Source organism: Electrona antarctica (genome assembly GCF_951216825.1).
Source record: "Electrona antarctica genome assembly, chromosome: 3".
Lineage (NCBI taxonomy): Eukaryota > Metazoa > Chordata > Actinopteri > Myctophiformes > Myctophidae > Electrona > Electrona antarctica.
Genome location: NC_136808.1, coordinates 20030579 through 20299161, shown reverse-complemented (window position 1 = coordinate 20299161; position 268583 = coordinate 20030579). Strand labels below are relative to the sequence as shown.

The 268583-nt window shown below is 43.2% G+C and overlaps 9 protein-coding genes and 1 long non-coding RNA gene across 11 annotated transcripts; 3 read left to right on the top strand and 7 right to left on the bottom strand.

The window, feature by feature from the left end:
* Nucleotides 1-29796: 29796 nt before the first annotated feature.
* Nucleotides 29797-76471, top strand: adamtsl5 (ADAMTS like 5). The gene is made up of 13 exons (XM_079497322.1): nt 29797-30604; nt 43999-44080; nt 49961-50142; nt 50796-50856; nt 53985-54090; nt 55199-55326; nt 60268-60391; nt 64642-64728; nt 67555-67718; nt 69039-69246; nt 73033-73155; nt 73347-73418; nt 73940-76471. Exons 1-13 carry the CDS (start codon nt 30588-30590, stop codon nt 74275-74277), a joined length of 1692 nt encoding a protein of 563 aa, XP_079353448.1. The 5' UTR covers nt 29797-30587; the 3' UTR covers nt 74278-76471.
* An 11488-nt stretch (nt 76472-87959) lies between these two features.
* On the bottom strand, nt 87960-168551 carry LOC306919682 (transient receptor potential cation channel subfamily M member 1-like; the record flags this gene model as incomplete). The annotated part of the gene is made up of 33 exons (XM_079496237.1): nt 87960-88277; nt 88547-88695; nt 109981-110212; nt 110715-110967; nt 112133-112384; nt 113027-113159; nt 113701-113918; nt 115000-115144; nt 115596-115616; nt 119991-120183; nt 120868-120940; nt 121397-121575; nt 121873-122001; nt 123015-123152; nt 124097-124213; nt 124777-125005; nt 125585-125793; nt 126334-126417; nt 131918-131947; nt 139330-139470; nt 140222-140272; nt 141681-141815; nt 142398-142553; nt 142829-142929; nt 144014-144086; nt 145226-145349; nt 148497-148671; nt 150766-150937; nt 160496-160620; nt 161826-162039; nt 163680-163857; nt 166978-167054; nt 168480-168551. 33 exons carry the CDS (start codon nt 168549-168551, stop codon nt 87966-87968), a joined length of 4890 nt encoding a protein of 1629 aa, XP_079352363.1. The 3' UTR covers nt 87960-87965.
* LOC306920565 (uncharacterized protein) lies at nt 97933-103989 on the top strand (the record flags this gene model as incomplete). Its single annotated transcript, XM_079497378.1, has 8 exons — nt 97933-98425; nt 99370-99977; nt 100162-100239; nt 100450-100597; nt 100943-101034; nt 101415-101463; nt 101763-101916; nt 103866-103989. The coding sequence occupies exons 1-8, from the start codon at nt 98233-98235 to the stop codon at nt 103987-103989; spliced, it is 1446 nt and encodes a 481-aa protein (XP_079353504.1). The 5' UTR covers nt 97933-98232.
* A 3667-nt stretch (nt 168552-172218) lies between the features above and the next one.
* On the top strand, nt 172219-173381 carry LOC306920523. The gene is made up of 2 exons (XR_013789668.1): nt 172219-172768; nt 172858-173381. It is a non-coding gene; the product is annotated as an uncharacterized lncRNA (long non-coding RNA).
* On the bottom strand, nt 173031-177438 carry gtf2a2 (general transcription factor IIA, 2). Its single transcript, XM_079497323.1, has 4 exons — nt 177146-177438; nt 176005-176109; nt 175172-175298; nt 173031-174026 (listed from the first exon to the last, which is right to left on the bottom strand). Exons 1-4 carry the CDS (start codon nt 177215-177217, stop codon nt 174001-174003), a joined length of 330 nt encoding a protein of 109 aa, XP_079353449.1. The 5' UTR covers nt 177218-177438; the 3' UTR covers nt 173031-174000.
* A 1742-nt stretch (nt 177439-179180) lies between these two features.
* LOC306920519 (AP-2 complex subunit alpha-2-like) lies at nt 179181-211763 on the bottom strand. The gene is made up of 23 exons (XM_079497320.1): nt 211560-211763; nt 207325-207393; nt 204954-205096; nt 204060-204253; nt 202458-202587; nt 200135-200236; nt 198552-198660; nt 197366-197516; nt 197033-197201; nt 196780-196917; nt 196494-196601; nt 196312-196386; nt 195645-195742; nt 195114-195345; nt 192478-192657; nt 189739-189896; nt 189398-189480; nt 189136-189224; nt 187634-187758; nt 185674-185790; nt 185380-185449; nt 183793-183927; nt 179181-181955 (listed from the first exon to the last, which is right to left on the bottom strand). The coding sequence occupies exons 1-23, from the start codon at nt 211624-211626 to the stop codon at nt 181878-181880; spliced, it is 2820 nt and encodes a 939-aa protein (XP_079353446.1). The 5' UTR covers nt 211627-211763; the 3' UTR covers nt 179181-181877.
* A 1127-nt stretch (nt 211764-212890) lies between these two features.
* On the bottom strand, nt 212891-224236 carry tollip (toll interacting protein). Of its 2 annotated transcripts, XM_079497509.1 has the most exons (7): nt 224110-224236; nt 219972-220133; nt 219453-219635; nt 219052-219240; nt 218548-218632; nt 217779-217837; nt 212891-217670 (listed from the first exon to the last, which is right to left on the bottom strand). In XM_079497509.1, the coding sequence occupies exons 1-7, from the start codon at nt 224140-224142 to the stop codon at nt 217443-217445; spliced, it is 939 nt and encodes a 312-aa protein (XP_079353635.1). In that variant the 5' UTR covers nt 224143-224236; the 3' UTR covers nt 212891-217442. The 2 variants fall into 2 exon arrangements, with proteins under 2 accessions (XP_079353635.1, XP_079353634.1); XM_079497508.1 differs by having other exon boundaries at nt 212891-217837.
* Nucleotides 224237-226911: 2675 nt separating this feature from the next.
* Nucleotides 226912-233973, bottom strand: LOC306919681 (hatching enzyme 1.2-like; the record flags this gene model as incomplete). The annotated part of the gene is made up of 5 exons (XM_079496236.1): nt 226912-226917; nt 227878-228007; nt 228191-228272; nt 229078-229256; nt 233960-233973. The coding sequence occupies 5 exons, from the start codon at nt 233971-233973 to the stop codon at nt 226912-226914; spliced, it is 411 nt and encodes a 136-aa protein (XP_079352362.1).
* Nucleotides 233974-248767: 14794 nt separating this feature from the next.
* LOC306919680 (ras-related and estrogen-regulated growth inhibitor-like) lies at nt 248768-254491 on the bottom strand (the record flags this gene model as incomplete). The annotated part of the gene is made up of 5 exons (XM_079496235.1): nt 254293-254491; nt 253505-253561; nt 251440-251513; nt 250318-250394; nt 248768-249221 (listed from the first exon to the last, which is right to left on the bottom strand). The coding sequence occupies exons 1-5, from the start codon at nt 254426-254428 to the stop codon at nt 248768-248770; spliced, it is 798 nt and encodes a 265-aa protein (XP_079352361.1). The 5' UTR covers nt 254429-254491.
* Nucleotides 254492-256833: 2342 nt separating this feature from the next.
* Nucleotides 256834-265424, bottom strand: LOC306920390 (large ribosomal subunit protein bL21m-like). Its single transcript, XM_079497136.1, has 7 exons — nt 265303-265424; nt 262200-262263; nt 261727-261818; nt 261238-261401; nt 258631-258683; nt 258300-258403; nt 256834-256972 (listed from the first exon to the last, which is right to left on the bottom strand). Exons 1-7 carry the CDS (start codon nt 265361-265363, stop codon nt 256908-256910), a joined length of 603 nt encoding a protein of 200 aa, XP_079353262.1. The 5' UTR covers nt 265364-265424; the 3' UTR covers nt 256834-256907.
* Nucleotides 265425-268583: the final 3159 nt, after the last annotated feature.

Below are 268583 nucleotides of genomic sequence, written 5' to 3'. Positions count from 1 at the left end.
AAATTGGTCATTTTCGGCAGGAGACGCACACGTCACACAGTCAACCGACGAAGTATATTAGGCTTTATACTTCTCTGTACGTATTTTCACAGCCCACTGTAACGTGCTAATAATGTAACTGTGACCTTCCTTTGATCTGTTCTGTTCAGCTTTATATTTGGCATTATACTGTATCTGATGGTTGTTTTCAGTCAGTGTCTTTTCTTTTGTTGTCATTTGAAGGATTTCACGAGGGGGGGGGGCTTTTTTCGTTTGCCGTCTTACTTTTTTTTGTTACCTATAAAAATGTACAGTTCTATTTAAATGTTTTTGTGTCCATTTAGTGTTACTACTTTTTTTTGTAATTTGTCATTTCAGATATTTTCTTTCTTTTATTCAGATATTAAATTTGACTATACCACAAGGCTTTTTGTTTTGTTTGTGATGTATGTTAATAGTGGTTAACCTTTTTGATTTAATATAAACAATAAATCCCTAAACTATGTAACAAAGTGATAACTTGGTTCTCATTGCAGATGGTTACTAATATCCTCTGGTGTTAAAGGTGTGCTACCTGTTGTGGCCAGCAGATGGAAGCAATGTGGTGGTGCAAATCTCTGGTGTCTGTCTTCGTACCAATAGGTGGGTTCCCCAAACAGAACAGATACTCTTAACTTTGTAATGAAGTGGTGGGTCGCACATGGGTGATTTATAATGAGTAATGCCATTTTTTTAGAGCATCATCCTACATTATGCTCTTAATCAGAAGGAGATTCCATTGAAGTTTGCTTTGAACCGTTCCCCTCATAAGGTTGTAGAGACTGAAATGGTTAGGGTTAGCCTACATCCAGGATGCCACAAGTGGCCCTCTCATGATGAGCATGTCAGGGTAGTCTTCAGATTACTTGGTAATATACTTGTGTAGTTTTCATCACATTTAGTATTCTACTTGAATAATATTGAAACAAATATTAATGTTTTTCAGTCACTTTGGGACACATTTTTCTTATAACTATTTAAATAGGCTATACAAAAAAAGCCTCAGATTTAAAATGCGTTTAAAGGTAGAAACTCTGTTTACATGTGCAGTAGGTCTAGGGGTCTACTCGGTTCGGTACCGATAGCTAGTCCTTAGTGGTTGAATTCCATTGGCTAACCTTATTTATCGCAGCAGTTCACAAATCTTGCTGCTCTAGTCTGTAGCAGTAGGTATGGGCACACCGGGGCACAAATAAAAGGATTTACTTTATTTTATCATCTGTACCCACTACCCAGGCTTTTAACTTTATTTTAGCTTAACGACAAACATTTCGAACTCATGGGATCTCCATCATTCAGTATGAAAGATGCACACCATCTGATTGTGTCCCTCCCCTACTGTGTGCCATCCCCACAAACAACAGCTGAGACCTTTTTGTCGTTGGTCATGTTTTCAAACTCACTTTGGGTGTGCGTAATCTGTGGGAAATATCATGTCTCTCTGATGTCTAAGTCAAATCACAGTGCTTTTACTTGAGTAGGATATTCTAGTACTCTTTTTTTTCATCCCTGGTTGTTTAGCTCGGGAATTGGAACATGACAAGTTGCAAACCTTGAGTTTCCACTAAACTAGAGAGGACATCATTACAATGAATACTTAAGTTGTAATTGTGCTCTAAACTTGATATACCACATTCTGTATGTTTTACATCCTCCCGGTGGAGAGAGAGCAACTATAACGATCAGAATTTGACTATAGGGAGACCTCCAACCACTTTCCCTTTCCACCGGTTGGTTCCAAATGGGAACCGGTTCAGTTCTTTTAGGTTCTTAGTCCATGAGCCAGAGCTCCAAAATTGGTGGGAAAAACTAGACCTATATGAATGAAATGAACCGGTGGAAAAGGGGCCACTATGATGTCTCTGCTGTCTGGAAGAAACCACCAACTCCAATGAAAAAACATCCAGCTCAAGTGGAGTTAGGAGGTTTTCACCGAAGCACTTTGTAATACTTTCCATTGGTTCAATATGTTTTAACCAACACACACAAAAAAAAGGTTAGGTGGTTTCTTCCGGACAGCAACAATGTGCTAGTTATATCGGATTAAGAAAAGGTACTCTTCAATACAGAAGTTTCAATGACAGCTTTAAGTAGACTACTGTCATCTCCTAAAAATACATTTTGTGTGTATGCACAGCACAGAGTTATGGCATTGTTGAATAGTAGGGCAATGATTTGAGACGGCTTTTCTTTTAATTCCAGTGACGCCGACATTCATATCCAACAGGCTGCAAACGTTTTTTCTTGGCAAAGTTGGTTGGCAGAGTCATACATTGTGTTTCTTTGCTGGAACTCAAATTGGAGTCAGATGGTGATAATTTAGTTACTGCTGTCCTGTTCTCCATGCCAATGTGGGGAGGTGAGGTGATGATGAGCCTTGTTAAGTTCTGAATAGAGGGAAGTTCACGCCCACAGATCTTCTGTTCAATTCTTGACATACACACACAGGGTTAAATTCACACAGGATTCTTGCACCTATGCACCTCCCCCTTGTCTGTCTTTCCCTGTCCGTCTGTCTGTGGTTGCCCATTAAAGCAGTTATTGCAGAGTTTGACAGCACTGTCCTTGTTTGAGTTCTGTAGGATTAAGAGTATCCAGTCAAGCCTTTCCTCTGTAATCCTGGCTGCTTGCCGTCTGTGGGCTGTGACAGCACAAAGCTCACTAAGGCTGCAGGGATCCAGGGCAATGACCTCAGTAATGCCTGCTTCAAACCCATAGGCCCCTATAGCATCCTGCATACTAGCCTGGAAGGGTATATTGGCAGAGAACTCTTGAGAGTATCATTTACTTTACTGGACTGTGTGTGCTGTGTGGTATTCCCTAACACAGTGGTTCTCAACCTTTTCAGGCCGTGACAACTAGACCTGTTTAAAGCTAATATAAATCAAACTCTTTACAAGGAGCACTTCACCCATGTTTAACCGTATCTTCATATACTTGGTCCTCACTAATGCTCACTGACGGCACCATTTCCGTCTACTATGCCTTTCATTGGTGGGCTGTGGACAGTGTTTCCTTTCCACAGCCCACAGTGTAATGTAATCATGCCGCTCTAACTATTCAAGTCTCACTGTCTGAACGCAGCTAACGGTATGGACCAGAGGTACTGAACAGATCATCACAGCTCTGTTACGTTCACTTCTAACAGACTGGAGCTACTGAACAGGTCATCACAGCATCCAGTCAGTCAGAGAGCTGGAGTGATTCCACTGAGTGGCAACCTTACACTCTGAGGCCTCATTCACACGTACCAAACAATGTTTGGTCGTTTTTTTGTTTTTTTGGGCCACCACAATGCTTTTCCAATGGGAGTCACATGGTTTGATCAAACATTTGTGTTTGATTGCTGATTGCTGATTGCTCCCCTCTCATCAAACAAAAATGTTTGGTCAAACCATGTGACTCCCATTGAAAATGAATTGGAGCAGCAATCAAATAGCAATCAGACATCACACACGGAACCGAACATTTGTTGTGTAGGAGTGTACGAAGCCTGAGGAGGATGGATGATGTTACTGTGTTCACTCGCCAAACTGGTGGGAACTAAATTGCCTCGTTTAGAGTAATTGATGAGGTGGGAGGGAATCACGGCATAACATTGACAGGCCTACCGCAGCGGCAGCATGTGACCTTTGAACTGTGGTCCAATCTATCAGCAAGAACATGTGTACGGGTTACCCTGCCCGCAGCCAGTGGTGGAAAGTAATTAAGTATGGAGTACTGTACTTGCATACAATCTTTAGGTATGTGTGCTTTACTTGAGTACTGGTATTTCCAATTTCCATTACTTTTAGAGAAAAACACAGGCCAGCCAGGTGCTCAGAGGAGATACAAATGTTTTGAAGGTAGACAGTGCTTCTATGATCAACAGGAATATTAATAAACTTAAGAAAAGAAGGAGAGATCCGAGCACTCAAAAGTGGAGGAGAGGAAGTGAAAATTTTAAAGAAAGTTTATTCCATAAAAGCCAACATGTTTTAACTACATTTACACATACATTTACTTAAATACTGTACTTAACCCACTAAAACCACCTAAGCAGCATTCGATTTTTGCATTGGTTATTCAAAAATAGCAATAGCTCAAAACCTTTTAGATTATTACAAACATTAACATACATAAACCACTTCAGCCCCGTATACATTTCGGCCATGTGAAAATAGCCGATCTACAAGCTCATCTGCTTTTTTCAAAAGAGTGAAATGGGACATTCTGCATAATGAGTGCTTTTACTTTTGGTACTTTGAGTACACATGTTTGGGTTGAAAAGGTCAAAGGTCATGACCAAGATGCATGTCGTTGCAGAGCCAGATATACATACCATTGTAGGTCCGGTCATGCACCCCCAGGTGTGTTTCATTTGATATTCATTTAGACTCTCTTATTCTTTCCATCCTCTCTATCATCTTGAATTGGTTAAATTGAGCCAAACCAAAATCCAATCTGGTCCACGTGTTTCACTCGATCGTCTGCTTCCTGGTTACTGTGTGCTCGTTAACTCTGGGAAGATGAACGGCAGGGCTTTGATGCTGGGCTAATTTAATATCAGTCCAATGGGACCTTAATTTGGGCTGCCACAATACCTCTCCATGCTCTACTGCTGCACACCGCCCACAATACCTCTCCATGCTCTACTGCTGCACACCGCCCACAATACCTCTCCATGCTCTACTGCTGCACACCGCCCACAATACCTCTCCATGCTCTACTGCTGCACACCGCCCACAATACCTCTCCATGCTCTACTGCTGCACACTGCTCACAATACCTCTCCATGCTCTACTGCTGCACACCGCCCACAATACCTCTCCATGCTCTACTGCTGCACACCGCCCACAATACCTCTCCATGCTCTACTGCTGCACACCGCCCACAATACCTCTCCATGCTCTACTGCTGCACACCGCCCACAATACCTCTCCATGCTCTACTGCTGCACACCGCCCACAATACCTCTCCATGCTCTACTGCTGCACATCGCCCACAATACCTCTCCATGCTCTACTGCTGCACACCGCCCACAATACCTCTCCATGCTCTACTGCTGCACACCGCCCACAATAGCTCTCCATGCTCTACTGCTGCACACCGCCCACAATACCTCTCCATGCTCTACTGCTGCACACCGCCCACAATACCTCTCCATGCTCTACTGCTGCACACCGCCCACAATACCTCTCCATGCTCTACTGCTGCACACCGCCCACAATACCTCTCCATGCTCTACTGCTGCACACTGCTCACAATACCTCTCTATGCTCTACTGCTGCACACCGCCCACAATACCTCTCCATGCTCTACTGCTGCACACCGCCCACAATACCTCTCCATGCTCTACTGCTGCACACCGCCCACAATACCTCTCCATGCTCTACTGCTGCACACCGCCATGCTGATATTTATGTTGTGTCGTATGACAGTAATACCGCAGTAACATTAATATTTTCTTGCCGTCAGTTGATTCTTCATTTCCATATGAGTCAAACCACTAAGATCATTTGTTTATTTTTGGAAAGCAAATTCTTAGCGATATTGAAGACGTCTAGAGAATTCAGAGTGGCGGAAAAAACTGTAAATTACATCAGACTTCTTTACTTTTTTATGTTGGGCTGGGGGTGGATTTCCAAAATGCATACAACATATTTATGGTTTATGAGAAATTCTAACATACGTTAGATAGTTTTTCCACATTTTATTTCCCAAATGCCCTGTCTAAGAGGTGGCCATTCAAATATTTTACCTTTCCAGCTATGCTACTATTTCGAGGTATTTGTTTCTCTCAGGGGCCTGTCACAAATCCGGCTGTTCCGCTGCCAGAGATTTGTGTGTTTTGCAAAGAGAAGAATGCTAGACTTTTATTTTTGACCGTGAGTGAGTGTTTAGCACATGTTTTGCTGATGATGTTTATGTGGTTTAATGAGCCACTCCTCATTTTGTTTATCAATTTCACACGCAGGCTCTTGCACAATAAACTCCACTATTTTATAGCTCAGTGGCCTTGTGGTTAGATTGCCTGCTCTGAAACTGGGAGGCCAATCAGAATGCCTGTTGCCTCTGATTGGTTAGCTGATTTGCTCGTTTACATATGACATACATTTTCCATTCAATGTCAATGGCGTTTAATGTTTTGATGTTTAATTAATCATATTTAGCAACATTTTGACGTAATTTCTCCGTTCATTGTCAATGGCAAATATTGAGACGTGTGGGGACAAGATTTAGTGGACATTTGACCTTAATTCCCCTTTCATTGTCAATGGCAAATCTTGAGACGTGTGAGGACAAAAGCTGTTTATAGAAGGGGCTAGCGCCCCTTAAAAATCATAAATAAGATCAAATCTGATTGAAATTGAATGAGGCTCGGTTTAAGCATCGGCCAAACAAGCACCTAGCTACCATCCCTGTTTACATGCTGTGACCTGTATTTACTATTTATAGCACATTGTTGAGACACTGGGCCAGTATCACAGGCAGCTATGATGCCTATGGCTTTGAGTAGAGACAGAAATAGCCTAATCCTCTGACAGGACAGGGATCAACATCTAAACTTTATTCCATGAACAGGATGACTTATCAAGTCTCTCGTGTTCTCTGTTTTGACACTGAGCTATGTGAGCTATGAATGGAACATGTTTATATGCCATTAACCACTTAAATGCTCTAGGGCAGGGGTGGGCAACTGGCGGCCCGGGGGCCACATGCGGCCCCCACCTTCACTTAATGCGGCCCGCATGTTAATATCAGAATACTGATATAGTATTGATTTCAGCTGTTACAATTCCAAACCTGCTTTAATTACTTCATGACTGAGTATTAAATGACTAGTACTTAATGACTAGTATTAAAATTATTATTTTATTAAAATATTATTATATTACTATAACTAAATGCATTTGAAAGTCAATAAAAAGGTTACTTTTCAGGATTCCAATTCAAAAATAGATAAAAAATATTCAGGTTTTCAATTCAAATATAGCAAAAATAGCCGATCTACAAGCTCAAAACGCGTCGCATTGCGATGCGTTTTGAGCTTGTAGATCAGCTATTTTTGCTACGACAGTAATATGCACTGTGGCCCTCTGGAGTAAATGTGGAAATATATTGGCCCTCGCCATCGTCAAATTTGCCCACCCCTGCTCTAGGGTATGCACATGCATGAAGTGTGTGACAAAGTGAAGTGAGTTGAACATAGTTTAATGTCGTTTAATGCAATCAGATAGGACATTTCTGTTTGGATGTATGGGCTGTCAAGGCCAGAAAGTAGTTTTTTGTAGTTTTATGAGGCGTTGCCACATAACTTCCGGGTATGATAATGATGATGTCACACGCATACCCTCTATGCGTTGTTGACCGGGGTCCCCCAAGGGTCTATACTTTGTTGGTCCTGTTTTCCCTCTAACCAAATCTCTTCACTCCAACTATTCGAAAATATTGGCAAACATTTGCCAATATTTGCAAATGTTTTCTTATTTGAGTTGGTTAATGTGACTTTTGCCAACATACTGTATTGTGTTGTTATGCTTAGCTGTTATCAAAAGGTGCACAGCACCGGTCCTTGTGAGGTGCCAGCCAATGGAATAAACACTAATAATAATACAAAAAGTATAGCCACACCACATACACTCAGCTGCCAATGCCATTTTATTTTTATTGTGGACAGTGGACACAGAGACGAGACCAACGTTTCGGACAGACAAGCTGGGAATGTCTGTTTTTCAGGGGTACCCTGTAGAAGGCAGCTTGTAAATGGCAATACAAAATTGGCATTGGCAGCTACGAGCTATATATTTGTATTATTATTGTTATTCTTAGCTACCGTGTGTATTTACACAGCTGGCACTGGCACCAGCCGTTAAGCAAAAGAACTACCATGTATTATTTTCTGCTTCATGGTGAATGTGAAGAAGTTATTCACACAAAGTCACAAACACACTGTCACTGTCACACAGTGGCCAGAGGTCAATCAGAAAGAATTTCTGGAGATGACTCAATCCACAGCTGTGTTTACTACTGGCCTAATAGATGTGTTTGATGTTTGGGTTGAGATGAGGTGATGTTGAGAGGAAGCCTAAACCCAGTGGTGTAATACTCATGATGGTCTTGGCTGGAGAGAATAGACGCAAAGAAGAGACCCATTGAGGCGAACTGATATTCCAAAAACTTGTGATCAAATACTTTATAACAGAGGCACATTCTTTTAGGTGAAAATGGAAAGGGGAAAACACAAAGACAGTTACCGCCACCTACTGTTCGGTCCAATTAGTAAAGTATATGGAGTGGACCCTTTGAGATTTATTTGATGGTATGTCCCCTTCTCCAAAATGCATAAGGATAAGGATGTAGCCAAACACAAACAGAAAATCTTTTATTTTTTTATTTTTTTTAAGGATACTATGATACTCTACCTGTCTACCTGTACCTCTCCACTCTGTTAAAGAAAATCAGTTCCAGACCCACAGGAACGCACCCAGGGTGCCGCCCCGATTCCGGCGAGCCGCCCCGCTTCCGAAACGATTGAGAAACTAGAAAAAGTGCCCTTCTGGGCACAGGTCTCCACCAGGAGGATAGGAGTGTGTGTGTGATGCTTGGCAAAATGTTTAGGAGCAATATAAACGTGCGTGTGTGTGTGTGTGTGTGTGTGTGTGTGTGTGTGTGTGTGTGTGTGTGTGTGTGTGTGTGTGTGTGTGTGTGTGTGTGTGTGTGTGTGTGTGTGTGTGTGTGTGTGTGTGTGTGTGTGTGACGCGGCTTGGCCTGTTGTAGCGTCACCATGAGGCTGATTTGAAAACTGTCAAGTGGCATTTCTTCCAAAGCCTAGTGGGAATATGCATGCACAGTTTCACCACAATCGGAAGCTGCGTTTAGTAGTTGTGGCGATTTGTACAGGTACAAGGCGGGCTACTCCTGAAAAGTTTAGAAGCCAATTGTAGCCAATGAGGGTGGATTATGAGAAATCAAACAAACCCGTCTTGATCACATGACTATGGAGAGCATGTGTACCGATTTGCGTGAAATTTGGATAAAATCTGAAGGAGTAATATTAGAAAATGTGTTTAACATAATTTATGTCGGCCTCCTGGTGGCGCTATAAAGAGATTCCAGGCAAAGGTTTTTCCTTGGCTTCTAGGGAGTTGGCATACAAAGTTATCCACAGATCCGTGCAGTTAGAGGTAAAAACACTTTTTGGCCAGTTATAGCGCCACCATGAGGCTGAGTTGAAAATGTTCATGTGGCATTTCTTCCTCGGCCTAGTGGGAATGTGCGTGCACAATTTCACGGATATCACACGATGTGTTCATGATTTGCAGCATTTTGTTTGAAACTGAGCACTCCTGCGAACTTTGGAAGCCAATCTTAGCCAATCAGGATGGAGTCTGAGAAATCTGAAACACCCGTTTCATTGAATGGCTCTAGAGAGACTGTGTACCAATTTGCGTGATGTTTGGACTAAATCTGTAGGTGTACTGTCCAAAAACTTGTTTTGCACAAAGCGGCCTCCTGGTGGTGCTATAACAGGCCGTTCTGGAAATTTTGGGGCAGAGGTTCATCGTTGGCATCCAGGGAGTGTGTGTGCAAAATGTGGCATCGACCGGGTTAACGGTGCCGGAGATTAGCTGTTCACAGACGGAAGGACGGATGGACGGACGGACACACACACGGACACACGGACGGACGGACGGAGTGCAAAACATACTCTCTCCCCATGCCTTCGGCCTGGTGGAGACAATGACTAGAATAAGCTACTTCAGACAATTTAATTGCTAAATGATTCACATTGTTCTATCCATTGGCAAATCATCAACGTGTATGATATTACATTTTAGACCTAGGTACATTTTGCTTTTTTAACATGATGTGTCGAAATTTTACTTTGACCTACAAAAACAGTTTTTTGTGTAAAATAATGTTTTCTACTTTCCCCATGTGCTTCCCAACTTCACAGCCAGGTGTAAATGATGGATGCTTACTAGATTTAAGCTCCCCTACAGTACCAGTGCATTCTGGTATTGTGAATCAATGCACCAACTTCAGTGTTTACTGACTGACCTAGCTGACCTATAATCACAATATATAATAGCACAGTGAGTCCCCCAGGGGTCAGATTTCGTGTTTTGTTTTTTAATATAGCATCAACATCAGCTGTAGCCACTATAAACCCTATACACATCGGCTATTTGATCGGCTTATCCGATCTACGAGCTTGTTGATCAGCAAATCAACAAATCAACAAATCAGACCTTTAAACTCAGTCAAATACATTTCAAATCATATGAAATAAAACATTGGGTCTTTAGTAGGGTCAAGGAGTAAACAGTGATGAAGAAGAACAGCAGAGGAAAAAACACAAAAGTCAGTTGGCAGTGAAAATCAGAACAGCGCCACAGCGCGTTGAGAAATGTCTCCGTAGTGATTCATCAGCACTAGGGCCGTTGAGCTAAAGAATCCGCCAGAATGTTCCATTTGTACACCCTCAGAGTTAAATTAACCTTGATTTTACAATATAAATTGGGGGTCCCGGAGATAGAAATGCCATTAAATGGGGGTCCGTGGATGGACAGTGGACTAATTCATGAGAAACTAGCCCTAACCGTAACCTCACAAAAACAAGTAATCCGTGTTTGTTGGAAAAACATCAGAGGGGTTTGAACCCATGAAGTTATAAAGTTCGGATTCAAAGTCGGGTGTCTAGACCGCTAGACCACTGATGACACTGTTAGGATGGGGATCACGTTCTGTATTGACAACTTAAGCCGTGACGTAACCCGCTTTTCTAGAGCCACTTCCGGGTCTTACTCAAGGAAGCTTCCACATCATATATTTTCTTTGTCATAGACACTTGTACAGTTACATTAATAATTCTACTCGGGTTGGAAGCATTAAGGCCCATTTTAACCATCAATGGCTTCCTTTCTGAAAAATAACGTCATTGTAAAAAGATTCACGCGTTGCTAGTTTTTACAATGAGAAGCGGATGGGATCTGGTGCCTACTAGTACCCGGATGTAACGTAGTAGGTAGGACTACAAATGACTACAACAAACACGTGGGAAAAACTCAAACTCGCGGGGAAAACTCGTGGGCGGAGCCTCACACCGGAAGGAAGTGACGCCCCCCTCAAATACGACGCAGACGCAGTGATGCGGGTTTGATGATCACAGTTTGTTGAAAGTGCCACGTCACCCATCGTGCTCTTCGTCTGCAGGTAAATAATTTATGTTACTTTAATATTTGACGCTGTTTTTGTTGTTGTTACTTGTTATGTTGTTTATATATACTATGTATCTACACCAATGTTCAACCGTTTCATTTAGTGGATTCGTTAGTGTCGTCGCTTTGTAAACACGAGGGCCGGAGTTCTAGTCCCGGTCGAGGCATTAGTCTTTTTCCTTTTTACCAACCAAACAAACTAAATACATTTCACATCTGGTCAAAAGGTCAATTTTATTCAGCATTTGAGCCACGGACCACCCATTTGTGGACTAGATGTGAAAAGAGTATTGTTTGTTGTTTGGTTGGTAAAAGGACACACATTCTTTGAAATTGGCGGGAAGCAAACAAACACTCTTTGGATTTGGTGGGAATCGAACCCTGGTACCCATGTTAACAAAGCAAAGTCTGTAACCACTCGGCTACTGTAATATATGTATATATATATACAAACAAACGACCAGAAGTAGCAGTCTTCTACTTTCGCCAATTCTAGTTTTTTGGAGATTAAGTAATGCAGATGCTTAACGACAATTAAACTATTGAGAGTGTAAAGATCTACTATTGGGGTCCATTTGGTTACCTAAATTAAATTGCTCTGTATTGTGACAGTAATCATTGCTATAGTGTGTGTTCAGTAACAGTGTTAAATAGCTCTATAGTGTGACAGTAATCATTGCTATAGTGTTTGTCCAGTAACGGAGGTCTCCCAGTCTCTCCAGCTTTTTGTTGAACAGAAAAAGCATTTTCTGAAACTGGAATTTTATCCAATCAGGAACGCAGTCAGGATACAGATTAAACAAGTGTAATTGTAATGTAACAGACACAATTAGAACTGGAACATTAAGCTCATAAATAGCTACTTTCGCCTGATTGGCTGAACATTTGTCACCTACCTGAAATGTCTTTTTTTAAAACCCTTTCTATTTATTAAAGAGCTGGAGAGACATGAATATTCCTGTTACTGAACACACTCTTTAGCAATGATTACTGTCACAATATAGAGCTATTTAACACTGTTACTGAACACACTCTATAGCAATGATTACTGTGACAATATAGAGCTATTTAACACTGTTACTGAACACACTCTATAGCAATCATTACTGCACAATATAGAGCTATTTAACACTGTTACTGAACACACTCTATAGCAATCATTACTGCACAATATAGAGCTATTTAACTCTGTTACTGAACACACTCTAGAGCAATGATTACTGTCACAATATAGAGCTATTTAACACTGTTACTGAACACACTCTATAGCAATGATTACTGTCACAATATAGAACTATTTAACACTGTTACTGAACACACACTATAGCAATTATTACTGTCACAATAACTTTGTAATGCTACTGATGTTTGTGTGCAACATTTGAGCAGACAGGCCTTTTTTATGTCAATCAATCAAGTCACCTTAATTCAAGTGATAGATTATATACAGGGGCATGCCATGTGGTCTACCTGCACAGCCTTTGTGATCTACTGGTAGATCACGATGTACCTTTTTGGGCACCCCTGCAATACAGGATTCCTGTCCAGAATTGTTTTATTAAATATAGAGGGTTTAAGTCGTTCTCAATTTATGTGTGTTTCTTTTTCTGTCTTTCTTTCTTAGGACGGAGATCAAGGTAGACACCGTTGGAAGGCTCTAGCCAGCCAGCCCCGCCAGTCAGCAGGTGTAGAAAGTCAGGCTGCCAAGCCAGCGCACTTCAGCCATTGCAGCCAAGGGTTAGGGTTAGTCAGCTCAGCCAGGCCTCTCTCGAGGCCTGGCCCGGTCTGCCCCGCCCTGCCTTGCAGCAACAGAATCAGCCGGCCTGGAAAGCCAGCCAGCTCAGAATGCGAGCTCAGCAAGCCAGCGCAGCGAAAATCTTTACAAGCCCAGACTCAGGATGTCCAGCAGACAGCCAGGGTCTCCTACCTGACAGCCAACAGTCAGCCAGACCAGACCCGCATTTGCAGCAAGCCAGGCTCTCAGCCCTAACAGTGCAGTGCCTTTGATTAGTCATCCAAGCCAAAGGGTAGGGTTTGACTGCCGAGGCCTGTAGTGCCCTTGATTAGTCATCCAAGCCAAAGGGTAGGGTTTGACTGCCCGGGCCCAGTGCAGTGCCCTTGATTAGTCATCCAAGCCAAAGGGTAGGGTTTGACTGCCCGGGCCGCCTGCCAACTGCCAATGCTTTCCTGCGACCCTTCCTGCTTGCCAAGGTCTGCCACAAACTTTCTGTCCTGTCCTGGCCTGAAACTGGTTATTTCTGAGTCTGGGCTTGTAATTTTCTTCGCTGTGCTGGCTTGCTGAGCTCGCATTCTGAGCTGGCTGGCTTGCCAGGCCGGCTGGTTCTGTTGCTGCAGGGCGGGGCAGACCGGGCCAGGCAGACAGAGAGCCAGGCCTCGAGAGAGGCCTGGCTGAGCTGACTAACCCTAACCCTTGGCTGCCTCGGCCGGCCTACCTGCATGCCTGCCTCGGCCTGCCTGCCTGCCTGCCTGCCTGCCTGCAACTTGAATGAGGTGTGTAAACATTTATTTCACGGGTTCTCCAGGTGTTTTTTGAAGGAGAGTGTCCTGTCCAGTGTAACTCCAAGTTTCATGGGGTGGGTATGGTTGGAGAGTTTGTGACCATCCCAAGTGACGCTCAGTTCTTTTTTCACGTCTCGGTTCCTCAGGTGGAAGCTGCATAGTTGGGTTGTTGATGGGTTGGGTTTCAGGTGGTTGTATTGTAGTAGCTTGACATTTCTTGGAGGGAACTTTCAAGGACAGATGCAATCTTCTGGAAGTCTGCTTGTTGGGTGGTAATGCAGAGGTCGTCGGCGTAGATGAAACGCTGGCATTCTGTGGGTAGTGGCTGGTCGTTTGTGTAGATATTGAAAAGGAGGGGGGCGAGCACGCTACCTTGTGGGAGGCCGTTCTTTTGGGCTTTCCATTTACTCCTCTGGTCATTTAACTGGACATAGAAGCGCCTGTTGTTGAGGAGGCTTTTCCTGACTATTGTGCTGTGTTGGACAGTGTCGTAGGCAGCAGAGAGATCTCTGAATGCTGCTCCAGTTATTTGTTTTCCCTCAAACCCATCCTCAATGTGTTGGGTGAGGTTGAGCTCTGTCCAGCACAGGAGCGGCCGGGACGGAAACCAGCTTGGTCTTTAGTCAGCTTGGTGTCTATGAGTGGCATGAGGCGTTGGAGTAGCAGCCTCTCATAGAGCTTGTAGGTGATGCAGAGGAGGGAAATGGGTCGGTAGCTCTTTGGGGATAATGGGTCTTTGCCAGGTTTGGGGATTGCAACCACTTTGGCCTTTCTCCAGACAGAAGGGATGGTTTTCTGTGCCATGCATGTGTTCAGCATCCCCACAAGCCAGGTCTTTGCGTTAGGTCCCAGGTGCTGTATCATTTCTGCCAGTATGTCATCAATCCCTGCTGCTTTTCCAGGTTTCAACTTTCCCATTGCAGTTTCGAGTTCTTCTAAGTCGAAGGGTTTGGTTTGAAGGCTGGCTGATTGTGGTTGGTCTGATACCACTGTGCGATGGTATTCTCCTGTGGGATGGCGGTGTTGGTTACGACTGTTGGCCACCAGTTGTGATGCAACAGAGGTTTGCTGTGACCGTTGTGAATTATGGGTGGTGTGGTCTTCGCCAAGACGGCGGATTGTGGCCCATGCCTTCCTGCTGTTATTTGTCATGTTGGTGTTCTCTATATCTTTTCGTCCTGGGCATGACGTTAAACTGTTCCGTTCGAGAGGACCGGCGACCCTCGAATGTAAACAGCCACGAAAGGAAACTATGTGTGTGTGTGTGAGGTGTTCTCTATCATTTCATTCCAGACTTTCCTTCGTTCATCCCCAACTTCACTGTCTATCTCCTGTGTTCTCCATTCATCTTGAGCGATACACAGTCGTCTGATGTGTGGGGGGAGGTGCCGGCTAGCGCATAAAGGCACGGGACAGGTGTTGTCTTGACGCATCCTGTGATGATGCGACAGGTGTCATTTAGGGCTGTGTCGACCAATTTGGTGTGACGTGATCGGCTCCAGCATGAGCAGGCATACTCTGCTGTAGAGAAAGACAGGGCCATGGCAGTTGCACGGATTGTTTGTGGGTCTGCGCCCCACTTAGAGTTCACTAGTTTTCACAGGATGTTATTGCGGGTGTTGACCGTGGCTTTTGTGTTCTGGAGGTGTTTTTTGAAGGAGTGTCCTGTCCAGTGTAACTCCAAGATACATGGGGTGGGTATGGTTGCAGAGTTTGTGACCATCCCAAGTGACGCTCAGTTCATTTTTCGCGTCACGGTTCCTCAGGTGGAAGCTGCATAGTTGGGTTTGTGTGTGTCTTTCTTTTTCTGTCTTTCTTTCTTAGGACGGAGATCAAGGTAGACGCCGTTGGAAGGCTCAACACAAGCCGAGGCCCCTAGAGATCCATCCCAAAGCTTCCCTCAGGGAGCCCAGCTAGCCAGCAAGCCCGCCCAGTCAGCCAACGCAGCCAGCCAGCCCCGCCAGTCAGCCAGTGTAGAAAGTCAGGCTGCCAAGCCAGCGCACATCAGCCCTTGCAACCAGCCATTGCAGCCAGCCTTGCTCAGTCAGCTCAGCCAGGCCTCTCTCGCGGCCTGGCTCTCTGTCTGCCTGGCCCGGTCTGCCCCGCCTTGCCTTGCAGCAACAGAATCAGCCGGCCTGGCAAGCCAACCAGCTCAAAATGCGAGCCCAGCAAGCCAGCGCAGCGAAGATTTTTACAAGCCCAGACTCGGGGTGCCCAGACAGCCTGTGCAGCCAACAGCCAGCCAGCCCAGACCAGCATTTGCAGCAAGCCAGGATCCAACCCTTGCAGCGCAGCCTTAGGCCGGATAGTCCCCCTGCCTGCACTTTGTTGCTTAACTGTGCCTTGCCTGCTTGCCTCGGTCTGCCACAAACTGTCTGTCCTGGCCTGCCTGTCTGAAACTGGCTCGCCTGACTGCGTGCTTGCCTGCCTGCGTTCTCTGGGCTCGCATTCTGAGCTGGCTGGCTTGCTAGGCCGACTGGTTCTGTTGCTGCAAGGCAAGGCGGGGCAGAAGGGGCCAGGCAGACAGAGAGCCAGGCCGCGAGAGAGGCCTGGCTGAGCTGACTGAGCAAGGCTGGCTGCACTGGCTGGTTGCAAGGGCTGATGTGCGCTGGCTTGTCAGCCTGACTTTCTACACTGGCTGACTGGCGGGGCTGGCTGGCTGCGTTGGCTGACTGGGCGGGCTTGCTGGCTAGCTAGGCTCCCTGAGGGAAGCTTTGGGATGGATCTGCCTGCCTGCCTGCCTGCCTGCCTTGAATGAACTTGAATGAGGTGTGTAAACATTTATTTCACGGGTATGGGTGTTGACCTTGGCTTTTGTGTTCTCCAGGTGTTTTTTGAAGGAGTGTCCTGTCCAGTGTAACTCCAAGTTACATGGTGTGTGTATGGTTGGAGAGTTTGTGACCATCCCAAGTGACGCTCAGTTCTTTTTTCGCGTCTCGGTTCCTCAGGTGGAAGCTGCATAGTTGGGTTTTTGATGGGTTGGGTTTCAGGTGGTTGTATTGTAGTAACTTGACATTTCTTGGAGGGCACTTTCAAGGACAGACTCAATCTTCTGGAAGTCTGCTTGTTGGGTGGTAATGCAGAGGTCGCCGGCGTAGATGAAACGCTGGCATTCTGTGGGTAGTGGCTGGTCGTTTGTGTAGATATTGAAAAGGAGGGGGGCGAGCACGCTACCTTGTGGGAGGCCGTTCGTGTGGGCTTTCCGTTTACTCCTCTGGTCATTTAACTGGACATAGAAGCGCCTGTTGTTGACGAGGCTTTTCCTGACCATTGTGCGGTGTTGGACAGTGTCGTAGGCAGTGTCGTAGGGGCGGCTGTGGCTCAGGAGGTAGAGCAGGTCGTCCAATGATCCATGGGTCGGCGGTTCGAATCCCGGCTCCTCCTGTCTACATGTCGAAGTGTCCTTGGGCAAGACACTGAACCCCAAATTGCTCCCGATGTGTTGGTTGGTACCTTGCATGGCTTCCGCTGCAATCGGTGTATGAATGTGTGTGTGAATGGGTGAATGTAATGCACAATCTATGTAAAGCGCCTTTGATAAAGGCGCTATATAAATGCACCATTTACCATTTTAGAGAGATCTCTGAATGCTGCTCCAGTTATTTGTTTTCCATCCCTTTGCCAGGTTTGGGGATTGCAACCACTTTGGCCTTTCTCCAGACAGAAGGGATGGTTTTCTGTGCCATGCATGTGTTCAGCATCCCCACAAGCCAGGTCTTTGCGTTAGGTCCCAGGATCTGTATCATTTCTGCCAGTATGTCATCAATCAACACTGTTTTTTGTTAATCATCGAATGAAATGTGGGAGGTCGGCAAGAAAGTTTAAAACATCATAGCAAAACTTGAAAAAGTGCCACTCGGGGCTATTATAGGCCAATGTGAAAAGGGTGCCATTTCTTCTTACGCCTTGGATGGCAATTGGATGATTTGAGGCATTTTCTTCCAAAAATGTGTTTTGCAAAAATCCACCTGTTGGTGGCGCTATAACAGGCCAATGTGAAAAGGGTGGGATATATTCCTCAGCCTTGTAGGAAAGTCTGTGAAAGATTTCACGTAAATTGCACGCTGCGTTCATGATTTGAGGCTTTTTGTTCAAAATGGGCAAATCCTGCAAACTTTGAAAGCCAATGTTAGCCAATTAGGATAGAATAAGAAATATGGGACAGATCCGTATTCAACACATGAATATAGAGATGGTGTGTAGCGATTTGCGGGATTTTTGGACACAATCTGGAGGAGTAATGTAAAAAAAATGTTTTTTCAAAAGTCGGCCTACTGGTGGCGCTATAGCAGGCCGTTCTGGAAAATTTGGGGCAGAGGTTCATCGTTGGCATCCAGGGAGTGTGTGTGCAAAATTTGGCATCGACCGGGTTAATGGTGCCGGAGATTAGCTGTTAACAAACTGACGGACACACTCACACACAGACGGAGTGCAAAACATACTCTCTCCCCATGCCTTTGGCCTGGTGGAGACAATAATTCAAAAATGTTAGTTTTGTGTTTGTTTTTCTTCTTTATATACCGTTATGAATTATTGCCTACAATGTAAATTGTGAAATTACTTTACCGTTGAAATGTAAAAAATTACATTTCAACGAATGGACCTGTACAACAAAACTAAGGCACTGGTGTGGTACTTCTGGTTTACCGGAATGGGGTTCAACTCCCTGCAGTGCTCTGCTCAATTTGTTGCATTTACATGGTTCATTTTTATTTTCTGCTCATTGTGTTGCATTTTCATAGATAGCCCCCAGGTTCTTTAATGTGTTTGTACTCCCTACACTTAGGTTACCAAGTCTATTTATGTATTATTTATGTTCACTAGAACTAGAACCATTGATGATATGCACACGGCTGCCATCTTGCCAGCAAGGTGCTACCTAGGTGCAACTTCCCATAGACAGCCCATTCATCCAAACAGAAGTCCTATTTAATTCACCAACATGTACGAAAAGCTTGAATTATCATCTTACTATCTGCAAAGTGTTTGTTTCATAAAAATCCACTGATACTGGTGAAGGTCATTTACTAGTCTCAAGAAGGTCATCTATTCTGGTCAAGGTCATTTATACTGGTCAAGGTAATTTATACTGGTCATGGTCATTTATACTGGTGAAGGTCATGTACGAGTCTTATGAAGGTCATTTCTACTGGTGAAGGTCATGTACGAGTCTTATGAAGGTCATTTCTACTGGTCAAGGTCATTTCTACTGGTCAAGGTCATTTATTAGTCTTATGAAGGTCATTAGTGTCGGAGGGCATACTAGTATGTCGTTTTTTACGATTTCGGAGGATTTGAAAAAAGGTGAAAATCACGGAAAAGCGAAAGGCTATAGTCCATGGTGTCGGAGGGCATACTCTAGGGGGCCATTTTTCACGATTTCGGAGGATTTGAAAAAAGGTGAAAATCACAGAAAAGCGACAGGCTATATAGTCCATGGTGTCGGAGGGCATACTATAGTATGTCGTTTTTTACGATTTCGGAGGATTTGAAAAAAAGCTGAAAATCGTGGAAAAGCAAAAGGCTATAGTCCATGGTCATGGACCACATACTGGTCAAGGTCATTTATACTGGTCAAGGTCATTTAGGGCATACTATAGTATGTTGTTTTTCACGATTTCGGAGGATTTGAAAAAAGGTGAAAATCAGGGAAAAGCGAAAGGGTATAGTCCATGGTGTCGGAGGGCATACTCTAGGGGGCCATTTTTCACGATTTCGGAGGATTTGAAAAAAGGTGAAAATCACAGAAAAGCGGCAGGCTATAGTCCATGGTGTCGGAGGGCATACTATAGTATGTCGTTTTTTACGATTTCGGAGGATTTGAAAAAAAGGTGAAAATCGTGGAAAAGCAAAAGGCTATAGTCCATGGTCATGGACCACATACTGGTCAAGGTCATTTATACTGGTCAAGGGCATTTAGGGCATACTATAGTATGTTGTTTTTCACGATTTCGGAGGATTTGAAAAAAGGTGAAAATCAGGGAAAAGCGAAAGGGTATAGTCCATGGTGTCGGAGGGCATACTCTAGGGGGCCATTTTTCACGATTTTGGAGGATTTGAAAAAAGGTGAAAATCACAGAAAAGCGACAGGCTATAGTCCATGGTGTCGGAGGGCATACTATAGTATGTCGTTTTTCACGATTTCGGAGGATTTGAAAAAAGGTGAAAATCAAGGAAAAGCGAAAGGCTATAGTCCATGGTGTCGGAGGGCATACTATAGTATGTCGTTTTTTACGATTTCGGAGGATTTGAAAAAAGGTGAAAATCGTGGAAAAGCAAAAGGCTATAGTCCATGGTCACGGACCACATACTGGTCAAGGTCATTTATACTGGTCAAGGTCATTTAGGGCATCCTATAGTATGTTGTTTTTCACGATTTCGGAGGATTTGAAAAAAGGTGAAAATCAGGGAAAAGCGAAAGGCTATAGTCCATGGTGTCGGAGGGCACTGTCAAGTGGCATTTCTTCCAAAGCCTAGTGGGAATATGCATGCACAGTTTCACCACAATCGGACGCTGCAGGTACAAGGCGGGCTACTCCTGAAAAGTTTAGAAGCCAATTGTAGCCAATGAGGGTGGATTATGAGAAATCAAACAAACCTGTCTTGATCACATGACTATGGAGAGCATGTGTACTGATTTGCGTGAAATTTGGACAAAATCTGAAGGAGTAATATTAGAAAATGTGTTTAACATAATTTATGTCGGCCTCCTGGTGGCGCTATAAAGAGCAGATGTGATAATTCCAGGCAAAGGTTTTTCCTTGGCTTCTAGGGAGTTGGCATACAAAGTTATCCACAGATCCGTGCAGTTAGAGGTAAAACACTTTTTGGCCAGTTATAGCACCACCATGAGGCTGAGTTGAAAATGTTCATGTGGCATTTCTTCCTCGGCCTAGTGGGAATGTGCGTGCACAATTTCACGGATATCACACGATGTGTTCATGATTTGCAGCATTTTGTTTGAAACTGAGCACTCCTGCGAACTTTGGAAGCCAATCTTAGCCAATCAGGATGGAGTCTGAGAAATCTGAAACACCCGTTTCGTTGAATGGCTCTAGAGAGACTGTGTACCAATTTGCGTGATGTTTGGACCAAATCTGTAGGTGAAATTTTGGGGCAGAGGTTCATCGTTGGCATCCAGGGAGTGTGTGTGCAAAATGTGGCATCTGGAGAGGTGGAGACAATGACAGAGTTACCGTGTGGGGGTCCCTCTACTGTACTGTACTGTCACTGTACTGTACTGGCACACCCAAAATCACCATACAGTTAATATGTGCGTGTGTGTGTTTGTGTGTGTGTTAGGTTGCACACAGGTGGTGAAAAACAACCATGCTGTTCTCGTGCTCAGACGCAGCCACCCACCCAGCTACCCAGCTACCCAGCCACCCACACACATAGCTCCGTAAGGGAGTGGCTCAAAAAAGTATCATATGTAGGCTACATGTGCATGTTTTCCTTGTAGTAGCAAAGTTAGGTGATTTTTCACAGTAGGCTATGTTCCATAAATATACAACAAAAATAGTTTAGAGAGGTGCAATTTGAACTTAATAGTCCATGAAGAGGGCAAAGGTGTAGACAGCTTTTTTTGCAGTCTATTTTTTGCAGTTTGCAGCATCTCAAACAGACTGCGGTTGGGATGGCTTGGGTCCTTCATCATTCCTCGAGCTTTGCTGACACAGCGTTCATCGTACAGGGCTTGGATGGGGGGGGGGGGGAGAGCACATCTGCTGATGCGTTGGGCTGTCCGCACAACCCTCTGCAATGCTTTGCGGTTTAGGTCAGTCAGTGCAGTTGCCATACCAGGCCGTGAAGCAACCAGTCAGGATACTCTCTGTCTGTGGTGCCTCTGTAGAACGCTCTGTCTGTGGTGCCTCTGTAGAACGCTCTCTGTCTGTGGTGCCTCTGTAGAACGCTCTTAGAACTTTTGGACCCATTCCAGCTTTCTTCAGTTTTCTGAGAAAGAAGAGGCGTTGTTGTGCTTTCTTCACCACCTGCTCTGTCTGCACTGCCCAGTGCCCAGATAAGGTCCTCAGTGATGTGCACTGCCAGGAATTTGAACTCTCTGACCCTTTCCACTGCAGCACCTCTCCGATCTGGATCTGTTGTTGGTGAATTGATGATAGTATTAGGACCACAAAACGTGCAGGTCCTGGCTGTACTCCTGGTGAGAGCAGGAGTGGACCTGGTGAGATGTAGATGGGGCCCAGGCTGGAGTCAGTCAACCCACAGAGCCTGGTCCCTCCACTTGCCAGAATTGTGCCTCCCAGTCCCGGCAGAGTAGTTCCGGAGTGGTCCCAAAGGATTGTGTGGCCCTGGTCTTTCCCTGATTGAGGGTAGCTACTGGGACGTAAGTCGGGACTTGATCACCCTGGCTGGGTCATCCGAGTGAGGGGTATGATGTTCGCGAGTCCCGAAACCCTGATGACCTTGGGATACATCACTGAGGATACGTCCCAGGTGCATCCATGCAATGTATTTTCGTTCTTCACACTTCATGGTATTTCTATGTTGCAGTATTGATACTTTTACTTAAGTACAGAAAATAAATTGAGTTTAGGTACTTTTTCTACAACTATCTCTCTCTCTCTCGCACACACAGTCGCACGCACGCACACACGCACGCACGCACGCACACACGCACACACGCACGCGCACACCACCAGGCTCTTACACAGACTACTGTGTCACTCAGATAAACATGAGCTCTCAGATGTACGGTGGTATCTGTTCTGCCTCTCAGCCAAGCAACAGTTTATTTGTCTTTAGATGTCAGCTGTTGTTAAGGGAAGGCCTGTGGCGAAGTGCAGAGATTGTTGGACCTCACATGCAAAGGAAACATGCTAAAACAATGTCTTCACATGCAAAGGAAACATGCTAAAACAATGTCCTGCATCACCTAGAACAGCTGCAGGCAGATGTTTCACGTCAACATGTTCTGTTTATGACTCTGCAATGGGCTTCAGATGGGCCATGCAGACAGGGCTGGGTGAGTTTACAAGGGGGGAAAGAGAACGCACCAGTTACATAAGCATGTATATGATTGTTGAAATATCCGTATTCCCACCAGATTCAGCAGAAACACTGTTTGCACAAAAATGTAGTGATGTATTAATCTTAGTCACGTTGCAGTGACGGCGCTAAACCGCCATATGGTTGCTGTGACATTGGAACGTAAAATGTGGTAAAAGAAAAAAACTCTTCCCACAGATGTTCTACCCATTTTACTGTATTTAAAGTAGACTTTGAAGTCACATGCATGCAGTGGAAGCATGCTCACCTGGTATTTAATGTAAGTGGCTAATTCTGTTTTTGCTATGGGAAAACAAGTGGTCAATAAATTACAACAGAGGTTGCATATGATGCAGTGTTGACAAAACTAATGACTGACGAAAAAAGTCTGACTACCTTTTTTCACTAACGAAAACTAAATAAAAATGTTATGACGACTAAAACTATAAACTACGAGCTTTAGACCATCTTATGATGCCGTTTAAATCATTCTTGAGTTGACAGTGTGGAAAGCATGGTTCTTTTTGAGGACTTCATACCTGTGTAACTTAATTCACACTGTGTAACTCTCTACCAGCTTCATGGTGGCTGTGGCAGTAAATCAAAGTTGTTGTTGTTCACTTTTTCCACCTTCCTTCATTTTATGAACTTTATGAACCCCATCCGTCAGATATTGTAGAGTAACCGCCCATAGAATAATCCTGCTATAGCCGTTAAGCAACAACCTCCTCCGTAAACTTGTCGTAACACAGAATCCATAATATAAGTTGTTGCCACGGTGATCCAGGTCATTTTGAGAGAAGGCTACTAATGCAGGAGCTTTGATTGACTGATTGAATAGTTTATTAGACAGTGTAAATATAAAGGTGGATTTTCAGGCCTGATTTAAAAGATGCAAGTGATCTGCATTTTTTGAGGGAGGGGGTCAGGGCATTCTACGCTTGGGTGGCAGTGTCGAAGTGTCCTTGAGCAAGAAGCTGAACCCCTAATTGCTACCGATGAGCAGGTCGGTGCTTTGCCTGGTTTCATCCACCATCGGTGTATGAATGCGTGTGTGAATGGTGAATGTAATGCACAATCTATGTAAAGCGCCTTGGATAAAGGCTAATTAACACCGCCAAAGAATTGGAACGAGACCATTGTGTCACACATGGAGAGAACAAACGTGTCCCGTCCTGGCCAAGAAGCTCTCTACCCTTAGAGTATAGTCTCTACCAGGCAGAACCGCAAGTGCCAAGTATACAAAGAACCCCAATGGAAACAAGCCAAAGGCTTTCTTGGGTTTAAAATCCTCTTAGCAGACCTTGTATTGAACTGTACTTTCCTGTACCTTTTTTGCAAACTGCTAATAAAGTATTGAATCAATCAAACCCAGGCACGTGCAGGAGGGTGGTATTTTGCCTCAAACTCAAAGTGCCCTTTTTAATGGCCCGCCCAGCATCCATGGACCTTGTTTACATGGTAATGAGAATATATTGCTTATTTTACTGTCCAGTGACATCAAGTGCCCTTTTCCTCCCTAAAAATGTTTTTTTTTGCAATACATATGTTTACTGTCCAATGACATGGGCCAAGTTATTGTGGAACATCTTGCCCCATTAACGTAAGACATCCAATGTACTACATTTCTGGTGTGAAATGGCACAGGGACGAGGGACCCCCACAGTGGCGTGTGCACACTGCACATGTGACCGCTTGCAGTGTTCTCTGCACAGATCAAACTCAATCTCTAGTTGCGCATTTTTCGTTTTGTTTGCAATTATTTGAAATGTGCTTTTTTAGATTTCTTTTAAATTCACAGGTTTTAGTGTTGTCTGCATGGCACATGTCATATTGTAGAAGCAACTTCAGCGTTCCATTTCCTGCCTGATATTAAACTGGCATTTTACAGTCAAGGGGGGATGGAGTAGTGATTACTGTCATTTAACAGGCCAGGGGGGGGGGGGGGGGGGTAGAGCAAGCAGACATAAAAGCTCCTTCCTGCGTGTGCCTTCCAGAGCAGAGGCACCATGCAGGACTCCTCGGTGAGTGAGGACAGCTGTCAGTGAAAGACAGAGGTCTGTGGATCAGCGTAGTAGCAGTACTGGATGAAACCATCGCGTGTCCAAACTCGCAGGCTGTGGTGTGAAGTAACCAAGTTTGTATTCTATAGTACTGCACTTAAGTACAATTTTGAGGTATTTGTACTGTACTTGTGTATTTGCAATTTTCAATACTTCTACTCCACTACATCCCAGAGGCAAATATTGTACTTTTACTCCACAACATTTATTTGAAAACTTTGTAGATTTAGATTATTGCGACCGAAGGTCATGTTTACTATGAAAACCTTCACCCCCTCTGTTAGTTAGTCACCCATGTCTCCATAATATGGTATTGCGCCTCGTGACATAATGGAGACACTTAGATCTCCATATATGGATCTGACCTCATGACATCTCGTGACATCATGGAGACCCTTAGATCTCCATATATGGTTGTCAGTGTCCATCATATGTCAGTCTGACATCATCAAACCCTCTACACTCAAGACACGCTATGGCCATGAACCCTGGCCATGGCCATGAAACCTGGCCATACTGTTTTTCATTGTGCATTTTTTGGTCAAAGTTGATCCCATGCCAAAGCGACAGCACTCGCCCAGCAGTCTGCCGTCATCCAGGCGGATGCGTGCACGCGCGGATCTGCCCCAGCAGCGTGACCTCCACACTCTCATGGAGGAGACTACCAACGAGCGGCGCTGCCGTCTGACCAGGGAGCGCCAGCGACGCCACCGCCAGAGTCTCACGGAGGACGCTGTCGCGAGCCGCCGTCGCCAGAACAAAGAGCAGCATTGGCACCACCACCAGAGTCTCACGCACCAGCCACTTTTGCCACACCTCAGCAGAAGTTCTTAGCCACCGAGCAGAATCTGCAACTTCAAGAGTGTGTTCCTTCCACGCGCTACGTACAACCAGGGAAACTCCCCCCTGTCAGGTGTAAAGGAGCGACTTGGACACTCATACATGAAGGAAGCATGAGTTCAAGTCCGTTGCTCTCCCCAGGTTGGTGGAGGGTGTGTAGAACTAATTAGAATTAGATAATTGACACAGGGGTGAAAAATGGGTTACAAAATCGTGAGATATAAATTATTTAAAAAAAGCACAAATATATACACATCACATTAAACATTTGTCTTTTTTTAAATCTAAACGATTGAGGACGAGACAAAAGGCCTACATCAAGTGCCCCCCAAAAATGTTACTTCAATGAATGTTAAGGCTGCATGTAATCTTGTGATATATGCCTCGATCTTCTTCCCCCAACACCAATCATCACTCATCAGCTCTGTGTGAAACCTTCCATCCATACTGGCATGGAGCCAACCTCTAATAGTCTGAAAGACACGCACACATGTGCACATGCACATGCACATGCACATGCACATGCACATGCACATGCACATGCACATGCACATGCACATGCACATGCACATGCACATGCACGCGCGCACACACACACACACACACACACACACACACACACACACACACACACACACACACACACACACACACACACACACACACACACAGTATTATGAACGTTGACGTTTCACAGTGAGTGGAATGATTACTGTACACACAGTGTACACTCCGTGCTGTCGTCTCTCAGTAAACATCTAGAGAGGACATAAATGCTGAGGACGTGTGTTGGGTGATGATGGGAGAACTACAGTATGGGGAGGGCTGTGGAAAAAACTCTGCAAGCTAGGACAGGTTTATACGTAGATGCCAGGGAACACTTAACTAATCATTATATACAGCTAGACTACAGGTACAGGGGAATCACACGTTGAAGGCCTTTTATTCTATAGCAGTGGTCCTTGAGGGACCCTTATTAGATCTTTAACTCGTGCGAGTGTAAAATGAAACCAAATGGACCGATCTACAAGCTCACAGATCTGCAAGCTGAAGATGTCTTTGTATACAGTATACGTACATTTGAAAACGTGTGAAATCTGCATTAATGAGTTCTACATTTGGTACTTCAAGTACATTTAGATGCCAATACTTTTGTGCTTTTACTGAAGTACATTTTAAATTCTGGACTTTTACTTGTAACAGTATTTCTACATTGCAGTATTCAGTATTGATACTTAAGTAAACAAAACACCACTGGTTTTTAGGCCTTCTCTCATATAAGAAGTCCTCACACCCAAAGCAAAACTATGCCCATGTTTAACACCCATATGGACAGACGAGATCACAACAAGGCCCTGCACTGCACAGATAGGACTATATGCACATGTTTAACACCCATTAGACGAGATCACAACAAGGCCCTGCACTGCACAGATAGGACTATATGCACATGTTTAACACCCATGGACAGACGAGATCACAACAAGGCCCTGCACTGCACAGATAGGACTATATGCACATGTTTAACACCCATGGACAGACGAGAACACAACAAGGCCCTGCACTGCACAGATAGGATCACATTCCACCGTCTTGTTCTGCACAGAGAGGTTAACGGCCGGGGTTCTTCTGCTGCTGCACGGAGCAGGGTGACGGCTCAAGGTCACATGGCTGGTGAAACTGTAGCACATAGTTTGACATGCATTCTCTCTGCCTTGGCAATGCTTAAAGGGACTTCACACCGCTTCTGACGGAGATGTACCGCCGTTCTGCTGAGGCAGGGTTCACTGCGAGGCCATGTTGTATCTTCACAATAACTCAGTCATGGGGACTTCTCCAAAGCCCTGCTCAACGAGACAGGTATAGGAAATTGGAGATTGCCCGTCTTTAATGCCACTAGACCTGTACGTGCCCGTCGCAGTCGGCCACCGGCCTACTTGGGAACCTAATGATATCCGTTGTCATAGCACCCGTTTTAACTGTCAGCCGGTGTCCCACATGGAGATCTGTGTATGTGCCTGCATGTGTGTGAAGACTGCAAACTGAAAAGTGTAAATTGCACAGGTGAAAGGTGTTGGCCTCATTAGGCCCGTGCACTGGCAGAGCCTGGCCCAGGTGAAAGGAGTTGGCCTCATTAGGCCCACTGGCAGAGCCTGACCAGAGCCTTGGCACTGCACTCCCTGCGGGAGTGTGGACCGCGTGTGTCTAATGTGAAGTCGGTGGGGCAAACGGGTGTCGAGTTACATGCATTACAACCGTACACACACGTACGCACGCACGCACACACGTACGCACGTACGCAGAGACGTGGCGCATTTATAGTAGGATGAAGCGACCTGCTTACATGTGTGTTCCGCGTGTCCTTTCCGGTCGGTGACTTGTTTATCTGTACAATATTAACATGTAATAGCTTGCCTATAATTGGTATAAGTTACCCCATCACATCACATGCCCCCTCCCCTTAACTCATTTAAGACCTGACGCCGATTCTATAGATGTCTTCCAAATCAGTATTTCTCTAACCTTTTCGTGCCAAGGACCCCCAAAATGTCTGTCTGTCTGTCTGTCTGTCTGCCTGCCTGCCTGCCTGCCTGCCTGCCTGTCTGTCTGTCTGTCTGTCTGTCTGTCTGTCTGTCTGTCTGTCTGTCTGTCTGTTTAGAGAGTATACAAACAGCTGCAATACCGCTGGGTGACCTAAAGTGGCACTGTTGAGCAGCCTGAAGGGCCATTAGCCAGCCAGCTGTGTTGTTGAGCAGCCTGCACCACTCAGTTCACACGGGTGTGATTTGTCCCTCAAAGATAGCAGATGTAAAGCCCACGGCATGGCACGAAGTGATGTGACGTGATGTGCTGTGAGCTTGTAAATCAGCTATTTCTGAGAACCGCACTGTGCTAAATCCTAAAAGTTTTTTTGTTTTGTTTTGAAAAACATAGCTAAAATCTAAAATTACATAGATTCCTTTGGGTTTTACGGGTTTTAAAACAGCCTGTAAACGGATACTGATCTTCAAAACGACAGAGGAGATGCCCCAGGACATCACACACCTAGAGAAATAATAGGGCAAATTGCAGAATTCCGGATTAAAAACGGTATAGGAATGAAGTGATTCAGACAGTTTGGTGTCCTGACTTGTAGACAGAACAGTGTGTGTGTGTGTGTGTGTGTGTGTGTGTGTGTGTGTGTGTGTGTGTGTGTGTGTGTGTGTGTGTGTGTGTGTGTGTGTGTGTGTGTGTGTGTGTGTGTGTGTGAGTGAGTGAGTGAGAGAGAGAGAGAGAGAGAGAGAGAGAGTGTGTGTGTGTGTGTGTGTGTGTGTGTGTGTGTGTGTGTGTGTGTGTGTGTGTGTGTGTGTGTGTGTGTGTGTGTGTGTGTGTGTGTGTGTGTGTGTGTGTGTGTGTGTGTGTGTGTGTGTGTGTGTGTGCGCGCGTGTGTTTGGGAGGTGACACACTGAAGAAGTGAAGAGGAGGAGATTATGACTGGGTGGGAAAGGTGGGGCATGTTGGGGTATGGGGTATGTTGAGAAGAAGTGGATCATGTTGACAGCAAACTGTCCTCTAAAAAAAGGTACATAGGCCTACACAGTGTGTGCATATTATAATATTATAAAGTAAAAGTATCAATATTGCAATATAGAAATGACAGGAAAGTCCGGAATTCAAAATGTTTTGTGATAATAATCAAAATCTACAAATTAACAAAACTTTCCAAATAGGCCTAAATGTACGTAGTGGAGTAATAGTAGCCTACAATATTAGGATCTGAGATGTAGTGGAGTAGAAGTAAATGTAAAACTATTAGAAATTAGAAATACTCAAGTAAAGTATAAAATAACTCAAAATTACTTAAGTAATAAGTACTTTCCACCACTGCCATTCACACACCACCATTAAAGAGGAAACATTGTGTCACCTCTCTCTCTCTCTCTCTCTCTCTCTCTCTCGCTCTCTCTCTCTCTCTCTCTCTCTCTCTCTGGAAAGCACACAAAGTTATGATTTGACGCGGCAAGTGGAGGGCAGTGGGAGAGTGTGTGTGGGGTGGGGGGCGTGTTCACTGCGTCTGGAATGCAGTGTGTGGAGAAGAACTCACATCAGGTGTATACTAGTATAGTGTAGCCGCGCTGCGTGCAGACGAGAGAGATCGAACACTATCTGACTGACAGTACATGAGTGTGTCGTCCACTATTCTGTTTGTTTGGGATTATTATATCTGGATGGAAGGAAATAAGTGCTGATGACTGACATTTGTTCGCTGGATGGTTCCTTTTACGCGCATTATTGAAGCGGTTTCGAGTGAGAAAGAGATAGAAGAAACTAAACAGATTGGAAGCTTGTACCTTTGCTTGTTGTAGTGGCTTATAAAAAAAGAAACTTCCTTGAATTCCAGCAAAGTGAAACTGGACTTTATACGGGACTGCTGTAATGTGCCAGAAGAATGACTGTTCTGCTTCGTAACGTAATAGTGTGCGTTGTAGGCTACCTGCTGCGCTTTGTATGACCAACACAGAATATAGCCTGCGCTTTTATTAAGTCGGCAAATTGCATGACATAATAATCCCTTTAATACACCTGGACGTGTCTACCAAGAGGAGAGACGTTTTACTGTAATGGATGTTCCCAAAAGAGCGCATTTGATGCGCATTGGGAAAGAACGCTTGGATTAGCCGAGAATTCTTTGCAATTTTGGATGGACGCCGTTTTATTGTTGATACAAAGTATTTATTAAAACTCACACGGGGTGCGGGGGAAATAAGTGTCTGAAATGGTGAAATACCTGGATGTTGTTGGGCTGGGAATGGACGCTTCACCTCGGGACATTATTATTGTGCGCCACGGGAATGCGTTTCAAATGCGAGCTGAAACCTTTCAGATCACGATGACAAATTTCACCTGACTACGAAAGAGAGATATCCACCCCATCCCTTTTCACCGCCCTACTATGTCATCACTGCTTAGGTAAGATGCTATGTTTAAAAACAAGCTTCTATTCTGTGTTTCAGCTTCAAGACAATTAGGCTAGTCCTCCAGACCATTGGTTCTCAAAGTGGGGTCCGGGGAGTGCGGGGACCCCCAGGTGTCCTTGATGGAGTTCCAGTGGGTCCCCAGCTAAACGGATAGTTGTCTCCACCAGGCCGAAGGCATGGGGAGAGAGTATGTTTTGCACTCCCGTGTGTCCGTCCATGTGTGTACTAATCTCCGGCACCGTTAACCCGATGACAAATTTTGCACACACACTCACTGGATGCCAACGATGAACCTCTGCACCAAATTTCCAGAACGGCCTGTTATAGGCAGCACCAGGAGGCCGACTTTTGAAAAACACATTTTTTGATATTACTCCTCCAGATTCTAAAACCCGCAAATCGTTACACACTATCTCTATAGTCATGTGTTCGAGCCGGATCTGTCCGATATTTCATATTCCATCCTAATTGGCTAACATTGGCTTTCAAAGTTTGCAGGATTGGCCCGTTTTGAACAAAAAGCCTCAAATCATGAACGCAGCGTGCAATTCAAGTGAAATCTTTCACAGACTTTCCTATAGGCTGTGGAATATATCCCACCTTTTTCACATTGGCCTGTTATAGCGCCACCAACAGGTGGATTTTTACAAAACACATTTTTGGAACAAAATGCCTTAGAGAAGGAGGAGAGACCCGCACACCGCCACTTGCTGGTTCAAGAGGTTTATTTTGATAAGAGTGAAGAGTCGTAGCAACGTTTCGGCCTTTAGGCCTTCTTCAGGCAGGAACAAAATGCCTCAAATCATCCAATTGCCATCCAAGGCATAAGAAATGGCCTTTTCACATTGGCCTATTATAGCACCACCAGGAGGCCACAACCTGACCTGCCCTGGTGGAGACCTGTGCCCCGAGGGGCACTTTCTCTAGTTAGGAACCTAGAGCCGTAGAAATCTTCTCTTATGGTTATTCAGGTCCCTGGCATATTTTCAAATGGGAATCCACAGGCTAATAATTGTCAATTGGGTGGGTGTCCTTGAAATGAACATGTTTGAGAACGACTACAATGCAGTCTAGTTCAGTGGCTCTAAACCTTTTCAGACCCCCAAAATATGAAATCATAATAATCATATTTGAACTGGGGACACCCCCCCCATACACGCACGCACGCACACACACACACGCACACACACGCACACACACACACACACACACACACACACACACACACACACACACACACACACACACACACACACACACACACACACACACACACACACACACACACACACACACCCTGATCACCACTGGGATTGTCTGGGAATGTATACAGTTGAGGCATTACATTTAGTGTAATGCCTCAGTGAAAATAGCTGATCTGCCAGCTTGTAGATCGGCTATTCTGCCTCTTTCTTATATTATTTGACAATTTGGCCAATCTTTGACCAGTTTTTATTATAGTACACCCCTGTGGGGTCCGGACCCACAGGTTGAGAACCACTGATGTAGCCTAGTCTACAATGAAGTTATCAGACAGACAGAGGGAAGTGCATTGCGTGACAACTGAATCAATTATAGTACCTTAAACCTGTTCCATGCATGGGATGGGAGTTGATGCGTAAATCTCAGAGGCAGGTTGTGTTATTTCCTCAGTGTGTGCATGGCTGTCTGTCTGTAAAGACATTCTCTATACCAGAGTTTCTCAAAGTGGGTGCCTTGGCGCAAGTCCACGGGTGCCTCAGAATACTTCGATAATATTTAATAATATTTGAATTCATCAATGTCACTTGCACTTTACTAGGTGTGTTCTTTTTCAGCCTGCAGTACACCAAGTATCTTCACCAAATATAGAAGATCTACAAGCTCACTGTCACGTTGTGACGCATTGTGAGCTTCTAGCTATTTTTGATGAATGTTCCCCACATCATAGGGATGCATGGGGTTTAAGTGGTTAAACGCCAAGTATACAGCACTCATTTTCAATCTGTCCTATAAATGGAAACGGATATTCTCTCCAGTTTTCCTCATGGCACATATACTGAATCTTTGTATCACTTCTGCTTTTATTTATCTTTTCACCAACAAGGTGAAGTACAAATGGAATTCTAAACACAGCCAGGCAGCTGTTTGTTATTTCCTGTCTATTCTTCGAATCCCGGCTCCTCCTGGCTACATGTCAAAGTGTCCTTGGGCAAGACACTGAACCCCAAATTGCTCCCGATGTGCTGGTTGGTACCTTGCATGGCTTCCGCCGCAATCGGTGTATGAATGTGTGTGTGAATGGGTGAATGTAATGCACAATCTATGTAAAGCGCCTTGGATAAAGGCGCTATATAAATGCACCATTTACCATTTACCATTCTTTCTGGATGATGGCAGAATAAGGCAGATGGAATCTAGTGTAATGATGTGGTCAGTGGGTGAAGCAACACTCCGGCCTCTGACATTGTGAGGAGGTCAGGAGGGTACAGGGCAGTCTATGACATTGTGAGGAGGAGGGTACAGGGCAGTCTATGACATGGTGAGGAGGAGGGTACAGGGCAGTCTATGACATTGTGAGGAGGAGGGTACAGGGCAGTCTATGACATTGTGAGGAGGAGGGTACAGGGCAGTCTATGACATTGTGAGGAGGGGGGTACAGGGCAGTCTATGACATTGTGAGGAGGAGGGTACAGGGCAGTCTATGACATTGTGAGGAGGAGGGTACAGGGCAGTCTATGACATTGTGAGGAGGAGGGTACAGTCTATGACATCCCCTCCACTCCTCCCGCTGCACTACCTTTATCTCCCAAATGTCATGGGCTATAAATACTCTGCTCATATTTGATCTTAATCCCATCCCGCCGGCCCGCAACAACAACTCCCTCCCTGGAAAATATAAGTGACTGGACAGTGTCAGAATCTGTTGACTGTTCCTGCAGCCTCATTTTCTTCTTATTTGTCTCGTCCCACAATGCAATATGTTGTGTTATATCCAGAGTCAGTGGAAAGCATGTTCACGTTGTTCTTCCCCAAGGAGAGCATCAATTCTTTAATATTTGCTGGGATGTGTCAGACAATGTTAATTTTGACAGCAAATTCAGATTGAGGCTTAGTCTTTTGAATAGCACACAGTTGAGAGAGAGAGAGAAAGGGAGAGAGAGAGAGAGAGAGAGAGAGAGAGAGAGGGAGAGGGAGAGGGAGAGAGAGAGAGATGCACAAAAAATAATAGAAAAACTGAATGGATTTTCAAACAAAAACAACAAATTCTATTAATGTTTGATTTCCATCTGTTTATTATCAGATAAGATCAGACATATGTGGTTTCTGTACACATTGTTAACAGGACACAAAAATGTATGCTTTAATAGCTCTCTTCTTATCACAACAGTAGCTGCCCTGGAGCAGTGCTGCTTCTCTCAACCTCTTCTGGAGTAGAGCCCAACCTGTCTACCTCAAAGTGTTTGTGGCCCTAGGGTTGTCACCATTACACATTGACATTGATGATTATTATCACACAAATAATTGTGATTAACGATTTAATAGTTTTTTGGCATTGGAGATAAATAAATAAAAAGCATTTTTCAGATTAATAGCATCATGTATAGGTTTATTAGAAAGAGAGAGAGAGAGAGAGAGACACTGGGGGGAACATTTCTCAACGATGATAACCTTTGGAGGAATGTTTGAGAACAGATTTAATCTACTTATACCATGGAACACTGAGCATAATATAGCTTAAAAACCAGCACTGTAATTTGATGTTACGTGCAATGATGTCACGCTCTCTCTCCCCGCAGGGTTAGTGTAGCAGAGTGGCTCAGAGCCTCTGCCTGATGGCCTCAAAAGTTTAATATCTCCCCTGTTCCAGAGGGATATCCCTTTGGTCTAGTGGTTAAGATGTTGGACTTTCGCGCGGGAGGCCCAAGTTCGAATCCTGGGCGTTACATTGGTGCCGTGACCCGGATTGGGTTTCCCCGTGGGAGGAGGTCAAAAGGGAGGCGAGTGTTGCAGAATGGCTCAGAGCCTGATGGCCTCAAAAGTCTAATATCTCCCCTGGTCCAGAGGGATATCCCTTTGGTCTAGTGGTTAAGATGTTGGACTTTCACGCGGGAGGCCCAAGTTCGAATCCTGGGCGTTACATTAGCACTTCAGTCCGTTTCCAAAAGACAATCAATACTTTGAACAAATGACACGATTCCATTTGGGCCCATTATAACTTGAGTGGCCTTTTGCTTAGCATTATTTATCCCTGTCTGTCAGTGGAAATGAAATAACGGAGCTCAGCCAGTTGTCATTGAAGAAGACTGCACTGTGGCAAAGGTTCAGTTCATCCAGATAAGAATGTGCTGCCTATGCAGTGCTTGCTTCTGAATGCACGTTCCCTATGATCTGCACGCCCTGTTATGGAGCCTACAGTATAGATATGGGATATGGCCTGGCCAATTTATCCAGTGGTTTTCAACCTTTTTCAAATCAAGGTCCATTATTTATTTTCCATTTGAGCCACAGACATGTACATGTACTGTACTACACTGTTTATCAAAAATCACACCCGTGTGAACTGAGTGGTGCAACTCCGTGTGGGGGTCCCCGGGGGGTCCCCGGAATTTCCAGACCCACAGGAACGCACCCAGGGTGCCAGCCCGGTCCCGCGAGCCGCCCCGTGTCCGAAACAGTCAAGAAATGACAGAGTTACCGTGTGGGGGTCCCCGGGGGGTACCCGGAACATCCAGACACCCTGGAGTGCATGCTTACATAAAGTCTGTTGTGTCTGCAGTCACACTTCTGCTCCTGGTGTGTGTGTGTGTGTGTGTGTGTGTGTGTGTGTGTGTGTGTGTGTGTGTGTGTGTGTGCGTGTGCGTGTGCGCGTGTGCGTGTGCGCGTGCGCGTGTGTGTGCACCTAAAATGGTTCTGTAGTTGGGTCGGGTGCACGGACCGGTCCAGTGTTTTGACCATGGCCCTGTGTCCGCTGGCTGCATGCAGCTGTGCTGTGCATCCATCCCATGTTGTGGGTTCATGACTCTATATGACCTGACAGAGGTTCTGCCTCAGTCCAAGTGGTTGTGAAAAGATAAGCTCATAATCCCTGAGGTATGACAGTTTTTTCTCCCTGAGTTTGTTCTGACTATAACCTGAAAGAGGCTAGTGAACCCATAAGGCAAAAAAGACAGCATGTGGTGGAAAACGTACTCTCATTTTTTATTTAATTAAAAGTATCAATACTGCAATGTAAATATACTCTGATACAAGTAAAAGTCCAAAGGTAGAAGGTACTTATTATGCAGAATGTCCTGTTTCACAAGTTTGCAGATGTATACAATGTATATAGCAGATCTACAAGCTCACTACACGCTCTAGTGTAAGTATTTTAAAGGGATCGTGACATCTTATTTTCTTTAGGTTATCACCCAAAAAACCTGAACTTTTAACATTCAGTAGATTTTCTGTGGTCTGGGGTTTTCTGGCTCAAGTGCTCTGATTTGCCTGTGGACTGTGAGGTAAGACTCAACAGATGTTGAGGGACAAATAAAATAAAAATAAATGTTCAAATGAATGTCATGAAACCTTTAAAATGGCTGAAATGGCTGAAATGTATATAGGGCTGAATTTTCAAATAATTGTAGTGGAGTAAAAGTAAAAAGTAAAAGTACTGAAAATGGGAAATACTCTCAGTAAAGTAAAAGTACCTGTACTTGTACTTATAGTTATTTTACAACACTGAAAACTAGGCAGTGTCGGTACTCGGTATACAGAGCCGAGTCAAAGCAGCGTGAGAATAAGGCAAAACAACAACATTAATGCAGCCTACTGTTTTGAATTTAGTCAGCAGTCTTTGGTTGTGGTTGTGGATACTGACTTACAGACTATACAACATTCCATTCTATTTTACATTTGTGCAATAAACTTGTTTACAGCGTTGAAGCAAATCTGCTACTAAAGCGGCATAGTTGTGGTTCACACAAACGTTACAAATCCTCAGTAGAAGGCTAGAAGCGCATTGTAACATTCATTAACCACTTTACTTTAAAGTAAACCACTCACCACTCATTTTCAACATTGAACTATGTCATTAATATACCTTAGAGTTGTTGTGGAAATAATAAAACGTCCCCCCCCCCTTATGTTTAGTCAAGGTCTAGAACTTGGGTCATGTGATCAGTAGCCTGGGGTCCACCTATGCGTTCTATGGCATCAGATTGTAATCAGATAATATTCTGATAACAATCATTACTATTGAGTGTTTGTTCGGTAACAGGGGTCTCCCTGTTTCTCTGGCTCTTTAGTAAACAGAACATTTATTTATCAGGAGGAGAACTCACAGCAGGATAAAACACGTGAAATTGGAAGTAATGACATACGGTTAGCAGACAACATTGAAACTGGAACACTATAGAGGGTATGCGCATGCATAAAGAGAGTGGCAAAGTGAGTTTAACGCATCAGATAGGACTTTTCTGTTTGCATGTATGGGCTGTCAAAGCCAGAAAGTTGTTTTTTGCCACTCGGTCAGTAGGCTTTCCTGCATAACTTCTGGGTATGATGATGATATCATGCACATGCCCTCTAATAGAATTTAAGCTGATAAATGGGTATACTTTTCTATTTGGCTGAAACCGGCAACCGGCGATGCATTTTCTGTTTACTGAAGAGCTGGAGAGACGGGGAGACCTCTGTTACAAACACTACCTATGCTGATTACTCTCAGAATATTTGGCTTTAACCTTTTTAACAAAAACAACAACTTTTGTTTAACCAAAGAATATCACATACTGTAGGCCTACCCTACCTTTAAACCCTATATAGAGTACTATTTTGACACTACCCCAGAGCTCTATTATGCTAGGGGAACTCCTTTTCCCCCTTTCTACTCTCGACTCTCTACTCTCTAAATCTCTTCACTGAGAATAGCCGGTCTACAACATCACAATCTGCTATTTTCTCTAAATGTTCGCCACAGAATAGGGACGCTAGCTAGGCTTCATGTGGTTAATCACTGTGTCAATACATTCAGTGACATACTTCATATATCAATCTGGCCCCGTGGCTACTTTCCACTAATTGGTGGGTGGGTCACAGGCAGGCACAGCTAAATCTCTTCGGGTCAAAGGTGCTTTTCCTCACTTGGTGGGTGACGAGACAATTGGAAAAAGGTGCCCGTGGTCACGTGATCACGCTCATGCACCCTAGTGGACGCCCAGAATCCATCCACAGTCAGCACTGTTCATTTTGACTGCAGATTTTGTTTTAGTTTACTCTTTTGAATGTAATTGCATTTATAGTAGTTTGTCGTATTTTAGTCATCTGAAATGTTTTGGTTTTAGTCTAATTTTAGTCAACTAAATATCATAACATTTTAGTCGACTAAATCTACAGTTGATTTTGTCAACAAAAAAAAAATATTTTGGCAGGCCTTGATGGCAGATTCTACTGGATCTCTTCTCCTCTACTCCCTCCTTAACATTTTAGTCTATATTTGTCCACGAAATTGTCTATATTTAGTCATAGTTTCAGTCATCAAAGCTCAGTTTGGCTTGCATTGAGCTTTTGTTTAGTTTTCATCAGTCGACCAACATTTTCCGTCATAGTTTTAGACGACGACATTAACACTGCACTTTTGATATTATTTGGGGCTGTTTTGCCTTTATTGATAGGTGTACAGTAGGTTGACAGGAAACGTGGTGATATGAGAGATGGGGGGGAAGACACAGAGCAAAGGTTGTCGGGATCGGGACTCGAACCCGCAACACGATTACCAGCCTAGGTGCCTGGACCGCTAGGCCTGCCCGGGCCGGTTTCTGCTCTGTTAACATCATGACTCACAGCTCACAAGAGGTCAAGGGACACATTCTCACCTGCAATGTTCCGAGCGGCACGTCATTATGGCCGTAATCTAATTGTTAAGATAACAGTGTGAGGCTGTTGTTTATTTGTATAGGGTGGGAGAAAGACCTGTGTGTGTGTGTGTGTGTGTGTGTGTGTGTGTGTGTGTGTGTGTGTGTGTGTGTGTGTGTGTGTGTGTGTGTGTGTGTGTGTGTGTGTGTGTGTGTGTGTGTGTGTGTGTGTGTGTGTGTGTGTGTGTGTGTGTGTGTGTGTGTGTGAGTGCGTGCGTGCGCTTTACGTTTAAGTCAAGGTATGCAAGTTCAACCACAGCAACAATCACGCATTAAGAATGGTTTATTTGAGGTACCAGCAGGGAAACGTTGGTGTGACATATTGTGTTCCGCAACATAGTGCTGCTAACAACAGCAATACAATAACATGTAATATAGATAATAGTGAATAGATTGTAACGAACTAAAATAATAGAAAATGATGAAATATGATGAAATAAGATGCAAACTAGATAAAGTGCCCCTCGGGGCACAGGTCTCCACCAGGGCAGGTCAGGTTGTGGCCTCCTGGTGGCGCTATAATAGGCCAATGTGAAAAGGGTGCCATTTCTTCTTATGCCTTGGATGGCAATTGGATGATTTGAGGCATTTTGTTCCAAAAATGTTTTGCAAAAATCCACCTGTTGGTAGCGCTATAACAGGCCAATGTGAAAAGGGTGGGATATATTCCTCAGCCTAGTAGGAAAGTCTGTGAAAGCTTTCACGTAACTTGCACGCTGTGTTCATGATTTGAGGCTTTTTGTTCAAAATGGGCCAATCCTGCAAACTGGAAGAATCTGGAGGAGTAATAGCCTATAAAAAAATGTTTTTCAAAAGTCGGCCTCCTGGTGGCGCTATAACAGGCCATTCTGGAAAATTTGGGGCAGAGGTTCATCATTGGCATCCAGGGAGTGTGCGTTCAAAATTTGGCACCAACCGGGTTAGCGGTGCCGGAAATTAGCTGGTAACAGACGGACGGATGGACGGACACACACACACACACACACACACACACAGACTCACGGACGGACTGTTTACCTCTCGCCAGAAACATTTACATGTCGGGAGCGACGCGGTACAAAGTCACAAATGACATCCGAAGGTTTGGAAATCCTCCTTTGAACCGAGGTAAATGGAGAGATTTAACGTCCCATAGCTGGTGGTGACGGAGGCGTTAACATAACAACCGGATCAATGTTAAAAGCTGCCGTGTACCATTATATGTATATATACGTACAAGAAATAACGTCCCCTATCTGAGGGGTACGTATATTTTGGAGAGAAATAATTAAGTACAATGTTGAGGTATTTATACTTTACTTGAGTATTTCCAATTTTCAATACCCCACTACAATCATTTGAAAACTTTAGTTACTAATTACTTTATAGATTTGGATTGTTATTACAAAAGATACATTACCCACTGCAGCCTCTATATACATTCAGACCATTTGTATATTTTTGAAAACTTGAAATGACTTGATTTCTGCACAATAAGTACTTTTACTTTTGGTACTTTACATTTTGATGCCAATACTTTTGCACTTTCATTCAAGTACATTTTGAATTCCGGACTTTTACTCGTAACAGAGTATTTCTATATTGCAGTATTGATAACTTTTACTCAAGTAACATATGAATACGTTTTCCACCACTGCTTATGAGAAACAGTTGGAAGAATAGACAGGTGGGAGGGCACCTTTCATCCACTAGAATTTACTGTATATACACCAGACTAATGTAGGGGGGCGGGGCGCACAGATGACTGACAGCATAGTGTGTCCACCGCGGTGTTCCTTTTTGACAGCATAGTTTGATTTAGTTTCAGGCAGTCAATAGTCTTTTGAATAGAATTGAACTTAGTTTTAGTTGCATTTTAGTCATCTGAAGTGCTTTGGTTTTAGTCGACTAAATGTCATAGTCGGACTGTAGACCTGTGTTGCATCACCTTCTCTCTCGCTCCCCATTTGTTTAAACTAGAGCGGTGCCTGTTGAGCACTGGCCTATTTGGAACAATGCAAGTTGGAAAAGCGTGCCCCACACAGTTATTATGTATGTGTCCATTTGATGCCCATATATGGAGTTCTTTGTCAGGCATGGTCAATTATGGAGTCTATGCAGATGTCAGAACATCATTGTGATATCAGAACAGGCTAGCTCAATTATGGAGATGTCCAGACTAGATCCTGCACAGTGGGCACTGGGCAGGCCGGGGCCCTGTCCAGAGCCCGGGCAGAGGCTTTTGTGCTGGTTCTGGACAACCGGCGATCCGACGGACTTGACCCCGGGCACTGCACTCCCTGTGGTGGTGTGGAACGCGTGTGTCAAATTTGAAGTCGGTGGGACGAACGGTTCTCGAGTTATGTGGATTACAGACGTACGTACACACGTACGTACACACAGAGACGTGGTGTACGTATATATATATATATATATATATATATATATATATATATATATATATGAAGGAAAATTATGTGAAATAGGCTAATTCTTAAACGTCCTATACAAGACACATGTTTGAGTGGTCTTGCCGTTTTGTATCAAAATTAGTTTTTGTGTCCGTTACCAAATGATTGCTAAGCATGTCTTTGAAAACATCAGATTCTGAACGCTATCAGATTTTGAGTGCTGTGATATTTAAGTGGAAGAGTTGGATCATAGGATTTGTATGTTTGTTTTCCCCCCTCATCATGATGTCATCAGAAGGACTAATGTCAGTGAAAATAAACAACCGTCTTGAATTGATTAAAGCCATTTCCTTTGGTCTGCCTCAGAGCTATTCACTAATGTGCTGCTATAGCCTTAATGAGAGGAGGGGGAGGTGGGGTGACCCCTCCTCACCTTCATCAGGGCCCCATGGTTAGCAGGCCAACAAGCCAATGACTTATGTCTTCTTTCATGTCTTGTCCACCATTATCCTCTTAGAGGAGAATTTTGGATTAACAATTTTCTTACCTTAATCTGGTGTTATTATATCCAATAATGAGTGGTACAGGTAACTAACAGAGCACACTGCGAGGCTGTGAGGTACTGTACAGTGCCGTCTGGATTAACTTTTTTATTTTTTACCACTGGTTGTTGGATATACCGTAATATCAGATTACGGTAAGAAAAGTGCTGGTCTGGAATTCTCCTTTAAGAATGCTTTGTGTACTTGTCACACCATAATAACAAGTAACAAGTTGTTCTATCCATAATCAGAACATTAAGAGTATAGTTTCATTATAAAAATGCAGTGGTGTAAACTAACTTAAGTACATGTGAACTACTGTATTTCAGTACAATTTTAGACACATGGTAACATTCTGCATAATGCGTAGTTTTACTTTTGGTACTTTAAGTATATTTTGATGCCAATACTTTTGTACTTGAACTCTGGTAAATTTTGATTATCGGACTAACGGAGTGTTTCTACATTACATATAGGTTTGAGTACTTTTTCCACCACTGTAAAAATGCCATATTGTTGGAGGAACAGTAAGATGGAGAAACTGAAAAGAAAGGGACCAACTCTCAAATCGGCTATTTTCGGAGCGTGACACCTGCACACAACCAAACATAAACTTGTCTTTTAGTTGTATGGTGTCCTTCTCCACTAGTCCCTCCCTAAAATTTCAGTCTAGTTTTTAATTTGATGACAAAATTGCCAGTAGCCTATTTAGTCATAGTTTTAGTCATCGTATCTTGGTTTTTATTTTGTTTTTGTTCTTGTGTGTCTGTGAAAAAAAGGTATAGTCATAGTTTCGTCATAGTTTTAGTTGACTAAAGAACAAAAACAAAATAAAAACCAAGATACGATGACTAAAACTATGACTAAATAGGCTACTGGCAATGTACATTCTCCACTGCTGTTTCATTTCAAACAATGAGACCCTCTTTAATGGAGTGTTGAAATACCAGTTGATATGAATCCCCTCCCCAACGCAATGGCCGTGGGGGGCTCTGAAGGGTAGGGCTGCTCAGCCAAGTGTGGGGGAGATGTGTATCGTTTAATTGGACAGGGCAACTACTGACCTGGTCCTGAGCCAAAAACATGCTCCAAGAGTTTCTGGACCCAGTTTCTGTGTACAGCGCCTTAAGGAAGAGATGAGTGAGATATAGAGAGAGGGATGGGACAAACTAGAGGGCTAGATGAGAGAGAAGGAGGGGTAGATGGAGGAGAGTGGAAAGGAAGTACATTAAATGAAAAGATAAGAAAGAAGCTAGGGGAGGTTTGTTTTACAATATATAACTTTTATCTTCAGAGAGACAGAGAGCGAGTCAGAGAGAGAGACAGACAGAGAGAGAGAGAGATGACGCAAAATGATGTTGTCTGATAACAGAATGGACCATTTTATGTTTACTTGATTTATTCAGACTTTTATACTCTTATAAACGTATAAATAGAGCTGATGGCAGTGCCAGGAAGCGAATGACTAAAAAGGGGGCTTTCCAAGAAGTCCAAAAAGCATTTCTGAGAAAAAGGCACTTTTAATCTTTTAATGAGTCAAAGAGAAACAGAACGTGCAGGGAATTCTTTGTTTGTGTGTGTGTGTGTGTGTGTGTGTGTGTGTGTGTGTGTGTGTGTGTGTGTGTGTGTGTGTGTGTGTGTGTGTGTGTGTGTGTGTGTGTGTGTGTGTGTGTGTGTGTGTGTGTGTGTGTGTGTGTGTGTGTGTGTGTGTGTGTGTTTGCGTGCGTGCGTGCGTGCGTGCGTGTGCGTGCGTGTGTGTGCACTCTCAGATTCCTTTAAAGGTGATTGGTGAATGACGACAGGGCCGATGATGACAGCTAGCTGAGCAAACAGCACAGACTTCAAAAGGATAGACATTTTATGGGCTCTGCGCTTCACGAGCCCAAATATCTGGCGTCTTCTCATTGTATGGCGCTTTTAAATGGTATTAAGGGTGTACTTTAGATATTTGGTTTTGCGGTGAGTTAGGGCAGTGGTTCTCGACCAGTGGTCCTCGTGGTCCTCATGGCAGCTTATTTGTGTCTAACAGTACAATTATCTGTACAATGAAACTATACACCATAGAATGCTATGTCTACATAATATGCTATCTAAATTGCAGTACTAATAAGCCGTTGCATACGCCTGCAAGGTCGTCGAGGCTAGGTCAAGTGATGCGGTGTAAGGTGGAGTCTGAAGAGGTGAGTTTTCACACTACGGCGGAAGATTGGGAGTGATGGATGGATGTAGCTGACCAACAGATTGTGAGTGATGGATGGATGTAGCTGACCAACAGATTGGGAGTGATGGATGGATGTAGCTGACCAACAGTAGTGATGGATGGATGGATGTAGCTGACCAACAGATTGGGAGTGATGGATGGATGTAGCTGACCAACAGATTGGGAGTGATGGATGGATGTAGCTGACCAACAGATTGGGAGTGATGGATGGATGTAGCTGACCAACAGATTGGGAGTGATGGATGGATGTAGCTGACCAACAGATTGGGAGTGATGGATGGATGTAGCTGACCAACAGTAGTGATGGATGGATGTAGCTGACCAACAGTGTCTGTTTGTTTTTCTCTCCGTGTCTCCAGGAGGCTGACGCTGTGGCAGGCACTGCTGCTGACCTCTGTGTCGTTGCTGGTCCCCCACGTCTGCCTGTCCTCCCCGCAGAACGTAAGTCTGTCAGAACAGCCCTGGAGCTCATCTACACATCATTAACACAGCAGTCACTGCACTGTCTGGAGCTTGTAGAGCTAGAGCTTGTAGAGCTGCTATTTAAGGTGGGAAAGACATTGTAAAATAACTCATACGGCCATGATATTATTTCAGTAAAGTTTTACGTTTACGTTTTAACCAAATTCAAGTAGATTTGTGGGGACAAACCATGATGTATTATGCTAACCTTATAGTAACACAAACAAATTCATAACATTGCACAGTGTGTGCAAAAAAAACTGTATATTTAGTTGATAAATGTACTTGGGTGGTACAACAAAAACAAACAAACAAATAAAAAACTATCATTGGATTTGGGTGTGAAAAATGCCTTTGATTCATTGAATCAAAACATAAACAAAGCTAGCAAAGGTTTTTCTACAGCAGGCACCTTATATAATCGCAGATGGGAACTTTAAAGAGTGAATATCGCTCTGCAACCTAAAAGCCATTCCTCATCCTCTTCCTCCCCTCACTTTTTTTCCCTTTTCTTTTCCCTTACTTTTGACAGGGAGCCTGATTAAGCTAATCTGTACAGAGGAAATCCCTGTGCTTGGGTTTCAAAGAGCAAAATCCTGCTAATTTAGATAATATACAATCAAAGCCCCTTTGAGCAGAACGTCAGAGTCTGCCTGCTGCAGCGCAGATCTGGAAACATTGGATTGTTTTTGTTGGAGAGCAGTGGTTCTCAACCAGTGGTCGGGGGTCCACCAGTGGTCATTGAGGGTGTTCCAGGTAGTCTCCAGCTAAATGATGGAGAGTTGGTAACCAAATGGACCCTTATTAGTTATTTGCTTAAATATTGAGAGCGTTACATTATTGTTAAACATTATGTTATTGTTTAAATTATTGTTAAACCTCTGCATAACCACTGTATTTACAAGAAGTCTACAATGTAGAAGAATTGTTAGTTTGATCAACATTTGCCTGTTATCTCTCCTATGGTACCACATCAATACAGCATGGAATTGTGGACAAATTCTTATACAATGACAACACCATATTCTAAGTCTTGGGTCTGAGAGGCTAAATCTCATCAAATAGTGGTTCAATATGGCTCAAATGCTGAATAAATAATGGACCTTGATATGAAAAAGGTTGAAAATCACTGTTGTAGAGTGTTGCCACGTTAATCATTATTTGGTCATGGAAATGGCAGTCCACTCTCTCTCTCTCCATGCCCTGATTACAGTCACACCCCCTTTCCTTTCCTTTCCTTTCCTTTCCTTTCCTTTCCTTTCCTTTCCTTTCCCACTTCCAGGCACAGAATCCGTCTTTCATCACTGATTGTCCTGTTTGTCAGGCAGGGCCTGAGGAAGGGGGGCTTTAGTTTCCCCCATTATGGCTGAAATAGCCATAGACATCAAAATACCCCCACAGCCCTCTCTGTTATCCACATGGACCTAGTGGCCCGCCCTATTCTGACCCTATGTAATAAGAAGAATTTGTGAACCTTCTTGGAAGGTTGTTAGCAGAAAATGGTCGTTCATCATCAGTGTGGATGCTCACATCAAAATCCTTGAATTTATGGAGATTTTCTTTAGTTTTCGTCACATTCCTGAGCCAATAATCTGATGACTGGCGGAGTCTAGGATAGAGTCTCCATTGAGTCTCCTACTGGGTGTGTAATTGATAGAAAATAAGTAGAAAGAGAATAAAATCCGCACTCTCAGTCGTAGTAAAGTTGGTTGCACACTGGACACGGTTTTCGGAAAACCGACGGAAAAACACAGCTAAAAATCAGAAAAACGCAGCAGTGTGCAGGGACCTTTGCAGGGACCTTAAAGGACCACTTCACCACTTTTCAACCTATCTTCATATAATACAGTAGGTCCTCACTAATAATCATGAAAAAAAAAAAATCTACTCAGTCTGTGTCTCATAGGAGGGCTGTGGGACATCATCATTAGGCAGATTTTTTTTAACAATATTTTTTAAACAAATATTTAGATTTTCATTATCGTGAGAACGATGGCTTCCATTTTCGCAACTTTTCAGGACTAGAAAGCCTGCAGTTTCTATTAGCTTGTATTCCCCATCGATGATGTCACTGGAAGACGGTTTCTAAACTGCCCACAGCCCTCCTATGAGACACAGACCGAGTAGAAAGAAATTGCACCATTTTATCATGATTATTAGTGAGGACCTATTATATGAAAATAGGTTGAAAAGTGGTGAAGTGGTCCTTTAAGAGTCTTGTTTAATACTGTTGAGGATCCGCAGCAGCAGTCAAACCAGAACTCTTACTACGACTGAGAGTGCAGATTTTATTCTCTTTGGGTCTGCGCCCAGCACACGCCTGAACTGAGATAAGTGATCCTCTCCCCTTGAATAGAAAATAAGTAGAACCACTGCTTTTAAGGTCATTATTTTCAATGTTCCAAGTTCGTATGTCACGGTGCCAAACACAATGTTGGCTTTTATTATCGTGACTCCTGTCCTGACCTTCCCTTTGTAATAATTCCCATGACTTCTCTATACATTACTTGTGTATTTCAAAAAGCCAAGTTCTTTTCCACACTGCCTGTTGCCTCATTCTGTAGGTCGTGACTCATAGACAGGGCTCCAAGGTGGCCCCTCGTGCATGGCAGCCACAACGTCGGGCAGATTTACTGCCTTGTTCACACCCATCGTCTGCACACCCCAACCCCCCTCTTTTCTTCCTGTCTGTCTCTCGCTTTCTCCACCGTTTTATCCTGCAGTCCCTCATTCATCCCTTCAGCGCCTCCAGTGCATTCATCATGGGCTCTGAGCGAGGGCTCTGAGCGAGGGCTTTCAGAGTCTGGCCAAGCCCAGCCATGTCTGTCAGCCATCAGCCATCATCTCTGCCCTGACTTGGTCTGTCTGCTGACAGAGGCACGGCATGATGGAGGGGGTCAAATGCATTACTCTCAAAGAATGTCTTCATCCGCTGCATGGATGGTGGCTCAGGGACGATGCTTCCTGACAAGCTTGTCAGAGTGATTACCTTGCTTTGTGAGCGAGGAGAAGATGTCTGCGACCCCCCCTCCCCTCTCTCTCTTTCCAATATGTCATTGTTGCCCTCTCATAGTATACATGGTACTCCAGTCAGTCAAAATAATTTAAACCCAGACATGAGAAGAGATAGAAAGCAGTGTGGGCCTGGGGGGAGATGGGTGCATGGTCGTCGTTTAGAACAGAGCAGAGGTCATTTTCATTAATCTAGAATGCCAGCTCTTCTCATCTCCAACTGTTATCAACGCTAATTTGTCTGCCAGTAGCGCTAATGAGATCAACCCCGGGTCACCCTGACATGGAAAATGACAGAGCGCCATAATACATTGCTATTCTCAGGTGTGCGTATGTGAGAGTGTGTGAGTGCGCGCGTGCGTGTGTTTGTGCACGTTTGAACAAACATGCTCACATGTGGCTGCATGTGTACATGCGTGACCTGGCCTGACCAGTTCCGTCAGTCACTAAGTCAGAGACCCCCTCTCTCGATCTCATGCTTTACTGACTTCTGCATGCGAGTCACAGCTTACAGACCTGTGTTAACTATATGTTAACTTTATGACATGAAGCACTGACTGACCGCCAAACGTTCACAGCACGGCAGTGTTCATTTTGACAGCAAGATTTGATTTAGTTTTAGTCATAGTCTTTTGAATGAAATTGCATTTAGTTTTAATCATATTTTAGTCATCTGAAATTATTTAGTTTTAGTCGACTAAATATCATAAGATTTTAGTCGACTAAATCTACAGTTAATTTTGTCTACTAAAATGTATTTTTGCCGGGCCTTGATGGCGTTGTAATGCCTGATGGTTTGATTGCATGCTGACAATGGCCGATCTACAAGAGAAATTGTCAATATTTTTAGTCTTAGTTTTTATTTAGTTTTTGTCAGTGAAAAAAGGTAGTCGACCAACGGTTTTTTCGAAATTAACAAAATTAACGAAATGAACACTGGCTCAGACACCTGCTTGTTCCAATATGTGTCTGCTGGAGGTGAAGCAGCCATTTGATGTGAAAGTAAAGAGTTAAAATAAATCAGTGTAAAAGCCACCTACTGTATGAGAGACTTGTGGGAAGGCTGCCAGTTTCAATCCACCTCTAGGGCAAAAACCCTGGAATGCTTTTGAAAAATGCCGTTTTGATTTCTCTAATTACTTTTATATTGTTTGGTTCTGTTTACCCAACCCGCTTCACCGGGCCTGTCAAGGTTGTCTCGCTTTACAACTGTACTACTTGAAATAGTTTGAAGTGTTTGTGTGTCATTCTACTCTCGACTATAAATAATATTGCTGTTATGTGGTGTCAAATAGAAGCCCTCCCACGTGCACACATACTGTACCGTTACAGTCATAAATATCTCCTGCTACTCTGCTGATGCCTACCCCTGTTTGACCCCCCCTCCCGCCATCTCTCTCTCTCTCTCTCTCTCTCTCTCTCTCTCTCTCTCTCTCTCTCTCTCTCTCTCTCTCTCTCTCTCTCTCTCTCTCTCTCTCTCTCTCTCTCTCTCTCTCTCTCCCTCTCCCACGCTCTTTGCGCTTACCACCACTGCGCTGGTAAGCGCTTCACCGCTCACCCAAACACATCACTGTTTTTACTAATCACTGTGGTCACCTCATCAGTATGAATAGGCCTTAACTGTAGTGTGCATGTGAGACAGACAAACAATAGTGTAATAGTGTGGAGCGATGTTGTGGTTGGGTGACTGGAGAACAGTATAGACATGCTCTCTTTGCAGACAGTGTTCTGTGCCCACCCACTCTGCTGTGTGGCCTACCTACAGACAGTAGGATGTGAGCTTGATCTGTGAAACTAATTGTTGATTCCCGTCCATCCCAAATTTGAAGCATGCTGCACTCCATTTCCAGTTAATTTCAAAGAGCCCTAAAACGCTACTGAAACGGTGCTACTGTTGAACTTAATGGCTGACACACGCCCACATGGTGTGTGTCACTCATAGCTGCCTTGTTTACCACTACACGCCAATTATTTTTACATCCTTTTTCTCCCCAATTTAGTTGTTATGCCAATTCAATCTTCCCCAGTGTCCCCACACACATGTCTGTGTTGTCACTGCTGTCACATCCTATCTGCCAGTGAGGAGCCCCCAATGTGAGGACGTACTGTTGTATCTTACTGGCTCACCTGCCAGTGAGGAGCCCCCACCGGGAGGACGTACTGTTGTATCCTACTGGCTCACCTGCCAGTGAGGTGCCCCCACCGGGAGGACGTAGAGCCTTTGTCCTACTCTTCCCGCCCAACACTCCCTGTTGACAGATGCCACCCCAGCCCGTTACATGCAATCACCAATATCACCCTCCTCCCCGCCCCTTCCCCTCCTTCACCTCCTTCCCTTCCCCCAAACACGGGTCAATTCGCATAAACGCCTGACAAAGCTGGGTTCACCACGGTGGATTAGAACCCGCAACCTTCAGGGTGGTGGCCAGGGACTTTACCGCTGCGCCACCCAAGCACCACTTATAGATCTTTAACTGTTGAGTGGAAAATGAAACCAAATGGACCTTTACCTCATTTGGTTTCATGTTCCGCTCTCAAGAGTTACATTATTGTTAAACATCTGCATTACTTCATTTACAAGAAGTCTACAGAATTAGAGAATGTAGTAGAATTGTTATTTTGATCAACGTTTGCCTGTTATCTCTCCTCTGGTACCACGTCAATATAGAATGGAATTGTCAAAGACAAAATCTTATCCGACAAGAACAAAATAGTTTGAGTCTGAGAGGAATGAGGATGAATCTCATGGTGATCCGTGGCTGAAATGCAGAATAAATAATAGACTGTGATATGAAAAGGGTTGAAAACCACTGAAATAACCTTTCTCTCTCCCTCTGTGCCTCTCAGTCTTCATGGGTGTCTGCATGGGGTCCTTCTGTGGGGTCCCCCACCCCAGGGCGTCTGGCGGGACGTGCCCGACGGCAGCTGCATTTTTTTAGGAACGAGTGGGCCTCCTGGAGCGGCTGGTCTGTCTGCTCGCGCACGTGTGGGGGAGGGGCCTCAGTGCGCACCCGTACCTGCATCACCAGGTATAAAAAAAAAAATCTACAGTTGTGGTGATGATATTACAGGATATACAAGCCATGTTGCCAAGTATTTGCATTTTAATTTGTCAAGTACCGAAGTCCTGACGTCACTCTCTCATCCCCTGGGTCACAGAAGTATTTTCTCTATGGAGAATAACATTGGGTCATCTTCGAATCGTCTCATATATAAGAATTGTGGCCCAAAAATACACAAATTGTCCCGGCGATATTGTCAGGGAGTTGGCTCTGTTAGTCACTCATATTCAATACAGTCTGTTTCTGGCTAAAAATATATTCATTCGTTGGCGGTAACATTAACGTTTTGTCGCCGTCAGTTGATGCTTCATATCCATGTGAGTCAAACAGCCGGGATCATTCGTTTATTTTTGGAACACAGTTCTTATTCTTATTTGACGCAATATTAAACAAGTCTATGAGAATTCAGAATGGGGGGAAAAAACGCGACCCAGGTAGAATGCATCAGACCTCTGTGCTCTTCTATAGTCTATACAAGGTAAACTGAAAAATGCTTCAAATTACAAAGCCAATAGAAATATGGACCAGCCCAATTTTGTCTCATTTTGTTTAGTGTAACATCACCTAAAATTGTCCCAAAGCTGTTTGCAATAAAAGTCTAATCTTGTCTTGTCCAATAGGAATCCGGTTGGCGGGCCGTGTGCGGCAGATCCCCGACAATACAAGATCTGCAACACCAAGGTCGCCTTTTAATGCCTTTGTTGCCTTTTAAATAATTAATTGCAAGTCTAAATGTTTATTGTGTGATGTTGTAGAAGATTAACTTTTGATTCAAATATTTTTAGAGCAATGAATGAAGTGTACTTTAGACCTTCATTAGATAGGCGTGTGTTCAGGCCAGGTGGAACTTGACTGACTGAGGGTTTCAGCAGTGGTGGAAAAAGTACTCACATTATTTACTTTAGTAAAAGTATCAATACTGCAATGTAGAAACACTATGTGTTACGTATGATGTGGGCAAGCCTCGGGGCTCCGTCCCACACCCTCCTGGCCTCCCTGCCATTGTGTTTGGCCCCCATGCACCCCGTCAGGCTGGCATCTGTGGTGACTACTTTCTCTAAAAGTACTCTTCATCGCATCGCGACACATTGTGAGCTTATAGATTGGCTATCAGAAATGTATACAGGACTGAAGTGGTTAGTGTATGTTTTGTAATAATAATGAAAATCTACAAATTAATGTAGTGGAGTAAAAAGTACAATATTTGGATCCGAGATGTAGTGGAGTAGAAGTAAAAGTATTGGGAATTTTAGTCAATTACTTGACTAAATGTACTTAGTTACTTTCCACCAGTGGGTTTCGGGGCGGGGCATGGAATGTCACTGACACATTAACCTATGTTTCCTAGTCTACACATATAGCATGTGCTCCAGTCACTTTATTATCAGCACTGTTATTGTCCCAGGCTGTGTATTCTGAGGTCAGCCCGCTGTGTCTCAGACACACTGGGTGTGTTCTCAGACAGCCAGGCTGCTTGAGCCCTATTGATTAAAGGAAACACACGAGAAGAAGAGAAGGGCATGTTAAAGCAAGCCAAGTCCACGTACACACCCATCCACACCCACGGACGGAAAGACACGTGTTGGGGTTCCTGTTCCATTGTTTGTGTTTAGCTCATTGGTGTCATTAGCTCATTGGTGTCAGTGTACAGGTACCCCCCCCCCCCCCCCCCCATTTGTACGGAGACTATGAGGAGACTGACAATGCCTGACAATGTCCATTCAGATGATTTCCGGATCAAAGAGGTATCCAGTGATGCAGTAAAAAAATGCATCGCAAATATGAGTAGCTCTATGTCAAAGGACATTCACAGTTTATATGCTGAACTAATACAAAAAAATCAGACCTGCTTGCTAGAGCCTATCACCTACTTAGTTAATTTATCAATAAAAACAAATAGGTTCCCAGAGAGCTGGAAAACGGCAATAATTGCCCCGATCCATAAGTCAGGAGAGAAGGACTTGGCTAGCAATTATAGACCTATTGCCATTCTTCCTGTTGTCTCAAAAATATTGGAAAAGATTGTTGCTATGCAACTAACTGAATGTTTAGAGTCTAAACAACTACTGCATCTACAGCAGTTTGGATTTAGACCTAAACATTCCACAGAGACGGCTAACTGCTACTTACTTGACAGGTTCAAGGGTCTATTGGTGAGGGGACATGTTGTGGGGACAGTGTTCTTGGACCTAAAAAAGACCTTTGACACTGTCAATCATGGAGTCCTGTTGTCTAAATTAAAGCACTTTAAAATGTCGGCAGAAGCTTTACAGTGGTTTAAGTCATATCTGGGAGGGAGACAACAGTGTGTCAGGGTCAATGGGGAGAAATCAACTCTGCTCCCTAACAACATGGGAGTGCCCCAAGGGTCGGTACTTGGACCGCTGCTGTTCACCATGTATATCAACGATCTCCCAAATACCTGTCCAGGCGTTAGCTGCCAGATGTATGCTGATGACACTGTCATCTATACATCTGCTAAAACAGCCAGCATGGCAGCTGCGCAGCTGACACAGGAACTGGAGAACATCTCAAACTGGCTAGAGTCGTCACAATTAACTTTAAATGTACAAAAAACGGTTTCAATGTGTATCTCCATCCGCAGCAGGCCTGCTGCGGACACCTTTGAGGTACGCATCAAAAATGAAACGCTTGCTGAAATGAGTGAAGTAAAATACTTAGGAATAATCTTGGATAAAAACTTAAAATTTGAAAAACAGGTAAAGCATATATGCAAGAAGGTTAAACCAAATCTAAATAGTTTTCGTCATATTAGAAGGGACTTATCAGCTACAACTGCACAGCTGTACATGCATGCTATGATTTTCTCACACCTAGCATACAGCATTACAACATGGTCACAATCCTCCCAAACTGTCTTAAAACCTATAACATCAATATACAAACAGGCTATAAAAATCATGGATCAAAAACCAATGAGATGGCACCTCTGTGGTCTCTTAGAAAAACACAACCTTTTTACGTTTGAAAATGTTTTTTTCTAATATCAAATTGGTTTTTAAATGTTTACATGGTCATGTTTCACCTTTGTTCTCTGGACTGGTTGTTAGACTTCCGAGCTCTGGTAGAGCAACCACACGAGCCTCAACAAGTGGTAACTGTACTGTTCCCAGGTGTAACAACTCATTCGGACAGTCTGCCTTCTCAGTAAAGGGAGCAAACCTATGGAACTCTTTGCCTACGGTTCTAAAACTAGAGACGGATGGTAACGTGTTCTACAGAGGACTCAAACTATGGTTGAAATCAAATCAACTGTGTTCACATGTATAGCTTGAGTTACTAGAGTGATTATGTTTACTTGTGTATTTGAGATTATGTAATGGGTACTGTAATTTTGCTGTAAATATTATTAGAATGTATAATGTTTTGTATTTGATTGGGTTTTTTTTTTTTTTTTTTAACTAAATTGTATTTTTTAGAAAAGTCTCCTGTGGACAAGTGGTGAAAATTAGCACATGTGCTAACACACTGTAAATGATGCATCTACAATTTGTACAACTGTGCAATGAGCAATGCAATTGTTATGTCCATATCAAATAAATAAACATAAACATAAACACTCTCAGAGTTAAGGGGGTGGTTGAAAATAAAACCTTTGAGAACCGCTGTACCAGTGGACTCCTAATGTGCCATACATAGTGTCATAGTAAATGAGTGTCATACGTAGTGTCATAGTAAATGAGTGTCATACATATTCTGAAGAAAAGACTGACATTCAGTATTGAGGGTCAAATTAAGAACAATGTTAACAAAATCTATGCGTGTGCGTGTGTGTGTGACCCATGCAGGAGTGTCCGGTGGGCTCAGAGGACTTCCGAGACATGCAGTGTGCTGCCTACAACGACCGTCCCGTGGTGGCGGGCAACGCCTACAGATGGACCACCTTCCATGGAGGTAACGTGTGTTTAAAAAATAATGTATGTATTATTTATTTTAATTCAAAATCAAGATCATTGTCCCAAAAACATTCTTGAGAGCAACATTTAGTGGTAAATGACATGGTGTGTTTGTTTACATGGCTGTATATGGCACAAAAGCCAGCAGTGCAGATTTATATGAGCAGGTGCTCTGAGCCTTTGATTAGACAGTCTGTTATTGAGCCCAGCGGTCATTATCCAGAAATAACACATAGCTGAATTCAGTAGATTGACCAATAAGAATCAAGCATTCAACCAAGCTGTGTAACACACAATATACCCCAAGTTTCTCTAATAAATGGTAAATGGTGCATTTATAAAGCGTCTTTATCCAAGGCACTTTACATAGATTAATTTAACCAGCTAACCAACCTGCACATCGGGAGCAATTAGGGGTTCAGAGTCTTGCTCAAGGACACTTCGACACTGGGGGAGCCCGAACTGGGAACCTCTCTGTTGCCATCTGGCTGTTCTACCGGCTACTGTACCCCTGAGCCACTGCCGCCCTAAATACAAAGATGAGATTGCATGACCAAGGGAGGTGTGTGTACCCTTGCTGCTAGAGTCTTTTCCACCTGCGTAGTACAGCCCATGGTTCAAGTTCAAGGGTGTTTATTTATTGTCACAAACACACTACAATGCTGGTCGCAGCATTGTAGGCAGTGGAAAACCTCTGCTAGGCTTTACCTCAAGTTCCCTGTGCAAATTCTCCCCAGGGTATACTTCTCAGTCACCTTCTCTGCTAACACCAGGCTTTTCACAATGTTTTTTCCTCCTCTTAATAAAGTATAAAGTATGCGCTGCGACGCGTTGTGAGCTTATAGATTGGCTATTTTCATCATGCAACCAAGTGCAAAATCAGCCATTACGACACCATCACAGCCCGCCAAATTACTTTTTTTGTCGTCAAAATCAACTGGAGATTTAGTTGACTAAAGTCTCATGATATTTACTCGACTAAAACTGGACTAAAACTAAAACCTTTCAGATGACTAAAATCTGCTGTCAAAAATTCTCCCCTCTCTCCTTCACAGTGTTTTTTTTGTTCCTCATAATAAACTACAGCATAACCTTCCCTGCTCTAGGCTCCAACCCATGTGAGCTGAGCTGCCTGGCCCTGGGTCACAACTTCTACTACAACTTTGGCCGCGTGCTAGACGGCACGGCCTGTGGCAAGGAGCCTGGCACCTGGTGCGTTAATGGACGCTGCCTGGTGAGTGACACATGCATTAAGGTTGGCGAACATGCAATAAGGTTGGCGAACATGCAATAAGGTTGGCGAACATGCAATAAGGTTGGCGAACATGCATTAAGGTTGGCGAACATGCATTAAGGTTGGCGAACATGCGCTGCTCCCATGCTTGCTTATGTTTAGGTTAGGGTTAGAGATAGGGTTATTAAGGTTAGTAATGGTCGAACTACTCCAGAAAACAACACCACAGTTTAGAAAAATGAGCCATGGCTATGAACTGATTGATTATTTATATGGAGAAATCCCGTCATTTAACATGCATCTCAATGGGTGAGAAGGACAGCTTGCCATGGCAGTGGAGTGGGTGGGGCTTAGCGAAGGCACCCTCTCCTCTCCTCTCCTCTCCTCTCCTCTCCTCTCCTCTCCTCTCCTCTCCTCTCCTCTCCTCTCCTCTCCTCTCCTCTCCCAAAGAGAATATCAGTTTCCATTAGAACAGAACACTGAAATGGTAAATGGTGCATTTATCCAACGCGCTTTACAGAGATTGTGCATTACATTCACCCATTCACACACACATTCTTACACCGATGGTGGCGGAAACCATGCAAGCCCGGGTTCGAACTGGCAACCTTGCGGTTACCATCCGGCCACTCTATCCCTGAGCCACCGCCGCCCGAAAATAACTTTATACAGTACTTACGTTTAACAACTTGAACCCCACCACACCGCAGCTGGTTGAGGTCACAGGTGGGTGTGGCCTAAAAACAGGAAGCAGATGCAGTGCGCAGCTGGCCTGGCTACGGCAGGACCATATGACTGTGTGTGTGTGTGTGTGTGTGTGTGTGTGTGTGTATGTGTGTGTGTGTGTGTGCATGTGCGGTTGCATGTTTTTTTGTCTGTGTACCTTTTGGGACCTGGGTGAGGTCCTCATTTTGGGCTGCCTTGTTGTCATATCCTGTTGTTGAACACACACAGATGCAATGTGTAGTAGTGATGTAAAACCAATATTGACTCGGCAATGCAGCACGATTGGAACGCATTTCTGCATCAATGCAGAAATGTGACATCATAGATAATCGAAGCCTAAATGTAATTCTAATTCTAATACTGTATATAATATCAGCCATATTTTCCATGTTGTGCAGTAAAAGTGTGATGCATCGTAGAATCAAATCGAATTGAATCGTTACCTGGTGAATTGTTACCTGGTGAATCGTTACCTGGTGAATTGTTACCTGGTGAATCGTTACCTGGTGAATCGTTACCTGTTGAATCGTTACCTGGTGAATCGTTACCTGGTGAATCGTTACCCGGTGAATCGTTACCTGGTGAATCGTTACCCGGTGAATTGTTACCTGGTGAATCGTTACCTGGTGAATTGTTACCCGGTGAATGTTACCCGGTGAATGTTACCTGGTGAATTGTTACCTGGTGAATCGTTACCCGGTGAATCGTTACCTGGTGAATCGTTACCTGGTGAATTGTTACCCGGTGAATGTTACCTGGTGAATTGTTACCGGGTGAATCGTTACCTGGTGAATTATTACCTGGTGAATCGTTACCCGGTGAATCGTTACCTGGTGAATTGTTACCCGGTGAATCATTACCCGGTGAATCGTTACCCGGTGAATCGTTACCTGGTGAATTGTTACCCGGTGAATCGTTACCTGGTGAATCGTTACCCAGTGAATCGTTACCTGGTGAATTGTTACCCGGTGAATCGTTACCTGGTGAATGGTTACCTGGTGAATCGTGAGGGCAGCGCCAATGCACACTTCTAACTTTTAGGAGGTGTTTTTGTGTTTGTATAAAGGTCAGAGGTTAATTAATAGCTTCACTACATTATTATTGCTGTCCTACCACGGAACCTCCCCGTCGATTGGTTTCCTCAAAGCCGAGTGCTACACCAGGGTTTCCTCAAAGCCGAGCGCTACACCAGGGTTTCCTCAAAGCCGAGCACTACACCAGGGTTTCCTCAAAGCCGAGCGCTACACCAGGGTTTCCTCAAAGCCGAGTGCTACACCAGGGTTTCCTCAAAGCAGAGTGCTACACCAGGGTTTCCTCAAAGCAGAGTGCTACACCAGGGTTTCCTCAAAGCCGAGCGCTACACCAGGGTTTCCTCAAAGCCGAGCGCTACACCAGGGTTTCCTCAAAGCCGAGTGCTACACCAGGGTTTCCTCAAAGCAGAGTGCTACACCAGGGTTTCCTCAAAGCAGAGTGCTACACCAGGGTTTCCTCAAAGCAGAGTGCTACACCAGGGTTTCCTCAAAGCCGAGCGCTACACCAGGGTTTCCTCAAAGCCGAGTGCTACACCAGGGTTTCCTCAAAGCAGAGTGCTACACCAGGGTTTCCTCAAAGCCGAGCGCTACACCAGGGTTTCTCAGTGGGTGCCTCAGAATACTCATCGATTCATCACTTCAGTTTAACCACTTAACAAATTAAACTTTGTAAAACGAGCCTGAGTTGAACTGTACTTTGGTGAATGTTCCCCCAGAATAGCGATGTTGGGGTTCAATTTGTTCTAAAACAATTTAGAAATCCACCACATGTCACTGTCACATTGACATGGTTTTTCGCTAGTAAGCACACATCTTTTTTCCTGCATCAGAACTTCGCTTAGATGATTTCATGTATGCTCTTCCAAAAGAAATCACTTGGATATTCTTATTTGGATAGCTTGGAGATCTTCCTTCCTGCGTGGAAGAAATGACCGATTGTCTGAATGTTAAAAGTAGGCTACTAATGTTATAAGGAGTCATATGATGAATGAATGAATCCTCTTTCCAGGTCAGCTGTTGTCCAGGCCTTCCGTCCAGCTTGTTATACAATGTACCGTACGGACCGGTGCAAAGAGAGTTATGGAGTTATGTATCAAATAGTAATTGTTGAAGCAAACAGAGTCCGATATAATTTAATACATGAGCTCACATAGCACATATTAAACATTCAGGGTGGTGGTACAGTAACAGTACTGTAGTTCTTGTGGAAAGCAGGGAGAGCAGAGAGAGAGCCTATAGTTGATGATAAGAGAGGAACAATGTTACACTGCTGATTTTGGCAGCAACTTTTGATGTTGTTTTAATCATAGTCTTTTGAATACGATGTAATTTAGTTTTAGTCATAATCTGAAAAGTCTTGTTTTAGTCGACTAAATGCCATACGATTTTAGTCGACTAAGTCTACAGTTGATTTTGTCTACTAAAATGTATGTTGGCGCGGGCCTTGATGGCGTCGTAATGCCTGAACATTGGTTGCATGCTGATTTTTAATAATAATACAAATCTACAAAGTAACTAGTACGTTTTCAAATAAAAAAGGACAATATTTGCCTCTGAGATGTAGTGGAGTAGAAGTAAAAGTACTGGAAATATTGGAAAGTAAAGTAAAATACTTCAACGTTGCACTTAAGTACAGTACTCGAGTACTTTCCACTCCTGGCTATTGCAGTAGCATGGTGTAGGTTTTGGCATGCAGCCAGGTGGACCCAGCCAGGGTGGACCCAGCGATACACTACATACCTTTCTGCTATGATGAGATCATTGAGATGCCCATAACTGCATGACGGATTGATACGGCCCATGACCCACATGCTATGCTACGCATTAATCTCCATCTCCTCATCCTTTACATAAGGTGTAAAGAGTGTGTTTGTGCGTGTGTATATGTGTGTGTGTGTGTGTGTGTGTGTGTGTGTGTGTGTGTGTGTGTGTGTGTGTGTGTGTGTCTGCCTGCGCGTGCGTGCGTGTGTGTGTGTGTGTGTGTGTGTGTGTGTGTGTGTGTGCGTGCACATGTATGTGTTTATTTTATCTGCCCTTTATTTAACTGGAACATCCCGCTGACATGTGTTGTGAGATCTCTTCGCGAGGGAGCCAAGACGACCACAGCCAATACTAATAGCACAGGTCTTCACCAGGCTGGGTGGCCTACCCAGGGCTGTGTCAGATTATCTGTTCACAGACACATGCACAGACAGACGCGTGCTACATATTAATAATAATAATAATAATAATAATAATAATAATAATACATTTTATTTATAACGCACTTTACATTTGAAACAAATCTCAAAGTGCTACATCAAGAGAAGAAGAATCAAATAAAATATTTGTATATAAAAGGACTAAAATAAGGACAATTCATGCATTTCGTGGTCAAGTATACTGCTAAAAGGTTAAAAGCACACCGGGCATCTAAAAGTCCAACTAGCCAAATGCCTTCCTAAAAAGAAAGGTCTTAAGTCCCCTTTTAAAAGCGTCCACGGATTGTGGTGCTCTCAGATGCATTTGCAACCTCTGTGGACTGTGTGCTTCAACACTATCACAAGCTTGCATACTACAAGGCACTGCTCACCCATGGAGTATACCGACAGCCGGTGCTGCCTGGTGACCCTTCCCATCAGCAGCTACCGGGAAGAGAGGCGTTGGACCTGGCCTTACACACTAGCGGTGTGTCCGTCCACTGTCGGAACAACAGTGGGTGGATTTTGGGCCCATGGGATCAGCCACGCTACAGAGAACGATATGACACTGGACGGCAATGCAGGAGTGGACTGGGAAATTGTTTCCTCTGGTGGTCCAGCCTGAGACATGCCCGCAGACTGGTTGTTGGAGGGGGTTTCAAACTTAGGATGCAGGCCTACACTACTTGTGCCCATGGAATGTTGGGTGACATGACATTCTTGACTGAGGACATATTCCTTGATTTTGTGGATGTAACTTTGCTATTTATGTCCTTGTATGCAATTTCCTCTGTGTGGACATAAATAAATTGTTAAAATGTGTGTGTGTGTGTGTGTGTGTGTGTGTGTGTGTGTGTGTGTGTGTGTGTGTGTGTGTGTGTGTGTGTGTGTGTGTGTGTGTGTGTGTGTGTGTGTGTGTGTGTGTGCGCGCGCGCGTGCGTGCGTGCGTGCGTGCGTGCGTGCGTGCGTGCGTGCGTGCGTGCGTGCGTGCGTGCGTCATACAGAGGCCAGGCTGTGACTTCATCTTGGGTTCAGAGGAGCAGGAGGATGCCTGCATGGTGTGTGGAGGTCACAACAGCACCTGTCTGCTTCACAAGAGTGTTTACCAGAGCAACAGCCAGGAACCAGGTAGGTCACGCATGCACACACACACGCACACACACACGCACAACCTGTATCCATTACGCTAAGTAGCCTACTTATTGCATCAGAGTATTACTATTAGCTCGCCCATCATGTGTTATTTATCAGCCAGTCACAGAGCTCTTTGTTGTGATAAAGTGAGATTAACTACCGGGACAGTTCTACTGAACAATAACACTGCATGGCTGCCTTCCAGCCTGAGGACTAATTCACCTACAACAACAAGTCATGCTTTATAAAAGACTACAGTTGCATTGTACAATGTCTGTCTGTGGAGCTTCATTCCTCTGGTGGAGTGCATGTGAACATCGCGAACCCTGGAAAAGTAATTGCATGCATAGTTTGGTAGCCAACATTGTTTACAATCCTGCAAACCAAACACACTTTGTAAAGTAAAGCTATCTCCTCCACTCTGAGCCACCCAATGCTGATACAATGAGCAGAGAGGAGATGTGTTCTACGTACAGCCAAAACAGTGTCATCACATACAGTAGGCCTATGCACCACACAGGTAGGTAGGTAGGGGCTATCACATACAGTAGGCCTATGCACCACACAGGTAGGTAGGTAGGAAAATAACACATCACATACAGTAGGCCTATGCACCACACAGGTAGGTAGGTAGGGGCTGGTCATCACATACAGTAGGCCTATGCACCACACAGGTAGGTAGGTAGGGGCTGGTCATCACATACAGTAGGCCTATGCACCACACAGGTAGGTAGGGGCTGGTCATCACATACAGTAGGCCTATGCACCACACAGGTAGGTAGGTAGGGGCTGGTCATCACATACAGTAGGCCTATGCATCACACAGATTATAGCGTGTGAGAACGTGTACGTCACCAAGAGGGGGGCGGTGTCTGAAAAGCTTGGGACGGCCCTCTCGTGGGCATTAAATTCTAGCCCACATCACTCAGAATAGAGTGACGGTGGTATGTATTTGTAAATATTAAGCTCGTTCTTGGCGACAACATAGTGAACCAACACCAGGGTGGATAGAAAGAACGTCGGGCCCAAATACATTACAAGGACAAGGACAATGTTGTGAACAAACACGGCTGTGCTTAGATACTTTGTTGAACATTATGTCTCTGCGCCCGTGCGCCGATCCAAGCCATTCTATGTCTTTTTGTAAACTTGTCAATCTGGGTTCCTTGATGCTGTCTCCATGCTGGAAAGCTGAACATCTAATTCCGTTTTCTGGCTCATTTCCTCGACGTGACCTGCTGTGGCACTTATTTACTGAGCAAGTCTGCACCATTGTGAGGTCAGTTTAAAAAAAGAACGTATACAAGCACACGGATAGTCGCTCAATGTAAACAAACCAGACAAGCCAGCAAGTATGGCGGCCGCTACCACGTGACACATATGTTGACGCCCCCTCCAGGAGATTTTGGTACACCCTATAGTGCCTGGACCACTTTTACCGGCGGACCGGAAGTTGTTGTGAATGTCTGTGTAGCAGCTAACAATAGCCACACCACTCTAGAGTCGATCGACAACAACGGGAGGTAAGAATAAATCTATCGCGACTAGCGACTGGACCGCGGAGCGCCGTCTAACACAGGATATTTTTTCATAATTAGACGGGATGATTTAGATCGCGAGTTATGAACGTTTTAAGATTTTCGTTTTCGTCCGCTAAACAGGCAGGGAACATTTTCGATGACGTGCCACTGTTGTGCAACAACGAGGATTGGGCAACGCTCCTAGGCTGTGGAGCGATGCGACCGGTTTTGATATCATTAATCTCTGTCGTTTTTATCAATCTCGGGCAACTGACCGTGCACTTGAACTTGACGGTGATCTCCGTCTGGGGCCCTTAAACTGTTAAAATGTGCGTGTGTGTTTGTGTGTGTGTTAGGTTGCGCACAGGTGGTGAAAAACAACCATGCTGTTTTCGTGCTCAGACGCACCCACCCAGCCAGGCACCCAGCCAGGCACCCACACACATAGCTCCGTAAGGGAGTGGTTGCACCACTCAAAAAATGTTTGGGGTGAACTATCCCTTTAACCAATGACCATGCATACATGGAAAGACATTGCACATCCACTCACCTGTTATGTGTGTTATATTTTCAGATTTCTAAATCTCATCTTCCAGTCAGCAGTAGTCTCTCAAGTCAGCGCGGGCATAGACACACACACGTGCACGCACGCACGCACGCACACACACACACACGCACACACACACACGCGCACACGCACACACGCACACACGCACACAGAGAGAGTACCTAACACCTCAGGCGTGTGACTTGGCCCAGAGTGCAGGTCTTCAACAGTAGCCTCTTCAGACGGCTCGCTGTGTGAAGTCCAGCAAGGAGCTGACAGATGGAGTGTTGGCCATAATGGCTCAGATTGAGCGAGAAGAAAACAGCCTGATAATGGCCCACTTTGTTTGGGTGATCTCAGCAGCCTTGGGGAGCTTTCTGTTCTTTCTGTTCAAATCGCAGCTGCATTTCCTAATAGGAGAGAAAAGGCTGATGGATGCTGGCAGCACAACAAGTGCTCCTATCACAAGGTCAGAGGCAGCCCAAGAGCTCACAGTAAACGGTGCCCCGTGTATACCACCGCCAACAAGGCACATCTACAATTCTTATTCCTTTCTCTGAGCAGAAAGAATAGGTATTACACCTTAATAAATTGAACCACACGGATGAACTTTTGCACATAGCTTTTCTCAGAAAGCGGTGAACTGGAGCAGCCACAGATCTCTGCTTGTAGGAGGTCACACAATGAACAGAGTCAGCCCCTTTTGGGTTGCCTTTCACACCATAACAGCAGGGAAACCATAGAGCTATTGAAGGCTTTTTTGTTTTGGCTTGCCACAGTGCAACTGAAATATCGCCTGTCCGGTGAATGACTGATTTTGTCTCGCTCACAAATTGTGTTTCTCTCTCACCCTGCCTATGAAATGAATCTTGATATGTAAATCATGACTTAGGCCTATATCACCTACTGTATGTTTACTTAGCCTATATTATGAATTATCTTGTGATTACCTTCATAGATCAGATTTTCTAAATTATACAGTATAGAGTGTAGAGCACCGAAGTCTGACGTAATTTACACATGCTACCTGTGTCAAGTTTTTTCCCCATTCTGAATTCCCATAGACTTTTTTAATATCAAATAAGAACTAAATAAACAATGATCCTGGCGGTTTCACTCATATGGATATGGATATATATGGACCAGAAACAATCAAATATGAGTGACTGACTATCGTAACAATACTATAAAATACTACTCAAACTGTGCTGGTTGTCTGGGCTAGGACCCGCCGCAGTGGTGTCCGATTAGAACTTAACCGGGATGCCGAAACGTCCAATGCAACGATATCTGGGTTGCAGAGCCACCTCCCCGACAATATATAAATAAAGTTTATTAATATCGCCAAGATAGTTTGTTCATTTTTGGACGACAATTCTTATATGAGACGATTCTAAGATGAACCAATGTTATTCTCCATAGAGAAATTACTTACGCAACCCAGGGGGTGAACGAGTGATGCCAGGACTTTGGTATACTGTGATGATAGTACTGTAAAAAATGGCCTGCTGGCATGCTGGGGGAATTGTCTGGCAGTTACGGATTAGTTAAAATTGATAGCAGATTGTATAGTCTGCCCTTCAGCAAGAAACCATACAGTATGAATGAATCACTGCAGCCAGCAGACCCAGCTGGGTTACTCAATCATGCTGAAGTCTTCTCAAAAGGCTGTGCTGCAGGAGATTCCAAGTTGGTGTTGATTTTGACAGAAGATTTGGATAGTTTTCCAAGTTTTTGTCACCTTTTAGTAATCTGAAATGTTTTTGTTTTAGTCTAGTTTTAATAAGACTAAATATAATGAGATTTTAGTTGACTAAAACTACAGCAAACATATTTCGGCTGGCCTTGATTGCTTCGTAATACACCCAAGCGCAACCAAACATAAAATGACTTGTCTTTTAGTTCTACTGGATCTCCTCCACTAGTCCCTCCCTAACATTTTAGTTTGTATTTGTTGACAAAATTGTCAATAGCTTAGTTTTTATTTCGTTTTCCTCGGTGAAGAAAGGTAGTTGATGAAATCAACACTGGAAACCATACAGTATGAATGAATAATCATGAATTGCTCAATCATCTGAACTACCAGGTTATCCAGGTTGGCATCCACTCATTTCCATTAGCAGTGAGAGTCAGAAGTGAGGAGTGCTGCTCCTCAGTTCATGCTTGTGTCTCTTCAGGAGGTCGTTTTGGATATAATGAGGTGGCCATGATCCCTGCGGGAGCCACTCACATCCGAGTCACTGACAACAGCAGGAACTATCTGGGTAAGGTTCCAATGGTCACGCACGCACGCACGCACGCACGCACGCACGCACGCACGCACGCACGCACGCACGCACGCACGCACGCACGCACACACACACACACACACACACACACACACACACACACACTGGTTGTTGATTCCCATCTGGCATCTGGGCCAAATACTTAAGTAAAAGTATCAATAGTGCAATGTAGAAGTAACCTGTAACAAGTATAAGTCCAGTATAAATCAATGTACTTGAGTAAAAGTACAAAAGTATTGGCATCAAAATGTGCTTAAAGTACCAAAAGTAAAAGAATTATGCAGAATGTCCCATTTCAAGTTTTCAGATATACAAACTGTTTGAAAATAGCAGATCTACAAGCTCACAATGTGTTGCGAAATGACATTTTGTGAGCTTGTAGATCTGGAATTTTCAAATGGCCGAAATGTATACAGGGCTGAAGTAGGTAATGTATGTTTTGTAATAATAATAATAATAATAATAAAAATCTACAATACAAAGTAACTAGTAAATAAAGTTTTCAAATAATTGTAGTGGAATAAGTACAATATTTGGATCTGAGATGTATAGTGGAGTATAAGCAAAAGTAATGGAAATTGGAAATACTCAAGTAAAGTAAAAAAAAGTACAGTACTTGAGTAAATGTACTTAGTTACGTTCCACCACTGCGCACGCACACACACACACACACACACATACACACACACACACACACACACACACACACACACACACACACACACACACACACACACACACACACACAAACACAGGTTGCTGATGCCCATCTGGTATCTGGGCCAACTGGGTGTTTTCCCAGTCCGCAAGGGCAGCTATTCTCACTCACACACTTCTGAGACCAAAATACTACGGATGTGTGTGTGTGTGTGTGTGTGTGTGTGTGCGTGTGCGTGTGCGTGTGCGTGTGCGTGTGCGCGTGCACATGCACGTGCGTGTGCGTGTGTGCGTATGGTGGAGTGCACTGTGATCTTGAAACGGAACACTCGTAAAGCAGCTTTATCTGACTACTGGGGATAGACAGGTGAAAGTACTTATTCTTTGTCATAATAACACGATGGAAAGGTATGCTCCTGCCTCCTGCTCTGGCCATTTTGACACAGTACCCATACCCCACCAGCAGGGCGTATTTAAACACCCTTTTTCTTTCATTATTAAATTCAAATTCATTTAATTCAAGATTACCGTGTGTTATTGTGCCAGTTTAACCACTTTCAGTCTGGTGTCCCTAATTGTCATTACTGTCAAAAATGTTCAAAGGTTTCCCAAACTGTTAAAAGTAAGGCCCTCATTTATCAATGGAGTGTAAAATCTGCCTCAAATCCGAGTGTCGGTTTTGGAGTACACTCACATCGGCACGACAATTATGAAGTGATCGCAAACAGCTGATCCTTCCTTAATTTCGTTCCGAGCGTTAATAAATGTGACGGCTGAAATCAATCTCGCACGCCCTATGATTGGATCGTTTTTGCGACATGAACAACTGCAATACGACCAAACAACGTATGGAAACAGCCAATAAAAAAGTTTCCCCCTCGCTCGGCACATTTGGCATTCGAGCGACGTGTCGGGTTTATCCTTAAATGAGGACGGAGGCGAGGAGATTGCATACCGTAACTCGAGAAAGACATGCGCTTGCTGTAGATTGCAGTAGCCTACCGGTTGGGAGACTTCACTCTCTAGCTGCAGCACTTCAGTCTCCCTCAAATGCCATGAAACTATTCCAGCACAGGCAGCACAAATCAGGCCTATGCACTCATGCAAAATGGTTTAAATGGCTTTAAGCATCTAACTTGCAACATTGTTTTTAATTGCACGATTTTAATTGCTTGTACACAAAATATGATATATCCTACCAATTTCATAGGACATGCCTTTACAAAATATATATTTTTTCCACATAATATGTATTAGTTTTATATACATTTTAGAAGTGAAAACATATGTTTTAGATGCCTGTGACAGCCTGTCAGCTGGTCAGACAATGCTGCTCCGCTTTTCTACGACAGAAAAACAGGTGAGGACAAAGCCTACGACAGCTCCCGACCTGACGTGATATTTGGCCGGGCGCAGGTTCAAGTTCAAGTTCATGCGGGAATGATAAATGCCGAAAATTGTGGTGATTCTGCGTTATTTATAAAGCATCTTTCGAAACAATGTTACAAGGTGCTGTACAATGGACAACATAAAACGATCAAGTTAAAACAAGGCGCATAAGAGCAATAACACAACAGGAAGTAAAAGCATAATATTGACCTGCACAAATAGGTCAGATAAGAATTTCATGAGACAAAATGCTTACGAAATAAATATGTTGTTAAATATGTTTTTAACAAGTAGCACAATGTTGTGAGCTTGTAGCTTGTATATTTCTTTGGCCATTTTTCAAAATGGGGTTCGCAGCCAGAGAACATGGCTATTTGGGGGTCCTTGGCATGGAAATGTTTGGTAACCCCTGGACAAGACTAGACTGTTCACTCCCTGACGTTACGTTTAATGTTGTAGATTGAGTAGGAGAGCAAGAACAGAGCATATTCACTAACACCAAAAGGTGGGTTTATTATATCACGTTCAAAGGAAATCAAAAGGCTTGTGGCCCATTTTCAAGACCACTCCAACTTCAAAAACTATACCCACAGGCCAGCTCTGCCCACAGGTTGGCATTTTATCACACCAATATAATATATTTGAATGAATATATGTGTGTGTGTTAGTACCGAATAATAGAACCTGTGATTATTTCTCTCCTTTCATCCTCCTCACCTTCATTCCACCCAACAACTCCGTTTTCTCTCTCATCAGCACTCCAGAACGGCCGCTCCCAGTATGTGATCAACGGCTACTGGAAGATCAGCGTTCCTGGAGAGTACAGTGTGGCAGGAACCAAGCTGTTGTACCGTCGCTCCGCCGACACCTGGGAGAGCTTCGAGGTGCCGGGGCCCACCCAGGAGGACCTGCACATCATGGTCAGAAACACACATTTAAACCAAGGCGTTTTATAAATCATATCTAATCTACATCTGAACGTTGAGGTTTTGTCCCCTGAACACTTGTAGGTTATCTGTACCACACCGGACACCCCAAAACATTTAACCCTGTAAAAGCTGCTCTATAGCTATAGGGTGCTGTGTTGCTGCTTGCCTATCGGGCCTGGCTCTTTAGCCGACTGGTAACTTATGCGCCTTTCTGATACTTTCCCGAGTTCGCCTCCCGGCCGAGGTTACATTGGTGACAGCGGTTTGAATAGGTTCCTCCGTCATTCCTCTGCGTTAGAGACCTAGATGAGCATATTCAACAGCACATTACCTGCATGGTTGTGGAGGTCCCCCCAGTCAGTCGAGCATAGCTCCTGACTGGTGCGCACGGACACACTTCCAGGTGGGGGATGGGGGGTGGGGGTGGCTAGAGGCTATAGGGTGCTGCGTGGCTGCTTGCCTATCGGGCCAGACTCGTTAGCCGACTGGTAATGTATGCACCTTTCTGATACTTAGGTCCCGGGTTCGCCTCCCGGCCAAGGCTACACTAGCCGCAGACAGTAACCCAGGGATAGAGTATTATAACATGGTAGACATGTTGTTATGTACAGGTGCTAGCTACACACAGTAACATGGTAGACATGTTGTTATGTACAGGTGCTAGCCACACACAGTAACATGGTAGACATGTTGTTATGTACAGGTGCTAGCCACAGACAGTAACATGGTAGACATGTTGTTATGTACAGGTGCTAGCCACAGACAGTAACATGGTAGACATGTTGTTATGTACAGGTGCTAGCCACACACAGTAACATGGTAGACATGTTGTTATGTACAGGTGCTAGCCACAGACAGTAACATGGTAGACATGTTGTTATGTACAGGTGCTAGCCACACACAGTAACATGGTAGACATGTTGTTATGTACAGGTGCTAGCCACACAGTAACATGGTAGACATGTTATGTACAACACAGTAACATGGTAGACATGTTGTTATGTACAGGTGCTAGCCACAGACAGTAACATGGTAGACATGTTGTTATGTACAGGTGCTAGCCACACACAGTAACATGGTAGACATGTTGTTATGTACAGGTGCTAGCCACACAGTAACATGGTAGACATGTTATGTACAACACAGTAACATGGTAGACATGTTGTTATGTACAGGTGCTAGCCACAGACAGTAACATGGTAGACATGTTGTTATGTACAGGTGCTAGCCACACACAGTAACATGGTAGACATGTTGTTATGTACAGGTGCTAGCCACACAGTAACATGGTAGACATGTTGTTATGTACAGGTGCTAGCCACAGACAGGAACCCAGGGATAGAGTATGAGTACTGGCTGCCACCGGATCGCTACGCCCTCTACCACGGCAGGAAGAGCCCGCTGCGCCAGCCACACCACAGCGCCACCTACCTGCCATGGGTTCCACCCACCACCACCTCAACCACCACTACCACCACCACCACGCGGCCTCCACCCGTCACCACACGACCCAACTGGGGTGAGATATCTGTTCCCGCGTTGATTTCTTTTCTTTTTTTTGTACATTTTAATTTAGTTATATTTTATAGGTAATCTGAAATGTTTTAGTTTTAGTCTAGTTCACTAAAACTAAATCTACAGTTGAATCTGTCTACTCAAATGTATTTTTACGGGCCTTGATGACGTAGTAATGCCTGATTTTACCTTTGGTTGCAGGCTGAAAATAGCCGATCTACAAACTCACAATGCGTCGAAGCGGGTTTAGATCACCCGAAAACACCCATAAAATGACTTGTCTTTCCGTTCTACTGGATCTCTTTATCTCCACTAGTCCCTCCCTAACATTTTAGTCTAGTTTTTATTTATTGACGAAATTGTCATTATATTTTGTCTAGTTTTAGTCATATCTTAGTCATAGCTTAGTTAGTTCATCAGGGAAAAAATGTAGTCGCCAAACATTGTCCGTCATAGAAATCAAAACGATCTGTTCCTGGGTTCATTTGCTCATCCTGCTGTTTTATCTGTGTGAAGACTCAGAGTATGACTGACTGGCCTTTAAATAGGACATTAAGGCAATAAAAGCAAAGATTAACGATTTAACGAGTGGATTTTATTGGCTGTACAGGGCACAGACTTTGACTGCCTAATCTGAGGCAATAAATGTATTCCAGTAAATCTGTGTTTTATTGGCTCTAACTAAAGTTTAAACGCTAGAAATCGTATACCCTACTGGACCAAAGTGTCTTGAAACAAGCAACATTTCCAACCTGAGGGTGGCGCTAGAGGGAAGGCCATATGTGGTCACAGAGATCAATAGTGATGCTCCTAGGGAGCATGAAGGTGCACAGCACATTCCATGACAATAACAACAGTGGTTTTCAACATGTCTTGCTTGGCCGACAGGGCAGGGCAGGAATTTCAGGGAGGCCACGACCTTAGTTTGGCCTTGTGCCCCCTTCAAAAAACGTCATGCTCTGAGGCCACAGTGGCCTTCATGTCCCAGCGGACTGCACTTTCTCCTCTGTCTCTTTCTTGTTAGTACAGTATGTAGACACCAGTGTCTCTTTCTTGTCAATATGTAGACCCCAGTGGGGCGCGGTGGCACAGTCGGTAGCACTGTCACCTCAGAGCTAGAATGTCCTGGGTTCGATTCCCGCTGGGGAGTGGGGACACTGTGGGCGCTGGGGGCGTGTTATCTCCTCCGAGTCATCAGCGCCTATACCCTGGGTGTTGGAAAAAGGGCCTTTCTGTGTGGAGTTTGCATGTTCTCCCCATAGCCCTATAGGTACCCTTAGAAAAAACATGCCGAAATCTCTATAGACCAATTATGTATTTACAAACATTGGGACTGGGCGCACGGGTGACTGTTTAATTTAATCAATTCCCAACAGATCTCCAAACCTTTTTTGGGGAGCGCTGGTTTCAGTTCATTCAACCTTCTCTTGTGTGTTGGCTAGTGAGATGCACCCTAGGAGACATTTATACTTCAAAGCGCAACAGTATTGCGCACATAGAACATACGGTACACAGAGATATACAAGCTGTTGCGGATGCGACTGTTGTGAGCGTAGAGGTCTGCGTGCGCAACACCATCGCGGGACGAAGCACAAATTATACTTGATGGGTTGCAGGTGTGTGTGCAGTCATGGACAAACAGGCTCTTCATGAGCGCACCTCCCATTCTTATGACAGCGACTGGAGGTGTGGTTTTGAGGACAAATTATTTGAATTGCTATTATTGTTCAAACACAACAGAAACCAAGGATTATATATTTCAAGGGCGAGAGATCACAATAAAAATCCTAATCATTCTTCCTCCACACTGGGAGAAAAACAGCATCTGAAAGTTTGATGGTGCATTTTTTACACGTGAGTGCAGTTAGAACTTTTCCATTGCATCTTATGAGAGGCAGGTTTCTTGTGCTGCCGGTATGCGCGCATGCTGTTGCTTATCAGTGTGACGTCGATGTCGTCTGTTAAGGCGTCTATATACTACCTCCCCCTAGCCAGCCTGAGCACCTGATGAAGGGAAAGGAACTGGTTGGAATAATATGTTCCTTCCACATGCTACGTCCAACCGGGGAAACTCCCCCCTGTCAGGTGAAAAGAAGCGACTTGGACTCCTCATGCATTGAAGTAAGCAGGAGGTCAGTCCGTTGCTCTCCCCAGGTTGACAGAGAGAGTCTAGCGCCCAGGATTACATTAGTAGATGACACTGGGTGAAAAAATGGGTTACAAAACTTGTGGGATAAAAAGAAAACAAGAATTGATGACATCAATTAATTACCAGCTGCTGCCTTATATCCCATGGCTGAGAGGTCGGCTAGAGGCAAAAAGTGCCTAGAGACGAGGCAGCCAATCAGGACGATAGGTTGTCAGTACAGCCAATGACAAACATAGGTCTCAACTACAGCAAGTGGGCGTGAAAGCACCGCAGAGAGAACATTGACCAGCTGTGCTTACACAGCAGCTGGTAAAAAAAAGGAAACATAATCCAGTTATGAAGTGGACAGGAATGCCTACTGAGAGGAAACAACCTTCTGACCTTGACAGCCCATACATTCAAACAGAAAAGTCCTATAATCTGACTGACGATACTGGGTGAAAAAAAGGGCTACAAAAATCGTGGGATAAAAATGTAGAGAATTTAGAGAAAAAAATATGTAGACACCTGTGTCTACATATTGTAGACACTGGTGTAGACACTGGTGTAGACACCTGTCTTTTGTTGAGATTCTGAATTCTTAGCTCCAATGAGTCCCCATCTTTGAACCAATCCAGTAGCTTTGTTTGGTGCAGGGCCAGTCTACATATTAAATGTATCATCCTTAACCCTTAAATTCAATTAATTCTTTTAATGGACTAAAATCTTATTTGATGGCCTTCCTGCCCTGGCATTTGGTCTTTGGGCCATAAAAAATGGACAACACCTAAGGACAAGTGGCCTTGCCCATAAAGCCCTAACCACACCAAAGGATCAAGACGGTTTTAGCGTTGTCCCTGTGGTGTGGTCTTGTTGCACGTTGACCCACGTTCACCCTAGTGATTCAACGCATGGAATTCATTGGCCCAAACCACACCAAAGGGTCAAGACGGTATTAGCGTTAACTCCTTGCAACCGTTTGGACCCAAGGAGTTGCATGGTGACCCTTTGTTTGGTGTGGTTAGGGCTTAAAATTCAGAAATTCCATGCCTGCTGACATCACCCTAAAGTCAATCTTTGTATGCTTATTGCCAAAATACATAGTCTGTATTAGTGTAAAGGTCGTGGATGGGGCATGTGTGTATACACCTTGGCTGACCCATAATTTGATTTGTACGTGTCTGGTGACGGAGCCGCGGAATGCGGTCGTCAAAGCCGTTTATCTCTGATGATAAGACTAGAACACACAGAAAGTCAGAGTACGTCTGCTCTTTTTGAATGTAATACAAAATCCAATGTTTAAACTTGTGTGTGCACGTGGCATAATGCATGTCTGTGTTTGCCTAGCTGTCTGTCTGTCTGTTCGTTCAGTGAAAATTCCAATGTGCCGCCATCATGAAGAATAGTGATGATAATGATGTGTTACAGTGTTGATTTCGTCGATTAACTATGACCACGTCAAGTACTTCTACTACCTTTTTTCACTGACAAACTAAATTAAAAAATAAATTAAAACCAAGCTATGATGACTAGACTAAAACTAATACATATCAGATGACTAAAATACGGCTAAAACTAAATTAAATTTTATTCAAAAGACTATGACTAAATAAAAAATTGCTGTAAAAAATGGAACACTGATGTCTTAATCCTGGCTAGTAGCCTGGCCCGTGTGGCCTCCTCATCACAACCCCCACCATGGACACGGCCCCCAGCAGCCAGTCCTGCCCCGCCTGGAGAGGGAGGACAGCCACAGGAACCGGCTGCCCCAGCATTCACCTGGAAGTATGTTCCTAATGTTAACCCATTATTAAGACCGGAGGACACGTTTGGGACAATGGAGAAGTGTCTTCTAAACAGTTTTCTGAAGAACATACAGTGTTGTCAAGTAACTAAAGTAATATGTTACTTTCAGTAATATTATTACTTTTTTCCATTCAATCAGTGGCCTTACTGTTTTGCTGTCACTCTTGCAGGTCATTGTGGGAAATGTCGGCGGGTTCGCGGTCGAGGGGAGCGTCAACGACAGTATTGCATGAAGGACTTTGGTGAGTCTGACTACGTGTATCATCATACATACAGTATTTTTCATGCCCAATTTAAGCCAAATTCGTAACTCATATTTAAGGACAGGAGGTGCTGTTATGAAGCTCTTTGAGACTATAACAGTGATTTAGGGCTGTACAAATTAACAAGAGTTGAGTTGATCATTTCGTCGACTAAAACTATCACAAAATATGTTCATCGACTACCTTTTTTAACTGACGAAAACAAGAAAAAACTTAGCTGTGATGACTAAAACTGAGACTAAATATATTGATAATTTCATCAACAATTCAAAACTAGATTAAAATGTTAGGGAGGGACTAGTGGGCGCTGTGGCGCATTTAGAGCTCATTTAGAGCTATTTCCATCATTCAAAAAAGTGTGAAACTGTAGATTGATAGATGTTACTAGCTAGATTTAGTATACTTATGATATTTAGTAGACTAAAACTGTCAAAGTTAACACTGGAGTTGAGTCGAGTTGTGCCAATATTTTAACCAAACGTCTCTTTCCTCATTGGCAGTGTTCCGGGCCAAAGTGATGGGGAAGTGGTACCGAGGCGAGGAGACCCGCTACGACGTCCAGATCATCTACACGTATCGCAACCGCTTCCGCCTGGAGCACCGGGAGTTCCTGTGGGTGCCCAACGTGTGCGACTGCCCCCACCTGGAGCAGGGCCACCAGTACGTGTTCATGGTGCGCCGGCACATCAACCACGAGCACACGCTGAACCGCATACTGCTGGAGGAGGACAGCTACGTGGTGCCCTACAGGCCCCGAGAGGACGCGCTGCTGCAGCCTCTGCAGGCGCTCTGCAGCAACAGGGGAGCCAAGAAGCCGGCGGAGCTGAGGAGATACTAGCCTGAAAGAGACCTACTATATGGGCATAGAGGGGGCGGACTTATCTCCCGGCTGAGACAGCCGGGGACTTCCTATTGGTTCAACAACCACCTCCCCACCCCCACCCCGCCCCCCCTCTGCTCCCGACTACACACAGCGGAGAACACTGACGTCACCACATTTGGAGTGACACCCCTCTGCGCTCCTATTGGTTAGCGAAAATACACGGTTCACTCCGCTCGTATTCCAGTTCTCATGCATGTCTCACACAGGCGTTTTTTTTTCTCCTTTGAAAACATAACGCCTGCAGTCTCTAAGGAGATACCGATGAAAGTGGACACGTTACATAAATCTGGTGGTCCATATAGAAAGAGTTCACCTTAACACTATGGTACTTTTCCTTTTCCCCTCACACCCAGCGGCCGCAGCCTCTCGTCTTTAGTAAAACTCAGTGGCCTTGTGGTTAGAGTGTCTGCCCTGAGACTGGGAGGTGTGGGTCATACCAAAGACTCAGTGCCAAGGACCCAGTGCCTCCCTGCTTGGCACTCAGCATCAAGGGTTGGATTGGGGTACTGTAAGTCTCTGCGACATACTAGCGTCATGTCCAGGGGGTGTACTTGTACATCATGTCCACGGGGTGTACTTGTACATCAAGCTGCCTCGTGCTACAGAAACAGGAGACAGGCTCCTGCCCTATGGGCCTCATGGCTCGGCAAGGCTTACTTTTTTTACTCACCAAAACAGTGAGTAAAATTCTATTGACGGTTTGTCAATAGAAAAGTTCTATTGACCGGATCTGTAGAATGCGCAGGAGAGAAATTAAAACATTTCTTCCATTCCGTGGATTATTTTGCATTTCGGCCAAAAAGTGTCTTTTAGATGTGAGGTGGGGTCTCAGAGTGTTCCCACTAAGGAAAGTAGGCTCTCAACAATCTTTGTTTTGGTGAGTAGCGAAAGTGTCTTTTTCTTTTACTAAAGACGAAAGGCTGTGCAACCTGTGGTGCGTGCGCAAGGGATGTAAAGTTCCATAGCGTTAAGGAGAAGTCCTTCTAACGCTATGGACCAGTCCAGAGCTATAGACGGTTCATCAGGCATGTGCGCACATAGACATCAAAGGGGGCTACAGCCTTTATACCCGTCTGTAAAAAAAACTGCCTGAATGCAGCATGAAATAACTCCATATGCCACCCTTTCCATGCCATACCCAAAGGCAGCATTCAGGAGAATAGTTTTTTTCCCGAACTCTCCTTGACATAAACGCAACATTTTGCGTTGAAAGAATGTGTCCTCTGTGTAAATATCCATGTCGCTTCAGTAGCTAAAGAGTGCGGTGTCGTGCCCCAAAAATAGTGGATCTCAACTTGTAGATCCACTATTTTCACTATTTTTGCCAAAAGTGCCCTTTTAGGGGATTTCAGCCTCTGCCTCTCTAACATTCTCTGCAACGTCCCTGCTGTTCTTCTGTGTGTGTGTGTGTGTGTGTGTGTGTGTGTGTGTGTGTGTGTGTGTGTGTGTGTGTGTGTGTGTGTGTGTGTGTGTGTGTGTGTGTGTGTGTGTGTGTGCGGCTGTGCGCGCGCATGCGCATTTGTTTGTTTCTGTGTGCGTCTGTGTACGCGAGCGCAACAGGAAATCTAATCAAACCTGTATCTAATCAAACTCTCTTCTCAACCTTGGTATGGAACCAACAAAGGACCCGTTCTCACCGACACGAGAGTTGATCCAAATGACAAGAATTACAGTGGCATCGCTGGAGAAATAAAAGACGTTGGCTGGGTGTTGAAAAGATGGCGTTCATGAGAACTTAACTGATTCAGAACTCGCTGCTTTATCGAACAAGACAAAAAAAAAGACTTTGAATTTATTTAATAGCTAACCAGCCAGGTATAGCACTTTAATATAAGTGGACATAGAGCACTGAAGTCTGATGTCACCGCTGCTAGAGAGCCCCTGGTTTATGGGGTTATTTGTTGTGTTGAAATCCCTACAGGTTCATCTTAGATCGCCTCATATAAGAACTACTGTATGTTCCAAAAATAATCCGGGCTTTTCTGTCAGGGGCTTGGCTCTGCATCGTTTATGATTGATTGATTGATTGATTGATTGAAAAATGTATTAACAGTTTGCAGAATTACAGTACATTTCAAGCACAAACTCAATACAAAGGCTGTTAACTGTGAGTGGACGACCCAATTAAGCATTACACTTGTTTCCAATAGGGTCCACAATGTTCAATTCATCAAAAACATTTAGAGACGTACAAATAGACACTTCTATATAGACAAAGGACAGAACAGGAATTCATCATAAAGGAGGTAAAAAGGGAAAAGAAACATATACAGTGAGGGAAAAAAGGGGTGGGCGGTGGGAGGGATTCACGTTCAGCTCCGTTCATTTGTTTGTTTTCCTTGGAGGAGCTGCGTTGGGTCCCCAAGTCGGCTCCGTGGCCGTACCTTGAGTTGGCTGTGTGGCCGTGACCATCTCTTGTGTTGTCCTTGTGTTGGGTCCCCAAGTCGGCTCAGTGAGTTGGCTGTGTGGCCGTGACCGTCTCTTGTGTTGTCCTTGCGTTGGGTCCCCAAGTCGGCTCAGTGGCCATACCTTGAGTTGGCTGTGTGGCCGCGACCGTCTCTTGTGTTGTCCTTGCGTCCGTGTTTGAGGGATTCCGATTTTACAGGGGCCAGTTTCGAATTGCAGCCGTCCGTAGGTGCCCTTTGAGAGCGGTTTTGAAGGAGTCAAGGGATTCGCATGTCTTAATGACTGTTGGTAGGGCGTTCCACATTTTGGTGGCATAGGAGCGAAAAGAATTTAGTCCCTTGTTTGTGCCGAATCTGGGTTGTACATGGTTCGTTGCACTCCCTCTGGTGTTGTGGGTGTGGACTTCGTTAACATTAAGGAAGTATCTAGACAGGTACATGGGTATCTTGGTGGTGTATCGAATCTTGTGGACCAGACCCATTGCAAGATGCTGTACTCATTCATATTTGAAACAGCTTGTTTCTGGAAGTTAATGTCGCTACTAAATTAAGCCACACTGTCAAGACAACAAGCGATGGGCGTGACGATTCTTTTTTTTTCTAACGCAGTCCTTATGAGGCGATCTAATATTCTCCTGTGGGTATTTCAACACAACTAATAACCAAATGAACCAGGGGAATAGCGCCCTCTATCGTCAGGACATCAGTGGTCCATTATGACCACCTTTACACCGATGCCAAAGATAAATTAAATTGTATTGTTTTGTTTTGTATTATTAATTTGTTTTGTGTGCCTTGTTAACTTGTTAACTCACTCTCAAACTTTGAAAAATATAGCAAAAACATATTGTTTCATATTGTATTTATATAAAATATAAGCTTAAATCACAACACAATATTGTGTTTCACATGTTAAATGTATTTCCATTACCTACAGTATATTGCATAGCTATGTTTTTCACTTGTGGTATTATTTTTTTTATAATAAAACAGGTCTACTTCTTCTGAGAAAATGATACAAATGTATGTATAACAAACAGTATTTAACAAATGTTTGGCACAGTTGCTTCAGCTATATTTAATAGACATGTTTTTGAACAATGTTGTAGTCTGCTACATAATTAATTATTGTGCCAAATACATGTCTTTTGTAAAAACAATTAACTAGAAAAGTCCCAGGTGTCTGCACTCTCCGCCAGGCCAGGTTGCCTATCCACAGTGGTGTAAAGTAACTGTATACCAAAGTGTAAAGTACATGTACTCAAGCGCTGTACTTAACTCATTGACTTCCAGAATATTGTTTCAGGCTGTGTCCCTTCCCTGCCAAGGTCTCCAAGTCGGATATTTTACTTGGAAGACTATTAACTCCCGGGCCGAGATCCGGAACTTAGCAGAGCCATTTAGAGCCCGAAACATACATTTTGTAACCTAAACCAGCGACGCTTTAAGTTTTGCATATTCTGCCCATGTCCCCTAGGGTAGGTAGGTAGCATCACAAAAAACATGCAGTAATCCTGGTCTCTAAACTGCCTCCCCCTGGCCAGCTGGGGCGCCTGATGAAGGGGAAAGGAACTGGTTGGAATAACGTGTTCCTTCCACACACTAAGTCCTACCGGGGGAAACTCCCCCCTGTCAGTTGAAAGGAAGCGGCTTGGACTCCTCATGCCTTGAAGGAAGCATGAGGTCAGTCCTTTGCTCTCCCCAGGTTGGCAGAGCCCAGGATTACATTAGACAATTGACACTGGGTGAATTAATGGGTTACAAAACTCGTGGGATAAAAAATAGAAAAAATCCAGTTATCATTGAAGTGGACGGGAACGCCTGCTGAGAGGAAACAACACATCCAAACAGAAAGGTCCTATAATCTGACTAACGACATTAAACTCACCAACATTGTTGCTGTACGGAAAGCATGAATTATCCTCTTTATATGTGCAAAGTTTTTGTTTAATAAAAATCCACCATAGACATGTCATGAGCTACTTTCTGTCAAGAAATTCCATGCAAGTGTCAAGTTTGGAAGCGCTTGTTTTCAATAACGCACCGTCATTATGTGACATTTAGAAACGGGTGGTACGCAGGACCACTGATTTCCAACGAGCAATTAACGAGAAATGAACTTAGGAAGAAACGTAAGAGTAACTTATTGGCGCATAAGGCCAAATGTCTATTTCTCAAAGTATACTACAGTATGCTAGTGGCCACATGGGCCACATGGGCCACTAGGCCCTCACAAATACAGTAATACAAGGACCACATGCGCGCGCGCGCACACACACACACACACACACACACACACACACACACACACACACACACACACACACACACACTAACCTCCAGAGGTTTCTGGCAGCTGTGGATAAGTGGATTCCTGATGTGTTTGTGTGTTGTGAGGGGAAAAGGAGGCCGAGTTCACTGAAAACACTGGCTAATTACAGGCCTTAGGCCCCCCCCCCCCCCTACACACACACACACACACACACACACAAGAGATCTTCGGACAGAGAGATGTCCTGCTGTCTGGTGTATGTTTTTGGTTACACTCAAGGCTAATTCTCCCTCAGAAACAAACGGATTATAGTCTCTATTAGCGTGTGTGTGTGTGTGCGTGCGTGCGTGCGTGCGTGCGTGCGTGCGTGTGTGTGTGTGTCAGCGGGTGCGGGTGTGTGTGTGTGTGTCAGCGGGTGCGGGTGTGTGTGTGTGTGTGTCAGCGGGTGCGGGTGTGTGTGTGCACAAGATGAGGTCATGGAGCAGACAGAGATCAAGGCTTCCAGGGACAGAATATATTAACAAGGAGAGATGTCTGAAACGTGCACACACACAAACGCACGCACGCACGCACGCACGCACGCACGCACGCACGCACGCGCACACACACACACACACACACACACACACACACACACACACACACACACACACACACACACACACACACACACACACACTGCTCTAAGGATGTTGCCATGGCAGGTGAGAGGTAATTGACTCCTAAGCTAGAGTGTTATTAGGCCTAATTATTCTTTTTAAACTACTGAGTAAGTTTTAAATGATGATAAATGTCCCCAGGGATTGAACTTTTAACGCTAGGCCTATAAGGTTAGAGCCTCCCTACCTATTAGTGTTTTACTGTGGTTTAAACACCATGTTTCTTATACATTATATACAGGGTAAAAATCACGTCATGTCATAGCTTGAACTTGACAACCTTTCGGCTAATGCCCCTGTCGCAAGTTCACTGAAGTGAAGTCAACAATGATTATTTTTTTACAACTGCCATGTAGAAAAAATACAACTTTGAGGAGGTGCTGAAGATTTAAGCTACAGTATGTTCTGTACAACCTTTTGACATTCAAGTGTTTCCTCCCTATGTAAACACAGTAAACATTTATAATAAACGAGACCAATTAATAACGACCATTACTCATGTAATGTTATTAACTGATTAAACTATTTTAACCAAGTAACAACTAAGTGATGATAGGTTAATTACAGTAATACTAACATATCCAGGTGGTGTTGTGAATTTAACTTCAGTTTAAACTTCAAATAGAACGTTTGGGAGCTTAAAGGCCACCCACAGTGCTGCAGGTACCAATTAAAATATTACCAGTGGTGGAAAAACTACTCACATCAAAACTGCAATAGGCTATATATATACTCTGTTAAGTAAAGGTTCCATTCAACATGTACTTAAGCAAAAGTACAAAAGTATCGACAGAAATGTACACAAAACCAAAAGTAAAAGTATAATTAGAATTAGAACAGAATGTCCCACATTTGAAGTTTTCAAAATGTATAAAACTCTTTAGAAAATAGCATACCGGTATCTACAAGCTCACGATGTGTCGCAATGCGATGCATTGAGCTTGTACTGTAGATCGGCTATTTTCAAATGGCCGAAATGTATGTAGGACTGAAGTGGTTCATGTAAGTATTTTGTAATAAAAATTTACAAAGTAACTAGCAGCTAATGTTTTCAAATAAATGTAGTGGAGTAAAAGTGCAATACTTGGATCCGAGATGTAGTGGAGTAGAAGTAAAGGTGTTGGTAATTGGAAATGCTCAAGCAAAGGACCTAAAGTTAAACAAAAGTACAGTACTTAAGTAAATGTACTACTATTACAATGAGTAATTCATTATGAGTTCCTGTCTGGTATTATAAAGTGTTGTTACCGGAAGGTTTGAGTCCTGCTGTACTGTATGAATGAATGTACAGTACAGTATGCCAGGTCAGGCGTGTGACACAGAGGATGTGTTGAAAAGATGTTTTTATAGCACGCTGAGAGTGCATATTTCTTCGACAAGTTGCTGCAATGTCCCGTACAGCCCCAGGACTAACACTCAATGTTGTATACGTGCATTGTGTACACCCACTGGCTTAGAGTAGCTGGTATGGCAGGCAGGCCTGTGATTCAGCCTCGTTCCACTGGGAGTCATTATGTACAATTCACAATTTAGGCATTTAGCACTCACATACGCTCTTAATCCAGAGTGACTTATAGTAAGCAAGAACAACACATGGTATTGGTAATACATGACACATCAAATACATAGAAATAGTCATCAAGGATCATATTAAACTAAGATCCTAACATATGTCTAACAGTAGAATATCTATACAATGAAACTATACACTATAGAATGTTATGTCTACATAATATGCTATCTAAATTACATGTATTGTGGAGAACCTGAGAGAAACATCATGGCAGGATGTCTGCATGAAGGAGTACATATGAATCCCCAATGAGAGGTGATGAGGGTGGCAGTGGCTCAGGGGTATAGAGCAGCCGGATGGGAAAACCGTGGGGCTTCCCAGTTCAAACCCGGGCTCCCCCAGAGTTTGTGTCGAAGTGTTCTTGAGTAATAGAGCGTCGCAGTCCCCTACCATGGACCAGGAAATGAATCCCAATGCATTTTTCCCATAGACATTTCGAAAAGTATTATTTAAAGACGGTTACGCCGCGGACAAAGCCAACTCGAGTCGTGACAACTCATGACAACACAAACAATATTTTGGACCAAACAAATAATTACAAAGAAGAAAAACAACAAAAAAAGTGTTGTAACCTGCCGTTTTTTTCTTCTTTCTAATTATTTGTTCGGCCCAAAAAATTGTGTTTGTTGTCATGATTTGTCACGACTCGAGTTGGCTTTGTCCGCGGCGTAAACGTCTTTAAATAAATACTTTCTGAAATGTCTATGAGGAAAATGAACGGAGAATCATTTCCTGGTCCATGGTAGGGGGCGGGACTGCGACGCTCTATAACCGGTGTGCAGGTTGGAGCTTTGCATGGTTTCCTCCGCCATCGGTGTGTGAATGTAATAATGCAATATATGTAAAGTGCCTTGGATGAAATTTACCATTTATCAGTGTCGATTTTTACATGTTTTGGTGACGGTCATAGTCTTTTGAATACAATTTCATTCAGTTTTAGCCATATTTTAGAAATTATCTGAAATGTCGTAGTTTTTATATAGTTTTAGTCGAATAAATATTATACGATTACTAAACTAACTAGTCGATTTTGTGGACGAAAATGTATTTCGGACGCTTTTACACTTACAAGCTGAAAAAAGCCGATCTACAAGCTCACAACGTGTCACGATTTGTACTTTTACTCAAGTAAAGTTTTAATTCTGGACTTTTACTTGTAACAGAGTATTTCTACATTGCAGTATTGATACTTTTACTTAAGTAAAACATTTGAGCACTTTTTCCCACCTCTGCTCATTACCCGTAGAGTAATCTGGGGTTGTTGTTGTTAGGTGACCTTTTCTCACACGGGCTAACAGATTAGATCTGTGTTGACTGGCAGAGAGGTGAGCCATCGCATGCAGAGATTAATGGGATAAATAAGGTGTGTGTAAAGCAGATGTAATGATACCGCCGGAGCAGCATTACTGTGCTATTATGTTGTCATTGAATCCATCAAGAATGCACAATAATGCGCCTCACTCTGACCCTAGTAACCACAGGCTGTTTGTCTGCTGCACAACATGTAGGAGCACATCTCACATTTGAATTTGTGTGTGTGTGTGTGTGTGTGTGTGTGTGTGTGTGTGTGTGTGTGTTTGCGTGCGTGCGTGCGTGTGTGTGTGCGTGCGTGCGTGTGTGCAGTGGTGTAAAGTAACTAAGTACATTTAATTAAGTACTGTACTTCAATTACAATTTTGAGATGCTTTACCTGAGTAGCCTATAATGTCAGAAAAACAAGGAAGACGCCGGCCAGCGCGACACTTATGGAATACCTCGTTTTGTTGCACGTTGGGTCAATTAATTAAAGTAGCCATGTAATAAGCGTATATATGTATGGCTGAGTGGTCATTGTTGATATATAAATCACCTTCAGGCTGATTAACCAATTATCCGTTACGCATCGGTGGTTAATCAGCCTGTCAGTGATTTATCTATAAACAATGACCACTCAGCCATACATTATCCCTTACATGCATGGCTCATATACAGTTTTACAGACAGACAGACAGACAGACAGACAGACAGACAGACAGACAGACAGACAGACAGACAGACAGACAGGAAGAGTTGCGTAACGACAGTCAATAAACACGCTGCTATAATCCCTCCATCCACACACACACACACACACACACACACACACACACACACACACACACACACACACACACACACACACACACACACACACACACACACACACACACACACACACACACACACACACACACAATGCCCAGACATGTGAAGAAAAAGGGAGGTCTAGATTGTTACAGTGAGAAACGTATAATATTAGCCTTCATGTAGTAATTATTATTGTGTGTGCCAGAACTCTCTTCAGCACGCAGACATTTACTTAGCTAGAGATGCACTAAGTGTTATTTCACCAGAGAAGGAGATGACAGATGACATAAACACATACACTGCAGCTTGTGCTTAAAGGAATAGTTCACCCCAAAATGAAACAACTGTTTTTGGCATATTCTTAGCCAATCATTTGATGACCAGCAGTGGTTCCCTATGGAGACACAAATAGTCTCCTTTGTGTCTCCATAGGGAGTATAGGAAGCATAATATGGAGCTGGTCATCAAATTATTTGCAAATTATTGGCTCAGTGCCTTGTGGATAGAGTGTCCGCCATGAGACTGGCAGGTCAGGGTTTGACCCCCGGACCGGGTAATTTCCAGGGGGTGTACTTGTTCATCATGTCCAGGGGGTGTACTTGTACATCATGTCCAGGGGGTGTATATTTGACATCATGTCCAGGGGGTGTACTTGTACATCATGGCCAGGGGGTGTACTTGTACATCATGTCCAGGGGGTGTATATTTTACATCATGTCCAGGGGGTGTACTTGTACATCAAGCTACAGAAACAGGAGATAGGCCCCTATGGGTCTCAAGGCTTACTTATGGGGTGAGTAATCGATAGGAGGAAAAAGGTTATTTTGAGGGTGAACTGTCAAATCCATGCATCCGTGCCCTGCAAACTCACTGTGCTGCACGCACGGCGTGATAGCTATGCAGGACATGATGAAGCAGAGTGCCAGGTTGGTCCAGAGCAGGGCCTTGTTGAAGTGGCCGCGATGGTGTAGAATAGATTAGAACAACGTGGTGCACATCACCGCCAGATACCATCGCTTGTTCTCTGTGGCTCCTGTCAACCTGAGGGCAAACGCAGTTTATTAAATCAAATTCTGAGCACCAACCCCTACTGTCTCAAATAAGACAGTGTTACGTCACAGGACAGCACACCCAATCCTAACCAAACATTTACATTCTGACTAAAGCAAGCAATCTATTCATAAACACAACACACATACATGACACGCCTGACCTGAAACTCCAGAAAGGAGCTAAAATAGCTTCTGAGGGATGTTGAAGCAATACACCAGTGGAGCTGAGTATTATTTACCAGGGTTGCGAACATTTTTTCTTCCTGTATTATTGTTTGTCCAGCACAGGGCTATAGGATGTGCATGCACTATCACCTCTGCTAATCGGATTAAACACCCAAGAAAGCACTATGGCTTGTTTCCATTGAGGTCCTTTTGTACTCAATTCATCAAACCACACAGGCACGAGCAACACAGGATCATGAAGACTGAGTAACAATATCTTAACATCTGGGAACAACATGACGATCATACCACGAGACTGATGTGATGCAGAGTAAAGTAGAGACAGAAGATCAAAGAACAAGTGGAAAGAAAATACAAAAGTAGTAGAGAGAGAAAGAAAGAAAGAAAGAAAGAAAGAAAGAAAGAAAGAAAGAAGTTGAAGCAGGAAAGAAAGGTTTACAGGTAAGACGTGGTGAAAGGACGTTCATATGATTTGCAGCCTTGCTGCACAAACTATGAATCCACAGCAAAGTGCAGAGATGAACAGAGAACACGACTTATCCAGATGTGATCCAGTACCATGTTAGTTTATAATACACTCGAAGAGGCTAGTGTGATCTTAATTCTATACTGCATGTAGAATAATGACAGCCTACAACAGTAGACACAGCCTTCAATACCCACCTACCCTCCTGCAAAGTGTATTCATTTTGTCAACTAAAACCAGACAGCAAGAAGCCCTGAGGGCGTCTTACCTGAGGGCGCTGAAACAACAGAGCTTCTTAATACAGCACAGTTGAGAAGCAGGAGTTAAACTATTAATCTGTGGTCAGTGAGGTCAGATGCAGAGTTGCTGGCTGGCTCCATATATGCAGATGTAGGTGATGATCACGCGCACGGATTGGAGTTTCCTCATGCAACGATCCCACCACATGCTCAACACACAGGAACAGGCCAGCTTCAAGGACGCACATGTGCTAGTCAGTACGCAGCTGGGTGAGGAAGGCCTCAACCGAGCAAAACTTGCCAGATTGCTCACGCCAAAGGTCAGGCTACAGCCAGTCAACGCGGTTCCTGGGGCACAGTCAGTCAAGCCAGATGATGCCAGGCATGGCCAACATCTTACACATGGCCAAGGGTGCGTGAGTCATGCTAAACCAAAATCTTTAGGTGGATGCAGGCTTGACCTCCATATTATATGGAGCTGGCCAGGTGATGATCCAGTCACCTCCATGTATGGAGGTGACCTCCATGTATGGCCTCCATGTATGGAGTCACCTCCATGTATGAAGGTGACTGTATGTATGGACTGACTGACAGGTTTTAGCGTGACTGACAGGTTTTGCTGGTTTTCATAGTAAACAGCGTCGCAACTGACGAAAGATGTTTTGTCGATTACCTTTTTTTCACTGACGAAAACTAAATCAAAACAAAGCTATTGTGACTCAAACTATGACTAAATATTGACAATTTTGTCAACAAATAGTGGAGAAGAGATCCAGTAGAACTAAAAGACAAGTAATTTTATGTTAGGTTGTGTGCAGGTGATCTCCTTGAAAATAGCAGATCTACGCGTCACGCTGCAACACGTTGTGAGCTTGTAGATCTGCAATTTCGGCACACAGCTGAGTATAATCAGGCATTTCAACACCATCACGGCCTGCCAAAATACATGTTAGTCAAGTCGTCTAAATCAACTGTAGATTTAGTAGACTAAAATGGTATTTAGTCAACTAAAACTAGAACATTTTAGATGACTAAAATATGGCTGAAACTGGAATTTTTAGACTAAAAGTAGGCCCTACATCAAAAGTTTCAGTCAAAATCAACACCCATGCTCCTACACATCCTTCAAGTAACTAGTACAGTACCATGTATACCCTCTTTCCCCCCAAGCGCTCCCCAACACCACTTACCAGTTCTTGTTGTGCGTGCGTGCGTGCGTGCGCGCGTGTGTGCGTGTGTGTAATCTGTGATGAGGATGAGCTGGATGAGAATGAAGGCAAACCCTCCACACTGACATAATGCAATGCTGAGAGAGAGACACCTGTAAATCGTAACGGATCCGATGAAAATGTATGCAAGAAAAATAACGATAATCCTTATTGTTTGATTTGTAATTGTATACCATAGTAGACCCTTATATAAATCTTATAAGTCTTGTATCGCAGTACTATTTACTGTTCCAAAACAGACTAAATTACTAAAATTAGAGCATTGAAAGTTCTAATAATTGAGTATACATCGCCCTCTAGTGGGATGCAAAGGAAGTTGCATTGATTGAATGCAGAACAGTATAAAGTGAATAAAATTTTTACTTTTAGCCGTTTGTCTAATTGAAAAAAACCCAAATCATTTCGTTTTAGTCATATTTTAGTCAGGTAAAATGTTTTAGTTTTAGTCTTACTAAATATCATGAGATTTTAGTCGACTGTATGTATGTTTTGAGTCCATCGGTTGATTGTGGTGATCTCAAGTGGTCACGGAGGGCATTCTACAGGTGTGGGGCAATGGAGCAGAAAGCCCCACACCTGTAGACTACTTGAGATCCTCTCAATCTACTGATGCTTTAAAAAAATGACTCTGAAATCAAATATCTAAATAGTCGATTAAGCAAGTTAAAAACTGTCTGTGGTAAAACACAACAGCCAGAGTAGACAATAATATGACCCTACACACGTACGTTTGAACATGAAATATCCCTTTAATTTACCACTGAAGATTTAACAGTTTAGATATGAGTTTCAGATATTAAACAGTATAAACAAAGCACAAAAAAGTGAATTGTTCAAAAAGGAGTAGGAATGAAGCTTATCGACCAATTCAAAATCAACCTAACCTAAGTCTCCACCATGTGTCTACACTTGGTGTATGAAATATAAATATGTATAAATATAACAAATAATCGTATAAATCGTATTATATTGTAATAAATACAATATAAATACATATATGTTTGTCGTCGTCTCCTTACTGCCATACTTACAAACGTATACAAAATATAACCCTTCATACATTTTCAACCTATCGTCATATAATTGGTCCTCACTAATGCTTGTTATATTTATCTTCATATAATTGGTCCTCACATATAGTCATTAGTCACAAAAGTCACAAAATGGTACCATTTCTGTCTACTCACTCAGTACAGTGTCTCAGAGGATCGAGGGCTGTGGACAGTTCAGAAGTATCACAAAAGGAAAATACTCAAGTAAACTTAAAGTACTTTGTGATTGTACTTGAGTAAATGTACTTAGGGTTACGTCACACCACTGCTCTATGGCACTGTGTGAGTAAATGTACTTAGGTTTACGTCACACCACTGCTCTATGGCACTGTGTGAGTAAATGTACTTAGGTTTACGTCACACCACTGCTCTATGGCACTGTGTGCGACGTTGCGGCTTCCGTGTCAACAATCGGCGCCGCCATCCCCGGATCCTGTCCTGGACTTCCTGTTTGACAGGAAGTCCTGGCCCGTCTCTCCGAAGGCGGCCGCCAGGTCTTTGACGCTGCTGGACGAGTGGGGGCGTGCCTTCTGGACGCCGTCGTTTAGCGCTGCCCCCTTTTGCGGGACGCTGAGGCTCTTGGAGCGCAGCACCGGGTACGTGCGGTCGTCCTCGACCAATAGCAAGCGATCCGTGATGTTGGACTCCGCCTCTTCTGCCGATTGGTGGTCATCTCTGCGCTCCGTCTCTGTCACCTGCCCGATGACGACGTGAGCCTGTCGGCAATTATTACATCATCAATTATTTGAGATCATTGCAATTAGGGGGGCGTGTCTGTCTGTCTGTCTGTCTGTCTGTCTGTCTGTCTGTCTGTCTGCCCATCCATATTTGATTTATTATATTTCCAATATTTCTTTTTTCTAATTTGAAAACATAAAGTTAAAATGTTTACGAATATTTACATTTCTGGCCAATCAATCAATCAATCAATCAATCAATCAATCAATCAATCAATCAAAAAACGTTGTGATGGTGACAGTCCTACCCCGATGACGTCACCACCATGGGGAACGTGTCCGAAGGGGGAGGGGTGGACCTTGGCTCCAGTACCCTGCTGCTCTGAAACGGCAGGCGGCCTCCCCATGAGGACAGGCTGGCCTCCCCATGAGCGGGCCGACGCGGGAGACTTTGTACCTGCAACAGAAATGCCCAACACTGGTCTTCATAGTTTTAGTCGACAAAATGAAAGGAAAACTCCAGGCTCATTGTCCTACTTCTATTGATCCCAAATGTCTTGCCATGTTTAATTGCCCTTAATTGCCCCAGTTTTCCCAGCAGCCTTCATAGCATAGAGCAGACTCCATAATAGACAGGGCAAAAGCTATAACAACCTGATTACCAGGTGTGCCAAACTTTTCTCAGTTGTTTCTAATATGATTTTTGACGTAGAATCAAATTCTGCTTGGTACATTTTTGAGTGGTGTAAACCACTCCTACAACTGGCTTTTTTGAGTGGTGTAAACCACTCCTACAACTGGCTTTTGTGTGCATAAAAAAATGACCATGGTTGCTATGTTCAAAATAATTTCTGACGTAATTAAATCACACCCGGGTGAACTGGATGACCGTAGCAACCGTGGTCATTTTCTCTGCGCAAAAACAGCCAGTTGTGAAATCACATCCAGGTGTGATACATACATTTATCAAAAATGATAGCTTTTTTTACTTAACATATTTTGTGTGATTTCATTACGTCAGACATTACGTCAGACCACAGCTGATCATGCTATATAAAACCTTACACCACTCAGTTCACACGGGTGTGATTTTTGTATCATGCATAGTTAATGAGATAATTTGCATATTAGATACATTAGCTGAAATAAATATATAATAAATACATGAATGTATAATATGGCAATACGTTGGCATAGTAATATCTTTAGGGCACAAAATGTTCACATTTTATCAAATATAATTGTAACGAAGACTCTGACTAGGACGTTGGGCTATATGATATATGACATGTTTAGTATGACAATCCCTATATTTGGGCCCGAGCCGACCTAGTGCTGATATCGATAGATATGGTAGAACCATATATGGATAGAACCATATATGGATAGATCTAACTGGCTTAGTCATCGTGACAAGCCTGGTCGGAGAATATATACAGGGTCGGCTTCAGGGAGAAGGCAGAAGTCGAAGCATCCTGGTTTAAGTTCTAACCGGACACCACTGCGGGGGTCCTAACCTAAGTAATCAGCAATAGAGCCTTGAGCTATTTTATATGGTCCTTCGAGCCGGATTAGGGCTTACCGCAGTAACGGGATGCTGAAGTCTTCCAGACACATACGAACCAAGGTATCTGGCTTTACAACCCATATACCTTGAGTAGCCAACCCCTGACTCAGTGGCAAGATTCTAACCAGATGGTAACCCAGTTGCTGCCAGAGTCTGAACACTCTGGCAGTCCTGGCTGCTCCGCAGGTGAGCAGCAGTATCTCGAAGTTGTGAGATCCACTCTGTTGCCGCCAGAGCATGAACGCTCTGGCAGTCCTGGCTGCTCCTTAGGTGAGCAGCAGCGTCTCGAAGCTGTGAGATCCACTCTGTTGCCAATAGAGCCACGCTCTGGCGGTCCTGGCTGCTCCTTAGGTGAGCAGCAGCGTCTCGAAGCTGTGAGACCCACCCAGTTGTCGCCGTCAGAGCATGAACGCTCTGTCGGTCCTGGCTGCTCCATAGGTGAGCAGCAGCGTCTCGAAGCTGTGAGACCCACCCAGTTACCAGAATCTGGATGCCAGAATCTCGGAGCCGTGAGACCTCCCCGGCCCTTAGAGTCAGAGAGCACTGGTGATGTGCAGGAAAGAGAGAGCACTGGTGATGTGCAGGTAAGAGAGAGCACTGGTGATGTGCAGAGCACTGGTGATGTGCAGGAAAGAGAGAGCACTGGTGATGTGCAGAGCACTGGTGATGTACAGGAGAGAGAGCAACCATTGACAGGGAACGCCCTTCATGGGTGGCATGTGATTTGATCTTGAGGTTTTTATGACCCACCGTAACATCAAAGGAAGAAAGCGCGAAGCTTGGACGCCCTCAATGGGGTGGCTTGAATGGCTGACGTTTGCTGTTCAAGCCTCAGTATGCTCGTATTGGGGTGGCCTGAGGGGTCTACTGTTCAAACCTTCTTGATATGGTACAGATTTCCATGGGAGATCTGGGGGTGGCAATGAACGAAGGCTTTCACCTAGAGCTTCATGTGTCATCGTGTAACGAAGGCTTTCACCTAGAGCTTCTGGTGGATATCATGAGAGCATTGTCTGGACAGCATGATGATGCAAGGGCATCGGAGCTATATCAACCCTCCCATAGATGTTGGAGCAGTCGGAGGACGGCAGAGGCTTCGTTCACTGATAGGATATCGAGATGAAAGTGCAAGCTGACAGACCAGAAGTCCAGGTTCATAGGGACCGAAGTAGTCCAGCAAGGAGGCTGGACGGTCACTCTTGCAGAAATGACCATGAGCATAACCGGAGACGAACAGTCATCATGCATGGTACGGTAGTAGCACCCAATTCTGCCGATCGTACACCAAGTAACCAGCAAGACGGCAAGAAGCCGTAAGTCAGTACTGTAATAACGGCACTCACCATCTTGGGGTATGCGGCAGGTTCAAACGACTGAGTTTAATGGCGAAACGAGATTTGATATGACAGATGAAGCTGTGTTATCAGCAATGGACGTCGTCATGCAGGCAAGAAACTGTAAACTACAGACTAGGAGTGAAATGTGGTGGAAGGCACCCTCTGGCTCTTCACAGTATTAATAGGAGCCGGACCCGGTTGAACCGGAGAGCAGATGAACCTTTGCGGAACCCTAGGACACCTAAGATCGAGACGGGACAGGATTTACAAGAGGAATTACCGCAGCCAGCAATCTTGACTATAGCAGGAGAGTCCTTGCATGTGGGCTATCCACCGCCTAAAGGGAGAAATGTCATGTTAAAGGTGTGCAAAGTTCTAATTTGCAATTGTGGCAAAGTAATGGAAGTATATGCAGTTCTGGATGATGGTTCGGGGCGAACCATTTTGTTACACACAGTTGTCAAGCAGGTCGGATTGAGGGGTCAACCTGAAGAGTGGCGTATCAGAATCATGAGAGATCTTCAAGTTTTGCACGGGGTGGCTGTATCTTCCGAGGTATCTCCTGCCGTACAGCCAAACCAAGTCATCCTATACTACCTTGGCGGATCTTGTTAAGGATACTGTGACGCAACAAGTTGGGTCACCCTCCCCCGAGCCTACAGCCGACGAGTATCAGAAAGCTGAGTTGGCCCTGGTTAAGCAGATCCAGGATGACTGTTTCGCCAGTGAGACTACCCAATTGGTTTCGGGAAAGGCATTAGCTAAGAATAGCAAACTAATCACGCTCTGTCCGGAGTTCGACAGTACTACCCAGCTCATTCGGGTAGGGGGACGACTTCGCCATAGTGAACTTTTGGACCCAGACGCGATACATCCCATCGTACTTGACCCCATGAAGCATGCGATTACCAAGTTGATTATCAAGGACTACGACGAGAAACTGCGTCATGCAGGACCAGAGCGAGTGTTTGCTGAAATCAGACAAAAGTATTGGATACTGAGAGGAAGAGAGGCCGTTAAACGATATCAGCGAGGTTGTACTGGGTGTCGCACTTGGCGAGGGACTCCAAACATCCCCAGGATGGCTGATTTACCTCCTGCAAGATTACGTATCCACAAACCAGCATTTTACTCTACAGGAGTAGATTGTTTCGGGCCATACTTCGTTAAAGTAGGACGCAGGAGGGAACGACGCTGGGGGATCATCTTCAAATGCATGACGACTCGTGCAGTCCACATTGATCTTCTCTGCAGTCTGGACACGGATTCTTATCTGATGGCATTAAGACGTTTCATTGCGCGTCGAGGAAAACCATTCGAAATATTGTCCGATCAAGGAACGAACTTTAAAGGAGGGGTGCGTGAGCTGGAGGAAACATTTATGACCCTTCAACCTGAAATTAAGGCACAGTTGGCCAAGCAGCAAATTAAATTTGTATTCAATCCGCCCAGCGCACCTCATTTCGGAGGTTGTTGGGAGAGGGAAATCCGATCTCTCAAGCAGGCCTTGCAAGTAACATTGGGTGCTCAAACAGTGTCAGAAGAGGTTCTGCGTACAGTTCTGGTTGAGGTGGAAGGGATTCTGAACTCCAAACCTTTAGGTTATACCTCATCGGATGTAGCTGATCCCGACCCTGTGACACCCAACATCCTCCTCATGGGGAGGCGAGATGTGTCATTACCGCAAGTTCAATATGATGAGTCAGACATGTTGGGAAGGAAAAGATGGAGACATAGTCAAATACTGGCGGATCACTTCTGGAAACATTTCTTGAGGTATTACCTACCTAACCTTCAGGTACGGCAGAAGTGGCAAAAGGAGACGACGAATATTCAGATTGGAGTTCCGGTGATGATCGTGGATCCACAGCTACCTCGGGCCCTTTGGCCTATTGGAAGGATTTCCCAGACTATTTCTGGTGCGGACGATAGGATTCGAACGGTAGAAGTGAAGGTTGGAGATCGGACTTACCTGCGACCAGTGGCTCGAGTAATCAGTCTTGCTGCCTTCAACTAACTAAATTGAATGGCTTGGGCCCACATCACCGGTGTAGCTGCTGGGGATAGCATAGCGACTGGGGCTACATCTATCTTCCGAGGTATCTCCTGCCGTACAGCCAAACCAAGTCAATAATATTGAGGGAGCATTGATCGCCAAATAGCTTGGATTGTGAGCATACACAGATCGTCAGCAGACTAATGGAGAGAGATTAACATCTTTGAGAGCCTCCCTTGCTGGATAACTACCAGGCCTGGCCTGTTAGAACCTAGCCGAAAGAAAGGACAATTGTCTGAGTCTTCTGGATGCGGTATAGATTTCAACGTGAAATCTGGGGTGGCTGTAACGAAGACTCTGACTAGGACGTTGGGCTATATGATATATGACATGTTTAGTATGACAATCCCTATATTTGGGCCCGAGCCGACCTAGTGCTGATATCGATAGATATGGTAGAACCATATATGGATAGAACCATATATGGATAGATCTAACTGCACTCTTAAAAAAGTCCGTCGTCTGATGGGAATGTCCCTTATATATGTGATTGGATCGTTCCCAATTCCAGAAAAGCCATAGAGCGAAGCCTATGAGCAAAGGGAATGTCCCCATCTTTTGCGGACATGCGCACATTGGTGTCAAAAAAGTAGTAGAGTCCGCCATAGCCGCCATTACAAAATCTCTCCGCACTGGTTTAGAAACAACAGGACAGGGCAGGCTGCATGTGTTAACTTTGGAGTGACTGGAACCTCACGCTTCTTTTGGTAAACACGTTTGGTTGGTACGTTAATTACATTAGTTACATTTACAATACATTTATTTTATTATTACATCTCTGGCAGTGTTTGTGTGTAACTTCTGGCCCCAGTTGGCACAAGTGCCCAGTTTTCCCGCGGCAAAAGTTGGGCAAATAAGTGTTTTATTAAAAAAAAAAGATAGGTTAAGATTATATTTAGATAGCATTTATTATATTTGCGGGTTTGTGTCGCGTCCGTTCTTGAATGACACCAGTGCTATAGCTGAGTGGAGGGTCCATTGTGGCCGGCTTAGGGCCGATTCATACTCCTATTTTACCGCTGTTTCGGCGCTGTAGTGCCGAAATGATTTCGGCTCGTCAGAAATTTTCAGTAGCACCGAAGAGCCGACTTTAGGACGGTACCCGCCCCCCCGAACCTTAAATGACGTCACATTGTAGGCTCTACAGAGCCGAACCGACTTTTATTCGGCTCTAAGATAGGAGTATGAATCGGCCCTTAGCTTCTGCGCTAGCCCGCTAGCTTCCTTTCCTTCCCCCTCAAAAGCTACCCGGAGCTAATTTGCGCCAAGAACGCCAAGTAGTTTCCCCACCTCAAAGACTTGGCTTACCAACAGACCTTATATAACAGATACCTTATATTATATTTGCGTGTGTGTGTTGTCTGTGTGTGTGCTTTAATGGCATGCACAACCTTCTATGTGCTTTAGATTCCCTCGCTAGGCTAGGCCGCTAGCCAAGACAGCATTTACCCCTCAATGCTAGCTCTTGTTTAGCTTTATGTGTGCTGCTCACAGTTAGCTGTTAGCTACCGGAGCTATTGTTAGCTAGCTAGTGCCCAGTTAGCTAACAATAGCTCAATAATAATAATAATAGCTCAATTTGCGCCAAGGAAGCCAAGTTGTTTCCCCACCTCAAAGACTTGGCTTACCAACAGACCTTATATAACCGATATCTTATATTATATTTGCGTGTGTGTGTTGTCTGTGTGTGTGTGCTTTAATGGCATAGAAGGTTGTGCTTTAGCTTCCCTCGCTAGGCTAGGCCGCTAGCCAAGACTGCAGCATTTACCCCTCAATGCTAGCTTTTGGTTAGCTTTATGTGTGGTGTTCACAGTTGGATGGATAATGCTAGAACGTGTCCGGTGGTGGGTTAGCTCCCGCTGCTAGGCCGCTAGCCTAGACAGCCAGCCTCAATGCTATAGTTTAGATTGGTGTGTTGTGTACAGTAACGTATAGGCTACGTGCTAAATATTGAATTCGGGTTTAGTTGATTAGTGTGGTTTTTAAAACGAGTGGCTAGGTTATGGCCAGGCTGGAAAACATGTTGACTGTTAAATGATTAAATGTGGTCATAGATATTATTCAATAGCCTTGCTGTTCATGTTACAGAAGTAGACTTGGAACTGTAGTGTCTGTACAATTTAAGTGCTAATTAAATGTTTGCAGCACAATATACAGTACTAGAGTAGTTCATTTTTTATAATTTTTTCCCAAGATGCTCTTTTGAAACACTTTCAGTTATCAGTATCATTACTACTATTATTAAATATTTGGAGGGGACTTTGTAGCTATTTGGATCAAATTTAGCCTCAAAAGAGCATATTGGGGGGGGGAAATAGAAATAACTAGTGTTCTGTCCGCTGGCAGATGGGGCCACCTCTGATTATTTTCTGATTGTCTTATCTTTCACCTCATCAACATGTTGGCTTGTAATATTTGTGGCTTTAACTGTGTATCTTCGGCAGATTACCTGAAACACTGCCGATCACACAGGAATATGAATAATGTGTTTTTTTCATGTGGCCATAAGGACTGTGGACGGAGGTTCTCCAGTTACAATAGCTTTGCTGTTCATATGTCACGAACACATCCAGATACAAAGAGCAGACAAACATGGAACCGTAATGTGTCAGTACAGTTGAAGTGTTCATTTAATTTCTGCAGCAGTGAATATGGAGAGCTTAAAAGTCTTGTGTCTCACTTGAGTGGTCACATATCTGAGGGTCTGACTGTAACGTGTCCCTTTGATGGATGTTCCACAACGTGTAATGTAAAGTCGTCTTTTTCATCTCATATTTCGAGGCATCATAAAGGGTGGGATGTTACCAAGATAGCTCCTGTTCATTTATGTGAAGTTGCAGACCATGTATTGCCAGGAGAAGGATCAAATGTTGTACAGGCGGAAGTAATTGTTGACGATGCAGAACACGTTGACAATTTGAGTGATCAAGTGAAAGACGGCTACACAGAGAGTTTAGCTCAGTTTTTCTTAGGATTGCAGGCAAAGTATTTAGTTCCAGCCTCCACAATTACTGAGATAGCAACTGAGATGAAAACATTAAATGCTATTCATCAAGAATATACTATGGATGTGTTAGCGCGTGAGCTTGAACAGTATGACGTTCCAAGAGCGACATTCACATGTCTTGGAAAGAGTGCATACGAGCAGAGCCCTATTCACAAGGCATTGAATGAAAATGGTCCTTTAACTACACACCACAGAAGGCTGCAATATTACAAGGCCCACTATAATTATGTTCAGCCTCTTGAAGTCAGTCTTGGGTACAAAGAGGGGCAGCAGAGGCACTACCATTACATTCCTATTTTGGAAAGCCTCGGAGCAATTCTGAAACAGCAAGGTGCAGCTCAATTCAATAATCCTCATGTGGAACTGGAAGATGATATCCTCTGTGATGTTACTGATGGGTGGGCCTTTAAATCAAATGCCATGTTTTCATCAGACACAGACACTTTAAAGGTCCTCTTATTCCAGGATGCGTTTGAGGTAGCGAATCCACTTGGATCTGCCAAGACAAAGCACAAAGTATTAGCTGTCTACTATACCTTGGCCAATTTCCCTCCATGCCAGCGGTCAACTATTGATCAAATACAGTTGGCACTACTCTGCCTAGAGAAAGACCAAAAATATTTTGGAGTCAATGAGATTTTCAGTAAGCTTGTGTCAGACTTGTGTAAGCTGGAGGAAAACGGCATACCTTTTAATGGACAGATGTATAAAGGTACTGTTGCATGCATACTGGGAGATAACCTGGGCTCCCACATGATTGGTGGTTTTACAGAGAATTTCAGCTCTGCTGAATATTTCTGTAGATACTGTCTAGCGACAAGAGATGAATTTCGGTCTAACCCTCTCACAGTTTTCACTCATAGAAATCCGGCTAATTATAATGAGACAGTGCAGTTTCTGGAAAGTCACCCTGAGGTCCCAATGCATCATGGTATTAAAGGTGACAGTGTTTTCAACAAACTGTCTAACTTTCACGTATGTCAGCCAGGATTGCCACCCTGTCTTGCACATGATCTGTTTGAAGGTGTGGTTGACTTTGATTTAGCTATGTGTTTGCAAGTCTTAATCAAAAAAGAAAAGTGGTTCAGTTATGGGGTCCTTAATAATAGACTCAAATCATTTACTGGTGAAAGCAAAAACAAGCTATATGCTATTAACATTACAGGAGCAAAGATTGGTGGCCAGGCAGCCCAAAACAGGTGGCTTTTGAGATTCTTGCCGATTTTACTGCATAACAGAATTAAAGATGCCGACAATGCAGTATGGGGCATGGTACTTCTCCTGAGGGCGCTAGTTGAATATGTCTGTGCACCTCGCCTTTCAGAGCCACAGATTGCTTATATGAAGGGGCAGATCCAAGACTATGTTGAAATGAGGAAAGAGTTATTCCCACTAGTAAGACTTAGACCGAAGCATCACTATCTGCTTCACTATGCTGACTTGAGTTTACATTTTGGCCCACTCATACATACTTGGACCATGCGTTTCGAATCTAAGCATTCATATTTTAAAAGATGTATCAGGTCATCTAAAAACTTCAAAAATGTAACCAAGTCACTTGCTGATAGACATCAGTTGTTTCAGGCTTATCAGGCTTGTGGTAGTTTATTTAGCCCCCAGGTTCAAGTTTCAGACTCCACCAAGTTCTATCCTGAGCTGTATGATCGAAGCATAAGGACAGCAGTTGACGAATTCGGAATTCACTCGAGTAACGCAGTTGTCACAGAGAAGGTCCAGGTTAAAGGCACGTCATATGAAAATGGTATGCTTGTTGTACTGAGATATACTAAAGGACAACTACAGTTGGGACAAATAGCGAGCATTATTATTAAAAATGAAACCACTGTCCTACTTTTGCTACGGGGGAAAACGGCCAGCTGGGTTCCTGAGCTTGGAGTCTATGAAGTTGATGAAAATGTTTCTGATTTGTTCAGCTGTCAAAATCTGGAAAAATTTACAGAATATTATCCACTTTCTTCATACCAGAGAGGTGGGAGGTTGCTCATTCCTCTGAAACACATGCCAACATGGAGCCTGTAAAACAGTTGGTTAAGAAAGCCATGCCATCACTTAGTAGTGATAAGATGGATGCACTCCTGGCCAGGTTAGAGGAATTAGGAGTTGCGTCTGTGGATGACCTCATCGATGTGCAAGCCTCGGACCTTGAGAACACTCTGTCTGTCATTCAGTGCAGAAGACTCGTCCGTGCTTTCCAAACTGGTAAGTTTTTCTTCTGCACACATTAGTACACATAGGCTACAAAATTGATGTCTGTATAATCTAGTATTTTGCAAACTTTAATTTAAGAACCCCATACGGTGTCCAAATGAAACCAAATGGATTCCATTTGTACACATTCAGAGTTGTGGGTCCATTTGGTTCCGTATGTACACTGATTTACAGACCTGCATGTAAGGTCATTTGGTTCCATATTATGTAGGCCTACAGTTACAGACCTGTAAGGGTCCATTTGGTTCCATGTGTACACTCAAAGTTACAGACCTGTAAGGGTCCATTTGGTTCCATGTGTACACAAATGGCAAATTCACACTTTGTTGGTTTGTGACACATTCTGTGTTATGTTTTCTTAATTTAATGCAATTCTCAATGTCCGGTCTGAGGAGCACTATTGGTCCAAATTAACCTTTTTTGCCTTTAACTCTGACCCTTAGACCTTTAACCCATTTAGACCTGAGCACGTGTCTGTGTCACCGTATAGCTTTTAACCATTATTTTAAACTTTAGGTGTTGGGAAAATAGCAGATCTACAAGCTCATAGTGCGGCCCTGAGTGCCGCGCTACGAGCTTGTAGATTTGCTATTTTGAAAAGTTGTGAAAACGTGTGTAAGTCTTTGAATATATGTATTCTTTCACAGCAAACGGTTTTAACTCTTATTTTATTCTGGGGGGGTCCCTGGAACAACACATTTTCAGATGGGGGTCCACGGTCAAATACAGATAGTTCTGTGGGTCCTTAACATGAAACAGTTTTAGCACCACTGATATGTTTTTCAGAAAACTGTCAGGATTTGGAAGACATTTTGTAGAATCTGGGCTCAGGTCTTAATTGGTTAATGGCCCATTTGTGCCCCTGGTGTTCCCCAACCGGACTCTGAGAACCAGCATATTAATGGTAATATTGATGAGGTGTTTGTTATCCATAGATTCACAAGCTTCAACACCCTTCACAAGCGGCCCAACATCTGTACCTCTGCCACAGAGAGACCTGCCAGTCCTGCCCCCAACACCACCTGAGACGACAACACCAGCAGGCTCCCCATCCTGTCAGACATATTCTGTGCCATGGCACAAAATGCCCTCCACAGTCATGGAGTCCTTCACTTCAAAGAAATGGGTACCGACGAAGAAAAGACATGACATGATTCGGTTGCTTGTGGATGATATCGTCTGTACACATCATGGACAGAGACCTAGCAGAGCACAGCTGCGGGATGTCGCCCAGCAGATGATTGATAAATATCCTCTCTCCTTCCAAGAGACAGAGCCCTTTGGAAATAAGCCGTTTGCGTCAGACGGTTGTTCAGTTCTCTTTCAACAGCTAGAAAACAGAGTTGAAAATATGAAGAGAGATCCAACCTCCGGGATGAGGCCAGCCGAGGGTGACACTCCAAGAAGGAAAAGGTCCAGATACTCTGATCGTTACGGATGTGTGGAGTGGCAGCCTGCTGTTGAGGGACCCGAGTGTAGAGCAGCACTGCAGTCTAAACAAGAGGAATTGAAAAGTGCCTTCAGAACCCATGATCGCCACCAGGTAAGGCTGCAACCATCCATTATTTAATTGGTGATTATTGTGTAACTATGGATTACCTTTTGGTTAATGGAGTAATTGAGAAGTCATTTATAAAGTTCACAATGGGGAAACATGAGCTTATAGATCGGAGATATGTGTTTGTGTGTGTTTATAAAACAATCTATTGGATTTCTTCTGTTTTTAGGAGTCATCTGTTAGAAAATTGATGACTGAAACGTATCCCATCCAGCGTGAAGCCATAAACGATGGAACATGTGTCCTGGTAAGGGTCTGTGTATGATGATGAATATCGTATCGTGATATTCACAGATATCGTATATGTTTGCAATACCTTAATTTATACTTCTGTAGAATGATGGCTTTGTTGAACAATAACCTTAAAAAACACATGAAATAATATCATGTATCGTGATAATGCTAGAAAAAATATCGTGATATTGTATTTTTCCATATCGCCCACCCCTATGTCAAGGTCATGAAGGAAGAGTGGCCATTCTTATTTGAAGCTCCTCACCTGTTTGAACACGCATCTCAACTCCTTGGCTTTCCGGTACTCAACAAGCTGGCAGAGGAACTTTCCGGCAAAGAATCGGGCATCAACAACTTCCTCGACTCCAAAGGTAAATTACCCCCCCACCCCACCCCTGTTTCCCCAATATACATTTATTGCTACTAGTGTTGAATATGTATTTTCTATTGTATGTCATCCTATTCACTAATATCTTTGCTTATGTGGTAGTCTCACGTTGCCAAACTGTAGCCTCTTGCAATTTCCAAATGCTTCCATCATACAGTCTGGAGCCACGGAAGTTCTATCATGATTAAAATATAAAGCGGAAGTGGAGCCTCCTCCCCACTTTCGTTTCGTCTTTACAGTTTACACTTTTGAGCACCACAGATATAGAAACATGTTGTATTCTGTATAATTGGTATGAACTGTTAATAAAGTATTCAATCAATCATAGGGTTGAAGCTGGGTGATGGTCCAGTGGAGCTGATCAAAGGCATTGCTAGATACTTAAAGGAAAACCCTGATCGCCTCTTCTTCCAAAATGAGGTAAGTGTTATGGATTGTAAACCCCAGGAAATTATCTCAACATAATTATCTATATCCAGTGGTGGTAGAAATACTCAACCACAGTACTTGAGTCAACGTATAGATAGTGATACTATACGTATCATAGTTGATCCACTTTGCACTGCTGGTACTCTAAGTCTAACCCATTTAGACTGAGAACAAATTTTGGGGTTGTCAAACTTGTCACATGTACATACTGCAACATAATTATATTGTAATGTGTGAATCATAGAAAATATTGAGAATCCCTGTAATATTTCTATGCTTAGTCGTTACCTCTGATTCAGACACTGTTTGTGTACATTGGAAACGTAAAATCATCAAATGCATGTGTATCTTCATCTTATTTTTCTCCTCAGGACTCCAACGATGTTGATCTCCCATGTACCCCATGCATCCTACTCAGAGGTTAGTAGTTATCCCAGCAAGCTTGGTATATATGCTCCATTTGTTTTTAGTTTTCCTGCTAAGACAATTTGTTGTGATGAAAAGGTATATGCAGATTAGGGGCAACATCTTTAAATTATGTACAATTGTATGTACAAGTCTGAGAAACAAAATGTTGAATAGCGTTTCAAAGTATTTTTTGCTTGTTCTTACCAAAAACTACTAATTACCAGAAATCACAGCAATTATTCTATTTTTCTTTTGTGCGTGGGTGTGTGATTTCTTAAATTAATTTCGTTTTTTGTGATAATCTGTTTAAGGTGACCAGCAATTCAATATGGCTGTGGATCAGGTCATTGTAAATGACCACATCACCTCCCCTGTTGCGGCCCTCGCCTATGCTTTCTCCCTGTTCTATGTCTGCAACATCGAGTACCCGAAGGAGATGGCGTTGACGCTGGAGTTTGTGCAAAGGTAAGCAACACATGGTTTTGTAATGTTTATAGCTGGGCTATTTGAATTCTTGTCTGTCATAATGCGTCACAACACAATGTGAGCTTGTAGATCTGCTATTTTGGCTCTGCAAGGCTTACTTGTGCAGAGTTCCAGTTGATTACAAACATAACCTGCCAAAAACATTCTAAATCCATGTTCAACAGGTCAAGATATTTATCTACATGATGAAAATGCTAAATGGTGCTTTTATATACAGACCTGCACACAGGCGCTACGCCAGTGCGCATGCGTCGTCAAAATTAATTCTGCGCTGTCAATCAAGCGCCGGGAAGCGCTTCTGCGTACCGCCTGCTGGGGCCGCCTAGAATGATTATTATGGCCAGAATACTAGTACAATCTATAGCGAGAGCATTTCCCACCGACTGCCACTCAAAGTACGTCTTGCACAAGTGCACTGGCCATTTTTACAAGTTGTAAAAGGGGATGCTTTGGATGCTTTGCACTCTTCCCATTCGCCGCTGTGCTTATGTTTTTTTCCCGGGTGCTGGAGCAAGTTGCTCGTTTGCGATGCCGTCTCACACAGCCTAGGCACCGGCCACTGACTTTTTACGGGTACAGGTTTTAGTTCCGACAGTGATAAGAGTGCAAAGCATTGCGGACTGGCACTGCTGCTGCAGCCTGCACAACATGAAGCTTATCAACATGACAACACTGTGTCCCGACATACTGTCCCTTATTATCGTAAAGTCTGGGAAGTGTACACTGTTTGTTTTTGCACCGAGGAGCCATGTGTGTCTAACTGTCTGAGTCTGACTGTACGTTGCCTCGGTAAAAACAAAAGGGAAGCCTGATGTATGCTTCGCCGTGTATGTTAAACAAATAGCTGATCTGCAAGCTCACAACGTGTCTCCTCCGCAAGACCGCAACACGTTGTGAGCTAGTAGATCGGCTATTTAAATATATATATATATATATATATATATATATATATATATATATTTTTTTTTAAGTACCTAAATATTGCTTTGATGCTCATATTATCCTTAGGAAGTATTAAGTTGTTTTTATTAGACTATGCATTTAGGGCTGGACCACACATGGACCTAGCTGCAATTTGCAACTCTAGATTCTTTTTAATAATGGTATGAATCTAGAGTTGCAATACCCTCCATTGACTCCCCAGTCCCCACCTATCCAATAAATATAGTTTTTCTATAAGTTATTATATTCATGCATCCCTCTATTATCCATCCGGCGAGACGGGTCGCCGCATTTTGGAGAGCCAAGTAACTTCTCCAGGTGCTCCTCTGAGTACTAGACCAAAAAAGTTGTGTGCAGCCCTGTTTATATAGAGCTTTTATCCAACTCGCTTTACATTACATCCACACACACATTCATACACCATTACATTCACCCATGATGGCCGAGGAAACCATGCAAGGCACCATCCTGCTCATTGAGAGCAATTAGGGGTTCATCAGAGTCTTACTCAAGGACACTTTGACACTAACTCTGGGGGAGCCCACAGGATCGAACTGGGAACCTCGCCGTTCCCATCCAGCTGCTCTACTGGCCACTCTACCCCTGAGCCAATGTCCCAAATTAAACAAATAAAGTTGCCCTTCATTACCAGTACAATTTTTACATCATTCAAGCTAAGGGCTGCAAATCCCAACCAAAGATCTATCCTATGTTGCCACCTCGTGGTCACTATTTGACATTCATACTTGTCAAAGCCCAAATTGGTCATAGTCCAGTACAATGTCTATTTCTTCCAGTTCCTTGCATATTGCTCTGCCCTTAGCCTAAGAGAGGTCAAGTTTTCCATATTGTATCTCATTGTCTACTTGGCACATTTTGTGCCAAGGACCACCATCAACTAACTAAAGTATCTCAACTGTGTCTGTTACTCTTTACTTCAGTTTCATCTATTTTATGTGTAGCTAAGATTTCTTCTGTTTCCTTAGAGTTTTCTTCGGAATCAATCCAGACAGAGGGTCCAAGGCAGAACAGCAGGGGAAAAAACGGCACATTCCGGCAAGACTGTCAAAGTTTGTGTCTCAACTGAAGGATTTCCAATGGAGCATTTGAGGTTTTTGGACTGTACACACACACACACACACACACACACACCACCTTACCTCACCTACTGTCTGACAAAGGACAGTTAGTCTGATGAAGCAATGTTTTGTGATTCAAGACTGTCAAAGTTTGTGACTCAATGAAGGACTTCGTATGGAACATGTGAGGTTTTTGGACTGCGTGTACCCACACGCACACACACACACACACACACACACACACACACACACACTACCTCTTGTATGTCAGACTGCCAGTCTGTAACAATGTTTTTCTCAAGGTGAGAATGCAACAGCATTGCTGTTTATTTAGTTTTGAAATGGAAATGTGTATGGCACTAAGGGGGCATAGGGGTGAAGTACCTGCCCCCCCAAACAGAACTTAACTATTATCTATCTCAGAATGTTAGTCTGATGTTTGAGTATTCTAAAGGTGAGAAATGCCTATTTTGTTGCACTAAGCTGTTTAGTTGATTGCTGTATTGATATGTTTTATTGTGTTTTGAAATCATTGGAGGGTGATATTTGTCACTGCATGTTCTCCTGCATCGCCCATCAGTGGGGAATGAGTGGGGAGGTGTAGGACACTTTCTACATCGTCCTGGAGGGGACTCCTCATTCCCCACTGAACGGGTGAGTCAGTAGTTTGAAAGCTGTGACAAAGGACATGTATTTTATTGTGTTTTGAAATAATTGGGGAGGGTGATATTTGTCACTGCATCTTCTCCTACAGGCTGGGGCAACGCCCGTCTGTGGGGAATGATGAGTGGGAGGTGTAGGACACTTTCTACATCCTCCTGGAGGGGACTCCTCATTCCCCACTGACGGGTGAGTCAGTAGTTTGAAGGCAGTGGCAAACGATCCCTGTACAATTTTTAAGAGAAATGTGTTACATTTCAGAAAGCTCTTAAAAATGTTTATGGCACTTAGGTGGCGCAGGGGTTAAGTACCTGTCCAAATGTAGTTAAAACCCCCAATGTTCAGGGGAGCGAAGTTGGGTGGGGAGGGTGATATTTGTCACTGCATCTTCTCCTACAGGCTGGGGCAACGCCCGTCGGTGGGGAATGAGTGGGAGGTGTAGGACACTTTCTACATCCTCCTGGAGGGGACTCCTCATTCCCCACTGACGGGTGAGTCAGTAGTTTGTAAGCAGTGGCAAATGACATGTATTTTATTGTGTTTTGAAATAATTGGGGAGGGTGATATTTGTCACTGCATCTTCTCCTACAGGCTGGGGCAACGCCCGTCTGTGGGGAATGAGGAGTGGGAGGTGTAGGACACTTTCTACATCCTCCTGGAGGGGACTCCTCATTCCCCACTGGCGGGTGAGTCAGTAGTTTGAAGGCAGTGGCAAACGATCCCTGTACAAGTTTTAAGAGAAATGTGTTACAGTTGAATGTATATTTTTATTATATGGAAATGTCTATAAAAGTTGTGTTCTATTGTTTCTATGATGGAAATGTAATGCAACTATATAGTACTAACACATTACCCGCCCAGGACCTCACGCCAAAGGGTATTTTATAGTGTTTATGATCGTGATGCTACTTGCGTGATGTCAACAGTCACAAGTGTAGGCTTTTCAAAACGTAAAACTGCGTATATCTTTTCTACGTCCGAGCATAGACATGGTAACGCCCTGCCTGCCGGATAGTCTGCTGCGTGAGGTTACTCCGTGGTGGGAAATAAATGATACGATATATAATACAAGAGAATGACAGCTTGGCACGCGTGACAGTAACTTTTATTTTTGCAGAAGAGGCAAACTAATATTGTTTATGCCGTTTATGCCATTGTTTATTTGTATACATCTGTAAACTCTAAACATTATTGTACTGTAAAAAGGTCTCTTTTCCCTTGATCTTTTTTAGTATTAGAACACAGCCAAATCAAATGATAGTACATAGGCCTACGTGTTCAATTATTCAATCAAAGTAAACTATTAGTTTGCCTCTTCTACAAAAATTAAAGTTACAAGTTACTGTCGCGTGTTGCCATTCTCTTTTACTTGTATTATTTCCGACCACGGAGTACCCTTGCATCTGAGGACATTCAAGACAGGCGTTACCATGTCTATGCTCGGACGTAGAATAGATATACGCCGTAAAACAGGGGAAATCCTTTCCTGTATTAGGTGAATTCATTAATCCTGGCGGTTAATGTGTTGTCTGGGTGCTTTGGGCATGTCTAAAAAAAGAAAAAGAAATGTTTAATTGCACTTTAATGTTAAAGAAAAAATGTTTAATTGCACTGTTCACACTGAAGAAAAGAAATACAAATAAACATGTTATATTTGTATATTTGTGGTTTAATCAGATTGATGTCCGTAAATTGTACAAAGAATATCCTATGTAAATGTACATCATTTTCTATTTTCGGATTAACGTAAGTGTCCATAAAAGGACAGAATTGTCCGTTAAAAAGACCAGACTAAGTTCCATAACAGTACAGATTTGTCCGTAAAAAGACCAGACTAAGTTCCATAACAGTACAGAATTGTCTGTAAAAAGACCAGACTAAGTTCCATAACAGTACAGATTTGTCCGTAAAAAGACCAGACTAAGTTCCATAACAGTACAGAATTGTCTGTAAAAAGACCAGACTAAGTTCCATAACAGTACAGATTTGTCCGTAAAAAGACCAGACTAAGTTCCATAAAAGTACAGAATTGTCTGTAAAAAGACCAGACTAAGTTCCATAACAGTACAGATTTGTCCGTAAAAAGACCAGACTAAGTTCCATAACAGTACAGAATTGTCCGTAAAAAGACCAGACTAAGTTCCATAACAGTACAGAATTGTCCGTAAAAAGACCAGACTAAGTTCCATAACAGTACAGAATTGTCCGTAAAAAGACCAGACTAAGTTCCATAACAGTACAGAATTGTCCGTAAAAAGACCAGACTAAGTTCCATAACAGTACAGAATTGTCCGTAAAAAGACCAGACTAAGTTCCATAACAGTACAGAATTGTCCGTAAAAAGACCAGACTAAGTTCCATAACAGTACAGACTTGTCCGTAAAAAGACCAGACTAAGTATTGTAAAAGTACAGAATTTTCCTCAAATGTCCGTAAAAGGAACTGACTAAATACTGTAAAAATACAGAATCTTCCGTTTTAGGATGACGGAAGTGTCCGTGAAAGGAACAGACTTAGTCCTGTGAAAGTACGAAATGATCCGTTATAGGGTTGACGGAAGTGTCCGTAGACTAACGGTACAATGCATTGGCAGCAAATTACCGGAACATTTCGCCGTTTTTTAACGGATAAATTTTTTACAGTGTGGCTTAGTCATCGTGACAAGCCTGGTCGGAGAATATATACAGGGTCGGCTTCAGGGAGAAGGCAGAAGTCGAAGCATCCTGGTTTAAGTTCTAACCGGACACCACTGCGGGGGTCCTAACCTAAGTAATCAGCAATAGAGCCTTGAGCTATTTTATAATAATATATATTTATGTGAAATGAGGTTTTAAGGTGAGATTAGAAGATCAATTATGCAAACGAGGTCATTCTTTAAATGTATTGTTAATGTATGAATTATTCTTTAGATGAACAACACATCACACATACTGGCTAGGGAGTCACTGGGGGGACACTGGGGACACTGGCTGGGGAGTCACTGGGGGACACTGGCTGGGGGGGTCACTGGGGGACACTGGCAGAGGGACAATGGGGGGTCACTGGCTGGGGGACACTGGGGGGTCACTGGCTGGCAGGGGGACACTGGCTGGGGAGTCACTGGGGGGGTCACTGTGCAAGTGTCACATGCAAGTTAATATTGTTAGTATTGCACAGAACCATATTTAGGCAAATATCTGCTTTGATGTGTTGTTCATCTAAAGAATAATTCATACATTAACAATACATTTAAAGAATGCAATACATTTAAAGAATTTCAGCTAATGTATCTAATATGCAAATTATCTCATTAACTATGCGCAATACAAAAATGTACCAAGCAGAATTAGATTCTACGTCAAGAATCAGATTAGAAACAACTGAGAAAAGTTTGGCACACCCGGTATCAGGTTGTAGCTTTTGCCCTGTCTATAAACACATCCATGCCAGGTCAACAGCATTTTTTAACCCTTGCTTTTTATGGAATAAAGGATTTTCTACTTGAACTGGACTCGAGTTGCCTTGGACCTTCTCTAAGTTCACCACCTTCATTATTTTCCACTGTGACTTTTACAAAGGAATTCTTGTCCTGAAAATAAATACAAAAATAAATAAACCCTCTCCAAAGAGCACCTGTTTACAGTCTATATGTAAGGACCCACAATTAAAGCGCGTCTTCTTCTTTTACCTGAACACCCATTCCCTGGTTGTCCCACACGAGCCCCCACAGTCTCGTAAATCATGTTTTGAGTTGAGCGTTAGGTACAACTGTCAATCAAAGTGAGTGTACTGGCCAATCACATCAAGTCTTTTCCGAGACTTGGCAAAACACATAACAGCATAACATCTGTTTAGCAGATTGTGGCGTATCATGTGGGACAAGCAAGGCATGATGTGTTTGTAATGACAGGTTCCCAAAGTGGGGTCCGGGGACCCCCAGGGGCCCTTGAGGGAGTTCCAGGGGGTCCCCAGCTAAATCATAGTTTGGAACCAAACAGACCCTTATGGGACTGTAACGAATGGAACCAAATGGACCCTAACGGGTCAATTTGGTTCCATTCGTAAACTATCAGAGTTAAATGAACATTGATTTTACAATATAAATTGGGGTCCGAGGGATAGAAATGTTAAATGGGAGTCTGTAGAGTAATATGCATGTCAAACTGCGGGCCCTTGAAATTAAACGTGTTGAGAATCACTTATGGGGCATGGCATATCTTGTCAAATGAGGGTCCGCGGGCTAATTAGCTAATTTGGGGGCCCTTGACATGAAAGAGTTTGGGAACCACTGAAATAGAACACATGGCAAGTCATTTGGGATCAATATAAGTAGTAAAATGAGCCTATATGTTATTACTTGCGCAAGAAGAGCGTGCAAGTAATGTTTTTCGTCAGGTGCTACGATGCGTATGTCCCTTAGCAGCATATGAGCATATGACGTGATGAAGATATGTACCAATGCCAGGGTATAATTGGTTATCGATGGTGACGTAACGATGACATGTTTCAGTGTCGGGTGGCCTAAAGGTAATGCCCCTATGTATACATGTATGTAATCCGACACCACTGCCATAACAGGCATAAGTAATCATTACGTCATATGATGGCACGGGACATACGGAAGCAGACCGTGCAGGTATGTTTTCCGTCATGCTACGAAGCGTATGTCCCATGACGTGATGAAGATATGTACCAATGCCAGGGTATAATTGGTTTACGAAGGTGACGTAATGATGATATGTTTCAGTGTCGGGTGGATTAAAGGGACATACGCATCAAACCACCGGAGTAACCACAGTATACCACTAATCAACTCACAAATTACATATATACATAGACATATGAGCATATGACGTGATGAAGATATATACCAATGTCAGGGTATAATTGGTTATCGATGGTGACGCGTAACGATGACATGTTTCAGTGTCGGGTGGACTAAAGGTAATGCCTCTATGTATACGTATGTAATCTGACACCACTGCCATAACAGGCATAAGTAATCATTACGTCATTCCTTTATAGATATAAGATTTTTACCATATTTCAAAATACTACTTTTTTCCCTCCAAAAGCAAGGTACGTAGCAAATAGCTAAACCTAATAATTAAATATGGCAAACGTTCTTTCACAGAGAGGCTGAGATTTGAAAGTTTGTAGCGGTCTACAGTACTTGCACACTCTGCTTGCGCACTAGTAGGCCATTTATGGCCTACTTGTGTGCAACAAGCAAGTAGGCACTCGTGCCTACTTGCAGTTCTAGTTTAGTCTGGAGTTGTCCTTTAACACATGGTGAAGCATATAGCACATGGCTGTTAAAATGTATGGTTACACGTGTACTGATGTCGTAACGCTAACGGCAGCAGCCCCCTACGCCCCCTACCTGCAGGGTTGTACAGCATGTCGCTCAGGGACCTCGGGGCGGCGCTCGGTGGTGAGGGGAGGTACTGCAGGACCCGTGAACGTTCCAGAGGAAAGGAGACTGCCTCGCCCACTTTGACCTTCTCCAGGGTCATCGAAGTCATGGAGGTCACTGAGGTCAACTCCTCCTCTTCCTCCAAGGGCTGGACCAATGACGCAGTGGGGCCACACCCCCCGCCTTCCTTCATTGGTTCCTGGTGGTGGGGGGGAGGGGGGGGTGTGATATGTTTTGGTTTAAAGTAAACAACTATAGTAATCTAACCATACGTTTTAACAGCGGGCGAACAGCAGCGACTCTGCGCCGACTTTTGGTGATAAAAGTCCTATATATTTTCATGTTTTTGAACAACGTTTCTCCGCCCACTTTTCGACTATCGCCTGCTATCGGCAGTAGTTTCCGGTTCCCATAGACAAATAAGGCACTTCCGGAAAATACGCCAGGCTGTCGCCTGCTGTTAAAACTATTGTAAACTAACCTCAAATAGTTTCTTCAAAATACATAAAACTAAAACTAAGCCGTTCCCACAAATTAAAAAAAAGCACATTACTATTAAAAAACAATCAAAACCCAGGTTGGCAGAGGGAGAGTAGCACCCAGAATTACAGCAATTGGCACTGGGTGAAAAAAACAGATTACAAAACCATGGGATCAAAATGTAAATGTTTAGATAAATAATGATGTAAACGGATAAAAACCTGGTCTGGGTCAGTGTAGTGTGGTCGGTGCGTCTCGGTGTCAGCGCTGTGCGTCTCGGTGTCGCAGGGCGATATCAGGATGTCTACGCTAGAGATGGATCTGGAGCGGTGTGCCTTCACCTCCAGCGTGGCCCCGTACTCCTTGGGCGCAGCGGGGTTGCTGGTTAGAGACCTGACGCTGGGCCGTCTATGTGGACTCAGCTGACCTCTGACCTCGGAGTCCCCTGTAAGCTTATCGCTGTCCAGCTGGAAGCTGCAGGAGGAAACCAGCTTTTGTTTTTTACACTTTCCTGTATCTCAGAGTTTTCTGTATATTTATGTACTTTTCTCAGAATTTCCGGAATTTTATTTCACTTTGAGTTGCAAACTTAGACAGTTTAGCCCAAAATTACTTTTTTCCCCCTATTGATTACTCACCATGTGGAGACTTGAATTCATGGATATTTTTTAGTTTTTGTCGCATTCCTAAGCCAATAGGATGATCAGCAGTGGTTCCCTATGGAGACACAAAGAGTCTCCTTTGTGCCTCCATAGGGAACCACTGGGCATCAAAGTATTGGCAGTGACCCCTTCAAGGTTTTCCTTGATTTGATTTGATTTAGCACAGTATAGAACAATACAATAAAGCATACAAAAAAACAATAAAAAATAGAAAGTGCCAGGAGGAGGCAAGACGCCATGGGGGCTTATACGAGGCCTCTACTTACTGTATATAAGATACAAAAAAGACATTTAACATTGAGCGCTCGTTTGCACTTCTGCATTTGACCACCAACTGTTGGTGGTCAAATGCGGAAGTAGAGTGTTCTTCCGGGTGCTTCAAAACGCCACTGAGCAACTTCCATTGAAATGAATAGCAGGGGGCGGGGCTGTCCACGCTATGCTTTATAACTCTATGCATGGCTCCAATGAACTGCAGCCAATGAGGCATCTCTTTTATATCTATGCTCTGAGGGCTGCAACACGGAAGTGGTATGTTCACTTTTCTTCTTTTTTAAGATTTGTTTTTGGCTTTGCTGCCTTTATTGATAGTTTCAAGATGAAGATAGACAGGAAAGAGGGAGAGAGACACGCAGCAAAGGTCGTCATTATGTTTAGGGTACCCCGGTACCAAGCCGAGGGCTTAATTGATCTCAGAATAGATGTAGAAGACCTATTTGTTATAGTTGCAGAAACATAATTTGCCTTTCTTAGGACTAGGTTTGAAGGGTTAGGGTTTGAAGGCTGCGCAGCAGTCTGAAAATCTAGTTCTCGTACAACTGTGTCATGCCAAATTATAAATATTGATGATGGATTGAATTGTTGAATTTGATTAACCGTTGCACCTGTACCGGTAATTATTTTTATAGCTAAGTATCATAAAGTAATTACATACCGGTATAGACTATAGTTAGTAGTCTGTTTTATCGTTAACGTACCGGTAGATACTGCATCCGTCGGCACTGTTGATGCTGCTGTGTCGACTCAGCGCGTCCTTCTCAGCGGTGGAGCCCCCTAGTGGATGGAGCAGCTGGGCTGACTCCACCCCCGCCAGCCTCTCCAGAGAGAACAGCATGCGAGAGGAGTAGTCCTCCATCTGAGAGAGACGCAGGTCCACCGTCTGGAGAGACGCCTTCATGTGGTGTTCCCTCTCATTTACCTCCTCCAGACGCATGGCCATGTTCTCTACCCTGTAGACACATTATTGGATGGATGGATGGATGGATGGATGGATGGATGGATGGATGGATGGACGGACGGACGGACGGACGGACGGACGGTTGGACGGACGGTTGGATGGATGGACGGACGGACGGACGGACGGTTGGATGGATGGACGGACGGACGGACGGACAGACGGACGGACGGACGGACGGACGGATGGACGGACGGACGGATGGACGCATGGATGGATGGATGGATGGATGGATGGATGGATGGATGGATGGAAGGATGGATGGATGGACGGACGGACGGCACAGCAGTTTAGGAGTATGAAAAGGAAGTACTGTTGTGTACACAAAAAACTAAGGTAAAACAAAACAAGAAGCACCAAAATACAGAGCAACGGTAAACATACGGTAGGTAAAAACAAATAAAGTGTCCATTAAAGTCAGCTAGTGCATCATAAGTGTCTCAGTGTATCTCGTCAAAGAGTCGTCGTAAAAACAAATAATAAAGATTAACGGTATAGTGCCAAACAAAAAAGGTGTCCATTGGTTTAATAGGGTTATTATTAACATTTAACATTTACCTCTCAGAAGTGGCTCTTATCCATATACTGTAATAAGTATAAATAAATAATAACACAGATTGTTATATTATTCCTATACCTCTCAGTAGTGACTCTGATTCGCTCGTTGTTGGACGACTGCGTCTCGTCCTCCTTCTCTCTGAAGTATTCCTCCAGACATTGTTCCTCAAACTCATACAAGCTCTTCAGTTCCTCAGGGTTTAACACCAGCTCTGTTTAAAATATGATTTATATAAAATAATATGATTCAAATTATATGATTAATAATATATTAATATCGTTCAAACTCATAGAGACTTCATAGTCAGGCGAGAATAATTCAGTTGGTCATACAAAGAGACCTTTATACCACCCTAATTGATAATCAACATCGGGCCACGCTCCTCACTGGCAGGCGAGCCAGTAGGATTTACAACCGGTACGACCTCTCCTTAGGGGCTTTTCACCAGCAGGCGAGCCAGTAGGCTACAACAAGTATGACAGTAGGCTACAACAAGTAGGGGCTCCTCATTAGCAGGTAAAGCAGTAGGATACAACAAGTATGACCTCCCGGTAGGGGCTCCTCACTAGCAGGTAAAGCAGTAGGATACAACAAGTATGACTTCCAGGTGGGGGCTCCTCACTGGCTGGTGAACCAGTAGGATACAACAGCATAGCAATGTGTGTATAGCAATGTGTGTGGGGAGGAATTAATTGGCGTGACGACAACATTGTGGAGAAAAAGGGCTCAGAACAAACAAACACAGTTCTCACGCAAGCCTCTCTCGCGGTGCTCGTCGTGTTCGTCGACTCGGTTCGGTTCGGCTTTGCGTCGGCAGCGGCAGCACAGCCGTCTGAGCAGGATGTAGATGTGAGGGAGGATGATGAGGGGAGGAGGAAGAACGGGCCGGTCGTGGAAGGTCATGATCAGCTGGTAGCGCTGGAACTTCCAGATCTGGTTGGAGACAGACTTCACTGTCGTGAACGTGTTGCTGTGGCAACAGAAAACAACATCAACAGACACGCATCAATTCTGCATTTCTGTGTGCGCTCATGTGGCGCAGTGGTTCAGTAGCTGGTCGCCAACCGCACGTATCTCCAACACGTACGACAACACACAAATGTGTGTGTGGGGGGGGGAATTCATTGCCATAACGACTAAATTGGGGAGAAAACATATATAATGGTCGCAGATTACTATGAAAACCTCGATAACCATACATGGAGAAGACTGGATCATCACCTTGATCTGCATATATGGAGCCGGCCAGCAACTCTACATCTGACCTCAAACCTCAAACCCATAGATCTCCATATATGGAGCTGACCTGTTCTGACATTCCATATGTTGATCCTCCCCACCCATTCTTCCTTTTCGATGTCTCCCTTTTGACTGATGCCTGTCCATTCAAACTCTAGACGGGCCCGCCCCAAAGTTAGAGTTCTCAACAGGCCCGAAAATTAAGGCCCGGCCCGGCTGGCCCTACCCTGGGCCCTCATCAAACCCTGTACACTCAAGACACTGCCCCCGCTGCTACCCTTAGATCACCATATATGGAGCTGACCTGTTCTGACATTCCATATGTTGATCTGACCTCATCAAACCCTGTACAGAATTAATTTGTTGTTGATCTGACCCCCCATGCCAAAGCACCAGCGCTCGTCCAGCAGTCTGCCGTCACCCAGGCGGATGCGTGCACGTCTCGCCCTCAGGTTGTCTTACTGGTGGGTAAAAAACTAAAGGGTCTTATTTGAATACAGCGATCAGTGAGTTCACCAGAATGATGTCTTATTGAACACCGGACATTTCAAGGGTCTTACTGAACACCGGACATTTAAAGGGTCTTACTGAACACAGGACATTTAAAGGGTCTTACTGAACACAGGACATTTAAAGGGTATTACTGAACACAGGTCATTTAAAGGGTCTTACTGAACACAGGACATTTAAAGGGTCTTACTGAACACCGGACATTTCAAGGGTATTACTGAACACAGGACATTTAAAGGGTCTTACTGAACACCGGACATTTAAAGGGTCTTACTAAACACAGGTCATTTAAAGGGTCTTACTTGAACACAGCGATCAGCAGGTTGACCAGCAGGATGTTTGCCACCAGAAGGTAACAGGCCATGATGGCAGGAGTCAGAGCGGCTCCAGGGATGCATTGAGGAAGCTTCTTACCGTCTTCATCGTACATGTTGTCACCGCATGGAGCTGGAATGGAATACATTATTATTATTATTATTATTATTATTATTAGTAGTAGTAGTAGTAGTAGTAGTAGTATTGTACCGTACATGTTGGAATACAGGATTATTTATGATTATTAACTCCATGTATTGCTCCCAGAATCCATAATGATTTGTATTGTATTGTATTTCTAGCGTGTGCTGATGATGAATTGAATACATAGGACCACAATGGACAACAAGTTCTTTTAGCATTGCATTGTGTAACTTTGTGTTCATGAGTGATGCACTAAACACGTTGTTGTATGTTCCATAAAGTGACAATATGCATCTTATCTTGTACTTGCTGTACTGTTTGCAATTGGTCATCAATCAATCAATCAATCAACCAATCAACCAATCAATCAATCAATCAATCAATCAATCAATCAATCAATCAATACTTATTTCCATTTGTAGCAGGGTGTGATACTTACGGTTGATCTCCATGGCGTACACTGAGCCAGCCAGGAGTTGAGGAAAACACCAGAAACAAAAGAAAAGAGAACAGTAATAACAACAACACAACATAAACTGCACAAACATACACGATACACCGCCATGAATAAACACCAGTGTTGATTCCGTCGACTAAAACGATGACGCTTGGGTGTTGCGCTCTGAAAATAGCAGGTAGCAATAGCACGTGAGCTTGTAGATCGGCTATTTTCAGCATGCAACCAAGTTTAAAATGAGCCATTGAGACACCATTAAGGCCCGCTAAAATACATTTTTGTCGACACTACTACTAAAATCATGTGATATTCTTTCGACTAAAACTAAAACTTTTCAGATGACTAAAATATGACAATAATTTTGTATTTGAATAACTGAAACTAAATAAAAGTGCATGGAGTCACAGATCCATCCTAACAACTCAATGCTAACAGCATCAATGTTTTGGGAGCAAAGTTAGACCCAAAAATTGCACACAATGTGTTGCAAATGCCACACATTAGCATAGCAGACGCTCTTAATCCAGAGCGCCGTACAGTAAGCAAGGAAAACAACAGGTAATACATCAAATGCATAGAAGGATGTCATCTAGGATCATAAGTAAACCATGAACCTAAACAGTATAATAAAGGAAAAACAATAATCTGTACATTGAAGTTATAAACCACATCGATAATAATCTGTCTACATTACATGTTATCTAAAATCCATTTTTAGCCTTTGCATACGCCTGCCCTGCATGGTTGTCAAGGCTATAGGGCATAAGGGCAAGTGCTACGGCAAGTGCTGCTACGACAAGGTGGAGTCTGAAGAGGTGAGGCTTCAGACTACGGCAGTACATTCAACAGTACATCCTCCCGTTGGGGGGTCCTCACTGGCAGAGTCAGGCAGCAGGCTGAAGTAAGTTTTGTCCCCCACACTACAAGACTGCTAAATAATAATAATAAAAATAAATAAAAAAAACACTATCTTCTGTGGTATTACGGCCTTGTATGCTGATAACCAGTTTTTTAATCTTTTTAGATGAGTTTAGTATGGTTTAATCTTTTTAGATGAGTTTAGTATTGTTATTTATGTACTGCTTTTATTTCTGTGTATGTATTTTAATCGTCTCAAAAAGGGCTGTGGCCTAATAGCTCCCCTACAAGTTAGTTTGTGGTTGAAGCACAATGCTGTTTCACCTATGTGTATTGTTTTTGTGCATTTCAAGCCATTTTCACTGGTTGTGAAAAACTCGTCCTAGGAGGATTGTCAGATAAGCCTGAAACTCGCTCAAAGAACTTTATGATGAAAAGCTATCAAAGGCGTGAGTTTTCGTAAAAAACAGCATGACCATGGCGAAGCGTCAAACTTAAACGCCAAACAGTGAGTGAAAATAGCTGATCTACATACGTTTTTCTTTTCTGAGTGGTGCAACCACTCCTATACGGAGCTTTGTGTGTCTCTGGCTAGCTGTGTCCGAGCACAAAAATAGCGTTTGGTTGGTTTTCATCACCAAGTGTCACTGTTGTGCAGCCTAATACACACACACACACACATAACTGTATGATGATTTCGGGTGTGACAGTACCAAACGATGAGGATGCGAAGCCCACAACCATTGGCCAAAGGGTGGCGCTATATTGAACAATGCAAACTTTGACCACGCATAGCTCATGAACCGTTTGACCGTTGGCAATGAAACCTCGACACACATATGCGTCTCCTCATGCCGAACAAGTTCTGTGGTGTTACTTTTGACCTCTGACCTCTAGATTAGCCATTTTGAATTATATGAAAATCAATTAAAATGCATCTCCTCCCAGGATCTTTGATCAAAATGCACGAAAACATCTACACGTGAACTTTGGACCTATACGGACATGGGAAAGTATAGTACGTTTTTTTACGTGAAAAAATGAAGGTTTTATGAGCCAATGAAAATTGCCGTTTTGTGACATTCTGTCTTTACTTTGTTCTGTTGTAGTGCCTGTGGCTTAGCTGACCTCTGCTGGTCTAAAGTGCCTCACCTGTCAATCACCTGAGAGTTCTGGCTGCCACACCCTTAGTCAGCTGTTCTTGATTAGTTGCAGGCTATATAAGTGGACCTGTGGCCAGCAGCTCAGTGGCCGCGGTTACATGCAGGCTGATCATTCCGAATAAATACTTCCGAATAAAATGCATCCGAAGTAATGTTTTTTGCTGCGTGTTTACATGGGAAATGGTCATTCTGAATGAGCGTTTACAAGGAGATGTGATATAAGACATGATACATGTTAATTCACGTGAAGAGAGAGAGAGAGAGAGAGAGACTGTTGAACACACACACACACACACGCCTAGCCCCATATGTGCCCTCTCCCTACAACACACGCCAAGCGTTGTAAGCGCTGATCTACAGGCTGACAACGTGTCCCATCTGTACATCGCATAAAGCATATAATGCATAGCTTATCTGCACGATACACCATCGCCGCATCATTATGGCATAAAGTAGGCTACCAATTGGGTGTTTAATACTAGATTGATTGCAGGCAGCTGGTCATCAATACAATTAAACTGCAAAGCCGTTATGTTTCATGACGTTTTGGTTGCAACTTGGAATAGGCAAGTTATAAAAGTTTAAAGGGATAGGATGGACATAGGATAGCGATAATAGCGTATTCTTGGGACTGTGTGTGTGCGTGTGCGTGTGTGTGTGTGTGTGTGTGTGTGTGTGTGTGTGAGAGAGAGATTACTGAACAGCGGACGGCATTTCGTCCTCTCTCTCCTCCGTCTTTCTGTGAGTCCCCCGATGCACTTAGCCTACAGTAGCATGAAGCATCCAGATACATATAGGCTGGCTATATAACCTATAGGCCTTTCAAACATGTTTGAAAATTATCAGAGTGATACCCAACTCGGGACGGTTGGATCTTTGAACACTCACAGATCAGGGGGATCATCACCACTGCTGCTGCTGCTCCACGTTTTTTTTGTGTGGATTTCGGATCTGCAAAATGCACGAAATAACGCGCTCTATGTGCAAACTCCTCGGCGCGCCTTGGATATGAGCGCCTTGGAGTTGGAGCGCCTTGGAAATGAGCATGCTCAGAAAGACCAGAATGAATTTACATCCGAAGCAGTGTATACATGAGTCCAATTTTCTTTCAATCGCATTGAACATCGGAATAATCCGGCCAGTGACATCGGAATGGTTTTTAAATCGCATCGAGCATTTTCATTCGGATTTAAGTTTTTGTAGGTGTTTACATGACAACGTTTAATAGGATTTAACTTCTATTCGGAATTAAGAGGGGTTGAAAGACCTCATGTAAACGTACCCAGTGTCTCCCAAACACCCAAACTGAACAGTTGTGTTCCCTTTTTGTTGCTGTTATTAGTTAAGTTTCAGATGGGCTGGTCGTAAGTATTATTTTGGGTGTCCATCAGTCCCTGTTTTGCAATGCAGGATTTTAAATAAATGTGTAATATCTTTGTAAACTTTTGATCTGACTTTGTGTCCTTTTATGTTAGCCCTTGGTTGAGCCAAGTTTAAAGGGCCGTAACAATGCTAGAAACTGATTTGTTTAGTGGGAAACATGTATAAAGAACTTGATCCTGATCAAATCAGGCTCTTCTCATTAATCAGGTTCTTCTCATTAATTGATTATTGATGTTTTTGAAACAAAGACTGATTTGGACACCTGGCCTTTTTTTGTATTCTGAAAGGATTCCCTTGCATGGTTCTGGTACCGGATGGTACCCAGACCTGGCGAGCCGACCCGGAACTCTGAACCCCCCAGAAAGAGACTGCTTTCCATGAACTGAACTGGGACTTTTCAAGTCAACAACTTAAAGTGGGCCCCATTTGTTTGTTTTTCATGAATGTTCAAAGATGTTTATTTTCTCTGAAGTTTAATAATATCTTTTCAGTTAACCTTTAATCCCTGTTTCAGACTCATTTCATTGGTTTTCACTCATTGAGCTCCTCATCCGAATCTGGTATATTTTCTGGTTTATACGCAGTCAATTCATAAATCTTTATACCCACCTTATCATTAGTTATCCTTGCGCAACTTGCTACAAAAACACTGAATGATTTTGCTTGTTAGCTCGGTAGAGCTCTTGCCTTTGCAACACAAAGTCATGGGTTCAAATCTGGGCACCGCCAACTCTGTGTATGAGTCTTCAAGAACCCTTACCTGCCTCCCACTATAAAAAAACGACCCTGTCACAATTCCATGGTCTTTTTCTCAAGTTTAGTCTTCCATGTTTCTTGTGCATATTATTCTTATTGCCTTCCTGCTTGGTCCTGCCTTATCACTGCTTGCAGCGATTAGTTTCTAGTTATTATTATTATTATGACATGTTTATAATGTTGTTATTGGCCGCTGAATCAGGAAACGTGGTCTTACGATGAACATTGGTCTTACGGTCTATGGAGTCGGCAAACACCTCTCCGTAGATCATCCAGTACGGCATGTAGAAGATGTTCCGGGCCAGCCGCCATGTCGGCTTTTCATCTGGGTGGAGGATGGCCTGCCGTGCTACGCCGAAACTCAACAGGACCACCACCATGATGATCACAAAGTACAGCATGTCAATCATCTGAAAATACATAGAAAATACATGAAGTTGGCCCAGGCGGTGGCGTAACCGTCTGGGCACCCGACTGGTAATCCAGTCGCAGTGTGCCGCGGGTTCGACTCCCGATCCCGACACGGCCTTTACTGCATGTCTTCCCCCATCTCTCTCCCGTTTCCTGTCAGCCTACTGTCTGTCCCTTCAAAAACCAATAAAAGGCGTAAGCCGCAAAAAAAATATCTTTAAAAAAAAGAAAATACATGAAGTAGAGCATGCCTATCACCTGTAATACTGTAGCGACCCCACTAAAGACCCGGCTGTAACTTGCTCCTTCAAAGGGAGCTATCTCTCTAAATGCTCGGCCGCAACCCGCATCTTCCAAAGGGAGCTAGCTCTCTGAAGACCTGGCCGTAACTTGCTCCTCCAATGGGAGCCAGCTATCCATTGGCGTTGATTGTTGCCTGCCGGTCTGCCGAGCTGGAGACCAGGGTTCGATCCCTACCTCAATCAAGGTGAAAACGAAATGAAAATCACACTTTTGTGAATTGAGAGGCGCCTCACTTCTTTAAACAAACATTAAAAGTCCATAGATGTGGCTGCCATATGACGAAATTTCCAAAAGCCAGACGTTGGGAGGGGTAGCGCCCCTCAAAACATTATAGTTTCAAAGAAAATTGAAACTATAATGAAGTAATGGCCCACACTCACCATCTTCCCTATCATCATGACGTACGGCCCCAGGTACTTGTTGACACCAAAGATGTCCAGAACACGTATGTACCTGTAGAACATAAATGTAGTACATGTAAAACACATTGACCTTAGTGACTGTCCAGCAGTGGTGGAGAGTAACTAAATACATTTACTTAAGTACTGTACTTGAATACAGATTTAAGGTAGTTGTGCTTTACTTAGTTGTGCTTCACTAGATCCAAATATTGTACTTTTAACCACTTCAGCCCTATACACAGCTATTTTCCAAAGATTTGAAAACTTGAAATGGGACATTCTGCATGAGTACTTTTACTTTTGGTACTTACAGTAGGATATGGCCGCCATGCAGACATATGTTGGACACTCGTTTACATGGTTTTGTTGAAGGTATTTTAGATACCATGTTATTGAAACAGTTGCAAGGTTCATTGCTTACCTGCTATCCTATAGTACAGATTATTATTTTCCTCAAATGCTGAATACATAATGGACTTGATATGGAAAGGGTTGAAAGCCACTATACCAGAAGATGATGTCCACACAGTAGATGACGCGGCCGTAGCCCATGTAGGGCTCCTTCTGCAGGCGGAGCAGCAGACCCAGGAGGAAGGTGCAGATGGCGGCCAGGTCGGTGATGTTCCAGTACTCCTCCAACCACACGTTGATCTTCTGCTTCAGCTTCTCTGGTTCCGACATCAGGATCTGGTGGATCATGAGAACATGATGTAGGCATGAGGGTTCATCTTGAGTCGACTAAAACTAAAATGACGAAACATGCTCGTCGACTACCTTTTTTCCACAGAAGAAAACAAAATTAAAAAAACTAAAGACAGGTAATTTTATACTTGGCTGCGTGCAAGTGTCGCATTCCGAAAATAGCCATGAATTCAGTGACCGACCAATCAGAATCAAGCATTCAACCAAGCCGTGAAACACATTTGGTTATTGGTCATACAGTATCTCAGATTGATGTGACTGTATGTATGTATCAGATTGTACCTGTCGGACTTTCTCCAGTCCCAGAGTGATGATGTAAGAGATGACAATCCACTCCTGGAGAGACGGCCATCGTTCCATCTTCACCAGGATGATGTAGTTGTACAGAGCCAGATAAACCAGGTAGGAGATCTATAAATACAGAATATATATCTGTTATAAACACCGACGCAGATTTACCAGGTAGATCTATAAATACATCTGTTATAAACACCGACGCAGATATACCTGGTAGGAGATCTATAAATATATACATCTGTTATAAACACCGACGCAGATATACCTGGTAGGAGATCTATAAATATATACATCTGTTATAAACACCGACGCAGATATACCTGGTAGGAGATCTATACACATCTGTTATAAACACTGACGCAGATATACCTGGTAGGAGATCTATACACATCTGTTATAAACACTGACGCAGATAAACCAGGTAGCAGATCTAAATATATACATCTGTTATAACTTATAATTTAAACACTGACGCAGATATACCTGGTAGGAGATCTATACACATCTGTTATAAACACTGACGCAGATAAACCAGGTAGCAGATCTAAATATATACATCTGTTATAACTTATAATTTAAACACCGACGCAGATATACCTGGTAGGAGATCTATACACATCTGTTATAAACACTGACGCAGATATACCTGGTAGGAGATCTATACACATCTGTTATAAACACTGACGCAGATAAACCAGGTAGGAGATCTATACACATCTGTTATAAACACTGACGCAGATAAACCAGGTAGCAGATCTATAAATATATACATCTGTTATAATTTAAACACTGACGCAGATATACCAGGTATAGGAGATCTGTTTAATACAACATATTATAACATACGATACTGTACATAATCCTACAGACCCAGGTAAACCAGGTATGTTCTATAGCGTTAGAAGGAGTTCTCCTTCTAGCTATGTTACTTTCCAGCCGTTGCACGCACCTCCCGGTAGAGAAGCCTCTCGTCTGTAATAAAAATTTAAAATACACTTTTGCTACTCACCAAAACAAAGACGGTTTAGTAGTTCCCACTACTTTCCTTAAGTGGGAACACTCAGAGCCCCCCACCTGACGTCTAACATACGCGTTTTGGCCAGAAAATAAAAATAAAATGTACTTGCCGTGTTGAACCAGAACTTGGTATAGGGGGCGCTGTAGAACTCATAGATCTTCCTGCTGAAGGGAACTCGGCGTTGGTTCCTCAGGTCGTCCTCCTCGTCGCCTTTCTTAGACATGCTGTCTACGTTGGACACACCATCCTGAGTCCATACACACATGTCCACACAAAAGGAAAAGGAAACAAGGACACAAATATTACGGTGCAGTGAAGTTACATCCATAAAGTCAAGGCTTAATGTCCTCATGATTAGACCAAGCACGTCATGTCACCCAGCTGACAATCATAGCAGAGACAGCAGAACACTCTGCCAGCCCTCCTGCCTCGTTTCTGGGCATCCCAAGTTGTCGAAAACCCCTCTAACAACCAGTCCGCGGGCATGGCTCAGACTGGACTAACAGAGGAAACCCCCTCTAACAACCAGTCCGCGGGCATGTCCCAGACTGGACTAACAGAGGAAACCCCCTCTAACAACCAGTCCGCAGGCATGGCCCAGACTGGACTAACAGAGGAAACCCCCTCTAACAACCAGTCCGCAGGCATGTCCCAGACTGGACTAACAGAGGAAACCCCCTCTAACAACCAGTCCGCGGGCATGTCCCAGACGGGACTAACAGAGGAAACCCCCTCTAACAACCAGTCCGCGGGCATGGCCCAGACTGGACTAACAGAGGAAACCCCCTCTAACAACCAGTCCGCGGGCATGGCCCAGACTGGACTACCAGAGGAAACACAATTGGCCCGTGTTCGGGGGAGGGAAGCCGGGCGGGGAGGTGGGTGATATTGGTCATTGCATGTCGGCCTACTCCTACGGGCTGGGGACGGCACCTGTGAGCAGGGAGTGTTGGGCAGGAGGAGTAGTCCTCCCGGTGGGGGCTCCTCACCGGTAGGTGAGTCAGTCACAACAACAGAAATTAATTGGCATAATGACTAAATTAGGGAGAAACAGGAAGGTAAAAATAATTGGCTACTCTAAATTAAATAAATAAAAAGGCTGCTGTACCTTGCTGGACTGACTTGTTGTATATAATATTATGTATTTGCTCTGGCAGTAAATTAGTTAAATAAATAAAGAGGCTGCTGTACCTTGGTGGACTTGTTGTCGTCCTCCTTGTCCTCGTTCTCCTTGGAGTTGAAGGTGCTCTCATCTCCTCTGAAGTTGAACAGGAGGATGGAGGGTGGAAACACGATGCCCACAATCACCTGGAGGAGAAGAGGAGGAGAAACATCTACACATGATGAACTGGAGGAGAAATATCTAAACATGATGGTTTTTGGATGGTTGGTGGCTGCTGTAACTGAATACATTTTTAAATGCTATATTTTGTTAAGTTTCTATTACCTTTTCAATCCTGCACCTGACAAATAACCCAAAGTATAAAACTAACATTAAAACTAATAAAAACTATAGCAAATATGCTTTAAAAACGAAAAACAACAAGCATGCAATATTCAAAAAGAACTAAAACTCTGTCTGTCTGTCCGTCCATCCGTCCGCCGACCTTCAGTCCGTTGCCCTTGCCCATGCGCAGGCAGCCCATCCACATCCATGTCTGTCTGCCTGCCTACCTTCAGTCCGTTGCCCTTGCCCATGCGCAGGCAGCCCATCCACATGCATGTCTGTCTGCCTGCCTACCTTCAGTCCGTTGCTCTTGCCCATGCGCAGGCAGCCCATCCACATGTCTGTCTGCCTGCCTACCTTCAGTCCGTTGCCCTTGCCCATGCGCAGGCAGCCCATCCACATGCATGTCTGTCTGCCTGCCTACCTTCAGTCCGCTGCTCTTGGCCATGCGCAGGCAGCCCATCCACATGTCGGTGAGCAGCATCTGGCTGCAGGTGTGAGCGATGAAGTCTCTGTGCTTGGCGGCCACGGCCAGCTTCAGGCAGGTGGAGTTGCTCCAGTTCTTCAGTTCGTAGGTCAACAGCTTCATGGCCACCTGCTCATCGTTCCTGTAGGACTGGTCCAAGAGCTCATAGGCCAGCTGGCCGAATTCTCTGAGGAGGGTGTGTTCAGGAACTGTGTTAAATAGCTCTATTATTGTTCAGTAACAGTGTTAAATAGCTCTATTATTGTTCAGTAACAGTGTTAAATAGCTCTATTATTGTTCAGTAACAGTGTTAAATAGCTCTATTATTGTTCAGTAACTGTGTTAAATAGCTCTAGATTGTTCAGTAACTGGATCCAATTGCTCTATATTGTTCAGTAACAGTGTTACATACTGTAGCTCAGTACTATTGTGATAGTATAATCATTGCGTTGTGTTTGTTCAGTAACAGTTTTAAATAAATCTATATTGTTCAGTAACACTGTTAAATAAATCTATATTGTTCAGTAACAGTGTAAAATAACTATATTGTTCAGTAACAGTTAAATAACTATATTGTTCAGTAACAGTTAAATAACTATATTGTTCAGTAACAGTTAAATAACTATATTGTTCAGTAACAGTGTAAATAGCTCTACATTGTTCAGTAACAGTGTTAAATAGCTCTATATTGTGATAGTAATAATTGCAATAGAGTGATAGTGTTCATTAACAGTGTTAAATAGCTCTATATAAATAGTGTTCTAACTTGGAGTTGTTCTCCAGGTCTTGGTAGATGTCGTCGACCACGCCAGACTGTGAGGACTCGTGGGCCATGGCCTTGTAGAGCTTACAGGCCACCAGGGCTTTGGCCATGGCCTCCTCGCCACGCTGCCACAGGAACAGCGCCATCTTCTGGCGCTTCATGAGCACGGCCCACACCATCAGCTCATGGAAGGGGAACTGGAAGCGGCAGACCTAAACATATGAAACAAGTGTTGATTTCGTCAACAAAAATTATGAGGAAAAAATGTTTGTCGTCGACTACCTTTTTCACTGACGAAAACCAAATAAAAACTAAGCTACGATGATGACTAAAACTAATATATTTACAATTTGAGGGACTAGTGGAGAAAAGACCCAGTAGAACTAAAAGACAAGTCATTTTAAGTTTGGTTGTGCTCGGGTGCTGTGCTCTGAAAATAGCTGATCTACCAGGGACTGGTGTTGTGAGCTTGTAGATCTGCTATTTTCAGCATGCTTCCAGTCATTACGACGCCATCACAGCACCACCGACATGCATTTTTACACCTTGATAGTAGTATCATTTGACCACAGCACAGCAGTATTGGCTGTATTATAACTTATGTTAATTATGATGGATTGAATATGCTGGACCAAAATGGAAAAAAATATGTTATCCTTTTAACATAACTTTTGACTGTATACTTCCAGTACTGTTACTGATCACGTCAATCAATCAATCAATCAATCAATCAATCAATCAATCAATCAAACCTCTGGGTCATCCACGTCGATGTCCACTTCCTCTTCCTTCTTCTTGGCCTTCCTCCCTTTGCCCTTCCCCCGAGGTTCGTCGTCCTGGAAACCACAACGTAAAAAAACAAAAAAAGAATTACGTTACCTTACGATGAGAAGTTAGGCAAAATAAATAAAACATTCAAAAGATGAAATATAGAGATGCAAGGTTTCTGCTGAGAGGCAGCTAGCTCCATGTCTCGTACTCCCGTCTCCCCCGTAACCATCTCCAGAAGTTTAATTGAACTTGTTGCGTAACATATTAGAGATCGGTAGGCCTACCAACCTCTGACTGAATGGGACAATGCATTGAGCTACAGTACCAACCACTGACTGAATGGGACAATGCATTGAGCTACAGTACCAACCACTGACTGAATGGGACAATGCATTGAGCTACAGTACCAACCACTGACTGAATGGGACAATGCATTGAGCTACAGTACCAACCACTGACTGAATGGGACAATGCATTGAGCTACAGTACCAACCACTGACTGAATGGGACAATGCATTGAGCTACAGTACCAACCACTGACTGAATGGGACAATGCATTGAGCTACAGTACCAACCACTGACTGAATGGGACAATGCATTGAGCTACAGTACCAACCACTGACTGAATGGGACAATGAATGCATTGAGCTACAGTACCAACCTCTGAATGGGACAATGCATTGAGCTACAGTACCAACCTCTGACTGAATGGGACAATGCATTGAGCTACAGTACCAACCACTGACTGAATGGGACAATGCATTGAGCTACAGTACCAACCACTGACTGAATGGGACAATGCATTGAGCTACAGTACCAACCACTGACTGAATGGGACAATGCATTGAGCTACAGTACCAACCACTGACTGAATGGGACAATGCATTGAGCTACAGTACCAACCACTGACTGAATGGGACAATGCATTGAGCTACAGTACCAACCACTGACTGAATGGGACAATGCATTGAGCTACAGTACCAACCACTGACTGAATGGGACAATGCATTGAGCTACAGTACCAACCTCTGAATGGGACAATGCATTGAGCTACAGTACCAACCTCTGACTGAATGGGACAATGCATTGAGCTACAGTACCAACCTCTGACTGAATGGGACAATGCATTGAGCTACAGTACCAACCTCTGACTGAATGGGACAATGCATTGAGCTACAGTACCAACCTCTGAATGGGACAATGCATTGAGCTACAGTACCAACCTCTGAATGAATGGGACAATGCATTGAGCTACAGTACCAACCACTGACTGAATGGGACAATGCATTGAGCTACAGTACCAACCTCTGAATGGGACAATGCATTGAGCTACAGTACCAACCTCTGAATGGGACAATGCATTGAGCTACAGTACCAACCTCTGAATGGGACAATGCATTGAGCTACAGTACCAACCACTGACTGAATGGGACAATGCATTGAGCTACAGTACCAACCTCTGACTGAATGGGACAATACATTGAGCTACAGTACCAACCACTGACTGAATGGGACAATGCATTGAGCTACAGTACCAACCACTGACTGAATGGGACAATGCATTGAGCTACAGTACCAACCACTGACTGAATGGGACAATGCATTGAGCTACAGTACCAACCTCTGAATGGGACAATGCATTGAGCTACAGTACCAACCTCTGAATGGGACAATGCATTGAGCTACAGTACCAACCACTGACTGCATGGGACAATGCATTGAGCTACAGTACCAACCTCTGAATGGGACAATGCATTGAGCTACAGTACCAACCTCTGAATGGGACAATGCATTGAGCTACAGTACCAACCTCTGAATGGGACAATGCATTGAGCTACAGTACCAACCACTGACTGAATGGGACAATGCATTGAGCTACAGTACCAACCACTGACTGAATGGGACAATGCATTGAGCTACAGTACCAACCACTGACTGAATGGGACAATGCATTGAGCTACAGTACCAACCACTGACTGAATGGGACAATGCATTGAGCTACAGTACCAACCACTGACTGAATGGGACAATGCATTGAGCTACAGTACCAACCACTGACTGAATGGGACAATGCATTGAGCTACAGTACCAACCACTGACTGAATGGGACAATGCATTGAGCTACAGTACCAACCACTGACTGAATGGGACAATGCATTGAGCTACAGTACCAACCTCTGAATGGGACAATGCATTGAGCTACAGTACCAACCTCTGACTGAATGGGACAATGCATTGAGCTACAGTACCAACCTCTGAATGGGACAATGCATTGAGCTACAGTACCAACCTCTGAATGAATGGGACAATGCATTGAGCTACAGTACCAACCTCTGAATGAATGGGACAATGCATTGAGCTACAGTACCAACCACTGACTGAATGGGACAATGCATTGAGCTACAGTACCAACCACTGACTGAATGGGACAATGCATTGAGCTACAGTACCAACCTCTGAATGGGACAATGCATTGAGCTACAGTACCAACCTCTGAATGGGACAATGCATTGAGCTACAGTACCAACCACTGACTGAATGGGACAATGCATTGAGCTACAGTACCAACCTCTGAATGGGACAATGCATTGAGCTACAGTACCAACCACTGACTGAATGGGACAATGCATTGAGCTACAGTACCAACCTCTGAATGGGACAATGCATTGAGCTACAGTACCAACCTCTGAATGAATGGGACAATGCATTGAGCTACAGTACCAACCTCTGAATGAATGGGACAATGCATTGAGCTACAGTACCAACCACTGACTGAATGGGACAATGCATTGAGCTACAGTACCAACCACTGACTGAATGGGACAATGCATTGAGCTACAGTACCAACCTCTGAATGGGACAATGCATTGAGCTACAGTACCAACCTCTGAATGGGACAATGCATTGAGCTACAGTACCAACCACTGACTGAATGGGACAATGCATTGAGCTACAGTACCAACCTCTGACTGAATGGGACAATACATTGAGCTACAGTACCAACCACTGACTGAATGGGACAATGCATTGAGCTACAGTACCAACCACTGACTGAATGGGACAATGCATTGAGCTACAGTACCAACCACTGACTGAATGGGACAATGCATTGAGCTACAGTACCAACCACTGACTGAATGGGACAATGCATTGAGCTACAGTACCAACCACTGACTGAATGGGACAATGCATTGAGCTACAGTACCAACCTCTGAATGGGACAATGCATTGAGCTACAGTACCAACCTCTGAATGGGACAATGCATTGAGCTACAGTACCAACCACTGACTGCATGGGACAATGCATTGAGCTACAGTACCAACCTCTGAATGGGACAATGCATTGAGCTACAGTACCAACCTCTGAATGGGACAATGCATTGAGCTACAGTACCAACCACTGACTGCATGGGACAATGCATTGAGCTACAGTACCAACCACTGACTGCATGGGACAATGCATTGAGCTACAGTACCAACCTCTGAATGGGACAATGCATTGAGCTACAGTACCAACCTCTGAATGGGACAATGCATTGAGCTACAGTACCAACCTCTGAATGGGACAATGCATTGAGCTACAGTACCAACCTCTGAATGGGACAATGCATTGAGCTACAGTACCAACCACTGACTGCATGGGACAATGCATTGAGCTACAGTACCAACCTCTGACTGAATGGGACAATGCATTGAGCTACAGTACCAACCTCTGACTGAATGGGACAATGCATTGAGCTACAGTACCAACCACTGACTGAATGGGACAATGCATTGAGCTACAGTACCAACCACTGACTGAATGGGACAATGCATTGAGCTACAGTACCAACCACTGACTGAATGGGACAATGCATTGAGCTACAGTACCAACCACTGACTGAATGGGACAATGCATTGAGCTACAGTACCAACCACTGACTGAATGGGACAATGCCTTGAGCTACAGTACCAACCACTGACTGAATGGGACAATGCATTGAGCTACAGTACCAACCTCTGAATGGGACAATGCATTGAGCTACAGTACCAACCACTGACTGCATGGGACAATGCATTGAGCTACAGTACCAACCTCTGAATGGGACAATGCATTGAGCTACAGTACCAACCTCTGAATGGGACAATGCATTGAGCTACAGTACCAACCACTGACTGCATGGGACAATGCATTGAGCTACAGTACCAACCTCTGAATGGGACAATGCATTGAGCTACAGTACCAACCTCTGAATGGGACAATGCATTGAGCTACAGTACCAACCACTGACTGAATGGGACAATGCATTGAGCTACAGTACCAACCTCTGAATGGGACAATGCATTGAGCTACAGTACCAACCTCTGACTGAATGGGACAATGCATTGAGCTACAGTACCAACCTCTGACTGAATGGGACAATGCATTGAGCTACAGTACCAACCACTGACTGAATGGGACAATGCATTGAGCTACAGTACCAACCACTGAATGGGACAATGCATTGAGCTACAGTACCAACCACTGACTGAATGGGACAATGCATTGAGCTACAGTACCAACCACTGACTGAATGGGACAATGCATTGAGCTACAGTACCAACCACTGACTGAATGGGACAATGCATTGAGCTACAGTACCAACCACTGACTGAATGGGACAATGCATTGAGCTACAGTACCAACCTCTGACTGAATGGGACAATGCATTGAGCTACAGTACCAACCACTGACTGAATGGGACAATGCCTTGAGCTACAGTACCAACCACTGACTGAATGGGACAATGCATTGAGCTACAGTACCAACCACTGACTGAATGGGACAATGCATTGAGCTACAGTACCAACCACTGACTGAATGGGACAATGCATTGAGCTACAGTACCAACCACTGACTGAATGGGACAATGCATTGAGCTACAGTACCAACCACTGACTGAATGGGACAATGCATTGAGCTACAGTACCAACCACTGACTGAATGGGACAATGCATTGAGCTACAGTACCAACCACTGACTGAATGGGACAATGCCTTGAGCTACAGTACCAACCACTGACTGAATGGGACAATGCATTGCACATGTACTCAAGTACTGTAGTACACTTTTGGACTCTTGTCTCTCCCTGTCTCTTCCACCCTCTTTGTCCGTCTTCACTGTAACTATCAATAAAGGCACAAAAGCCTAAAACAAATCTTTAAAAAAAAAAAAGATTTGTATGCATGTTATACATTTTTGGAAACTTGGGAAATGGGACATTCTTCATAATGACAAGTTTGACTACTTTTACTTTTGGTACTTTAAGTACATTTTAATGCCGATACCGTTTTACTTTTACTCAAATACATCTTGAATTCCGGACTTTTACTTGCTTACTTTACTTGGTTCAGAAAGGGGCTGCATGGGCAACATGACAGCAACCATTTGCAACATTTTGTTGTAGGGCAAAAGTGACTAATGACTAACTTACACTGAAATTGAAAGCACAAAGTCAAATACAAAATAAAAACGTATTCAGTGTCACTATCTGAAATGAAACATTGTCTAAACAATTAAAAATGAATACATAAATAAATACATACCTCCATTCCAAGCAGTTTCAGAGCTTTGGGCTGAAAGAGAAAGAGAAGATGTCGTGTTAAACTGAACACTCACATGCCTGATAAGGTCCGCTGCTTAAATACAATTCTGTAAGTGAAGACGGGATTCCAGTTTTTTCTACTCCTCCAGTTCATTTATCAAACGCACCTTGTGTGCATAAGAATTTTCTCCTTCTAAACTGAACATCTTTAAATGATACACACATTAGAACCAGCTGCTCTTTCCATGCATTAGCCAAATAATGTTTCTCAACATCAGGTCCGGGGACCACCCCAGGGTCCGACTCCTAATGGAACCTTAGGGGTCTGGTAACGCTGAGAATTAAATGAACCCTGTGTATTAGGATCCTATAAGGTCAATGAGGGTCCTTGGAATTCAAAAGGTTGAGAAACACTGATCTATTATCATAGAATTATATCATTATTATAATTTAATTCATATAAATATAAATTGATCTATATATTAACATAGACTTATATAATAATTATTTTCCTAAACACTGGGTCGAGACCCATGATTGGATTGGCCCAGTTTGTTTTAAATGGGTCACGAGTAAATATCGTTTCCTTTTATTTTATTAAATGTTTCAAGAGAATGTCATAAATGCTTACAAGAAATCACGCTTGTGTGAAGTGAGGGGCACCATAATGTTTGTTTAAAGTGCTATAAACAAACATTAAAAGTCCATAGACTTGGCTGCCGCACAATGTCACGTTTAGTGCCCTAAACATACATTAAAAGTCCATGGAGTTGGCTGCCGCACAATGTCACGTTTAGTGCCCTAAACATACATTAAAAGTCCATGGAGTTGGCTGGGATGGCTTAGCGGTCCAGGCACCTTGGCTGGTAATCCAGACGGGTTCGAGTCCTGATCCTGACAAACTTTGCTGTGTGTCTGCTAAATGCCTAAATTGTAAATCCTATCGTTCGCGCATAAAAACTACATACTGGTCATCAAAATAAGATTGCAATATGCAAAACATGTGGCACAACATTTGTTTGTTGCACAAAGATTAGGTTAAATAAATCCATGCCTATTAACATGGCTGGAGAGCTAATGCTACAAGAGAAATCAAAGATAGGTACCAAATCAGTGCAGATATTAACATGGCTGGTGAGCTAATGCTACAAGAGAAATCAACTATGTCCAGAGAGAGAGATACATCATACACCTTTACTGTAACTGTAAAGAGAGAAAGGGGAGAGGGAGGGAGGGGGAAAACAAAACAACTCTCTTTTTCCATTTCTTGTATTTCTTGGGAAAAATGACACGATGGGAGCTATGCACAAAACAAATTTCACCCACCAAAGTTGATTCTGATTTGTGACTCGAGTGCAAACACTTGAGCCTCACTTGGGACTACTGATGATTATGTCGACTAAAACTATGACGACAAATGTTGATCGACTATACCTTTTTTCACTGATGGAAACGAAATAAAAACTATAGGATTGAATATATTGACAATCTTGTCAACAAAAGATATTAGGGTGGGACTAGCGGAGAAGTGATCAGTAGAACTAAAATAAAAGACAAGTCATTATACCGGTAGGTTTGGTTGTGTGCAGGTGTCACTCCCAGAAAATAGATCTACAAGCTCTATTTTCTTATATAAATCAGGCCTTTCAACGCTATCAAGACACCACCATAATATAGTTCCACCTCTGCTCTTAACTCGGAGACACTTAAAAATAAAAACTGTGCAATACTTCCAAACTAGTTTCAAATCTATCATTAAAATAAAAACCGTGCAAAACTATTTTAAAAATATCTCACTTAAAATAAAAACGTGGAACATGTCCGAGCTATAGTTTCAAATAGTCCGCCTCACCGCCATCATGCCATGCAGCCACCACATTTCAGCCATGACCCACACTTCATGGCCATACTGTAGGTGAGAGAAGGTAGGAAGATAGAATCTCATCACAAATAAAACTGACACTTGTGTGAAGTGACTGGCGCCCACATGACATCAAACAATGTACGTCATAAGTGCTCTAAAAACAACATTAAAGTCCATAGACCTGGCTGCCATATGACGTAATCTTCAAAAGCCATGCATATAGGAGGGAGGCGCCCCTCAAAAACCAGTGGAATTATTCCAAGCTATAGTCTCAAATCTCTCAATCCATCCATATCCAGCAACGTATCCAGAGTCATGGGTCAGGGGTCTGCCAGCTAGGGGGTCTCCTCCCAATGGACATATAATCCATCTGGTCCTTGGTCTGCCAGGGGGTCTCCTCCCAATGGACATATAATCCATCTGGTCCTTGGTCTGCCAGGGGGTCTCCTCCCAATGGACATATAATCCATCTGGTCCTTGGTCTGCCAGGGGGTCTCCTCCCAATGGACATATAATCCATCTGGTCCTTGGTCTGCCAGGGGGTCTCCTCCCAATGGACATATAATCCATCTGGTCCTTGGTCTGCCAGGGGGTCTCCTCCCAATGGACATATAATCCATCTGGTCCTTGGTCTGCCAGGGGGTCTCCTTCCAGTGGAGATATTATCCATCTGGTCCTTGGTCTGCCAGGGGGTCTCCTCCCAATGGTCATATAATCCATCTGGTCCTTGGTCTGCCAGGGGGTCTCCTTCCAGTGGAGATATTATCCATCTGGTCCTTGGTCTGCCAGGGGGTCTCCTCCCAATGGTCATATAATCCATCTGGTCCTTGGTCTGCCAGGGGGTCTCCTCCCAATGGACATATAATCCATCTGGTCCTTGGTCTGCCAGGGGGTCTCCTTCCAGTGGAGATATTATCCATCTGGTCCTTGGTCTGCCAGGGGGTCTCTTCCCAGTGGGACATGCAGCGAGGACCCGTACTAGATGTTCCGAACCACCTTAGCTGTCTCCTTTCCAAGTGAAGGAGGGGCGGTTCTACACCCATCTGCTCATCCTATCTCTAAGGGAGAGGGCAGCCACCCACCTGAGAGAACTCATTTCAGCCACTTGTATCCGTGATCCTATACTTTCGGCCATGAACTAAAGTCATGATCATAGGTGAGAGTAGGAAGGAAGATGCATTTCATCCCATGGTCTCTTAAAATAATCTGTCGCTATAGTTTCAAATCTCTCCACACACATTGATGAGACAATCAGCTGAATATGGTGAGTGAGATGTGAAAGACTCTTATCAAGTGGCTTCAAAACCAAATAAACGAATGATTGAACAAACAAACGCATGCACTCATTTACCCATGCATTGATAAAAATGTTTTCCTTTTTATATTTTGCATATTGTTCTGTGAACCCCAGATAATGGGGATATATATATTTTTTGTAATAGCCTACTTGATTTAAATAAATGTAAAAAAAAATAGTTTTTTTGTTCTCGATGAGCCAATCAGATAATGATTAGGATTAGTTGTACAAATGGATGCAGCGTTCCCTTCAACTCCTTCGAATCAAATCTAACATTGGAGGACCTTTGATCCAGATGATGGATCTCTCTCTGATCGTTCGTGCCCACAAGTTAAACTATGAATCCCTCTGATCGGATAAGATATGGATTTTGGGGTGTTCAAAATCCCTGATATCCGATAAGATCAGCAAATCCAATCCAAGCCGTAATCTGGATCAAATCTTCAAAATGGGTAGTTCAAAACAAAAAATGACCCCACTGGAGGGCTGCATTGGATTACTAAAGCAAAACACACTTTACAATTAATTTAAACATCTTTCAATAAACAAGATGGTAAAGGTTGTAAATTGAAATAAGGCATAATTTGTACAACTTCTCTGGTAGGTCTGTCAGACTGACAGACAGACAGGTCTTCTCTGGTAGGTCTGTCAGACTGACAGACAGACAGACAGATCTTCTCTGGTAGGTCTGTCAGACTGACAGACTGACAGGTCTTCTCTGGTAGGTTTGTCAGACTGACAGACAGACAGGTCTTCTCTGGTAGGTTTGTCAGACTGACAGACAGACACAGGTCTTGTCTGGTAGGTCTGTCAGACTGACAGACAGACAGACAGGTCTTCTCTGGTAGGTCTGTCAGACTGACATACAGACACAGGTCTTCTCTGGTAGGTCTGTCAGACTGACAGACAGACACAGGTCTTCTCTGGTAGGTCTGTCAGACTGACAGACAGACACAGGTCTTCTCTGGTAGGTTTGTCAGACTGACAGACAGGTCTTCTCTGGTAGACAGACAGACAGACAGACAGACAGACAGACAGACAGACAGACAGGTCTTCTCTGGTAGGTCTGTCAGACTGACAGACAGACAGGTCTTCTCTGGTAGGTCTGTCAGACTGACAGGTCTTCTCTGGTAGGTCTGTCAGACTGACAGACAGACAGACAGACAGACAGGTCTTCTCTGGTAGGTCTGTCAGACTGACAGACAGACAGACAGGTCTTCTCTGGTAGGTCTGTCAGACTGACAGACAGACAGGTCTTCTCTGGTAGGTCTGTCAGACTGACAGACAGGTCTTCTCTGGTAGGTCTGTCAGACTGACAGGTCTTCTCTGGTAGGTCTGTCAGACTACCAGACAGACAGGTCTTCTCTGGTAGGTATGTCAGACTGACAGACAGACAGGTCTGGTAGGTCTGTCAGACTGACAGACAGACAGACAGACAGACAGGTCTTCTCTGGTAGGTATGTCAGACTGCTTGAGAGAGGCCAAACCAACAGGTTACAGAAATCTTACAGAAAGGGAAAAATCACATGTGTGAAGTGAGGGGCAGTCTTGTCATACATCATCATACATCACCTTCGTGCTCAGCCAATCAAATCATCACTATGGAGTACACACAGACGCACAAAGCTGGGCATAGGAGGGGCTAGCGGCCCTCAAAAAAGAATGAAGCAAACTATTGTATTTACAGCTGGGAAATGTAGAGTTAGCAGCCCGAATGTCTAGGATCACACAAACTTAAATGATATGAAATATAATTAAATAAAAATAAATAAAAATAAATAAAAATAGGAAAAAAAGAAACAAAACTAGGCCTACTGCCATGATCAGTGACCATGTGCAGTACCTTCATGTATGACTGGGGGGGAGGGGAGGGGGGCCCAGCGGTTGAAAAGCCCTGAAGAGAGAGTTTTAACAAAAAAAATCTTTCCAACAGAAAACACCACCTTAATGCTGAATTCACGCTCTCTGCTGCCCCCTAGAGTTAAAGTGGCAACATGAACGTGGAGATAGACGAGGAAGTAGTTCAGATCAAATACAATAAAACAAAGGATGAATAGAGAAAGGCATTCTGTGTGTTGAGGGTGCACATTAACACAATTAAATTAAGACGTCCATAATCTTCAGTGGACCACTCCAAAGAACCACATTCTGGCAAACCATCAAATTCAAATAATGCCTTGTTCCTCCTAGCTCTCCTACAGTCTGTCTCTCTCTATCTTTCCCACAGGCTGACCCCCTCTAGCTTCCCTATAAAGCACTTGCCCATCGAGAAAGTACAGGTGATGTTCACATCTCAAAAATGAAAAATCTCTCTCAGCTTTCCTAGGAAGGAAGTCCATCTTAGCTTTCCTACAGTCTGTCTCTCTCTCAGCTTTCATACAATCTGTCCATCTTAGCTTTCGTACGGTCTCTCTCTAGCCTTCCTAGAGTCTGTCTTTCTCAACTTTCCTACAGTCTGTCCCTCACAGCTTCCCTACGCTCTTCTTGTCATCCTCCTCCTCCTCCTCCTCACAATACGTCTCTTCCCTACCGTCTTCCTGGCGGTCCTCCTCCTCCTGCGTCTGACAGGAGTGGCGGACATGGCGGCCCTGCGTCTCCTCCTCCTGGGCTTGGCCACGGAGGTGGCGGCCCTCCTCCTGCGCCTCCTGCGGGGCAGAGGACTGGCCATTGAACCGGCGGAGACTGCCCTGCGTCTCCTCCTCCTGGGCTTGGCCACAGAGGTGGCGGCCCTCCTCCTGCGCCTCCTGGGGAGGGGGCTGGCGGACACGGCAGACACGGCCCTGCGTCTTCTGCGCCTTACTGTTCCAGCTGCCACCGTCCTCCTCCTCCTTCTTGCTCCCAGCTTGGCCACTGTCGCCACCATCTTTTACCTTTTATCTAAATACACGAGTGCTACAGTCCAGAAACAGATCTTGTGGGCAACGCTACGCAACTGATGAACTCACTCGATGGCACTCGGTTGACAACATATATACACCGGGCCGGGGATGAACTCCATGTATGGGCATATGTGTGATCATTGTGATGACAGTCATCTATGACGTTTCTAGGACCACTGCTCCACAGACCTCCAGGACATGAGGACATGCTCCACCTCCCTCCACCGTACGCATGCAGGACAGTGAACCAGCTGCCTATGCACAGCCACACCAGAACATGCTCACAGCCTCCCAGGCTCCAATACACACTCCTTGGACTAAAGCTTTTCTCCACCCCACTGTCCGGGTGTGGAACAGCCTATAACAGAGCATGTAGTTTAGTTTAGTTTAGTTTAAAATCAGAAAAAAACAATGTAGCATGTTGGTTCCATCACAGACTTATTGTCTCCAGGCCTTTAAACGCAGAGTTCATCTCCGGACCACCCCTCACAATAGCTTTTAGGAGCTCAGCTATGAATACAATACCTTTTAGTTTAGGCAGTGGGTGATCCGCTATAAATACAATACCTTTTAGTTTAGGCAGTGGGTGATCCGCTATAAATACAATACCTTTTAGTTTAGGCAGTGGGTGATCCGCTATAAATACAATACCTTTTAGTTTAGGCAGTGGGTGAAACTAGGTGATCAGCTATAAATATAACGTGGACAAAACGGCACTCCGAAATTAAGGATGCAAGACAGGCTCAGATGCACATCCAGCCACCCTAATTAGTGTCGTTTATCAGTGTGCCTTCTTCTAGCACACCAGTTGTGCTTCCTCTCTATGCACAAATAATGATGCATGCCATAGGAAATAATGATGCATGCCATAGGAAATAATGATGCATGCCATAGGAAATCCAACGCACTACATTTCATCCACTTTCATATTTACTGTGCACTTTATTTGTATTTGTATGAAACTACATTCTTGCCCAATACCTATTGCCCTGTACACCATTTTAGATGCAAGGTATATATAAAATAAGGCATTTTTCCCTGTTTGCCACCCATGAGTCATGGCGCATTCCCCGCCGTCCAGACCTACCGTTCCTTCAGATAGAGCTGACAATGCGCCGCGACTCGACACGGTGGATTCCAACCCACAACTTCCGTGGGGGTGGACAGGGACTTCTACATTTTAGAGTGTGGGTGCTCTGGTGGCGCAGTGGTAAAGACCTAGCCTGGCGGGGCCAGACTCATAGTGTGGATTCACTGACACTTCAAGTCTGGCCCGCCAGGCTAGGACTATAGCCCTGAGTGTGGGTGCCCCGAGCACCCACACTCTAAAATGTAGTCGTATGTAAATGATATGTATGCATGTATGGTCTTACTCGTTTCAGTCCATACAGGTTGTTGTACAACGTCCTGAAAGTCTTCCTGGTGTATTTGCATCGGTAGGCTCCGCCCATCAAGAACTCCAGAACCAATCCGATGTCAATCAAGGTGATCTGGTAGTCAGGTGGCAGGTTTCCCTTGGAAGGTCACATAAAGGTCATTAACTCATTAACTGCCGGTTGATCAATCAATCAATCAATCAGTCAGATCGGGTCCTTTGTGGTCCGTAGAGTTTAATAAAGAGGTGTTTTAATCCTGCTATGTCTGAATTAACCTGAGTCTGCCAGATGGTGGCAGTAGTGAGTTCCTCCTCCTGCCTGCATCTGGACTCTCTCGGGCAGAGACAATGTACTCCGAACCAGTTTTGATCGGAGCGATATGCGGCCAAATGCGGCCGCTAGAGGCGGAATCAACGTGAGACTGATGATGTATTGAAGCTGTGCCACAGCGCAAATGTAGACACAACCTAACAAGACTACAACACAAAATGATTATGGAGATATCAGATTTTTGTCCCGCTGCTTTGGGTTCATCGTTTCTGCTTGAGAGAGACCAGATGCAGGTAGGAGGGAACTCACTACTGCCACCAGAATTAATGGCATTAATGCATAATGTAGCTTTTTTTGCTTCTAATCTCTTTTACTCCCCAATTTTGTCATTTTGACAATTAATTCCTCTCCACACACACTTCTGTGTTGTCACTGCTGTTGTATCCTACCGACTCACCTGCCACCTCCACACGTACAGTACGCATGTGTGTGTGTGTGCGCGCGCGCGCGCGCGCGCGCGCGCGCGCGTGTGTGTGTGTGTGTGTGTGTGTGTGTGTGTGTGTGTGTGTGTGTGTGTGTGTGTGTGTGTGTGTGTGTGTGCATGCGTGTGTATTTGTACCTTTTTCACGTCTCTGACAACAAAGTGCAGTGTGTTGGTTGGCCCCAGTCTCTGTGGAAGGAGAGGAGAGGAAACTTTTCAAAAGTTATAGCAAACTATACAAACTATGACATATTGACCAATCAGAAGAGGGGGCAGAGCTAAGTAACACCAATGAAGGACTCTAAACCGAGCCCAATGAAGCCACACACAAGTGGCTATGAAAGCAGGTGAAAGGTTATGACAAAATATAGGAATTTAAAAATATCAACCAATCAGAAAAGGGTTACAACCTAAGAAATGTGCTAAAACGCCACAATAAATAAAAAATGGCTGACTTCCTGTTTTGTTTAGGTCATGGCACTATAAGAAACGTTTTTGTAAGTCGGGACATGATAAAGGTGTGTACCGATTTTCATACATTTAGGTGAACCCCATTGCCCCCACCGGCGGGGGCAATGGGGGGTCCACCTCTGAACAGCTCTCAGCGGGTCAATGGAGACCCAATTGGTCTCCGGTTCCAACTCCGATGTTGCAGATTTACCCCCTTTACCCCCCTGGGGTTTAAGTTAAGCAAGACCTTTTGTAGGGGGCGCTATTGAGCCATTATGCCACACCCCTTTTTGAGGTGAAATACATAAATACAGACTTTTTCGTCACTTGTGATGTGTGCGCAAAGTTGCTCAACTTTTCAAGTAGGCTATGTTTAGCACCTCAAAAATGCTTTTAATTTCTCCATCCATCCATCTTCAACCGCTTATCTGTAGTCGGGTCGCGGGGGCAACAGCTCCACCAGAGAGATTTCTCTCTCCAGAGCAACATTAGTAACTTAATTCTGGGGGATCCCGACGCGATCCATGGCCATTTTGGAGATATAGGCCAGAGTTCGCTAAAGCACTTTATGGGGATTTAACGTTGGGCAAAGGGGTGTTCCCCTGCAAATGTTGCTATTTTGGACACCAGCCTTCATCCCTAAAACACCTCCGCAATCAGCAACCTTATTCTTTCGGTCATGACCCACACTCAGTAGACAGAGAGCTTTGCCTTCTGGCTCAGCTCTCTTTTCACAGCGACTGCAATACCAATACTGCCCCTGCCGCTCCGATTCTCCGGCTGATCTCTTTCTCCGTCCTCCCCTCACTTGTGAACAAGACCCCAAGACACTTAAACACGTTCACCCATGGGGCAATGTCTCATTCCCTATTGGACTGCACAATCCATCGGTTTCCTGCTGAGAACCATAACCTCCGATAGTCAGATTTGGAGATCCTCATCCCAGTCGCAGTAAACTCGACTGCAAACTGCAGTCCAGTGAGAGCTAAAGGTCTCGGACCGATGGTGCGAAGCAACCCTTAGCCCACCGAACCATATACCTATACCCTCTCCACCACGACTTTGCCTTTGTGTTTGTTTTGTGTTAGTTCTCACTGTGTTGTAAACAAACTGTATCTAACTAACTAGATGTGTGTGTTCTTCTCACCGTGTTGTAGAGTTCCTCCAGGCGGGGGATGGTCAGGAAGTGGTGTATGTTCACCCCGTTTTCTATCAATAGCTTGACGAAGTCCACCCTGTCCAACACCAAGGCATCCATCATGGCCTGCTCCAACGAGTTCACCTATCGTAGCAGCATATGACGTCAGGGTATAACTGGTACAACTAGCTCTCAATGATGACGCAATAAAGATGTGGATTTAAGGACCCAATGCCAGGGTGTAATTGGTTTTCGATGGTGACGTAATGACGATATGTTTTAGTGTCTGGAGGATTAAAGGTAATGCCCCTATGTATACATGTATGTAATCTGACACCACTGCCATATCAAGCACAAGTAGTCATTACGTCATACGCTGGCACGGCGCATACACATCAAATGGCGATATACACATCGAAGCACTGGACGAAAACTATTACTTGCGCGCTCTGCTTGCGCAAGTAATAATAAAAAAATAAATCGCTATAAAATGTTGTAAAAAAAATACATATTTAGACCCATGTTCGAATGCCCCCGCTCCCCTGTCAAAAATAGCTAAAATCGCTAAAACGAAAGAAAGCAGCAAATGAAAAAAAATAAACACTCATCTTTTACTTTCTCTAATAACAACCTAAAACATGAACCTTGGTTGAAAAAAAGTAAAGTTGTCCTTTAAACTACATTATACTGAAGTAATTAAAGCATGTAGACAGACAGGTCTTTTACCCAGTTGAGTAGCTCCAGTTTCCTGGGGTCGGTCTCTTCAGGAGGCTCAGGTTTGTTTTTTCCTCCTTTTCCACCTTTCTTCCCGCGAGCCTTCCCCCCTCCTGCGGCTCTCGCAGGACTCTTGGGCTGCAGGGTGTTGTTCATACTGCTGACCGGCTGCAGGGACAGCAGAACAGCTAACATTACAATTACAACCATTTACAATTTGTAGACATTAAATCTGACACAGACATTGTAGTGAGTCAGCAGTTTTAGAGAAGGGAGAAGAGTTTAGGACGTGAGGAGAGTTGTCCAGGGTGTTTTACAGAAGGGAGAGATGAGTCTAGGACATGTGGAGCGTTGTCCAGGGCGTTTTAGGGTAGGGAGAAGAGTCTAGGACGTGGGGAGCGTTGCCCAGGGTCTTTCAGGGAAGGGAGAAAAGAGTGACAGACCGGCAAGTGAAGTCCGTAGACAAAGATCTGACTCCTAGCGATGTCCACTCTGTTCCACGCTAATGCCAAACTCAGCTGATCTTTGGCAGAAGCGTTTGTACCTGTACACGCACGCACGCACGCACGCACGCACGCACGCACGCACGCACGCACGCACGCACGCACGCACGCACGCACGCACACACACACACACACACACACACACACACACACACACACACACACACACACACACACACACACACACACACACACACACACACACACACACACACACACACACACACACACACACACACACGGAGGCTTAGAACACTAAACACATTTTTTGTTACACCATCACTACAGGTATATTTTACCTAGTAAAATATTCCATAAAATAATTCTCATCAACATTTGAAATACAGCGTATGGCAACTTGAGGTACTCTTCTTTAATATTTCATCATGACTTTTCACAAATAAACAAAAAATATATATCATAGGGTCGCAAAATCGGTGAAAAAGCCTATTATTTAAAAAATATTCAAAAAAAGAAAAAAAAGAAATGGAGCTGGTTGGTCCACCCATTCCATGGGACATCGTGAGAATGGTCCAATAAAGGAAAAACAAAAAAAGTCCATTGTGGGACTTTGTGTATGGGATTTTTCTCTATCACACTATCACTAAACACGTGTGAAATTCACCGAACACCTGCCTGTAGAAAAAACAGGGATGTGGGCAGGGAAACAAACCTACCATCTAAGATGTCACTGAGCATCATGAAGGTACTGAAAGACCCACCCACCTTAGACATCAGCAACATTATGAAAATTACAAAAATATTGTCCGGGTGAAAATCACCCGTGTTTAGTGTTGTAGGCTTTTTAGGGTTAACGGCCACGCTACACCAGGCTTTTCGCGCACAAAACGTGTGCGTTTACCCCCGCACGTGTGTTTAATTTAGGTCCAGTCCTATTTTAAAAAACGCACGCGCGGGCCGCACGTTTAGGGTAAACGCGCGAGAAAAGCCTGGTGTAGCGTGGCCGTCAGTCCATATTCTCTATGGTGTGTGTGTGTGTGTGTGTGCGTATGTGTATGCGTATGTGTATGCGTGCGTGCGTGTGTGTGGTTGAGAGACAGACAGACAGACAGACAGACAGACAGACAGACAGACAGACAGACAGACAGACAGACAGACAGGTACCTTTCAGCAGTGCAGTCAGGATGCTCATCTCAATATCCTGTTGTCCCTCTGAACCCATACGGAACACTGTGATCTGCATGGTACAAATGTTACCATTCATCTATAAACACTGTGATCTGCAAGGTACAAATGTTACCATTCATCTATAAACACTAATGGTATTAATGTTACCATTCATCAGTGGCTCAGGATGTACTGTATAGTGGCCCCATGGGAACCGGGAAGGTCCCCAGAGCACCAAAGTCTGTGGGAGTCTCCCCCTGCCTGTGGGAGCCGAGTTTCCCCCTGCCTGTGGGAGCCGAGTCTCCCCCTGCCTGTGGGAGCCGAGTCTCCCCTGCCTGTGGGAGTCTCCCCCTGCCTGTGGGAGTCTCCCCCTGCCTGTGGGAGCCGAGTCTCCCCTGCCTGTGGGAGTCTCCCCCTGCCTGTGGGAGTCTCCCCCTGCCTGTGGGAGCTGAGTCTCCCCTGCCTGTGGGAGTCTCCCCCTGCCTGTGGGAGCCGAGTCTCCCCCTGCCTGTGGGAGCCGAGTCTCTCCCTGCCTGTGGGAGCTGAGTCTCCCCTGCCTGTGGGAGTCTCCCCCTGCCTGTGGGAGTCTCCCCCTGCCTGTGGGAGCTGAGTCTCCCCTGCCTGTGGGAGTCTCCCCCTGCCTGTGGGAGCCGAGTCTCCCCCTGCCTGTGGGAGCCGAGTCTCCCCTGCCTGTGGGAGCCATTGGAAAACCCCCACACAATCCTATGGGACGACGCATGCAGCGCAATACGATCGCCTCTGTTTTTCTAACTTTTTCTCACGGATCACGATCAATGAAAAACACCAGCAGTCAAAGGGGGTTAAAGATTAATTCAAATTGTGTTAAATAATGTTCCAAAAATCCCACTCAAATCCCACTGTATTATCCCAATGTCAGAATAGGGTCGACATGGTGTCTGGTTGCTATAGGGCCGAGCTTACCAGCACTCCACTTGCCTCCACACTTCCACAGACTATTCATAAGTACTCTGCCAAGGTTCTATAGGCTTATTATCCCACCCTCAATGTCTTCACATATTGTACAGTCAATAAAAAAAGCTTTTCTTTAGGACCACTCTACGCAATGTCATCAAACAGCGATGCGCACATCAGGCCGCAGGCCGGTCGAGCTTCTAGTTATTATTATTATTATTATTATTATTATTATTATTATTATTATTATTATTATTATTATTATTTGATACATACCAGACTCTTCTTCTTCATGCATTCTGTCACCATGAGGAGGAGGTGTTGAGCTTGGCTCTGAGTGTAGTTGAAGGTCTTCTGGATGGTCACCAGCAGTTGCTCTCTGACGCTGTCACTCATCACCCTGAAGAAAAAATGACAGCTGTCAATCACTGTCACTTGACATGAAAAAGTTTGAGAACCACTGATTTTGACCACTGACTTTTTTTCTTCTTTTTTTCCCCTAAATCTTTTTATTGAAATTTCAATAGTATAGATCTCAGGAATCATAGGGCAGACATAATGAAAAAAGTATTATTGCACAAATCATGCCCCTTCAAGACAAAAGAAAAAAACATTTCCTCCCCTTCAAGTCCCAATTTAGTAAAGCCAACTCCCAATTCCCCAGCCTCTCTACGAGTACTCCATCTCTGCTAACCCCCACAATCAGTTATTGGGAGGGTGAAGAAAGCCTCGTGTAACCCAGGTTTATAATTGTATGTCTGTATTTGTATCTCTGTTTGTATGGTCACGGTACCATCTGCATCAGTACGCATGCATTTGTATGGTCACGGTACCATCTGCATCAGTACGCAATGCATGCATTTGTATGGTCACGGTACCATCTGCATCAGTTCACAGCTCATCACACCGATCACTCACTCACTCACTCCAGTTTGGAATCAGCAATCAGCAATCACCACCACACCCTAGTATAAAGCACAGCACTTTTGTCTCAATCAGTGAGGTGCACATCACTGGCTGTGGCAGGTCTGACTGTATCCCTTCTACAAACATTTTACTCTTTATTACAAAACTCTATGGCCCTCATTTATCAACCGTGCGTACGCCAAAATATGGGTGTACGCCGAAATTACCGCAATTTTCGGCATTTACGATTTGCGCCAACGTTTGATTTTGAACTTGAGCCAGGACAAAAACCACGTCTGGTCGGGAGCTGTCGTACGCTTTGTCCTCACCTGTTTTTCTGTCGTAGAACAGCGGAGCAGCATTGTTTGACAGCTGAGAGGCTGTCACAGGCATCGAAACATATGTATTCACTCCTAAAATGTTTATATAAAACTGTATGTATATGGGCTAAATGTAAAAAAGAAAAAAAAAGTAAAGGAATACATCAACGATGTGTCTTTGTGTCATATGAAATTAGTAGGAGATTTCCAACTTTACAAGCAAGCAATTAAAATCGCGCAATTAAAAACAATGTTGCAAGGTATGCTAAGCCATTTAAACAGTGTTTTGCATGAGCTCATACATGCGAGGATTTGGGCTGAAATATTTGTGCTGAAATATTTCCATGATGGGACGTTGGAGAGTACTATAGTGCAGTGGTGCAGCTGCGGAGAGTCCCAGCGTGGGTAGCCTAATCTACAGCAGGCCGATGTCTTTCTGGAGTTTGGTATGTGCAATCTCCTCCTCGTTTAATAAACCCGACGCGTCGCTCGAATGCCAAATGTACCGTGCCAGCGCAAGTGGGAACCGCATCGGAGATAGGTAGACTACCCAGCCAGCCCACCACCACCACCAGTGCCAGCCACATGAGGCTATACGGTTTTGGCTGCACATTCATATATTGACAGTTGACAGCCCCCCCACTGCAGCGACTAGCGACTGCGAGGCAATCTAAAGACTCTCGCACGTGCGGTGCATGGTCAGTTGGTCACGGTGTCACGGACGGACCACAGTGATAGAGAGACAGACAGACAGGACAGGAGGAGCACCTATGCAAAACAGCAGCGTGTGTGTGCCTATTTGTTATTTAATTCATGGTTCACAGGTTCAGGTTGTCGTTCACTAATATATCTTGTTGTATATTAAATTAAAAAGACTTTAATAATTTAATATACAACTAACAACACACAGTGACAGTTGCTTGCAAATTGCGATATGTGCGTGCGTGCGTGCGGGGGGGTGAAGCGGGCAGCAAGGGAAGCGAAGCGAGAGGAGAAACAGACAGGGTAGTCCTACAGCTTTATTTAATTCATGCAGGTTTATTTATTTAAGAAGAATTTATTTAACAAGTTGCGTGTGCGTGCGTGCGTCTGTGTGTGTGTATGTGTGTGTGTGTGTGTGTGTGTGTGTGTGTGTGTGTGTATGAGAGGGGGCTTGCAAGGCAATTTAGGCAAGCGAGGGAAACTTTTTGTTCCTGTATCCATGGTTTCCAGGTCGTATTGCAGTTGTTCATGTCGCAAAAACGAGGGCGAGGCTTGATTTCACAGGGCGTGCCAGATAGATTTCAGCCGTCACATTTATTAACGTCAGAACGAAATTAAGGAAGGATCAGCTGTCTGCGATCACTTTGTAAATGCCGACCGGACGTGGGTGTACTACGAATCCTACACTCGAATTTGGGGCAGATTTTACACTCGATTGATAAATGAGGGCCTAAATTAACACTGATCCACCGAGCTGGATGAGCTGTAGCACTTGAACTGAATTGGTGAGTTTATTGTTTGAAATGTTTGAACTGTTTTGTTTTGTTTGGTTATTTTCATTTGATGTTTGAAACTATTTGATTTGACATTTGTAAATGCTTGTTTGATTTGTATGCTTGTAGATCAGCTACTTTGATTATTATTTTTACAAGATATTTAATTTGGCCTTTTTGTGTTCAGGCCAGGTTTTTCCCATATTCCATGAAACCCCATGAACGATGAAGATGAACACAATGGCGAGCTAAGTCCAAGAACTACCTGTTTTCTGTCCTACCTGGACGGTAGGACCTGATTCACTCAAACACACCCTCCCCCCCCCCATAACTACTCCATACACTCAAACACTGCCTCACACATTACCCCTCTGACCTTGAATGACTTTTGACAATTGAACAATTGACTCTGACCGCAACTTTTGTTATATCCTTAAGCATAATTTTCAGTCTCTTGGGTTCTTTATGATTTCAATGCAAATTCCTTCTACCATACACCTACTTCTGACAGCAGTACTGGTCCAAACTATATTCTTATCACTAAGTATATGCTACACTCGGGTCTCCTCCGATACCCGGGCCGTCAAGACACTTTTTTTAATCGGCGTCAAGTCTTAATGGGTTAAACAACGTTAAACTCACTTTGCCACTCACTGTATGCATGTGCGTACCCTCTATACTATAGGTGTTCTGAATCTGAATGGGTTATAATGATACACATTTAATACAATAGTACAAGGTATGTGTTTTGGTGACACTCACCCTTATATTCTTCCTCAAATATAATAAAGTTGTGTGTGTGACGCGTGTGACGTGTGCGTGCGTGCGTGTTTTGGTGACACTGACCCGTCTTCCAAGCAGTATCGATGTGCGAAGGACAGGATATCGGAGGCCCGCCCACTTCCGTCACACAGCACCACGGGGACAGGAGGCTCCTCCCTCAGAGACTCCAACACTATGCTGATGACATTAGGACCGCCCTCCAGGATCAGACAGACCAATGGGACGCCCTGACCCAGACCTGGCACGCACACACACACACACACACACACACACACACACACACACACACACACACACACACACACACACACACACACACACACACACACACACACACACACACACACACACACACACACACACACACACCATTTGTGTGATTCTAAACAGAATTAAGAATAAAAAAAATTACACCCGTGTGAAGTAAGTGGTGCAACTCTGTGTGGGGGTCCCCGGAGGGCGGGGGCGGGCCGCCCCGTGATGGGGTCCCTGTACTGTCACACCCAAAATCGTGTGTGTGGTGTGTGTGTGTGGTGCTGCGGCTGCGCAACAGTGACACTTGGTTGTGAAAACAAACCAACGCTATTTTCGATACAGTATCGGGACATCTCTACTTCTTTCGCTATAAAAATGCAATCCATTATTATGTGATGTTTCCATTTATGAAAGTGTTTAAAATGGGGAAACATTGGAAATTATTAATTCATTGGATAGTTAATCTTCACAAATTGTCCATTTGTTTTCTTTCTTTGTACTGATTTGATATGTTATAGAAAACCCCACCACTCTAGCTGAGAGGGGGGGGGGGGGGGCGGAGCAGTAGCAGGCTGCCTTGTTGGTGGTGGGTGGGGCCACCAAACTGGCACACCTGGGGACTATATAGACAAATTAGAAGCCACAGACAAACATTTGTGCCTTACTGGAGAGGTGCTGGTAGCACCTCTGTGCCTATATTGATGCATTACTCGTAAGTTTCCTTTCTTTTGCCAAATGCCCCCCTTGAGTAGTCTATTTGCTTAATGTGTTTATGCCTATATGTTTGCTGTAGTTTCATTTGTTTATATATAAGACTGTTTGCACTACTGATTGCTACTCTCTCTCTTCTTGTTTAGTTAAAATCATCACCCATCATCCGTCATTCACCATTGCCATCATGCCATATCTGCAAAGCCTGAATAAAACTCTGTGACATGTCAATACTGGTCTGGTTCATGATCCATGCTCTAACAGGCATGCTGGTGTAGAGGTGCACAGGTACATAGCCAGCAACCTCCTCTTATACTAGCTAGAGAGAATTCTTCATATGTACAATATTTGATTTATATTGTAAGTACAGCAATACATGGCAACTTGAGGTACTCTTATTTAATATTTCATCAAGACTTTTCACAAAAACAAAACACCTGTGTGAACTGAGTGGTGCTCTGTAAGGGAGTGGTTGCACCACAAAAAAAAACAGTACGCCTCCACCGGGAAGACATACTGTTGTATTCTAGTGGCTCAGTGAGGAGCCCCCACCGGGAGGACATACTGTTGTATCCTACTCGCTCACTGAGGAGCCCCCACCGGGAGAACATACTGTTGTATCCTACTGTCTCATCTGCCAGTGTCGAGCCCTCACCGGGAGAACGTACTGTTGCATTCGTCATAATGTCCGGGCACTCGAGTGGCGCAGTGGTAAAGTGCATGTGGGCCACTATGGCAGATGTTGTGGGTTAAAATCTACCGTGGTGCAACCAGCTTTGTCGAGCGTCTACTCTATACAGATACAAATTGGCCCGTGTTCAGGGGAGGGAAGCCGGGCGGGGAGGAGGGTGATATTTGTCACTGTACGTACTCCTACAGGCTGGGGGCGGAGCCTGTCAGCAGGGAGTGTTGGACGGGAGGAGTAGGACAGAGGCTCTACATCCTCCAGGTGGGGGCTCCTCACTGGTAGGGAAGTCAGTAGGATACAACAGAACATCCTCCCGGTGGGGGCTCCTCACTGGTAGGGAAGTCAGTAGGATACAACATAACATCCTCCTGGTGGGGGCTCCTCACTGGTAGGGAAGTCAGTAGGCTACAACAGAACATCCTCCCGATGGGGGCTCCTCACTGGTAGGGAAGTCAGTAGGATACAACAGAAAATCCTCCCGGTGGGGGCTCCTCACTGGTAGGGAAGTCGGTAGGATACAACAGAACATCCTCCCGGTGGAGGCTCCTCACTGGCAGGTGAGTCAGAAGGATACAACAGCAGTGACAACACAAATGTGTGTGGGGAGGAATTAATTGGTATCACAACTAAATTGAGGAGAAAAAAAGTGCTCAGATGTATTACTGTTTAATTACTTACGTGTGTTAATCTTCTGTAACGAGATGTGTTTTTCCAGCTGTCGTCGCAGTCGGACCTCAGCCCCGTATTTCCCGCAGGTCCCGTTGTCACTCAGGATGAAGTGGGAGTGGGAGGAGTTTAGGACCGCCAACTTAGACAGAGGGTTGGACATGGTCTGATACGACCTGGTCACCTGACGCACGCACGCACGCACGCACGCACGCACGCACGCACGCGGACACACACACACACACACACACACACACACACACACACACACACACACACACACACACACACACACACACACACACACACACGTCTGAATGATGAATCACACTGGCCCTAATTTATCAATGCAATGTAGAAACCAGCTTAAATTTCAGCCCAGGAATCAGATGCCTGTCAAACTGTTAAAACAATACTGCTCCATGTGTCTACAACAAACTGATGCTCCACATGTCTACATGGAACAAACTGCTGCTTCACATGTCTACATGGAACAAACTGATGCTCTACATGTCTACACAGGAAAAACTGGGGAGTATTTTTAGAGTTATTATTTTCCTCTCAAATAGTCAAATGTGCTCTTTTGGAGGTATATTCATCTCCTGTGACCAATAGAGTGAGAGCAATATTCCAGAAGAATTTCTATTGGAGTAATACAGCAAGGCCACGCCTACTATGCCTAGATTTTTTGAATCTGAAGGCGCCATTTTCTCCGAAGGCACTAAGCTTAGCAGTACAAGGCACTTCTCCGCATCGGCACCACCACAGTGACCGCACAATACAACTTTTGTAGCGATATTGGACTTCATTGAAACCTTTTCTTCACTTTGATGGATCAAATACCAGGTAAGATTATTATTGGTTAACTTAGTAAACGGCAATGTTTGTAACTGATTTGGAACATTACAGCTTCCAGCTGGCCACGACTACTTGGATGTTAGCATGTTAGCTAACGCTACGTTAGCAGGCACACTATTGATTAAACAACTTTTTAATTAATAGCATAACGTATTAACGCCATGTACGTCGGTGCAACACGAGTATTACAGTATGAACAGTATTGCTATCATGTTTATTCATTCATGTATTTACCAGGGAGGGGCGGTTCACACATTAACAATCATGTCGGTTTTCATGTGAATGGGCCGAGAAGCTTATTTCCATTCTGTAGTCCGTGAGCATGCTTGCTTGGTCATAAAACTATCCAAACAAACTGACATCGATACAATATGCAACCTGACAAGTAGACATAGTACAGGAGACGGAACAATTATGTTACAATAGCATACTTTGCTGCTGAGCTAGTGGCGAGACACACGTGTGTTTGACTCTGAACAGAGTAAATTTGTTTTTGCCTGTTCTCCATATTTCCCCGGCCGTACATATACATACACGCTCAGATTTCAAATATAAAGTGCTTTGTGCTTACCCCATGGATGTTACAATTCTGTTTGGGCCCACAGAATGACCCGTATATTCCGTATTGTCTAATAAAAAGCATTTTAATCCGATCGGTGGGCATTTTTCTCCGGGGTTTCCCCTATGATTTCAACTACGTCAACCTATCGGTTCCGATGTGTACTGCACCCTGATACATTACAACTCTATGATGAAATGGCCAACGATTGGATTCAAATGTTTTTTATTGCACAATACGGACTATAGAGATATTTGTGTGGGACCTTACAGTAATGTAACATCCGTGGCTCAGGGGTAAAGCACTTTATATTTGAAATTTCTCTTGTATTGTGTTTGTGGATCGACTCTTAATGTGGAACCAAAGTGGTTCACGGGTTTCCGCCCAGACTTTTCACGGTCGCACACCCTTACCAGTAGCACACTATGCTAGGCTGCTAGCACAACACAAGTTGTTGTTGTACGAAACAACTTTGGTTGTTGGTGTACGAGGCGAACTCAAATGAAACTGGTTCCACACACATTCTTTCAATAGCAGCTCAGAGATGGGATGTGGGGGGGATTCGTAAAAGACGTGTGCTGTCGCGGCGTCATCGACACCATAACGTTAGGTATGTGAGTTGAAAGATACTTTATACCCAGCTTTCAAACAGGATTTAGCTAGATGCACATGCAAAGTGGTATCGAGCCGACCCTTGGATGGGGCTTTTGTAATGGTTTCTATTTGTAACACTACTCGGTGAATGAATTGTTGTGCCCTCGGTGGTTTTCAACCAGTGGTCCGGGGACCACCAGTCGTCCTTGAGGGGGTTCCAGGTGGTCCCCAGCTAAATGGAGAGTTGGTAACCAAATGGACCCTTATAGATCTTTAACTCTTGACCCATATAGTTATTTCTTTAACGCATGAGGTTACATTTTACACTCAATAATTCAATTATTGTTAAACATCTGCATTACTTCATTTACAAGTATACATCATAATTAGAGAATGTAGAATTATTTTTGATCAATGGGTTGGGTCTGAGAGGCTAAATCTCATGAAATGGTGGTCCAGGGCTCATGCTGAAAGAATAATGGGCCTTGATATGAAATGGGTTGAAGACCACTGCCCTTTATCATCATAGTAACTCTTATTATTTATTTGTCTTAAAGGATGCAGGCTGTAAGGGTCAAGTGTAGAGACAGACAGAAGTACATTTGCTACGAAGGGCAACTGACCTTCAAATCATTTTTGGAGTCTGGTGAGTGAAACAAATTTCACAATGGCATGCCCTATGCAACAGCATAGGGCCTCTGGGAGTCATATGTTTCTATATTAATGGTGCTTTTTTTTTTTTAACCCATATAATTATATGTATTTTGACTGCGGAGTGCAGACCCCCATCTATAAATATGTTCCAGAGACCTTGAGAAAGATTTTAGTTACAAATGTTTGCTTATAAAAAAATATATATTTTATATATATTCCACACACCTGAGTGCTCCTCATTCCCTCAGAGCAACACAACCTGAACAATGACTTAAAGACTTAACGTTGTCCAGGTTTCCACACTGTTGTTAATAACAATGTAATCGTGAATATAGGATATGATTATTATTATAAGGATTTATCCTGACATATCCTGATCATGAATTAGTAATACTGTATGGACACATGTTTCTGCATACAGGCCTACACATTACACAATGGGCTATGAGACTAAGGGTATTTGACAATATACTAATTTGTTGTTAGGCCTTGACCAGTTTTGACCAGTTTTTAAAGTGGAAACAAATTGAACTTACATTGCACCTTAATAAAATAATAATACAAGTACAGGGGATGTGGTAGTATACTGCTAAAAGACAGGATATGAAGGCTTGTGTACTATTTATGAAGACTGTCTGCAATCATTTTAGGGGTGGGTGGCAGTTTGTGTTTTGGAAAACAAATAGGCCTAACTGTTTTTCTTTGTAAGACGCTGGGATGTAAATCACAGTATGAGCAGTTGTTTCTTCACCAGAGCTGGTTCTACTTGGTTCTGATGTTACGGAAATAATGTAGAGCAATCCTCTTTGACTTTGCTGCATTAATTAATATCCACTTATATTATTCAATACTGTTAGACATATATTATCCAGATACTCATTGCATTTACATAATATCCATAGCATATAATGTGTGAACATCAGTCTCCAGTAGGAGTCCCAATGGAGAGTGCTTGGTAGGAACTACTCCTTTGAGGTTTTTAAGGTTTATTATAAACCAGCAGTTTTTATGCACCCTACATGGAAAAACTCTCAAATTGAACTTTCATTGCACAATTAAAGACCAAATTCCCACTGCATTTGATTGAGTTATTCTCTTTCTTTCTCTTCTGCGCTGTAATGTATTTTTATTTATTTTGTTTCAGTTATTTGTTTCCTGATTTACCAATAACTAAATAATCATGCTTTCTATATTATATTATGCTTTGACTCTGACAGTGTCTGTTATTTGGGATTCATGCCGACTCCTGCTTTGACTTTACTCACGTCCACACAGACTAATAGCATGTACTTTTGTCCATACATCAATGTATTATAATTTGGATATAATTTAGATTCATTAAATACGAAGCTTACAAAGCAATCTCAGAGTTAGCTGTTTATTTCTAGAATGTTGCATAGAGCATGACCTGGGGGAGGAGCTACAGAGGGGTGGAGCATGCAGCAGTTTGTTAGGTTGTGATTGGTGGAGACATGATGCTATTGTTCTGCTCTTTGGCCAGTCAGTTCTCCACAACTCATCCAGGATATCAATCATTTCTGATCACATATGACTGTGGACTCCAGACTTCAGCTGAAGATGAACTCTACCAATACCACCATGAACAGTTCTGCTCAACATGGAGGACCCAATGATCATCAAGACCTCTGTAAGTTACTTACTGTGTCTATATGGATATACAGCATGTCATAAAAAGTCATGTTTATTTGTTTTGTTTTAATATTGACTTAAATACCGTCATGTGTCTCTTTTTCTAAAATACACAACATATTGTCGAATCAAGTCCATGAAGTACAACTAAGCAATGTTTAATTTGTCTGTTTCAATTCAGTGTTGAATCATCAGCCTGGTTTACCTATTCTACCAGAGGTGAATGAACAAAGAAGCTTGGCTATGCAAAAACAACACGGCTGTGATCAGTGTGGTAAACGCTTCCCTACAATGTCCAGACTTCAAATACACCAGAGAATTCACACCGGAGTGAAACCCTATGGATGTGATCAGTGTGGACAAGACTTCTCTGACAAGTCCACCCTGAAAAAACACCAGAGAATTCACACTGGAGAGAAACCCTATGGATGTGATCAGTGTGGACAACACTTCTCTGACAAGTCCACCCTGAAAAGACACCAGAGAATTCACACTGGAGAGAAACCATATGGATGTGATCAGTGTGGACAAAACTTATCTGACAAGTCCACCCTGAAAAGACACCAGAGAATTCACACTGGAGAGAAACCATATGCATGTGATCAATGTGGACAACAATTCTCTACAATGTCCATCCTTAAAAACCACAAGAGAATTCACACTGGAGAGAAACCATATGGATGTGATCAGTGTGGACAAAACTTCTCTGACAAGTCCACCCTGAAAAGACACCAGAGAATTCACACTGGAGAGAAACCCTATGGATGTGATCAGTGTGGTAAACGCTTCCCTACAATGTTCAAACTTACCAGACACCAGAGAATTCACACTGGAGAGAAACCCTATGGATGTGATCAGTGTGGACAATACTTCTCTATAATGACACACCTTAAAACACACAAGAGAATTCACACTGGAGAGAAACCCTATGGATGTGATCAGTGTGGACAACACTTCTCTCAAATAACACACCTTAAAATACACCAGAGAATTCACACTGGAGAGAAACCATATGCATGTGATCAATGTGGACAACAATTCTCTACAATGTCCATCCTTAAAAACCACAAGAGAATTCACACTGGAGAGAAACCATATGGATGTGATCAATGTGGACAACATTTCTGTAGAATGTCCAGCCTTAAAACACACCAGAGAAATCACACTGGAGAGAAACCCTATGGATGTGATCAGTGTGGACAACAATTCTCTAGAATGTCCAGCCTTAAAACACACCAGATAATTCACAGTGGAGAGAAACCCTATGGATGTGATCAGTGTGGACAACACTTCTCTGACAAGTCCACCCTGAAAAGACACCAGAGAATTCACACTGGAGAGAAACCCTATGGATGTGATCAATGTGGACAACATTTCTGTAGAATGTCCATCCTTAAAAACCACAAGAGAATTCACACTGGAGAGAAACCATATGGATGTGATCAATGTGGACAACATTTCTGTAGAATGTCCAGCCTTAAAACACACCAGATAATTCACAGTGGAGAGAAACCCTATGGATGTGATCAGTGTGGACAACACTTCTCTGACAAGTCCACCCTGAAAAGACACCAGAGAATTCACACTGGAGAGAAACCCTATGGATGTGATCAATGTGGACAACATTTCTGTAGAATGTCCATCCTTAAAAACCACAAGAGAATTCACACTGGAGAGAAACCCTATGGATGTGATCAGTGTGGACAACAATTCTCTAGAATGTCCAGCCTTAAAACACACCAGATAATTCACAGTGGAGAGAAACCCTATGGATGTGATCAGTGTGGACAACACTTCTCTGACAAGTCCACCCTGAAAAGACACCAGAGAATTCACACTGGAGAGAAACCCTATGGATGTAATCAGTGTGGACAACATTTCTCTAGAATGGAGGACCTTCAAAGGCACCAGAAAATTCACACTGGAGAGAAACCCTACAGATGTGATCAGTGTGGACAACACTTCTCTAGAATGGCACACCTTAAAACACACCAGAGAATTCATACTGGAGAGAAACCCTATGGATGTGATAATTGTGGACAACACTTCTCTCAAATGTCCAGCCTTAAAACCCACCATAGAATTCACACTGGGGAGAAACCCAAATAATGATGAGGTGTGTGGAAAAGCTGTTAGTAATTCAAATAATTTAGACTTTCACAAGGTTGTACACACTGGATTTAAACTGTTGACTCTTGTGTTAGAATTTTACTAGTTTGAGCCACTGGAAATGTCCTGGCCGCACACATATTAATCCACATTACAACCAAGTGTAACATGTTGATCCATATGGTATTTTTTAAACAATTGTTTAAGGCTAAACTGTTTAACATTACATGTATGCTGATTCTAGATTAATATGATGGTGATGATGGTTAAGTAAACTTAACTACTATTTGAACAGACCTTTATTTTTAGTACTACTCCTCATTCACTGAGTCAATAGTTTCCAGCCAGTTAGACCAAATGTAGGCTACTGTCTTCTGCCATGTTACAGATTCCCCAGATTTGCTGTAGTTTACATTTAGACGATTTTAGTTGTATGTCATTAAATGTTCGGATTAATTGAAAATGGAGGACCCTGATGTAAACATTGTTTTTGTTTATTTTTCCTCGTATCAGTGTTTTTTGTATTGTATTGTATTGTATTTTGAATCAATCGTTTGTTTGTGCTTTATAAAAATATAGAATACAATATTGTTTTGTGTTACTCAACACTAAAACAAACTGCCATTATATTCAAAATGCTATTATGAAAGGTTGTTTTTTCTTCCCGTTTTATTTTTCTTAGAATTAAAATGTACAAGCTTGATCTATAGGCTATAGTGACACATTATGTTAAACAAATCAACTTAAAAAATGGGGTCCTCACAAAAGTCTGAGTAGATGTTAAAATCCCCCAAATATGTTTGAAAGTGAAACATCCCTTTAAACATGCAGTCTTTGTTCAGTACCAGGAGTCTGCCCTTCGCACAATCTCTTTGGTAAACAGAAATAAATGTACATGTGGGTTACAAATGTCATCCTAAAGGAGAGAGAACCCTGCAAAGATTTATCAGCTTGTGTTTTAGTTCAATTTCTTCCAGTTTCCCTTACAGTTTCACTTATATTCTGTATGTATCCTATATGAGTTATACGACTGACTGGATATGGAGACATGGGAAGACCTGTTACAAACAATAATTATATCAATGATTACTAGAGCTATTTTAACTACATATATCCCTTACAACACCTTTAATATTTCACAAAGGGTAATATTAAGTTCTGTGTGATAGACCTATTTCTGTAGTTCTGCTGAAACGCCGAGTCAAAGAGGTGTAAAATGTTCTCAGTTCATCCATAATGTGATCATTAACAGGTGATCTGTCCAATGCCAGACAACCGTATACATGGAACAAACTGATGCTCTACATGTCTACATGGAACAAACTGATGCTGCTCAGAGCAGCATCAGTTTGTTCCATGTAGACATGTAGAGCAGCCTGCTCTACATGTCTACATGGAACAAACTGATTCTGCTCTACATGTCTACATGGAACAAACTGATGCTCTACATGTCTACATGGAACAAACTGATGCTTCACATGTCTACATGGAACAAACTGTGCTCTACATGTCTACATGGAACAAACTGATGCTCTACATGTCTACATGGAACAAACTGATGCTTCACATGTCTACATGGAACAAACTGATGCTGCTCTACATGTCTACATGGAACAAACTGTGCTCTACATGTCTACATGGAACAAACTGATGCTCTACATGTCTACATGGTACAAACTGATGCTCTACATGTCTACATGGAACAAACTGATGCTCTACATGTCTACATGGTACAAACTGATGCTTCACATGTCTACATGGAACAAACTGATGCTGCTCTACATGTCTACATGGAACAAACTGTGCTCTACATGTCTACATGGAACAAACTGATGCTCTACATGTCTACATGGTACAAACTGATGCTCTACATGTCTACATGGAACAAACTGATGCTCTACATGTCTACATGGTACAAACTGATGCTTCACATGTCTACATGGAACAAACTGATGCTCTACATGTCTACATGGAACAAACTGATGCTCTACATGTTTACATGGAACAAACTGATGCTTCACATGTCTACATGGAACAAACTGATGCTCTACATGTCTACATGGAACAAACTGATGCTTCACATGTCTACATGGAACAAACTGTGCTCTACATGTCTACATGGAACAAACTGATGCTCTACATGTCTACATGGAACAAACTGATGCTCTACATGTCTACATGGAACAAACTGATGCTCTACATGTCTACATGGAACAAACTGATGCTTCACATGTCTACATGGTACAAACTGATGCTCTACATGTCTACATGGAACAAACTGATGCTTCACATGTCTACATGGAACAAACTGATTCTGCTCTACTTGTCTACATGGAACAAACTGATTCTGCTCTACATGTCTACATGGAACAAACTGATGCTCCACATGTCTACTCTACAGGGAACAAACTGGTCTACACATCCTCAGACCAGATGTGAGATCTGAGCGGGCAGCACGCTCAAGTCATGTAGGACGGTTAAAAAAGTCGTCCCCCCCCCCCACCTTGGTAGCCACAGAAACGGCTCTGCTGTGACTGATGTGATGTGACGGCACATTTCAATTAATTTGTATTCCTCATACAGAGATGCAATTGCCTGGCCCTGTATGTCAAATGGTCAAATAAATATTTGATTAAGGAAGAAAAAACTTGATCGATAAGGTTCATTTATCAATTAATTCATTAATTCACGTCCCTAGTCACGACTCACGATACAATGATAAATGCAGACAATTGCGGTGATCTCGCTGTACTCCATGTTACTTGTACATCTATCTATAAATGCACCAAATCTCTGTGTGTACGTACGTGAGTACGTACATCTGTAATCTCTGTAATCTGTAGGTTTAGGGCAAAACTAGCTAAAAAGAAGCGTTACAAAACTTTGTTTGTGCCAACTGCTGTGGACATTTTAAATAAGAAAATGTTTAAATAGTTCACCTAACACCCACTGTTCATGATCACTGTTGCTGTGTTTATGTGAATGCATTTTATATAGTATTTTAATGTGTGTAATCTGTGTAGTTTATGTAATGTTTTATTGTTGTAACTGACTGCTGGTGTGCCAAAGACAAATTTCCATTTGATGTAAATTTTATGGACAATAAAGTTTTCCTTATCCTTAATCCACGTAACTCGAGAACTGTTCGCCCCACCGACTTCAAATTCAACACACAGGTTCCACACCTCCACAGGGAGTGCAGTGTCCGGTGTCAGATAGCTGGTTGTCCAGAACCACCCCCAAAGTCCTCTAGTCTAAATAAATGTAGGAACTCCATGGTACGTACACATCTAAATGTAGGAACGCCATGGTACTTACATCTCGACCAATGAGGTCTTCTTTGTTCTCGATGATGCCCCAGGGAGCCATGCCGATGGCCCACACCTTACCTCTAGACTTAGAGGAGTGGTCCTTCAACGCATCACCCACGTGACGAATCACTCCTAAGAGCCAATCAAAGAAAAGTGTTAGACAAATCACTCCTAACAGTCAATGGCCCGGTTTCCCAAACGACACCTGGTGTTGCACATGCTCAGTTGCCCTCTAGGCCGCACATGAAGCCTGTGTGCGGCCTAATTGGCAGCCAATCAAACACTATGTCCTTTTTTGGGAAACACTGTCAAACACAACAACATAGAAATAAACAACCTAGACTAGACTAGAGCACAGCCATACCTGTCCTCATTGCGCACGTACGTAAGGCCTCCTGCATGAATACACAAACCTGTTTCCCTAAAGCCTCTTTAGCCTACACACACCTGTCAACATGTGGCAGTATTAAAACTATTTGCAGAGAAATGTGTGGTGCGAGTGGTGACTTTCTTCATCTCATTTCCACATAAAAACTTTGAAATTAAGGCCTACTTCAGCATCAAAGAAATTAAATTGAATTACATTTTTTTAAGAGTGAAGAGAGCCTACTGTCAGCTGTCCAGCAGTCCAAATATTATTAAATTAAATTTCAGAATGGTAGACCTGAGGCCTGAGGCCTACCATTGCGTGGCACATCTATGCACGGAATGTCTATGTTCACACCTGCCTGTAGGAAAGAAAATCACAGTCGAGTGAAGTGAGGGGTGCCTGGTAATGTTGAAAAGAAGCATCATTATGACTTTTAGAAGCAATTGAGCATCATTGCAGATTCACTGCCACACTATATATATGTTGACATGAATGCAGTGCGTTATTATTGTATAAAGACAATCAGTCACAAGATGTATATTGGCCAGATGACGTCTTACGTCGTCACGTCAGTGCCCTAAACAAACATTAAAAATCCATAGACTTGGCTGCCACATGACGTAATTTCAAAAGCCAGGCATTGGAAACACACCTACCTATGATGTCACTGAGCATCCTGAAGCTATACCCAAGGACCCACCCACCTCAGACATCAGCAACATTATGAAAATCACATGAACATGAAAATCACCCGGGTTTAGTGTTCTAGGGTTACTAATGTCTAAACCTACCAGTACTGACTCCTCATTAATGTACTAATACATTAGACCTACAGTACCAGTACTGACTCCTCCAGTAAGGAGCCAAGCTCCCGTGCAGCAGTTTTAATCAGTCCCCTCCCAAACACCTGCTGCATTAATGTACTAATGCATGAATGTACTAATACATTCATAATGTGTAAACCTACCAGTACTGACTCCTCCAGTGAAGATCCATGCTCCCGTGGTAACAGCAGCTTTAATCAGCCCCCTGCCAAACACCTGCTTGATCTTGGGCTGCAGCTCAAAGTTCTGCAGGCCTCCGTGGACGCTGATGAGCAGGGTTGGTAGTTCCAGTCCCCACTCCTTCACCATGAGGTGCAGCAGGTTGTCTGGCTTGGAGTCGTACGCCAAGCGGATGTACTGAAGGACAAAAGGAGGGAAAAACCATGAGTAGGCGCCGGTGGGGCTAGGAACCTGTTTTAACCCATTCTGGGCGTCCGGGAACCCCTTTTGGTGTTTTAAGCATTATGTTATGCTTTAGCTATTGAAAAATAGCAGATCTACAAGCTCATAGCGCGGCACCGAGTGCCGCGCTATGAGCTTGTAGGTCTTCTATTTTTTTTAAATCGTGAAAATGTGGCGCAAATCTTTGAATATATATTCTTTCAGAGCGAACGTTTTTAACTCAAATCTTTGCTTCTGAGAGGTTCCTGGAATAACATATTTTCAGATGGGGGTCGGTGGCCAATTACATATCAATTTTGGGGGTCCTTGACATGAAATATTGAGCACCACTGATACAGAAACATAGTTATTTCAGAAAGCTCTCAGGATTTAGAAGACATTTTTTAAAATTTCGACGTCAGGCTTAAATGGGTTAAAAAAGAAGCACTGACTTTACTGAATTTACTCATCCTATACCTGGGTCACGTTATTTTCCCCCATTCAGAATTCCCATAGACTTTGCGGCAAATAAGAACTGTGTTCCAAAAATAAACAAGTTATCCTGGCGGTTTGACAGGTTTGTCATCAAATGACGGCGGGAAAACGTTAATGTTACCGCCGCCGAATTAGTTATTTGTTTGTTTGTTTATTTTTGGACCACATTTCTTATATGAGACAATTCTAAGATGACCCAATATTATTCTCCATATAGAGAAATTACTTCCGTGAGACAGGGGATTTGGTACTCTATGAGGAAGTCATTAGAAAAGTGCTGATTGATTGAATACTTAGTTAGAAATTAGTTAGAAATGTCAACACTAAGCACGAGGTACAGTTAGACATTAAGTCTGGATGACATTATAATCAAAAAGAAAAACACAGCAGTGTGACACCTCCTTTTTATGGGACATTCTATCTTTGTGGTCTCCTGAGTCCTGATCAGTGTTAATTCTCACAGCAATTCTTTTCATGTAGTTTTAGTCATAGTCGTTTGAATAATATTCTAAATTCTAAATCTAGAGTTGATTTTGTCAACAAAAATTTATTTTGGTGGGCTTTGATGGTGTCGTAATGGCTCATTTTACAAAGTCAAAGTCGTACGATTTGTCACACACGTTACCGCAGTGAAATCTGTTCTCCGCATTTGACCCATCTCTTGGAGCAGTGAGCCGCAGCCAAGGAGCGGTGAGCTGCAGCCGTGCCGCGCTCGGGAATCATTTGATTATGTAGATTTGACCCCCCAATCCAACCCTTTGATGCTGAGTGTCAAGCAGGGAGGCATTGGGTCCCATTTTTACAGTCGTTGGTGTGATCCGGCCGGGGATCGAACCCCAACAACCTCCCAGTTTCAGGGCGGACACTCTAACCACAAGGCCACTGAGCTGGTCCTTGTAGATCTGCTATTTTCACCCGAGCGCAACCAAACATAAAATGGCTTGTCTTTTAGTTCTACTGGATCTCTAATTCTCCACTAGTCCCTCCCTAACAGTCAATTTGTTGACAAAATTGTTAATATATTTAGTCATAGTTTTAGTCATCATAGCTTAGTTTTAATGTATTTTTCGTCAGTGTAAAAGGTAGTCTACCAACATTTTTACAGTGGACTAAATAAGTACCATAGCCTTGTTGACGTGCCCTCCTCCCTGGAACTCCACGGTGCCGTAGGTATCAGTGGGCGTGGCCTGTGTGTGTTTGGCAACCGACCAGCGCTCAGGGGGGTCGACCACAAGCCCCTCCTCCTTGGAGTCGGGGGGCGGGGTCGCATGCTGCGACACCAGCTGACCACAGCCGCACCTGAAAGAGCACATGATCAAAGTTACCACATTAACCACCAATGATGTCCCATCCCCCACTAATGACGTCCCATTCCCCGCCAATGACATCCCTGGACGTCATCTCAAATCCAACACTTGACATCCCCAGATGTCATTTAAGTTTTTATTATTGAATAAGTTAGATCGCGCTCTTCGATCAACAAAACCGGAAACTTTATACAACCTTAGATTTATGTCATATCACGGTATGTAAATATGTTAATCTCTCCCCCCTAAAGATACAGCATGTCAATAACACAATGTTCAGAAAATATCAGTTTCCATTAGGACAGATTGAACCCCAGCATTGTGAGCTTTTAGATCTGCTATTTTTTGAACAAGAAGAAACTGTACAGTGAAACTGGCATCTGAGTAGTGATATTGATTGATTCCAAATATTCTCAAAGGATTCTGTGGCACCCCGAGACTTGAACCACGGCACCCAGTGTGAGAAACCCTGGTATAATGTACCGTATACCGTAGGTCTAAGGTGGGACGGACAGAGGTATAATGTACAGTAGGTCTAAGGTGGGATGGACAGAGGTATAATGTACAGTAGGTCTAGGGTGGGATGGACAGAGGTATAATGTACAGTAGGTCTAGGGTGGGATGGACAGAGGTATAATGTACAGTAGGTCTAAGGTGGGATGGACAGAGGTATAATGTACAGTAGGTCTAAGGTGGGATGGACAGAGGTATAATGTACAGTAGGTCTAAGGTGGGATGGACAGAGGTATAATGTACAGTAGGTCTAGGGTGGGATGGACAGAGGTATAATGTACAGTAGGTCTAGGGTGGGATGGACAGAGGTATAATGTACAGTAGGTCTAGGGTGGGATGGACAGAGGTATAATGTACAGTAGGTCTAGGGTGGGATGGACAGAGGTATAATGTACAGTAGGTCTAAGGTGGGATGGACAGAGGTATAATGTACAGTAGGTCTAAGGTGAGATGGACAGAGGTATAATGTACAGTAGGTCTAAGGTGGGATGGACAGAGGTATAATGTACAGTAGGTCTAAGGTGGGATGGACAGAGGTATAATGTACAGTAGGTCTAGGGTGGGATGGACAGAGGTATAATGTACAGTAGGTCTAGGGTGGGATGGACAGAGGTATAATGTACAGTAGGTCTAAGGTGGGATGGACAGAGGTATAATGTACAGTAGGTCTAGGGTGGGATGGACAGAGGTATAATGTACAGTAGGTCTAAGGTGGGATGGACAGAGGTATAATGTACAGTAGGTCTATAGGGTGGGATGGACAGAGGTATAATGTACAGTAGGTTTAAGGTGGGATGGACAGAGGTATAATGTACAGTAGGCCTAAGGTGGGATGGACAGAGGTATAATGTACAGTAGGCCTAAGGTGGGATGGACAGAGGTATAATGTACAGTAGGTCTAAGGTGGGATGGACAGAGGTATAATGTACAGTAGGTCTAGGGTGGGATGGACAGAGGTATTATGTACAGTAGGTCTAGGGTGGGATGGACAGAGGTATAATGTACAGTAGGTCTAAGGTGGGATGGACAGAGGTATAATGTACAGTAGGTCTAAGGTTGGATGGACAGAGGTATAATGTACAGTAGGTCTAAGGTTGGATGGACAGAGGTATAATGTACAGTAGGTCTAAGGTGGGATGGACAGAGGTATAATGTACAGTAGGTCTAAGGTGGGATGGACAGAGGTATAATGTACAGTAGGTCTAAGGTTGGATGGACAGAGGTATAATGTACAGTAGGTCTAAGGTGGGATGGACAGAGGTATAATGTACAGTAGGTCTAGGGTGGGATGGACAGAGGTATAATGTACAGTAGGTCTAGGGTGGGATGGACAGAGGTATAATGTACAGTAGGTCTAGGGTGGGATGGACAGAGGTATAATGTACAGTAGGTCTAAGGTGGGATGGACAGAGGTATAATGTACAGTAGGTCTAGGGTGGGATGGACAGAGGTATAATGTACAGTAGGTCTAAGGTGGGATGGACAGAGGTATAATGTACAGTAGGTCTAAGGTGGGATGGACAGAGGTATAATGTACAGTAGGTCTAGGGTGGGATGGACAGAGGTATAATGTACAGTAGGTCTAAGGTGGGATGGACAGAGGTATAATGTACAGTAGGTCTAAGGTGGGATGGACAGAGGTATAATGTACAGTAGGTCTAAGGTGGGATGGACAGAGGTATAATGTACAGTAGGTCTAGGGTGGGATGGACAGAGGTATAATGTACAGTAGGTCTAAGGTGGGATGGACAGAGGTATAATGTACAGTAGGTCTAAGGTGGGATGGACAGAGGTATAATGTACAGTAGGTCTAAGGTGGGATGGACAGAGGTATAATGTACAGTAGGTCTAGGGTGGGATGGACAGAGGTATAATGTACAGTAGGTCTAGGGTGGGATGGACAGAGTACAGCAACTTAGTTGCAATGTGCCCATGGTTTTCAAGATATCTAAGGGTGGAAGTGGCTCAGGGGTAGAGTGGCCGGTAGAGCGGCCCGATCGCGGGCTCCCCCAGAGTTAGTGCCAAAGTGTCCTTGAGCAATGACTCTGAACCCATAATTGCTCCCGATGTGCAGGTTGGTGCCTTGCATGGTTTCCTCCGCCTTCGGTGTGTGAATGTGTGTGGGAATGGGTGAATGCAATGCACAATCTATGTAAAGGTGTATGAATGTGTGTTTGAAATGCGCAATCTATGAAAAGCACCATGGATTAAAGCACTATATATAATTCGTAACCAGGGGACCAGCGCCCATGTATCTACTGTATATAAAAGCCTGATTCATACCCAGGGGACCAAAGCCCTCTAACTACTTCAATAGCAGAGACGCTCATGGGCACAACACCACCAGAGGGATCTCCACTGATCTTGTTCCCCTCAGATTCGGCACAAACATGGCCGGGGATGAAATGCATCATACTATCCTGCCACCAAAATGGGGAACACCCAACCGTGTGTGTGTGTGTGTGTGTGTGTGTGTGTGTGTGTGTGTGTGTGTGTGTGTGTGTGTGTGTGTGTGTGTGTGTGTGTGTGTGTGTGTGTGTGTGTGTGTGTGTGCGTGCGTGCACGCGCTTGTCGTGCATGCGCACTTGTGCATGTGTACCTGCTGGTATCTTTGCCAGGAATAATGTGGACACATTCTCTCTTCTGGAAATTTCTCTCGATCCAGACTCTCTGAATCTGAGGGATAAAATCATTAAAAAAAATGTAACATCATATTAAACATGAATAACACTATTAATTAACACAATGTTGCATTAATTAACATCATATTAAAGCTGTTTTAATATATGAGATGTAATTAATTACACACAACATGTATTTTTATGCAACAATCCTCAGAAAGCAACATGATCCTAATCCCCTGCTTGTGTGTGTGTGTGTGTGTGTGTGTGTGTGTGTGTGTGTGTGTGTGTGTGTGTGTGTGTGTGTGTGTGTGTGTGTGTGTGTGTGTGTGTGTGTGTGTGTGTGTGTGTGTGTGTGTGTGTGTGTGATCCCTCCTTAGTGATTAACCTTTCACTGTGGAGCTCTTTACAACATACATTCACTCTGGATAATAAGGATTAAAATAAGACTATGTATCATTTACTGGATATTAAATATGAAATACTGTCAGAGAGAGAGAGAGAGAGAGAGAGAGAGAGAGAGAGAGAGAGAGAGAGAGAGAGAGAGAGAGAGAGAAATACTGCCTCTATCAGAAAGAGAGAGAGAGAGAGAGAGAGAGAGAGAGAGAGAGAGAGAGAGAGAGAGAGAGAGAGAGAGTGCAGAGATGAATGCAGTGTGCGTTATTGTATAATATACAATAACGCACACTGCATTCATGTCTCGTAACATATAGTGGCAGTGAATGTATACAATGTATATAGTTATTGTATATAAAACAAAACCAGTCACACGATGCATTTATATTGGCCACATGACATCACACGTCGTCAAAGTTTGTTTAACAAACATTAAATGTCCCATCGACTTGGCTGCCACATGAAGTCACGTTTAGAGCGCTAAACAAGGATTAACAGTCCATAGACTTGGCTGCCACATGAAGTCACGTTTAGAGCGCTAAACAAGGATTAACAGTCCATAGACTTGGCTGCCACATGAAGTCATGTTTAGAGCTCTAAACAAGGATTAACAGTCCATAGACTTGGCTCCCACATGAAGTCACGTTTAGAGCTCTAAACAAGGATTAACAGTCCATAGACTTGGCTGCCACATGAAGTCACGTTTAGAGCTCTAAACAAGGATTAACAGTCCATAGACTTGGCTGCCACATGAAGTCACGTTTAGAGCTCTAAACAAGGATTAACAGTCCATAGACTTGGCTCCCACATGAAGTCACGTTTAGAGCGCTAAACAAGGATTAACAGTCCATAGACTTGGCTGCACATGAAGTCACATTTAGAGCTCTAAACAAGGATTAACAGTCCATAGACTTGGCTGCCACATGAAGTCACGTTTAGAGCACTAAACAAGGATTAACAGTCCATAGACTTGGCTGCCACATGACATCATGTCTGAAAGACAGATGTTGGAGGGCCTAGCCTCAAAAACATAAAAGGTACTAGTATAGAGCCCTGAGTCACTCCACTCAGGGTGAGATCTTACCCTCTGAGATCCAGTGGACGTGCTCCGCTTGATGGACGAACGCTTCACTGAGCCACTACTGACCCTCTTCATGTCAGTCAGTCAGTCTGCCAGTCAGTCAGTCAGTCAGTCAGTCAGTCAGTCAGTCAGTCAGTCAGTCAGTCAGTCAGCCAGCCAACCAGCCAGTCAGTCAGTCAGTCAGTCAGTCAGTCAGTCAGCCAGCCAGTCAGTTAGCCAGCCAGCCAGTCAGTCAGCCAGCCAGGCAGCCAGCCAGCCAGCCAGCAAACCAGCCATGTGTGGTATTGTCAGTCCTCAGGTCTCGGCTCTTCAATAACAAGCAGATTCTTGATGAATCCCTCAGTAATTCCAGAACTCCAATCTGTAGATAGAATACAAACACTGTGTGTTCTGATTTACAGTAAAAGCAAACTCTAACATGTGGATGTGGAGAAGAAACCTGTCTACCTATAGATATATCTGTCCGTCTATAGATATCGATCTGTCTATCTGTCTGAACTACCTATATTCAGTCTGTCCAGTTTAACATCCAAACAGTCTCCATTCCTGAACTTATACTGTTCTCTTCATCACAGTATGTGATGTCAACCAGCACAGCTTTAACGTATAGACTCTCTCTCTCTCATCAGGATTAGTGGACATGCGGGTTGTGGTGGAGGTGGGGGGGGGGTCTATCACATGCATATGCATTTGATATTTGCTTTTTTAAATGATTAGTACATTTTCAATTTGGCAGATGTACAACGCACGCACGCACGCACGCACGCACGCACACACGCACACACACACACACACACACACACACACACACACACACACACACACACACACACACACACACACACACACACACACACAATACAACAATACAACAATACATAAACTACAAAAAGTGCACAGGTCTCGGTCAGCAGGTTGTAATTGTGGCCCGACAATGTTTGGAATTAGCCAATCAGGATGGAATATGAAGAATCAAACATCTGTCTTGATCACATGACTATAGAGGTATAATAACCCTGTTCACATTAAGGTCCATTATTTACCACCATTTGATGACATTTAGCCTCTCAGACCCAAAACTAAGAATATGTTATCGTTGGATAAGATTTTGTCCTCAATTCCATGCTGTATTGATGTGGTACCATTAGGAAATAACAGGCAAACGTTGATCAAAATAACAATTATTTTTGTGTAGACTTCTGGTAAATTAATTAAGTAATGCAGATGTTTAACAGAAATGTAACTCTTAAGTGTAAAATGAAGCCAAATGTAAGGGCCCATTTGTTCTTTTCTTTTTGAGAGCTCTCAACGGGCCGGTTTTCAGCTAACCTTAACCTGGAATGAAATCAAATAACATTCAATAGAATGAATATAAAAAGCTGGATATTGGTTATCCATCCTTCCATCCAGCTGAGCCCATTAATCTACAATTTATTAAAATGCTTTATGTACAACCTGCGCGTGCACGCGCGCACACACACACACACTTCCACCACTTGTGAAATACAGATGAGATAATACATGAATACATTGTGAGCTTGTAGAACGACTATTTTCACTATAGCTGTGTGGAAAAGTGGGACGGAAGTAATTAAAAAAACAATAGGCCTATATATATATATATACACATACATACGGTATGTTATGGGCAGCCCAACCTACCCTAAACAATAACTGCACTAATGTATATGTTTGGTGGATTATAATTATAATCCAGCATAAAGGCTTATCCTTCAACTGGACAACTGCATGTGGCTTTCTACAGGTTAACAGATTATATATGCACTAAGGACAGGGTGGTTTGCTCTGTTCAATATCACAATGAAATGCATTTCATTCTGCACTAAATGGAACACAGGTCAAACAGATTAACCTTGGTTACTATTGTACGGACAAGACCAGTGGTAAAAGTACTCACATGCTTTACTTAAGTAAAAGTATCAATACGGCAATGTAGAAATGGTCAAATATACGTAAAGTACCAAAAGTAGAAAGTACTCAGAGAAGATAATTTGTGTAGCAGTGATACATTCACAAAAATAACGATTTTAACTAATATATATATAATATGTATCTATATATATATATATATATATATATATATATATATATATATATATATATATATATATATATATATATAGATACATAGAGCACTGGATGCTCAAACATCATAAAAGGGCAGCATATTATTTTTTGGTGAGACTTTGGTGAGATTTTTTGGTCAAATGTTCTTCTTGATGAGGCCTGGCCACTGGTGTTGGGCAGGCCATTATATAAAGGCCTTTTCCTTTTTCTTTGTACTGTGGTGGGCACTAGATGGAGACATCTCACCCAGGCCCCACACATGTAAAGCGCATTTGAGTATTTAGAAAAATAAATCCCAGACATTATAGAATAGAATGCTTTGGATGGGTGGTAATAGGAGATCTGGAAGTGACTGTACCTGGTGCGTTCTTGAACATGTAGAGTAGGGAATTCACTTCGTCATTTTTACTAGTTGCCTAGTTTACTAGTAGACTAGTTGTTTAACTACCTATTATGTTTATTATTATTATTTTTGGAAATAAATATTTGTACATTTAAAAACTGTGTACATTGGTGACTATAACTATAATCTACTTGATCTTGAGGCCTAGAAAAATCGGGGAAAAAAGCCTATTTTATTTTTTTATCAACTAGTCAACTAGTGCCAACAAGGTCGACTAGTGGATTTACTAGTCGACTAGTTGCTTAATGCCCTAATGTAGAGTAGAAAAAAGTTCAGATGTCATTCTCCCTCGGCTCGTCTCCTCTTTCCTCAACTTGCAGCGCACACACAGGCATCAGTAATACAAAAGCACAAAATAATGTGTGCTAAATCTTATATGACCTTTGTGTGTGGCATTTTTAAGACCTTAAAATGGATGGATTTAAGGGTATAGTACTAGCAAGTAGCAACCCTGGTTAGCTCAGAGGCAATGACCTCTCTCACTCAGTCAGCAGAGGGAGAAAGAGTGCTATCCTTTTAGACCAAGTGTTTGACTGTTGCTATTTACATGTAAGAAAGTATTCAATCTGTATTAAAAGTATTCAGTCTGTTAAAATGAATATCAAATATCCAAATAGGAATCAAGCAACTTAAACCTATTGGGGGTGTTCACAAAGCCAGAGTAGACGATACAATAACCCCAAACATGTTTGAAAGGGAAATCTCTTTTACCCATTAAGACTAGGAAGCATCCATGTAATTTTAGATTTTAACTATAGCACATTGGCTGTAGCGATACTAATATCACTGCGTGCTGCAGTTTTTATCAGACATTAAAAATAAATGAAAAACCATTTTTCCAAAGAATTTCATGAATAAAATGAAAGAAATTCCATAAATGTAACATTTAAGTGGAAGTGAAAACGGCCATTCTACAAGCTGAAGATGAGGCTTGTACTAGATTACATATTTGGGGGGTGCTAGCCCCTCCTATATACAGGTTTAATGTTTGTGTTTAGTTAGTTTATTTTAAAAACGCCATTGACAATGAAGGGAAGATTTACGTCATCTTGTCTAACACAAACATTAAATGCCATTAACTATAAAGAGAATTTAATGTTTGTTTTGACACCGTTTTTTTACAGCACCATATCAACATGAGTTAGACTTTAATATATTAGCGCCCCTCACTTCACAAGGGTGTGATTTTTTTAATCAAATTTCGCTTCCAGGCTAAAAGGTTTGGGAATCACTGACAGTGCAACATCAACAACTGAAGCTTTAATAAAAATACAAAATTGTTTACAGTAAATGAAACATCATCACGTGCATATACAGGCTTTTCAGCTCACCCACACCGATGCTAGGATCCGGGAGAACAACCAAATCCATCCAACATTGAGGAACCAGGAATGGGTTCCATCACATTTCAAAAGCGTTTTTAATCACACTGTCACTGTCAGAGCTAATTATGTGGACTTCATGTCTGACAGATATACAATTACAATACCAGTGGTTCTAAAACCTTCACATTTCAAAGGCCACCATAAGTCTGAGTGACCAAATGGACCCTTACGTACACTCTCAGTTACAGACCTGTAAGGGTCCATTTGGTACACTCTCAAGAGTTACAGACCCTGTAAAGGTTAATTTGTACACTCATAGAGTTACATACCTGTAGGGTCCATTTGTACACTCAGGGACCTGTAAGGGTCCATTTGGTTTATACACTCAAGAGTTACAGACCTGTAAGGGTCCATTTGGTTTGTACACTCATAGTTACAGACCTGTAAGGGTCCATTTGATTTGAACACTCTCAAGAGTTACAGACCTGTAAGGGTCCATTTGGTTTGTACATGTACACTCATAGTTACAGACCTGTAAGGGTCCATTTGATTTGTACACTCAGAGTTACAGACCTGTAAGGGTCCATTTGGAACCCCCTCAAGTAGCCCAGAGGGTCTCTGGCCCTTACTTTGATAACCAGTGAGGTATATAAAGGAATATACAGGAACCATTAAGGAATGTGAATCTTTAAAATCATAAACATCCCGACCCTTAATGATACCAGACAAATTAGAAGCTGTTGTGCATTTTTACCATTTTATTAAAAAGACAAACTTGTAATTAACTCAAAACTTCATCCTATGAAATTACTTTGATATGTGCTATATGAAAAAAGAAAAGTCATGTAATTCCAAGGCCTTGATTGGTGGATTCCATCTGCAGAACGTCTGTTGACGTCATATTTACACACAGCTAGATTCAGCGAAATGACTGTAATAAATAAATTATAGATTATAAACAGTCCTGTACGAAACAAATGATAGACCATAATTATACAGTCTTGTACGAAATAAATGATGGATCATAATAATTATACAGTCCTGTACAAAACAAATGATAGATCATAATAATAGGGAATATGCACAGCAGCCATTTTGGAAAAAACTCTTCCTACCTCCGGGCCGCGAGCATGGAATTCTCTTCTGGTTCGAGTAAATGGTCGCGTCCCACTCCTACTAGTAGCAGGGGATAAAGTACAGTTTCAGACAGCGACAGAGCTGCCCGTCTCAAGCGAACTTGAGCCATGAGAGACACCACAGAGCGTGAGTTGCCGTGTCGAATGTTGCAAAGTTTGTTTATCCGACTCGAACCCCATTCGAGTTGTGAAGGAAAGAATAGTAAATTATGTTCTGGTGAGGGCAAGAGCATTTGCCTCGACTGCCACTCAAAGTTACGCTACTGGCTAATCACAGCGTGTCCTTGCACACGTAAACTGGCCAATCACAGAGAGTCCTTACTCAAACCCGAAGAAGATTCCATGCTCGCTTCCGGGCCCCTTCCCTACTTCCGATGATCATGATACCAATTAAGGCTCGGTTCTATTTAGTGTACAGCGTTTCCCAAACTTTTTAATTTCAAGGACTTCAACACACCTGTGAAGGAAGTCGGAAGAGCCCCAGAAGTAGGAAGAGTTATTTCCAAAATGGAAACGTCCATGCATAGAGACTACAGTCCAGTACAGCAGTGTCTTCATCAGTAGAATCAGCTTCATTCTGTTGCGTTGGAACCCGTGTCTAAAAACAAGCAAAAAAAACCAAACAAACAAAATATGGTTATTTAACTTCCGACGATATAAACACCACATTTCTCAAAAGAAATAAGAGTAGTAGTGGTGCACGGGCCGGCCCGTTGTCCGCAGGTCCTGCGGGTTGACCCGCAGCTAAACGCAGCTCTCTCTCTCTCTCTCTCTATATGAAATTTAGCCTAAATATATTTCTTTATTTTATTGTTTTGAGGTCTCCATCTGATGTCAATAGCCTAGTCCTGGCTAGACAGATAATGACGCCGACCGTTCGGCTGTTGGAGAAGCCATATATACTGTTGACTGTAGCCTACTACAATATGACCTGGAAACAGATGGCATAGCATGGCATTGAACATGAACTTGGATTTTAGACCTGCGATGCTTCCATAAGGGCCCATAGCGTGAGTAGGCCTAACAACAATTGGAACATTATGAACGAAATGCGGCACAGATGTAAATTGTTGGGAAAATGGCCCAGTCCCCCCTCCCCTCTCTCTCTCGAAAGCAATTGAATGGACTGGACTAGCTGGGTGTTGAAAAGCGGGTTATGAATAAAACCAGACTTGCGCATCACTAAAGAGTAGGGTAGAGTACTGAATTTGGTACTTTTAATAGCCATCGAACGCAACGTCGGCAGTGGAGCACCCTTCATTGATTAAAAAGGGAACATTCCCTGCCTTGACATTAGCACACGCCCGATGGAGCAGTGGAGCCCCGGTGTGAGCTGTAGCTCAATCTGGGAACCCATCGGCAAAAAAGGAAAAACAGCCCCCTCTGCTGTTTGTTTCCTTGAATTTGCCTCATTCCCACTATCAACAGATGCGCTGCATTTAGGGTAAGGGAAAATGAGCCCTGTGGGAACACGGACTCTGGCCGTGCCGGTGTGTGTCTGTGTCCAGCTGATGCTCGTTAATGATATATACATCAAAGCAATTATGTTTCTGCACAAAATTTGTCTCGGACAAAACTTTTCCTTTTGGTCCTAAAAATGACACGTAGAAATGAATTGATTAATCGATCGATAAGGTAAGCAACTAATTGAATTAAGTTGCATCCCTACTCTATTCCAAACATTTCCATACTTTCCATACTTGTGCAGCCAGACAGACAGACAGACAGACAGACAGGTCTTACTTTTTCCATCACAGGCTACGATCTTGACCTTGTCGACCTTGACGAGGTCAGTGACCTCTCTGAACTCCACATCATTGAGCACAAACGTCCAGACATTGTCACAGAATCTGTAGGTGTTGAGAGACCCCTGGAGGACACAATGAGAACTACATGTTATTATATAGAGACTCCTAGAGAACACAATGAGAACTACATGTAATGATCTGTACATTGAAACTACTAGACCTGTGCCCGTTGTTATAGCACTAGTTTTAACCATCTGTCTGTGTCAGTGTTGTGCCCATATGTGTGACTCACTCTCTGAGAATATAATTTCCCAGTAGGATAAGAAAGGTATACAGACACTAAATAGTCTCTGGAAAGCACACTCACATTTATATTTATTTTGTATTTTAGAAATCAGCGAGACCACGCCGCAATGCATCAAGGCTTTTATTGCGTAGATAAATTATGATCGCTGGCCACGGAGAAGGTATTTTTCTTCCGGTTTGAGAGAAAGGAAGTTCTGGTTTGAGGGTTCCGGCTTGATGACTGCAAAGTGCAAACCAGTGACTACAACATAACATGAGATATCATCCGCTCCCGACCGGATCACACTGCAATAGTAACACAGCCAGGCTTTCCTCCGAGGTGGAAAGGATGGTGACACGAGGTTAGGTCAAGCCAGTGAGGAGCGGAAGGGGGAGGGTACTATGACAGACAGACAGATGTCTAATAGGATATTAGGATATTAAACAGTAGAATAGAACGCCTACCCTGAAGTTAAGTTATGCTATGTTACATTTAATATAAAGTTATAGTACATAGTAGGACACTACAGTACTTGTACTCACCCTGAAGTTGACTCGGTTTCGAACCCGGTTGGCCAGAGCTGTGTTGATGGCTTTATCAAACTGTAACAACACCTGTAGAGCTAGTTGAGGTGTGATCTGTTGAGTCTGAAACATAATAATAATAATTATAATAATACCGTAATAATAACTATGGTGTACTCACCATGGTATTACTGTGCTTAACTGACCAGCCAACTAAATGCTGCAATTTTTTTTAATGGAAAAATATGACTCCTAGTCCTAACGTAGTTGAAGTGGGAGTCATAAAATGTCCCTGGGACTCATCTAAAAGACCATTCCTGCATCCCGGGACTCATTACATTGAAAACCTATTCACTGGTCTCTGGAGACCTTTCGAGTCTCATCCAACTCTTAATGAATGTTGATGTGTTGAATATGCTCCGCAATGATAATGCCTCATAAACTGTAGTGATCTTATCGACTCTCTGGGATACTGATACATCTTACCTGGATTACTCTCATTTATCTGCTTATGGATTGACTTCTGCTAAATGTTTCTTTTGTTGTTGTTGGTTGATGTTTGCAGAATTATAGTACATTTCAAGTTCTGTTTTATTATTCCTTTTCGCTCCTGTGAAAAATGTCAGCAGTGTCTATTTGTGATAAAAAAAAACAACAATAAACAATGTTTAAATAAATAAAAAATAATGTTTATAATCATAAATAGTTAATTAATTTATAATAATGCATTCATTTATTTGTGGGTATTTAAATGATACATTAATGAATACAATTATAAGTAGTTCATAAGATAAATAGATGTAAGCAGCAGTCTGTACACTGTACAGGCTAGCAGTGTTAGCTTAGTAGCTAAACAACCTGCACTAGTATTCGAAATAGACCTGCTGCAACTATAAACTTATTTACATAAGGTATTCATTAAAAACACTATTATAGCTGCCACTGTCCATTCATATAAATTAAGGTAGAATAATTTTACAGTGGCCATAAGACGCAGCTAACAGTATAGCTAACCAGCCAACACTGTGTTACGCTGCAATCGGTGAGCCGTCGAACTGGGTGAAGTTTGTCGTCGTTTCACGGCGGGAAGTGCGGGATTCTACGGGTCAACAGTTTTTGTGTAACAAGAACAATGCTAAATGCTAATACGCTGTTTTACCTGGATGAGTTCGTCCAGACTCTCCTGCAGACTGTTTCCTAGGGTGGTGTTTCTGTATAGCTGATAGGCCATCCTCCTGGCGAAGAGTAGTATCAATATAAAAAATACCCTTACCTTTAAATTATTATTTAGTAATAAACAGTTTTAAAGGGTTTATTTCTGTGTGAAAGCGATGATATGAAGCAACACTGTTTGTTGTTCTTCCCGTTCAAAGAGCGCGCAGCCGCAGAAGAATTACGGAACAACACGAGGACCAAAATTAAGTGAGTCGTACGCTCTATGGTCGTACGCGTGAGTCACGTTGCGTATTCAGGGTTGCCAGAATGTTGCGTTCAGTTCAGGGTTGCCAGATGTTGTGAGTGAAACAAGCGGCCATATCTATGAAAACAAACCTAAAATATGAGACTTCACTAGAACAATAGAGTCGGTTAAACTTTATCACTGTGTGTTGTTCTTATGATCATGGATGACTATTTCTATCTATTTGATGTATTACCATGTGTTGTGTTGTGTTCTGTTGTGTTGTTTTGCTTACTCCTAAATCGCTCTGGATTAAGAGCGTCTGCGAAATTACTAAATTGTAAATTAGGAACTGTAATTAATAGTGTAATATTGTGGAACTGTATGCAGGGGTTCTCAACCTTTTCAGGCTGTGACCCTCAAAATAATCTTATATTTTAGCTGACCCCCTGATAAGGTTGATAAATCAATGAAAGACAAATGATGAGGTTGATAAATCAATGAACGACAAATGCACATATAACCAAAATATGTATAATAACTGTTCTGATGGCCTGCACTACATGATATTTAATAGCCAACTTATTTTTTCAATAACCTTTTTTAGCGGTGCAGCCACTCCTATTCACAGCTTTGTGTCTGTCTAGGTGCTGCCACACGGTCGAAAGAGCTGCGCACGTTCTCGGCTGCGCGTAGCTTAAAGCTTGAGTTTTTAGACAGCTGGTGGATGGAAATTAAGCTCCACCTCCGCTGAATTCTTGCGCGACGGCCAGATTCCCGGAAACGCTCTCCTCCGCTCAAGTCTTCCGCGGAGGTGGAGCTTCTTTTCCATCCACCAGCTGTCTAAAAACTCAGAATTTAAGCTGCGCGCAGCTTAAGAAGTGCGCAGCTTAAGACCGTTTTGCGCTATGGTGTGGAGACGGTGACAGTCTAGCTGTTGCCACACTGTCGAAAGAGCTGCGCAAATTCTCGGCTGCGCGCAGCTTAAAGCTTGAGTTTTTAGACAGCTGGTGGATGGAAATTAAGCTCCACCTCCGCGGAATACTTGCGCGACGGCCAGATTCCCGGAAACGCTCTCCTCCGCCCAAAAAGTCCGCGGAGGTGGAGCTTCTTTTCCATCCACCAGCTGTCTAAAAACTCAGAATTTAAGCTGCGCGCAGTTTAAGAAGTGCGCAGCTTAAGACCGTTTTGCGCTAAGGTGTGGAGACGGTGTCTGTCTGTCTGTCTGTCTGTCTGTCTGTGTGACTGTGTGTGTGTGTATGTGTGTGTGTGTGTGTGTGTGTTAGAGCACAGAATGTGCTCATGTCAATGATTGGACATCATGTTGACATCAGATGTCATCATTGTGATGAACACATGCACAAGTGTGATTTTTTCATGTTTGTGGCTCAAGTTGAGTTTTAGCATAGTGATTCGGACGTGAAAAGGTCCAATGCCATCACAATGATGTGTCTGACTGACTGACTGTCTTGTCTGCGTTTGTTTTGTTTGTCTTGTACTGGTCTGTAGTGTCTGTTTTTTCTTTTAGAAAAAATAAGAAAATCCTATATATTGCTGACACATGAGTTTTACTAGCTATAGTATATTTACACGCACACGCACAGACACACATATATCAATTTTGTTTTCTCTGTCTTTAGGCCTACTGTTTTTTTCCCTTTTTTCTTTATTTTATTATTGTTACTATTATTATTATTGTTATCGTTTCATTGTTCTAGCTGTCCCTGTGTATGGCCACCTATGTGCATTGGTGATTTAGTTTAGTGTCTGTCTGTCTTGTTAGAAAATAAATACAAAAATTATCAAAAGATAATAATAATATGATAATGCATTTATTTGTAGCTCTTTTCCAAACCAGGTTACAAAGTGCTTTACAGAGCAGCATGACAACCATGAGAATTAAAACAGCACATAAACAATCAAAGGGTAAAATACTTAAAACAAGGACAAACACAATGAAAAGCTACAAAACACAATACAACTGATAAAAAAGGCAAAACCACTATAATAAATGGCCCTAAAATAATGAGCTATAATAGAGCAGCTCAGTTCACTAAATGCACTCCTAGTTACTTATAGTACTCAGTCACCTAATGGATAGGGGAATACTTTATTTTTGCATTTTCTTTCCGGAAAACAGAAACAAAGGCTGTAGTTTTCCATTAGCTTGAAACGTTCAACCTGTCTACAGCTCTCCTGAGACACACAGTAACCCACCTGTCTACAGCTCTCCTCTGAGATACAGAGTAAACAACCTGTCTACAGCTCTCCTCTGAGATACAGAATAAACAACCTGTCTACAGCTCTCCTCTGAGATACAGAGTAAACAACCTGTCTACAGCTCTCCTCTGAGATACAGAGTAAACAACCTGTCTACAGCTCTCCTCTGAGATACAGAGTAAACAACCTGTCTACAGCTCTCCTCTGAGATACAGAGTAAACAGCCTGTCTACAGCTCTCCTCTGAGATACAGAGTAAACAACCTGTCTACAGATCTCCTCTGAAATGCACAGTACAGTAAACAACCTGTATACAGCAATCCTCTGAGAGACAGAGTAAATGCATTACCCTGGGGTCGATTTGGTTCCATTTGTACACTCTCAAGAGTTACAGACCTGTAAGGGTCCATTTGGTTCCATTTGTACACTCTCAGAGTTACAGACCTGTAAGGGTCCATTTGGTTCCATTTGTACACTCTCAGTTACAGACCTGTAAGCGTCCATTTGGTTCCATGTGTACTCATTCATTGTGCTGCATGGGGACCCCCTGGAACTCAAGGACCCCCTTGGGGGTCCCAGGACCACACTTTGAGAACCACCAACAGAAAAAACTAGATCTAGTGAGACTTTTCCATGTCTGTGACAAATCTTTGATTATAAAAATAAACCGGTATATGGAAAAAATAAAATAAAAAAAATGTTCTCATTTTGAGTTTTTGGTAATATTATTGACCACTCATTTAAAAATAACATTTGACGAACATGTCCACTACAAGTCCTGGTTAGGATACCAGGACAACCTTTACACATTCATTCCATACGATCTTCAGAAACAGCTCCAGCGTCCTGGAGTTACAGGCGAGGCTACTCTAGGAAGGGGCGGTCACAGACTCACACAAGGCAACATGGTGTCATTGTCACACTGATAACTGTGACACAGATGGCTTTATTTTCCGGTATAATTGATTTGGTAGTCGACCCCGTAGCCGTATTTATAACTGATTTGGTAATCGACTTACCGGTAATAAGGAACAGTGTGTCTCTTATCAAGTTATCAGTTCAATAAATAAGGGACATGTGTTTTAGTTTACTAATAAGGAACAAAGTGACATGAGATGGCATGACGCCCCCCTGGTGGGCGCCTGGGAGTATTTCCATAAACAAACAAGCTAAAGGCCAGAGGTACATTCAAACCACCTGGTGTCCCCCAGGGATCTATACTTGGTTCACTAATTTTTTGACGACGAAAAAAGAGGGGACAAAAAATGCTATCTACAAGATCACAACGCTTCGCAACGCACACAATTTTAAGCAGCACACAAAAGCAAAGTAATAGATTCTCTGGGCGGCAGTGGCTCAGGAGGTAGAGTAAACCCAGCTGGTAGGTAGTTCCACAAACCATGTTCAATCCAATTCGGCTCCAACAAGGGGTTAAATTAATTTAGCTCCTATGCCACTCAAATGTGGAAAGCCCAACCAACAGCCGTTAAGAAATGTGAATCCCTAGACTCCTTCAAAACCGCCCTCAAAGAGCACTTACGGGCGGCTGCAATTCGAAACTGGCCCCTGTAAAAAAGTGAAAGTCCCCCCCCCCCCCCATGTTATCTTTTTTTAACTGTATGTAATGATTTATTTTGTTGCATAGGAGCTTTTTCTGGTTTGATCCTCGTAGCAGTTTTTGTATTGATCTGTACTTTCGTTGAACTGTACAATTTCTACAATCTGTTAATCTGTTGTACTCGGTATCGGAATCAGTATCGGGAAGGAAGAAAAAAAAAAGAAAAAAGAAAAAGTAATCTCATCTGGCGTTCAACGCCTGACAACACCGCATGTTGTGAGCTTGTAGATCGGCTCCGTTTTACGACAAAGCACAAGAAAAAACATAGGGTGCCAAGTACAGAGCCCTGGGGCACCCCCCGGTCAGGGTTGAGATTATATTAGTACCAACGGGGTCTCAGTGCAGCGGCTTCTCTAAAGGCACAGTGGTGAATACATACTGGAGAAGAAATACTAGTAAATGTGTGTGCGTGCATGCAGAAAACTCAGACATTCCATATACATTTATATATAAGTAAAATATATATAAAAAAGACAAAACCAAAAGAATTTACATTCTGTACATTTTGTATCAATTCCAATCTAAATGAGGAGGGAGGGGACGGGGTATGGGGTGACATGAAGAGAGATTATACAGGGTGATGTGGTGAATTATGTGTGTGTGTGTGTGTGTGTGTGTGTGTGTGTGTGTGTGTGTGTGTGTGTGTGTGTGTGTGTTAGAACTGGTCGGACAGAAGGTCACACAGTCGTTGGGACACCGTGTCTCTGCTGGTCCTCAAGGTCAGACGATACATCTGTGGACACAACACAGGGGTCAAAGGTCACATTATCTCATTTGATGCTACCATTGACTATGGCACTGTGGCTCCCCTTGCCAACAGATTGCATTGGGCCCTTTATTTTGAAAACCCTGTAATTCACCCCAGTGAACCGGAAGTAGTTATCGGCCATTACTGATCTGCCGGTCGCTACTTTCACTTTCATCAGTAGCGTTATATTGTAACCGTGAGGTAGTGCAGATTTTATTATTGAGCTCCTAAGATCGGCGTCATGTTCAATCACCTCAATTCAGAGAAAAACGCCGCTAAAGATCACGCTCATAATGGAAGTTGACGGAGGGAAAACATTTCATTGACGGACCACAGCGGAAGCGAGCGTTGCCTAGTGTCAGGGACGCTACTATACGGTAAAATATCAGCAATATCAATCTGAATCATTATTAATCAATAAATGACGAGCATGTCGTCATTGGAACAGATGGGAAAAGTAGCTAAACATGAGAAATCGCGCCATTGGCACAGATCTTTCTTGGGTCAGAGATCCTCTTAGCAGACCTTGTATTGAACTGCACTTTACTGAGCTTTTTTCTGCAAACTGTTAATAAAGTATTCAATCAATCAACTGAATCAAGGCAGTTCAACGCCATGGTGTGTGGGTGCGTGTGTTAGTGTTGCGCGGGCCGACCTGTAACCCGCAGGTCCCGCGGGTTAACCGCAGGTCGGGCTGGGCCGAGTCATGACATTTTCACTTTATTTGCGGGCCAGGTTGAGGCGGGTCAAATAATGTATACTGTGATTTTTACAAATGATTATTGTCGCCACGAGTCCTGGGATGAAATTTGCGCAGCCTATACCGGATTGTTGTGTTGCTGTGCTGGTTGATATCTCCTCTCTCCAATTATTAATAACTATTAATCGCCAAACAGCGCACAGCCGCACGTGCTCCCAACGCGCGTGCATGAGCACACCCCGCAGGCACGTAGTGGTAGCGCGGCCGCCGCCACACACATCATTGTCAACTTTTCTCACCACAACGGACCTTTTTTACCTTTTCCCTGTGCGTCCTTGAACAGTGGTGAGTTGTGTTTCATGTCTACTTAAGTCATCAATTAATGGTTGGACTCCATCTTGCCTCTTGTGTTCTGACTGAGTCTTAAGTTCTGACTCACTCCAGAGCGAGTGAAATATTTTATAACCACCAGCAGTCCCTTCCTTCAGCGTGTGTGTGTGTGTGTGTGTGTGTGTGTGTGTGTGTGTGTGTGTGTGTGTGTGTGTGTGTTTGTTTGCGCACACGTGTGTGGAGTGTATAAGTCCAAGGAGGACAAGTTCAAATAGTTTTTCTTAGGTCTTTAGTGGCGTTTTCTTTCAGCGTCTGTGCAGTGACAGTCCTGTTGTTATACTGTAGGCTATGTCTGCGACTCACGGGTGAGTCTTTCTTCTCTCCCTTCAACCTCTCTGTCTCCTCTCAATCTGCCATGTCGCTACGTGTGTGACAAATGAATGGCATCGATGCGATGCGGTGGTCGGAACACCCGTGACTATGCGTGCTTGCCAGTGATATTATTAGCCTTTAAGACAGTTTAGAAGCACCTTTTTTGACAAATAAAAGCCGCGTTCAAAGACATGACGTGCATTTAATGATGGCGGGTTGCGGGCCAGGTCGAGTTGTGAAAATTGATGTGGTGCTGCGGGGCGGGCTGAGCCGAGTCAGATTATTATCACATGCGTGACCTGCGGGTCATGAAAAACCCTGACCCGCGCAACACTAGCGTGTGTGCGTATGCATGTGTGTATGTGTGTACGTGTCTGTATGTGTGTGTGTGTGTGTGTGTGTGTGTGTGTGTGTGTGTACCTGTGCCTGTGTGTTGGGCTCCAGCCGCAGTAGACAGCCCACCTGGGTGGTCTTGGTGTGGATGACCCCCGCTCCCACGAAGTTGGTGGGGTTGGGGTCCACCCCGTCTAGGAGGGCTGCTCCGAAGCCTATGATCTACACATGCACACACACAGTCATCAGAATTTTGTCTCTTTTGAGCGGTGCACACCGCTCCAATGAAGGGCTGTGTGTGTGTCTGTTTAGACGATTTATACCCCAAAAATCATGTTTTTGCAACAAATGGTTACATTTTTCGCATTTTAGAGTACGACCCATTGACCCCTGTATGATTCGGGTCACACACTGCTGAGCCGCTGGGCCATTCACACTGAGCAGTCAGCTAAGTTAACCCGTTTCTCCCCAATTTATAATTATAAATATAACTAGAAAAGTCGGTGGTTGCCGCAGTCTTTACATAGGCCCCTCCCACTAATATTGCCAGCCAATTACAATGTCACGTCACCCCTGTGATCATGTGTAAGTAATTCGGAGGGGATTTATACCCCAAAAATCATGTTTTTGCAACAAATGGTTACATTTTTCGCATTTGCGGCGCCCCCTATGGATGAAAATAGAATTGCTTTTGGCTCTGGGTTGAGGAACCCACCCACCACATGTGATTCAAATTTGGGATGGATTGGACATTCCGTGATTTGTGGCATTTTTTGGCCGAACGATACGGACTACCAAAATGTGGTTGGTGTTTTAATCGGATAGGTCCGGAGATCATGTGTGCCGATTTTTGTGTGATTTGGACAAAATCTGTAGGTGGAGGATCACAAAGTGTGTTTTGAAGAAAATTCAAAATGGCGGAAAATCTATCTTGACGGAAATGGGCGTGGCCTATATGGGGAGATGCGTCATGACCCAAGAAATCCAGGGAAAAAGATTGTTTTATTTTAAGAGTTATAAGCCAAAACTTAAGTGGACTGGTATAGCGCCACCATGAATAACACTTACTTTGAAGAGCCAAATATCCGTAATCGCATCATGTTACAATGGCAAAATGCTGTGTGTGGTGTCATCACCGGTTGTTGTTCTCTCGGTCGGTGGTGGAAAAACCCGACCGTGAGTATCACAGTGCCTGCTGTCGGCCATTGAAAACCCTTGTCTTCCCCAGAAACGGCCCCTCAATGTCCTTTCTGAGATACAGGGCTTTGAATGCAGGGCTTAGCATGCAAGTGGATGCGCGCACATCTTCAAAATGGCTGCGGCCACTGTCCCACTTTGAGTGTTATGCTAACGAACGGTAGCTAACGATTTGATCGGATAAAAACATGGTGTATGAATGTGTGTGTGAATGGGTGAATGTAATGCACAATCTATGTAAAGCGCCTTGGATAAAGGCGCTATATAAATGCACCATTTACCATTTACAATATGAGGCACATTATGACGTAAATTTTCGCTTCATTGTCAATGGTGTTTACAAAACAAACATTGAACTAAAGACAAACATTAAACCTGTGTATAGGAGGGGCTAGCGCCCCTCAAAAATCAATCACAATAATCAATTCCTCCCAGGTTACCTTAGCTTTGGTGCTCTCTAATGGAGATAGAAGTTACCTTAGCTTTGGTGACCTCAGTGTCCATGCTATGTTGGGCTTTGAAGATCTTCTGCACCTCCTGTGTAGGCCTGAACACAGGGAGGAGGGGGCTTTAATAGGGCATGGCAATTTGTCTTACGCTCCCAGCTGTTTCATTATTATGTTATAACATAAGTTATAATAATAATTATAATGTGATGTTAAATATCTTATGTTATAATAGAAGTTATCATAATTATAATGTAATGTTATATATTGTAATATTAACATAATGTTAATGAATATCATAATAGCATGATTTAACAGCTCTTACGCTCCCAGTTGTTTCCATCGTTGAAAGAACTCCTGGCCGTTCATCTCTGTGGGCTGAAAGAACTTGTTGAGAGTCACTGGGAGTCGAACCGCAATGTTCTGGAGGACACCTCCGTACCTAACACACAACCATGTTAAAACACATTCTTGGCCAAAGCGCGATTTCTCGTTTTTATTGAAAAAACACTTGTTTGCCAAAACGAGAAATCTTGTGTTTGATTAATGTCATTTAATCCAGAATTATAGTATTTTATTTACCGTTGTTAGCATCATTCACGCACACGCACGCGATCTAAAGCATTGAGATAATCAGATTGAGATAAAGTACCATGTTTAGAGACAAATAAAACATTAATTCGAGGTCGCGCTATGAATGTTATTATTTCGGGCGGCAGATCATGGCCGTGCCCGTGACCGTGCCTGTGACCGTGCCTGGAGCCCTTAATGGAGGGCAATCACTTCCGGCTCGGCCGGAAGATGGCTCTTCTTCTTTGTTGATGTCGCGCATTTCGCTGGCACTGCCCTCACGATACCGCCTATGGTAACGGGCCAACGGCATGTAAACGGTTAAATAATACACATTAACAACTACACACAATGGAGAACACCGCCATACCTAACCTAACAAACAAGGAATTGTGGAGCATTGTCCAGAAAACCAAAACCATGTGTTTTAGGGAAGGGAGAAGAGTCTGTGATGTGTGGAACATTGACCAGGGTGTTTTAGGGAAGAAAGAAGAGTCTGCAGGGCTGTAGCTGACGTTTTTGTTGCCCTACGCACAACTATCTTCTGGTTGCCCCCCCACCTCCCGCCCGCCCCCCCCTGGACCGTGCTTCGCACACCTGCAAAATGTGGACAGTTTTTTCCCTGACACCGACCCTTAGATAATGCAAGATCGCCAATGTCTACCTCCCTGGGCTACATACTTAGAAACCACCACAATATTAAACCACAATTTATGTGCAAGTTAAACTGGTTATAATCACTGTGTGATAATAACAAAATTCGGTCTGTGACTGTGGGGTGACAGACATACAGTCTGACATACAATAGGCTACACGTGTGCACAGTTAATAAACAATGTCCTAATATGTCCAGAGTTCTTAAGTTAACATATTTGGATTTGCACATGACCTCTACGGCCACATCCAACACAAACACATGAAGCTTCAGCTGACACAAATCAACACCACGCTGTTTGTCCAAAACACACAATAACTCCTCTCCCACCAACGTTGTGTGTTCAACTGTTCATTTATCTTCAGCCATACAGAATCCATTTGACACAAATCAACACCAATGCTAGCCTGTTTGTCCAAAACACACTATCTGCTCTCCACGTTTCTACTTCACCACTTGTCCTAATGTTAGTAAAATAATAAACACATCAACATACCTGCACATTTGCAAGTGATGCATCATGCTGGAGCCTCTCTAAACGTCTGTTTCCCTCATTTTATTTCCTTCTCTTGTAACCGGCGGGGATGCGCTTTTGTTTCAAAACAAAATAATGTTGACAGTACACACGTGACTCTGCTACTACCAGACGGTGGAGACGGGAGAGAGAGGGAGGGGCAACTACAGCTGTGTCAGAGCACGTGGTGTCGTGGAGGCACGCAAGTAGCGTTGCAGGAGGAACATGTGAAAATAACAAAAAGGGGATTTGCTGCCTCGCTCATTGTGTTGCCCCTGGCGACGTGTTGCCCTACGCATTATGCGTATTGCGCGTACCCTTAGCGACACGCCTAAGAGTCTGGGATGTGTGAAGCGTTGTCCAGGGTGTTTCAGGGAACTGAGAAGAGTCTAGGACATGTGGAGCGTTGTCCAGGATGTTTTATGGAAGGGAGAAGAGTCAGGGGCGTGTGGAGCGTTGTCCATGGTGTTTTAGGGAAGGGAGTATAACTGAATCTAAGGTTGAGTAGCTGAATGTAATAGAGTACCTGAATGTAATATTGAGTACCTGAATGTAATATTGAGTACCGGTGCGTCTGTGAAGTCGGACACACACTCGATGTTGAGGACCTGTTGAACCTGAGCTCCTCCATCCACCAGGGGCTCCACAGGCTTGGCGTGGACATTCAGCTGTGGGGGAGGGGTTAAGGTTTAACTATGGGGGAGGTGTTAAGGTTTACACTGTGGGGGAGGTGTTAAGGTTTACACTGTGGGGGAGGGGTTAAGGTTTACACTGTGGGGGAGGTGTTAACTATGGGGGAGGTGTTAAGGTTTACACAGTGGGGGAGGTGTTAAGGTTTACACTGTGGGGAGGGGTTCAGATTTAACTATGGGGGAGGGGTTAAGGTTTACACAGTGGGGGAGGGGTTAAGGTTTACACTGTGGGGGAGGTGTTAAGGTTTACACTGTGGGGAAGGGGTTAAGGTTTACACTGTGGGGGAGGGGTTAAGGTTTAACTATGGGGGAGGGGTTAAGGTTTACACAGTGGGGGAGGGGTTAAGGTTTACACAGTGGGGGAGGTGTTAAGGTTTACACTGTGGGGGAGGTGTTAAGGTTTACACTGTGGGGGAGGGGTTAAGGTTTAACTATGGGGGAGGTGTTAAGGTTTACACATTGGGGGAGAGGTTAAGGTTTACACTGTGGGGGGGGGGGGGTTAAGGTTTAACTGTGGGGGAGGGTGTTATGGTTTACACTGTGGGGGAGGGGTTAAGGTTTAACTGTGGGTGAGGGGTTATGGTTTACATTGTTGGGGAGGGGTTATGGTTTACACTGTGGATGAGGGGTTATGGTTTACATTGTGGGGGAGGGGTTAAGGTTTACACTGTGGGGGAGGGGTTAAGGTTTAACTGTGGGGGAGGGGTTAAGGTTTACACTGTGGGGGAGGGGTTCATTTTTAACTGGGGGGAGGGGTTATGGTTTACACTGTGGGGGAGAGGTTATGGTTTACACTGTGGGGGAGGGGTTATGGTTTACACAGTGGGGGAGGTGTTAAGGTTTACACTGTGGGGGAGGGGTTAATGTTTAACTGTGGGGAAGGGGTTAATGTTTAACTGTGGGGGAGGGTTTATGGAGGAAAGGGAGAAAGCGGATGTGACGCCTCCTCCCCACTTCCGTTTTGTCTTTACAATTGCGCATATCTATCCTAATATAAATAAAAACCATCGAAGCAGATATGTCTTGCTGCTTAGCAGAAATGGAAATAAATAAATAAAATGTAAAGATATTTTAAAATCCATGTTCTTGAATGGATGTGTAATTCCAGATTGTGGAATAGTTGTCTGGCTACATGAGACTATCCTCCATGTACCTGCATATAGCCCTACCCAGCTGATAACAGTATAACAGTATAACCTACCTGCATAGACAGAAATGTTCTAAATGACTGGACCAATGTTCTAAATGACTGGACCAATGTTCTTATGAAAATGAAAGGATATGATTATGAATATGTATTTATGTAAATGAAATTATATGAGTATGACTATGTATTTATGTAAATTAAAGGATATGACTATCAAGGGGCTCCTGGTCGATGACAGATGATGAGAAGTTGTGGAACTGAGTTGACGTCTTGTTGCCGAAAAACACGTACATACGACCTGAAAACATATTTTAGAACATGTATAAAGTAAAAATGAGAAAACATGTATAAAAACATACATACAACATATGGTACACATACAACATGTAAACATATGGTTCACATACACAGGATCTGAAGAGAGACAACACATCACCCCTAGATGTAATTAATGATGAAATTATAACTCACCCAGGTTCTGTCTGTATTCTGACTTGAGTCCGATCTGCAGCAGCTGGTTCTCATAGAGCACACCGTTGTTCTTACACACAAACCTACATGCACGTAAACACACATTAGGAAGCAAGTTCAAATGATCCATTACACTTTAGAAACAAGTCAAAAAATAAACAACTACACTTTAGAAACAAGCCCAGATACAGTAAGCAATACACTTTAGAAACCAGCCCAAAATAATATATATTTAAGTGTGACAATTACAGAAAAAATAATAAAAAGCCCAGTCACTTCTAATAAGCGGACATGGCAACAGCGATGCAGAGGCGGGGCCTCTGGAGTCAGGCTCCTCCTACCTGGGGAAGTTCTCGTCCGACACAGCCGCTGCAGGGGGGGCAGAGACATCGATGGCCAGGGGGGAGTGGCCATCAGAGAAGACGTCCACTAGCAGACTGGCTGCCGCAGCAGGGGCGGGGCTTATGCCTAGCAGGTCAGTGGAAGGGGTGAGGGAAACCTGGGGGGGAGGAGTCATTTGGGGCGTGATGACGATGCAAGAGGAGGAGCAAGAGGGGGAGGGCTCACAACAAGCTCACAACAAATCACAGTGCAACGCGTTGTGAGCTTGTAGATGTGCTATTTTCAGCATGCAAACAAGTGTAAAATCAGGCTTTACGAAGCATCAAGGCACGGTCAAAAATACATCTTTGGCAAAAACCAAGTGCATTTAGTCAACTAAACATCTTATGATATTTAGTCGACTAAAACTAGACTAACACTAAACCATATCAGATGACAAAAATGTGACAAAAACGAAATAGATTTTATTCAAAAGACTAATTACTAAAACTACATCAAAATTTGCTGTAATCATCAACACTTAAGTCAAGACCTGGAGGTGTGGCCAATGCTGTTTGGCCACTCAAAACAGCCAAACAGCATTGGCCACACCTCCAGGTCTTAAGTTAGACCTGGTACTTAAGACACGCAAAATAGAGCCCTCAGAGTTACAGACCCATAAGGGTCCATTTAGTTCCATGTATACACTCTCAGAGTTACAGACCTGTAAGTGTCCATTTGGAACCCCCTCAAGGAACCATGAGGATGAGGGTCCCTGCCTGGACCTCACTTTGAGAACCACTACTAAAATATGTATGTATGTAATGCACTGCATGCATGACTGAATAAATAATATTCCCTAATAAAGAAAGATACGCCCGCACACTGAATATCTGCTCGGTACAAGGGTAGTTGTGTTTATTGAAGGAAACGTTTGGGTCCCTACAGACCTTCTTCAGGCATCATTCTTCTTCAGGCAACTCTTTTCCTGCCAGGAATGTCTTTGACGTCTTTTTTCCCAATGTTGAATCCTGCCAGGAACGTCTTTGACGTGCTTTTTGGGGTATTTATTAAAGGGGCATTCAGTGATTTGGGTGATTTGGAAAACCCCCTGGTCCGCCCCGTAACAAGATGTGCACATGCACGCACTACAGTGGGGGGACACGCGACAGGCCAACAGCACACACACAAGGCCCGCTCCCGCTCGATCATAATTGGTGGAAGGCCCCTCTCTATCCTGATTGGATGAAGGCTGGGCCACCTAGCCAAAAACGAAACCTACGTTTTTTTTACCTCCCCCCAGGGGTTAACTGGGGACAGGGAGGAACTCCTTATATGGTCAGCGCACTCTATAGTAGGGAGGATTATCACTACAAAACAAAAAAGAAGTGATATTTGAATGAAGTGAAATCACTGACTATATATCACTGTTGCTAATATCTACCGTAGGGTTCCCCGTCGCTAGGCAACGCTCGGCTCAGTGTATTTGACTGGACCAGATGGCCGCTGCATAGACTGCTGTAATGGCTGCCATCTTTAGTGGCAATTACATGAAATGTATCGTTACACCCCTACTTTAATTAGCAAACCACACACACAGCATGCATCCACTAGGTCCAACAGCACACCTAGTTGTCAGTTAGCACACCACACACAAACACACACAGCATGCTTTCACTAGGTCCAACAGTACCATTGGACCACCTAGCTGTCAGTTAGCACGCCACACACACACACACACACACACACACACACACACACACACACACACACACACACACACACACACACACACACACACACACACACACACACACACACACACACACACACACACACACACACACACACACACACACACACACACACACGTGTGCGGCATGCATTCACTGTACCATGGTGGGAGCAGAGAGCATGATGGGGGCGTGGCGAGGAGCGAGGGGGGGCGGCAGGTGGGAGGAGGAGCCATAGGAGGAGACAGGGCGGGGCCTGTTGGTAGGGAGGGGGGCGGGGCTGGCGAGGAGGTCCACCACCAATGAGGGAGAGGACTGACCCAGGATGACAAGTCACAGGGACAGACGGAATAAACGGAGAGAGCTTCATAATTTGATGAAGCAGTGTATCCACTATCCGGTAGGACAGTGGGTCCCAAACCTTTTAGCTCAACACCCAAAAAAGGAATTAGATGTTTGCCCAGGTGCAGTCTAAATGTCAGGTCGGTGGGTGCAGTCACTACCTTGTATACATGGTTATAAATGTCAGGTCGGTGGGTGCATTCACTAACTTGTGTACATGGTTATAAATGTTAGGTCGGTGTGTGCATTCACTAACTTGTGTACATAGTTATAAATGTTAGGTCGGTGGGTGCATTCACTAACTTGTGTACAAAGTTATAAATGTCAGGTCGGTGGGTGCATTCACTACCTTGTGTACATAGTTATAAATGTCAGGTCGGTGGGTGCATTCACTAACTTGTGTACAAAGTTATAAATGTCAGGTCGGTGGGTGCATTCACTAACTTGTATACATGGTTATAAATGTCAGGTCGGTGGGTGCATTCACTAACTTGTATACATGCTGGTTATAAATGTCAGGTCGGTGGGTGCATTCACTAACTTGTATACATGCTGGTTATAAATGTCAGGTCGGTGGGTGCATTCACTAACTTGTATACATGGTTATAAATGTCAGGTCGGTGGGTGCATTCACTAACTTGTGTACATAGTTATAAATGTCAGGTCGGTGGGTGCATTCAATACCTTGCTGTCGGTGTTGTCGCCGTGTTCGGTGCCTCCATTGACGTTGCGCTCCTTCTCCTTCTCCCTGCGGACCTCGTCGATGTCGATGGGAACGTTGCCCGGACCCTTCTTCTTCTTCAGCTTAGCCAGGATGGATGACTCCCTCTCTGGGAACGGAGGCATCTCCTCTAACACTGTAGCCTGGGGAGAGAGGGAGGGAGAGGAAGAGAGAGAAAGTGAAACAAAGTAAACAAGGTAAACAGTAAACACATACATAGAATGCAGAGAGACAGTGATCACAGGTAAACCAAGAAGCTAGCATCAGTCTAAACAAGATACTATCTAAATAATAACATATTCAAATAATAAGAAAAAAACCCCGGATGGACCCGTCACAATTTGGTTTGATTTCGATCCGAACTTTTTTGTTGCGCTGCACGGCTGCAGTAATCTTATCCTAAACCAGCCTAAAACATTGCATACGTTAAACGGCACTTCATTGCGTTTCTCTTTGACCAGTGCAGCACTGTCGCACCGTACACGCGGTCACACGGGTCTTCTCGGATCCACTCGGGTATCACACAGATCGGGTACCCACTGATTTTATTCCTTGACCCATGCCCTCATGTTCAATAACTGTTATCCTGTTTTCCTTGATGATAAATTGTGTGCTTTTAATCGTGTAATGTTCTTTTTTTTGCTTGTGCCGTTTTATATTTTTGTCTACTGTTATGTAGCACTTTGAGAATCTGAGGATTGTAAAGTGCATTATAAATAAAATCCATTATTATTATTATTATTATTATTATTATTATTATTATTATTATTATTATTAGACCCGTGCGCCGTGCGGGTCTCGGGTCTTGGGTATTTACGGAATCGGGGAGCCCGTGAAGATCTCTAATACCAGGTAAACAATGTAACTATTTAAACAATGAAACTATTTCATTTGCAGGGAAAGTTCTTTGTTGGTAAAATAAGTAAAGAATAAACAATGATAAACGTCTGTTGACAAGGTATCCATAACCTGCGTAAACTACTGCCCAAGGCACAGCTAAGAGGGGACAATTGTTACTTAGCTTGCTGCTTGTAATTTTATATATATATAGAATTTTACCAGAAAACTCTTATACTCTTATACATTTACCAGAATATCAGTACTAGCGATACAGCTCAGCTTTAGGTATTATGTGTATATTTTATATATTTACCAGTATATCAGTACTAGCGATACAGCTCAGCCTCAGGTTGTATGTGTATATTTTATATACCAGTATATCGGTACTAGCGATACAGCTCAGCTTCAGGTATTATGTGTATATTTTATATATTTACCAGTATATCGGTACTAGCGATACAGCTCAGCCTCAGGTATTATGTGTATATTTTATATACCAGTATATCGGTACTAGCGATACAGCTCAGCTTCAGGTATTATGTGTATATTTTATATATTTACCAGTATATCGGTACTAGCGATACAGCTCAGCCTCAGGTATTATGTGTATATTTTATATATTTACTAGGGCCGGGACTTTAACGCGTTAATTGAGATTAATTAACTACAGAAAAATTAACGCGTTAAAAAAATTAACGCACCTTTTTTTCCACCGCGGAACGTTTCTCACTGTGTTTCTAGTAGTACTGAATTGGCTGCGGCACGCGAGCTGCAGCAGCAGCAGCTGTTGTCCACTCTACACTACAGGCTACAGCTCCGTCAGAAAGCCCAAAATCCAAACCCAAATGACTCGAATGAAGAAGCTGCTTATACCGCTTTTGCTCCATGGATGGGACATTTAGATGTAAAAGCTATCGGATGGACGCGTGGATAGCGGCATGGCTGTGTGCAATGTCAGAGGGAAAGGATCCATTTATGACCAACGTTAGCTTATATGCTAGGCTTGCTAGCTGCTTCAGTTTAACATGTCTCACAGACCACCGGAGACGCGCGGTGATTTCACCACAGCACGAAGCTGTCAAGCTGTCCTCGATGCGAAACATACTGAAGTAGCAAGCGACAAGCGTGGGTCAGCCCCAACCTCATGTGAAATGTTTCCCCCATAATAAAGTTGTTTTTATTTGTTCTCATGCCCCGCCATGTAAAGCACATTTGAGTATTTCATATACACACTGAAGACACTATATAGGCACTTGCTGCTCTTGTTTATCTGTTGGGATAAAAAAGTTGTATTGCTTAAAGGGGAATACCACTCATTTTCAACATTTTTCTATGGAGTTGTGTGCACTGGAAATAATAAAAAGTCCCCCCATTCTGTGTTGCCTATAGAACTGGAGGTCTGAAAAAAACAGTAACATTATGAAGTACATTTTTGTGATGTCACTGAGATGTACTTCATAATGTTACTGATTTTTTTCAGACCTCCAGTTCTAGGCAACACAGAATGGGGGGGACTTTCTTATTATATCCACACAACAACTCTAAGGTATATTAATGACAGTAAAATGTTGAAAATGAGTGGAATCCCGTAGTCACTATTCACTGGGATACCAAAAAACATTTGAAAAAAAGGTTTCTCATTGTTCTCGGGTTGAATATTGATATGCGATTAAAATGCGATTAATCGAGATTAATTAACTACAAAGCCTCTGATTAATTAGATTAATTTTTTTAATCGAGTCCCAGCTCTAATATTTACCAGTATATCGGTACTAGCGATACAGCTCAGCCTCAGGTACTCCACGGCTCTCTGCTGCAGCTCCACGTCAGCGTTCCTCAGCTGCGTGTCGGAGCGCAGCACATCCTGGATGGTGACCTTGACCTCCGGGAACAGGTTGATGAACTTGATGTAGGAGGAGAGCAGCAGAGCGCGGGTCGGTACCGAGCACAGGTGGAACTTTGAGTGGAGCAGGTTGAACTGGACCAGAGGGCTGGAACACACACACACACACACACACACACACACACACACACACACACACACACACACACACACACACACACACACACACACACACACACACACACACACACACACACACACACACACACACACACACACACACACACACACACACACACACACACACACACACACCACTGAACTTAACCTGAGACGCATACCATTCTCAAGTTTCTGATCCGGTCAGGAGCGGATGGTAACTTACTCACCTAGCATACAGAACCCATCTCCTAGCATACAGCACACACCTCCTCCTAGTATACACACCTGGATCGTGAGTCTCCGGCGATGAGGTTTCCAAACTCTCCCAAGATGTAACCTCCCACCTTCAACAGGTTTTCATGACACGCTGGAGCCTGCAGCGCCTGGAGGAAGAACCATTAGAATATATGTGTTACTGAATATATATATATATATATATATATATATACGTTCATGTGAGTCTGGAGGAAGAACCATTAGAACATGAGACACACGGAGTCTGGACATATTATTGGATCAAGGTCAACCTGGGTTTGCCCACTGCATGTATGCAAGTCAATCAGTGACCACAAGGAGGCAGCATAGGATAGATTCACATTTGGGAATTGCAGCCCTTAAAAGGCCCCATACACACATATCAAACACATGTTCTGTGTCTTGTCTGTGTTTGATGGCCGCCACAATGCTTTTCCAATGGGAGTCACATGGTTTGACCAAACATTAAGTGTTTGATCGCTGTGTTCTGCCCATCAAACAAAAATGTTTGGTCTAACCATGTGACTCCCATTGGAATTGTATGGGGCCAAAATCATCCATCAAAAAAGCTATGTAACATAGCTACGTATTTGTAAATTACTTTTGAATATTTCAACCTACAGCTCTGCTCACAGAGCTGTGCAGAGCTGAAACTGATTTTTAAATCAGTTATGGATATTTAAATGTGTGTTCTCACCTCAAAGACGGTCTTTGCGGCGTAGCCCTGCACGTCATCACGGTTGATGACGATCTGGATGACTCTGTACCACACCTATAATAATAATAATAATAATAATCACAATAATAATAATAATAATAATAATAATAATAATAATAATAATAATAATAACAATACTAACAATAGATGAGGTACCATACCTCCTCGCTCACGTAGTCCCCGGCAAAACGGATCAGGTTGAGGATGGTGTCAACGTACCAGGTGTAATCCACCGCATACTTCTCTGCTAGGATGGCAACCTTCAGCACCTGTAGGTAGGAAGGTCAAAGGTCAGGCTATTCTCTGTTAGGAAGGTCAGTTTATTCTCTGTTAGTGTGTGTGTGTGTGTGTGTGTGTGTGTGCGTGCGTGCGTGCGTGCGTGCGTGCGTGCGTGCGTGCGTGCGTGCGTGCGTGCGTGTGTGTGTGTGAGTGCGTGCGTCTACGTACGATCTCCTCTCTGATGGAGTAGTCGGCCGTCTCCAGGTAGCTCAGCATCTCCGCTACGATCTGCTTAGAGTTGGAGCGATCACACATGGCGTAGAGGAGGTCCACCGCCCTCTGACGCACACTCACATCTCTCTCCGTCTGGGAGCAGTGGTGGAAAGAGTACTCAACGTTTTTAAGTAAAAAGTATCAATACTGCAATGTAGAAAATACTAATAAGCTAATATAATACTAATAAGCAAAGGGGAGTCCCCACCTTGAGGGCATTGATGACGGTGTCGATGTGAGTCTTGACCGCCTCGTGGGAGAACTCTGAGCTGGCCAGAGTACACATGCTCTCCAGAGCCAGATACCTCAGGTTGGTCTCTCTGTGCTGCAGGAACTGACCCAGCTGGTTACACGCTCTGACCAATAGGGTGGGCTCACTGAGAGGGAGTGGGAAGAGAGAGAGAGAGAGAGAGTCAATGATCATCATCATTTTAACAAAGCGTTTTCTTAATTTTTATTCTTGGGCCTTCTTTTTCTTTGAGCATATAATGAGGTACAACAGTACTACGTATGTAAAGTACTATGTGTACTAGTACAGTACCTGTCATGGTGGATGATCAGGGCGATAGCCTCAAACAGCACAGCGTTCTTGGCGTTGGAGTGCTGAACCTTCTTGGACTTGGGAGGCTCCTGGGCCTTGTTCAGGATGCTCTCCAGACACTCTGTCAGGCGGCCGCGCAGCGCCGCGTCCTCTAGAGGGCAGCAAAACACAACATTTAACCACTAGCTTGTACCCTTTTAAGATGATAATATAAGCATGGCTTTTGGAAAATGTACTATAGTCACTTATCTTAGTAATGTGATTCTATGTATTTATTCTGTAGGTGGTGTACGAAGCTCTTGATTGTATTATTTATTGATGTGCAGTAAATGCTGAACATTGTTGCTGGAAATGGAGATTGGAGGCAAACCAGGACAAAACCCAAATAGTACACTTCAGACAAAAACATTACAGAGAAGTTCAGGTGTGTTTAATTTTGGGTCAATAAGGTTGTCTGATATTGACCAGTACCAAGTACCAGTATCCAAGTATCTTGGATTGACTTTGGTTGAGCACATGACATTAATTGATGCCGTTCGTGTCCTAGCTGAGTGGGCTCTGTCATGAACAAAGGATTCAATACCTATGCACAACTCATGCTTCTGGTGTTTGGGGTTTCCAGGAACATACTAGGTGTAACAATGTGCATCATATTTATTTATTTATTTTATTTATTCATTTATTTATCATAGAGCTATTAGATTCTTTTTAGGAGTTCATAAATTGATTCCAGTGTTGACAAACAACGGGGATATTGGATGGGAACCTCCAAGTGTCAAAAGGTAGGGCTATGGAATAGACTTGTGAAGATGTGACCAGCGAGTCGACTCACAAAAAATATCTTTAACTGGGATTTTAGAGGTGGTCACCCCTAGACAAATGAATTAAGAAGTTTATTTTATTCTAATGATTTGTTTTCTATCTTTCAAAATAAGTTACAATATGATGTTCATCAAATTAGAAGTACAATGTTTTCCAGATAAAGAAAAATGGTGTAGTGATATATGGTATAAACCTAAGTTGCAAACTTACTGTCTCATAAAGGACAGATACACTGTAGAACCTTATGTGAAGTATAATTTAAAGAAAATACAACGATCTCTCCGTGCACAACATTATCACTGGAGACTGGCAGGTTTAATATCTAACTGCATGACACACACACACACACACACACACAGTGTACCAGGTGGAGGGTAGCATTGCAGGAGGCGCAGCAGTTTGACAGACAGCCAGGGTGCAGCCACAAAGTAGTAGGTGTAGTCCTGGAGGTCAACGGAGGCAGAGGTCACGATCTGCGCGCGCGCACACACACACACACACACACACACACACACACACACACACACACACACACACACACACACACACACACACACACACACACACACACACACACACACACACACACACACACACACACACACACACACACACACACACACACACAATGATGAATTTCGTGACCGTAGGAAGTTGAATCATGTTTTTCTCTCACTTAATAATCTGTACATTATAAACTATAGGATAGCAGGTAAACCAAGAAGCTAGCATCAGGCTACTAGTACTTGTGTGTTGTATTTTGCAATTTCTTTTTTTAAAGATTTTTTTTGACTTTTTTGTGGCTTTCTCCTTTATTTCTGTATTTTTTATAGAGGGATAGGTATGCAGTAGGCTGACAGGAACTGGGGAGAGAGATGGGGGGGGGACACGCAGCAAAGGCCGCCGGGAGCGGGAGTCGAACCCGTGGCACACTGCCAGACTGGACTACCAGCCAAGGCGCCCAGACGGCCACGCCAGCCGCCCAGGCCATATTGAGCAATTTTAACACATTTTGTGCCCAAGACGTCTGTGGACGTCTTTGGTATTACCGCACGTGCATAGCCCAAGACGTCTGTGGACGTCTTTGAAAAAAAAATCAAAAAATCAAAACAATGATTTTTTTTTTTTAAATACGTGGTGCCAAAGTTTGTGTTTTCGCCATTGAGAATGCATTTGGCGTTTAAATTAAATAACTCAGAAACTATAAAACATTTCAAAGTAAAAAGTTCCAGCATGTGTCTCCACAGTCAGCTGAATTATAAAAAATGTGAATGGATTTTCTAGGTGAAAGTGATTTTTGGGCAGTTTTGCGTGGGCTCTCAATGTGTTTTAAGAAGAAAAAAAGAAAGAGGGGTTTAATCACTTTAACTGTTTCCGCGCCATTGCCGTAGATCTAGGTCAATTGAAGCCTATTATTTAATACTAAGCTTACCACCATTGCCGTTGATCAATGGCAATTGCGCTTTTATAGCGCTTTCGATCGATCAAGCCATAATGCTACTTGCGTTAGCATCGGGTAGATACCTGTTGTTGTCATGACAATGGATCGCCCATCTTAGATCGTCCTCGCCATAATAATCTGTTTATTTCAATCGCCTGTATCTCCTCATCATCATCATTTTTCGACCGCGGTCGAGATCATGGATGTATGGATGTATATATATAGCACCTGACGAAGCTCACGGCGAAACGCGTCGTGCTAATAAATAAGTTGATGCAGTAAGTTGTCCGTCTCTGTTCCCTGGAGTGTGCAGTCCCTTCTTTGGGATGCCTGCTAACTAGACTTGCACCTCCCACGGGTCTTTTTGGATGTGCAGGAGTCCCCTTTTTTGTCTCATATATATACATAATGTTTGATTAATTCACACTTCATTGTGCAAATGTGTCGCTTGTGGAAAAGAGCTCCTGGAACTGTAAGATCTGTTCATTTCAGACTCCGCCCCCTACCCTGCTGAGTCGGGCGACAGCCAATGAGACGGAGGTTCTGAAGTCGTCTGGACTCTTCTGAGCCAATGTGGTGATGAGGCTGGCAGCTGCCGTGACCACGCCCTACACACACACACACACACACACACACACACACACACACACACACACACACACACACACACACACACACACACACACACACACACACACACACACACACACACACACACACACACACACACACACACACACACACACACACACACACAGTGAAGTGGTCCTTTAAGTAATAGTTTGCCAAAAATAGGATATCCTCTTGTTTGCATGATTCAATTTAGAGTCATTTCCGCACTGGCGATTCAAAGAGCAGATGTATAGGCTGAAGTGACACACTGTGAGCTTGTACATCTGTTATTTTTGGAAAATCTTTAAAGTGTGAGAAGTACTGAGTAACACTTACTTGTCTATGAGGCCTTTCTGACCAATTGAGATTTTGAAGTTGATTATCTTTGCTCATGAAGCTCTCAGAAGGTTCCCCAACTATGACTTTTCCTAATTATTCGATTCAAATAATCTCTGTTTTGTTTTTTGTTTTTCATGTGAAACGTTTTCTAAATCTGAAATTAGCCATCCTCATACCATCCCTGTTTGTTAATCTTCGCTATTTGTCGGCTAAAACTGACCGCTCTCACCCTTTCTCCTCCAATAAGGCAGAGAATTGCACACCTCCAGACCACCTGGAGACGTCATTGTTCAAGTTAACGGCTCATTTGCATTTCACTGTCAGCTCTGAACCTGGTGACTCCTCTAAATAAAACAACATGACAATAAGGTACTTTGGTGTTTCTGTGTTTATAATTCTCCAACCAGAACTTTTAACGTTAAATGTTGTATGCTGCCTGCCTGCATGCGTGCGTATTTAGCGAAAACTGGGTCACGCTTAATCATGACATGTAAAGTAAACCTTTGATTGCCTTTCAGCAAAAACATATAAATAGGCATAAGTGATACTAACATGTACTGATTATAGATAAAGTGAATTTTTGCAATCCATGTTTTATTTACTGCGCAATGGCCGGCAAGGCTCCAGACATTTCCTTGGAGTGAGAATGCGTGCCGTGCCATTTAAAAAGAATCACACACGTGTGAAGTGAGGGGCGCTCTTATCATACATCAGCCAATCAATTCATCACATTCCGTGCTACAAACACATTCCGTGCTCAAAAACACCCACACACAAAACTGTGCATAGGAGGGGCTAGCGCCCCTCAATGACAGTGTTTGAAATTATTCCAACCCGATAGACCTAGGTTAACCTCTTGGGTCGGTCAAAAGATAGAAATCACACCCATGTGAAGTGAGGGACGCTCTTATAATCATACATCATCTCATTCTGGCCATTCACAATTTGTGTCCTCACTTTTCGGTCTTCACTTCTTTTATTTTATTTTATATTTTCTAACAAAACAAACATGTAAATCACCAATGCACATAGGTGGCCTTACACAGGGACAGCTTAAACAATGAAACAAAGACAATAAAAAAGGGGGGGGGGAATGGAGAAAAAAGAACCGTTAAAGACAAAAACAAAATTGATATTCATATATAAATATACTGTAACTCGAAAAACTCATGAGTCAGCAAAATATAGATAATTGTTTTCTTAGCAGCAGTTGAGGCAGATAATAATATGCATTTGTCCTGAAAGGTTAATGCGATGTTTGGGTTATAACCAATGAGAAGGTCTTCACTCTTTGAGGGGCGCTAGCCCCTCCTATATCCAGCTTTTAGTGTATGTTCACAAACTTTGTGAACATACATTAAATTCCCATTGACAATTTTTGTAACCTAAATTTAACACAATCAACCACCAATGAAGGGCCCCAGGAGCCCCTCAAACCAAGTACCGCGCGGTCCAGTTTCCCTAAAGGGCCCCTGAGAGCCAAGGGCCCCTGGGCCATGCCCTGACCGGCCCAATGGCTAATTTGGCCCTGAGTTGGACACTATAGCTATAGTGTTTGAAATTACTCCAACCCGATAGACCTAACCTCAATGTGAAATTGAAGTAAATATTGTTTACTCTGTCGCTACCAATGAATAATGTTTAACACTATCCTCGTTCGTGTGCCTAATCAAAGCTAACTGCAACAGTGCTCTCGTTGTTTTGTCATCTCATCTGCATGTAGCCTAAACAAATGAAGACTACCCAACATGTTAGGTAGGAATTAGGTTGGAATGTTAATCGATATTTAAAAGACGATGGCAACTCAACCCCCCCCTGCAGAAAACGTGTGTGTGTGTGTGTGTGTGTGTGTGTGTGTGTATGTGTGCGTGCGTGTACCAGGTGCTGGTCGTTCAGAAGGTGGACCACCCTAGCGGTCCAGTCTCCCATGGGCACCAGGTCAGGTGACGTCCTGTTGAGTCTCAGAAGACACAGTGCTGCACTCTGCTTCACACTGTCCATTGTGTCCCTGTTACCATGGAAACACTGTTACTATGCACTCTGCTTCACACTGTCCATGGTGTCCCTGTTACCATGGAAACACTGTTACTATGCACTGCTTCACACTGTCCATGGTGTCCCTGTTACCATGGAAACACTGTTACTATGCACTCTGCTTCACACTGTCCATGGTGTCCCTGTTACCATGGAAACACTGTTACTATGCACTCTTCTTCACACTGTCCATGGTGTCCCTGTTACCATGGAAACACTGTTACTATGCACTCTGCTTCACACTGTCCATGGTGTCCCTGTTACCATGGAAACACTGTTACTATGCACTCTGCTTCACACTGTCCCTGTTACCATGGAAACACTGTTACTATGCACTGCTTCAGACTGTCCATGGTATATTGAAAATGTATTTCATTTAGAGGATAGCCCCTTGAGATGCATCATCTCGTTTTAGAGGGGGTCCTCGGGCACAACACAATGAATACAGTACATAGACATCAAACATGTCAACACATAACAATACACTTACAACATCAACAAAACATAGAGGCTCTCCAATCCACTCAAAACACTACAAAAGACCAGAAACAACCGCACTGAAACACCATGGTGTCCCTGTTACCATGGAAACACGGTTAGTATGCACTGCTTCACACTGTCCATGGTGTCCCTGTTGCTATTGAAACACTGTTACTTTGGAAACACTGTTACTAGGGAAAAAATGAGTGGATTCGGTTTTGTGTGAATAAAACGGCAATAGGATTAAAAACGACGGATTCACCTAAAAACGTCTCTGTCTGGACAGCACCTCAGTGTTTACGCTAGATGGCGCTCTTCGCTAACCTATGAGTCACCGTTTGACACATTCAACCAGGAAATCATGTGAACGTGAACAAAAGAAAATACAGCTGTCGTCCGCTCCCACGTTATAGGATTTTCTAAAATGCCCTTGTCTCGGCTTCTGTGTAGTTCCACTTCCTTTTTTTCACAGAATCAAATGTTTTATGGTCATGATTCACCAGGCGCCTGGATGACTTCAAATAATTTATGCAAATAGTTTGAGGGGAAAATGAGTGGGCCACAAAATGGCCGCCACTGCTCTGCCCTATTGAAGTGATATGTTCATGCAATGCATAATGTTTGGGTCACTGATTAGATTTCTGATCTCTCAAGACATGGCGTCACGTCCAGCTAGAATGGATACGATTATTGATAAGTCAAAACCTTTATTGATTTAAGATTCTCAATGACTTTGGACTCCATTCCGTGATAGAATCAGTTATCAGGGCCTGGGCCATGGCTCAGTGGTCCAGGCACCTTGGCTGGTAATCCAGTCTGGCAGTGTGCCGCGGGTTCGACTCCCGATCCCGACGGCCTTTACTGCATGTCATCCCCCCATCTCTCTCCCCATTTCCTGTCAGCCTACTGTCTGTCCCTCTATAAAATATATAAAATAAAGGCAAAAAGCGTGCATGCGCTCCCTACCCGGCCACCAGGATGCGAGGTATGTCCTCAGTGAAGGCCTCTGCCATCTCCCTGCTGCCCACGTTGGCCACACAGTGCAGCGCCAGGTTCATGAAGGTGGGGTTCCTGCTGGACAGGTCGTTCTTCAGGCCGTTGTTTATGAGCCGGATCAGGTCGCTGTTGGAGTTCACCAGCACTGAGATGAACAGGTACCCCTGAGGATGAATCACTGTTAATTACCACACCGAGATGAACAGGTAACGGATGATAGGTTCTTAGCTCACTTATGATCCCTAGATGACTATTTCTATGCATTTGATGTATTACTTGATGTTTTTGCTTATTGCAAGTCGCTCTGGATTAAGCGTGTCTGCTAAATGCCAAAATTGTAGGTAGGTATACAAGGTAGGTAGGTACAGTAGTTGTCTAGTTGTGTAGATAGGTAGGTATAGGTAGGTACATCAGTTGGGTAGGTAGGTAGGTAGGTAGGTAGGTAGGTAGGTAGGTAGGTAGGTACATTAGTTGGGTGGGTAGGTAGGTAGGTACATTAGTTGGGTAGGTAGGTAGGTAGGTAGGTAGGTAGGTACATTAGTTGGGTAGGTAGGTAGGTACATTATTAGTTGGGTAGGTAGGTAGGTGCATTAGTTGGGTAGGTAGGTAGGTGGGTACATTAGTTGGGTAGGTAGGTAGGTAGGTAGGTAGGTGCATTAGTTGGGTAGGTAGGTAGGTAGGTGCATTAGTTGGGTAGGTAGGTAGGTTGGTAGGTAGGTAGGTAGGTAGGTGGGTACATTAGTTGGGTAGGTAGGTAGGTAGGTAGGTAGGTACGTAGGTAGATTAGTTGGGTAGGTAGGTAGGTACATTAGTTGGGTAGGTAGGTAGGTAGGTACATTAGTTGGGTAGGTAGGTAGATCTTACTATTTGTTTCTCTGTGTATTTATTGGAGCTCAGCAGGTTGACAGCCTCCATGTGACCAAAGTCGATGTCGTGTCCCAACAGGAAGATGAAGAGCAGCTTACACACATACTTCTTCTTACTGTAGCCATCCAGGGCCTTGTCTCCTACACGCGCACACACACACACACACACAAACACATTACTGTAGCCATCCAGGGCCTTGTCTCACACACACACACACACACACACACACACACACACACACACACACACACACACACACACACACACACACACACACACACACACACACACACACACACACTTCTTATCAAAGGGACTTTCAAACTAGGAAGGGAATGAAGTGGTCAGCCTGCGATGACATGCATAAGATCTGGTCATCCCAGCTTACCGGTAGTAAGAGGTTCAGAGTAAAAATATTTAGGACGACCATCAAGCCGATTCTACTCTATGGCTCCGAGACATGGACATGGACACCCGCCTTCTAAATCTCTCTTGGAAGAGCCACCCATCGACTGTCGTTCCCTGATGTCATCGCTAGGGACACATGCATCAGTAAGCAGGAACTGGGGATAGCAATGAAGGACCGGGAAGTCTGGCGTGGGATTGTGAAATCCATGATCTCGACCGTGGTCGAAAAATGATGATGATGTGTGTGTGTGTGTGTGTGTGTGTGTGTGTGTGTGTGTGTGTGTGTGTGTGTGTGTGTGTGTGTGTGTGTGTGTGTGTGTGTGTGTGTGAGATTGGGGGATTAAAGGGGAGTTATGCGATCTTGAGGATTTCACAACAATCTGCTTTTAAGTGGCTGCATTGTTCAACATCCTGTCTGTCTGCATGCCTGTGCACGTCTGTCTGCACGCGCGTGTGTGTGTGTGTGTGTGTGTGTGTGTGTGTGTGTGTGTGTGTGTGTGTGTGTGTGTGTGTGTGTGTGTGTGTGTGTGTGTGTGTGTGTAAACATTCCATGGTAACATCTGTGTTGTGGGGGGTTGGGATGTGGAGGGGGGGGGGGGGGGGGTGCAGGGGTCAATAGGCCAACTTGCTACATGTATGTGACCTGGTCACAACCAACTAAAAGCTACAATTAGCTAATTATTTACTGTTAGACGTTCCTGTCGCCCCATCTGAAACTGTCATTCTGAGTCTCACACACACGCGGACATCCTCTTGAAGTGCTGACTCAAATGACTCCTCCTCTACTGGTGTACAGCAGGGTTTCTCACAGTGGGTGCCGTGGCACCCTAGGGTGCAGTGACACCCTAGGGTGCAGTGAGGGTGTCACTGCACCCTAGGGTGTCCACTGAGTCCAGGGGAGCCACAGAACGCTTTGATCCTATTTGAAATGTATCACTTCAGTTGAACTACTTAGGCCCTCTATGCTTAGTAAAATAATCGACTTGAGTTTCACTGTACTTGATAAGTTCTTTATTATTACATAAAAGCAAAACAAATTGTAACTTTCCAAAATGTGTGTGTGTGTGTGTGTGTGCTTGCTACAATAAAGAGCAGGGCACAATTAAACAATTAGAATGTGTGTGTGTGTGTGTGTGTGTGTGTGTGTGTGTGTGTGTGTGTGTGTCACAACTGTCACTCTATTCAGACTGTCACTCAATTCACACACACACACACACACACACACACACACACACACACACACACACACACACACACACACACACACACACACACACCTTACAATTGGCTGTGAAGAATAGGAAGACACAGGATTTAAATGGTGACCTACAGCAGTGTGGGCATAGAGGACAGGTCACATGACCTACAGGAGGGTGAGGAAGGGTGCTTCATTCTGGAGCACCCTAAATTTAGGTGGCATGGAACAGGTGGCCGAGAGACACCGCTGACATTTAGACCAGAGAGAGAGAGAGAGAGAGAGAGAGAGAGAGAGAGAGAGAGAGAGAGAGAGAGAGAGAGAGACACAGAGAGAGAGAGAGAGAGAGAGAGAGAGAGAGACTCACAATATAGTTTTCTTATACTGTGACCCCGTGTCACTCCCCTCCCGCCCCTTTCCATATTTAAGTGATGTTTTCTTTGCTTTATTGGAGCGGTGTGCACCGCTCAAAAATAAACAAAACTACTTTTTTTACTCACTCACCAAAACAAAGGCTGTTTTGTGTTGTTGAAAGTCTATTCTCCAGCGTGGGAATCCTCTCAGGACCCCACCTTCTCTGTATATAATATACTTTCACGTTTGGGCTTTTTGGGTTAAGGTTAGGTTTAGGTATAGTTTAGGTTAGGGTGAGCTATTTAAAATGCTCATTTATTAATTGCATGGTCTTCTTTCTCTCAACGTCAGTGTTGTTTCTATGACTCATTCTGCGTATTACATTACAAAATCACGTCACTTGACACTTACCTTTAAACTTGGAGCGGATGTTGGCCAATTCTTTGTTAATCCGCCTGATCTCTGCCTCTTTACTTTTACCTGTAACCACACCAACATATACTGTTACATTGTATTTACAAGATGTACATACATGCACACATGTGACTCTGAGATCCTGCTTAGACCAAATCTGATGTGTTCTGTTGTCTATTACAATTTAGGCATTTAGCAGACGCTCTTAATCCAGAGCGATTTACATTAAGCAAGAACAAAAAGCATGGCAAAACACCACACCACATACATACATGTACATAAAAAGTATGTACATGTATGTACATGTCATAAATTATACGTAAGCTAAGAACGTAACAGTGGAATATCTATATAATGAAACTACGCATGTATAAAAATGCTATAAGTCTACATAAGATGCTATCTAAGTCTACATAAAAATGTCGGGGCTAGGGCAAGTGCTACGGGCCATGATGGAGTCTGAAGAGGTGGGTTTCAGACTACGGCGGAAGGTTGGGAGTGAGGCTGCAGTTCTGATTGTAATGGGAAGTGCATTCCATAGTTTTGGAGCCAGAAGGGAGAAGAGTTTGGGACGTGTGGAGCGTTGTCCCAGCGTTTTAGTGAAGGTACTTCCAGCTTCCCTGTGTTGGCTGATCTGAGTGTTGTCTATAGAGGCTAAGGCTATTCGCATGACATCATCGTACCCGGAAGTTAGCCGGGAACACCTACTGAGAGGCAAATTTGAGTGCTGTGCTAAAAACAGGGCACTGTTGTTTTTTTTGCCGCTGGGTTCCCAGATTGTATTTTATTAAACAACGTTAATCTCACCAACATTGCAGCTGTACGGAAAGCTTGAATTATCCTTTCTATCTGCAAAGCGTTTGTTTCATAAACATCTGCCGTAGACATGTTATGAGCTACTTTCTGTCAAGATATTACGTGCAGGTGATTATTTTTCTAAGTGTCAGAGTTTGGAAGTGCTCGTTTTCAATAACGCAACGTCCTGCATTATATGGCATTTAGAAACAGGTCGTATGCAGGAACGTTGAGTGATTTCCAACGAGTCCTTCAAACTCCAACTCTCCATGCTCGTCAATGTTTTGCCACTCAGTCTAGCCGGGGGGAAATGCATGTGCATACTCTACAGCTGAATGGCACATGTCGTCCAAACAAGCAACTACACGCCCGCCCGCAGTTGAAGTTACAATGGGTTTGTATAGGAAGGGGCGGTATTACTGTACCCTCTACTGTACTGTCACTGTACTGTACTGGCACACCCGAAATCACCATATACAGTATACAGTTAATATGTGCTTGTGTGTTTGTGTGTGTGTTAGGTTGCGCACAGGTGGTGAAAAACAACCATGCTGTTTTCGTGCTCAGATGCACCCAGCCACCCACACACATAGCTCCGTAAGGGAGTGGTTGCGCCACTCAAAAGGCTCAGGTGCAGCATGGCTGTGCACGTGCTCAGTGTCACGCACGCGAGCACACCCACATGTGCACGCGCGCAGGCACAAACAAACACACACACACACTCTTTTACTGTTAACGGCCGAGCTGTACCGACTGAGTGTGTCTGTTCGTGGAATTTACTGCTTTACTGTTTGTAAAGATCCAACATATGTCAATGATACCGGCTACACCAGACACACGGATAGTGCGGGCCCCGGATACGCATGCTGTAAAAATAGGATCGGTTCTAATTTGTTTACGTGCGTATGCCCCCACGCCCACAGTGTTTCGCACACGCACACGCATTATTTATGTATTTTTGCGGACTATGCTTGTCGTTATGTTAAACGCACATGTACTTGGAGTAGCTCGGCTGTAAGGTTATTCGAGGTGAAGCTAAATGACACAGCCAGGATTTGGGTCAGGGACAGTGTGTGTGTGTGTGTGTGTGTGTGTGTGTGTGTGTGTGTGTGTGTGTGTGTGTGTGTGTGTGTGTGTGTGTGTGTGTGTGTGTGTGTGTGTGTGTGTGTGTGTGTGTGTGTGTGTGTGTGCGTGCGTGCGTGCGTGCGTGCGTGCGTGCGTGCGTGCGTGCGTGCGTGCGTGCGTGCGTGCGTGCGTGCGTGCGTGCGTGCGTGCGTGCGTGCGTGCGTGCGTGCGTGCGTGCGTGCGTGCGTGCGTGCGTGCGTGCGTGCGTGCGTGCGTGCGTGCGTGCGTGCGTGCGTGCGTGCGTGCGTGCGTGCGTGCGTGCGTGCGTGCGTGCGTGCGTGCGTGCGTGCGTGCGTGCGTGCGTGCGTGCGTGCGTTTTACATTTAACATGATCAGGAGGGTCACAGCGTCGGCTATTGGCCGTGGAATAAAACCAGAAATGCCATCTGGGACAAGGAATTGGAGATAAAAGCGATTGAAGGAAATTTAGATGGATGCTCCCCCTAGGCCATGGGATGAATCTCCTATGACTCCCCTACAGTCCCCTAGGCCATGGGACGACTCCCCTATGACTAACCTACAGTACCCTAGGCCATGGGACGACTCCCCTATGGCTCCCTAGGCCATGGGACGACTCCCCTGGCCTATGGCCCTCTATAGGCCAGGGGTTATCGACATTTTTGGCTGGGGACAACCGGAAATGCTTTGGCCATGTCTCACGCCCCCTGCCCCGCCCCCTCCCCACCCCCAATACAAATTGGCCGCTACAATAACCTTAATAATAGCGAAAATACATCATAAATAAATACTGAAACCAGATATAATCATTAAGGAAAGTTTATCCATGCACTGTGTACTATGTAAACTCTTAATTATCATTTTCCAGCCATGCAGTTGCAATGGCTGGAAATTATTTGGGAAACCCCCAAAATAATTTGGCGACCCACCGGGGGGGTCGCAACCCACGAGTTGAGAACCCCTGCCCTAGGCCATGGAATGAGTGGGTGAGATATAGAAACATGTTTTTCAGAAAACTGCAGGTTGAGACAGTAAAGCTTATTGGTTTTGTTTTATTTTGTGACATCACTGGGACACTGGCACACATCAGTGACAGATGACACAGTTTGGCAGAGACGTAGGCTATGCTGCTCTCAATGGAGAGAGGGGGGGGTCATTTTAGTGGACAACTATAGATTTAATCAACTATAATCTTATGAATGATATTTAGTCGACTAAAACTAAAACATTTCAGACATAAAGACTATGACAAAACTAAATTAAAATGTGCTGAGGACCCCCTGGGGGTCCCTGCACTAGGGACATCTGGGCACGTCAATGGTTCAAATTGGCTATTTTGTCCAAAGTGTTAAAAAACTAAATACGGTATTAAAAAATTGGTCTTAAGTAAAGTATGCATCATTAGAACAACATTCGACAATTAAGGTCTAATATTTCTACAACTGCTATACAAAACCTGTATACCGGTATCCAGACATTTTGGGGCATAAACAAGAAGTTGAACATTTTACTTTTTTTTTAAAAAATAGCCAATTTCACATTGAGGTGCCCAGATGTCTATAGTGCCTATCTATCCTGTATTACATGGTGCCCAGATGTCTATCTATCCTGTATTACATGTTGCCCAGATGTATAGTGCCCACTGCCAATGCACCGTCCTAGCCTATCTATCCTGTATTACATGGTGCCCAGATGTCTATGACTATAGAGCCCACCTATCTATTCTGTATTACATGGTGCCCAGATGCCTCTAGTGCCCACCAATTCTGTATCCTTTTGCCCCCCCCCCCGTTTCAAATCAATGTCTATATAGGCCTACTTTTAGCTATTTTAATGTCAAAATGTAGCCATTATCATTGTATATGCTACAAGCAAGCCTGATTTAAGTACCAAACTCCCACCAGAGTACAAGAAAGTTAACGTTTCTGGTTATAGTCTTTGATTCTCTCACAGTGAGATGTTATCCTGTGAAATAATGACTAGGCTACTTTCTACTTTAGCTACATGTTCCTGTCAACTTTTGTATACTTTTACTGATTACGTTAAAAAGCGGACTTCACTATAGTAACAGAGTAGCCTAGTTCTGTACATTGCCGTATTGATACTTTTACTTAAGTAATAAATGTGAGTAGCTATACTTCTATAAGTTCTTCCATCACTTGTTGACAACAAAAACTAAACATGAAGCAAAGTTTAAACTCACACTTTCTGATGTCATAGATGAAAACAGTAAATATCGCACAGCGGACTTTTACAGTATTTCTATACTTGTACTTCAAGTAATAAATGTGAGTAAATTATTCCACCACTTGTTGACAACTAAAACTAAACATAAGGTAAAGTTTAAAACTCACAGTTTCTGATGTCAGAGATGAACACCGCCAGGCCTCTCATTCCGTCTCCTTTAGACACCGCAGGCATCTTTGATTTTAATATGTTGTGAATATGAATTGTGATCAATAATGTTATTAATTAAAATGTTCTGCTGGGTTTCACAACATGACAACACCCTGCTAACTGTAGTTAGCCCCGAGACAGCTAGCTAGCAGCCCACTGCCTCTGCTGTGTGTGTGTGAGTGCGTGTGTGTGTGCATGCGTGCGTGGCGTTGGAACACCAACAGTGAAGCTGCCGCCTCCTGGTGGCCAAATCTGGGATTGCAATACTTCCGCATGTTGCTACCTTGATGTTGCTATTTGTAGTTGTCATGACAACCAGCCTAAACCATTGGGTTTTAAGGTTTTCAACCATAAAGGTCCATTTATTTATTCTGAGATTTAGCCTCTCAGACACAAAACTTAGAATATTTTGTTATGTGTTCAAAACCGTAAAAAAGGAAACAAAATAAAAAAAACTAGAAAAGGTGCCCTTCTGGGCACAGGTCTCCACCAGGAGGATAGGACTGTGTGAGATGTTTGGCAAAATGTTTAGGAGTAATATAAACATGTTTGTTTTTTGCAACAGTTTTCTTCATTTTGTTGAGGAACACAAATCAACCTGTTGGTGGCGCTATAACAGGCCAATGTGAAAAGGGTGGGATATATTCCTCAGCCTAGTAAGAAAATGTGTGAAAGATTTCACGTAAATTGCATGCTGCGTTCATGATTTGAGGCTTTTGTTCAAAATGGGGCAATCTTGCAAACTGTGAAAGCCAATTATAGCCAATTAGGATGGAATATGAAATATCGGACAGATCCGACTTGAGCACATGACCATAGAGATACTGTGTAACGATGTGGGGCAGAGGTTCATCGTTGGCATCCAGGGAGTGTGTGTGCAAAGTTTGGCATCGACCGGGTTAACGGTGCCGGAGATTAGCTGGTAACGGACGGGCGGTAGGACGGACACACGGACAGAGTGCAAAACATACTCTCTCCCCATGCCTTCGGCCTGGTGGAGACAAATATATATATATCACACACACACGGTGCACCCACCCACCCATCATTCTTTCCCCATCATAACTCGGCACTGAGTCGACTGAAGGCGACATCGCAACGCTTGGCACTTCACTTTCACTTTCAATGTTGCCTATATGGAGCTGGCCTATTATGACATCACAATGATGCGCGATCTCACCCTTTATTACCCAATTGATCACACCTGATCAACCCCCCCCCCCCCCCCCCACGGGCACTGTTCTAGTATAATAAACAAAGTGTTCATCAACATGACAGACCACAGAACTGCAAATCAAAATGTTTTTTTTTTAATCATCCACAATATTTGTCATTCACAAAATAATCAAACAGTAATCAAAGTAATAATAACAATACTAATTAATCTATCACGTGTGCACACTGAGCAGCTGTTTCATGGAAACAGCATGAAGACATTTTGATGTTTGTAGGTTGAAATCAAATTTTTGCCATTTCTGCTTATTATTAGCTTTGGCCTTGTTTTTCTGTAAAGTGTTTATTTGTTTATTTGGGCTTTTTCTAAAGTGTAGTCGTTTATTTGGGCTCGTTTCTGAAGTGTGGTTGTTTATTTGGGTTTGTTTCTAAAGTGGAGTCGTTTATTTGGGCTCGTTTCTGAAGTGTAGTTGTTAATTCGGGTGTGTTTCTAAAATGTAGTTGATTATTTGGGCTCGTTTATAAAGTGTAGTTGATTATTTGGAATTGTTTCTAAAGTGCAGTTGATGATTTGGGCTTGTTTCTAAAGTGTATAGTTGATTATGTGGGCTTGTTTCTAAAGTGTAGGCTAGTTGATTATTTTATTATGATTATTGTGATTTGTTTCCTAGATGTTTTTTAACATTTTCATGTCAAGGATCACCCAATTGCATTTGTCTGAAATGTTTTGTGCCAATTAAGGACCCTTCATACAAGATTTGTGTTCAAAGATATTACAAACACAAATCTGTTAAGGGGGTCACTGGCACAAAATATATTTAATGGGGGTCTGCAGGCAAATACATCGGGGGTCCTTGACATGAAAATATTTGAGAGCCAGTGGCGGCCATTTTGTAGATCTAGAGTTTATTCCCAAAGAGATTTCCGACAATATGTTTTTATCATGCATAAAACATTTGATTCTGTGTAAAACAAACAAACAAAAAAACAACATTTGAATAGTTAATTATACTATATCGTTTTTGGTGTTTTCACTCAAATATACTTTTAACACAGAATCAAATGTTTCAGGCTTAAATTAATTTATAATTGTATTATTGGAAATCTCTATGGGAATTTTTTTTATGTGTTCTCTATCTGTTGCACCACAAAATGGCTGCCACTGCTATCCCATATACTGTCATTGTGGCTTGGAGGTTACAGGTTAGTAAGCAGGGAAGGTGGGAGCATTTAAAAAACTTACATGAACCCAAAAATAAAGTGATCAGATTTGCAGTCACTGTACAACAATAATGGTTCTATAATTACACAATCGGTTCTATACAATATTTGACACATAAGATTAATATTTATGGCATCATAAATCAAATCTCCACAGCTATAAGTGTAAAAATATAATATAGCAACATCTTTACACATTATGACTCAGGGTGAAAACTAAAACGTTACAAATCATCTTGAAAATTGCGAATTTGTATGTATGTACAGTATGAATTTATGAGTGTGTATATATATGTTATAATCTCGTTGCTGTCAGATGGAACACTCTCTCGTATTGGGTTGCGGCCTGAAAAGGTTTGGGAACCCTTTCTTTACAGGATTCAATAAATAGCAAAAAATTGCCGATCTACAAGATCAAAACACGCTGTGGAGTGGCAATTTTGTGGTACTTTGGTGTGACTGTGGTATGATGATGTATGGCATACATTTATGGAAAAAAACTAAAACATAAAAAGTAAAAATATGGAGATAAGAGATTTCTCGCCATTCAGCGACAAAACATTATCCAACACATGTCCACCACAGCCTTCCTGGTTTGGAAAAAACATTCCGTAATAATTAGTTACAGGCCAAAATAGGTGTGGGGAGTTTTGTTTATTCCCTAAAGACAACTCTCCTACCACAGTGGTTCTCAACCAGTAGTCCGGGGACCACCAGTAGTCCTTGAGGGTGTTCCAGGTGGTCCCCAGCTAAATGATGGGAGAGTAGGTAACCAAATGGACCCTTATATACATCTTTAACTCTTAAACAAATGGACTATTACAGGTCCATTTGGTTTAATTTTACACTCTCAAGAGTTAAAGCTGTGTTAAACATCTGCATTACTTAATTTTACGAGAAGTCTACACAATTAGAGAATGTAAATTATTGTCATTTTGATCAACTGCTCTACCGGATCAAGTCCGTCAGAAGGCACGCTCAGCTCAACTCACCTCCAGGGGAGTCTTCAGGAATCATTTAAATAGGTGCAGATTCTTCAAGATACAAAGAAAGAATGATCTGCACTCTCGAGTAACCACTCCCCCACACCTGAGCCCTAACCCCCTCGAAACCCGACAGAAATCATGACAGAAATAGCCGATCTAAGATTTACAATCTAAGATTTGTACATGGTCTATGTTGGCGTTGCTACCCTGCCGTACGACTGTGTGGGTTCAACGCAGTGCCACCCTGCCGTGGGTTCAACACACAGGCCTAGGCTATATCCATGAGAATCTTCACCAATAACATGCAGAAAAATATCTAAGATTAGCTGTGATGGAGGAGTAATGCTGGAGATTTAGAAGACGAGTGGGTCTCACAGTGAGGTACAGTGACTTTTGTTATACAATTATGGCAAGATCAAACAATGTGTTTGCCGCATGCCATTTAAGGCTATTCTGTTATTCTTTTGCGATAACTTTATGTATAACTTATTTTTTTAAATAATGGCTGAAATCTATTATAGTTGGATAAACTATTGCATGTGATGAACACACATCCTTCCTGTGGAAAGCCAAGCGGTGTCTAGACGTCTCCATAATTTACAAACTCAACAATATATTCATCTACATTTATACGCTATATATACGGTAACGAACACGGAGAGAAGCGGGTTGCACACACACTCATGTTAGGTTGATTAACTCAGTGGTTCTCAACCTTTTCCAGATCAGGACCCACTTGAAAATCTCACCAATGTTGTTGCAATGCATTGTGAGCTTGTAGATCTGCTATGTTTTGGGCAAATGTTCTGCCTCAGAATATGGATGCATGTTCAAGTGGTATAAGGAAAGTGGCATTTTAAGAGTTTTAAGCATGTTTAGATTATTGTCCATGATATAGAAAGTTTGTATTTTTGGACCACAATTCATATATGAGACGATTCTAAGATGATCCGATGTTATCCTCCACTGAGGAAAACGTCTGTGACTCAGGGGATGAACGAGTGACGTCAGAGTCCCATCCCTAGTACACATAATACTATACATAAGGGACTTCAGGAACAGGCTTGGTATGAACAGCTGGACACGATGCCATACCTGTGTCTTTTCTTGAGCCACTGAGGCGTTTTAAATTGTTAATGAGATCGGCGCGTTTTATTGGGGGGAAATCCCAGCGCTGTGTAGCGATGAGCCAATATTTTGCGCTCGTCGTACGTTCTTATCAGCTTTTGCTGTGAGACAAAATATTTCCAACTGGGGCGTTTGGAGTCGATTTTTAGTTTTTTTGTGCAGCATCTTGGCGTTTTCTGCCGAGGAAAAATAAGCCTGAGTGGACACGGGCTCTTACTCATTATTTATGTTTAAGATTTTTTACACCAAAGAGTGTGCTTTTGTGATTATCGGCACGCCAGTAAATGTTTAATCGCATTACACCAGAGGGTGTAATGTTGAGATTATACAACAGTTACCAACAAAATAAAACATATCAAAATGTATTCATATTGTGGGACTTTCTGCGAGTGTTATCGCTGAAATACGTGGTCAGACAGCACTGTTTATCAGCCACACTAGACAACTTTTCTCAGTCTGGACACACAGGAACAAAACATAACTGTTAGTTCAAGCTCATTGCATTTAAGATATTCAATAGAAAATGTATATATGTTTTAATGCCAGATTCAGCCACTACGGCCGGAAACGTCCCATGCAAACTACTAGCCTAGCCACTTAGCCGGCTCTGATCAGCCCAGCTGATTTTTATATTTTGATTAGGTGTGACGTCATGCTGGTTTGAAGCACGGGTAGTATAGAGCCATCCAACCAATCAGAACTAAGTGTTATATTGGAATTTAAATATAACAATAAGTGCTCTATTTATTTATCATCACTGTTTTTTTTGCATTATTACATCATCATCTCTGACGTCTATGGATAGGGGAGAGTGGTGGTGGGCGTGCTCATGTCACCTGCAGCACTGAGTTGATGGGGGCGTGTCCGAGGTGTGGTGGGTGTGGCTACAACTCCTCAGTCAGGGTCAGCAGTAGGAATGGGACGATCATCCTCATTGTTTATCGTGATAAGAAAACGATCACAGTAATCGTATCGCAGGGATTTTAATTCATCGTGGTATTGTCCTGAGTCATACCGTACACTAGGATGACTTAGCTTTTGTTGAGCTGCAAATTCAGCAGTACTAAAACCCTCTATAACTGACCTGTAAAGAGTGCATTTGGTACGCTTCACTCTGCACAAATCGATTCGCCAAAACATAGCAGGCCTACAAGATCACAACGTGACAAGCCTGCTATGTTTGCCGAACATTCCTCCCAGAATAGGGATGCATTTTGATTATCGTGATAATATCGTTAATCGCAACTAATTTTGCCACAATAAAATGTCATCGTCCCATCCCTAGCCAGGAGTGGGTTGATGGGGGGTGTGTGGTGTGGTCAGGGGGCGTGGCTACAGCTCCTCTGCCAGGGTGAGCAGCGAGTTGATAGCCTGGTCCTTGTCTCCGCGCTGCGCCTCCAGCACGCTACGCACTACCTCTCTGTCCAGGTTGGGGAACATGTCCTGCAACGCCTTCAGGTCCTCCTCCAGGCAGGCCACGTCGCCCTGCTGCTCCACCACGCCGACATGTTGGGGCACCACGCCTACATGTTGGGGCACCACGCCCACATGCTGGGGCACACCCATATGCTGGGGCACGCCCATATGCTGGGGCACGCCCATATGCTGGGGCACGCCCATATGCTGGGGCATGCCCATATGCTGGGGCACGCCCATATGCTGGGGCACGCCCATATGCTGGGGCACGCCCATGGGCACCATGCTCTGGTTGTAGACTGCTGGTACGCCTGTGGTGACACACGCACAGCACAGAACATTGAACAAATGACGGATATCCTGAGATCTCCGTCCATGGCACTTAATGTGGATTTTCAAGAAATCAATAGGGGAGGTTAGTATAGTTTTGGATTTGAAATTTTAATTAGTTTGTTAGCTTTAGTAGTATTGTGTAATAGAAACTTAACAAAAGATAGCATTTAAAAATGTATTAAATTACAGATGAACCACCAACCACCCACAAACAAAACTAAGGGTATTTTGTCTATAATTAGTTATTATTTGCAATACATACAAAAAAACACACCAGTGTGAAGTGAGGGGCGCTAATATATTAAAGTCTAACTCATCTTGATTAGGTGATGTAATGGTGATATAAAACAAACGGTGCCAACACAAACATTACATTCTCTTTATTGTTAATGGCATTTAATGTTTGTGTTAGGGACAAGATTACATCAATGTTAATGACCTAAACCCTCAACACAAGAGCCCTCTGCTCTGTATTATTCCCTCTACACCAATAGCCAAGCTTGTAGATCGGCTAGCGACAAAGGCTCTACGTCCTCCCGGTGGAGGCTCTTCACTGGCAGGTGAGTTAGTAGGATACAACAGCAGTGTGTGTCGGGAGGAATTAATGACTAAATTGGGGAGGGGAGGTGGGGGTAAAATGCTAAAGAAAGACAAATAAAGAGAGGCAGAGTTGATTTGGTGGTCCTACCTGCAATGGGGACGTAGCCCACTCCCTGCTGGTATACAGAGGGCATCAGCACCACCGGCTGAGTCATCATGCCCGCTGGCACCGACTGGCAGCATGGCATGACAGCACACCGCCAGGAGAGGGAGACAGAGAGCATAATGCAACACATTATACACAACACTGAAAGTAAGAGTGTGTGTGTGTGTGTGTGTGTGTGTGTGTGTGTGTGTGTGTGTGTGTGTGTGTGTGTGTGTGTGTGTGTGTGTGTGTGTGTGTGTGTGTGCATGAAACATTTAAAACATGTAGACGGCCCTCGTGTCTATGAGAAAGTATGCATGCTGATTGATGGACTTCTGTTAACTTGTTAGCCCTAGAATGTATGTGATCTTACATTTCATGTATTCCAAATACACGGCCATAGATCGGTCCTATTCGCACACGGTTAGCAGACTAGCTAACGTAGCTCATCACCAGGTTGATCATGTATAGTGTAGGCCAGGGTTAGGGTTAGGGCTAAGTACTCACAGCGTAGCTCAGCACCAGGTTGATCATGCCCTCCTTGTCGTCTCCTTGTCTTCCACTCAGACTGAACCACTCATCCACCACGGCCCCGCCCCCCTGGGGGCCTCCACACTGCCCCCTGCTGGCCTCTCTGAGACTGCCGGGGATCGAGACGTGAGTCCAGGCTATCCGGTCGTCCATGGAGAATGCTCTCTGTCAAACACACACACTTTACACAATTAATCAACATCTTAATCCTGATCGTTCTCACAATTAAATGCACGTTTCCTCGAGTGAATTTTTAATACAAGACTTTTAATTGTAGAGTGTTTCTACAGGTACAACATGTGAGTACTTGGTCCACCGCTGGATAACAACGGTATAAAATACAAAACCAACGTGTGTTTTTGAAGTAAGGCTCTCACCTCGTCAAAGATCTCCAGGTAGAAGGAGTCGACCCCGGGAGGCACGCTGCACTGGATCACCTTGTTCCAGCGAGGGTTCTTGGCTCCGTTGTGAGCCGTGGGGGTCTCGTACACCGCGTAGCCTAGACGCACCCGGCAGTACGGATCCATGCGCGTCATGCCATAGTTCTTAGCAAGCTTGGCCTGAGAGAGAGAGACAGAGACAGCTAAGAACCCAACATCCGTAGAATATCTGTACAATGAAACTATAAGTATTGTATACACTATAGAGTGCTATGCCTACATGTTGGTGAGTTTAACGTGGTTTAATACATTCAGATAGCTCTTTTCTGTTTGGATGTATGGGCTGTCAATGGTTGGTGTTGCAACTCTAGATTCAACAAATAGAATTTAGAGTTGCTTGCAGCTGCACCCACCTGTACCACGGTGACCCCTAGTGCCCACAGAGTGTAGTACTGCACATCACCCACTTGTACCACCGTGACCCCTAGTGCACAGAGTGTAGTGCACATCACCCACCTGTACCACGGTGATGCTGAGGCGACCCACGCTGCCCACTCCGGCGCCCACGGCGGCTCCGTACTGCAGCTGTCTGGCTGTCTGGGCGTCCATATGCACCTGCTGCTGCTGTTGGGTGGGCTGGATGCGCAGAAAGTCCTGGGGCAGCTCGCCCACATACACCTGCGCGCGCACACACACACACATTTTCAACGTTAGTGTTAGCGTTAAGCAACTCTTTGTAAAGGATGTGAAGGACACACACGCACGCACGCACGTCGTCCCAAGTGATTCAATGCATGGAATTCAATGGCCCAAACCACACCAAAGGGTCACCATGCAACTCCTTGCAACCGTTTGGACCCAATGAGTTGCATGGCGACCCTTTGGTGTGTGCTTTAGTCTAATGTTTATTGAAAGTGCCGTTTCGGCTTCATCCTTCCTCACAGTGACAATTTTGTCGACTAAAAGTATGACGAGAAACTTTGGTTGACTACCAAACATTCAACGAATTAGACCCTTCCTCACCCAGGAGTCAGCCCAGCTCCTTATCCAGACATCAGTCATATCAAAACATAACTACAGTAACTCTCTACTGACCTAACGGCTTGCGCACTTAAGCCTCTCCAATTGATCCAGAATGCTGAAGCTCTCTTGGTCTTCAACCAGCCAAAATTCTCACATGTCTCCCCCCTTCTCTGCTCCCTCCATTGGCTCCCAGTTGCTGCCCGCACAGAGTACAAATTACTCTGATGCTGGCCTTCAAAGCAACCAAAGGTCTGTTCGGACCCTACAAACCCTCCCGCGTGCTCAGATCAGCCAACACAGGGAAGTTGGAAGTACCTTCACTAAAAAAACCAGGACAATGCTTCCACACGTCACAAACTCTTCTCCCTTCTGCCTCTGGCTCCAAAACTAGATTAATTTGATTTGTTTTTTAATATGAATAATCCAATTAGTCAAAAATATAAGGGGATGGCCAGGCAAAGTACCTTTTTGGGCCACGGGCGTCGCCAATATCCCAATCCCATTCACAGAAACGGAGACATGTTACATTCATGCCCAAAGGAAAAAGAGTTTTTAAACAGTATATCCAATAGCATTCCCTTTGTAGAAGTGATTTTTTTTATTTTTCCTCTGCGGTTGAGCAGATGTCTATACTCTCAATGCCTATACATTTTAAGTCTTCAACATTGTGGCCAAGTTCACAGAAGTGGCGTGCAACGGGTGACGTGATGTCAGCCTGTTTAATGCTGCTTCTATGTTCATTGAGCCTTATTTTCAGTTTACGGGATGTTTGACCAATATAATGTTTGTTGCATGCATGGGCACAACAAAAGATAAATTACATGTGTCGTATTGCAGGTTATTAGGATCTTATTCTATACTCTTTGTCTGTGTGTGAATTATGAAAAATATCCGTTTTAATCATATTGGCACAAGAGGGAAACTGCCTATCATTATTGCACGCACACGCACACGCACACACACACACACGCACGCACGCACGCACGCACGCACGCACGCACGCACACAGGAAAACAATAGCACAACTGTGTCTTAATCACTGTGTCAACATTCCAAAAATAGCAGATGTACAACCTCACAATGCACTGTGATGTGACGCATGGTCAGTTTGTTGATCAGCAACATTCCTTTTTTTAATATCATTGAAACTATAAATGTGATTAGACTCAGGAACAGACAAAACTTGACCTTGAAAAACACATCGATGGAAAGGATAAGAATCATAATATGTCAGACTACAGGGAGTGCTAGCCCCTCTCGGAACCCTCGTAAACGGCGCAGAAGCCGTTAAGTATTTTTAATCTTTGTTAGACCGTTTTGGCAGCTCTGAAATTCTCTCTTCCTCACTTCCCATATCCCGCCTCCTGAGCGGTAGCTGGCTAGCTGCACGTCCTAGTTACTGCCTCTGATTGGCCGACCGCATACATGCAGGATGTTTTTCAGAGGTGCCAAAACGGTCTAACAAAGATTAAAAATACTTAACGGCTTCTGCGCCGTTCGCTGAGGTTTCCGTTGTCTCCGTTGTCTCCTATTGCCGATATATGCTTCTTTAGAGACATATAACCATCACTCAAATAGCGCAGCAAGGACATATGCGAGGCCAAGTCCGTGTGTATCCCAGAATCGCCATGTTGCGGGTGACAACTGAGAAGGGACCCTCCGTAAAAGGTAAACATCCAAATGTCAGAAACCTTTTACGAGGGTTCCGAGAGGGGCTAAGGGAGTGCTAGCAATGTAGTGAGTTTGTAGATCTGCTATTTTCAAATGTCCAAAGTTTAAATGAGGTGGATAATGTATGTTTTGAAATAATAATAAAAATCTACAAAGTCACTAGTAACTAAAGTTTTCGAATCATTGATTGTAGTTGAGTAAAGTACAATATTTGCCTCTGAGATGTAGTGGAGTAGAAGTAAAAGTACTGAAGTGAAGTAAATAAAAAATTTGTTGTAAAAATAACCTCAAAGTGCACTTAAGTACAGTAGTTGAGTAAATGTACTTAAAGGACCACTTCACCACTTTTCAACCTTACCTATCTTCATATAATTGGTCCTCACTAATGTTCATGATAAAATGCCACCATTCTTTTCTACTCGGTCTGTGTCTCATAGGTGGTTTGTGGGCAGTTCAGAAATCCGTCCATCACGACATCATCGTTACAAAAATATTTAGATTTTTATACTTCCATTTTCGCATTGCAACTTTTCAGGACTAGAAAGCCTGCAGTTTCTATAAGCTTGGATTCCCCATAGATGATGTCACTGTAGCCGCAATTTGCAACTCTAGATTTTTTATAATGGGATGAATCTAGAGTTGCAATACCCTCCATTGACTTCCCACTCATCATTTTGCGTTTGCGATCTGCTTGTCTTAAACGACGTTAAACTCACCAACATTGCAGCTGTAGTCCAAGCTTGAATTATTCTCTTTCAATCTGTCGAGCTTGTTTTTCATAAAAATCCCCCGTAGACATGTTATCATGTTATGAGCTACTTTCTGTCAAGAAGAAGAAATGTTGGAGTTTGGAAGCGCTCGTTTGTATTAAGGGGTCGCGCTGCTGCCTCCTGCATTATGTGCAAATGCGAAACAGATGCATGCAGGGACGTTCAGTGACTTACGACGAGCGCTTCCAAACTCCAGCACTTAGAAAAAGAATCACTTGCACAGAATTTCTTGACAGAAAGTAGCTCATAACATGTCTACGGGGGATTTTTATGAAAAACAAGCTCGGCAGATTGAAAGAGAATAATTCAAGCTTGGATTGATTGATTGATTGAAGAATGTATTAACAGTTTGCAGAATTACAGTACATTTCAAGCACAAACTCAATACAAAGGCTGTTAACTGTGAGTGGACGACCCAATTAAGCATTACACTTGTTTCCAACAGGGTCCACCATGTTCAAATCATCAAAACATTTAGAGACGTACAAATAGACACTTCTATAGACAGAACAGGAATTCATCAAAAAAGAATTCATCAAAAAGGAGGTAAAAAGGGAAAAGAAATATATACAGTGAGGGGAAAAAAGGGGGGGGCGGGGGGGGGGACTACAGCTGCAATGTTGGTGAGTTTAACGTCGTTTAAGACAAGCAGATCGCAAACGCAAAATGATGAGTGGGGAGTCAATGGAGGGTATTGCAACTCTAGATTCATCCCATTATAAAAAATCTAGAGTTGCAAATTGCGGCTAATGTCACTGGTGGACGGGTTTCTGAACTGGCCACAGCCCTCCTATGAGACACAGACTGAATAGAAAAACGTGTGGCATTTTATCACGATTATTAGTGAGGACCTATTATATGAAGATAGGTTGAAAGTGGTCCTTTAATAGTTACTTTACACCACTGATAATCAGGCTTGTTTAAAGCCCCCTTTAAGCCTGATTTATCCTCGTCCGTACGACAGTGCGTCGCTCGCCTACAAAAAACAGATCTCCAAGCTCACAACGCGTTCTTGCAAGTTGTAATCTTGTACATCTGCTGATGTTTTCGGATAGCCTTAGCCCAATGGCTCTGCCATAGCCTAGCCCTGCTAGCAGCTAGCATCGGCATCATGATAACATAATTCATAACCACTCATGGCTTATGATTTCAAGATTATTATGAGTGACGTCATTTTGATAACGTCGTACCTGTCCCCTCTGGGTGCTGATGGTGGTCGCCATGTTGGTCTTGTAGATCTGTTGTTTGAAGCCAGTAGAAAGTAGAATCTGAAGAGGATCTGAATGTAAACAACTCAACGCGGAAGTGGGAAAGAACGGCCGGGTCACGTGACACACGTCAGCTGAACAGGGTTCAAGACTGTACTGGACCGAGTGCGCCCCCGTGTGGGCTGCGGCGGCAGTAGTAAATAACAACAACAATTTACATTTAGCAGAGGCTCTTAAAGGACCACTTCACCATTTTTCAATTTATCTTCCTCAATCCTAACCTAACTAATGTTCATGAGATTTTTTTTAAAACAAGGTTTAAAAAAATCACACCCGTGTGAAGTGAGGGGCGCTCATCATTATGACCTTCTAGCGAGGCAGACATCTCCCTCGTTATATTAGTCGGCACAGCCGTCAATTGTAATATGCCAAGTGAACCTCCCAGCAATAGGTGTCGCTATAATTCACTTTTTGTAACCTCTGAACTCAAATGCCTGACTTCCCCGTGTCAGAGATTGTTTTGATTTCATATTGTATATAATGAGTCCACTGATGATTCATCAGTGAGAGATCTTTTTAACGCTGTACGAACATACTATTTTCTCTCCCGATGTAATATATCAAATGGAAAACCCCTACGGCCTACGCCTTGGCTTGTGGACTCCTTCTCTGTGTCTGGTGTCAAAATCATTCTAAGGTATTCTGGTATACTCTGAAATACTTTTACTCTTTAAGTATTGTAGTTTCCCTCTAAAGTATTTATCTTTAAAAGGTTATTAATATAGGATTACAGTTTTATAAGGTTAACATTATAACATTAAAGATAAAGTTTAATATTCACTTGGTTTAAAAAGGTTTTACAGTCCGGTACAATAAGTACCTTCTGACTTGAGTACTTTTACTCTATTACATTCTTAAAATCCTCCCCTTACAACGGAGTTAGACATTAAAAGGGTTGGGTTATTAATATTCATAATATGTAAATATGTATCCCTTAGATTTAGATAACATCTCATTCCGGCCAATGAGAATTTGCGTCCTCACCTTTGTCATCAATGTTTGTGTTTACACAAACACTCAAAACACATGTTATTATTATTATAATAACATGTGTTATCCTTTTAGCATAACCTTTGGCTGTACTTCCTGTACAAATAGGCCTACTATTCTAATAGATATGTTCAATCAATCAATCAATCAATCAATCAATCAATCAAACAAACAAACAAATCGGGGACAATAATAATAATTCAGTGATGAGATTTTTATTAGATTATTTATGTTACATAATTTCATACTGAAAACAGAGACCCCCTAGGACAAGTGCTGATCATCTGCCGACAGAGATCGACAACAAGCATACACAAGATCTGCTATGGTCTACGTAGCCTGCAGGTTAAAAAAAAGAGCAGACCAAGTACAGAACCAAAGGTCAAGTTTAACTATTGAGGTTTTAAGTGCATTGTTGAATGTCTGAAAATACACATTGAAATTAATCCAACATATTAATAAAAAGATCATGTGTAAACAAACAGATAGATGCAAAAAATAGATGTCGAACATGCGTTGCTCCCATGCTTGCGGTTAGGTTAGGGTTTGAGGTAGGTTGTCGGTCTATAATGACAGTGGGGGTCCCTACTTCATCTTATTAAAATAACATAAATAATTTACTTAAAGGGTGCTGAAACTTAAGCAACAGAATCACAGCAATCAAAACAATAAAACAAAACAAATAAAGCAAATAAAGTGGTCATCACGAAAATACCCCACGCACACACAGACACCAGTGACAGTTCCTTGACCAAATATATAAACAACCAACATAACCAATATTAAATCATCATCATTTTTCGACCGCGGTCGAGATCGTGGATTTCACAATATTACGCCAGACTTCCCGGTCCTTCATTGCCATCGCCAGTTCCTGCTTACTGATGCCTGTGTTCCTATGTCCCTGTCCCTATCATAATAACTCGAGCTCGAGCTGCAATACCAAATTCGGCCACTATGTCCATTTCCCCTCAGGCTTTCTCAAAGCAAAGCAAAGCAAAGTTACTATATTTACCCAGGGTAACTGGACTAAGCATCAGATACTTGTTTACAGCCAGGCCCTGCTCATAGAACATTTCATGGTAGTGGTTCAATGCCTTGCTCAAGGGCACTTCAGCGGTGGTAATTTTAACGTGCTGGTCCGGGGATACGAACTGGCGACCTTCCGGTATCAAGACCGCTCCGCAAACCGTTCGGCCACCACTGCCACTCAGTGACGTCTCTATTATATTTATACTCTAAGGACAACATGGTTGTTCAGTAGACATCATGGTAGGTTGTTCAACAGCCATCATGGTAGGTAGTTCAGCAGCCATCATGGTAGGTTGTTAAGCAGCCATCATGGTAGGTTGTTCAGCAGCCATCATGGTAGGTTGTTCAGTAGGACATCATGGTAGGTTATTCAGTAGACATCATGGTAGGTTGTAGACATCATGGTAGGTTGTTCAGTAGACATCATGGTAGGTTGTAGACATCATGGTAGGTTGTTCAGTAGACATCATGGTAGGTTGTTCAGCAGGCCTTAAATGGTAGGTTGTTCAGTAGACATCATGGTAGGTTGTTCATCAGACATCATGGTAGGTTGTTCAGCAGACATCATGGTAGGTTGTTCAGTAGACATCATCGTAGGTTGTTCAGTAGACATCATCGTAGGTTGTTCAGTAGACAGCATGGTAGGTTGTTCAGTAGGACAGCATGGTTCAGTTCAGGAAACAGGAAGTCAAGTGTCTCAGTTTACATCTGAGGGACAAAAAAATATCATTAGCAGTGTTAATTGTGTTGACTAAAGGCCCATGCATACTCCAAAGACTAATATTTAGATATTTAGTCAACTAAAGCCCAAATCACACCAATGGGTCACCATGCAACTCCTTGCAGCGAGTAGACACATGTAGATGCATGTAGTTGCAAGCACCATTGAATTGAACCAATTGAATCACTTGGGTCGACTTGCGTCGACATGCGGCACGCAGACATGCAACAGGACACATCACACCGCTGGGACAAACGTTAAAACCATTTTGTTGCGTCTTGACCCATAAAGCCCAAACCACACCAATAATTTGCCATGCAACTACTGCTAGTTGCTACCTGCAACTACTTGCAAAGTTGCGACAGAATGGTGCTTTAAAGCCCAAACCACACCAATGGGTCACCAAGACTCGCCATGCAAATCCTTGCAACCAATGGTTGCGAGTAAATGCATGTATAGACGCATGTAGTTGCAAGCAACCATTGAATTAAACCAATTGAATCACTTGGGTAAACTTGCAGCGACATGCGCCACCATGTGCCAACATTCAACAGGACATATCACACCACTGGGACGAACGCTAAAAATGTTTGGTTGCGTCTCGACCCATTGGTGTGATTTGGGCTTTACTGGACAAGTGCGGACATTTTTTGCGACGTAACATAAATCGCTGAGTTTCCGTGGCTTGAGGTTTGTGTTGGACAAGCATGGATTGTTCCGCAAAAGAAAAAACAATTTGTCCTCATTTTCGTATTTCCACATGGTCTGCCACAATGTTTTCTCATGCCACTAAAGCTACTTTGAATTGAATCACTTTCGACGTAATGCAAGAAAAAGCACTGGCATGTGCCAACATGCAACGGGACATATCAGACCGCTGCGACAAACGCTAAAATGGTTTTGCTGTGTCTCGAATCATTGGTATGGTTTGGGCAAATTGGGCTTACACTGCAGTATAGCCTGTTGACGCGGAGGATGTCGTTGCTGCTCATTTCTTTGGCACCCCCTACTGTGACCGAGTCGTCTGGATAAGGAACGATGGTAGGGAGCTCCCCCCACTCTCTGGAAAATGCATAACTGACACACAGACACGCACGCACACACACACACACACACACACACACATTAATATTATACATTTTTTTATAACGGCATTCAAAATATCAAAAATATCTGGGACTAGGACTGGGCAGAACCCTGGGACTGGGTTAGTACACAGTACACACACACACACACACACACACACACACACACACTCACGTGCTGTAGTGCATAACAGAGTTGTAGTCATAGGGTGTGGCCAAGTTGTTGGTTTCCACTATTTGGAAGTTGTGCTCCATTCCTGTAGAGAAGCAGAGTCGACCAATCAGAACACAGAGCACATACCACCAGAACCAATCAGAAGACAGAGCACATAGTGACATACCACCCAGAACCAATCAGAAGACAAAACCATCACATTATAAACGAACCAATCAGAAAATCACTTAATTATACAAAGTATATAGATTTTTTTTAACATCGATCCAAACATCGGCAAAACTTCAAAATGTTTAAAAGCATTCATTCATTCATTTCTTTATTTATGTATCAAACTATTGTTATGGTCGCATCTCAGCAACAGCCACATGAATGCTCCCAATTAATCTGTTTAGGTCGCACAGATTATATTCTTTTTCCTTTTTTACAATTTCATTCTCTAGGTCAGTTTTTTTTGCCCCCTTTTTCGCCCCAATTTAGTCGTTATGACAATTCGCAATTCCGAACGCTGATTACCTGGTTGATAATCTCCGCGTCACCAGGCTTTCCACTACCGTGTTCCAGTGCTGTGTTTTGGTTGGTGTCGCATTGTTTTTGTTCCCCACATAATGCAAATGAATTAGGCTACTTTAGTCTCACTAGTCACACTAGTCCACACTATAACAGATGGCTACGCCAAACTATTATTATTATACCAAAATAATGAAACGATTATACCAAAATAAATACTTTTAACAAGGGGAATCATTTTTGACAGTAAGTTACAGTATACGCTCCAGATCAGAGCAGAAACCTGAAAATGGTAATGATCCCAGGCAAGTATACAGGTAGTTAAATGGTATTGATCCCAGGCTAGTATGGGTATAGTTAAATGGTATTGTGGTTACCTGGTTGGATGTTGTCGGTGACGATGGTGACGTGTTCGTCTCTGTCGGATCGGTTCTGTTCGTGTGTGAGGCCCAGAGCGTGCAGAACCTCGTGCTGGATGGTGCTTTTGTAGACACACCCCCTGCTCTGTAGAGAAATCTTCTGAGCGCCTCCCTGACGCCCCACGTATGACCAGCACCTAAAGTACAGTTCATAATGTTAAATTATGAATGTATGTTAATGTTATGTTACCATGCACTATGACCAGCACCTATAATTAATAGTGTTACAATGTATTGTCATTAGATTAAATTTGCCCGGCCAATCACATGGTGTGGGGAGGCGGGACATGGAACGTGGGAGATGGCAATACAACCTTTTAAAATAATGATTTAAAAGCCCGCCGATCCACACGTTATTCGCGGGAGGCTAATGCAGCTCAGTGTCTTTGAAAGCTCTTTGCAAGGCTTTAGAAACGTTCTATTTGCCAGAGGCCAGAGTGTGGTACCGGCAGGTGAGAGAAACCCTGAATACTGTCATCCCAAATACTAGGTCTACCTGTAGGCCCTACATAGTTGTGTGTGTGTGTGTGTGTGTGTGTGTGTGTGTGTGTGTGTGTGTGTGTGTGTGTGTGTGTGTGTGTGTGTGTGTGTGTGTGTGTGTGTGTGTGTGTGTGTGTGTGTGTGTGTGTGTGTGTGTGTGTGTGTGTGTGTGTGTGTGTGTGTACTGTGTACCAACCCAGTCCCAGGGAAGATGTTCAGATAGTCTCTCTGAGTTCTCCTCCACATAAAACGGATGCATGTGGTTCCATGGAAGCTAATCAGCCCTCTGATGATGGTGTTACGCTGATCATGGCCTGCAGTGGGAGACAAATTCAAACCATTTAGTCTGGTCATTCTTTTTTCATTATATATTTATTCGAGAATGTCTGTCACGGAGGCACGGTAACACTTTTAGGCTAAAAGGATCAGCCTATAACAGAAAGAGACCTGGGGACGTGTTTACATTGTGGTCCAGTGTGTATTCAATCTTTTATTCAAGGGGACATGCAGCGAGTGAAGAATCACCTTCGCGTTTGAATAAATGGTCACACCCCCTCTAGTAGTAGGGGATAAAGTAGCCTACAGTTTTAGACCATGACAGAGGGGCGCTGTCTCAAGTGAACTTGCGCCACGAGAGACACCACCACACTAAAGCGCCCAAGTTGCCGTGTCGAACGTTGTGAAGTTCGACACGACAACGCGAAGACGATTCCTATAGTTTTTGAGGGAAACAAGCTTTATTCACGGCTCATAACTAAGGCATCGCTGGTAGCGGTTATAAAATGTATGTTTCGGGTGAATTTAAATAAGATCGTCGGATACTTTTTACTTCCGCTTCCGGGAAATTCTCACCGTCAAAATAACAGTATGCCTATGCACTGAAAAAAGACATGGCAAGGGCTAAACGCATGCAGCGAGAACTAAATCTGTCAGTAATTTAGTTAAGGCATATAATGCTTATTAGCTATTCATGGATCATTTTAATAACCCTGTTAATAAATAATTAAATCAATCAATCAATCAATCAATCAATCAATCAAACAGAACGTACTGAAAGCATTAGAGATTGTCAGAGGGATGTAAACGTTGCCATTAAGCATTCTGGGCCACAGACATCCCCTCTGTGTGCACGGACTTGCGTTCCTCCTGTTTGGCATGGCGATGTCACCAAACATGACGTGAGGGTCACCTCTGGCATGACCTACACACATACACACGCACACGCACGCACACAAACGACAACATATAGACAGTGAAATACACGCCACAAACAACACATACTGTATTAAGCAGCCATGTTGTCTCCTTGAGGCAGATATGTTGTCTCACTCACCAAGGTTGGTGTTCGCTGTCTGAATAAGATCACCCACATCCAGATCTTCAGTGATGTCACCTGGATTCATAGAAACAAACCGTTATTAAATATAATTATACAAATACACATAAGACAGTTATAATTATACCAGTAAGGCGCCTGAGGGCGTTGTGTGTATACGCATCCGCCTGGGTGACAGCAGACTGCTGGTCGAGCGCTGGCGCTTTGGCATGGGGTCAGATCAACATATCCGCCTGGGTGACAGCAGACTGCTGGGCGAGCACTGGTGCTTTGGCATGGGGGGTCAGATCTTAATTTGCAGGCCTGTTGAGTTTTCTCCAGCTGCCGGGCGTGGCTGCACTAATAAACTTTGGGGCAGGCCCGTCTAGAGTTTAAATGGACAGGTATCAGTCAAAAGGGAGACATCGAAGAGGAAGGATGGATGGGTGGGGAGGGATCAACATATTGAATGTCAGAACAGGTCAGCTTCATATATGGAGATCCATGGGTTTGAGGTCAGATGTAGAGTTGCTGGCCAATATTGATGACATCAGGGTTCTCCACATATGGGCTTAATAATGATTGATGACATCAGGGATCTCCATCCCTGAAGATGTCACGTGATGTCACGAGGCATGACCACATGGTCATGCCTGGGGTGACCAACCAACCAAACAACTGACGGGAAATTCACGATTTCATATTAACTGCGACCTGTGGTCGCAATAAGTTAGTTAATAACATGATATTTAATAAAGTTATGATATAGTTATGATGTTACTCACCAACAACAGCCTCTCTAATGACTCTAGCAGCTGGATCCTGAAAACCACACACACACACACACACACACACACACACACACACACACACACACACACACACACACACACACACACACACACACACACACACACACACACACACATACACACACACACACACACACACACACACACATTTTAACCATTTATTTATGTCCACACAAAGGATATGCATACAAGGACACAAATATTATAGGTGCATTAAAGTTACATCTGCAAAGTCATGGCATGTGTTTTCATGATACAACAGGCATGTCACTCAGTATAAGTAACAGCGTCTCCGCCATGACGACTGCCAATTATAGCAGAGACACCACAATACTTTGCCAGCCTTTTTGCCTCCTTTTTGGGCATCCCAAGTTGTTGGAACCCTCTAACAACCAGTCTGTGCGTATGCCCTAGACTGCCAAATATAAAGACAAATAGTCTGCACGTATAGCCCAGCTCTGAGATTGTGTAGAAGTGGTTGGTATTTTATGACCGTGGTCATAAAGACATCCTCTAGGCTGTGGTCAAAGGTGCAGGCTATCTCTAATACAGACACTTCTCTGGACTCTTCATCAATTCACAACACACACGCGCACGCACGCACGCACGCACGCACGCACGCACGCACGCACACACACATTATTATTTTACATTAACCTATTGAACCCCAGCATCTCTATTGGGGAAACATTCGCCATAAATAGCACATCTACAACCTTGTAGATGTGCTATTTTCAGTGCGTGCGTGCGTGCGTCCGTGTGTGCGTGCGTGCGTGCGTGCGTGCGTGCGTGCGTGCATGCATGCGTGTGTGTGCGTGTTCGTACCAGAGGAAGCGCAAATATGGTCCCAGTCAGAGAGAGAAGAATGAAGACGTGAAGTGAAGTCATGATGATTTATAAACCTGAATATAGATAAAGATGTGAATGATTATAAACATGAATATAGATAAAGATATTAATGATTATAAACCTGAATATAGATACAGATATGAATGATTATAAACCTGAATATACATAAAGATATTAATGATTATAAAGCTGAATATACATAAAGATATGATTATTAACCTGAATATACATAAAGATATTAGAGATTAGAGATTATAATAATAGATCATAATTTGTTTAGCACTACCTTTTTTCACTGATGAAAATACAGTAAATAAAAAACTAAGCTATGATGAACAATTTAGTCAACAAATAGAAACTACGCTAAAATGTTCCAGTCCAGATCCTGACAGTATAAAGTCATTTTAGGTTTGGTTGCGCTCGGGTGTTGTGCTCTGAAATCTTCATAAATTGCTATTTTCAGCATGCAACCAAGTGTAAAATCTGCCATTACGACGCCATCACGGCCTGCCAAAATACATTTTAGTCAACAAAATCAAGTGTAGATTTAGTCGACTAAATATCAACACATTTTAGTCTAAAACTAGACTTAAACATTTCAGATGACAAAACTGTGACTGAAACTACATGAATTTTTTGTCAAAGACTATGACTAAAACTACACAAACTGTCAAACTGTCAACTGTCAAAAGTAACAGTCGGATGAGAGTAGAGTACATCTTACCTTGGGGCAGGTGCAGTGTGAGTTGAGTGACTGGTGTGTGTGTGTTGTGTGTGGCGTTAAATACCCTCACTCGACAGGGTGTGGAGCCGATGACTCAACCTGTCAATCAACAGCAGGAGGAGGAGGAAGAAGAAGATGAGACATTTGGGTTTTTTTCCAGGAAGGATACCCAGTGGACTCAGTCACTCAGACCACAAATACCTGTTCACCTAACAGTGGCATCAATCACACGCCTCATTTGTCTGACGGGACATTTTCTTGAAAGACACACAATGGAAACAAACAAACTAAAATATGTCAAAGTTGTGTAACAGATACATGTTGCACCCTCCCCCGCCCCCTTAGTGCAGTAATCTCTGTCTGTCATCAACCACAGTAACTATGATCTAACTATTATATAAAGTAAAGTAGGCACCGGCGTAGGGTCCATTGGGCCACGCGGGCCGTGGCCCAGTCAGTTTAGAGCTGGACCAGTCTAACTTCGAAGAGAGGGGGCGAAAAAACAAGAAAAACAACAAAAGATATCCTACTTTGGCAGCCCTTGTGCATCCAAATTTCTGTTTAGTATAGCAAACCACAGCATGCAAGCCACCTTTGTTTTAAATGGTCCCCCAAACCGTTCACACTTCACACCTCATCGGCCGGGGATGCGCTACCCACCATGTCTCCACCATGTCGGAGAGTGCATTTTTCCACGGTCATAATATCAAAATGACATTGGCCACGCGGCGCCTCCATCTCTTAAATTCTGTCATAAAATATGGCGGAAAATTTTACGTTCTTAAGGGGACTCTGAGTGTCTGTGACTGTGACCATGCAGCTGATGGTCGTTGACGCTTAATTGATGCATCAAGGAAGGCAATTATGTTTCTGCATAGGTCTATAAATAAATGTTGTGAAAATGTGTTGTGACTTTGATTGAAAAGTTTTAATGCAAATAGTTCCAATGGCATCAAAATGTAAGGTTGCAAATATGCTTATCTGTGTTGCGAGGATGAGGGGGTACCAGGAGAACATTCTAACCGCACACGGAAGCCACGGTTCAGTCTTAACCGGCCACGCATGTGTCTTAACCGGCAACGCATGTCGGAGCCACGGGTGAGTCTTTACCGGCCACGCATAGGTGTCTTAACCGGCTACGCATGTCGGAGCCACTGGTGAGTCTTTACCGGCCACGCATGTGTCTTAACCGGCCACGCATGTGTCTTAACCAACCACGCATGTCTCTTACACTGTGCAAAAAAGGATTACGGGCAGATATACTAAATGTAGACAGTAAATTTACGGGTGAGTACGGTTGTTTACCTGCCCGGAATCAGCAAATCTACAGGTATGTAGATGTCCGAATTGTATACCAACTTAGATATGCAAGGCCCACAGCTGTGGCTGCTTCCTACCAGTCACACCTCTTGGACAAGAATCCCCCCACCCCCCACAACCCCCTTCCAATTCAATTCAATGGAGCTTTATTGGCATGAAGAAAACATACATTTACATACTACCAAAGCACTTCTGGGCATGCTCAAAAAAACACACCTGATTGGAAGTCTGTTTCATGCCCCCCATATACACACACACACACACTTCATGTAGAAAATTGGCAGATGTCACGAAATGAAGTTTATTGAACTAAAGCAGAAAACAAGGCCAGGGCCAGGGTGGTGATTCCAGGAAAAGCATTTCCTGTGAAGGAATACACAAACATTAGGATTTATTTTAAACAAACACAATTCAAAAGTCTAATCTTATCACCGGAAATTCCCCTCCCCTCAATGCCTTGATGAATTAAATACACAGGACAATAATGGGGGGGGAAAAATAAACAAAAGTCTATATATTTTCTTACCTAGCTAGGCTAGTCCAGACGATGGCTTCTTTTCAAAGACTCAGAAAGTCCTGCAAGCAGGCTAAAAAGGGGAAAAAAAGAAAAGGAAATACAATTAGGATTTATTTAGTTTATCTAAACACACAAACACAATTCAATGTCATGCATTAATGCCCGTTTTTGCCTACTTTCACCCTCTGTTAACCGGCAAAGCATGTCGGAGCCACGGGTGAGTCTTTACCGGCCACGCATATGTGTCTTAACCGGCCACGCATGTTGAAGCCACTGGTGAGTCTTTACCGGCCACGCATGTCAGAGCCACGGGTGAGTCTTTACCGGCCATGCATGTGTCTTAACCGACTGTTATAGGAGCCTACGCCTGACCAACATAATTATGCACCCCGCCAGCTTTCCACTCTGGAAGGAGTTTTCAACCCCCGAAAACGCTGTTGTCGTCTAAACGGAACCGTGCAAATTGCAAACGATACTTTATTTTGCCTTTTTTTATGGAAACCATTCTCGTGTAAAAGGGGCCTTAGTTTTCCTCAGCATCTTTTTTTTATTTAGTTTTCGTAGTTAACGAACATTTATCCTAATAGTTTTAGTCGACGAAATCAACACTGTATGGTCCAGGAAATAATGTCTGTTTCTCAAATTCTACTGTAGCCTACTTATATAATATAGGCCTACATAATGCATAACACACACACATTTTTGTAGTGTTATTTTTAGAAAGACACAAGAGACAAAAACATTTTTCTTCTTTTTTTCAAGTGAACAAACTGAAATAAGACACTTATGTAACACAGAGTTAGGTGTTGAAGTGTCCTTGTGCACTCTGTCTGAACCCCTAACTGTTCCCGAGCATGCAGGTTAGTTACTTAAACATAAACTGATCAGTCCTTTATAGATGTAATTGTTTTTAGTTTTCTATTTTTTGTATGTTATTTTATTTTGTGTATTTTGTGTAAACAGTGTATTTGTGACAATTGGTTGTTGTCTCTGTTAAATGCAGAGCGACTTCACTGTTTTAGCTGAGAACTAAATTTTGTCCATTTTAAAATTTTAATTATCATCTGTTTTTCAATCCAATCCAATTCACTTTATTTATATAGCACACGTTTCACAACTCAGGGTTTACAAAGTGCTGTACAGGTAAATAAAAACAAATGTACTATAGCTACCACACAGAACAACAACAACGAGTACAAACAGTAAAAACAACTCAGACACATCACAAAAAAACAGAAAAGCAACAGCATCACAGAGAGACAAAACATATACAAGGACCGAAGGAACTCAAGCAGGGTTAATGGGTTTTTATTGTATACATTTTTGTGTGGACCCCAGGAAGACTTTGTGGAAGCTAATGGGGATCCTAAGAAAGAAAGGTTGGTGCCTTGCATGGTTTCCTCCACTGTATGAATGTGTGTCTGAATCCATCCATCTACAGATGAAGATGAAATGAGTATGTGTGATTGGATCATGTGAATGAGAACGTGATGCTGAGGCAGCTCAATGAACGGCTGCTGACAACTGCACTAAGTTTCCCGACTGAACTTGTTCTGCGCGTGTCTGTGACAATATTTTTTAAAGATATATTTTTGGGCTTTCTGCCTTTATTGGATAGTGTACAGTATGGTGACAGGAAATGGGGAGAGAGATGGGGGGGTGACACACGGCAGAAGTATAGTCAGGATCTATTCTGGAGTCAAACCCGCAACACGCCGTCAGGCTGGCTCAGCAGCCTAGGTGCCCGGACCGCTACACTAGCCACCCAAGCCTATTTTTACAATATGTAGGCTACAGTATCTGTGGAACTGAGTCAAACTAAATGTAATCAGATACAAATACCATTCCAAGTGCTTGTGCCGATTTGGAATATCTTGCAGTGAATTGACACACACACACACACACACACACACACACACACACACACACACACACACACACACACACACACACACACACACACACACACACACACACACACACACACACACACACACACACACACACACACACACACACACACACACACACACACACACACACACACACACTTGTGACTGCAACTTGTTCCTGTTCGCAGATGACTCGGCACTGCTAGTCTCGGACAGGAACAAACTGCAGGTTGAAAAGGCCCTCAGCTCTGAACTCGGTAGAATCCGCACCTGGCTCGCTGATAACAAACTATCTTTACACCTGGGAATAACTTTGGATCTAATAGTAATCTCAGCAAGGCAAATGGCTTCTTGGTTAGAGTGGGTGACAATGTTATCACACGTAAAGATGAAATTACCTACCTAGGTTCCATCCTGGAGGCTAATCTTTCCGGTGATAAAATGGCCACCAACGTAATCAAAAAAGTCAACCAAAGAACAAGATTCCTTTACAGGATCTCCTCACTGGTCAACAAAAACACCTTGAAGACCTTAACAGGAGCCCTCGTAAAAGGTTTCTTTGACTATGCATGCACCTCCTGGTACCCTCACTAAAAACGCCGGGACAACGCTCCACACGTCCCAAACTCTTCTCCCTTCTGGCCCCAAAACTGTGGAATGCACTGTGGAATGCACCGCCGTAGTCTGAAAACCCACCTTTTCAGACTCCATCATGGCCCATAGCACTTACCCTACCCCCTTAGACAGCACTTCTTAGACTTGTATAGCATTTGAAACAGACTTGTAGCATGTCATGTAGACAGCACAATGGGTGCATTGTATGTAGTCATAGCACTTCATAGTATATATGTACAGCATAGTATAGCATATATGTGTAGTTTATATGTATAGTGTCATTATATAGATATGTTCTAGTTATAGTTTATATGTATAGTGTCATTATATAGATATGTTCTAGTCACGGTCTTAGCTTACGCATGTTTCGCGTGTTTTTTTTTTTTACATATGTGATGTATTCCCATGCTTTTTGTTCTTGCCTATTGTAAGTCGCTCTGGATTAAGAGCGTCTGCTAAATGCCTAAATTGTAAATTGTACCACAGCACCTCAAAGGCCCTTAAAACTAGGCTCCAGACTTCCCAAAACAAACTGGTCAGGCTCCTACTTGGCCTCACCCCCCAAACCCACCTCACCCCTGCCCACTTTGACAGGCTGGAATGGCTTAGGGTCGACGACAGAGTACAGCATCTTGCAATAGGTCTGGTCCACAAGATTCGATACACCACCAAGATACCCATGTAGGCATGTACCTGTCTAGATACTTCCTTAATGTTAACGAAGTCCACACCCACAACACCAGAGGGAGTGCAACGAACCATGTACAACACAGTTTCGGCACAAACAAGGGACTAAATTCATTTCGCTCCTATGCCACCAAAATGTGGAACGCCCTACCAACAGTCATTAAGACATGCAAAGGCACCTACGGACGGCTGCAATTCGAAACTGGCCCCATAAAATCTGAATCCACCCCCCCCCTTTTCCCCTCACTGTATATGTTTCTTTTCCCTTTATGATGAATTCCTGTTCTGTTCTTTGTCTATATAGAAGTGTCTATTTGTACATCTCTAAATGTTTTGATGAATTGAACATGGTGGACCCTCTTGTAAACAAGTGTAATGCTTAATTGGGTCGTCCACTCACAGTTAACAGTCTTTGTATTGAGTTTGTGCTTGAAATGTACTGTAATTCTGAAAACTGTTATATATATATATATAACTGTTAAATATTTCAATCAATCAAAACACACAGCTTTTGTTAGTGACTTTGTGTGTCATAGTGACTCAGCCCTGTGTGTGTGTGTGTGTGTGTGTGTGTGTGTGTGTGTGTGTGTGTGTGTGTGTGTGACGGACCTTTACAATTGGCTCGAACACCAAGGACCATAACATAATAAGGACAAAGTCAGGTTAAAAGTTTACCAAAAATATAACAAATGTATTTAAAATTGAAATCGGGCAATAAATATCAGACACTGAACCCCAAACAAGCCAGGAATGTAACACGAAAACATAAAGGGGTCAACTTAATAAAGGCCGAAAACAATAATAAATGATATGACTCAAGACCTAACTAGGCAGCCTAACAAACACAAATATGGGCTGGGTAAACTAATAAGTGTAATAATGTGTAATAATGTACATGTCTGAGTCCACAGACTCTCCAAAAACTACAAAAACAAAATAAGAACTAAAATAAACAAAAACCAAACGGCAAACAAATACTTACGACCAGCCCAGTAACTGGAATAACAAGCGCAACAGAACACAAAGGAAACACAACTATTCAAGTCAGGTGTTGGTGAGACAATGAGCTGCTGTCCACAGCTCCTCTTATAGCCTGCTACTATAGTAGCATCACTCACAAAATGAAAGCCTGGGTATCGAGGCTAGCATCACTCAATCACTCATGAAGTACAGCTGGGACAGGGCAGAGCAGCCAAGTGAGCCAAGTGATTGACAGGTGAGTCTCTAGACCAGCAGCATAGATCATAGCAGCATAGATAGGCACTACAACAGAAGAAAGACAATAGCATTAGTGAACCGATAGATGGTCGACATATAAACAAATGATAAAGTATGATTAGATAATGTATAGTGTGCCAGCACACAACACCATGCTTTGATGCCATGTGTGCCTATGTGCAAGCACTTAACAGTGCATGTGTATGTGTGTGTGTGTGTGTGTGTGTGTGTGTGTGTGGGGGGGGGGGGGGGCATGTTTTTTCAATTACTGTTTCATTTAAGTTTTATAATCTCTTTTCTTTCTTTTTTTATAATTAAATGAAAAACGTTATTGAAAAAACACAACCCCGAACCAGAACCAAGGACGGGTGTTTTCAATACATCTATCGTGGTTAATTTAAATGTGTGTGTGTGTGTGATAAAGTGAATATCAAATATTTAAATACTTAATCAAGCAACTTAAAAACTATCTGGGGTGAAACACAAAAGCCTGAAAAACATGTTTGAAAGTGAAAATTCCCTTTAGTACAATTAGTTGAATAATTGTACTTGGGTATTTTCCAGTCCTTTGCTCCAATGGACAGGAATTTTGACCAATAGGAGGCTGTGTTACATAAGTCTGTTATTTCAGTTTGTTCACTCCAACACAAACCTTTTTGTATGTGTCTCTTTTGTCTCTCTCTAAAAATAACACTCAACAAAAACTGTGTGCGTGCGTGCCGTGCGTGTGTGCGTGCCATGCGTGCGTGTGTGTGTGTCCACTGTCCAGAGGTGAACAGTGTTTGTTACGTCCTATAGCTTTCCTTCCTATTTCCTAGGAATACGTTATAGATCAAATTCAACACGACTCAATCTTTGTGAGCTTGTAGATCTGCTATTTTTGTGAAGCCCCGGCCCGCACCAGAATACGGCATAGTAGTACCCCCCCCCCCCTATCCTACAATGGAAACAGATAAGTACAAAACAATAACTCATTCATGGCTCATTGGTCCCTTGGCCCCACTTTGAGAACCAATGAAAGGTACTCCCATTTCTTACTGTTAAGTAAAATCAATATACTGCAATATAGAAATACTCTGTTACAAGTAAGTAAATGTCCGGAATTAAAAATGTACTTGCGTAAAAGTACAAAAGTATATGCATCAACATATAGTACAGAAAGTAAAAGTATACATTATGCACAATGTCCCATTTCAAGTTTTCAAATGTTTAAAAATCTTTTAAAGATCTACAAGCTCCCAATGGGTCATGATGCGACACATTGCGAGCTTGTAGATTGGCTATTTTGAATTGACTGAAAGGGGTGGGCGATATGGACATCGGTATGTCATCGATGCCAGATCTATAAATATCACAGTCCATGACGTCAGATCTATAAAAATCACAGACTGCTTTCTAATTAGTCTCCTGGCTTCGTAATGGCCGAAACTATACTTCCTCGATCAGATAAGGTATAACAGTGCGTAAGAACGCGGCTTATTTATAGATCCGATAAAGGCGTGTTACAGTAGTCACAATGCATTCTATAACACTTCCTGGTCCTTATCTTAGTGCCATTGCTCAAGCCATGACATTGGTAGAATTTAAACAATTTGGCAATCATCCCTTGAAATAATGAATGCTTAAACATTCAACAATCAAGGTCTAATTTCTACAATTGCTACAAATAGCTACACAATCTGCATGTATATCCAGTCATCTTCAGGCATAAACAAGAAGTTGAAGTCTGATAATGACGTACACATTGTACACATCATGCATATTACTCCCAGCACCGCATGGGCACTTCATTCAGGATTCTAGAGACGCAATGGTTCTGCAGGCTCCACCTGGCCCATGGTTGTGCCGCTGATTAAATATAATAAGAGACATTATATTTGAATGGAAGATATATGTTTTCTGAACACTATGGATAGTTTGTTTGACGGTAACCAAATGTAACAATTTAATGTGAACATAGAACATGCATTTATTTATTTAGTGTAGGATGTTGTTACTGTAGCGGCTACATGGTGGCAGCAGAGGAGCAGTGTTGAAATGACATATAGTCTTGCAGCCGGGGTTATGGGACATTTGGTAGGGCTCCATTTTCGTCACCGCTAAACCCCTTATCCCTAAACTTCTTTGCCTTTTTTAACTATTTTGCAAAACATTTTTGAATAGTTAAAATTGCCAGTCTACAAGCTCACAACGTGTCAATGTAGATTGGTTGGTTGAACTATTCAAAAATGTTTTTCAAAATAGTAAAAAAAAGGCAAAGAAGTTTAGGGATAAGGGGTTTAGCGATGACGAAAATGGAGCCCATAGTCTTTTTTTATTGGCCTAAAAAGTTTGTCATTTTTGACATTTTTGCCTGCCATAGGATGTTAATGCATGGTAGGGTCACAAGAAACCCCTATAAAAAATTGCCCAATAGGCCTAGTGACAGCCGGTCAACAAGTTGATTCAGAAATGTATGTATATAGACAATATTTTAGGCCAATAAAAAAGACTATATACCAAATTTCCCACTTTAAACAAGAGAAGCCTGTCGGCTGCCGGACTAATAGCCTGGTGGGGCCAGACTGGGATTCACTGACGCTTCATGCGGGGAGGAAGCCTCAGTGAATCCCCGCAATGAGTCTGGCCCGGCCCGCTAGGCTAGAAGTTACAAGCAAAGAGGATTGACGTGCACCCGTGCCGCGCAACACTTTGATCATATTTTTCAAATATTCCCCTTTTTTTTAAATACATCAGATATTTTTAAATAATAGCTACATAAGCTCACAACACGTCAGTGTTGTGACGCGTTGTGAGCTTGTAGATCTGCCATTTCAAAAACTACTAATCTTGGGAAAAGAATGTGATTTGTGGATTTTGGCTAATTTAATAATTAAACTATACCCTTCGGAAAAAGCCCAAATAAACAACTACACTTTAGAAACAAGCCCAAATAAACACACTTTAAACAATAAGCCTATCTCACAGAATTTCCCCGCCCCCTTTTTACGCCCCCTTTCGGGGCTAGTGGTGATAGCGTGACGTCACTCCATAGACACTACATGTTAACAGAGGTTATTTAAGAAGTCTACAACTTTTGTTTTCTCAAGGTAAGGTTTGTTCTATCTGTTCGAGCTGATTTACCATCTTGTTTGCTTCATAATAATATTGGTCTGTCACATTTTTACAAGAGAAAAAAACGTGTAAATGCTAATGTTAAATGACACCACTATCTACCGGAAGTGGGCGTGGAAAGCGGGCTGTGAGATAGGCCTATCCCAAATAAACAACTAGGCCTACACGTTAGAAACAAGCCCAAATAAACAACAACACTTTAGAAACAAGCCCAAATAAACAAAACTTTAGAAACAAACCCAAATAAGCAACTGCACTAAACAAGACCAAAAACCCAACCCACTAGGCCTACCAGTAGCCTATATTTACAAGCGACTTTACAGAAAAACAAGCCCAAAATTGCTTATAATAAACAGACATGGCAACACCAAATAAACAACACTTGTCTGCGCTGTTATCACCGTCTCCACACCATAGCGCAAAACGGTCTTAAGCTGCGCACTTCTTAAGCTGCGCGCAGCTTACATTCTGAGTTTTTAGACAGCTGGTGGATGGAAAAGAAGCTCCACCTCCGCGGAAGACTTGAGCGGAGGAGAGCGTTTCCGGGAATCCGGCCGTTGCGCAAGAATTCAGCGGAGGTGGAGCTTAATTTCCATCCACCAGCTGTCTAAAAACTCAAGCTTTAAGCTGCGCGCAGCCGAGAACGTGCGCAGCTCTTTCGACCGTGTGGCAGCACCTTGTGCAGAAGCTAATTATTTAATTGTTTAATGGATGATTTAAACATGACTGTACTGCCCCCCACTGGGCAACTCTGCTAATGCAGTCAAACTCATGTGACACTGTGGCCGCTGGCTGGACAGCTTCCTCTGTATTAACAACACACACACACACACACACACACACACACACACACACACACACACACACACACACACACACACACATATTGTAGCCTACTTTTACTCCACTACAATTATTTGAAAACTTTAGTTACTACCGTAGTTACTTAGTTATACACAACATACATTAACCACTTCAGGCGGCCATTTGAAAATAGCAGAGCTGCGAGAGAATGCTGCTCTCAGGGCAGCTTAAATGCTATACATATGAATACAACCAGGTTAATTTGCTGCTCTGAGGGCAGCTTTTGAATGCTGCTCTAGGGCAGCTTAAATGCTACAACCATGTTCATTTGCTGCTCTTATAGGGCAGCTTTTGAATGCTGCTCAATAATGCTACATGCATGTTAATTTGCTGCTCTGAGAGGGCAGCTTTTGAATGCTGCTCTCAGGGCAGCTTAAATGCTATACATATACAACCATGTTAATCACATACATCACATAAAAAGCATTTATCATGAAACATGCGTACCGTAAACTAAGAACATAACAGTGGAATATCTATATAATGAAACTATACATATTATAAACTATAGCTATACATATGTGCTATGATGTGCTATGACTACATACAATGCAATTATAGTTCTGTCTACATAGCATGCTATAAGTCTGTATCAAATGATATCTAAGTCTACAGAAATGCTATCTAAGGGGGTAGGGTAAGTGCTATGGGCCATATGTGCTATGATGTGCTTACTGGTATACGGTACCTATACTTTTGTAGCCTAATTTAAGTATATTTTCTTTTTTGAGGGGTGCTAGCCCCTCCTATATTCAGCTATAGTGTTGATTTTTGCCCTAAAACAAACATTAAGCCATTGACAATGAATGGAGATTTACGTAATATGTGTCTGAGCAAATCGGCTATTTTGTCCTAACGAAAACATTAAATGTCATTGACAATGAATGGAGAATTGTAGCCTATGGAGTGTTCTATAAAAGCCCCTTTGACCTCGTTGTATAAATTAATGGAGAAGACCAGGCATGCCTTTATTTCTGTATCATTTTATTAAAGACAAATGTTAGTTACCAAATTCATGTTCAGTCCACTCCAGCAGTGCTAGTCATCCTGCCGAGCTGAACCTCACACCAGCAGTGCTGTCCCGCAGTGCCCGATCTTGATCTCTGCCTCCCTGTCTCTGTCTCTGTGTCTGTAGCTCTAGCTCTCTGAAGTCCAAGCTTATTGCGTACGCATGTATTGTGTGAGCACGTGCACGCAGATTCTAAACATCAAACTGAACAGGTGACCATTTCTAATTTCTATAGGATGTCAACACAATGTCCCATTGATCACTATGGCCCTGCACGTGGTGTCTCACCAGACACAAATTACAAAGTACAGAGTACCATGCAGTCACCTGCATGCAGTCATCACTATGCACAGTATACTGCATACTGCAACAGTATATATAAACATTAAACAATATGGAATATTACATGATGTGGTTCCAATACACAACACGAGCAAATCTGCAATTTTCATCCTACACAAAGATAACATTTCCATTGACAATGAATGGGGAATTTACGTCATATGTGTCTGAGCAAATCAGCATTTTTATTACATTCCCATTGATAATGAATGGAGAATTTACGTCATAATGTGTCTGAGCAAATCAACATGTTAACGATAAGAGCACCCCTCACTTCACACAGGTGTGATTTTTGAGGGGCGCTATAGCCCATACAGCTTTTTGTCATAACTTGTGTCACATTTGCCATTGACAATGAAAGGAGAATTTACGTCAAATGTGTGAGCAGATCGGCTGTATGTTCCAACACAAACATTAAAGGCCATTGACAATGGTTATAAGATAATAACATAAGTTGGCATTTAAGTTGACAAATGAATTCATGGGGAAGTATATGCATTGGATGATGTACGATGATAAGAGAGCCCTTCACTTCACATGGATGTGATTTTTGTTCATTATTTAAAGCCATAAATGGCCGATCTATAAACTCCCGTTTGTAGATGCACTATTTTCACTATTTTTCACATGTTCACCGCAAGATGAAAGTGCAGCATAACAAGCAGGACGTTAAATGGTTTAACCCTTATGACCCTTATGCCTCAAGAAAATTATATTTTGGGGTAAATATCTCATTATGTCTGTCAGGCATTATAATGACCTTCAGTGGACCAGAAACAAGGCCATGAACGCAGGTTCATTATAGGCAGACCATAATGGAAAGTATTGGGTGTTAAAGGACCACTTCACCACTTTTCAACTTATCTTCATATAATTGGTCCTCAATAATGTTCATGATAAAATACCACAATTATTTTCTAATCAGTCTGTGTCTCATAGGAGGGCTGTGGGCACGGTGGCACAGTCAGTAGTGCTGTTGCCTCACACCTAGAAGGTCCTGGGTTCGATTCCAGCTGGGGACGCTGTGGGCGTGTTCTCTCCTCCATCAGTGCCCATACCCGAGGCGGAGTTGGCAAAGGGTATAGGTAGTACCCTCACAAAAAATAATCCTGGTCTCTAAACCACCTCCCCCTGGCCAGCCGGGGCGCCTGATGGACCAATTAATGTGGATATATACCAGTAGTTGTTTTGTAGTCAGACTAAAAATAAAATAAAATAAAATAAAGAAAGATTTGGAGTAAGTTGTTTTGAACGACAGTTTGAGGATCCAATGGAGCTAGGAGGTTTAGTCAGAAGTGCTTTTTAATACTTTTCATTGGTTCAATATTTGTTTTTTTTATTTATTTTTAGGTTAAGTTTCAAAACGGAGATAGTTGGTTCCTGACAGACAAATTATCTTTCACGAGCCCCTTGCATTTAATTACAATTTTACAGAAAACACACACATGCGTGCAGACGTGTAGTGCGCGCACACACACACACACACACACACACACACACACACACACACACACACACACACACACACACACACACACACACACACACACACACACACACACACACATACACACACACACCATTAAGGACATCAAAGACCCCGGGGCATGCAGGACAGCCAGGACCCTGTCATTCTAAAGGTTGGATTAGGTTTCACACACAAGTAACTTCCCAGCTCCATTATTAGTATTATATTGATTTTTTTTAAACATACCCACATTTTTCACCGTTGACATGTTTTTTGAAACCATGTTAGCCCCCCCCCCCCCCCCCCCCAATGATACCTGTTTTTGTGAAATTTCATCATGTTGAAATATTAAAGAAATGTATTGTTATAGGCTATACTTTAATATTTTGATGAGAAATATTCCCTATGGAATTTATTATATGGGGTAAAACGTACTCAATGTTAGTGATTTTCAACGTTAGTGTTAGCGTTAAGCAACTCTGTGCAAGATTGTGAAGGACACACAAACACACACACACACACACACACACACACACACACACACACACACACACACACACACACACACACACACACACACACACACACACACAGTCAGATACAAGACAGGAAACATAACAGCAGGAAATGGAGTTCTTGCAAAGATAACGTCTCATCAAACTACAACACAAACATTCTTTTTTTTCTCTGAGTTGTACTTCAGTTGTTGGCCTAAATTTAAAGATCTGATCATTCAAAGAGACCCACCGTTATGTGTCGTACATCTTTACAGTTAATACATGGTTCATAAACAAAGTATTACAAAAACAAACACAATAGAATAAAATCAAATCATTCAATGAACAGGGTTCCGTTTCAGCTGTTTTTGTTGGTAATATAAATTCTGTCTGGAGCCACAAAACATACTTGAAGCTGATATGAATTAAGGTAACACGGCCTGTTCAGTCTAAACAAGTCATTAACATTAATTGGTCTACATTGCAGTATGTATTCCATTCCATATCAGTCCTACAGCAACAGCACTTGTAAAAGTAATTCATGATATAGGAGGGTGTCCGCTGACAAGAAAAATGTATCCGTTCTCCTACTCCTTGATGAAACGGCTGAATTTGATACAATTGATCTTACAATTTTAATACAACGTCTGAAGTACTGGATAGGTCTGTCTGGTACAGCCTTATCTTGGTTTTCCACATACCTAACAGGCAGAAGTTATTTTGCCAATCTAGCTGACTTTGATTCAGACAAACACGACATCAGTTCCGGTATTCCATAGGGCTCAATTCTTGGTAATTTATTGTCTTCCCTGTATATACTGCAGTTGGGAGAACGTATTACCGCGGCAATCACAGAGTGAATTTCTATTTCTTTGCTGATGCTAAAGTTTTAACTTAAAATAAGATGATTACTCCAGTTTTAGTTTCACATTGGCTCCTGGTTGTTTTTTTAAATGTTTTTTTATTGCGGCTTTCTCCTTTATTTTATATTCTTTATAGAGAGACAGACAGTAGGCTGACAGGAAATGGGGGAGAGAGATGGGGGAGTGACATGCAGTAAAGGCCGTCGGGATCGGGAGTCGAAGCCGCGGCACACTGCCAGGCTTGGGCTACCGGCCAAGGTGCCTGGACCGCTGAGCCACGGCCCAGGCCGGCTCCTGGTTGTTTTTAAGATACTTTTACTCTTTTTATCTCTGTTACCTTCCTACTGACCTGATCGAAGGACAAAGTGCCTACAATGGTTAACACACACAGTGAAGCAGCTTTCTGCTTCTACGACCTGATGGCTTGGAATAAACTCCCATTACACCTTAGACAGATTTTAGTTGATTTTTAAATCTCTATGTTTTTATTCATGTCCTCACTGTATTGCCTTATTCACTGCCTTTTTTGCTATTATTTTAAAGATGGGGTGTTGTTGTGATTTTATTTTCACCCTAAAACATGATCATCAGATATTATTATTATATAAGGAGGAAGATTTTTTTTCAAAAAAGTGTACAGTATTTGTTAAAATGACGTTTTTATGTGGACACACCCACCAGTTCATTAAGTATACCTGGTTTGCCTGGTGGGTGGTGATGAGTGCTGATCCACCTGAACTGAAGCCGCACCCACAGCTGTTGTTGTATGGATAAAGGGGGAGGGGTTAGGGGAAGGGATGATATTGACCATGGCGCTCCATCTTTAATGTTGTTTTATGCTTCTGTTTTTCTTTATTGCTCTGTAACTCACTTTGAGCTGCATTTCATGTCATGAAAGATGCTATACAAATAAAGTGTTATTATTGTGGGCTCGAGTAGTTCTCTATTGCACTTTCATATTTATTCACGGGCCGTTTTCCTTCTGGGCTGTGACGTCGAGAGTTATTCGAACCCACACTGTTTCTTCAGGAACAGCATTTTCTAGTCTGTGTCTCACATCAGTCAGACAACAGGTCTGGGGGTCGGGGTGTTGGTCCTGGGGGGTCCTCCAGGGGAGGTGTTGGTCCTCAGGGGAGCGAGGGACCCACCCGCGGGTCCGGCAGTTCCCCTGGTCGCTCCGGCCGAGCTGCTGAGGCGGGGGATTCGCTCCATCAGTTTGGACACGCCCCTCCTGCGGTGGAAGGAAGCCAGGGGGGTGGAGCCAGAGTCCGCCTGCTGGACAAGCTGTGCGTATAGGTCGTGGAACACCTGGGTGGTCTCGTCCAGACCGTCGCGCGCAGAGATTTCCCAGAAGGGCAGCGACAGGCCGCTGGCCAGGCTCCGACCCTCTTCCTGGCTCACCATGCGGTCGTACTGGAGGTCCCTCTTATTGGCTACCACAGCCACGCCCCCCCACCGCCCCCCGCTCAGGTGCTTGACTAGGAAGCACAGGCGCATCACCTCATCAAAGCTACACCTGCCAATCACACAGAAATAACGATTTGTTTAATGACGTACACATATGATGTAATGTAATGTAAGAAATGGTAAAATTGTCATTTAGATCAGAATCAGATCATCAGGTTCATTGTTTACCTGGTATGCTATAGTTTACTGAGACACTACACTCTCTCTGAATTCTACTGTATGTGATCCTATAGTTTACTGAGACACTACACTCTCTCTGAATTCTACTGTATGTGATCCTATAGTTTACTGAGACACTACACTCTCTCTGAATTCTACTGTATGTGATCCTATAGTTTACTGAGACACTACACTGTCTCTCTGCATTTTATGTGATCCTATAGTTTACTGAGACACTACACTGTCTCTCTGCATTTCATGTGATCCTATAGATTCCTGAGAAACTCACTGTCTCTCTGCATTCTATGATCCTATAGTTTACTGAGACACTACACTACACTATTTCTCTGCATTCTATGTGATCCTATAGTTTACTGAGACACTACACTACACTATTTCTCTGCATTCTATGATCCTATAGTTTACTGAGATACTACACTGTCTCTCTACTCTGCATTCTATGTGATGCTATAGTTTACTGAGACACTACACTACACTGTTTCTCTGCATTCTATGATAGTTTACTGAGATACTACACTGTCTCTCTGTATTCTAGTGATCCTATAGTTTACTGAGACACCAATGTCTCTCTGCATGCTATGTTTGTGTTTACCTTGTAAGCCTGTCTGATAAATGACCAACTTGTTATGGAATAACACCGGTGTATATATTATGGGTTTTCAACAGCAAGTAGCCTACTTTGTTTTGTTGTTACTTTTGGGTCAATTTATAAATGTATTTATTAAGTAACCGTGTAATAAGTGGGATAATATACCCCACGCCAGTTGTTGTTGATAAATAACCCCCTTCAGGATGATTAAACACCTCGGCTTCGCCTCAGTGTTTAATCATCCTCTCGGCAAACAAACAAACAAACAAACAAACAAAGCATGAATGAATGAATGAATGAATGAATGAATGAACGAACGAACGAACGAACGAACGAACGAACGAACGAACGAACGAACGAACGAACGAATGATCACCTGTCAGTCACAGAGTAGACGATCAGGAAGCCGTCGCCCCACTTGATCTTCTCCTCGATCAGAAGAGCGTCCTCCTCCTGACAGAGAGGGGGCACTAATGAGCTCTTGTGATGTGTGTAAAACCTTTCAAGGCAGGAACACCTCTGTGTGTTGTTGCATTACGCAGCAGTTCCCAAACCTTTCAGGCTGTGACCCACTGACCCCCCCAAAAAATCCTATTTGAACTGGGGATCCCCCAATAAAAAGCAAGGCCTTTGCACACCTACAGGCGACAGGTGCGTAGGAGAGGGTACGGTGCCCGACAATGAAAAAGGAACGAACATACGCACACTGTCTTCAAATGCAGTGAACCAACTTTAATAGTGAAACAGCAACGTTTCGGCCTATGCAGCCTTCATCATAGTATCTTTATGGCCTCTCTAACTGGGGATCCCCCGAAATAGTCATATTTTAACTAAAAGGAATGCATTTTCTAGTTGTCTACTCACTACAGGCTACTCATCACCTCCCCCCCAATCATTTGGGGACTAGTGCTGCACGATTCTTGCTCAAATGTGAATCTCGTTTTTCCTCCACAAGAATTGAGATCAGGATTCTTGCACGATTCTAATTTTTCCATGAAAATATTAATTAAAAAATGAGGGGCGCTCTTCAATATGCATCATCATACATCATCTCATGGACAACTGAATTTATGTGATTGGTTAGCTGATTTGCTCGTCGACATATGACGAAAATGTTCCCTTCATTGTCAATGGCATTTAATGTTTGTGTTGCCACAAACAAAATAAGTCATATTTGAGGCACATATGACATAATTTCTCCTTTCATTGTCAATGGCAAATATTAGACGTGTTGGGACAAAAGCGCCCCTCAGAAAACTAACATGAGTAACTAAAATGAATTGGACAGCAGAAAGTCTTTCAGAATATCTTTCTTCCCACATGTTGATAACCCACTGCTATACTGTGTATAGAAATATACAATATCATAATTTGAGCCTATAATGTGTTAATATGAATGTAGATGAATGTGTTGCATATAACATATTATAACATGAATTATTAATTAAGTATTGTGACCTAAATCATAACATTATCAAATTGAATCATAACATCTCACCTGTCCTGCTGTGTCCAAAATCTCAAAGTTGACCACATCTCCTCCAATAGACACCTCATGTCTGTAGATGCTCTCTATAATGATAATAATAATACATTCATTTTTACATATTTACAAAACTCAAAGTTCTGCAGGGTTTAAAAACAAAGGCAACTAGAAAAAGTGCCCTTCCGGGCACAGGTCTCCACCAGGAGGATAGGAGTGTGTGTGATGTTTGGCAAAATGTTTAGGAGAATTTTTTTTCCCTTCATTTTGTTGAGGAAATGCAGAGCCAGATCACTCATAGCATCTCTGAGGATAGAATTCTGGATGAGCAGGACATGTGCAGCATTTTGTACAAAACGGGCCACTCCTGAAAACTTTGGAAGGCAATCTTAGCCAGTCAGTGTACAATCTGAGAAATCCAACAGACTCGTCTTGATCACATGACTACAGAGATCATGTGTACCGATTTGAGGCATTTTGTTCCAAAAATGTGTTTTGCAAAAATCAACCTGTTGGTGGCGCTATAACAGGCCAATGTGAAAAGGGTGGGATATATTCCTCAGCCTAGTAAGACAATGTGTGAAAGATTTCACGTAAATTGCATGCTGCGTTCATGATTTGAGGCTATTGTTCAAAACGGGGCAATCTTGCAAACTGTGAAAGCCAATTATAGGCAATTAGGATGGAATATGAAATATCAGACAGATCCGACTTGAGCACATGACCATAGAGTGGTTACTGTGTAACGATTTGTGAGATTTTTGGACAGAATCTGGAGGAGTAATATCAAAAAATGTGTTTTACAAAAGTCGGCCTCCTGGTGGCGCTATAAAAGGCAGATGCGGAAAAGGCAGGTAAAAGGTTTGTCCTTGGCCTCTAGGGAGTGTGCATGCAACGTTTCACGCAGATCGGTGTAGTTTTAGGTAGAAAATGTGAAAAGCTGCCTCATGGTGGCGCTATAACAGGCCGTTCTGGAAAATGTGGGGCAGAGGTTCATCGTTGGCATCCAGGGAGTGTGTGTGCAAAGTTTGGCATCGACCGGGTTAACGGTGCCGGAGATTAGCTGTTCACAGACGGACGGAAGGACGGAAGGACGGACGGAAGGACGGACACACGGACGGAGTGCAAAACATACTCTCTCCCCATGCCTTCGGCCTGGTGGAGACAATAAAATAGCACCACAGGGTGGCGCAGTGTAAAGTCTCTCCCCACCACCACTATAGGTCCAAGCCTTGCCGAGCCATGAGGCCCATAGTAGCGTGAGGCGGCTGAGTAAACAGCATGTAACTCCTACGGACCTACGGGCTGCGGGCCTGCGGACGGAGCCTGTCAGTTGGGAGTGTTGGGCGGGAGAAGTAGGGCAGGCTCTAGTCTACGTCCTCCTGGTGGGGGTTCATCACTGGCAGATGTATTTGTATACAACAGCAGTGACAACACAGTAATGTGTGTGGGGAAGAATTAAGGCATAATGATTACATTGGGGAGAAATAGTGGTAAAAGTTATAATTAACTACTATACATATAGCCTATTTATTAAAACAAATCTTTCAGCCCATGCACTTTTCAGACATCATCATATTTAATTTGATGATTATTTTTGATGATTATATGCAATACAGCAATGGATTTTGAAGGGAAATTGTATAGGCTACTTTCTAATTTGTACTCTTTTGAGCATACTGCATACTGGTAGCCTATACTTTGTGACATAATAGGCTACCAATCCCAGCACTGGTTAGATCATAAATACATCTGCAGATGTAAATCTGTAATATGGTTGAGTTACATTTACATTAATATTGTTGAGTGAGTTACATTTACATTCAGTAATGAAGTCATTATATTATGAAAGAAGAAGTCATTAATGACATCTTATAGCCCATACATTATAAAGTCATATGAAATATGAGAGTCTACATGCCTAAAGTTGGGTCATATTCATAAACATAGCTAGCCTGGCTCCAGCCCCTGAATTGCTATAGCCATGCCCATTAACAGATAGATAATTGACACTGGGTGAAAAAAATGGGTTGCAAAATCGTGGGATAAAAATAATAATGGGTCATATTCATAAACATACCTAATGTAGGATCATACTCTCCAATGAATCTTCTAGTGGTAAACCTTACAGCCATCGCTGAAAATAAAATAAAAAGACAGACAGACAGACAGACAGACAGACAGACAGACAGACAGACAGACAGATCTATAAATAACATTTTGAGTTGAGTTGAGGCAGAGAATAGATATTATCTCCAAATTCACCAAAGACATCCTTAAAGGTCCACTTCACCCCTTCGGTAACCAGATCTCATTTTAATGATGTTAGGACACAATAAACACTTTCCTGGGGTTTTTGTGCAGTGTAATATGTGTTTTTTGATATTTTAGTGTTTCAAATGGTCTCACTTCCTTCCTGGACTTGTTGTCTCAGTAAGACAGCCCTCCCCCTCTCCACAAGGAGGGGCAGTGCACCAATGCATTAGTCTATAGGAATTCAGCAATCCAGTCAAACCCTAGTCAAATACACTAAAAACTACATTTTGTATGGCCATGTGGGGTGCAAATTTGAAATTGTGCTACTGTTATCAACTACAAATACTATTAACATTGAATGACTGCAGTTTCTTCCAGCGGTGAAATGTCCTTTAAGTGGCTATCGTCACAATTAAAAGCTGACAATTTGAATTATTTAAATACAAACTAAGAGTCATACAATAATCATGTGATGTGATGCATTGTTTCTCAAAAGTGTGTGTGTGTGTGTGGGAGGGGGTAGGGAGGTCCCTTTAATAATAATAATAATAATAATAATAATAATAATAATAATAATAATAATAATAATAATAATAATAATAATGAACAGACCTGTTTTGCCGACAGCAGCCTGTCCCAGGATGACGATCCTCACCGTCCTGTTGGCCAGAGGTAGACTAGCTGTCCTCCGCAGAGTCCTGGAGAACCCGCCGAAGTTTGACCCAGACATCCTAGACTCACTGTCCATCTATAAACTACTGTCCACAGTTTGACCCAGACATCCTAGACTCACTGTCCATCTATAAACTACTGTCCACAGTTTGACCCAGAGACATCCTAGACAGTTCACTGTCCATCTATAAACTACTGTCCACAGTTTGACCCAGAGACATCCTAGACAGTTCACTGTCCATCTATAAACTACTGTCCACAGTTTGACCAGACATCCTAGACTCACTGTCCATCTATAAACTACTGTCCACAGCAGTTTGACCCAGACATCCTAGACTCACTGTCCATCAAAAACGGCTGTCCTGTCCATCTGTGAACTACATGACGTCATGTCCATCTCCAGTATTTGACCCAGACAACCTGAGGTTCACCTTTTGACTGATAGACTACAATGAACATTCTTCTTTAGGTCCAAGATTGTTGGATTTGCACGTGTTGTAACGATTTGGAGGCAGCAATTGCAGTTTAAATGTCAAATTTGTTCTAATCGTGTGTAGCCTATACTTTATACTTAATTAAGACCGATTTTCAAATTATAGGCTACATTATTTTTACATTTTGGAACAAATACCAGTTTTACATCGAGGTGACCACTAGTGCCCACTCTTCTCTTAATTGTTACTGAATAATAAAACATTCGTCATACAGTAATCCTGTCCATATCCATCTGTGTATACGTCCATCCGATGCAAATAAGTCTCTTACAACTGTGATCCAATCCTGTAATCCCAGACAGTCGGAGTCCACTTGCATACATGATAGAACACTCCAGGCGTTGTAGGCTAAAATCCATTCATCCAAGAAGTCCATCTGACAGAATGAGTAGCTCCATATTAATTCAGTCCATCTATCAGAATGAGTAGCTCCGCTCCATGAATTCACAAGTTAGTAGCAGGCTGACGTGACGTCATCATGTAGGCGGATCCCAGACTGTCCATCAGCTACATGATCCCCTATGACTATGATCCATGCATGGCATTAACCTCGCGTCACCAGGCGAAAAAAAAACTGCTACAGCTAGATAATTGTTGTACTATTATCATTATTATTGTATGTTATTGTATTGTATTATTTTTTTCAGTTTTTTGTTGTTTGTGCTGTATTTCTATTTTTCTTACCTGCATTCTAATATTAAAATAAAATAAAACACGGCAAGTGGCGGCTCGTAATTTCTGACCTATGACCTAAATATACAAATAACATAATATATTTTTAATTTTCAGGCTAGAGATTTTAAAGTTCCCCAGTAAAATCTAATGTAGCATGGAAGTGGATCCAGTGTAAGAAATACAATAAAAGCACAGAGATAATGCATTCTATAAGAATGAATGAGAATGATACATCATCCAAAATAGCTTCTGCATTTCTGCACCATAGCCTAGCTTAAAATAGCCTAGATAAGACGAGCCATTATAGAAATATTCAGAAAATCATATTTACAATGGACTTATTTATCAGACGCTCTTTATCCAGTGACTTACCTAGTAGCCAAAAAGTGATCCCGGACATGTTGAGTACACCAAGGTTTTATGTGTAATGTAATGTTTAGTATGGGTCCCCAGCATGTAGAAACTGCCGGATGCTAACTTGCATATGTTGAGCAATTTTCATAATTGGCATAATATGTGACCAGTCACCATACCATTAACAACCTATAGAAGGCAAAATATTGAAAATTTCATCATGCTTTATCTAGCATGTGATGTGTCAAACTAGGGGGTTTTCATGATGCTGAATCCATTCCAAGCATTAGTTTTGCAAAAAAAAAACACTAATTGGGCTTAAAACAGCCATGCCCACTTGCAAAACTAATGTTTGAAATGGATTCAGCATCATGAAAACCTCCTAGTTTGACACATCACATGCTACATAAAGCATGATGACATTTTGAATATTTTGCCTTCTATAGGTTGTAATTGGTATGGTCACATATTATGCCAATTATGAAAATTGCTCAACATATGCAAGTTAGCATCCGACAGTTTCTACATGCTGGGGACCCATACTAAACATTTCTAACATAAAACCTTGGTGTACTCAACATGTCCGGGTTCACAATGGGGCTCTATGGGCTGGCTACTAGACTATAAGCAAGGTAAACAAATACATAGAATGCAGAGAGACAGTGTAGTTTCTCAGTAAACTAGGATATCAGGAAAACAATGAACATCTAAACAATATACAATCTAAATAATAACCTGTACAATGAAAACTATAGGATACCAGGAAGACAATAAACCTAGCATCTGTTTCGACGTACTAAATATATTTTTTAAACATTGTGGTTAGAAACAAGTCTAACATAAACGTGAGACCAAATGACCATATCTGAGGTCCACTTATATAATATGTAACAAATACACATGATAGTATTTCAATATTCCAGCACCACACAGCATAACATAACATCACCACACAAAGCCAAGTGAAACAGCGTTTTATTATGTGCAGATTCAGATGACAAAAAGAAAAGTAAAACATTTGAACATTAATATTCATGAGAGAGCTGGAGCCACTTGTATGCTGTTGATCCGCAGTACAGTCTGCGGCTGGACCATCCCTGAAACACAACACAAGAAAAACACAGTCTTAACACACTGCTTCTCAACATGATTCCGAGGCAGTGAAGTGACAATTTAACTTTTAAGAACCTTAACAAATCACACCTCATGACATCACGTAAACGTTTTTGGCTGGGGACCCCCAAAATTGACACACACACACACACACACACACACACACACACACACACACACACACACACACACACACACACACACACACACACACACACACACACACACACACACACACACACACACACACACACACACACACACACACACACACACACACACACACACACACACACACACACACACACACACAGGTTGAGAACCCCTGAAGTAAGAGACATCTCATGACGTCTTACATTATCATTTAGTGCCCTAAACAAACAAAAAATCCTATAGACTTGGCTGCCACATGAGGTACTCTTCAAAAACCATGCATTGGAGGGGCAAGCGCCCCTCAAAGAAAATCTAAAGAAAAATACCATTACTGCATCAACAGCAATCAACAAACTATACTATAAAAACTGGTTTACCATTGGCCAAATTGTCAAATAATATAAGAAAGAGGGGGTACCCGGTTCTAGGTGGACTGCTGCTGCATGTGTTTTCATGAAATAAAGACACTCAAACTTATATCGAACAAGATATTCCCTTTTTCCATTGATCTTCAAGAATCTGCACCCATCAGCTACAGAGACTATCAACTTGACTCCCTGAGTAGAGCACGCCTTTACCTATAACGTTTTTTGGGGTCCCCAAGGTGCCCAGTTCAAATATGATTATTTGGGGGTCAGAGCTTGAAGTTTAAGAAGTAGTTTGGGTCAAACGACTAATCTCTCCTTTGGGTCTTGAGCTAAAAGGTATGGGAACCAGTGACCTAACGTGACCTAGTCTACTAGTGGCCTCGGGTCCTAATTATCTGCTGTCGTACCATAAGCTATTTCCTGTTTCTATTTCTGTACACAAACATCACCACCACCAACACCACCATCATCATCATCATCAAATGCCTGAGGACCAACAAGATCGCTGTATACAAACATCCGCTCATGCACGATGGCCAATCAAAGAAAGCGGTCGCTTGTGTTTTGTCACTGAAACAATGACATAAAGAACTGTTCGTGGTTGAGAGATTGACAGTGACACTGTCAATCGCAGACACCTATTTTCAGAAAAAGAAAAAATTATATATATTTTTATATATATTTCTCTCCCAGTGCCACAGTTATAACTTCCTCTGGTGATGATAATAGTGAGGTGAACGTACATTTATAATGAACATAATATAGAATGATAACAGTGAGGTGAACGTACATTTCCGTCTCTCGAATCTCTTGCGTTTCTTGAAGTGTTGAATGATTTTGGGCCACGACTCGGTCTTCTCCACCACGGTGGCCTCGACCCGGACCAGATTACACCTGTTAATTCATTATATACTGTTAATTAATACATTATACTGTTAATACATTATATACTGTTAATTATATACTGTTAATTCATACATTATATACTGTAAATTATATACTGTTAATTAATACATTACTGTTAATACATTATATACTGTTATTTAACAGTTCTCTGGAGTAAGGCGGCTAGACAGACTAGGGAGAAGGGAGGCAACAGTGTGTGTGTGTGTGTGTCATACCCCAGCAGAGGTCTGCCAATCAGTGTGAAGTCTTCTCCTCCAACCATCAGCACCTAGAAACAGAGACACACTGTTACTGTTATGTGTTGAAAGCAAGCACACAGAATAACTCGTCCTACTTCAATAGGCTACCAACAACGCGACCACGACCAGCGACGTGGCCGTAATCGGCAATAAATAAAAAAAAATTTTTTATTAGAATCAGAATCTGGGATTAGAATACAAGATAAAAGGGGTTTAAGATTTTGGCTATCGTTGAAGTCAACAAGGGGGAAACGTTTTACTCGAATGGACCACTTCCGGTTTTCTCGGTAGCATAGAGCGATCAACTGTTTTATACTGGATCAATATAAAACATAAGACGGCAGTGAACCGATGGATTTGAAAAGACGGAGATCTCCGTCCATGGCAGTTAACACTGATGCTGCCAGAGTTTTTCAGAATAAAGGCGCTAGAGTGCCAAGCAAATGAGAGAGATTTTACTCTGAAAACCCCCACCTTTAATTTCCCCGCAAAAACCTTTTCTATCGATTACTCACCCCATGGAGACTGAATGAGAATTCATGGATATTTTTGTTCCCTTTGTGTCTCCATAGGGAACCACTGCTGGTCATTAAATTATTGGCTTAGGAATGTGACAAAAACAAAACAATATCCATGAATTAAAGTCTCCATGGGGGGAGTAATCGCCCCCAAGCTCTGCTCTGACATAAGGCCTGAAATAATTATGTGAACACATTAAGAGAGACTTGTGGCAGTTGGTATGGTTGACCACAGAACACTCTCTACAGACAGTCATTATAGTGTGTCGTGTAGTGTTGATTTTGACAGCAATATTTATTTAGTTTAAAAATAATTCAGTTTTAGTCTCCTTTTGGTCAACTACATAGAAGATTTTAGCCCACAAAATCTACAGTTGATTTTGTCGACTAAAATGCATTTTTTAGCAGGCCATGATGGCATAGTAAGGGCTAATTTTACACTTGATTGCATGCTGAAAATAGCTGATCTACAAGGTCAACACTCATGCTACGTGTCGCAGCGTTGTGAGCTTGTAGATCTATTTTCAGAGCGCAACCAAGCATAAAATGACTCCACTAGTCCCTCCCTAACATTTTAGTCTAGTTTGAATTTGTTGACGAAATGGTCAATATATAAAACAAATCTTCAGCTTATATTTAGGTTTTGTCTGTGAAAAAAGAAATCAAATCACCTTTATTTATAAAGCACATTTAAAAACAATTTCCATTGTACCAAAGTGCTGTACAGACATTTCATCAACACAACAGAGTTTTTACAACTCTATTTGTGATGTGACAAACGTATGTTTATATTTATTTTCATAAACATAATCGATAGCCATAAAAGCTCTTACTAAACATAAAACATTGTGTTGAATTATCCCAAACCCTCTAGTCTACGGGAATGTGATGACCGTGGGAACCCCCCCCCCCCCCCCCCCCCGTCTGTTTGTCTCTAAAACATTCTGCAATTAAAAACCAAAGGCAATTAACATCAATTACATGTGTGTGTGTGTGTGTGTGTGTGTGTGTGTGTTAAACCCTCTACACCGAGATTGCTATACCAGATCTCTTTGCCAAAAATAGCTGATCTACAAGCTCACAGCACATCACGTTGTGACGCGTTGCAAGCTTGTAGATCTGCTATTTGTCGAAGGGTTTAATTGGTTCAACGCTGACAAACAGCATGAATGACGTGGGTTTTTTCGTGACGCCAAGTTCACCATAATTATAATAATTATACCACAATTATTATTAATTTACAACCACACTGACCTCAATGGAACGAACACACACACACACACACACACACACACACACACACACACACACACACACACACACACACACACACACACACACACACACACACACACACACACACACACACACACACACACACACACACACACACACACACACACACACACACACACACACACACACTTCTGTTCACTTTGCGTGTACTGTAAGTGGGGCCCGGGGACGCCCAGGGGTCCTTGGGCTGGGCTCGCCTGTGGTCCGTCAATGTAATGATTCCCCGCGGTCCGCAGTCATTACAAGCTAGATCGAAAAGCCCTTTTTTCTCTGTATTGAGGCTCATTGAGGTGTTTGAACAGAACGTCAATGTTAGGGGCTCATCATTCAATCATTGCTACCTCGCGGTTACAATATTAACACTTCTGATGACTTTTAAAGATACGATCACCAGATTACATGGAATAAAGCAAAATAAAATCTCAACACTGAAAATGTAATGATATTTTAGGCCGACCAGCTGAAGAAATAATGATGACATTTCTGAGACCATTCATGTTTCTGGAAAATGCTTCCAAACTTGTATGAAGAGATGAAAGAGTATTTGAAGGGATCAAACTAGCAATAGAATACTATTGCTAGTTTGATACCTTCAAATACTCTTTCATCTTAACGCATTTTGGGCGGGAACCCCTTTTGGTGTTTTAAAGCATTATGTTATGCTTTAGCTGTTGAAAAATAGAGTGGCGCGCTATGAACTTGTAGGTCTGCTATTTCGACGTTAGGCCTAAATGGGTTAAGTGGTGTGTGTGTGCGTGCATGCGTGTACCTTCTCCATGCAGATCCTGTCTCCACACTGAGCTTCCAGATGGTTCTCTATGAGGATCAGGTCTTCTCCAGTGACCTTCCACTGACGTCCAGAGAACTGCACCACAGCGAACAGCCTGCCGTAGTTCTGATTGGCCAGGAGGTCGTTCACCTTCTGGACCACCGCTGCGCACGCACGCACGCACGCACGCACACACACACAAAAACACAATTTTTTTAATATACAGTATATATATATATATATATATATATATATATATTTTTTTTTTTTTAATGTCACCCCAGGATAAATCCAGTCTGTGTTTGAAAAATAGAACAGATTTTCTTAGATGCAGATTTTTGGAAGATACAGATACTTATACCGCCCAAGGAGAATTGTAACATCCGTGGCCCTGGGGCGAGCACTTTATATTTGACACGTAAACTTGTAGATGTAAGCGTTCAAAATCATATGACAGTCATGTCTGCGGCCTCAAAGGTGAAAGGTCACCTGCATGTTGCTGCTGCTGTTCTTCCAGGTCGATGTGCTGCAGCTCTGTTGACCACGGAGGGGAGGAGAGAGAGGTCTGTGGAACTACGCTACTACACACACACACACACACACACACACACACACACACAGTTACAAGACTACACAACATAAACACACTGTACAAAGAACACTATTACGTGTTAGGTCTGTTGGGACGACAACGCTCTGTAGAGGAAAGGGAAAATAAAACATCAGATGTGTGATCTGCAGCAGCATGTCGCATATGATGTTACGTTATGTCCATTAATTTCACATTTTATAATATTCACATGTATAATCTCATCTTAATTATGGGGCCAAAGCCCTCTATGTGTCGTCCGTCAGACTACCATTTCCCTCTTGGACCAACTAGCACCTCTGCTGGAACACATGTTACCTGGATGGTAGGGTATGGTATTATTTCAGAGTGTGCAGTAGGGTATACATGTTACCTGGATGGTAGGCTGGCACTGTCAGAACTCTGCTGCCGGGTGAGGATGGTAGGAGACAGCACCCCTGAACATAAATAGAAACAATAGAAAAGACAAATCTAGGATTTGTTGAAGGGAATCATCATTCATCAAGGAATCGGAATGGTTTAAAATCCTGAGTCCTATTAGGCTTCGTACACACATATCAGGCAAACATGCTCTGTGCTGTCCGTGTTTCATGGCCGTCTCAATGCTTTTCCAATGGAAGTCACGTGGTTTGACCAAACAGTTGTGTGTGATGGGGGGGGGGGGGCAATCAAACACAAGTGTTTGGTCAAACCACGTGACTTCCATTGGAAAAGCATTGGGGCGGCCATGAAACACAGACAGCACAGAGCATGTTTGCCTGCCTTAGTGCCTTCCCTATTTACCAGGTAAATAGGGAAGGCAGAGTTTGCTTTCAAGTTGCCCGACTTGACAATAAAGATATATCTATTGATCTATAATACACATCACTGTATCACGTCACACAGCTGTACGATGGAGTCGCTTGCCAACCAGAGGCCTGTACTGTTCCTAATAAGTAAACGACATCTGCTTGTGACTGCAATTTGTTCCTGTTCGCGGATGACTCGGCCCAGACAGGGAGAGATTGCAGGTTGAAAAGGCCCTCAGCACTGAACTTGGTAGAATCTGCACCTGACTGGGCTCTGAACTTGGTAGAATCTGCACCTGACTGGGCTCTGAACTTGGTAGAATCTGCACCTGACTGGGCTCTGAACTTGGTAGAATCTGCACCTGACTGGGCTCTGAACTTGGTAGAATCTGCACCTGACTGGGCTCTGAACTTGGTAGAATCTGCACCTGACTGGGCTCTGAACTTGGTAGAATCTGCACCTGACTGGGCTCTGAACTTGGTAGAATCTGCACCTGACTGGGCTCTGAACTTGGTAGAATCTGCACCTGACTGGGCTCTGAACTTGGTAGAATCTGCACCTGACTGGGCTCTGAACTTGGTAGAATCTGCACCTGACTGGGCTCTGAACTTGGTAGAATCTGCACCTGACTGGGCTCTGAACTCAGTAGAATCTGCACCTGACTGGGCTCTGAACTTGGTAGAATCTGCACCTGACTGGGCTCTGAACTTGGTAGAATCTGCACCTGACTGGGCTCTGAACTTGGTAGAATCTGCACCTGACTGGGCTCTGAACTCAGTAGAATCTGCACCTGACTGGGCTCTGAACTCAGTAGAATCTGCACCTGACTGGGCTCTGAACTCGGTAGAATCTGCACCTGACTGGGCTCTGAACTCGGTAGAATCTCAGCAAGGCAGACGGCTTCTCAGTTAACCCATTTAGGCCTGAGGCCGATTCTAAAAAGGCCTTCTAAATCCTGACCTAAGTTTATATATATCAGCATCACATTTTGTACATTTTTGAATACTGTACATACTGTTCAGAACAACAAATGGGTTCCCGGCCTAAGGGATAAAACACCAAAAGGGGTTCCCGCCGAGAATGGGTTATCACAAGAAAAGTTGAAATTATCTACCTAGGTTCCGTCCTGGAGGCAAATCTTTCATGTGATAAAATGGCCACCAATGCAATCAACAAAGTCAACCAAAGAACAAGATTCCAGTACAGAATCTCTCACTGGTCCGCAAAAAAACTTAACAGGAGCCCTCATACAAGTTTCTTCAACTATGCATGCACCTCATGGTACCTACCGCACAGCACCTCAAAGGCCCTTAAAACAAGGCTCCAGACACCCAAAAACAAACTGGTCAGGCTACTACTTGGCCTTACTCTCAGAACCCACTTCACCCCTGCTCATTTTGATATGTTGGAATGGCTTAGGGTTGACGACAGAGTACATCAACTTAACTTGCAATGGGTCTGGTCTACAAGATTATCTACACCACTAAAGATACCCATGTACCTGTCAAAATAGTTCCTTAATGTCAACAAAGTCCACAATCACAACAGGGTGTTCAACAAACCACACTCAACCCAGCTCAAACAAGGGGTTAAATTAATTTCACTCCTATGCCACAAAAGTGTGTCCTACCAACAGCCGTTAAGAAATGTGAATCCCTAGCCTCCTTCAAAACCGCTCTCAAAGAGCACTGATGGGCGGCTGCAATTCGAAACTGGCCCCTGTAAAAAAAGTAATGGTCCCCCACCGCTCCATTTGTCTATACTGTACATGTAGGCTATTCCCTTTTTTCCCCATTGGTGTTTTTCTTTTTTGCATAGATGTATATATTTGTATGCCTTTAATTGTTTGATGAATTGAAAATGGAGGACCCTGAAACTTTTTCTGGTTTCATCCTCTTAGGAGTTTTTGTATTGATCTGTACCTTCCTTGGACTGTAGGACTACTCAGAGTAATATAGTAAGAGAGTGGCGACACTAGACTCCCATTTTTTGATTGATTGATTGAAATATGTATTAACAGTTTGCAGAATTACAGTACATTTCAAGCACAAACTCAAAAACCCAATTAAGCATTACACTTGTTTCCAAGAGGGTCCACCATGTTCAATTCATCAAAACATTTAGAGACGTACAATAGACACTTCTATATACTGTAGTCGTTACAGAACAGGAATTCATCATTGTAACAATGGAATGCGGAAGTGCTCATTCTATCTCAATGGGATATAGTTCCAGGCAGCCATAGGAGCAATGTTTGGAACTCTAGCACATAGGCACCCGCTTTGCGGCGAGATCAAAGCGTGTCGCTACTCTCCTACTCCTACACCTCCTTTTATGATGATTTCCTGTTTTTGGCTATATAGAAGTGTATATTTGTATTGTATGTCTCTAAATGTTCTGATGAATTGAAAATGGTGGGCCATAATCAAGTGTAATGCTTTATGGTGTCGTCCACAGTTAACAGTTTTTGTATTGAGTTGTGCTTGAAATGTACATATTCTGCATAATATTAATACATCTTTCAATCAATCAATCAATCAATTCTGCAATCCGTTAATACAATATTTCAATCATCAATCAGCACTGCTGATTCAGCAGATCTACAAGCTCACAGTATTAACCCTTACAGCTCCACATAAACATAGTGAATGAACACATAAACATGAATATAAACATACTAAACGTACCGTTGTTGAGTTTTAATCTTTTAAACATGTGAACAACACAGCTCCTCAAAGTCACCGCCATCTTGGTATGTCACATCTATTATCGTCCCCCCGGATCGTGTGGCATGTTTGAAAGTTCCCCCTCGAATATTAATATATTCGCACTGATGTATTCTCAGTTAATCACAGTTAATCACTTGAACCATATTTAAATACTTTGGCTATTCAGAAACAGCATGCTGTTCTAGATCTAATATTTTTTGAAAATGTTTGACAAGTCTCTTTTTCCCCCTTCTTCTTCTTGGCGTGTGTGTGTGTGTGTGTGTGTGTGTGTGTGTGTGTGTGTGTGTGTGCGTGTGTGTGTGTGTGTGTGTGTGTGTGTGTGTGTGTGTGTGTGTGTGTGTGTGTGTGTGTGTGTGCGCATGTGTGCGTGTGTGCGTGTGCCTGTCTGTCCAGTGTCCGCCTGTGTGTGTAACCACGTCTGTCATCACATTGGTGAGAAAGACAGATACATGTGAAGATAAATACTTAACCCCTACAGCCCCAGCATCTGTTTCTCTGGAGGACCAACCAATCATCATGTCTGACCTGAAAAAAGGTAGCTAGATAGATTGGCTTTTTCGGCAAAGAGATTGAGTGTCGAGGTCGAGGAGACAAAATAAAGTATGCAGTTCAATGCTTCAACTTCAGTCCATATTTCCCACTGGCTTTTCCACAAAGAAGTACTGTGCAGTTTTCACATGTAGGTGAGCCATGTAGGTTTTTGACGTGGAACCTAGTTAGCCTACATGGAATACATAGAATGCCTAGAGGTCAGGGGTCGTCGCCATGCTGGCTTTCTGCTGGACATTTTTGTAAAACCTTTTTTTTTTTTTTAACAAAATGAGTGGACAATAATATTACCAGAAACACAACTCTGAGTGTTCATTTGGTTCCACTTGTCGTCTATGAGTTGTGTCGGGTCCTTGCAAATAAAACATTTGAGAACAATTAGTGCTGCCTATAGTGGACTCCTAATGTGCCCTGTGCCTGCCATACATATAGTGTCATAGTAAATCAGTGTCATACATATTCTGAAGAAAAACTGGAGACTGACATTCAGTAAATTGGTCTTTAATAGATCAAAATAAGAACATAACTAGTAAAAGTGCTCCTTGGGGCACAGGTCTCCACCAGGGCAGGTCAGGTTGTGGCCTCCTGGTGTCGCTATAATAGGCCAATGTGAAAAGGGTGCCATTTCTTCTTAAGCCTTCGATGGCAATTGGATGATTTCAATTAAATTCAATAGCCTTTATTGTCTCCGAGGAGAAATTTGTCTTGGGCACCAAGAGACAGCGTTAAACATTAAATACATACATACATACATACATACATACATACATACATACATACATACATACATACATACATACATACATACATACATACATACATACATACATACATATATGGGCAAGAAATTTGCACCCGCTTATTCAAACATCTACATGAGTGAGTGGGAGAGAGAGGCCTTGGCAAAGTGTCCACTACAACCCACCATGTATTTCAGATTTTTAGACGACATCATAGGGCTCTGGCCACACACCTTACAACAGTTTGATGCATTTTTACAGATTTTGAACACACACCATGCTTCCATAACCATCAAACACATCATTCATCCAACAGAGATTAACTTCCTGGACACCACCGTATTTTTTCATTCAATAGATCATACACATAAACGACTACTGACAAAAATATATTTTAAGGACACAGACACACACGCACTACTCCATAAACACAGCTACCACCCAAAGCACACCTTTGCCGGAATCATCAAATCACAAATCATTCGTTTTTTCAGGATTTCATCAAATAGGGAACATTTTAATCAGGCCACACACACACTTTTCACAGTCCTCCGTAGGAGAGGTTATAGCAAGAGGTTCTTGCGGACAATCAAGAGCAATGCCCTGGCCTCTCTCTCCCCCACCTGGTCACTTTCCACCAACATACTCTCGGACACTCTGCCGCCAACCCCTAACCCTCCCACCCCTAATTCTAACCCTAACCTCAGCCCTAGCTTTCCTCCCCAGCAACATCAGAGCATGCAGCAGGAGCAGAGGCCTCTCTCTGGCGCGGGGACAGGGACGGACCTGGGCGGGGCCCACGCATTACCCTCTCCTCTATGTCCTCCCTTCTCCAACTCTTCTTCTCACTCTATACAGTCCACCGGCTCCTCTACCACTACAACACTAGTCCCATTAATAACTACATTTTCACATACTCTCCAACCACTACACCATAAATTCAAACAGAACTTCGCCACTACACAACAATCCTACCCCCCATTACAAACACATCAGGTCATCTCTGCACTCAGAAGGAACAGGAACCTGGGAGACCTCCTTGTGCATTCCAGATTCTCCACTTTACCTCCCAAGCCCCCACAGCCACATACACTCAATTTTAAGCCCCGCAAATTCATCAACAACCCCCATAGTCACACTTCCTCCCCCATTCAGGATCCCCTGTCTCTGACCACCCCCAATATAGTTTATATCATCACCTGCACACAATGTCATAAACATTACATAGGAGAAACCAGTCACACACTAGAAACACGCCTCAAACAACACCTATATCACATCAAGCGAGCAGACCTACACACTACCCTGTACACACACTTTCAATCCCATCCCATCGCTAACCTCATCGTTTCAGGTCTGGAATGTGGAGTCCGATGGACCAGTGGACAGCGGAAACTAATGGAGCATAGATGGATTAATAAATTGCAAACAGTAACACCCACTGGTCTAAATGAAAGAAGCTGACTATCAAACACATACATAGTACACTCACACCTCATTCATTTTTATGTTAATCTTTCTGTTCAATTAAATAAATTGTATCCAGGCCTTGCTGTGAACTTTTACTCTTTTAGGTTGTTTTATTAATGTCCATTTTTTACCAAGTATATCCATTTTACCATTGTGTTTTAGAGGATGGGTTCGGACCATGGTTTAGGTATGCGGTCTAGTCTAACTTGGACTCAGGGGGGTGGACGCCTCTGCCTTGCATAGTCCCCAGTGAATAGGCATGTTGCCCTTCACTGGTAACCTTACTTTGGATTTTAAATTTATGAAGGTATTGTAGGCTGGGATTTTACAAAAAAGCCCCCCTTTTAAATACATACATACATACATACAGACATACATACATACATACATACTTATAAGGTATGCCATCTGGTGGCTAATGAACCAAACACACATTCTCAGAAGTTGAAGCAGTTTTAGAGGACCCACTTTTAGGCCAGT

Coding starts and splice junctions, on each gene's coding strand:
- adamtsl5 (XM_079497322.1), top strand. Junction 67,719..69,038: donor AGGAGGACCTGCACATCATG/GTCAGAAACACA, acceptor TGTTATGTACAG/GTGCTAGCCACAGACAGGAA. Junction 69,247..73,032: donor CACCACACGACCCAACTGGG/GTGAGATATCTG, acceptor CCTGGCTAGTAG/CCTGGCCCGTGTGGCCTCCT.
- gtf2a2 (XM_079497323.1), bottom strand. CDS start 177,217: ATGGCCTATCAGCTATACAGAAACACCACCCTAGGAAACAGTCTGCAG. Junction 175,299..176,004: donor GAAACCGAGTCAACTTCAGG/GTGAGTACAAGT, acceptor TGTGTCCTCCAG/GGGTCTCTCAACACCTACAG. Junction 174,027..175,171: donor CGTAGCCTGTGATGGAAAAA/GTAAGACCTGTC, acceptor GCTTGTTTTTAG/ACACGGGTTCCAACGCAACA.
- LOC306920519 (XM_079497320.1), bottom strand. CDS start 211,626: ATGCCTGCGGTGTCTAAAGGAGACGGAATGAGAGGCCTGGCGGTGTTC. Junction 196,387..196,493: donor GGGACTACGTGAGCGAGGAG/GTATGGTACCTC, acceptor TTATTATTATAG/GTGTGGTACAGAGTCATCCA. Junction 187,759..189,135: donor ACCAGGAGCCCCTTGATAGT/CATATCCTTTAA, acceptor ACCCCTCCCCCA/CAGCTGAATGTCCACGCCAA.
- tollip (XM_079497508.1), bottom strand. CDS start 224,142: ATGGCGACCACCATCAGCACCCAGAGGGGACAG. Junction 218,633..219,051: donor ACCTGGTGCTGAGCTACGCT/GTGAGTACTTAG, acceptor CCATGCTGCCAG/TCGGTGCCAGCGGGCATGAT. Junction 217,838..218,547: donor GGGCTACGTCCCCATTGCAG/GTAGGACCACCA, acceptor GTGTCACCACAG/GCGTACCAGCAGTCTACAAC.
- LOC306920390 (XM_079497136.1), bottom strand. CDS start 265,363: ATGGCGGTGACTTTGAGGAGCTGTGTTGTTCACATGTTTAAAAGATTA. Junction 262,264..265,302: donor AAGATTAAAACTCAACAACG/GTACGTTTAGTA, acceptor ATTTATGTTCAG/GGGTGCTGTCTCCTACCATC. Junction 261,402..261,726: donor ACAGCAGCAGCAACATGCAG/GTGACCTTTCAC, acceptor GTGCGTGCGCAG/CGGTGGTCCAGAAGGTGAAC.